The 253,825-nt window shown below is 43.7% G+C and overlaps 1 protein-coding gene across 6 annotated transcripts; it reads right to left on the bottom strand.

Annotated features, from left to right (window-relative positions):
* Positions 1–21,997: 21,997 nt before the first annotated feature.
* On the bottom strand, positions 21,998–227,338 carry HDAC5 (histone deacetylase 5). 6 transcript variants are annotated; one of them, XM_033917883.1, is made up of 27 exons: positions 227,198–227,338; positions 188,157–188,361; positions 140,800–140,871; positions 96,137–96,387; positions 95,633–95,780; positions 94,582–94,696; positions 93,714–93,844; positions 93,307–93,438; positions 92,949–93,061; positions 72,365–72,499; positions 68,870–69,092; positions 64,468–64,685; positions 60,853–61,137; positions 59,769–59,937; positions 59,410–59,543; positions 58,560–58,680; positions 57,779–57,828; positions 57,466–57,573; positions 57,056–57,111; positions 56,708–56,795; positions 45,958–46,077; positions 45,594–45,691; positions 44,855–44,973; positions 44,188–44,321; positions 37,197–37,281; positions 36,756–36,909; positions 21,998–29,601 (listed from the first exon to the last, which is right to left on the bottom strand). In XM_033917883.1, exons 2-27 carry the CDS (start codon positions 188,176–188,178, stop codon positions 29,562–29,564), a joined length of 3,321 nt encoding a protein of 1,106 aa, XP_033773774.1. In that variant the 5' UTR covers positions 188,179–188,361; positions 227,198–227,338; the 3' UTR covers positions 21,998–29,561. The 6 variants fall into 6 exon arrangements, with proteins under 6 accessions (XP_033773774.1, XP_033773775.1, XP_033773771.1 ...); XM_033917884.1 differs by lacking the exon at positions 140,800–140,871; XM_033917880.1 differs by lacking the exons at positions 188,157–188,361; positions 227,198–227,338 and having other exon boundaries at positions 72,365–72,496; positions 140,800–141,059.
* Positions 227,339–253,825: the final 26,487 nt, after the last annotated feature.

Here is a 253,825-nt window from a genome sequence, read left to right as displayed (position 1 = left end):
CATCTGTGCTCGAGAGCAAACTGCAGCAGAGATGTGAACTACAGATTTTCAACTCTGCCTCCCTCTCCATTGTCTTATGCCCCCTTCTGTTCTTCCTTCTGCAGGTGAGTATGAAGGTGTCGTTCTGATCTGCTCCATTTATTTCTTTATTGTTTTGCAGGTTTTTTTGTGGCTCAAGGGACTGCTGTGCCAGCTTGGAGAGGAGCAGACTTTAGTCTGAAGCTGGCTGGGGACCTGTGCAGCCAGCCTGCTGAAGATTTATGGAGCTCAGAGTTCTGGGTCCTCAGCACTTGCTTCCTTGCGCGCAGGTTGTTAGGCATCAATAGCGTCCTTCAGGGTGCTTAGGATGATGGCTGCAGTTTTGCCTCTCCCCTCTTTGTGTGTCTGTCGTGACCCGGGATGGTGGGGAATAGAGGATCAGTCTAACTTTGGTCCAACTGATAGCCTGAAGTTCTTGGCCTGGAGGTTGACCAGCACCTTGAGACAGAAACCCTCTAGGTCTAGCTATGTTTTAAAAGAGCTGAAGCAGGCTGCAGCACCATTGCTCCAGCACATGTTCTGTGATTACAGGCTGTGACAGCCTATGGGGAAAATTGGAGGGGGGGTAAACTTGAAAACTGTGTCTTGACTGTTTCTGCAGTTAGATATTTGATCTTCTTCTTTTAAAAATCCTATTTTTTTGCAGTTTTTGGTCAGCCGTGAAGCATTTTTAAGCTGGTTTTTGGCATCAAAATGCTGCCACGGTGGCCATCTTGAATTTCCCAATTTTTTCCCCTCAAAATTGGCAGGGTTGGAATCCTCAGACTCTAATACCCCTATATCAAGCCTTATTTGCACTGGATGGCCAGCTGAAGAATTCCCTTATGCCACGTGCCGCGCTGCACAGAATGGAGGGGCGAGAGCTTCGGGCTTAGCCCCTTCACAGGCCTCTAGGGCTGGAGAAAGGTGGATGGTCCTGTCGAGGGAATGAAACACCTTCTGGAGCTCTGGGACAGCAGCCCTGTGCATTGTAAGGGCATAGCTGCTTTGCAACCCAAGAAAAGGTGATTTTTCACCCTAAGGGGGTAAGGAGAGTTGCCCTCTCTGGCTTTTACTCCAGAGTTCATTAATCTCCTCTGGCAGGCTTATGCACAAGGCAGAAATCCACTGGTCATGTCCATGGGCAAATGGACCAGCATGCAGGCCTCTCTAGATACGCAGAGCGCTGCTTCTCTAAGAGTGGAGACTATTCTGGACTATGATAGAAACATAGAACATGACGGCAGAAAAGGGCCACGGCCCATCTAGTCTGCCCACACTAATGGCCCACCGCCTAACTACCTCCATGAAGAGATCCCACATGCCAATCCCATCTTTTCTTAAAATCTGGCATGCTGCTGGCCTCAATTACCTGTTGTGGAAGATTATTCCAGCGATCAACCACCCTTTTGGTGAAGAAATATTTTCTGGTGTCGCCATGAAATTTCCCACCCCTGATTTTCAACGGATGCCCTCTTGTTGCCATGGGTCCTTTAAGGAAAAAGAGATCCTCTTCCACCTCGATACAGCCTGTGACATATTTGAACGTCTCGATCATGTCTCCCCTCTCTCTGCGTTCCTCGAGTGAGTACAGCTGCAACTTACCCAGTTGTTCCTCATACGGGAGATCCTTGAGACCTGAGACCATCCTGGTGGCCATTCACTGAACCGACTCAACTCTCCGCACATCTTTTTGATAAAGCGGCCTCCAGAATTGTACACAGTATTCCAGATGAGGTCTCACCATGGATCTGTACAACGGCATTATGACCTTGGGCTTACGGCTGACGAAACTTCTACGGATACAGCCCATGATTTGTCTAGCCCTGGGTGAAGCTTTCTCCACTTGATTGGCAGTCTTCATGTCTTCGCTATTGATCACCCCCAAGTCACGTTCTGCTACAGTCCTTGCTAGGTCTCACCATTTAGGGTGTAAGTCCTGCATGGATTTTTGCCACCAAGGTGCATGACCTTGCATTTTTTGGCATTGAAACTTAGTTGCCAAGTCTTTGACCAATGCTCCAGCAGGTGTAGGTCCTGCGTCATACTGTCGGGCATTGAGCTTTTGTCGGGCACTGTGCTTTCATCTGTTGTGCGGTTGCCTACTATGTTACATAGTTTGGCGTCATCGGCAAATAATGTAATTTTACCTCGAAGCCCCTCAGCCAAGTCTCTTATGAAGATGTTAAATAGGATCGTGCCCAAGACCGAGCCCTGCGGCACTCCGATGAACACCTCCGTCGTATCTGAGAGGGTACCGTTTACCACTACCCTCTGAAGTCTATCTCTAAGCCAGTCCCTAACCCATGCGGTTAATGTTTGACCCGGTCCCATCGAACCCATCTTGCTCAATAACCTGCGGTGTGGGACGCTATCAAATGCTTTCTGAAGTCCAAGTACACGACGTCCAGGGACTCCCCTATATCCAGCTTTCTTGTTACCCAGTCAAAGAAGCTGATCAGATTTGATTGGCAGGACCTTCCCTTCGTAAAACCATATTGTTGGGGATCTCGTAGATTCTCCTCGTTCAGGATCGTATCCAATTGGCGTTTGATTAGTGTTTCCATAAGTTTACTCACTATCGATGTGAGACTCACCGGTCTATAATTCTCAGCCTCCGTCCTGCATCCCTTTTTGTGGAGTGGAATGACGTTAGCCATTTTCCAATCCAACGGGACTCTTCCTGTACTTAGGGAAAGATTGAAGAGCGCGGATAACGGTTCCGCCAGGACGTCACTCAACTCCCTGAGCACCCTGCGGTGTAGTTTGTCCGGTCCCATAGCTTTGTTCACCTTGAGTCTTGATAGCTCCTCGTAGACACTGCTGGGTGTAAACTCGAAATTTCGAAACGGGTCTTCCGAGTTTTCCCGGTGGATCCCGGCGCCTCGCAAGTGAAGACCGAGCAGAAGTATTCATTTAAAAGTTTGGCTTTGTCGGAGTCCGATTCTACATAGTTCCAGTCGGGTTTCCTAAGGCGTACTATCCAATCTGTGTTTCTTTTTCTGTCACTAATATACCGGAAGAAGGATTTATTGCCCTTCTTGATGTTCTTCGCAAGGTTCTCCTCCATTCGGAGTTTGGCCTCCCTGACTGCCGTTTTGACCGCTTTTGACTTTGCCAGATAGTCTTCCTTGGATTCTCGCTTCCCTGATTGTTTGTAGAGAATGAACGCTCTTTTCTTCTTTTTTATGAGGTCTGAGATCTCCACAAAGAACCACTGTGGTCTGTTGTTTCTTCGCCGTTTACTTACTGATTTGACTTAGCGGTTGGTTGCTTCGTGTATGATTGATTTCAGAGTTGACCACATTACCTCTACATTATCCCTCCACTTCAAAATCACTGATCTCTGGAACAACCTTACCTCCCCTCTTCGGAACTTGAGCTCTCTCCAAGTTTTCCGCAAACATCTGAAAACCTGGCTTTTCTCAAAAAATGTAAGTCTCCCTCCAACTTAGGAATCAAGGAAACTCTTCTATCTTGGCATCCCAAGTCCTGTAAATTTTCTTCACACTTCTACCTCTAACCCTCTGTTGTAGTTTCTTCCTATTTCTCCTACTGTAAATCGCGTCGAGCGCTACGAACGTGGAGATGATGCAGTATACAAACCTAAGGATTAGATTAGATTAGATTATCTGTTTCGGCATGGTTTTGCAGTGCTCGATGGACGAAATCTCCCATGCTTTCGAAGTTTGTGCCCTTAAAGTTGAGGACCTTGGTTGATGTGCTTGACTTAATGAAACCTCTCCTGAGGTTGAACCATATCATGTTGTGGTCACTGGAGGCCAACGTATTGCCTACCGAGACCTCTGTGACACTTTCTCCATTGGTATTAGGTCTAATATCGCCCGATCCCTAGTGGGCTCTAATACCATTTGTCTGAGTCTCGCTTCCTTTATAGAGGTTAATAGCTTCCTGCTGTCGCTGGTCGTAGCAGAAAAATTGTTCCAATCCACATCAGGTATATTGAAGTCTCCTAACAATACTGTGTCTCCACGCAAAGTGATATTCTCAATGTCTTCGACTAATTCTATATCCATGTCCTCCTGTTGTCTTGGAGGTCTGTATACTACACCAAGATACAGGCATTTGTCCTTCCCCTTAGCCAAATTCACCCAGAGGGATTCCCCGGTGTACTTGACATCAGCGATTTTGGTAACTTTGATGTCCTCTTTAGTGTATAGTGCTACCCTCCTCCCATTTTGCCCTCTCTGTCCCGCCGAAGTAAGTTGTATCCCGGTATAGCCATATCCCACCCATGGGAGTCCGTGAACCAAGTCTCGGATATCGCCACCACATCTAGGTTGGCATTCCTCATTTCAGTCTCTAATTCCAGAATCTTATTGCCCAAACTGTGGGCATTAACGTACATAGCCCTCCATATCTTATGTTTGCTATGTCTCTGTGTAGATATTCCTGCTTGAGCTAATTGGACTCCTATAATACTGTTTGCAATGTGTGTACTTACCTCTGACTCGGAAATGCAGTGTGTACTTACCTCGGACTCAGAAATGGATTGGCAACTTACCTCGCCAAGTTGGTTACTTGCGCCAGCTTGTGAGTGGATACCTTCCCCCATCTTACCTAGTTTAAAGCCCTACAAAGTAGGCGGGCTAGTCGGTGTCCAAAGACGTTCTTTCCCCTTCTGGTCAGGTGAAGTCCGTCAGGTCCCTGTAGTCCTTGCAGCGCCTCTCCATGGTTCAGGAATCCGAAGTTCATCTCCCTGCACCATCCGTGCAGCCAGTCGTTTGTCCTCTGGATACGATCCTCCCTGGCTCTCCCCTTGCCTCTCACTGGGAGGATCGAGGAGAAGACCACCTGTGCTTCCATCCTCCTCAACTTCTCACCCAGGGCTCCAAAGTCTACAGATATGTTTTCCGTGGTGCTCTTGGCAGTGTCATTCCAACATGGATGAGAAGCATGGGGAAGTGGTCATGTGGCTTGATAAGTCTGTCTAGGCAGGAGGTTACATCTCGGATCCTGGCTCCTGGCAGACAGCAAACCTCTCTTGATTGCATATCTGGTCTGCAAATTGGTCCCTTGGTGCCCCTCAGCAGGGAATCCCCAATGACTACCACTCTGCGCTTCTTTGGGGGGGAGCTGATCTGTTGTCTCCGGAACCGGAACCGTCTGGTGGACAACTTCCTGTACCTCATTGGCAGGTTCCTCCTGTAACAGCTGGAATCTGTTCCTCAAGGTGATTAGTGGGGTCGATGTTAAACTGCCCTGTGAACGAGAGAAAGAGACAGAAGAGGAAGAGGAAGGTCTTCTATGTTTGCCGGTGGAGGAAATTACCAGCTGCCAGGAGTCAGCGTCTCCAGCCTCTTCTTGTACCCCAATCGTTGGTTTCAGGGTTGCAGGTTCGGACAGTTTGGGTGTCCTGAGGATGGTCTTGTCTGGCTTCTGCTCGGTGACCTGGGACAACTCCTGGATGACTCAGTCGATGAAGGCCTCGTCCTCTCGGATGCTTCTCAAGCACTTTACCTCCTCTCTCAGGCTCCTCAGCTCCTGCAAGATGTCTCCGTCTAGCTGATCCATCTCTTCTGTCTGTGTGGAGACTGTAGTCATCTGCTTGGGGATGGCCTCGGTCTGTACAGAGACCTCTGTCCTCCGTCCTGGCTCTCCTTCCGTCTGTACATGGACCGTGGCCATCCCCTTGATCCCTTCGGTGACTGGGCTGCCGGTCTTGATTGTAGCCCTGTTGCTTCCTGTTCTTCCTGCCATTTTCAAATTTTTTTATTTATTTTTTTTGTTAGTTTAGATATTTGTTAGTTAGTTATGTCTGCCTAATCGTTAGTGAGCTAGAAAAGTCTGCCTGTTAGATAGTATGAAAGTCTGCCTGTCAGAGTTTGAAAGTTGGAAGGATAGAGGTAGCTAGTTAATTGTTAGTTTAGTCTGCCTGTTTGTTAGTTGGCTAGAAAGGGCTGCCTGTTAAATAGTTTGAAAGTTTGATGGTCCATCGGACAGGGACTCGGAGGATGAGGGGGTCAGATTTGATCCCTATATCGTCACAAAGTGAGGCTTCTGTGATGGGAGAAGCAGCCTCCTATATAAAGGACTAGGAGGCGGTATTGGCCATAGACCAGGGAGAGGATCCCTCCATTCACTGACTCTCTTAAGTCCTCTGCTTTGCTGGAGATCATTACCGAGTCCCTTTGAAAACTGAAGATAGACCCTCTGCATAATCCATCCTTCTAGTGTTCTCTTCTTAGCAGGGTCCAGGCTCAACCCACATTTTTTCCGTGACATCCACACATAAGGATCCTAGTCACAGAGCCCTGGCAGACCCCTGTAGGCTCCCTGAGGATGGCTAAAACCATGGCTAAATTGTATCCCATGGATCATGAATTTGCTATGCCAAAGGTAGACTCCCTGGTAGCTCAATAGTTTATAGTTTATAGTTTATTCAATTTTTGATTAAACGCCTTTTCGTTACTACAAAGCGTTGTACAGAATAAAAAATATTTACATTTAACAAAAATGACGAAAAGTATTTACATTTATCTAAAATGACAATTAAACATACTTTCTTATAGTAAAAATACAAGACAACAGACCGTACAAACTGGGTAAATGTTGACCCTTAGGCCATTAAACATAAGGAAAAGGGGGAAGAAATACACTTGAAATAGAAAAGTGAGAAACATATAAGGGAAGAACACTTAGGAACTGGGGAGCAGTAAAATTAATAGTTAAGAAAAAGAAGTTCAATTAAAAGCATCATTAAAAAGAAAGCACTTTAAGTTGCTTTTAAAATTTTTTAAGTTTTTTTCCATTTTTATATACAAAGGGAGAGCGTTCCAAATTGTAGGGGCTGTAACAGAAAACGTAGACCAAGTGACCAAACGGACTTCCCTACCAAGTGAAGGAGGTGTGGTTTTAAAGGATTTGCAGGATCACAGACTGGATATGATCCTCAGGATGCAATTTGAGGCTCTAGCCTTAGGGGTTAAAGTTAGAGCTGTGGCCTCCTTCATGGCATGTGCTTGTCATTCCAGGCTACAAAATCAGAGCCTGATGGACTTTGAGCCCCTGCCTCAGCTTGTGTTGGCGGGAATAGACTACGTAATGGATGCACCCTATAATATATTCAGAGTAATGGGGAAAGACTCAGCATTTTCAATCTCCTCCTGTCATATGCTTTACATTAGGCAATGGGCAGGTGATTTGACGTCTGAAGTGACACTGAGCAGACTTCCATTCAGGGGACAGATGCTGTTTGGCAAGGGCCTAGATGATCTTATGGCCAGTGTGAAAGATTGCTGATCACAATCTTTACCAGACCTCGAGCAGCTAGAAGCCAGAACTGGGGGTCCTTTCGTGGGATCAGGGCACTCGCCAGTATTTCACCCAGACAGCTTTTCAAGGTTCCAGACAGAAATTCTCCAGGAACCAGAGGATTCAGGTTCTGCTCCACAGTGCCAGCCAAAAAGCCAGAATGATACCAGTCCTCAAGCTGCTCCTCTAAAGATTGGAAGTCGACTCTCGGACTTTCTGGAGACTTGGGAATGGATAATGTCCGACTGTTAGGTCCTGAAGATAATCAGAGAGGGTTACAAGATAGTGTTCATGCACCCTCTTTCTGACTGGTATGGGGAACCTTTAACTTAAAGTGGAGCACGCTGACAAAAAAAATTGCCACTGCGGTGAACAGAGTAAGACCCACAGCCACTCTGTTCCCCTGAAGAAGCTGTTGGTGAAACGGAAACTCTCCGTAGGGATTTAAAAATAAGTGCTGTGCTTTTCTCTGTGCCATAGAGCATTATTAAGGATATTGGAGGTTTTTTGACCAATGATTGAAATTTGACACAGGTCAGTAATATTGTTTAGCAATAAACATTGCGGTCTGACCCTTTTACTGAGGACTTTTTTCTCCATTAAGTAATTATTTCCTCCACTAAACAATTATACATTGAATGATATCCATGACAAGATAATTGGGGTTGTTGGATTTCCACGTTTTTTGTATAGGGATATATTTGTTGTGGATTCCTTCCCCATTTTTGTAATTTATGGTTCATGGATTTGCCAGCAAGCTGGCCAGCGAAAACAAAAAGGATCCAGGCAATGTTATGAAGGTTGCTAGATATTCAATCAACTAACAATAATTTCTTATCAAAATTTTTTATAACTTCAATTTAAAATTATTTTTCACTCTTAATTTAAATATGATGTGCTCAGTACACCTCCTTCACAGCCTTATCCTGAGATATTAAGACCACAAATTAAAAGGAACCATCACGGCATCATCATGTTCCCTGACTGTCCACCACTCATTACTTCTTATGTATGTTTTTATAAATAGATGACCAATAAAAGTTTTGCACTTATCGGAATCAGTAGATGCCGTTGATATGCTATCAAAAATGCTCAATTCAGGTCCTCCTCAGGTATGGCCAAACCCCTATTTCACCATGCTCGTGATCGTGTTACACATATTCATAAATTTCTGTATAAATAAATATCAATCCCGTGCTGAGCTCTTTACTCAATTGCTGTTTTTACTCCATTTTCAATCGCCTAGATATTCAAGCTAGAAGACTTGAGCTCCGGCAGATACTCCATATACTTTGTTGTGCCCAAGAAAGGCTCAGAGGAGTGGAGGCCCATCTTGAATCTCAAACATGTCAATGTGGTCCTGAGAGTTCCTTAGTTCTGGATGGAGACTGTTCGGTCTTTCATCACAGCGGTGGAGCCAGGAGAGTTTCTAGCCACCCTAGATTTGACGGAGGCTTACCTTCACAACCCCATCCCGTGGCCAGAGTGGGCAATGTTCAAGCAGATTATCTCAGCAGACATTAGACCTGGGAGAGTGGGCATTGCCCCTGAAAGTGTTTCAGGCCATTGTGAGAAGATGGGGTCATCCAATGTTTGACCTCACGGTGACTGCAAAGAACAAAAAGGCGAATCAGTTCTTCAGTTGAAGATATGAGCCTAGAAGTACAGGGCTAGATGCAATAGTTCAACCACAGCCAGAGAACAGGCTACGCTTTGTGTTTTCCCCCAAGCACACATGGTATGCGGATCTTGTGCAACTACAAAAGGAGCAAAGTCCCAGACTCCAAGTGCATCCAGACTTCCTTTCACAGGGGCCTATTGCCCTAGAAGATCCAGGATGTTTTGGTTTTACGGCATGGCTTTTGAGCACGCTAGTCCAAAAAGGATATTCAGAAGTAGTTATTGCTACTCTCCTTAGAGCCAAAAATCCAGTGACAGTTTCAGCATATGCTAAAGCATGGGAGACGTTTCAGCACTGGTGCAGCAGAGAAAAGTTTAGAGCTGGGCAGTGCCCCTATCTCGTCAGTACTGGCATTCCTCTAAGAGGGCCTTGAGAAGGGATAGGGAGTGGCATCTCTAAGAGTTCAAATAGCAGGGCTCTCATTCTTCTGGGGCTGAGAAAAGAGCTTCACTAGTGGTCTACCTGGACATAATCAGGTTCTTGAAAGGCGCCCTGAAACTACAGCCCCCATTTCGAGACCTGTTTCCCTCCTGGGCACCTTGGACTTAGCAAACCCCATATGAGCCCTTTACAAGAGGCCTCTCACATGGATCTGTTGATCAAAGCAGTCTTCTTGGTGGCAACTATTTCTGTCAGGAGAGTCTCAGAATTGCAGGCCCTGTCATGCAGAGAGCCTTTCCTCAGGATCAAGGAAGCGCCGCAAGTGACTTTTGTAAGGTTCTCTCTTTCCTACCGAAGGTCGTTTTGGCATTTTATGTCAACCAAGAGATTAGGTTACCAGAATTTTGGTTTTGGATGTCAGGAGAGTATTGCATTATCTGGATGTGACAAATGAGTTTCATCTTTCAGTTCATTTTTTCGTGTTAACCAATCAGGAAAGCTGAGGCAGACCCACTTCCAAGGCCACTATCTCTAGATGGTTTGTAGAGCTATATCTTCTGTGTAAATTGGTTGTGGCAAATCTATCTCATTGAAGGCACATTCGACAAGAGGAGTGGCCTCTTGGGTGGAAGCGAGGGCAATTTCTACTGAGGAACTTCTACTGGTCATCTATATTTTCATCAAATTCTACAGGGTGAACATAGCAGCACAGGATGATACTACTTTGGGTCCTCAGTACTACGTGCAGGCTCATCTTTCCCACCATAGAATTTGTGGACTGCTTAGGTATATCCCTATGGTTCAGCATAAAATCCCTATTGCACTGGAAAAAGAGATTAGGTTCTTTCCTTGATAATATCTTTTCCAGGAGATAGGGATGATATGCTGAAATCTCCGCCCAGCAATTTATCTGACGCACCTGCTTTCTGACTCAACGGCCAGCACCATAGCTAGGATTTTACTGTCAGATATTGGAGTATTACAAGTCTGTGTATATGATTAAAGGGGAGGAATGGTTGACCTCCATAAATGTTCAAGCTGTTTGTTTCTTGTTTAACTTGTATTTTCTTACATTTATTGTTCCTCTTAGAGGCTTGTTAATGTTTTAACTACATTACTGTTCACTCAGTGATTGTTTTAAATTCATCTGAGCAGATCAGACACCTGGTTTTGGGGAGTTACCCATGCCCCTCCTTCTCCTGTCTTCTGTAGGGCTGGTGCCGGCTTTGATACAAACTGGACAGCAGAGACCAGGGAGATGGAGGAGGAGTTGAAAAGCTGTGATTGACATATTCTGCAGTACACTCTCAGGCCCAGATGGCTAGCCCTATGGTTCAGCATACAATCCCTATCTACTGGAAAATATATTATCAAGGTAAGAACCTAATTTCTTTGTATCAAGGCCTTACACAGGCCCAGCACGGAGCAATGAAGTGAGTTTCATTTCATGTGTAAGTGCAATACTGGTCTGGTCGGGTTGTTGTATGAGAGACTGCAGCGCCGGTCGTCTTAGGGGGAGGAGATGGAGTAGAGGATAGGACACTAACACATGGTCATCTGAGGGAGGGGATGATTCTAGCACTGATAGTCATCAGGTGGCAGGAAGAATACCAAGGACAGTCATCGGGTAGAGCAGGGATCTCAAAGTCCCTCATTGAGGGCCGCAATCCAATCGGGTTTTCAGAATATGCATTGAAAGCAGTGCATGCACATAGATCTCATGCATATTAATTAGGGAAATCCTGAAAACCCAACTGGATTGCGGCCCTCAAGGAGGAACTTTGAGACCCCTGGGGTAGAGGGAAGGGGAATATACTAGCGCTGGTCAATGAGGGGAACTTGAATATAAACCAAGACTCCCATTTGTAGGCCAAGTTTTTTTGGCCCCAAAATCTTGGTTTCTGTTCGAGAATATAGAGTACTTGTAACCTGGATTAGCTAATGTTGGAAGCCGAATACTGGGCTAGATGGACCATTGATCTGGCCTAGTATGTCTATTCTTATGTACTGATGCTGCAGTAATAATATCAACTTTTTGCACTGTGCAGTTAAGAGCTGTTGAAAATCCAGGGAAGGCCTACTCACCACAATTTAACCAGGCAGGAGCCTTTCAAGTCCCATTAAATAATTTTGAATATCTACCCCTTAAATTGCAGGTGGGCAATTTCTGTTCACAAGAGCCATAAACCAGTTGGGTTTTCATGATTTCTACAATCAAAATGAAGGCAGTGCATGCAAATAGAGCTCACGCATATTCATCAGGGAAATCCTGAAAATCTGACTGGGTTGTGACCTCGAGGACTGAAGTTGCCCACTCCTGCCTTTGATTGTACGAGCCCTGTTTGGCAGGAAAATACCTAACCCTCCATTGCCCCAGGTACAAAAATCTTAAAATTGTAAGCCCACTAGGGCTAGAGAAAATATCTGTATATAACATATGTAAACTGCTTTGATTGTACCACAGAAAGTTAGTATATCAAATACAGTAAGGGTAAAGTATGGGTAACGGAATCTCACCTTAAACTCCTGAGAAAATCACAAGATAAATCTAAAATCCCTTTCTCTAACTTCCACAAGTTTTAGTTTAGATCATCCCTTTAAACAAAGCCAAATTTGAACCTCTTTTGATGAAATTGCACTGGCCACCTGTTCAGACTTACATTGAATTTAAGATTTTTTGTTTCACGTTTAAATTGCTTCATGGTGAAGTCCCTTCTTATATGATGGCATTAAGAATGGTCAGATTTGACTGTATGTCCAAAAGGTTGATTCATAAGTTTACACTTCCTTCTGCTTCTACTTGAAAGAAATTGTTTAGTGTCATTTCCAGCTATGTGGAATTCTCTACTGTTAGATTTGAGATGTGAATGCAATTATCTTAAATTTAGGATATTATTGATAAGCAGGTTAAGAAATATTTTCATTATGTACCATTTTAAAAAAATAAATATAACACGCCCTCACATATACAGGGTGTGCAAATTACGTGTCTGTGTAAAAATAAAATGTATAATATAACCCATGTATATAACATGCTATACCAGTTTATTTTTCTAAAACACACGAATTGCAAAACTGTTGTTTGTTTTTAAAGGCTTTTCTTTTTTTTAGATTCTTTCAGGCATTATTAGGGCATAAAACTTAAAAAGAACCATACTAATTTTGCAATTAGCAAGTCTTAGTAAAAGTATACCAGGTACTACACACTGTAAAAACAGGTATAACACGTGGTATACATATGAAAATAAAATGGTCTTTTTAATTATTGTAAATTGTATGGAGTTACTGGTTCAGATGGTACACAAGCTTTCTGTATAATTTTATGCCAGGTTTATTACTAGCTGATTCCTCTCATTTTCAAAAGATGAGACATTGGAAAGTGTGTAAATATTCCTGTTTGTTTTTAAACTTATTTCTATTTATTGTTAGGATTAACATCACCAAATAAATTAGTGGTTTATCCTAAGCCTTGTGACCTCTTCTGTACAAACCATGATGCATTTCAGATGTCTCACAGTGTCCTGCTTACAAGCGCCCTTTTGCTATAATATCAAAACTATTTATAAAGGAAGAAAGCTCATATTTTGCATGGAATAATTCAAACTTTATGCAAAGGAAGGGTAAGAGAGGTGTCATTGAAGTCCACTGAGACAGATGTAGTATGGAAGGTGTCTGCCTTTCTGTGAGACCATTAGATTTGCATTGTTCATATTTGTTTGTGGTTTGGGGTAAGGACAGAATAAGGTGGCTTGTTTATTTAATAGTATTTCAGACACATTTAGTTTTTTAAGACTCCTATTACAATATTGCCATATTCGGTGCAAAACAAAGGCACTATGCTTTAAATTTTGAGGTTAGAACAGACCAGAAGGAAGAATATTTATTATCCTTCTGCTAGCCCAGACCAGATGAGTAGGGTATGTATCACAACCAGCAGATGGAGGCAGAGAACAGTGACTTTCAGTGACATCAGCACCAGTAAAAAGATTGGTGCAGTCCTGAAACTTGCTAGTATTCTTTGCCTCCAGCAGATGCTTGCATGATGGATTGGTGCACTGTGGTACAAGTTAAAGCTTGTGATCTGTGGTCAAGCTCCAGTGCCTTCTCCAAGCTCGTAGGGATTGGTCTACAGAACTTTGCCCTAAATAAGCTGGAATGTAGCCCCAGATTCAGGACCCAGACCTACAGGTCTCACTTTTGGGGGGACCAAGATTACATGGGGCAATGCAAGCCCCCCACAGGGTCACTGCTGTGATGCCACAGTATAGGGTTTTAGTGCCTGCAAGTCTACTTGATATTTTTATCCCCCCCCCTTTATGCTCACCCCTAGCATTTTTTTCTCAGCTGTCCTATACAGTAAACCCCCATGACTTCGCGAATCGCAGGCTCAGTAATTCTCAGTATTTTCTGACCGCCTATTTCTGGTACTAAAGTCAGGCTACACCAATCAGGAGCTGCTTTGGACATGCTATCTGGCGTGTCAAAGCAGCTCTTGATTGATATAGCCTGACTTTAGTACCAGGAAGAGGTGGTCAGAAAATACTGAGAATGATTTTTAGCACCTACCAGTACCCCAGCTGCCCCCAACCTACAGTTTTTCAAAATTCATGGGTGTTCCTGGAACGGAACCCCTGTAAATTTCAAGGGAGTACTGTATCTCTTTCTAGGACTTTGCTTTTGCATAGAATTAAAAATAAATAAGAGGAATGAAGTTAGAAAAGACAGCTAGTCAGGTCTGAAGAGAGGCAGCGTGTGGTAGGGGATTACCAGTCAGCATATATCAAAACGCCAATGCCAGCTCATGTTTTTGCATGAAACACTTATCTCAAAATGCTGTTTGTACCATCCCGATGGGACCCATTTTATCGAAAATGGCTTCTGGGGTCTTGGAAATAATGGAACGGCAACGACTTGCGGCTCTATCTACAAATAGAAACTATAGCTTTACTAAAAGTAGCATGACTAAATTGAAATAAACTGTTATGTTCTGTTTAAAGATAACTGAAAACTGTTGAGGTACAGCACTTGCTGGTGGTGCCAAAAGAAACCAAAACACTGGGCTTGCGTTGTAAATAAGTAACTACAGCATGCCTAGCTGTTAACACTGCGCATGCGTGAAAAGAAGTGAAAAAAAAATTCATGAAACTTGGAACCTCAAGGATTCTTCTGTTTTTCAACTTTCATGATTAGCTTAAACTCTGCGTTGATTACTATATCAAGGAAAACACACACATGCGATAAGAGGTATTAAATTTATTTAATAAATGCTATAATACAGCCCCAAAAGGGTGAAATGTCTAATGCGCCATGTAGTGACATGCAGGCAGCATATTCTCACATGTGGATGATGTCATCCACAAAGCCCGGTATTGACAGTGCTAAAAGTGTACTGGCACTTTAAGCTTTGTGAAGCTTCAAGACTACCCCCACTGCGAATGGTAGGAGCAGGCAGCGGCTGAAGAACCCCACAGTGCCGCTTCAGGATGCCTCCATCCGCCGGCCGGCCCTCTACTTCGGATGCTCCTTGCATGCTGGAGAGCCCCCACCCGATCCCATGCAGCCGAGCGCCACCCCACCCACACGCCGATGATTGATGCAACACGCAGGCGGGACGGCACCTGGCCGCACAGGCCCAGACAGGTCCTCCAACCTGTGGAAGGCACCCGATGTGGAAGGCTGGCAGGAAGAGGAATCCTCCGAAGCGGTGCTTCCTGGAATGTAAGTGCTCGTTTATTGGGGCAGTGCTCGGTTTGCGAGTCAAAAGTTTGCTGAGTGTTTTGCTTGTCTTGCAAAACTCGCAAACCGGGTTACTCGCAAACCGAGGTTCCACTGTATTTATATTTTATATTTACATTAGAGCAGGGGTGTCCAACCTGCGGTCCCGTGAAGTATTTTGTGTGGCCCCGGTCGAGGGCGATGCAGTGTTTTCCTCTGCTGCCCCCGGGTGTTTACCGTCTTGCCAGCTCCCTCCTCTGTCTTTCTGTAGCATTTGCGCGGCCCCAGAAATTTTTTTTCGGCCAATGCGGCCCAGTGAAGCAAAAAGGTTGGACACCCCTGCATTAGAGGCTCTGGCAGACCCATTTACAAAGTTCTTCCCAATTAATATTTCCAAATTAATAGTGTCTTTGCTTATTTGTAAATGGGTCTTTACCAGAGCCTTTCATTCAGTAACATAATTAAATGAAATAACTACTTCTGAAGTTTATGGGAACAGGTGGGAATGGAGAAATTAGGTCTTTACCTGCTAATTTTCTTTCTTTTAGTCCCTCCAGACCAGCACAGAAATGGATGGGTTTACGCTCCTCTGCCAGCAGGTGGAGACTTGAGACACTAACTTTTGACATCAGTACAAGTGGGCTGTACAGTCTCTCTTACAATCAGTCTTTACTAATAGCCAAGCAGAAATAAACAAGGTTTGTTCCAGAACATATGACTCCACATTCACATGGAGAAGACAGAAGCTGCCCTAGTCCATACAGACTAGGAAAACGCTGTTGGATACTGATTAGAACAAGAACCTTCCCCAAAACGTCCCACAGTTCGCCAGCTAAGCCAGACAAACCAAAGGCCGCTGCCTTAGTAACACACCAGCAACAACCAACACCCACAGAAAAACCGTAATCTGCAAAAAAAACACAGAACACTACAGTACAGGGTTCTGTGCCGGTCTGGAGGGACTAAAAGAACATTTGCAGAAATGGATGGGAAGTACCAAAGCAGTACCCATCATGGATGGGACCCCTAAAGGGCCACCACTAGAATGCACTCACCGAACACCACTTACCGACGTGCTTGAATGTCCACACAGTAGGAATGGAGAGAAGGACCAAACCACAGCTTTACAGATATACACTGGAGGAACATGAGAAGACTACCCAAGAAGCTACCGGACCCCGACTGAAATGAGCTTTGAGAAATTCCAGAACAGGATTCTTTTGAAGAAGGTAGCTTCCTTGATCCATCTTGCAATGGCAGCTTTGGAAGCTGCCTCGCTAAGAGGACAAAAAGACTATCCGATTTCCAGAACTCCTGGATCCGCTGAACATAAGAGCAAAGGACCCTACGGACATCCAATTTGCACAACTGTCTCTGCTCCAAAAAGCCCTCCTGACTACCCAAGACTGGGAGGATCACGGACTGGTTGACATGAAAAAGGCAAAACCACCTTCGGCAGAAAGGAGGGAACCGACCGCAGCATGACCCACTCCTTAAAGAACTCCAGGAAAGGTGGCCTACCAGAGCGCCTACTGTTCAGACACGCGTCTCGCAGAAGTAATGACCACCAAGAAGACCGCCTTAATAGTAAGATCCTTCAATGTACAGGAACGGAGAGGCTCAAATGGAGGAGGAACGAGCACAGAACTAGATTGAGGTCCTAGGCAGGAACTGACAGCCTAACAGGTGGTCGGAGCAATTTCGCAGCCCTCAGGAATCTAATCACATCCAGAGAAGAGGTCTACCGCGGACCATGCAAGAGACCATGAAAGGAAGACAACACAGCAATCTGCTCCCTAAGAGAGGACCAGGCAAGGTCATGCCCCAGGCCATCCTGCAGAAACTCCAAGATGTGAGGGAATCCGATTAAAGGTCCAGGTTCAAAGCCTTGCCCATATCAGCAATGAAATGAGTGAAGGAAGAGTTTCTAAAAGAAGACTCATCTTCAGGAGGGGAGCCCGAACGGGATCGCGGAGCAGCAGAAAAAGAGGGAGAAATCTCCCTCGAGTAGCACGCCGGAGCCTCGGAGTCCCGGGAATGGGAAATCGAGGAGGCTCGGCTAAAGCGCCTCGGAGGCGTTGAGGAATGACCCCGCACAAGATGGGTCAGAGAGGAACCCTCATGCGGAGCCCTGGAGAAGATGGGGCAAAGGAAAATTCTTCCGCCGGCTTCGAAGATCCCCGGGAGGTAGCCCGGTGCCTCGAGGGAGAATGCACTGTAGAGTCCAATTCGAGGACAAGGGTGTGCTTGGAGGGTTTCGCGGTTGGAGACCTGCCTCGAAGAGGTGGGGAAGACCGCAACCTTTTAGGAGGAGCGAACCTCGATAAAGTAGCCGGGGAAAAACGGGACCCCATCACAGGACCCCGGAAAGTCACAGGCCCTGAATCCGGGGACGAAGAACCGCTCGAGGGAATCCTGCGAGTCTTACATGTGCAACCCTGAGACTCAAGCGAAGTACGCTCAGGCTGGTTAGAAGGGTGGGTCGAGACCGAGGTCAAAGGCGTCAAGGCCGGGACCAGTTGGCTCACCACTGAGGAAAGCTGCGAGGTAAGGATTGCCTTAAACATGTCCTCGAACACTGGCACCGAGACCAAGGGAGGTTGGTTCTGAGGTGCAGCAGTGCGCTCCTTCGGGGGTGACCTCGAGGAAGAGTATTCCCTACGTGAAGAGGCACGCTTAGAATGATGTTTTGAAGATGCCGATGAAGCGGCACTCGCATGAGACTCCGAGGTAGACTTCGTTGCTGGCACACCTGAGGAGGCAAGAGGAGATTTACCCAAGGCCGGGGGTAGTAGGAGGAACCGAGGCCGGCGTGTTCGATGTCAAGGGGGACTTCGAGGCCGAGGTCCCTGAAACCGAGGCCGAGCTTGAGGATGGTCCCGCCGGATCCATAGGGTCAAACAGTTGAAGAATCTTGGCCACTCTCCGAAGAGCACGCGGTTGCAAAGTCGCACAATGCGGACACGACTCAGCACGGTGCTCCGCACCCAGGCCCTCAGGCCCAGGCACAAACGATGGGGATCGGTGATGGAGATAACCCAGTTGCACTTAGTACAGTTTTTGAACCTGGAGCAAGGCCGGGACATAAACGACAAGACAGCTGCGGCCCCGCATGGCCCAGCGGTCAGAGCAAGACCGGGGATCCGGTCGAAAATACATGAAGAAAATAACAAAGACGCAAGCACAGCGACTTAAACGAAAACAAAAAAAGAAAACCGCGGTGCAAGAGGGACAAGATCGCGCGTAGCAAGGGAGCAATGCTTTTGGCTCTGCAGAAAACATTGAACTGAGGCCACGCTGAGGAGACGCATGCTCTAGACCAGGCGGGAGGGGCACACGCGCATGCGCAGGCCAATCGCAAGCTTGAAGGTCTTCAAGCAAGTCTGCTTGCGAAAACATCCGCTAGGGGGCTCTATCGGTGACGTCACCCACATGTAGAGAATATGCTGCCTGTTTGTCCTGGGATAAAGTCGGGCACCCCTGACGGATCTGTAAGGTTCTCTCCAAGTCATCTTGAGAAAACAGATCAGCGGAATCTTCATCCCAAGATGACCGTGGCCGCTTGGACAATGGCTGTGGGGGGTTGAACAGAGGCAATCGCAGCAGGAGATTAAATGGGGCAGCCATGGAAGGAACACAGCTCCCAGAGGTCCCCGCCTTGCATATGACCATCAAATCAGAGGAAAAAAAAACCCTGGTGGCAACATAGCATTCATGTTAGGCGCAGAAGACACATTTAAGACCCGTTCCTGTCTTTCCAAGACAGGAGGAAGGTTGCTTGAGGCCGTGGGCAAATGTGATGTGCTTTCTGCCAAAACTGAGGGCAGGGCTGTCGATAAACTATCACCAGAAAACAAACATGGCACCAAATCTGACTGACTGCTGACACTCGAGGAAATCCCGGTGTGGGCAGTAGGAGAAGCCCAGGGTTCACCCCTGGGCGATGAGCAATGTGCACATGAAGAACCCATCACGCCGACACCCGAATCCTGGTCTCCCGCAAGGCGGCTAGAACATTTTGTACACTCGCCAGCTGCATCCAACGAACGGCGCCCACAGAAAACACACATAATAAAAGCACCAAAAACCCATGTACAACATCGTCTAAAAACAGCAGCCTCAGGGCTCTTTTTTATCTTATATATATATAAAACTCCTTTATTTCTTGTGTTTTGTAAGCTTTTTTCTGTTTCTTCTCATAGTTAACCAGCTGTATCAAGGCAGACCTCACAAGCACTCTAAACTGTAGTCATAGCCAGTATCGGTGGTCAGGCCTACAGTTGAGGCTCCTCTAGATTCAGAAAAAAAATCTGGGGTGGGACTTAACCCTTCCGAGTGTGACACCTCTGAGGTCGGTAGGACCCTCAAGGGCAGTGGTCTCAAACATGCGGCCAGTGGGCCACATGCAGCTCCCCAGGGACTATTTTACGGCCTGCGATCTGTCCTCTCCACTTCACAAGTTTTCCACATGACTGCTGTAATTGGACTTGCAGAAGTCTGAAGGGAATGTCGGCAAGTGGCTCGCCTAAAGCAGGGGTCCCCAATCTTCTTCCCTTCCCTTCTCACTGCCCTCCCCCAAGCCACCGCAATCGGGGAACAGGCCAGCACCGAGGTCTTAGCTCTCCCTGCTTATCTTCCCCAGCACGGAGCTGACCAATTCTCACCACCCGACGTCAATTCTAACATCGGGGAGGAAGATCCGGGCCAGCCAATCGCCCAACTGTGGCGGTGGCGGCTTGTTCCCCAATGGTGGTGGCTTGGGGGAGGGCAGGGAGAAATAAAGAAAGGGGGGGGGGACAGGGAGACAGAAAGAAAGAAGGGAAACAGGACACAGACAGAAAGGGGCTTGGAGAGAGAAAGACAGAAAGAAAGGGAAAGTATGGAGAAAGAAAGGGGGCACGGAGAGAGAGAGAAAGAAGGGGGAAGGGTGAAAGAAATTAAAAGTTGGGAGAGGGAAGGAGACAGATGCCAGACCAGGGGAAAGGAAGGAAGGAGGGAGGGAAAGAAAGAGATGTCAGACCATGGAAATAGGGACGGAAGAAGAGAGAGATAGAAGGGAAGGTAAGACTAGGAAACGTAGATTTTGAAAAGAAAGCAGAAAAATTGAATATTAAGTTAATGCCAAAGATGGATGCAATTTCTTTATAATGTCACTGGGGTACTAATAGTTAAATATTAGTGGAAGTCAGAAAAATATTAGAGTTCAAATAAAAGAACTGTCTTCTCATTCAAATTGGTAACCAAACTTCAGGATTGCAACCGTCACGTTTGAAAGTCACTCAGAGGTATAGAGCGCAAACTTGAAGCATTCTATCAGCATTGAAAAGGTTTTTCAATTTACATACAATAGGGTCTCCTGAAGAAGGAATCGAAACGGGGCCACGTAGAGACCCCGAACCTGTTATAAACTGAATTATCAAACTGCTCTCAATTTTCTCACAGAGCGATGTTCATTTGAAAAGATTTGTAAAGATAAGAAAAAACAAAGTATTTTCATACAAGTGTTTGAAAGACTGTAAAGACATTTATTTATTTATTTACTTTTGTAATCAAACTTGGAGCGTAACCAGAACTAATAAAGTTGCAACGACTGAAAAATATACTTTGGTTCATCACTAGAGGGCGCAACTCTCTTCTTGAAGAACTCTATACCTCTGAGTGACTTTCAAACGTGACGGTTGCAATCCTGAAGTTTGGTTACCAATTTGAATGAGAAGACAGTTCTTTTAAAAGATGGATGCAAGGCAGAAAGTGAAGACAGAGAGGAAAATAGTCAAAGGACAAGAAGGCCCTAGAAACATAGTTAAAAGCACAGAAAAATAAAGTTACCAGCCAACAAAGGTAGGGAAAATGATTTTATTTTCAATATAGTGATTGAAATGTGTCAGTTTTGAGAAAGGAAAGATATTAAACTTTAAATGTGAGAGCTGCAGAAAAAATAGGGTACTTGGAGGGCCGCAGAAAAAATAGTTAATGACTATTTTGCATAAGGTAAAAACTCTTTATAGTTTATAAATCTGTCCTTTAACTGTTAAAGGAAAGATTTATAAACTATAAAGAGTTTTACCTCATGCAAAGTTGTCATTTCTTTAATAAGACATTAACTATTTTTTCTGCGGCCCTCCAAGTACCTACAAATCCAATATGTGGCCCCACTAAGGGTTTGAGATCACTGCTCAAGAGGGTCCTCCAAGCTGAGTCTGGACAGACAAAAGAACCAGAAAGATTCACTAACCAGAACCAATAGGCCTTAACAAACCTCAGCACAGACTGCTCAAAACAGACCATTCCACCTGCTGGAGACTGAGAAAAGACTGATTGTAAGAGGGACTGCACAGCCCACTTGTACTGATGTCAAAAGTTAGTGTCTCAGTCTCCACCTGCTGGCAGATGAGCGTAAACCCATCCGGTCTAGAGGGGCGATAAAGGAAGAGATTACTTGTGGGGATGGATTAAATTCCAGCGGGAACGGGTTTGATTTCTGTTCCCGCACAACTCTCTAGTAGGAATAAGAAGACAGCTCTCCTCTTATGATCAATATTCAACATCAAAGTTTACTGTAACATCTCGTACACATTTAAAAAGGTCTAACACTACCATGTTTCAGCGAGAAGTCACCTGCCGCAGGAGTCAACAAAACCCTTGGATACTATATCTAAAATTATATACTTGTTGAAGAGATGTAAGGTAATAGATGCCACCAAAACTCAACAATGTATCCTCCTTCCTGCATTATCAAAAGAAAAAGCAACAAAATATGGTGCTTGGGTCTTTAAAAATAAGTATGAGATGCTACAATTAACTTTCACGTCAAATACTTATTCTGAGCAGTCTGTTTTCTTCCTACTTTGTGTTGTCTGCTAATAAGCTTGCATTGGTGCATGCCCATTTATATTAGCTAGCAGCAAATAAACCCAGACACTGCTATGGTGTATTGCCAGAAACAGTTTTATTTACACAAGGACAAACATTGTAACATATTACAAAATACTCAACTGAAAATTATATTGAGAGAGAGAGAGAAAGACGAACACACACAGAAAGCAAGAGAAAAATACAAGTCAGACAGAGGTGCTCCTCACCCCACCCCTTGGGAGGAAAAGAAAGGGACAAAACTGAGAAACAACCCCCACCCCAAACAACTTAATACTGTTCAATAATTCCTTTTTTTAAATTAGAAAAAATATATATATATATTTATATATATATTAACCTGACACAAATTACTCCACAAACACACAGCTAAGCAGCACTCAATGAGTGAATGGCTTTCCGACACTTAAAATCAGAACGAGAAGAATCAAGACATTATGAATGCAATACCTCTCCCTTCCATCCCCTTCCCCAGCAAAAATCAGAAAATTGTTCAATTTACTCCCCACTGAGAAATAATAAATATGTAAACAATTCTTTAGGACTTGTAAGACTGGAAGAACGCATCATCTCCACTGTTCACCCCTTGGTTCATTCAGGGCAGGTTTAAGGGGGAGAAACCAAGTGGGATCATAGCAGAGGTGCGCTTAAAGATCCTGTCAACATTACAGCTGGTAAAACACATTAAAAATATCTTCATGCCACTAGCATCTCTCCACTTCTATCACCTTGTTAAAATATGTCCTTCATGCAAGATGCATGCATGCTTCGGGACTTAAAAGGTAGCACCCTCTCAGTTTACAAATCAGATAATTCTGCTTCAATCTGTTTACTACTGGGTGGCAGGGATCATGAAGCTTAAGCTATGATTCTCCTTACTCATGGTCCCTCAGGAAAATCTTTGTTGCTGTCCGATATCGTGAGCAAGGGAAATACAACTAAAGTTTCATAAACCCCTTCTCACCAAAGCAAGGGAAGGTAGATGTCACTCTGAGTACATATGAACTGGAAGCTAGAGCATCTGCCAATGAGCATGCATGCATACATTGGTGGAGAGATGCTTTCACAAAGGCCACTTGAATGTTGCTTCTCTGTCAGCTTTGCAAAAACAAAAGTGATTTAAAATAGCTTTAGATGGATAGGTTGCATTAGTGTCTATATTTTGAGCAAAGGACAAAAGTCTGACTTTGGGGAGGATGGCGGGAGGGAATTTCAAACAGCTTAAGTTACAGTTTCAAAGCCAGTCCAGCTGATCCTTGGACACAAATAGTGACACTTTCACGGTGTGCTTGGCTAAACAGCTTATAAAGTGGACATTATGAGCAGGCCAAAAGACTGGTATGGATATTAGAAAGTGGACGGACATTTTACACCCTTACTGGAAAGTCAGGTCTTTATTTCTCCTTTAATATTGATGATCTGTATCCCCTCAGGGCTTGACAGTCCATGAAACTATTTCTTAAAATTTGATACTTAGCTCTGAAGTACTGCCATCTAAAGATAAGCTATCTATGCTCATATCAGCCCTACCTGATTCAAGGCTTGCCAACAAGCTGAGCCAGTTTAGTTTACCCGATTACATGAGTAGACTTCTAGTTCCAAGTCTGCAAGCATTGCCTACATTGCATCAAAATCTTATACATTGTCCTAAAAACCAGACTGCTTGGTGGTACTTCAGAACCAGATTAAGCAATGCTGTACTAAAAGCATAACAAATCCATGCACAGATTAGGGTAAAAACTGGGACTAATTTAGTCTCTTCTGTCATGGCACTTTTTAGCAACCTTATAGGTGCTGTTTGATGCAATCAGGGTCACCATGTAGACAACGTATGGTTCCTAATGCTGATACACAGTCCTCATTTTAATACTCCATGAAATAAGTTTGGAGCTACAATAGACATAGTTCAGCACCTTGTTTAGGGTAATATTTTAGCAACATCTTTAGCGCTATAGGGGATCCAGCTCTGAAAAGTCCACTGAGTTTCAGCAGGTACATCTCTTGAATAGGGACAGGTTCTGGTTCCAGGAGAGATTCTGTTATTTCAGCTTCTCTCCATGCTCTGATTTATTTTTTTTCTATGAACTAAAAACCTGTGATTTATTTATTTATTTTTTTTTTAAATGAAGAGAGAGAATGTCTCAGTTTTATTTATAGGTAAAAGAAAGTTATTACATGTACTAGCTGCACCCCTCACAGAGGAGACCCTCAAAGGAAGGTGTTGAAAAAAATCATTTTTCCTTTGTGACACTCCTTTCCCACTAGAGGGCTGCAACAGGCACTGTGGCTGCCGTACCCCAGAGTGGGAACACAGCAAAAAGTACCAGACACCCTGGAAGAATAAACAAACCTCAATTTCTCCACACCACAGGCACAAATTAACCTGAGATTTGGGCAGATCTGGTTGTTCACTGAACATAGATTTAGGAGGGCTATCTTTGGGTAACTACAGTATGCATTTTGTGGTGTTCATGAGCTGCTCCTAAGGGACACTGCTCACAAACCCTACCATGCACTCGCACATCTCACATTCCTCCAAATGGCCCTGCTAATGCTCCTCACACTGTCCCACACCAGACACTTCCCTTTCTAATCACTAAGTGGCTTTAGCCCAAGAGCATCATCATCCTTGCAACAATATTATCTAAAGTGCTTTTTTACCGACCCTTCTACTGAGTCGCTTTTCAGATTGCAGCTGCTGTCTGACAGCCAGACCTTTCAGAGGCCATCATAATAGAAAAATATATAATTAGGAGTCAAGGGAGAGACAGATTTTCAGTTTCTGCATGCTGACAATTAATGCAAACCTTATAACAACAAAGAGAATAATAGGGGTTTTAAGTTAGTGGCCAGCCATTCAAGTTTACCTTATAAAAGTCAGGAATCTGAAGGCAGCAGAAGCTAATTAAATTTGGTCTCAGGATATTAATATAGGGTTTGCTGTTTTTGAATAAGGGCACCATATGTGTATCTGAGTTGCTTGACAATGGGCTAAAGCCCAAAACACTCCTCCCCTTTCTACATCATTCTTGAAGCAAATTTGTCCAGAGTGGTCCAATAACAAGGACATAGAGCTCAATGAACTCTACAGCCCGACAGCAAAATTAGGGCAATATGGAAAGGACCCTCGGAAGAATAAAATTAGTGTTCCCATCTTCAAAAGATTTACAGAAGAAGCATTACTACTAAACAACTAAATGTAAGGGCCAGGAAATAAAAACAAATGCTTGCAGTGGGAGGAGATTAATTTTATATTTATCTGTATGCTTAAAGAATTTGCCTCCCCATGCATGGCTACAGCTGGGGAGACTTCTGGATGGATTTGAAGATAGGGCACAAAGACTTGGAGAAAAAGTTCTTTAAAAAAAAAAAAAACCCCAAACTTTGCTATTCTAACATATTCACCTCAGAAGCAGAGGGTCCTCCAGTGGCTTTACTACTGTGCCAACCAGAAAGCAGTATCATATGTACCCAAATGTATGTACAGTTATACCAAGAATATATTATACCAATTGCCTTAATACAATCAAGATGTTAAAATCTCTTTTAAAATATTCTGGATTGTGCTGTGATTATACATATATATATACATATAGATATATATATATAGCCACAGATGTATATTTAAATCTGATTTTGCCAGTGTACTTTTAAAACAAAAACTTGCCTGTTGTCATTGAGTAGAAAAACACGATTGGTTGGTCACTGCTTTGCCACAGATCTTGTTGGTATCATTTCCCCTACTATCTGAAGATGCTAGTTTTCTTTTCAAAACCCTGGTAGTAAGAAGTAAGATACATCTAACAGAACAAAAGCTTACACTTCTGCTCACAAGTGGCAAAGTAATACAGAGCTCGCTCATTAAGAGGATAATTTTGTAATTGGCTGCTGAAATCGTGCAGCACGTATGAGCATAAGTTTTACCAGCTTTTAAAGTATGCACTTATATTCCCTTGGAAGTTTACCCCACATTTACAACCATCACATAGTAAGCAATCTTCAAAAAATTTACACGCATAATTTTGGAAATGCAAAAGTTTTATGCACATTAATTCAACCCCAGGAATGCCTCTGCTCACCACAGGTAAAAAATGGGCAGGGAATGGTATTACACATATATTTTCACTGCAGGCTATTTTCTGACAAGCCATTTCTATGAATAAACCTCTGTTTTATACACATAAATGGCTTTTAAAACTTCCCTCTAAGCAATAAAAAAAAAAATTGGCCCATCTGTACCTTTCCTTACGCATTCTGCTGATCTCTACCATCCCCACCCTCCTGCAAATTTCTGGAACTCAAATTTTGTTCTAATCATGGAAGTCTCCTGACTAGGATGGTCTAGCCTCCAAGTCTTGTCTGAAAGATATGTAGGGTCTTCCAGAACAGATTCTGGGCCCCGTATAGCACCTTCTGTGGCTTCATGTAGACACAGCTGACTTTAGAGACCTTACATGCTCCTAGCTCCAAAACATAAGATCAGAGCTGTGCCTTACTGCTAACTTTCCTTATGAAGAAGAGTGTATAAGAAGGAGGGAAGAGGCTTGGAAGCAATGTGACCAAGGCTAGAAAAGATAGGAAAATAAACACAACATAGGAGATTTTTTGATCATTGTGTCAAAGCTCTGCTAAGTGACTAAATTCACTTGGTAAACAAAAATATATTGCAGGGATTTTAATTCTAAATCTTGGTTTCCTTCCCATAATCTTTAATTTATTCTAAGTTACTGCACAGTGAGAATAATTTAGGAAGGAAGTTCCAACTGTAGTGCTTCTGGTCAGAACATAAAGCAATGAGCAAGAAGAGGAAGATATAAGAATAAATCATTCACTAGTTGTTGCCATAAAGCAGTAATTGAGGGTGAGGGGCCTTACAATTGGGTTTAAGTGGCTCCGGAAATCAGGTTTCCAGCATATACTGGCAACTCTGCTGAACCCACAGTTTATAGGTACCAATCCACAGCTTACCTACCAGTCAAAACCTGGCTTCTTTTTTTTTTATTTTTTTTATAGTAGCACTGTAGGCTGGGTTTTGGTTGCCCACAGCAAAGGTCTGCAGGCTTTGTAATTCTATTTATTTCAGCAACTTTAGGCAGTACTGTCATATCCCATGCACAAGCTGTCAGGTCAAGAAAGTTCCTTGAATCCAAGTACAGAAAAGTTAAGGGTTAGGCGCCAGCTGAGATCCACCTACCAAAAAGTATAGAGAAAAGAACTTTTGACTTTTGTGTTTCTAAGCAACAAGGGGTGTTCAATGTTATTTAGTGCTTCTACTTTCATGGAGGGTAGTGGGGCATTTCTACACTGGGTAACCTTTGACTTGGGCAAGTTGAGATGCCTTTTAAACACAAATCATAGAAATTACTGAGCTATCAGAAAGGAGCTCACACCAAGACAACATTGAAATAGATACCGTCAGATAAAAAATAGTGTTTTTGCCCCCAGAGGTATTCCCAGAGAATGGCCAACTCACCCAGGTTAACCTGAACAGACTGATCCAGTCCTTGTGTCGCCCCACTGCATGCAGGAGAGTTGCAGTCCCAGTCTCCCAACATAATAAATGACACCAGATAACAATGAAAGTAACCCATCCAGTCTGCTCAGTAAGGTAGTTAAAGGTTGTAACTGCTGCCTTAATTATCCATACCTTCTAAGAAATGCAAAAGTCATTTCAGTGCTGTTTTGAGCCAAATCACTAACACCTGGTTTCCAAACAATGGGGCAATGCCAGCCTGGATCTGCCTGTTTGGGTTGATTTGGGGCGAGATAGAACTGTAGTATTCCCCTCCCTCCAACCCTGGTGTTTCAAAGAAGTATGAAGGATTTTTTTTAAAAAAAACATGATTAAATAATATATATCTGTAATAAAATTATATACCTTTCAAGCAGTATTCCTTGTACTTCTCTCAAACTAGTGGAGAGCACAGAAATACAATTAATGAAATAAAAAAAAAGACAAACTTTGTGTCCAGGAAAAAAAAAAAAAAAGGAGTAAGGGGGTGGGGGAAGGGGAATAAACTATTTACAAAACCAAGAAGCAGGCATTGGTCATTTACACAAATACCAACCATTTCCACCATTATACCCAACAGACTGGGACAATGGTGGGACTCTGAACTGCCAGCCAGTTCTTCATACTCAGATCATGTACATTTCCTTTCCTCTCCCCTCCTCCCCTAACAACAAAAGACCAAAAATGCCAAAAAATATCTTCCAAGAAATTAAGGCAGTTTAAAAGGAAAACAAAACACAGCGAATCAAAGGCACCAGAGTTCTCTTGCTTTTCCTGTGCTGGGTCCACAGATTAGGATTTGAAACCAACCACTGGGCACAGGTGCTGCACGCTGGGTGCTGAGTGTCCCTCGAGGGGTGGAAGTCATGAAGCGAATGCCAAGGGTGTGGAGAGGTGCCTGCTGCAATGGCTCATTCACTTCCCGGTGCTTGTTCTGCCGCATGTTTAAATCACTTTTCCCCCTTCAAAATGGACTTTCGTGCCAAGGAACTGGAAAACCAACCTCAGCCTGTGATCCTCATGGAGAGCATGATATCAAGACAAGGGGGCATCATGAGACAAAGGAGTTATCATTAGACATGTCTGTTTTATTGATTCATGACATCAGCTGAGAGCAGAATGCATCCAAAGTTCCATTTACTTTCTCAGGGAGAAGCCAAGTACAAATGAGTGATTTTAAGCAGCAAACTGGGCACATATTAAAGAAAGAGCTTAAAAACTGCCATACTGGTTCACACCAAAGGCTCGCCTTTGCCCAACAATGCTGTTTCCAACAACAGCAAGCAGCGGGGGTGGGGCATTTAGAGGAAGCAGGTAAGAAACAGGGTGTGGGAAAGACACACCCTCCTGGTTTCCAGCAGTCACAGGTTAGGGATGTCTGAAGCTCAGTCTGATATCCCCGCCTCTATTTCATAGCCTCCAATAAATATGGCCTCCATAAATTTGTGAATGCCTTCTTAATCCAGTTAAAACTATTTACTGCCTGAACATGATCCACAGGATAACTCTGTACGCTGTGAAGAGGTTCTTCCTGCTGCCCACATCAGCAAGTCCCCAAGGTTTCCCACTTGTAACTTTAATAACATTTTTAGTGACAAGATAGGAGTCTGATATTCAGTTCCAATTTCTTAGATGTAAAGGGGAGAGGAGGAAGGGGTGGGGATGACAGAGGAGGAGACAGAGAAAGATTTTAAGCAAAAGTGTTTTGATTTAATATTGTTCTGTCTTCTTGGCGCCCCGATCTCTCCTGATTCCCAAGTGCTAAGGCTCAGTGCGACAGACCAAATTCGATTCTTAGCTGTTACCGCTGTTTTGTCTTAGGGGAGAGACAAGGAACGCAGACCATACAATTTATATTAAAAAAAAAAAAACAAATTAAAGAATTGTCATTGGACAAAGTCCTGGAGAGGATGAACAAAGAGGATTTTGGACGCTGGTGGGGCCAGTTTGGATGCCTGGAGACAGACACAGCACACGACACTGGGGGTCGAGTGGCACCTTTTTTTTCCTTTTCTTTTTTTTTTTCTTTGTTTTTTAGTAGAAAAAATAAACGAATCACAATAACAAAAATCCCACAAGGTGACGACTACGGGAACGCTTGGCACTTCACAACACTGGCTCCTCCTCCATGGGCTCATCCACTGGTCTAAAACCAAAAACAGGAGAAACAAAACAGCAGTGTGAGAACGCTGACAGAAGAGGAATTCTCTTTCCATCTCTAACTTCAAAGGGCTTCTAAGGAGATTTCACAAGGTAACATTACATTTGAAAGACTGGATCTCTGCATTATCCACCTGTCAGTCTAACAAACAGTATCACAGCTTACAAAGTATCCAGTTAAGCCCAAGACCGATACTGTTGTTGGATTTAGAACGTCAAAAATGCACTGCACATGCTGGAAGCCTTGGGATTCACAGAACCTGGGTGAAAGGAGTAAAACCACATAAAGCTGGCAGTGGGGATGAAATTCATGGACAAGAATGAGAACTGGTGGATGGAGGGCATAGGACAGTTTTCTCAAACGTGTCCTGGGGTCCTCACAGCCAATCCATGAAGACAATGTTACAAATATTAAGCCTACAGTGTAAGCAAATGTATTTAATGTATATTCATTGTGGACATCCTGAAAACCCAACTGGCTATGGAAAGGTTGAGAAGCCCTGACATAAGATGTCCAGGTCACTGCCCAACAATGACACCTAGCAGACAGACTAAGGGATGCACACACACCAGGGTCAGAGGGAGTCCATAGCCCGTCTCTGCAATTATCCTTCCCCTATATAGGCTTGTTCAGAAAAGTTGCTATCTGTAATATGGTGAAATGCAGTCACACGTCTTGTGCTGGTATCCAAAGATGCCAGGTTGCCCAGAGTCTTCCTCCAGTTAATTCTAAGAAATCTGATCATGTGACACATCTACTCCAAAAGATCTGTTACCTGCTATACACAGGATAAGATCTAAGACCCTAACGATATAGTTTACAAAGTTCGTGAATCAGAATAACCACCATATCTTTCATGCCTCCTGATCCCATATGAACCTGTTAGGGCATTATGTTCATCAAACCAGAAACTGTCTAGTTATCCCTTCTTTTCGGATTATCTCTCAAACACCACTCATAGTAGAATCTTTAGTGTTAATAGGTCCTTCCCTCTGGAATTCACTCCCATACTGTGTCTGGAATCATCCTCAATACATTTTAAACAGGGACTTTTAAGGATGCTTTTAATACCTGACTGATAAATTTGACATTCTATTCCCACCTTCGACCTGTCAGATGGAGGGGGAGATAGGTTCAGCGCAGAAGATTTCATATTTTATCTTATTTTACTTTCTTGCTCCTTTTCCTTATACTGTATGTACAGTATATATGACATTTGTTTAATTATATTTTATTGTAAAATGCTTAACAGAAAAGTAATAAACTTGAAACTAGATCTTTTTCTCAGTTTGTGCAGTTATTCCCACCTTCCCCTCTACAGCCGAAAAGGATTCACTTGTGCTAGAAGTTAATGGCATGAGTTTATTAGTTTATGCAAGTTGCATTCCTCTGCTGTCTATGAAGAATCCTTGCTAAAAGTTAAAGAACTTTGTTCTCTCCTTAGAAAACCAAGCAAACGCAGGCAAACTTACTGGCAAGTCCTGAGCTAAGGGCCACTGTCTTGTTTCTGATTGTTGGTTGCCCTAGAATTGACTGGGATGTTGGCAAATAAAAAGTCAAGGTGCAAAGACTGCTTGGATAAAGGCTATGCCCGGGCTGCAGAATGACCGATAGGAGTTGCTTTGACTCTGAGTCAGGTGGTTGCAAGCCTGTAGCTTGTAGGAAAAAGCAATACCAGCCCCAGAAGGAGTCTGCTTCGAGGCAGGTTTACCCGAGTGACAAACAACAAAGATGTTTTCCTTATATCCTCTGCAGCTGGCAAAATGGAGAGCTTGGTCAGATTGATTAGAATGAGGTGATGGAAAGAATGTGGACAAGACTTCTGACTTATAGAAGAATTTAGGATGAGCGTGAAGAGCAATTCTATTCTGGTAAAAATAAGATACATCTGGTAATGCTTGATTCTTCTGTTTATGGTTATAGCTACTAAAAAGATAGGCCTTTCTTTACTTAAATCCTTATGTGGAATACTAATGGCTCAAACAGTGAGACTACTAAACACTAAATTGAGGTCCCAGTTTGGCAACGATGGTTTTCAGAGGGGCATATGTTAAAAAGGTTCCTCTCACTCTGAAAGGGGTTTTCCATCAGCAGGTACGTGGTATGCAGCTATAGCAGGGATGAATGCAGACAGATGTCTTTAGTCCTGTTTTTGACAAATGAGAGAGGACCTTCAGAAGTGGACAAAGAAAAGGGTCTTGCATATAAGTTTGAATTCAATGAACAAAGTGATTCTACTTAAGCTGATATGAGTTTCATGTGAATGGATGTCTGGCTAGGGTTACCATAATGTCCTCTTAAGAAGACATGTCTTCTTTTTGGACTTCTTTAAATATGTCCTTCAGGTTGTTGGGGGTTTTGGGTGAGTTTTTTAAAAAACTTTTATAGGAAAATATCCTTTTTTTTCTTGTATGCGTCTTTGACCAACACACCCACCCACCTAATGAAATAAACAACCTCTGGCCTATTAGTCAGTCTGGACTAACTGCTGCTGATCTCCTCTGTTTCCCTTCTGGTTGAGTCTGTCAAAGGAATTTTGTTCATGCAGCACAACTTTAAGCAAATGTGTAAAGACTTTTACATGTATCTCAGAAGCCTGCTAGTTAATGAGGCATATCTGCTCTTTTGATACATATGCTTGGGCTCAGACTCAAATTCAAATCCCAAAGTTTTTGAAAAGTAGATTAGTGTCTACTGCTATACTGTACGTCAGTCACTGTTTGATGTATGTTCATTACTAAAAACCATTCACACATTTGCTACGATTAAACATGTCTTCAGCAAAGGTAGCAACCATTTTTATTTTTTGTGTTCTCTTTTCTGTCTCTCTACAAACATGATAACTAAGTCTGCCCACCATCATGGCCTCTTTCTTTTCCCAAGAAAGGAATGTGACCAATCACCTGCCACTCAATTTCCGTGCTGTTGGGAACATGCTCTTCAGACTGCAGTGAATACAGTCCCCCTGTGGTGTGAGAAGAGTTAGATGTTGACTGAAGGATACCTACTGAATTGTCAAAAGGACTAAGAGCTGCAAAAATCATATCATTCTGAGCTAATATGGAACTATAAGGATCACTTGAGCTCTGTCAATGCATATTTTCCGGAGTACTCTGAATTAGGGAAAATGGTGGAAAAACGCACAGCAGTTCTGTGTTTCATAAAACTGCAAAAGCATCGTAAGAGACTCTTTGACAGCTTGGAGAAATGGAACAGAAAAGAGAATATTTTGCATTTTTTGTACATGCAAAGAGATCTGTGGTTAGATAACCCCATTGTTGGAACAGGTGGCAAACAATTGTTAGTTACATCAAGAAACCATTTGTGGGGATCGAGTTGCTGACTGGGGGAGTTTGTTACTTGATTTTCTTGTCCTGGAAGGTAAACGTCTATAACAGAGGGACCATGCAGGAGGCCATATTTCTTCCTTCTGGTTTATTTATATAGAACATTCCTACTAGTCATATCTGATTAAAATGACTTGAGCATTGAGCCACGGTTTCAAAGCTCTTAAGTGAACTGAAAATTGTTCTGAGCTTGAGCATACTGTTGTGCAGATCTTCTTGACAGTTCAATAACATTTGAGTTGGTTAAATGAAGGAGATAAGCTCCCCTCCTCTGTGTTGATGAATCTGTAATGAGAATTCAGATTATAATTGGCTGGGTCAGTCCACCACGGACATGAAAGAGGAATGGATGATTTGAAGATGCTAATCCCAATGTCTCTTGAGATACCATTGGAGTAGTCTCGTAGGTAGTATTGTTAAAGAAAGGGCATGAATCGCAGCTGATGTATGCCTCAATAGTCCGAGTAAGTGGCGAGTAGTTGCCCACCATGCCTGGCTTAGAATGGAATTTGAGACATATAACGGTGGACACAGTTTGCAGGCAAAAATGCTTTTGCTTGTATCGAGTCTATCTGAGCTCCCAAGAAGAACTTGAATTGTGTTGGTGTGAGATTGGACTTCTTCTCGTTGATGAGAAAGCAAAAAGTTTGAGTTGAGGCTTGAGTGGAAAGAGGCAGATCTGTTCATTCTGAAGATCTTATTTGCTGATTGTGGTTTGTTTGGGTTTTTTGGTGCATTTGGAAAGAGCAGAGTTATATCTGATCAGAATGTGGCAAAAGAAAAAAACAAGATGGGGTGAGCACACTGGAGTGTAGGAACTCCCAAAGCTACAGGAGAGCCCCAACATATGGGAGCCATCAAGACACATCATCAAGCATGCCTGCACCAACCAGAAAGACTGCTTGTTGCAAGACTGATGGACTCGTATCTTTGTCAGATCTGACATAAGCCAGTCATCTAGGCAAAGAAAAACATAGTTCCAGCCAGACATTTTGTGAAAACTTTGTTGCCACTGAGAGTCCAAAAAGAAGAACTTTATATTAGCAATTACAATTTATGAAAGTAAAAACAGAGAGACTTCCAGTGATCTGGGTGAATAGGGATATGGTCATAGGCATCCTCCAGATCTAGAGAGACAAACCAATTGTTCCTGTCCAGAAAGAATAGAGGCTAAGGCGTTCATCTTAAAGTTCTCTTTCTTCAAAAACTGATTAGATGGACCATTCAGGTCTTTATCTGCCGTCATCTACTATGTTACTATAAGTCTAAAATGGTCTCAAACCTTCCCAATTTTGAGAGGGATGAAGAACTATCTGGAGTAAAAACCTTGAAGATGAACAGGAACTTCCCTTGATTGCACTGTTGTATAGAAGAGTCGTTCTTTCTTCCTCTACACTAATGTTGTGGCAAGGAGGAAGACTGTTGTGTTTCAAGGAACCTGAACTGAATAGGTCTGTGTAGAAATTTAGTCTGCATCCATGTTACATTAAGTTAAGAAGGATAATCCAAAACCCAATAAAGAAAACTGGAGTTTACTCAAAATTCCTCATATATATATATCAATGGACATGAGAGTAAACATATACAATACAGCCCGCTATTCATGCAGACCTCATACACCCAGGGCACTACTCAAATTACTTTCGTGTTCTTACTGGGGTGATGCATTCATCATTGGTCTGATTTTATATTTTGTCTTTTCTCTTGATCTTAAACTTATAATGAAAACAACTGTGTGCATTCAAATATACAAGAAGAAGCACTTCTGCCCGACGGTTACTGAACCGTTTCACTATCTAGTTTCTTCAGGGGCCGTGCCACTTCATAAATATATGCTCTTTAACACCACACAACATCCATTTCATATTACCTATAAAACAACAAATGCTATATTGAATACATTCAATGTGAAATATAAAATCAGACCGATGATGAATGCTCTACCCCACTATGTTACGAACCCATCAATCTTCAGATGGATTACTGCTCTCCCTAATGCTCCCTTTTAACTTCTCCTTCCCTGTCTATGTTGGCAGCCCTCTATCTTGCTTTACTCACTGTTCATTCTTTCTTGTAGTACTCCCCCTCCTTTTTTTATGTCTGCTCACCTTTACTCTGCCAGGCATTCTTTTTTATTCCTGAGATCTTTGCTTTAGAACTCATTCTCCGTTCCACTCATACGTAAAATTGAAATATTCTTATTATACCCCAGAAAGACTTAAAGCTATGTTTTCTGATTTGCTGCCGTTATATATTGGCATGGTTTACAGGACAAAGGTACTTTTTTTCCCACATTTGGTGGGAAACTTCAACCATTTAGCTCTATGATTCTGACTTCTCTTGGTTTGGGCCTGAAAGCAACTTTTTCCTTGGATTCTAAAGCTTGCTTGCTGAGCATCTATGATTGTCAAGGTCGCCAATGGCAGGTGCATTTAAAGCGCATGTGTCTGGCGGCAGCTAAATGTGCTCTTGCTGCAAAGTGGAAGCAATCTTATGGTCCCACTCTTCAGGGCTGGCTGTCTCAGCTTCAACATTTGGCAGAACTGGAGAAATTGACAGATAAACAACATGGTGGTTATGAGGCTACTCAAGAAGTTTGGACTCAAGTAGAGTTAATTTTTTTGAAACATGGGCCTCCTTTTATGAAACTGCAATAGCAGTTTCTAGCGTGGGGAGCCGCGCTGCTCCCGATGCTCATCGAGTTCCTATGAGCGTCAGGAGCAGCACGGGCCATTCAGCGTGGCTATTGCAGTTTGGTAAAAGAGGGGGTTAGAGTTGTAGAGCCTTAAACATATGCGTGATGTCATCATGGCAACGTCTGCGCACGGCTGGGTGCCTCAAGCCGTGGCCGCTACCTTTAGTGGACGTTTGAGAGACACTGAGCTGGAGGATGGCTCTGGGCACCCTGGCTTCATCGGATGACATCACCAGCAAGCGTGCCTGCATTTGACTGCTTGTCTACAGAGAATAAATGAACTAGAACCCTAAAACTGCAAGAGGAAATTACTGGAATAAAAAAGAAGACAGAAAGAGAGATGTTCAAATTACCCACTACACACTATTCTTGATTTTTACTGTACAAGGAGGTTTGGGTGACAGAAAACTTGACATTCCTAACTTCAAGGAACGATGTCCTTACTCTAATAATAATAATAATGACAGGAGCTGCCATACAACAAATTACGAGCAATTGGAAGAAATGGACGAGGCTTAATTATAGTTTTTGTTGGAATTCATTGTGTCCATGTGTATAAAATGGAAAGAATATTAGCCATTCAGAAAGGGAATTTTAAGAAATTTCAGGAGATTTGGGAGCCATTAGCAAAATACTGTAATGATTAATTGATGTTTTTCCCTATGTCATGCACATCCGGGAGGGGGGAGGATGGGGGTCTGTTAGATTAATAAATTTAGATATGTTGGGGTTCATTATAGAAATTTGATGTGATTGCATTGTGATTGTTCAGGAGGGAGGGGGGGACTAATTCTGTAATGGATATTAATAGAATATTAAGTGTGTGTTATTGATGTATAAAATGTGGTATTTACGGTTACACTTACTGTAAGTTTTGAAAATAATAAGATTTTGGAGAAAAAAACCCCCATTTGTACTGCTCACTGTGTGTGTACGTATAAATCACTGGAAAAGCAAAGAACATACACAGGATATACTGCGCAATCTCTACCCCCCCCCCCCCCTCACAATGAGAAACAGAAGAGTAGGCTGCCTAGTGCAGAGCTGGAATGAAATACTACACTGTCACTGTGTCTCTAACTGCTATGTAAGTTTACCTGGGAGTGCAGGTTGTGCTTCCCTGCTCTGCATCCACCGATAGCAATGCCATGGCGCTGACTGTTTCTGCCTCTTCTACCTCTCCCTTCTGGACTTCCAGCAAAGAGCTGCCAGTCATAGAAGCAAAGCGCTTCACTGAGCTCCAGTGTTTACCTATAGACATCAGAATGAATTAGAGGCCTGCTGAAACCTATCACAGTGAATTTCCGGAAGTTGGGGGAAGGATCTGAACAGAGGTAGCTGTGAGTTCCCTACAAACCCAGCACTTCTTCCTCATTCTGTATGGTATATCCCCTGCTGGAAGTATCAAAATCAACCCCAAACAATCACTGCAACAGAGCTAAGGTTACTATTCATTAGATTAACTCTTTAGATTAACTCTGAACCTGACAACCCCTCAGATACTAATACTAAGCAACTTGTTCCATGCGCTCACTTACTCTGGATTTCAATGACTTTCTCCAGTGTGGTCACTGCATTTAAGTTGGGTTTTTGCTGAAGAACAGACTGAGTGAGGGGATCCGGCTGTAAGAGAAAATGTCCGCATTACTGTTTCATATAGTAAAGTTACTCACCTGTAGCAAGTTTCTCGTAAACCAGTAGGACACGTATTCTTACATCTGAGCGATATCATTCTACAGAGCCTGTTGTGGAATATTGCCCCACATAATATCTCTTTTAGAGGCTTTTGGCAGCATCACACCGCACATTTCTGAGTGCCTTCCTGCCTGATGTTGACTCGCAGGACCATCAGAACAATGACATAATAATTGTCCCTACATTAAAAGTTTTTGGAATGCAATTTGGCCACAAATTAATAAATTGATGGAAAATCATGTAGCAATATCATATGATACAGTGTTATTTGGAATGATGATGAGAAAAAAAAGTCAAATTTCACCAGAAAATAACAAGCTTTTACTAGTCATGACAGGGGTTGCCATTCAGCATATAACCAATAACTGGAAGAATCATAGTAACCTTAATTATACATTTTGGTGGAATACAATTTGTCATATATTCAAAATGGAAAGAGCAATAGCAATACAAAGAGGGACATATCCTAAATTTATAAAAATATGGGGGCCATTGACAAAGTATTGTACTGAATGAATAGTAGGATTTATCTTCTTCTTTTTCTTGTCTTCTTTATGGCACACATGGAGGGGGGTAGTGAAAATAATTTTACATAACATGTTATAATATGGTATACAATATGTATAAGGTGATTGGAAAGTACTTGAAGGGTGGGGGATGGGGGAGGGGATAAAAAAAATTTGTTCAGAATATTATGTAATAGATATAAAAGTGATATTGTGTATTCATTAGTTGTAACTCAATATTTTGTACACTTCGTGTAAAATATGAAAATGAATAAAGAATTATAAAAAAAAAAGAACAATGACATAATCTAAGGAATACAACTCCTAAGGGAGGAGGAAGGGGATGTAAAAATACATGTTCTGCTGTCCTTGGAGAACAACTGCTACAGGTAAATAACTCGCAGGACCATCAGAACAATGACATAATCTAAGGAATACAACTCCTAAGAGAGAAGGAAGGGGATGTAAAAATACATGTTCTGCTGTCCTTGGAGAACAACTGCTACAGGTAAATAACTTTGCTTTTTCCAAGAACAAGCAGAACAGTATCTTACATCTGGGAGTCCCCAACTACCAGGCTGGTAGCAATATTTTTTTTCTAGGACAATAGGGTCTTACACAGGCAAGACCAACCAGAAACCAAACAACCTTAACATATATACAGATTGTTGTGGAGATTCAGCCTAGAACAGGGGAGTGTGTGGCACGGTGGTTAGAGCTACAGCCTCAGCACCCTGAGGTTGTGGGTTCAAATCCCATGCTGCTCCTTGTGACTCTGAGCAAGTCACTTAATCCCCCATTGCCCTAGGTACATTAGATAGAGTGTGAACCCACCGGGACAGATAGGGAAAAATGCTTGAGGACCTGAATGTAAACCACTTAGGCTATAAATACTAAAAATAAATAAAAATGGGATTAAGAGGGTGGTTAGATTCTAGATCCTGAACAAATTCTGCAGGATTGTCCGGCCAAACCAGATGTCACGTCGGATATGCTGTCCAAGGCAGTAAGCCCGTTCTACAGAAAACTTCACTGGTTGCCAATGGAGGCAAGGGTCATCTTCAAGTTCGCCTGCCTTTGCTTCAAAACCTTAATGGGTTTATCCCCAATTTACCTGTCGCATCATTTTGTGTTCCCAGGCACCGCTTGCACACGTAGTGCCTATCTGTTTGCCTTCCCCTCCCTGAAGGGCTGTGTCTATAAGAGATTCCTTGATAGAACACTGTCATTCCAAGCTGGCAAATGGAATAAATGTCTAACCACCCTCATTACAAGTGCTCCCTCCTACCAATTCTTTGATAAATTTCTCTAACTCCATCCCACCTCGCTATATCACTGAATTACCAACTGTATCCCTGATATATTTCCGGTTATACCTATCCTCTCTCAGCTTACTAATGTAATCGAACTTTGTTACCAATGTACTTGACAATATTTTCTGTAACATCACTGTATATGTACAGTCTCTTCCTCTGTAAACCGCTCTGAACTACTTGTGGTACTGCGGTATACGAAGTTATTATTATTATTATTAATACGATGTGAATGTGTGGACTGAAGACCACATTGAAGTTTGCAAATCTCTTCAATGAAGGCTGATCTCAAGTTCTAAAGACACAGGCATGGCTCTGTCATTGTGATCTGTGATGTGGCATGCCAGGGTCATCCCTGCTTGGGTAAAATGCAATCTGCCAGCAAACTGGATAAGATGCGTTTCTCAATAGTTGCCCCAATCCTGTTGGGCCAAAAGAAACAAGAAGCTGGGAAAACTGTCTATAAACCTTAGTCCAAGCCAGACAAAAGGTCAAAGCTCACTTGTAGGCCAAGGTATGGAAGTGCATTTTCGCCAACATGAGCACAAGGTTTTGGGAAGAATATTGGCAGGACAACCGACTAGTTAAGATGGAACTCCGACACTACCTTAGAAAGAAACTTGGGATGTGTGCAGAGAACTACTCTGTTGTGATGATGTCAAAGGAGGATCAGCTATTAGAGAACAGGAAAAGAAGAGACCAAGCCTTGGACTACTTTAATAAGTACAACAAAAAGAGGCACTGGAGATGTCACAGCCAACCGATGGTCACGAATCTGTTTTTACATATTTTAGTTATCTTCAAATAAAAGACTCTTTATTGGAAAACCATGTTGCGCTCTCCTATGATACTGTTTTATGGCTATGAGAAAAAGAGTCAAATATTGTCACATAATAATAAACTTTTATTAGTCATGACAGGGGTTGCCATTCAACATATTACCAATAATTGGAAAAATCATAAGAATCTTAATTACACATTCTGGTGGAATTCGTTGTGCCATATTTTTAAGATGGAAAGAGTAATAGCAGTACAAAAAGGGACATATAATAACTTTATAAAGATATGGGGGCCATTGGAAAAATATTGTGATGAATAGACATCATTTCTTTTCTGTTCCTTTCTTAGTTTTATCTAACACACTCAAGGGGGGAGGGTGGATTTGGGATGTCATTAAATACAAGATGTTATAATATGTTGTATAATATTGCATATTCTATTTTAATTGAGGATGGGATGAAGGGGGGGAGGGGGGGAGTTTTACACTATTAAATTTCATGTGCTAGATAATATAGTGCTATACTGAAATTATTTTTATGATATATTTTTATGCACTTATTGTTTGATTTAAAAATGAATAAAGATTAAAAAAAAAAAAAAAAAGACTCGTGACCATCAGTTAGCTATGACATCTCCATAAGATCAGCTACTAGGGCATGAAGCTCACTGACCCTACAAGCTGAAGTTACTGCTATCAAAAATAAGACCTTCCAGGTCAGGTATTTCAGGAGACAAAAGGAGCTTTCATTACCTGAATGAGGACGATGCTGCGGTAACTATGGTAGGGAGCTTTGTCAATAGCAAACCTCTCATGAATCAAACAATTAAGAGTCTGAACAGAGATGGGCTTAGCTCCTATACAATGATGGTAAGCACTTAAGTGCACTGATGAGAACCCTTACAGCGTTGAGAGGAGCAGGAAGTATTCAAGCAGTTTTGGTTTAGGACAAGTCTGAGGATCTAGGGCCTTGCCCTCACACAGAGCAAACCGCCTCCATTTTAAAATGTAACATTTCTTTCTGTAATCTTTTCTGGAAGCTTTTGCAGACATCCTTAGGCAGCTGAAGGGATGCAAATTCGACATTCTCAACATCCAGGGTTGGAGGGTCAGGGACTAGAGCTTGAGATGCAGAAGTGACTCCTCATTCTGCGTGGTTCTTTGGAGGGCATGATGAGGATCATGGTTCCCCAGCTCTGCTTGAGTTTCAGCAATCTTCCCTATCAGAGGGGTAGAAGGACATGATTACAGAAGACCCTCTGCCCAATAGAAGAGGAAGGCATCCAATATTGTCTGCTGTGTGACTTAAGTCTGGAGCAAAACTGAGGGACCTTGTTCTTAAGATGAATGGCAAAAAGATCCACCGAGGGAGTGCCCCATTCTTGGAAGATCTTGTGTGCTACACCCATACTGAAGAAGTACTTGTGTGGTTCATTACCCTGCTCAGTCTGTTGTCTTTGCATGCCATACACGTAGCTCTGAGCACCATGCCATGGGCCTGTGTTTGGAGAAGAATGTTGGTAGAACTGATTGGTTAAGAAGATGCTCTGACACCACCTTAGGAAAGAACTTAGGATGAGTGCAGAGAACTATTCTGTTATGATGAAACTGTGTAAGGTAGAGCTGAAGCTCACTGACCACCACCAAAAATAAAACCTTTCCGATGACAGGAATCAAGTGGCTCTAAAGGAGGATAATTTTGAGGTTTCATGACCCAGTAGGAGGTCTGATGGGGGACTTTGCTTAATGCTATTAAGACAGACATAGAGGGGGGATAATGAAAATAATATCTACATAATATGTTATAATATGTTATACAATATGTATGAATGAAAAATAATAAAAGGGTGGGGGGAGGGAGAGGGGATAAAAATATATTTAGAATATGATGTATAAGATACAAAAATGATATTGTGTATTTATCAATTGTAATTTAAAATTTTGTACACTTTATGTAAAATTTGAAAATATTATATTAAAGTAATAAAAGGGTGGGGGGAGGGTGAGGGGGAAAATCAAACTTAGATAAATAATGTATTAGATATAAAAGTGATACTATGTATTTATCAATTGTATTTTAATATTTTGTACACTTTATGTAAAATTTGAAAATAAAAAATAATGGGAAAAAAAGACAGACATGGGGGAAGAAGCCAATGCTTACCCTAAGATCGGTAGCATGAACAATTGCTACTATTTGGGGTTTTGCCAGGTACTTCTGACCTGGATTGGCCACTGTGGAAACAAGATACTGGACTAGATGGACCACTGGTCTGACCCAGTAAGGCTATTCTTATGTTCACTAGTCCTGGAGCTTCTGACTCTCTTGACAGCGGACTGGATCACCAAGGAGTGGTGGGGCAACTGGGCCTTCTTGAATCCGGGAATCTTTTGGATCTTAAGGACAACCTGCACAGAGGGGGGGAGGGGAGGTCTCTCAATTGAATCTGTGCTTCCTTGCGGATGTGTGGAGGGATATGGTGGCCACATCCCTAGTGGGAGAGTCATAGTTCAGAATGGTCAATAACTCTGCCCTAGGTTCCTCCTTGGTCTCCAACTTAAAAGGGATAGCAGCTGCCACCTCTTGACAAAACTGGTGAAGAGACCCTCAGGAGGAAACTCCTGTGGATGAGAGGGATCCGAGGGTAAGCCATAAGACCTTTCCTCTGAAAAGTAGTCTGGCTCTTTGTCAGAATCCCACGACTGGTCAGTCTTAGACTCAAAGAACTCCTCCTGGGAGAAATGAGTCTTCAATGGCCAGGTGGTCAGGGTGCCCAGATATGGATCCACCACCTGACCCTGAGGAAGCTTCCTCCCCCAATGTCGAGCAGGATACCAAATGGGATAACCCACACTTTGATGCTTGCCAAAGCAACAGCAATGGAGACTGCACTCTAGACAAGATCTGGGACTCTAAAGAGGGCTGGAGCTATGTTGTGACTGGAAAAGCACCTTTGGATGTCAATGCCTCTGCTGCTGCAGCAAGTAATTCAGTTCTCCCACAGCATAGCCCAGAAGCAGTTGTCAAGGAAAGCCATTGGCAAAAATGGGGCCAGTGTTGGTTTGGTGACAGCCTAAGAACTTTTCAGTGCCAAATCAAAGTCTGAGCCTGGCTGGAAGGTAGCTGCAGCATCGGCATCTCCTCAAGGTGGGAGAGCACTCCTCTCAACGCTTCTCGGGGTAACTGAGACACCGATGCCCAGGTGCTCCTGGCATTGCACTTTGAGATGGACTGATGCTTGCTCTTCTTGGGCATACTTCAGTATCAAGTATCAGAGTCCTGCGATATTGATGAAGATACCGTTGAAGCTTCACATCACCTTTGTGTCGGTTCCAATTCAGACTGGTCCCAAGGTCCTAACACAATGCCCGATGTCGAGGCAGGGAGAAGACTTCCTCAGTAGCTGTACACTCTGTGTTGGAAAAAGCCGCCTCGGCCATCAGGGCTGTTGCTTCCAATGCCATTGTCAATGGACCAGACTTTGGAGCTTCCTGGCTCTCATATGCAAGCAGAAGACACAGGTATGAGCACTGTGATCTGGCCCCAAGCACTGGGGACACAAGTTATAGGGCCAGAGATGACTCAATCACATTGAGAACAATGCTTAAAGTCACTGAAAATCTTGTGAGACATGGAAAGAAGGCAGTCCATGCCAAAACAATTGGTCAAATGTGAGGGTGATAAAAAGACCCCCCCCACCCCAACACACACACATACACACAAAAAGTCAATGCAACCCAGCCAGAACTCAGGCCTAAGAGGGCCCAGGAAGCCAAAAACCTAAAGAAACTTAGAACAGGAGGACACAAATGACCAAGGACACTTAAGGGGAGAATTAAAAAAAAGAAGAAAAAAGGGTCTTGGTGCGACAGGGAAGGCACCAAGACACAAATGAAATCAAATGTTGCTGAGGAGAGATTAAAACCACAACCTCTCTTCTCTGGGGAAAAATGAAGACTGCTCATGTGTCAGGCAAGAAGGCACTGCACATGTGTGGTGGGATGCTGCTAAAGAGGCAGAGCGCTGGGCAGCATCTGTACCGAGCTCAGTCGATGACATATGGGCCTACTTGGCCTCAGAGAAAGAGATATTACACTGTGCAATGTTCCATGCTGGGCTCTGTGAGATGATGTCACCTAGATATAAGACACACTGCCCTGTTTGTCCTTGGAGAAAGAAAAAGAATCATGGAAGATTATGATATAGGACACATGATCAGCACAGTAGGCAGCTTACCTCAATACCTAGCAAGGCGGAGACACAGGCTTCTGATGCATCGCAAATAGCTGTGAGGTCATGACCTCCCTCTAATGCCAGCACCACGCGCCCACAGGCCAGTTTCATTAGCTGCTTGGTCAGGTGCCCAAAACCTGGGAAGAGAGGGTGTGGGTGGGGGATCCTTCATGAGAATTCAAAACAAGAATGACCACTTTCACCCAACAATCAGAGATATCAGAGAGCTTGTCCATTTCTACTGATGCTTGTCTACAAAGTGTCCCCTAGTATGGTGGGATCAAAGTGCTCAGTGCATTTTGATGATGGGAATGATACAGGAAGCAATCTTGGCATTCTATATTGTGACACAAATAGTTTTGGGAGGTTTTCTGACCGATGACTGAGGTGATTTCCTTGGGTAAGGTTTGCTATAAGATTTATCTTGCCAGCCCACCCGTTTTGCTGAGGTCTTTTTCCTCCATTTAAATAAACAAAAAATTACATTAGTTGTTGAAACATTTACAATAAGACATTGAGTCCATTGAGTCTTATGTGAATCTGTATAGCAATATATTTCTGTGGATCCTGTCCTTTTCTTGGTTGACATATTCTATATTGTATGCCTTTCCTGTTCAGATCCACTAAATGGCTTGCCTCCCTCAGTATGTGTGGATCCAGGCACACTCACATTTGGCCGTAACTGAATAACCACCAAGTGGAGATAGGTGGCCCTCAACCGCATCAAAGCCAGCAGACACCAGAACTACATCTGGAGAAAACTCTTCCGCTATCGGCATCACCACAGTCCTGTGAGAAATGGAAGAGGGAACAGGGGAGAACAGCCATCATGAGCACAGGTGAGTAGAGAATCTTATCCATTACAGCACACAAAAAGGGGTGGCCAGAGGAAAATAAATGCATAATCAACAATACACTTTCACAAGAATGGATAATCAAAAGGGTACTGTAATAGTATTGGAACGTGAGCACATAGACCAATCTTTGGATCTCTGAGACGCTGTTGGCGTCCGATTTAAAGTGGGATCGGATTTGTTACACCCTGAGGCAGCTTTATAATGAAATGCTGGCCACCGTTGGTGTACCGATCTTGATGAAAGAAAGATAAGTTTTTTTGTCTTCTATTCTACACTAAAGTTTCAAAAGGATTGGAAACTAGCACTTTGGTTGAACCACTTTTACTAGGAGGTTTTTGGCCAGTGAAGTGACTGCTCGAACACCGTTATTCCACCTTGGTGGAGGTGGGCGGGCCCCTGTCTGAGGCCTTTTTTCCTCCATTAAGATTGGTCTATGTGCTCACGTTCAAATACTATTACAGTACCCTTTTGATTATACCAGGGAGCATAGCAAACTCATGCCACAAGTCAATGCAGAAAGCTTCTGACTTCATTGCTGAGCTCTGCCATTACCTGAATGCAGACAGATATTCCACATCGCCTATCGGAGGGTCCACACCACCTGTCCATGCTATATTAACGTTGTAGCCAACTCCCATTCCAGCCCCCACCTAAAAAAGGCAGGAAAGGAGCGTGATCTATATGAATAAAGGCAAGCGGATTCTTCTGTGAGCCACTGCTGGATCAAAGGCAAAAAGGATCCCCAACATAGGAACATACTAAACGAGGCAGATAAAGACCAAAGAAGCCCATTCAGTCTTCCCAGAATAGATTTGTCCTTTTGGTAGACAGCAATGGCACTGCTAAGTGCTTTGTAGCCCCAAGGTATTGGCAGCCCTTCTTAGCTTTGCCATCCCATGTCCCAGCTGGGACTTACCTCCTCGGGAGCCCCACTTCCTGGAAAGAAGTTGCCATTATCATAGCGATGCAGAGAGATGTAGAGAACGCTGGAGTCACTATAGAAGGCTTGCTGTGTGCCATTTCCATGGTGGATATCCTAAGGGTGCAAACATGGATCCATATTTAGAGTTATGATGAAACATTTTCAATATGGCTAAGGAAGCTTGGTGAAAGCTTCAATTCCCCCTATCCCTGCCAGTGGCTGAACGTGAAAGCACCAGTGAAACGCAATGCAGCAGATCAGAGAGTGTGCAAAGGCTTGTGTGAATGGGAGTCTCCCAGCTGTTTGACTGAACTGTGCATCCCTGCTGAAACCTTGCCCCTCTATATGATACTAAACATTAAAGAAGAAATATCCACAGCAATCATTTGATAATGGAGTTTGCATGGTGAAGAATGGATGATGATGTATAGTGAAGGGAACAGCACAATTCCATTAACATTAACACACAGCAGCGCACACAGAGATGAGAAAAGCCTGCAAAAACCAAGGATCGCTAAAATTACCAGTTAATTTCTCTATCCAAGTTCCAGGGTAGGCGCATTGGTTTTAAGTCTTACCTGTTAATTTTCTTTCCCTTAGTCCCACCAGACCAGTCCAAAACCTGAGCTTTATGTTGGGGAACCAGCGGATGGAGACAGAGAAAAAAGAAATCCTGCACGTTCCACCCAATAAAGACACCATGCAGCTTTAGATGTTCAGTATTTTGAATGACAAAAAGAATGGACCATCTGTTTTCCATTTTGCTCGAGTTGATGTTTTTAAAAATACACATTGCCAGTTTAAAAAAAAAAAAAAAAAGTTATAAACTGTCAAGAGAATGGCGAGCTATCTGGTATTTGTGACCTGGATTGGCCACTTTTGGAAATAGGATAGTGGGCTGGATAAACCATTGATCTAACCTAGTATGGCTATTCATATTTTGGTAGCTCGGCTTACTGGACCCACATTAGAAAGGGAACATATATATCTATCTGGATTTTATATATAGATATCTGGATTTTATATATAGATAGAAGATAGATAGATAGATATACCCCAATAGATGTAGATGTATTGCACCCCACTCCCTCTCCTCCTTGTACTCCTTCCTCCAAAAATATTCACTGTATTGGAGGGGTGGGGAAGGAGAAGGGAGAGAAGCCTCAGCTTCAGACCCCTGGCTGGCTCCTAGATTTAATAAAGAATTTATTAAGGCCTATACCTATATATCCAATATATTTATAGGTGTAGGCCTCAACAAATTCTTTATTAAATCTAGGAGCCAGCCAGGGATCTGAAGCTGAGGCTTCTCTCGCTTCTCCTTCCCCACCTCTCCAATACTGTTCACAGTGAATATTTTGGGAGGGAGGGATACAAGGAGGGGAGGGAGTGGGGGTGCAATCAAGGCAACTGTATATGATTCCTTGGCCAGAGGGGACCCCATGCCTGGTACAGAGCTTTGAGGGTCCCCTCACAAATTTCTGTCATGGAACTCATCCATGCCTAGTACCAGCTCTAGCAGTTGAACATTCCAAAAACTGACATTTTCATATCACTAAATAGAAAATAAAACTATTTTTCTACCTTTCTTGTCTGGTCATTTGATTTTTTTTTTAAATCTTATTGGTCCCTTTTCTGGTTTCTTCTTCTGTTTTCTCTTAACTTTCTTGCCAAGGTCTTCTGTCCATATGAGATTTCTTCCCTCTTTGCTCCTGTCCCTATCTTGCTCCCATGTTCACCATCTTCCTCCAACATCTTCATTCTGTATCCCTACCCTCATTCATTCACTATCACCTTTTTGTGTCTCTATTCACCCCACCCATGTCAATTTCATCCATCTCCCTGATCCTATGCTCTCCACCATGTCCAGCATTTCCCTTCTGTGTCCCACCACTCACCACCCTCTCCACAATTCAGCACTGGTCCTCTGTGCCTCTACCCTCTCCCTGTCCAGCATTCCCCCCTATGTCCATGTCCCTAGGCTCCCTCCATGCCCACTACAAGAGGGTGCCGAACAGTTTTCAGCCCAACTTCCTAAATTCTGAGTGTTATTTTGCCACTGTAGCTGAAAAGTATTATTTTATTTTGCAAAGTGCCAATTTGCAGAATTGTAATGCTATGTTTTTGCATTGTTTCAGATCTTTGACTAAGCCATGTCAATGAAAAGTGTGGAATTTTCAAGTATGGAACTCCAAGCCATCAAAGTTCCTATTCCTGTAGAAGAAAACTCCAAAGAAAACATTGAGTGACAAATGCCCATCATATTCCACAGTGAAGAAGCAAACTTTCAGTGTGGAGATTCTGACACTGAAGATGGAGCAAGATCTTTGAGGCCTCAAACAATGTCAACTGCCACTGTATCGTGCTATGGTGCGCCCGCACCTGGAGTACTGTGTTCAGTTCTGGTCGCCGTACCTCAAGAAGGACATGGAGGTACTTGAGAGGGTCCAGAGAAGAGCAACTAAGCTAATAAAGGGCATGGAGGACCTCTCATATAATGACAGACTGAAAAAGCTGGGGCTTTTCTCCCTGGAAAAGCGGAGACTTAGAGGAGACATGATAGAAACCTTCAAGATCATGAAGGGCATAGAAAAAATAGACAGGGACAGATTTTTCAAATTAAGGGGATCAACAAGTACAAGGGGGCACTCAGAGAAATTGAAAGGGGAGAAGTTTAGAACAAACGCTAGGAAGTTCTTTTTCACACAGAGAGTGGTGGATACATGGAACGCGCTACCAGAGGATGTGATAAACAGGAGCACGCTACAGGGGTTCAAAGAAGCTTTGGATAGGTACTTGGAAGACAAAGGGATTGAGGGGTACAGATAAGAGTAAAGGTAGATTAAAGGGATGGGATTAGAGGTAAGTTACAAAATTAATCAGGGACCACTGTTCAGGCACTAGGCCTGATGGGCCGCCGCGGGAGCGGACCGCTGAGCAAGATGGACCTCTGGTCTGACTCAGCGGGGGCAACTTCTTATGTTCTAGCTCCTGGAATTGTTCACCATGTCCACGACTTGATTTTGGCAGATCGGCGAATATCAGCTAAAACAATTTCTGAGACACTACAGACATCTACAAGCAGCTGGGTATGCAGAAGCTGCCAGCCAAGTAGATGCCCAAATGTTTGAATGCTGACAAGAAATAACATTGAGCGAATGGTGCATTTTGCAGCATTTTCAGTGATCTGGTGCCAGCATTTTGGAATAAGAACAAAAGAATAGCCTTACTGGGTCAGACCAAAGGTCCAACAAGCCCAGTAGCCCATTCTCACTGTGGCCAATCCAGGTCACTAGTACCTGGCCAAAACCCAAAGATTAGCAACATTCTATGCTACCAGATCCAGGGCAAGCAGTGGCTCTCTCAATAACAGACTATGGGCTTTTCCTCCAGGAACTTGTCCAAACCTTTCTTAAAACCAGCTACGCTATCCACTCTTACCACAACCTCAGGCAATGCGTTCCAGAGCATAACTATTCTCTGAGTGAAAAAATATTTCCTCCTATTGGTTTTAAAAGTATTTCCCTGTAACTTCATCGAGTGTCCCCCTAGTCTTTGGAATTTCTGACAGTGTGAAAAATAGATCCACTTGTACCTGTTCTACTCCACTCAGGAGTTTGTAGACTAGTTACTGTTGATGAAACGTGGTTACACCACTATGATCCTGACAAAGCAACAGTCCATGCAATGGCAGCACTTAGGTTCTCCAATGCCAAAGAAATTCAAGACCCAAAAGGCAGCAGGAAAGGTCATGGCCACAGTGTTCTGGGATTAGGAAGGCTTGCTGTGCCGAATAAAGGAGGCATTGAAAAAAGAAGGAGAGGGATGCTGTGGAAAGGAGTTCCCATTTTACAAGACAATGCACCTGCTCACAAGGTTGGCAAAACGATGGATGTTTTGATGCTTCGACCATCCACCCTACTCACCCGATCTTGCTTCATCTGACTATTTTCTGTTTCCAAACCTTAAGAAGAGTTTGAAAGGGCGAGAATTTTCAGATGATTCCGAGGTGACTGCAGCAGCGTAACAGCATTTCAGTGACCAGAAACATAGAAACATGACGGCCCATCTAGTCTGCCCAAACTAATGGCCCACCCCCTAACTACCTCCATGAAGAGATCCCACGTGCCAATCCCATCTTTTCTTAAAATCTGGCACGCTGCTGGCCTCAATTACCTGTTGTGGAAGATTATTCCAGCGGTCAACCACCCTTTTGGTGAAGAAATATTTTCTGGTGTCGCCATGAAATCTCCCACCCCTGATTTTCAACGGATGCCCTCTTGTTGCCGTGGGTCCTTTAAGGAAAAAGAGATCCTCTTCCACCGCGATACGGCCTGTGACATATTTGAACGTCTCCATGTCTCCCCTCTCCTCTCATCAGTGTATTTTTTCTGGTAGGGTTACAGAAACTTCAGACATAGTGTGCCAAGTGTGTTGAACTTAGGGGTGAATATGCAGATTAATGTGTAAATTCCATGGCTCCACGTCATTCGCTTCTTGGTTGGGCTGCGAACTTTTCAGCACACCCTCGAATCTCTCTTCTGTGTCACAATCCCTGCCTATGTTCGGTTTCTCTCTCTCTATGCTCCCCACCCAACATGGCCCAGCATCTTTCCTATTCTTCCCACATGGTCCAGTATCTGTCTCTCCTCACCACTCAGCATCCAGCATCTCCCCTCTATCCCCCCCAGGACAGCATCTCTCTCTCTTTTCCTTCTATTCCGTCTTCCCCCCACTAATACCCTCTTTGTCAATCTAGCATCTCTCTCCCCTATCTCTCACTCATTCTCCTCAGTAGTTTGGCATCTCTCCCTTCTCCCTCACCTCCTGAAGGTCTATATTTTCTCTTAGCCTCTCCTCCTGCAAGTCCAGCATTCACTCACAAGTTCCTTTCCCTCCATTGCAGTTCCAGATTCTCTTGTCCCCTTCCCTGCCAGTCTACCATCTCTCCTGAACTCCCCACAAGTTCTGTATCTTCCCTGACTCCCACCTCCTCCCATTCTTGAAGTACTTTTCCTGCTCCTCCTCCCTGCCCCTCCTTCTTTGCAGGTCTAATGGGACTCCATCTCCCTCCCTTCCATAGGTCCAAGAACTCCTCCCACATCTCCCCCCCCCTTCCCCTGGCGCTTCAGACCTGTTTTGCAGGTTGCAGCAGCGATAAACACATACTGCCTGCAGCCGGCCCTAGAACCTTTCCACTGCCATAGCCCACCCCTCACAAACAGGAAGTTGCATTCGTGAGGGGAAGTCTACGGTGGAGGAAAGGTTCCAGGGCAGGCTTCAGACTGCGTGTGTTTACCACTGCTGCAACCAGCGAAACAGGTCAGAAGCACCGGGGGAAGGGAAAGCAGATGTGAGAGAGGTGCTTGGATCTGCGAAGAGTGGAAGATGGAGGCCCATTAGACATGCAAGGAAGAAGGGTTAGGAGAGCTGCTGAGACATTTTTGTAATATGACAGCTTGCAAACCCCAAGCACTAGGTCAGATATTTTAGTTGTTATGGCAACCTGGTGCCTGGGGTTTGTCGAGCCCTATCTTAGTGACAGATCATCTTTTCTTTTGGGTGTTGGAAGTAGAGATAGACCCACTTGTAATCTCAGATCATGCCCCGGTTTTGATTATTAGATTGGAATGTTTCCACTTGTGGAGGATGCCAAGAGGTTTGAAGAAAAAAAAAAACAGATTTTCAACAGTTTCTTTTGTGTAACACTAGATCAGTGGTCTCAAACTTGTGGCCCAGGGGCTACATGCGGTCCGCCAGGTACTATTTTGAGACCCTCGGTATGTTTATCATAATCACAAAAGTAAAATAAAACAGTGTCTCTAGCTATAAATGACAATATTATTATTAAGACTCAGCCAAAAGGAAAGATTTATAAACTATAAAGAGTTTTACCTCACGCAAAATTGTCATTTCTTTAATAAAACATTAACTATTTTTTCTGAGGCCCTCCAAGTACCACCAAATCTAAAAAGTTGCCCTGCAAAGGGTTTGAGTTTGAGACCACTGACTAGATCGTCATCTATCTCTAGATCAGTGTTCTTCACCTTTGGACCGGCAGAAATAAAATAATTATTTTGTGGACCGGCATCAGTCCGCGGAATGGCAGTTGAAAAATACTGGGCTAAGTCGTGGGCCAGACCCTGCCCATCTCTACCCAATCTCAACCCCCAGATCCCGTCTCCATAATAGTACTAATTGTAACACTATTTTTTCCATTCATTTTTCACAGATACACAATATAATCTTATTAACAACACATAACGGTTAACCACAAAATTAAACTACACAAAGCACACTGACAGCAGATGTAAATTCTCAAAATTGACATAATTCAATCACTAAATTCAAAAATAAAATCATTCCCCCCTACCTTTGTTGTCTCCCTCCTTCCATGCTATGCCTTACCTTCTGGCCTGCTCCTGCCTGGCCATTTTATGCCGCCCCCGGTGTTATCTTCAGGCCGGCTCCCTCTTCCTCACTGATGCAGTGCACAAAGCTGTGGGCAGTGGCTCCTTGCGCATCCCGTGCCTCATCTGGAAGCCAAGGCTTCCGGTCCAGACGCAAGACGCGCATAGGAGCCACTGCCCGTGGCTTTGTTCACTGAATCAGTGAGGAAGAGGGAGCTGGCTCCAAGATAACGCCGCATCGATCACACCGTGGACCGGCACATCAGGAGTAACATTAAAATCCCCACCAAGATAAATAGAACCCTGTACAAATCCCACCAAGTCTGCTCTAAAAGAATCATAGAATCCAGCCTGACCTACATTTGGACCATAAAGGTTGATGATAGTGATGGAATGCCCTTGTAGAGAAGCCACCAGCATCTCGATAAACTTGGTTCACAACAAGTCCCAACCCCTTTCTGATGAATATGGCAAGGCCACCCACCTTTTTACCCGAATGCTGTCCCTGGTGAGTCCATACCTGATCAAAATATGATAAACGTAAAACAGCCACATCCCATGGTCTCAGGTGAGTTTCCTGAAGTAAACAAACGTCCCACTTCAACGATACACAATACTGCGCTTACCCGGACTATTGAGCCCATTAACATTCCAAGAACCCACAGTAAAAAGCTTACCAACCTTACTCCCTTCTCCACCCCCTCCCTAGCCCCCAAGACCCCACCCCCCTCCCCGGCACTGCGCTAAACCCTGATTGCCAGGATTCACCAGTATGCAGAAAGCAATCCTCCTCCAAAGGCAATCAGCACTCAACTAAGAAAACAATTAAAACTTACAGCCAAACCCTACTCACACATCCACAAACTGCCGCCCCACAAGAGCCCTTCCCGCACCCCAACACCAAGCACTCCCTCAACGAAGCAAACCGCAGACACACAACCATAGCCCACCCAGAGATAGCCCAAGCCCGAGCAACCTCAAATCTAAATAGTCATAGAGGTCACAACTCATAGAGAACACAGCACAGGCTCCAGGGGGCTGTCTAGGAACCCAGCAGTCTCACACACCTACCCTGTTATGAGAAAGGCATAAGTAGGAAGCTGAAATAAAACTAGAACATTCAGTACAGGAAAATAACAAAACCATTAAGTCAGCAGTCATGAGTTCTCAAGTCACAGGCTTAGCAGGTTTCTTGCCAGAGCGCAAAGCAGTTTGCCAAGTCCCGCTCTGCTGAGACGTAGACGCCACCACTGGGGCTGGAGAACCGGCCATCACACTCTCACATCCCATGGCTCTCATTTCCGCCCATGCTTCTGCCGCTGTGCTCACACACTTAGAGGTACCATTAATGGTCAACCACAGTCCAAAAGGAAAGAGCCAGCGATATTTATGGTCCCCCAATGCGCAAAACTTGAGTAACATCCTTAAACGCTCTGCGCTTCTGTAGTGTAGACCAAGCAAGGTCCTGGAAAACTCACACAGTAAGATCTTTCCACCGGAGCGTTGCTTGTCGGTGGCCCGCCAACAAAAGGCACTCCTTCAAAGGAAACTCCCCAAAGCAGGCGATTATGTCTCTGGTGCTCTGACCCCGCACCGGTCCCAAACTGCGATGGGCCCGCACTAGCACAATAGAATCAGGTATTTCAGCTCCATCCGCCCGCAGGAGGTGCTCACAAAAATCACGCACTACCGCCTTGCAGTCTCCTTAAGCTTCGATTTCAGGTATACCCTTGAAGCGCAAGTTATAGTGCAGAGATCGATTCTCAAGGTCGTGAACCTGATTCTGGAGATACTGTAACTCAGTGGAGAGTCTATCCGTGTTATCTTTAGTGGCGGACACTGAGGCAGAAAGGGTCACCACGTGATCTTCCGAGGCCGACACTCTTGCTCCCAGCTCACTGACCTCTGATCGGAGCTCCGCTAACGTCACTTTAACATCGCCTCGAACTCCAATAATCTCGGCTTTCAACTCCTGGAACCATGCGGTCATGGATTTCTTAGGCGCTTCGCAATTGTCCCCCATCTGATCAGTGATACCCTCATCTTCAGACTCCGAGAGGGTCAACGGCCCCGTCGCCATCTTTTTTTCTCCACCGTTCCTCCCGCAGAGCTCGGTTTGTCCTCAGCTTCACTGAAATATTTATATTTTTCAAGTCGTATCCGAGTTGCCATGGCAAAGGGAGCACAACTTCCCCAAGATATCGGCAGAAAACATGTTCTGGAAGCCCAATGCTCAATATTGCACAAAAGCCCCGACGAAGCTCCTGCTCTAAGCAGCCATTCGGCAGGATGACGTCACTTCCTTGGGGTCTGCTCTCTTGATATAGCTGGTGAGCTGTGAGAAAATATAAGAAAAAAAAGAACAAGAAATAAAAGGAGCACAAAAAGGGCCTGAGGCTGCCGTTTTTATATGGCGTTGTGTGCGTGTCTTCAGCGCGTTCATTATGAGCGCTTCTAAAAAGCCATTTTGAGTAGTAAGACTACATGAGGCAGGAGCATAGGAGGATCACTCTTGCCCTGGCTCACCACTGGACCAGCAGGGATTAAGGCAGGCCCATGGAGAGGCCTGTGATGACTCTGAGAAGGGGAAGATTCAAATATAAACTGAGACCCCCCAGTTTGGGGCCATTTTTCTGGGCCAAAAATCCAGGTTTATATTCGAGTATATAATATACAGTATATATTGATGAAACATTACTTCAGTTGGTTTGCCTTATCTGAAACCTAAAAAGCAATCTGCCCAACCTTGGAAACTGGTTGGTGACTTCAAAGTACACAATGGCCAGGAAGCAAAATTATAGAGTTGTTCTACCTGAAATGAGGCTGCAAGCGACCCTTATTGGGTAAAGCAAACAAGATTTCTCTTTTTTTTTTTTCTTCTGTCTCCATCCACTGGTTGACAGGCATAACCCACAGATTCTAGACTAGTCTTGTGAGGAAAGGGCTGCAAACAATCTGTCACAGGTGAGAAAATCGATGCCAGGGCATCAGAGGGAATTGAAAATGGGGTACAAGCAAGGGCAATAAAGAAATATAGGAACTTGACAACAGCAAACAGCTTCCAGGTATTTTTCTGCCTCACTTCATGCTCCGTTTCTCATCATGAATCCTTATGAAAGTAGCCAGAATTCAAATCTCAAAATTACATGGCAAAAAGAGGGATTCAGATGTTCTGGATCGCTCTTGAAAAAGCTAAGAATGGTTTTCTACTCCCTTGACTATTTGGGCCTTTCCCTTTGAACTCTTTAAATAGAAAACCCCCCCTGAGAAAATGTTTTCCTCAATGCAGTAAGGTCAACAGTCCGGCAGAGCAGGAAATCTGGAGTCCTCTGAAATTTACTTCCTTCGCCCTCATCTCAATAAGCGACCTTGAGCAAATCACTTGACCTCCCTGTGATTAAAGACAGGACAGAGACAGTGCAGTCATTTGAATCAAGTGCACAGTCCTGAACGCTAACAACTCCATTTACTTCACAGGTCATGATTTTCATCTCCCCTCCTCCAACAGCGTGCCTAAGATATTAGACTTATAAGGCATCTCTAGTACATGGCAAGTGGTGGGAATAAACAGGGGCAAGGAGTATTCTTTATATAGATTTCTCTTACTAAACACTCTACTCCAATAATGCCTTTTTTTCTCAGAAAGCAGAATTTATGTTACAGTGACAGCTTACAAGGAAAGTGCTTTATTGCTGGCTGCATTTCAAATGTGCTTCTATGCTTGGCAGAATGGTTTCAGTCTTTGCTCCTCCTCCTGCATGTACATATGTTCCCGTGTGTTAACTGTATGCCAATATCTGCATACTTGTAGAGAGGGAGAAAGGATCTGCACTCATAATGTATGTTTCCTACAGAATGGGACAAATGTTATATACAGTGTAAGTGCCTGTGTGCATCTGTAGAAGGGTAAAAAATGTAGGCTCCTGTAAATTCAAGCATCTACCCCAGCTGCTGCACTAGAGCAGTGTTTCTCAACTTGGTCCTGCCAGTCAGCTTTTCAGGATATCCACACTGAATTTGCGTGAACTTGATTTGCATGCATTGCCTCCATTCTATGCAAATTTCTTTCCCATGCATATTCATTATGCATATCTTGAAAGCAAGGGGGTACTCCAGGACCGAGTTGAGAAACACTGCACTAGAGTACATGTATCCCTGGGAAGATGCCTTCTGTGTGTCGGTGTCAGTGTCGCTCTCAACTGGTTATCCCTCCGTTATCAAGGACTTGCGCACTTCAAAGTGGGACAGGGACCTCAAGAAGCGGCAGAAATATAGGAAAGCATATCGCTCCTCATTGCTCATACCCCAATGTAGAAATGACACATCAGGCTTACCCAGTCCACAATCAGAATTTTCCCCACATTTAGCTTTTGTTGAAGAAGTTTGGCGGCGATAGCAATGGAGTTGAAGAAACAGAAACCCCTAATGAAGAGAGGAGAATTCACTTTAGCAAGTGTGAGCAGGCAGCTCCTTCCCCATCATCTTTCCTTGTCCTTCAGCTGACAAGGCGAGTTACAGCTCTCCTTAACCAATCTCATATCCCAGTCAATATTGTTCAAAATGACCGAAAAGAACAACAAAACATGGGCATACTGCCTCTTTTCAAGAAGCTAAAACCACAACTGCTTCGACTTCTCCCTGTCCAAGCCAACCAACAGTGCGGCATGTGGCTACACACTCACATGGCTGAAGACTCCTCGGCATGATGCCCTGGGGGTCGAATGACTGCAAATCCATTCTACAAAGAAAGGTAAGGAGAAGATTCCAATTACTTATTATATTGGTTTATTTTTTCAAAAGAATGTACCTTCTGTCAGAATCAACTCCTGGCTACACAAAAAATCAAATGGAAGAGTCATTTTAAATAGGTGACTCAGACAATAGATAGTTCGGTCCAGTTAACCTCTGACCTCTAAGCTTCTAATATATCAAAATTACTTAAAGAGTTAAAGGTTTTTCTATAAAAAAAACACCTTGGTTTTCCTGGCCTCTAACTCCTAGCAAGATAAAACAAGAAAGTACAGGAGAGACTCAGGGGCTCCTTTGCACGTCAGAGAGCAAAGGAAAAAGCCAGGAGGGAGAGAATGCACACCTTAAGCTCTCCTGAGGCCACTTTGAATGCCAGTTCCACCAAACAGCCCACAGCCATACGCACGGCACTGGAGGAATGTAGGTCATTCCAGACGGTGTCGCTGTCCACCTGCTCAGACAGAACAAAATGAGGGCACTGTCAACACAAAAAAAAGTCTGCTCTTTCTTATCTCTGGGTTTCACCTGGTATTTGGCCAATTTACCTGAACATTTCCTCTGCTGTCAGCAGTAACCACACAGCATGACAGGGATCACATAAAACAAACACAAAAGAAACAATGCCGCCGGATGCAGAATAAAGCATGAAAACTTACCCCAATCCCACCACAGGGTAGCACTGCATACATCTTCTGCGTCATGGGCCCTGAAGTTAGAAAAGTAACATATGGGTTAACCGGGCATGTGTGGTGAAGGAAGATTTGCCTCATGGGCAGGAATCAGTGTGTGTTTCTGAATACACCTGCCTGTTTTCCTTTCCTTCCCTGAAGGGCTGCCTCTACAAGAAATTCTTCGACAGAACCCTAGCATTCCAAGTGGGCAAATGGAACAAATGCCTCACAACCCTCATCTCCAATTCCCCCCCCTACCAAATGTTCAGGAAGTCAATCAAAACCTACCTTTTTGACAAATTCCTCTAACTTCTCCCCCCTCTTACTAGCCTCCTCCTCTAATTCCGACTTACCTCCAGACTCTCCGACTCCTCCAATCCTGTTAGCCACTAAATGACTTAACAAAATGGATCCCACTAAATGACTTAACAAAATGGATCACTCAATCTAACTAATTATCCCTTCTTCATTACTCCCCATACTAAATGTCTCTGCTCTGCCTTATCGAACACTGCAGCATGTATCACCGCCGTATGTAACACTGCTGTATGTAATATCGCTGTATGTAACTTACAGCAAATGTAATTTCATTGCAAATGTAACCTAGCTGTAAAAATTAACTTCACTGTAAATGCAGCGTCGCCGAAAATGTAACTTCGCTGTAAATGTACAGTCTCTTCATCTGTTAACCGCATAGAACTTCCATGGTAATGCGGTATACAAGAATAAAGTTATTATTATTACATTCTAGTACACAGAGACTCACCTAGCAGCTTTTTGCTATCCAACTTCTGCCGGTTTAGAGGACTGGTTCCATAAAGTAAGGTGTGGTGTTCTGAATGGACTGTCTGTATCTCGTCAAGAGTTGCTTTCCTGCCCCGGATTCGCTAGGTAATAAAGAAAAAAAACTTTATATGAAATATTATAAGAACGGGTGCTGCGGCAGCACTGGAGGCCTTGGTTTGTCCTTCAAACTGTGCCTGTGTCAGGATGGACACTGCCCCCATCCTCTGATAAAGAGCCCATTCAGAGAATGGTTCAGACACCACTAGTAACAAGGTGAACACTTTCCATTTGCTGGGGGGGGGGGGGGGGGTCCGGGAGAGGCGAGAAAGGCCTAGGATTGAGTTCACTGTTCTGGTCACAAGACATCATCTTTACATCTCCTCTCTCTAATTTCCTTCTCATTTACTCTCCCTCTCCTTCCACAAGTGCACAGGGATATAGAACAGCACAGCAGGAAACAAAATGAAATATAAGCAGTCAAAATGCAACTAGCTTTAATGATCATAAAGAAAACAGGCAAGGATGACTAAAAAAAGACCACAGCGTTCATCCATCTTTGCTCACTTTTACCTCCCACTGCAAATTCAGGGTCCAACAATCTTTAGCTTCAGCTGACTTCGCTCCCACTACTAGGGATTCTCCACACAACCACTCTTTTGAGTCTACCGCCTTTCCTCATCCACATCATGTCCCCCTTGCTCCAGAGCTTTTTTGTTCACCGAAACAGACTTAACACTTCTGCCTCATTTACATTTCCGAGGTATCTGAATGCCTCTGGCGTGTCTCGATTTGCAGTTTTGTGCGGTCTTTTCTGGAATGCAAGCCCTTACCTCACATTTGCTCAGTAAACCAGTTTCCTGTAACCTGGACCAAATGCTCTGGATTCGCCCCGAATGCTCTGGGTGATTGTTCGTGTTCCCACATGTGCACTGATGCTTTAGCATGAAGGTGTCATAAACTACACCTGGTGAGAGATGAGGGAGAGCAAGATTGGAAAATTATGGAGAAAAGAATCAGTCTGCACTACACAGTATAAACACCTAGCACAAAACCAGACAAGGCCTGTGCTCTACACTGCTTAGCCTAGGCCTATTTCTGAAAGGTGGAAATTTGAGCCTGACCCAGAAACCCAAGAATGATGGCGAGGAGGAGGAAGAAAGGCCGAACTCAAAGATGAAGGAGCCCTCACCCGTAGTGAAAAGGTGCTTGACTGGCATTTCGGGTGCAGCACTCTTTGTGCTGGTTGTGGCGGCGGGCGAAGACTGGGTGCGGCTCAGTACCTGGTGTGGCATTGTACCCATGTTGAGTGAAGTCTGGTACATCTGAAGCTGCTGCAGTGACTGACTGTCGGGAAACATCTGCAACAGAATTCAGGGAACAATTAAGGGGTATTTGGACGTCACCAATCTCAAAACCACAAGTCCGTCAGCGGTGGACACCCCAGCAGCATGGGACAGGAAAGGCAGGTGCTCAGATGGTTTTTTAAATGAAAATGAAACGACACTGGGCACTGCAGACTTTCTCTTCCCCTAAGATGCTGCTGGCAGCACCTCACCTCAATAATTTATCTCCTCTGGCCCAGCTATATAACTTAGTTCAGTATATATGAGCTGCAGAGTTCCCAGCTGCTGAAAGCTCTTAATTAGGACCAGTGTCCCTCTCTCCTCTGTTCTCTCATCACAGTACTCCCCACCCCCACCCCCTTTTTACACAAGAAACATGACTAAAACAGACAAAAGCCTCTTTCCCTTACTGTTTCTCTCCCTCCCTCTTGAAATTTTTCATTATTTCAGAACACACAGCTAAACGGTCTTTGGGAAATGAAGCTCTTAGGGTCCAAACAAAGAGCAGGTCAGTGATGTGAGAAGCGAGGAAAGTGTTGGATGACTCAGAGTTTGGGTATCAAGAGGAAGGTGGGAGGGAGACGGAGTGAGTCACTCCAGTCTGACTCATTCACTTCTCAATGAACAGACCTGTGCCTTGAATACAAAATATGGCTATTCTTCTCCCTTACACTCAAGGTTGATTTCACACACATGGATTATAGCGAGATCCATTCAGAATTCACACTCTGTCACCAGTGTGAGTGGGGCTAAATGTTTTGGAAAGGGGAAGGCTGGAGCAGTTGAAGATGAGGAACAGGTGGGGAGGCTGAGGAGCAGCCAGTGGAAGGGAGGGGAGGGGGACAAGATGATGAGAAGAGAGCAAAGATGTGATAATGAAATTAAGGCAGTTTTTGTCCCTTGTTCTGTCCGCAGTAACAGGACAATCACCTGCTTGAAATTCAAGTTCGGCTCCCCCAGCTCGGGAGGCCCAAGCAGCTCTGTTTCGTCCGCGCTCTCTTCGGCCTCATCCTTCACCTGGATACAATCCTCATCCTCTTCCTCCTCCAGATCATCCTGCGTGCCCTCACTCTCTGTCCCGCCATCCACCACAAACACCCCCTGTGCCAGGCCAGCTCGGTCTCTTGGCATGTCCAGCTGCTCCGTCAGCTCTTCCTCCGTCTCCTCAGGATGGGTTGTAGGCTGACGGGGCAATTCGCCCGTTTTGGTAAGAATCTTAAAAAAAGGATGTCAGAAAAGGAGACGCAGTTATGAAAACGGAAGAGCTGAGCATCTTTCAGATTAGACAGCGAGCCAGTGCAAGAGCTCGAAATTCAACACACACATCAGCCACCCCTACCAACCCAATTCCTACATGCATGGCATCAGGCACTCAAGGAAAGGTGGAACTTCTTGAAACGCTATCTGAGGAATTCAAGGGTCACAGACAACAGATGCCTGGGCATTAGCTCTAAAAGTGTTTTAGCTGGCTCAGTGGCTGGTTTCCACTTTCCGGGTCAGGCTGCAATGGAGGACTATTCCAGCCCTTAGGGATGGGGGATGTCTTAAGTGCATTAGTGATATTTAGTTACTGGATTTAGGAACAATGTTTGCAGGGTTCCAGAAGGAACCCTAGTGTGTGGTCCTAGGCTTTAATGAGAACTGGAGCAATTTGGGAGAGAAGACAGAATAGAGGGATCATTTCTATGTAGCTGCAAATGAACACTCATAGTGCTGAATCTAGCCCTGTTCCCCCACTGAATTTGAAATGCATGAAAAGGAAGAAGAAACTGCCAGGTCAACAGAAAAAGAAAACCAGCCTATGCTATACTTCCTATCTTTATTGTATAATAATAATAATTTTATTCTTATATACCGCCATACCGAAAAAGTTCTAGGCGGTTCACAACAAGGTGAGCTAATACATGGGATGCAGATAAAATACAAATTAGAATAATGGACAGAAAGCATTTACAATATAATGCAGAAAACAGCGGCATGGCAGGGAAAAAAAGTAATACATAGAACAGATCAAATACATCAAGTTGAATATAAGGAACTTGATTGAAAAAATGAAGCATATCACATCATAAATATAATGATATTTACAATCCCCGGACACACAAACCTGCTAAAACCACCCCAAAAAACAACCCTGAAATATTCAATCCTGAATAGGAGATTTTTTTTTTTTTACATTCAGATTTAGCCTTCCGAATAGTAGGCAGGCTGAGGAGATTGCCTGTCATGGCTGTCGAAAAAGATCATTTCAATAAGGTTAACTGACCTGTGGAACCAAACACAATGAGACTTGTTTCCTCATGACGCTCTTCGTGAAACATAGCTTGGTGTAGAGCACAGGTGTCAAAGTTCCTCCTTGAGGGCCGCAATCCAGTCGGGTTTTCAGGATTTCCCCAATGAATATGCATGAGATCTATATGCATGCACGGCTTTCATTGTATGCTAATAGATCTCATGCATATTCATTGGGGAAATCCTGAAAACCAGACTGGATTGTGGCCTTCGAGGAGGGGCTTTGACACCCCTGGTGTAGAGCAAGACAGGTTATAATTTGATCCAATAGAAGTTTTACTATGAGTACAACATAGTGGTTTTGGACTTTCATCTGAAGTTTGGAAATTGAACTAACCATTTGTGAAAAGAAATTTCTTGAACTTTTGTTAAAAAAAAAAAAAGATCTCCTGTTTAGGATTGAATATTTCAGGGTGGTTTTAGCAGGTTTGTGTGTCTGGGGATTGTGAATGTCGTTATATTTATGATGTGATCTGCTTATACAATAAAGATTAGGGATGTTGTATGTTAATTAATGTTTGTATTATTAAACACAGACTTCTCTTTTGTGAATATTCTGAAGCTCTTTTATGACTATATTTCCAAGATTGTTTATTGCATTAATAGAATGGTACTCACTAAGCAAGGGAACTTAAATAATAAAAGGTGATGCACAATATCTCAACTTTCATTGATCACCTACACTACCATGATATATAAATATATAAGTGATAACTTCACAATCTAGCATGTGCTTAATAGTGAATATGTACCTGTTCAGTTAAGGTGATTAAGGAAGTGCCCGGAGCAGCTGTAATGGTCACTAGAGAATGACACGGTGAAAAAATTGGTCCCCGTCACCGCCCCGTCCCCGTCTCACCATCCTCTGCACCGCCCCGTCACCGTCATTCCCTTCACCGCCCCGTCACCGCCACTGCCACCCCATTCACCGCCCCGTCACCGCCACTGCAACCCCATTCACCGCCCCGTCACTGTCACCGCTGCATACATAAAAGCCTCAAACGGGTACGATTTTATATACTTTTCTAATATCTCCCCTATGTATCTGCCATTGCCCCCCCCCTGTGTCCATATACCATCCCCATGGCATGTCCCCTTTTTGTCTCTGTCCCTATGCCCCATGCACATAATTTCCCCTCTTTCTGTTACCTTCCTGTGTCCAGATTTCCCCTATCTTCCTCTTCCATACCAGTGTGTCTCTTCTTTTCAACCCCATCTAGCTTTTTTCCCTCTTTCTTTCCCCCCCCCCCTGCTTCTAGCATCTGGCTCACCTGCCTGTCCTTCCCTTTCTTTCCTGCTGTGGGTTTTTCTTTCCGTTTTCATCACCTTGGCCCAGAATCCTTTTCCCTTTCACTCCCTCCTTACAGTCTGAGCCGGGAACACGGGTGATCGCACGGTCCTCGCAGCCCCCACCCGCCTGCCCAATCGATCCTAGTGTTTAGCCAGTTCTCTCCCTTCTCCTCACCTTAATTTGCAGGCTTTCTTTTTCAGCGACCTGCACGCTTTCCCAAAGAGCCGCACACGCGCGGCTGCTCAGTGTTCAATCTTCTGCTCTGCTGCAACTTCCTGTTTCCGGTTGCGTCAGAGCAGAAGATCGAAACTGAGCAGCAGCGGCTCTTTGATAGCGTGCGGGTCGCCAAAAAAGAAAATCTACAAACTAAGGTGAGGAGAAGGGAGAGAGCTGGCTAAACACTAGAATCGATTGGGCAGGCGGGTGTGAGCTGCGGGGGCCGCGCGATCCTTCATGCCTCACTGCGGGGACAAGTCCCATTCACCGCCCCGCGGGCGGTGAATGGCCTTGTCCCCATCGCCGCAGCGACTGCTAGTTTTCTTCCCCGTTTTCGGCGGTGACCCGCGGCTAAAATGCGGTGGCCGCGGGTAAACCGCCACCGTGTCATTCTCTAATGGTCACATTACCACCATATACTAAGATAAATTGTTTTCGTTCCTTATTGAGGAGCTCTTGGTGTTGTTAGAACAAAAGTTCTATAGTATTGGTGGGAGAAACTGTGAACAAGCAATGATGGTCTCTATACACAGCTACTCCGTGATTTTTCACTGGGTTATAGTTGTGGGTCTGCGTTCACTATTAAAGCACACACGAAATTGTGAAGTTATCATTTATATATCATGGTAGTGTAGGTGATCAATGAAAGCTGAGATTAATAGAATGGTGCCAAATATAAGACAGTCTCTCTGCAATGCATTAGTAAGAAGATCAAATGCAGCCTTCACCATTTCCTCCTTGCTCACCTTGCCCAGCTGCATTTGTTGTTGGTATTGCTTCTGCTTTTCCAGGAACTGCTGGTGCTGTTGTTGCATTACCAGCTGTTGCAGGGCCTGGGGGCTCTGGGGAAGAGGGGAGGACTGCGTGCGACTCAGTGGGCGATGCCGGGGCAATTTGTTCACCGTCCACATGCTGGTGGCGATCCGCTCTCCTGTCACCAACGGAGACTGACCGTGGAGAGGCACTAGCGGGAGAAAAGGAAGGGGCACATAGCACAGTCGCTTGTTAACAGCAGATCAACTGGTAGGCAGGTGGGCGTGTGGCCTCACAGTTCTTGAATAAAAGCATGGTACAAGTAGTAGGGACAGTTCTTACGCCTGACCAAGCCTGGCACGCCATCCCAGATTCCTATTAGAGCAGATTAAAATCTCATTTATAAGTGCGCTCGGCTTCTACTCACGCTCAAGGAATTCTTGCTTTTTAATGCTCTTACTCTTTTCTGCATTTTGAGTTCTATGTCTGCCCATGTACTTCTGTGTCTGAATTCAAGAGGGCCTGGGATAGGCACGTGGGATCTCTCCGAAAGAGAGAGAGAGATAATGGTTACTGCGGACGGGCAGACTAGATGGGCCATTTGGCCTTTATCTGCCGTCATGTTTCTATGTTTCTAATATACAGTGGTGCCTCGCATAACGAACGCCTCGCACAGCGAACGCTGCGCACAACGAACTTCAGGTCTTGCTTCCTACAACGAACTTCGTTTCACACAACGAAGTCGCCCGAGCTGCATCCTTCCGCGCAGGCACTGCGCTTAACTGCCCTCTCTCCGCCTGGCTCCCTGTGCAGTGGCGGACCGTCGGCTCGCAGGGGCCCGGCGCCTACTGCTGATGCGTTGGGGGGGGCGGAGCTACTCTCGCCGCTTCCCCGATGCTAGAAAAAAAAAAAAAAATGAACAGTTAAGTCCCAGTTTTTGCCGCTGAGACTCTGCCCTCTCTCACTGTAAAATTAGACTCTACTTAGTCTGTCTTTAAATTTAAAAAATGTGTGTTGTTTTAAAAAACAATTATGTTTTTAGATGTATCTAAATAAAAATAATAACAAAAAATTTATCTTTTTTTATGTCATCTTAGCATATTTTATGCTACAGAACGAATTATTTTTTTTAACATGTATTGTTATGGGAAAACGCGTTTCACATAACGAACTTTTCGCATAACAAACTTGCTCCTGGAACCAATTAAGTTCGTTGTGTGAGGCACCACTGTACAAGGGATCTTCAAAAAGTTTTTATTTATTAAATATCTCAAAACCAAATTGTGTCACTACCTGCAAGGTGAGCCGGCTTGCCTGACTAGTCACATGACATTCCACGATACTCTCTCTTACCACTTCTCCCGTCCCAACCATTTTCCGCAAAAATATGAATGTGTGGAAACTTTCTGAAGAGCCCTGGTAGGTAGAGAGTGGTAGAAAAAGACAATCTACCCATTTATCCTGTCCATACTGCTACAGATGCAGTAGCCAGAAACCGACATCAGATAAGGACCATGTGGCCTTTACTGGGTAGATGAGCATACGAGATCCCCACCTAGCTCCCTTTCTTATTTCTAAATGTGTACACCAAACCTGGAAAGCCCGCAGAAATAGGCAGCTGTGGTAGTAATCGGTTCAGAGTTTCTCGGGGCCCCAGTAATGTCAGCGAGGGCAACAAGTACCATTCAAAGGCTCCAGGAACTTAGTTTCCCATAGACTCCATTAATCTCACCAACCGAGCACTTTGGCTCCCACAGCCACACCCTGCTCAGTACACAAAAAATTTTCTCCAAGCGCCATAGTTAAAAGGATGGCCAATCACAGGCACTGGTATCCATAGACTTCAATATGATTTTTCACAAAGCTTCTGGCAGTGGCCTAGTAAGAGTAGGAGGCGGCTGGGGCAGTAGCACCTCCCCGCACCCCCCTACACTCCCGTTCTCCCTCCCCCCTGGTACCTCTAAATCTTTGCCAGCGCGAGTGACTTCTCCAGCATGCTCCTCATGCCAGCGCTGGATTTCCCTCTATCTAAGTTGGATTACAGTAATTTAGTGTAAGCAAGGCAATTAAAACGTTTACAAACGTTGCAAAATGCTGCGATTCAGATGTTAGGTAATGTACGTATTAGAGATCATGTGACTCCTTTGTATTTGAAATTTCATTGGTTACCGATGGAATATCGGATTAAATTTAAGATCTTGATGTTAGCACACAGAGCTCTCTTTGAATTACAACTTTCGTATCTTTCCAACTTAGTGTTATTTTATGCTAGACATTTGCGCGGAGACAGAAATCCCACCCATCCCCGCCCGTCCCCACCAGGATCCTCTCCGTCCCCACCCGTCCCTGCCAGGATCCTCTCCATCCCCACCCGTCCCCGTCAGGATCCTCTCCATCCCCGCAAGGAATTACCTCCATCCCCGCCCATCCCCATAAAAAGCAGCAATTACTTCTGACAGGATCATCAATTCCAGTTTCTTTTGTGTTTCCGCTGCTGTTTTCCTTGTGGAATCTCTTTGGTGGAACCCTTTTTTTGTTTTGTTGAGGTAATTAACTTATAAACCCCCTCTTTTACTAAGGATGACGTGTCCATTATATTATATGGACGAACCCTGCTTCCAAAGCCTTCCATCTCCTTGGGAGTCCCGTTGGCTAGAGGGGGGTCCCCGTGTGAGTCCTGTGGGTTAGGGGGGGGATTCCCGCGGGACCTGCGGGATTCCCGCGATCCCCGTTCCCGTGCAGACCTCTATTTTATGCGCCTAGGCGATTATTAAGATCATTGAATGATAACAGAGTAGCTATACCTCATATATCAAAGGCTCATCTTGCCTCGACTAGAAACTGTGCATTTTTTATTCTGGTTTCCAATTCTATGGAATAGTTTACCCATAGAATTGAGAAAGGAGGAATCTTTCTTAAATTTTAAAAGGCATTTCAAGGCTCATTACTTTCAACTGGCCTTTTTGCATATGTAAGACTTGAATTCAGTACTCCAACCTGCTTTATTTTATTTTTATTGAAGAATGTATTCAATATTTTGTATGATAGGTGTATGATATTTAGTTTATTATTTTGCTTTGCTTTTCCTATTTTTTAAATGGAATTCTTTTCATTACATTGATTGGATTATATTGTTAACCACCTTGATCCCATTTGGCAAATATAAAGATTTTTAATAAACATAATTTTATTTTATTTTTCTCCATTTATGAATTATTTTAAATTTTATTCCATTGTTTGTATCCCTATTCTTTTTATTTTATTAATTGAATTTCCTTGAATTCTATTGTTTAACGGTTCTTCCCTTCTATTCCTTTTTGCATATTCCTTTAATTCATTTAGATATCATTTACATAGATGGTGCTCCTATCTGTACAGTTAGGAATTTCTATGAAATATTCTTCATGCTTCTCTCCTCTCCACTCCTTCCTGCCCTCCATTGTCCTCCCTACCCTCTTCTAGCCCCTTCCTCTGTAATGTCACCTAGAGCTTGTATAGGTATGTGCGACGCACAAATGGAAGAAATAAAATAAAACAAACCTAAACACTTCCTGGCCCCATGACTCAGAAGTGATTCAGAGGGGAACCAGGCTGGCATGAGCAACAGGCAGGAGAAATTGTTCGTGCGCGCGAAGATCTACAGAGGTCCAGGTGGGAGGGGGAGGATTGGCGCGAGCGTGGCATGGCGGAGAGGTGCCACTGACTCCTGGCTAAAAACATTCCTGTTCAAAGATCCTTTTGAATTTTGATCGACCTTTTAAGGATGTTTTACAATTATGCTAGACCTGCCCATAAGCCGGTCTTTTTGTTTTCCCTGCCTTTCGTCTTTTCCATGTTTGTTCTTTTCTATCCAAATTTCATGGTTCATAGTCAGTGGCGCGCAAGACAGAAGCGCGCCGCCAAAAAACTTATTTTTTAAGAGCTCTGACGGGGGGTGTGGGGGGAACCCCCCACACACACATTTTAATGCATAGTGTTCGCGCTGCCGTTGGGGGGGATGTGGGGGACAGTTTCCAATTTTTTTCAGGAAAAGTTCCATTTTGTCTATACATCACTATGCATTAAAGCTCTTAAAAAATAAGTTTTTCGGCGGCACGCTTCTGTCTTGCGCTGAATTGTCAGCGCTGGATTGTCGGTGCGCTAGTGTCTCGTGCGCGATTATCCCGTCATCAAATTTCATAGTTCCTCCCCTTCTCCTCTCGTATCAGTCAGTTATTGTTTCTTTTAAATGCTTCATGTTTGTCTGTTGCAGGTTTTGATGTATTATTCATTTTAATGTTTCCTGCGTAGTTTTAACTTTGTAAAACCGCCTTGAATACTGATAAGGCGGTATATCATTGACGTGCTAAGTACGTGTCTCTGAAGCCCTTATCGTGCTTTCTTCCCTTCACTTACCAGCTATTAGTGTGTTTTGTTGCCGTGCCTGCTCAAGGAGAAGCACATGCTGTAAAAGCGATGGGTGTCCGTGAGGGTTCACCTCACCCTCCAGAGCCACTGCGGGCATACAGCCAGGCAACGACGACGTGCTCATGAATTTCCCCGTCAACGCTCCACCCTGCCGCAGTGACTGGATGGCCTGCCTCTCCGCCTCCTGCTGCGAGGACAGCTTCGGAGCAGCCTAAGGGAGAAGGGACAAATTGTCATCGTCACTCGAGGTGGCCAGAGGGGGAAAATGAGAAAAGGGGTTAGGGGGACCACTGAGCTCTTGCACAAGGATCTAGCTAGGACATGTTTATTTAGAAATCAAAAACCCAGAGAAGGAAAGGTTTCTTTAAACAAAATCGTATCACACTGTGCAACAGATTGGCACCTTCCAAAACAATTTATTTAAAATTATTTTATACCACCAGTATGCAAAAAAAAAATTAAAAAAAAAATTTTAACCCCTAAAACATAAACCTCCTCTCTCCATAAGCCACCCAAAAGCAGCTGATCTCCTTCCGGTACATTAAAACCATCCCTTACTTAGGGAACAGCCTTGTTTTCAAACTTTTACAGAACAGCTTTTAGCTTGTTTCCTTCACAGCACCTCTGGCAGCTAATTCCACATCTCTGGGGCCATTCGTTAAAATTTACAGATTTCCACTTACATTCCCTAACAGAGATCCTGGGAGGAGTGTCACACATAACACATGCAGGTTTCCATAAACCAAAAGGGGCATCTTAGGCAAGCATTGACTGCATTGCCAGATATCTGAGCTTTAAAACAAGGCCATTATCTGGGCAACAAGAGAATAATAGGACAAAAAAGTCAACAACAACTTCAAGGAAAAATGGAAGATTTGGATCTTACCTGAACAATCTTCTTTCTGTTAATACACATAGAAATCTGTACTCTACATGAATATCCTCTGGTCACAAACTGTTGCAGAAGGTCACAAACTGTCATAGAAGGATGTCAATCATATCTTTCAGCTCCTCCTTCACCAGTGGAGTATAGTGCCCTCTTCAGTTTGTACCAAAACAATCAATATCCACTATAACAGAAGAAAGCAGAAGTAGGGGAATGGGAAGCTTCCCCTAAATAACAGTACACGTCTGTTCTGCTCTGTAACTCATGAAAAAGAACAATAATTAGCATGGACTAATAACATATATGTACTGATGACCCACCTTGCTGTGTGTAATTAACACAAACACAAATGGAGCTCAGGAACCCAACAAACTCATTGCTTTATTAGTCATACATGATTACATGTACTTCCAACTGACAGGAGAAAAACTCCAGTTTGGGATTATAAATTTTGGGATTATAAATTTGTCCAAGGCAGAAAGCAGGCATAGGCCTTACAGACTCCTATGTGTATTAAAGAAGATTAATCAGGTAAGAACCTAATCTTCCATTCTGTTACATAAACATAGGAATCTGTAGAATCTGGTATCTCTTTTTTTATTTTATTTTAGCTTTATCATGTACACCGCTTATTCGATAAGCAGTAAACTTAATAAACTTAAAGGCCTGCTATTTGGGCCTGCTTGCCAGAGAGTGTAGGCATCCTTCCGACCAGCCATCGTAAATAAGGTAAGGGGGAGGGAGCGGTGGGGGAGTGTCGTAAGAGGCACAGGGAGTGTCGGGGGGTGTTGCTTGGTGACAGGAGGGGGGGCGCTGCTTGGTGACGGGAGGAAATAGGCATCTCTCCCGCTGCCAGGTAAAGGGTGTCGAGGGCACTGCTTGGTGGCAGGAGGGAGCGGGCATCTCTCCCGCTGCCGTGATTGTGCGACGCGGCAGGAGAGAGTGGCCATCTCTCCTGTCGATCTTCAATTTGGGGTTTTTGGTTCTTTTTATTTTAATTTGCGTGGGGGTAGTCTGAGTTGTCAAGCCTTACTTTCCTGTCAGTGCTTGAGCCAATCAGTGCTCAGGCACTGATCACAAAAGTAAGGCGACAGCTCAGACCTGTCGGCAAGTTTTGGCTGCAAATGTGACTTAAGGAGGTTAGAGAATCACTCGTCGATTCTAGAGAAACGCTCAGAGTGCTCATTTTAATAGTAATGATCTTGTTCTACTACATTTGCATGGCAATATCGGAGGCTGCCTGAAAACTCAGAGAAGACCAATCCATTTTAATAATCAGACACTAAAATCCATGCACACTAAACCAGCTGGAACCGGTTTAGCGAGCACGTTTAAGACAGATTTCAGTTTTGAAAATCTGGTCCTCAGTGTTTTCTGGGTACATACTGGTCAAAGAGGAGGCTAGCTTATTCCTGTTGTCTCCAAAGAGACAGCAAACTCCTATGCCTAAGTCTGTGTGCAGGGAGAGAGACAGCAATGAAAATACCAAATTCTCTCAGTGATCCTCAACCCATCCTCATGAAATACCATCAAGACCGGTTTTCTGAACAAACAAAAGATGCAAACTGACCCAGCTCACAAATCATGTAAACCGTTCGGAGCTCCCCTGGGAGAACGGTATAGAAAATTGAAAAAATAAAATAAAATAAATTACATCTCACAAATATGCACTGTGGCCACCCTAACATTTACAATTACAACGTTTACAATTGATGCAAAATGCAGCGGTCAAACTGATCTTTGGGCTGAGGAAGTTTGACCACGTGATACCCTACTACCGGCAGCTGCATTGGTTGCCAATGGAGGCACGCGTAAAGTTTAAATTTGCCTGCTTCTGCTTCAAAGCACTACACGGACTTGCCCCTAAATACATAACTGACCTTTTCGTCTTCTCAGCCAACAGACACAAGAGAAGCTCACATTCCAACTTCGTTTCCCCCCCAGTGAGAGGTTGTAAACTGAAAATACACCATGAACATCTTCTCTCGCACCAAGCAGCATCATGGGGTAAAGACCTAGAACAATTGCTTTCGCCCACTACTTATGGGGAATTTAGGAAACGTCTAAAAACACACTTGTTCCTAAAGCATCTAGACAACTGATCTTCTCTTCTCTCTCCCCTCTATAGCGATTAACTTGTTCTATTGATCACTCTCTCCTCAAAAATGGATTTCCTGTTCTATTAACCCTCTTTCTTCCTCCCCTCTTAAACTCAATCAATTTGTACCTTTGCTTAATCTTTGTAAACCGCATAGAACTTCACAGTATTGCGGTATATAAGCTGTTATTATTATTATTATTAACATTCTAACTGCTGTCCAACACAGACCAAGGCCACACTAGCTACTACCAGATACAATCTAGGCTTTCTTAAGGGGAAGGCTCACTCCATCATCTGTCAAGAACAGCAAGATAAAACTCTGATGCCCCTGCTATCTCAAACAGCCTTGTTATGGACCATAGAGTCCCCTTCTCACCAGACTTGCAACATTCTGTATGATATCACTAAGATGAATCAGGAAGAATGAGGTTCTGCACAATTTTGAAGGAAACCTTTTAAGGAAAGGGGGGGGGGGGGTGTATCTTGCCATACTCACATTGAGGTGTGAATTTGTCACTGTGACAGTGGCTTGTAGTCCCAGAGAGATGTTGGGTAGCGAAGGGGATGTATACAGGCTGAGCTGGCTGGCTGGCCCATCCAAGTTTAAGGATCTGTGTTGGGGGTGCATCTGCTATAAAAAAAAAAAAAAAAAAGAACATGAGGCAGAAAAAGATGAAATACCATCTAGGTACTTTTCCTGGCATACCACACCCACAACCAATGCTCCAAAGCCCTCATGTGCATTGCTTCAAGGGTTAACACTGCAATGTGAGATCTTGATTCACTTCTAATCCCTTCTGCGCATTAAGCATGAACCAGACTAGAATCAGTCAGCAGAAGGCACCCTCCCTTCTCCTACCAAAGGCTACATCCCTCCTTCCGCCCTACCCATGTTAAAGCAGAAAAGGAGGGGAGGAAGAAACCCAAGGAAGGGCAGACGGTTTGTGGTTTCCATTCCAGGAATGGTCTCCCGCAGCAAACATTCTGACCGAACGTAAACACAGTCTTAATTAAAAGCTCCCCACTTTGTGTTGAGATAGTCAGTTAGTTACTATGTAACTGGTGAATTACTACTACAATCTTAGGATAAGCGTTTAATCAAATATTCCAAAAAATATGTTGCTTTATTGGGTGATTACAGACTAAAATGCGCAAGGCTAAAGAGAAGAAAATTCTGTATAATAAAACCTTGTGAAACAAGCCCTCTTATTAATCAATCAGCACACTTACTAAGTGGTATGCAGGGTGATTACAATCCTAAAGGATTACGAAGTGAGTTCAGTCCCAGTGGTTTCATAAACTGGTGGAAAATCCAAGAGGTAGGAAAAAGCCTCAGAACCGAACTCACTCAACAAGAAGAAAAAGTTATCCAATACTCATCTGTTTAGAGAATCCACCCCATACCGAAGATGGCCCACACTGACGATAAAACCTTCCAGCAGAAAGAGACCAGCCTCCAAGAGTTTTACACAGCTCAAAATCAGACTTTCTATCAGCTCTTTAACTGTACAATTCCTGGCATGATCATTCCAGCCCCAAAGAGCGAGACAAGACCTGTGTTGCATGTCAAACGCAAAATACAGCATGTGCAAGAGCTGTGCAACACACATACAGCAGTCTGACATGTGACCTGGTGTGTGAATGGCATACCTCTGTAATCCAGTTTGCCCCCCACATTACCCCCTCCCCATCTTGTCAAGGCCTTTAATGCAGAAACAGAACGCTACAGATAAAACCATGACAGCAACTGGAAGAGCAAATTCAACTAGTGTTAAGCTTACTTCATTTTTCAACAATGCAGCAAATTATTTTGGCTTTTTGGAAATCAATATGGGATCAAATAAATTGTTTATTGGAAAATCATGTGCCATTTCCTATGATACTGTGCTATTTGGTGTATCAATGAGAGGTAAAAGTCAAATATCAGCTTTTATTAATAATGACAGAAGTTGCCATACAACAAATTACGAGCAATTGGAAAAGGCTTAACTATAGTTTTTGGTGGAGTTCATTGTGTCATATATATAAAATGGAAAGAACATTAGCCATTCAGAAAGGAAATTTTAAAAAATTTAAAGAGACCTGGGAGCCATTAACAAAATATTGTAATGTTTAATATTGTTTTCCCTTATAAACATGCACATCTGGGAGGGGGGAGGTTGGGGGTTTGATAGGATAATAAATTTGGATATATTAGTTTGAGGGTCAATACAGAAATTTTATATGTTGAACATTGTGATTGTTTAGGAGGGAGGGGGGAATTAATTCTGAAATAGATATTAATAGAGTATTAAGTGTGGTATTGAAGAAAATGTTGTATTTTATTGTTACACTTATTGTAAGTTTTGAAAATAATAAAGAATTGGAAAAACAACAATGCAGCAAATTCAAAATTAAATCTGCCCGAGGAACTGGCTGGAATGACAGGGAGCTAAACCTAGAAACCCCAGCACATGTGCACACACCCTGGGACAAGACCAGGAAAATGCCAACGCTCAGAACTATGGCACAGAGGAAATCTAGAAAAAGCTTCAAGTTTCAAGTTTATTAAAGCACTTGATGAATTGCCTATTAGAATTGCTAGGCGATGTACATAGTCCAAGTAAAGAAAACAAAGAAACTAACACATTAACAATATAATTACATAAAATACGTACATGAGGGGTGAGGAAAGAAATTAAAAAGTTACAATATGGTAAGGGTTTATAAACCAAAGCACAATTTAAGGAGTAACCCTAAAGCAAGTAAAAGTTTCAAGAATTAAAAGCATCATTAAATAAATAAGTTTTTAAAAGTTTTTTAAATGGTACAATGTCGTGTTCGGTTCTAATATACTGGGGAAGGGCATTCCACCATTGTGGTCCCATCACTGTGAACATGTCTGATCTCCTTGTCCCTATAATTTTCAAGGAGGGAACTGAAAGTAGATTTTGATCTGATGATCGAAGTGAACGTTGGGGATTATGTGGGATTAGTGATCTAGAAATAAATTGTGGTTCACTGGATGCTAAAGTCTTGAAAATGAGAAGCATTATTTAAAGTTAAGATTCAGACCACTACACTTTCCCTGCCTGGCCATTGCCATCTGGGTAGTCCTGAATGCCCATCAACAGACCTGCAGGGAGCAGAGACGAGCTGTACTCCAATTACTGATCACACATTGTAACTTTGTCTCTCTCTGTAAAGGAAAATCAGTCTTACCTGATAATTTTCTTTCCTTGCGTCTACTAGACCAGTCCAGAACACAACAGAGACGGAGAACTAAGTCGTTCCAAGTGAAATCACCCCCTAAGTGGCCTGTATAGGCATAGAGGGCTATAAACGGCACCTATCTCCTAGGCGCCGGTCAGTGTGGTTGTCAATCGACCGCTAAGTGCCATTTACAGACTCACACCTAACAGTGTCTAACTTGACTTAAGCATCCTAATGTTAGGCGCTGGTATATCAGACCAGAGTTTTCCTGGCCTAATTTACCAGCACCTAACACAGACGCCAAGTGACATCTAAGACATACCACACCTATTCTCCACTCCTAATCATGCCTACTTTGCAGGTAGGCATCATTAGATGCCACTAGGCATCTCGTTGGAAGGTAGGCGCCGCTCCCAGTTCCCTGCAGAACTTAATTGGTTTTTTTAACATTTTTTAATGAACTTTAAATGGTATGGTCAATTACCATGCCAATTAAGCTCATTATTCAATTTTGAGTTCCACGTAGAACTCAGGTAGGCATCCCCAATTGGGACGCTGTTTATAGAATATGGTCCAGAGTCAAATAAGACCCAAATATAAAGAACAGAATGAAATCAACACACCAAATCAAATTAATAATCACCCTGAAATCTCTGAGCTTCCACACAGCCAAATGTAAGGAGCAAAAGGACCTCAGCAACGAGCAAGTATCCCAAGTTCAACAGGATGGAGTCGGTCTAAAGCAGGGATCTCAAAGTCCCTCCTTGAGGGCCACAATCCAGTTGGGTTTTCAGGATTTCCCCAATGAATATGCACTGAAAGCAGTGCATGCACATAGATCTCATGCATATTCATTGGGGAAATCCTGAAAACCCGACTGAATTGCGGCCCTCAAGGAGGGACTTTGAAACCTCTGGTCTATAGGAAGGCTACTAAAATGGTCAGTAGTCTACATTAGAGAATGACACGGTGAAAAAATTGGTCCCCGTCACCGCCCCGTCCCCGTCTCACCATCCCCGTCACCGCCCCGTCCCCGTCTCACCATCCCCGTCACCGCCCCGTCCCCGTCTCACCATCCTCTTCACCGCCCCGTCACCGCCACTGCCACCCCATTCACCGCCCCGTCACCGCCACTGCAATCCCATTCACTTTTCTTTATTTACGTATAAAGGAAACATTCTTTAAAACTTTAAAACTTAGTTAAATATTAGTTAATAACTATACAAAAACAAAACACGCAGAGAAAAAATTAATTAATATAAATTCCCTGACTTCCCTGCACTGTCCCCCCTTGAAGGTCTGTCCCCATCCTGAAAGCCTGATGCCCCCCCCCCCGACGTCTGATACATCCCTCCCCCCGAAGGACCGCCAACTCCCCAACAATATCGGGCCAGGAGGGAGCCCAAATCCTCCTGGCCACGGCGACCCCCTAACCCCACCCCGCACTACATTACGGGCAGGAGGGATCCCAGGCCCTCCTGCCCTCGACGCAAACCCCCCTCCCCCCAACGACCGCCCCCCCCAGCCGACCCGCGACCCCCCTGGCGACCCCCCCACCCCCCTTCCCCGTACCTTTGGTAGTTGGCCGGACAGACGGGAGCCAAACCCGCCTGTCCGGCAGGCAGCCAACGAAGGAATGAGGCCGGATTGGCCCATCCATCCTAAAGCTCCGCCTACTGGTGGGGCCTAAGGCGCGTGGGCCAATCAGAATAGGCCCTGGAGCCTTAGGTCCCACCTGGGGGCGCGGCCTAAGGCACATGGTCGGGTTGGGCCCATGTGCCTCAGGCCGCGCCCCCAGGTGGGACCTAAGGCTCCAGGGCCTATTCTGATTGGCCCACACGCCTTAGGCCCCACCAGTAGGCGGAGCTTTAGGATGGATGGGCCAATCCGGCCTCATTCCTTCGTTGGCTGCCTGCCGGACAGGCGGGTTTGGCTCCCGTCTGTCCGGCCAACTACCAAAGGTACGGGGAGGGGGGGTCGGGGGGGTCGCCAGGGGGGTCGCGGGTCGGCTGGGGGGGGCGATCGGAGGTTCTTGGGGGGGGCGGTCGTTGGGGGGGGGGGGGGTTTGCGTCGAGGGCAGGAGGGCCTGGGATCCCTCCTGCCCGTAATGTAGTGCGGGGTGGGGTTAGGGGGTCGCCGTGGCCAGGAGGATTTGGGCTCCCTTCTGGCCCGATATTGTCGGGAAGTCGGCGGTCCTTCGGGGTGGGGGTGCGAGTGGTCCTGCCGGGGGGGGGGGATGTATCGGACGTCGGGGAGTCGGCCGGGCAAGAGGGCTTGGGCTCCCTCTTGCTCCGATCGCGGGTGCGGGTGGGAGCGCGTGCGAGCGGTCGTTCGGGGTGGGGGTGCGAGCGGTCCTGCTGGGGGGGTGAATCGGGCGTCGGGCGGTAAATAGCGGTTCCTAGAAGGGGGTACATTGGCCCGCGGGGACAAACCTGTTCACCGTTTCCGCGGTCGGTGAATGGCCTTGTCCCCGTCACCGCAGCGACTGCTAGTTTTCTTCCCCGTTTTCGGCGGTGACCCGCGGCTTAAATGCGGTGGCCGCGGGTAAACCGTCACCGTGTCATTCTCTAGTCTACATCTTACAGGAGACAGACTGAAAGATCTCAATATGTACACTTTTGAAGAAAGGCAGGAGAAGGGAGATATGACAGAGATGTTTAAATACTTACCTGGCATAAATACGCATGAGGCACGTCTCTTTCAATTGAAAGGAAACTCCAGAATGAGAGGGCATGGGGCGAAATTAATAGGAGAAAGGCTCAGGAACAATCTAAGGAAATTCCTATTTATAGAAAGGGTGGTAGATACATGGAACAGTCTCCTGGTAGAGGTGGTAAAGACAAAGACTGTGTCTAGAAAAAGGAGGACAGATTGAGACATCCGGGTTTTACTTCCATTGAAGGCAATGGAAGTAAAACCTGGATATCTCAATCCTTCATCCTTTTTCTGGAGCCATATAGTAACCCTGTGTATGAATTCAAGAAAGTGTGGGACAGTAATGTGGGATCGCTTAGGGAAGGGGTGTCAAAGTCCCTCCTCGAGGGCCGCAATCCATTCGGGTTTTCAGGATTTCCCCAATGAATATGCATGAGATCTATTTGCATGCACTGCCTTCATTGTATGCTAATAGATCTCATGCATATTCATGGAGGAAATCCTGAAAACCTGACTAGATTGCGGCCCTCGAGGAGGAACTTTGACGCCCCTGGCTTAGGGAAAGGAGGAGATAGTGGATGCTGCAGATGGGCAGACTGGATGAGCCATTTGGCCTTTATTTGCTGTTATGTTTCTATGTTTCTACATAGGAATGTCTCTGCTCTAAAATTAACTCCTCCGTAAGTGCTATAATAATTCAAAAATTTATTTTTCCTCATTTCTTCTTTATTTTTTTGTCTTTATAAAATCTTATCTAACTTTCAAGCTAGTTCAAGTAACAAAATAACAAATGGCACTTACCTTCTGAATAGTAGTACAGGGACTTGATAGAAATCCAGCACTGCTCTTTAGGTTAAGGCTGATAAGGACAGGAGCTCAAGCCCAACATTTGCCTTAAAAGCTGCCATATCACTGGGAGTCCCAACAAGGATACCTTGTTTCGCCCATCCAGGGCTGCTTCAGGGGACTGGCAGCAAAAAGTACAGAAAATCAAACAAAAAATAATTAAAAAGGTTTTATAATGCACACAAAAAAAAAAAAACCTTGAAAATACCATACTAGTATATAAAACCCTGCAGCTTTTCAAGATGAAGGCTCAGCATTTCTGATGACAAACGCCATTAATTAAAGCGTCCAATCTCAGGTGAATTCAACTGAGATTAACAAATCATTATAATCCTATAGTGCTCGGGCCACTGTTTTAAAGAAACCGGTGCATTAAGCTTCAAAAAATTTCATAGAAAAAATATATATGAAAAAAAAAAAAAAAAAAGGTTTTGAAAAAAGGTTTTACAGCTATTTTGAAATAATTTTGAAAACTTTACAAACCGCCACCCCCCTTCAGTCCTAAACAAACAAAAAAAAAAAGCAGTAATCATTTGTAAAAAGCTTGCTATCCTATAGAGAAGTGTTAAGTCTATCTGGCTCAACTGTGATCCACCTCTGCTCACACTGCCATAAAGTTGTTGTTTTTTTATGGACGTTTAACATGTTCCAATATCCACACTCTCAGATCTGTAAATCAGTATTGAAAATTAATACAATGTGAAATCATTGGATGCTGGAATTCTTCCTCTGTAATATGAGTTTTAAATTTCCAAGAATTAAAGCCCACACGTAGTATGGGACTGCATGCAATCTTCTCATCAAATGGGTTCACAAAGTCACTTAACTCCTTGGTAACATGACAAATGGAGCAATTTAAAACATTTAAAATGCCTAATGTCTCATTAGGGTGTGTCGATTTTAGGGATTTAAAGTTACCTTAAGAAACTGTTTAAAGTGAGTCTTACCTACATCAAATCACAGTTCAAATATGTAGAAATGAAGTAATATTTATTTGAATGTGCAAAATAATCTGAACTACATCAGTCTTTAAAATGTCATTTATGTAGTTAATTTAATGTTAACAAAATCCAGCATAGAGGCCTTATCTGGTTTGCAGTTCATAGACAACGGCGCAAAAGACAAAGGCGCGCCCAGACAATTGAGCGCAGCGTGGAGGCGCACACCGCTCAAACTTACTGTTTTTAGGGGCTCCGACGGGGGGTTTTGTTGGGGAACCCCCCCACTTTACTTAATAGACATTGCGCCGGTGTTATGGGGGGTTGTAACCCTCCATATTTTACTGTAAACTTAACTTTTTCCCTAAAAACAGGGAAAAAGTGAAGTTTTCAGTAAAATGTGGGGGGTTACAACCCCCCAAACCCCCCACAACACGGCGCGATGTCTATTAAGTAAAGTGGGGGGGGGGGTTCCCCCCCACGCCCCTCCCGTCGGAATCCCAAAAATAGTAAGTTTGAGCGGTGCGCGCCTCCACGCTGCGCTCAATTGTCTGGGCGCACCTTTGTCCCGGCGCGCTTTTGACCTGACACCTCTGGTTTGCTACTGTTTTGGCTCATGAGCTCCCCTGCTGACCCCTAATATAATAATGTTCCTTCGTTTCTTGATTGAACACACGACCAGCAGCCCCAGCTGTCGTTATTACCTTGCTATGGATTGGGTGTGTGAGGGCCAGTCTGGAACCACCATGGGCTTGGTCAAAAATGCCTTGATCTCTGTTGTTAAGGAAAACCAGAAAAGCAAAAAAACTCCGCAAGCACCAATGCACAATTAACAGCAGCAGACTGGACAGAAAGCAATGGCAAAGAAGGTCCAAAAGCAAGAGAAGCGGTGCATTTGAAGACCCTTTATTGAGTTGATGTTTTATTAACGTTTGATATTACAGATCTAAGCAGTTTACATTAAAATACAGGTACTTAGAACTTCCCTATCTGTCCCGAAGGCTCACAATCTAATCTAATCTAATCTAAACCTTAAGTTTATATACCGCATCATCTCCATGAGAATGGAGCTCGACACGGTTTACAAGAACTTAAAATAGTGGGTAGAGAAGAAGAAAAAGGATTACATGAACTTATGTGTAGAAGGGGGGAGAGAAAGGGGGGAAGGATAGAGCTACAATTTGCTGAAAAGCCAGGTTTTCAGTTGTTTGCGGAATAACTGAAGGGAGCTCAGGTTCCGCAGCGGGGTGGTGAGGTCGTTCCAAAGACCTGTGATTTTGAAGAGAAGGGATTTTCCCAGTTTGCCTGAATAGTGGATGCCACGTGGAGAGGGGAAGGCTAGCTTAAGTACCTGAGTAAACAATTATTAAAATAGAAAAGATATAACAAAATCTAACTCAAATTGACTCAATAAAAGTTCTTCGATTGTACCTCATCTCTTGCTTTTGGGCCTTCTTTGCCATTGGCTTCTGTCTACTCTGCTGTTGTCATGGTACAGGTAAGAGATTCCAGAGCTCCAATCAAGTAATTGGCCGAGTGGAGTTGCCTCAGTGTTGATGGGATGGTGTTTTCCTGGGTCTCACCCTGCTGTCTCCAAGCTGTGTCTTCTCATCTCCTTCACCTCTGATTTTCAATACCTTCTCCCCTGCCTCTCTTCTCTCCACAACAAAGCTTGCAGAACAGACTTACTGTTTCCATTCCAAGCTGACCTTCTCAATGTAGGCATGACTATCTTCCTTACCTCTTCACACTGTTCAACAGGAAGAGGAGATGCCTGGGACTTTGTGTCCAATTGCTATTTATTTTTTCATTTAACCAGTTCACCTTGTAAACTCCAACAAAGAACTCTATAATCATTCTTAAGTGTTTCAGATTCTTTCCTTTCAGATTATGCTTGGAAAACTATATTCTCATGAAACTTAGAGCCATTGTGATCCATCTGCTATGCGACACAGGTCCTATTTCCAACAGAGCAAGATCCTTTGGCAAGATATCTGTTCTAATGGTAATTACGGTTCTATAGCCATAGCTTTGATTTGTGCTTAAGTCTTTGATCACTTCATCGCTGAGCTGAGGAAGATCAGGACCAACAGAGATCTTAGTAAAATCAGGATTTATTTCCAGTTCAGTAGCAGAATCCAGCATTTTTACCAATGGGACCTGCCCATTTATAGACAATCCACACCAGCTTGCTTTGTAGCTTCTCCTCATTATAATGCATCACTCCGCCCTCCTAACCAGCGTTTACATTACAGGAATCACCTCCAATTGCTTGAAGCGTTTTGTCTGCTCCTCTTTCTCTCAGCCATGCAACCAAATTATCAGCAATTATTTCTGCATGAGCCTTCTCATCAGTTGCTTTTGCAGAAACAAAATGCCACAGATATCTGCCTCCAGGCTCCATACAAACTGTGTAATGGTCCTCTTTCACCGTACCTGGATACATTTTGCCATTCTCTTCTGTCGTTAAAATGACCCTGATATCATCACGATGACCATCAAAGAAAATGAAATTGATGCCATTCTGCTGCAGTTTCTCCTCAAACTGTACATCCAATTTTTTCAGGATTCTCACCTGAGCCCTCTTAACCTTGTTGTGATCAATCACCAAAGCAGTGTCCAAGTGAGCGATGTGCCCTGCATTAATCCAGGCAGCAGAAGCAATCTCTGCTGCCTCTCTCAGTCCGGTATGATGTCTTAGACTGGGCAAAGGCTATGTTGGTTATATCCTCAGAGTTACATTTTGGCCTGTTCCTAGCTATCTGTAGAGCAACAGGAGCTTTATCCATAGATTCTTCTGCTACATCATCCAACTCTCCCTGTTCTACTCTAAGCATAGATCTCTCCATCATCTCTTGCGCTGTTCTTTTTTACTCTCCATTCTCCACTTTCCTTCATCCTCCTTCCTTTTAGCCTGCCTTTCCTTCAGTAGTCTTCTGGTCTCAAGAGAGATTGACTGGTCCAATCTGATGAGGTCCAACATTCCCACATTTCTCTCCTTGAATTAACCTTTATAAAAGGTCAGTCACAGGAATTCCCTTCTCTCTGCTGCATTGGCAAAAGTATGTGTCGAGACGATGTTCTCAAAATAATCCCAAAACACAATTGCGTAGAAACCTTTCCACGTATCTTCCACCCTAGGACTAGCAGGGACCCCTGAGGAAGACTCGTTTGTCGAAACACGGACCATGTTGGGTCCAGTGCTCCCAGCGGACTAGGTCCTCAAGGTGTTTAAGTGGATTGCTACATATTTATGCATTTTTAATAAAGTCAATTTCAGGAACATCGTCTCTCCACAGTGTTTCTTTGGTTTCTCTTGGACTTTTTTCTCTGTGGAATCTTCGGGTCAATTTTTTTGTTTTGGTCATTGACACATTCATCAGTGCTATAATTTTGTCTGTCTTGATCACTGATGTCTCTCAACTACAACCTATATCGAATGAGATCCCTGACAAGTTGGTAGTTCAGCTACAGGTAGTTCTCTTCCTGATCCCACCAAATGATGTAAAGGAGTCCAAACTCGCAGTCTTGCTTTTCTTTTAGATATTTTCAATATTAAAATTATCGCTATGGCAATGTTATGTTGAAAACCTGTGAATGAGAAAATTAAACTAATGTGCTAGTTTCAATGTAGGTAAATAAGTAAGATAAATTGATAACTGAGACACAAAATGCATTAATATGCAATGCAAACACATAAAAACTATTAGCTGATCTCTTAAGCATATTTCAGTAATTTCTGTATTTTTGCATAATTTCCTAGAAATTCCAGGCAAGTACACAAAACCTAAAGCTAATTGTTGACTTTCCACATGAAATTGTTCCATTTTTTCACTAGTGCTTTAATCAAACTACGATATCTCCAAAATTGATACGCCCTTATGTCTCATCAACGTTAGGAGATTTTTTTTTTTAACCATGAGAGACATATCAACTTGTTAATTCCCTGATGGCTAAACGCAAACAGCAAATCCACTTGTTGAAAACAGGAATGCAGATCCTCCAGTGCTTTCTTATAATTGATCTCCAGTCCAATTGGGTACAGGGGGCGGTACTTCTACACTTAACTTCCTGTTATTTAAACACCGGGTCTGTACGCCGCCGTCAGCTTCCTTTCATATGATTTTTGGGAGTCGGATGACAGATACAGCCCCGGTAAGAGAATTTAGTTTTGTGGTATTGGATGCATTTGAGTATGAAAGAGGGGAGTGTTGTATAAGGGTTTTACACCTGTCCTTTTTCTATTTTAGGGAGCCCCTTGACAAAGCGCTATGTGTGCGAAACATGTTGAGGCACAACTCCCGTTCTAAGGCTGAGTTAATGCTTTATATTAATATTTATCAATATAAGTATATTTTGTTATACTCTTTCATACTATTTATATTCTATAAATGACCTAAACAACAAAGCTATATTTACATGTTGAGACCAACGATGAAAGGCACCACGTGATTCTTCCCGCTTTTGAGTGATCTACAAGCGGTGGAGTGGCGGGGCTGAGGTCTCCTCATAGTGAGATATTGGATACTACTAGTGGTGATAAGATTACATTTGGAGCTTTGAGTTAGAGACAGATATTCTTATAATTTGTGACACTCGGAATGAATGCTATGGGCTCCTTTTACGAAAGCGCGTTAATAGCGCGCACTCCTTTTACGAAGGCGTGGAATAGCACGCACTAAAATGCCGCACGCACTAGCCGCTACCGCCTCCTCTTGAGCAGGCGGTAGTTTTTCGGCTAGCGCACACTATAGCGCACGCTAATCCAGTGCACGCGTTAAAAATGCTTGCGCACCTTCGGAAAAGGAGCCCTATATTCCCATAGGCAAGAATATTCCCAGCCATTGTATAAAGCTTGCTTGTGAACTTTCTGAAGTATCGCTATAGGACAGTCTTTTTGAGATCATTTCATGACAACTTCTTTATAATCTTTGACTACAAAAATCCTCCTATATCTTAAGGAATTGCAAAAATGCTAAACTGTTCCAAAAATGGATAGGGTGAGAAATCCCATAATGTAAAAAAGTATTACAATCTGTAGCTTTCGAAAAAATAGCAGTACAAAAGGAGCAATACCCATTGTATCATTATCAAACATCCAAAAAATTAAGTTGCAATTTATCAAAACTGAAAATCAGTTTTGATAGTAGCAGATTAGGTTCCTGAAAAAAAACCCACCAAATTGTTCTTCTGTACCTGACCAGAGGCAAAAGATATCATCTATATAACAAACACATATAGCAACATATGGGAATCATTATACAATAGAGAATGACACGGGGACAAATTTTTCCCCGTCCCCACGGGAACTCATTTTCCAATCCCCGTGAGTTCTTTTCCTGTCCCTGCCCCCATTCCTGCAAGCTCCGTCCTCATCTGCACAAGCCTCAAACACTTTAAAATCCTAAGTAGCAACATTCTAGAGCACTGTTCTTCAACCGCTGGTCCGCGGACTGGTGTCGGTCCGCAGGAAATTTCTGCCGGTCCGCCGGCAAGATTAAAGTGACCATAAGTCCATTTTCAGACCTCCTGTCCTGTTGTCCCCACACACAGCTTCGGGACAGCGTCCCAAAGCTGTGCTCAGGGACAACGGGACAGGCAATCATTTCCTGTCCCTCCCTCCTTCCTTTCCCTGGGTCCCCTTCTCTTACCGCCGTGCCGCTGCTGCTAAAGCAGACAGGAAGTCTTCTTTCCGACGTCAATTCTGATGTCGGAGAGGACGTTCTGGGCCAGCCAATCGCTGCCTGGCTGGCCCAGAATGTCCTCTCCGACGTCAGAATTGACGTCGGAAAGAAGACTTCCTGTCGGCTTTAGCAGCAGCGGCAGGGCAGTAAGAGCAAGGGAAAGGAAGGAAGGAGGCTCTCTTTTTTTTTTTTTTTTGCGGGGCAGGGAGGGAAGGAGGTAGGCAGGCAAGCAGGCTGGCTTTGGCCAGGGAGGGAGAGAGAGAGGTAGACAGGCAGGCAGGCTGGCTTCGGGGGTGGGGGTGGGTCAAAGTGTGGAAGGCAGTGAGAGGGATATAGGAAGGAGGCACTGGGGGCACTAAAGAGATATTAAGGAGGCACTGGGGGAACTAAAGACAGGAAGGGGCACTAAGGACATGGGAAGGAGGCACTGGGGCACTAAAGACATGGGAAGGAGGCACTGGGGGCACTAAAGACAGGAAGGGGCACTAAGGACATGGGAAGGAGGCACTGGGGGCACTAAAGACATGGGAAGGAGGCACCGGGAGCACTAAGGACATAGGAAGGAAAGAGGGAGGGAATAGAAAGGGACAATTCTTGGGCCTGAGTGCAGAAAGAAAGGATACACAACCAGAGACTCATGAAATCACCAGACAACAAAGGTAGGAAAAATGATTTCATTTTCAATTTAGTGATCCAAACGTGTCAGTTTTGAGAATTTATATCTGCTGTCTATATTTTGCACTATATTTGTTTATTTTTCTATAGTTACTGAGGTGACCGAGCTCGCGGAGATGGGGTGGAAACGGGTTTTTTAAATTTTAGTCCTAGTAGTTTGCCGGTCCACAAAATAATTATTTTATTTCTACCAGTCCACGGGCGTAAAAAGGATGAAAAACCCTGTTCTAGAGCTCAGATTGTGATGTCATAATTCCTCATTCCACCAATGCCTAAGCTCCGTCCTCATCTGCACAAGCCTCGAACACTTTAAAATCATAAGTGTTTGAGGCTTGTGTGGTTAAGGCAGAATTTACAGGAATGGGACAATGGCAAAACTCGTGGGAACAGGACGGGGAAATTGAATTCCTGGGGGGTCAGGGACAAATTTGTCCCTGTGTCATTCTCTATTATAGAAGCCAGTTTGAAAAGCAGCGAGATATTGGTATTGTATTTTTAAGTTTTTTTTAAAATTGATTTTCTGTACTTTTTACTGCTAATTCCCTGAAGCAGCCCTGTATGGGCGAAAAGAGGTGATATGGCAGTTTATATGGCAAATGTTGGGTTTGAGCTCCTGTCCTTATCAGCCTTGACCTAAGAGCAGTGCTGGATTTCTACCAAGTCTGCGTACTACTAATCATAAGTGCCATTTGTTATTTTGTTAACTGAATTAGCTTAAAAGTTTGAAAATAAAAATTTTAAAGAGAGACTTTATAAAGATAAAAAAGAAGAAGAAAAAAAATACATTTTTGAATTATTATGACACTTATGGTAAACCAGAGACATTCCTATGTATTTTAAATTGGGATGCTTGTTCATTGCTGAGGTCCCTTTTCTCCTTACCTTTGGATGTGTGGAAACTCAGAGAGTTCAGTATGTCAAACAGCCAAGCAGAGGTGCTCGACTGAACCATATGTTCATATTACATAGCTAAAGGTAACCTGCATGAGCAATAACTACTCAATTGACATGACATGACATCTTGCTGAGTCAGAAGCCTTACGAGAGACTTGGGAGTTCTGATCGACAAGTCCATGAAGCCATCTGCACAATGTGCTACGGCAGCGAAAAGGGCAAACAGAATGCTAGGAATGATCAAGAAGGGGATCACGAACAGATTCGAGGAGGTTATCGTGCCGCTGTGCACCCTCACCTAGAGTACTGCGTCCAGCACTGGTCGCCGTACATGAAGAAGGACACGGTACTACTCGAAAGGGTCCAGAGAAGAGTGACTAAAATGGTAAAGGGGCTGGAGGAGTTGCCATACAGTGAGAGATTAGAGAAACTGGGCTTCTTCTTCCTTGAAAAGAGGAGACTGGGAGGGGACATGATCGAAACATTCAAAATACAGAAAGGAATAGACTTAGTAGAGAAAGACAGACTGTTCACCCTCTCCAAGGTAGGGAGATCGAGAGGGCACTCTCTAAAGTTGAAAGGGGACAGATTCCGTACAAACATAAGGAAGTTCTTCTTCACCCAGAGAGTGGTGGAGAGCTGGAACGCTCTTCCGCAGTCTGTCATAGGGGAAAACACCCTCCAGGATTTCAAGACAAAGTTGGACAAGTTCATGCTAAACTGGTGAGACTGGACTCATTTGGAGCACTGGTCTTGACCTTGGGGCCGTCGCGTGAGCGGGCTGCTGGGCAGGATGGACCACTAGTCTGACCCAGCAGTGGCAATTCTTATGTTCTTACCTGTTTGTCCAGTGGTGTGTATTGTTTTTTGTTCGTTTCTATTAATTAGGTTTCTGCTAATTTTTATTGTATAACCACCTTGAAATAAATGATAAGTTGGTATATCAAATCAATAATAAACTTGGAAACTTCAGAAGGCCCAGAAAATAAGAGCAGTGAAGCTTAGAAGAAAGTGACTAAAAAAATTACATGTCACCTAAAGATATAAATGAATTGAGGGAGGGTTTCTGGACTGGTCTGGTAGACTAAAGGAAAGAAGATTATCAAGTAAGACATAATTTTTTTTCCTTCCTGGTAGTCATACTAGACCAGTCCAGACAAATGGGATATAGCAAAGCAGTACCCATATAGGGGTGGGATTAGAGAATAAAACCTAAAAAGAGAAGAAACAGAAGCCTTGAATGAATTCCAAGAATACCAGAATAATATTGAGAACATTCGGAAGATCATTTCCAGCTCAAGCTAAAGAGAAGCTCCAATGAAATTAGAAAATACAGTGGAACCTTGGTGTACGAGCATAATTCGTTCCAGAAGCATGCTCTTCCCTTCTCTACCCTTAAACTGAGGACCCGAAGTGGTTGACAGAATATGAAGCAGACTTACAAAAATTAAACAAATTGAGATAAATTTTAGCTCACATGTTTGCTAAAATAAAGAAACTATGTCGAAACAGATAGTAGGAGTTTAGACATTGAGTCTCAGCCAAAATAGCATTCCATATTGAGGCCGCCTTCAAAGAAAACGATTGCTCAAGACTCTTTTGTAGATGAATAGCTTTACATAAAGGAAACGTCAAAGCAAGACAATGATATTGTCTCCTGTGAGAAATACTAAGAAAGAAATTAAGCCATAGAATGAGCAACACTGGTATGGCCCCATGGAAAGCCTTGGAGACTAAGAAAGAGATCTTCAAATGTATTCTCTCATGTACTGGGAACCAATGGAGCTCTTTAAAGAAAGGAGATGCATGTTCAAATGTAGTCTTACCAAATATAAGTCAGACAGCCATATTTTATCTAATCTAATCTAATCTAATCTAAACCTTAAATTTATATACCGCATCATCTCCATGAGTATGGAGCTCGACACAGTTTACAAGAACTTAAATAGTAGGTAGAGAAGAAGAAAAAGGTTTACATGAACTTATGTGTAGAAGGGAGAAGAAAAAGGGGGGGAGGACAGAGTTACAATTTGATGAAAAGCCAGGTTTTCAGTTGTTTGCAGAATAATTGAAGGGAGCCCAGGTTCCGCAACGGGATGGTGAGGTCGTTCCAAAGACCTGTGATTTTGAAGAGAAGGGATTTTCCCAGTTTGCCTGCTTAGTGGATGCCATGTAGAGAGGGGAAGGCTAGTTTATACCTTTGGGCAGTTCTGGAGGAGTCGGGACTGGAGGAGTTGAAAGATAGTGGGATAAGAGGAGGGAGGATGCCGTGAATGATCTTAAAAGCCAGGCAGGAACATTTATATAAACTGAAGTCAAGGCAAGATGAGAGAGTATGATGTATTGAGTCAAAACTGCAAAATGAGAACAATCAAACAGTGACCAAACAGATCTCAGTTGACTAAGCTTAAAAAAAGCTTTTCGCCATCAAGCCATTAATTTGGATTTGATAAGTTAGCATTGAATCCAACATTATCCCCAATATCTCAGACGTTCATTCCAGAGCTTAAACAAGGTCCTAAGATTACTGCGCTCAGACCCGATTAAGTTTTTCTAGTCTTAGAGAGTTCTTTTTTTATATAATGTGCACCATGTTCTTCCATTTAACTTTGTCAGTTGTAACTCTACTCTTTCTCCAGGCATGCTCAAGTCATCTACAATCCTGCTTGGGAGCGTGGAGTTCTTTCTGGAGACGTACCAGCTCTAGCTGCACGTCTAGAGCTGTCAGTGCTTGTTTGCTCTAGCAGTCGAGTTGTTTCATGATTCCAGGACTCCAATAACTCTGGAGCTCTAAACTCAGCCAAGTTGACCAGCTCTGAATCCAAGGTCAATTTTCAAGTGTAAGTCAAGAGCTCAGAGCCTTGACACCACAAGTTCTCTAACCCCGCAGCGCAGGCAAGTTGTGTAGCCGTGAGGCTCAAGTGAAATGATCCAACCAGAGGCACCAGTGAAATGTCCTTTCCAACAGCATATACCCGATGTTCATCCCAGAAACACAGTCAAAATGGTCAGCCCTGAATCATGGAAAGAAAAGCTCTCAAGAATCCAGTTGTCTAGCCCTGAAGCACAGCCAGTTTCCACAGGTCCTACAACTAATGCAGACCACTTAACTCTGAACTATGTGGCTCTGAGTGAAGCTAAGCTAAAACAGCAGGTAACCTAGTAATTAAGTAGCAGTGTGGACGATTCGAACAGAGAGAATTGTCCAGTGTCACAGGATGAAAGAGATAGGATAGCGACTGATCTGACTACATCTACATTATTAACTGTTACATGGAGAAATGAGGTTAATAGCAATTCGGGAATTTGGAGTACATTATGCGTCAACAAAAACAAAAATGCTCTCAATTGCCGAGGTTAAGCTGTGGAATGCCCTGTCAGGGCACCTACGATTAGGCCAGGACCATGGAACTTTAAGAAACTATTAAAAACCCATTTATTTGTCGACTCCTTTCTGTAACTAATAGCTGGCAGATAATTAGATGCTGGATTGGAGGTTTTATGAATTGGGCAGGCAAGCAGGAGAGGAGGAGAGAAAAGCAGAAGCAGAGAAGAGAACAGGAGAGGGGAAGAAGGAGCAAAAGAAGGCAGGAGAGAGCAAGGGGCAGCGGCAAGAGGTAGCTCTGCCCACCCCCGGGGCATCCACCGGAGTGCCCCCTTAAAAGGGGAGGGGCCAACGGTGCTCAGCCATTCGGCGCGCGTCGAAGATAAGTGTTAAAGGCGCTCACCTTAGCGAGAGCGCCTTTGTGAAGGGCCTTAAGAAGGGACGAGCACTGCAAAGAAGGAACACTAAGGAAGGACACCTGCACAGGCAAGTACCACAAGGGCAACAGGACAGACAAGCAGTACATAAACAAACACAGTAGTAGCAGAAGGCAATCACAGCAGACACAGAGGACACACACAAGCAACAGGGGCAGCAGGTTTAAAATCAAGAAAAGGAATTCACAGTAACATCAAGGACTCTACACAGAGTCTGTTATAGGGGAAAACACCCTCCAGGGATTCAAAACAAAGTTAGACAAGTTCCTGCTGAACCAGAACGTACGCAGGTAAGGTTAGGGCACTGCTCTTTGACCTAAGGGCCGCCGCGTGAGCGAACTCCTGGGCATGATAGACCACTGGTCCAGCAGCAGCAATTCTTATGTTCTTATGCCATTTATGTAACATGTAGGCAAATCATGTGGTGTGTAGTATACAGCATGCTGAGGGGACTAGAAGAATATGTTTAGGTGTTTTATGTCGGTTTGTTTTATATTATATATGTTGCCTTGTGAACCACTTAGATTTAGGTATTATATAAATATTTTAATAAATAAAGAGCCAACAACCTAGTAAAATGGTAGAAATGACCTGGGCATGCCAAAAATGAAACAGGATAGCTCTGAAAATTTTTTTATTTTTTTTTTAAAGAAGTTTTGCATCAGCCAAAATGAACATGACTGGATGAAGGAAAACATATATCCAGCAAGGTTAAGAGAAGAGGTGCTTCATACAGGTGCCACATAAGAATGCTAATGAACTAGGGCCAATTAACGAAGAACAGCAAAAAGGGCAGTATGGTCAGAATTCCATATAGTGATTTCCCATATCCACAAAAATAGAAGTCCCGTACAGGCTTATTCATCTTTTCTTTCTTTAAGGATAAAATTATGAGGGAAACTACAAAATAGGTGCTATTACAAACAAAAGTATTGTCTTAAAAAATAGATTAGTGATTAGTGCAAAGACCGTTTTTTTTCCCTCCTACGACAACTGGAGTTGTTAGCAATAACAAGCTCCACCCAGGAAAATTCCTCACATAATGGTCGGCGCCGCTCACTCTCCCAGCATCACAACATGCTTCAGCAAAAGGGCAACATAAATGAAAACCACAAGAAAGAGGGGGAAACATCTCCCCACCCCCCAAAATAACTGCACTAGTAACACAATCTTTCGACAAAAGTTTCTCAGAGACAATAGGTACCATACATTGGTGTCAATCAAATTAAGGCCCCTGACGAAGGCTGACTTCTTGCCGAAACACAGACCATGTAGGGTCCGAATCTCACTCTTGTGAGACTGTACCATCAGTGACATAATTTGTACCTAATTCATCTAGAAGTTGCTTTCATCTTGATTTTAAACTGATTGCTTTGAATAAATCATTCCTCCTGAACATCTAAAAACTTGTGTTCATCTTTAAGTAAATTAAGACTCCTGCCATGCATTCTATCACTGGAGCTGACAAGGCATGCTGACTTGAGTCTTGCAGAAATATCACAAAATAAACATAACTTACCTCCAGTATTAAACATCAGTGAATGCAGAGCAATATACCCAAAAGAAGTAAACTGTCCATGAAGAGTCTGTCTCACAAGTAATGTTAATTAAAAGCCTCTTAAACCCCTCAGTACATTGCAAAGCAGAAAGGAGATGGCCACCCCAGCTGGGGGTTGAGGAACCGAATCTCATCCTTGCTCAGAAAAAGTCTCTGGAAACAAATGAGCATAAATAAACCAGCATTAACCCCCCTGCTCAACACACACCTGGAACGAGCCAGATCAGGAGCCGATAGCTAAGCACCAAGAGAGGGCTGCACTGACCATCCACGAGATAGAACATGCAGAACTTTTTATGGCTGCATGGGTCCCTTAGGGGGAGCGATTCATTTGGAACTACGTATTTTGTTCTCCCTCTCCTTCTGCTGGTGGATAGACATAACCCATTTGTTCTAGACTAGAGAAAGACACGGGGACAAATTTGTTTCCGACCCCATAGGAACTCCATCTCCCCGTTCTGTTCCCGCACGTTTTGTCATTGTCCCATTCCTGTAAGCTCTGCTTTAACCGCACAAGCCTTGAACACTTATGATTTTAAAGTGTCTGAGGCTTGTGCAGACGAGGACAGAGCTTGCAGGAACGGGGCAGGGACAGAGCTCACCAGGATGGGACAGGCAAATGAGTTCCCATGGGGACAGGGAAAAATACGTCCCCGTGTCATTCTCTATTCTGGACTAGTCTGGTAAGACGACAAAAAAAATAGCCAGCTACTTATCCCAGACATGCAGCTGATCACTAAAAATCAAAAGCTATAAAAAGACCCATTTGTCTGGATTGAGAAAGGAGAATTTCTTGACTTAGGGGGAAAGATCACTAGTGTACAGGAAGATTTGTACAAAGCAGAGAGCATGGGGCCGCCATGGTGTTCTCTGTACCTCACTGTGGATATTAGGTGCTGAACCCGTGAAGCCATTCTCCGCGATCATGCTGTTGGAGCTGTTTGGGGAGCTGGGACCGGATCCCGGGGCACTGTTGCACACAGAGGATACTGGGAAGGGAAAAAAAGATAAATTTAACAAACGGTATAACTGCTCCTGCTCTATGTCACCGCTGCCTTCCCTCCCATTCATCTAAAGGAGAGAGATAGGATAAATAACTCCTCCTCCTCCTCCCAGTCATCTCAGCCACTATGTTCAGGGCACTTTGAGCCCCACCCTAAATAGGGTAGTGGAGCCCTAGGATTTCAACTGCCATTACAGGCCTTCCTGCCAGTTTTTTCCAGCGCTCGTTCACCTGAGATTTCAATAGCTCTCTTTTTGAATGTACTGATGACTGTGCCGTCCTTCCTTCGCAGGAGAGGGCTACTCCTCCGCTCTGCCACTTTCTGTTTTAATCGTGAACGGACTTTTAAGTTGGGTTCAGAAGCTGCAAGAAGGAAAAACAAAAAGCTAGAAATTAGCGATCCAGGGTATTGCTCTGTTTAATGCCCAAGTCTCTTTCCTTCCTCACAGTCTTTTGGTCAACAGGTGAGAAGTCATGACTCTTATTCTCCAAGAAATGATGGAGAATGAGGTGTTATACACAAGTGGACGGACAGGTCCAGTCTGGAGGGGGAGGCTCTCTTCACATACAGTGCTAAAAGGATGAAACCGGCTCCCATCAGCATAGGGTTTTCCTTTCTTGCCTCTTCTTCCTCTAACCTGTTTTCCGTAGTGGGAAGTCGTCTCTAGTATCGTAGGTGCCAAGCATAGGCAGTTTGTAGGATGGCGGCGTCCCTGGGGACCCTGTCTGGGGAGGAGAACTCTGGTCCAATGAGGTATGATGGGCTCCCCTGGAGAGAGGAAAGAAGAATACAGTTAGCTCTATTCAAGCCTGGAAAAGACCTGAACATTTTGGAATTCCAAATAGTAAATGATATTTGCACCGAGGTGCAGGCAGGACAAAAACAGACCATTCCGCAACTAGGAACAGTGTTTTTTCTAACCACTTTCCTGCAGGTCAAGAGATAAAGGGCTGGATAGGTGATAAACTGAAATAAATGAGGAAGGAGAAAGTAGGTGTGATATTGAGGGATCATTTCGCCAAGCATTTGTCAGTTAAGCTGATTTCTTCAATATATCACTGGTGTGTGCTGTTGAGGGGAGGGGGAGTGTTTATTGTCTATAAGCAAAGAAGCAGATATCCTGAGGGCAAGAGTCATGAGTGCCAAGGGCCTGTTTAACAGAGAAACTGGAAAGGGAATCAGAAAGTGTGCTGCTCCATATGTATGTGCAAGGAGGAAACTGGATGCCACTAAATTTGGGGTTGCAGAAGGAGGGAGAAATGAGAGCAATCAGATGTACCAGTAGTGATAGGAGTACAGGAAAGAAGTGGAATCGAACACACCAGCAGCTGATGTGCTGTGCACACGATGGGGGGGGGAAGAGAATCACATGTAAGAGAATTTGGGAGCGTTTGCAATGCTATTTGTGGGGATGGTAAGGGTAGAAATACCGGGTTGTGGGCTGGGCGAAGGCACCGCGACTACAGATTCTGGAGTTATTGTGTTCTGGGGTGGATCAGACATACCAGCATTTGGGGTGCTGTGGAAGGGAATGGTTTAGGCTGCTCCCCGCTGGCTCCTTGGACTTACTCAGCAGGAACTCCTGGAGCTTTAATTTCACCTCGGTACTGGCAATTGCACCTGTGGACATTACAGAAACAGAAAAAAAACCACACATGTACCAGAGAAATTTCAAACTCAGGAAGGACACAGCAGATGAGACATCAAAAAACGGGTGCTCTCCTGACTTGTAATCTGACAGCTTCCTCCTTCTCCTCTGGTCTGCCAGCTCACTTACAGCTGGTCCCTACTTACAGTATATTATGGGGCTATGGAGGGAGGCTTTATTTTTAACTAGCTCTCTCCCCTTTCTATCCCTCTGAAATCTAGCATGCACCCCTAGTCTGGCCATCACATGTCACAACTGAGGCTAAAATATCTCACCCGGCCCCTCCCAAAACTCCAGAGGCTGCGAAGGTCACTTTTGCAGTTATCGCAGCCCAGGAGCAGAAGATAGCTTCTGAAAACTAAATCTGGAGATCACCAATGCGACACTGGTGTAGAACCACTGGGCCAGTCCAGAAAGGACCAGCTTGTGCTACAGTGTTCTAAGAGCCATCAATACACAATCCACGTATGCCACTTCCAATGACTCTCTTTTCAGTGTATCGCAAACTGTGTGCCGCGAGATGCCGGCGAGGAGGAGAGGCGCCGGCAGACTGCTCACAGGATGTGCCGCTCGCCGCGAGAGGCACGTCCTGTAGGCAGTTAGCCGGCATCTCCTTCGCCAGCACCCCCCCCCTCCCCACCTCCCTCCGGCTTAGTAACAGCAGGCCCGGGGCCCCATCTGGAGGGCCTCCCGCGCATGTCGACGCAATGATGTCACCCACGCCCGTGACATTATTGCGTCGCATCTGCGCATTTCCAGACGCTCTCCAGCCGCGGCCCCGAGTTTAGTTTGCGGGACACTTTTCATTGCCTGGAACTATAGTGACTGAGAGGTATGAAGAACAGAGAAGGCCGGGCGCTGCTCTCCTCTCAATCTTCTTTTGTCTGCTCCGTTCCTTTAAGACTCACTCTCTTTGCTCTTCTCCTTGTTGCGTAAGATAAGGAGCTGCTGTTCCAGCCGCTGCTTCTCCAGCTCCTCTTGGTGCTGCTGTTCCCGTTTGCGTTGCTGCTCCAGCTCTTGCTGGCGCTTGGCTGCCAGGATCTCTTGCTGCTGCTGCTGCCACAGAGAGAGTCGCTTCAGTCAGGGCTGGGTCAGGTACATGACAGATGGGGAAGGGAGAACCTCAGATGCAGTGAGATTACACTTAAGAGGCAGAGAAAACAAGCTGCAAAGATGGGGAAGTGGGGGATCCTGGAACAGATCAGCACTGCATCTTCACAGAAAGCGGAGGACTACAGAGAAAGGAGGGAATCAGAAATAGCAATGCTAAGACAGTCCCAGTTGGCGCTAAGGTGGCAACACAAGTAGGCATAGGAGAAGGGCAATGAAGGGACGTGAAGAGACTGGAAACAGGCAGGAGGAAGGCGGACGGAGAAGATGGGAAGCGGAAGGGCATGAGGCAGGAGGGTCACCTTGAGGTGTTTCTGAAGTTGCACCTCATGCTGGCGGGTCAGGTGCTCGTGCTGCTTCTGGAATTCGGCAAAGAGGAGCTGCTTTTGGAGCTGCTGCTGTTGCTTCAGGAGGAGGAGCTCGTGCTGGAGCTGCTGCTCCCGCACGACTGGGTCCACGCTCGGCAAAGCTAACCGGGGCTCTGGCCGTAGGTCGACAGGGCTGCTGCTGTTGCTTGAATTTGGCATGGCCAGCACAGGTTTAACATCAATTCCTGAAATAGAAAGAAAGAGACACAGATGCTTAACATTAAAAAGAAATCCAGCATCAACTGTTAACAGTAGACAGCTGCTTGTAGGGAACATAGTTCTGGCTAAGCAATGAATGGACAACGATCAATGTATTCCTCGCACCACGTGGGTAGCACTTACTTTAAGCTGGCATGTATTTTACCCCTTGTTCTGTGTCAGCAAAAACAGGGAGGATCTGTTTCTACCTGACTGGCATCGCAGCAAGAGCCAACTTCTCAGACTTTAACCTAAGAACACACACCTCACGCTAGTAACCGCCCTCGGGAGCTATTCTCATAGCATCAAAAGACACCAGAAACGGAATGTGCCCCCCCAAATTAACAATGCCAGCTCCCAATCAGACAAGCTCGACGACTGTCCTTCTGCCCTTTCTTCTGAGGTGAAGTTACCACAGGCCGCAATTTGGCCACCACTGACCCTGCAAGTGTGAAGTGTTCTGTCACTTTGCCATGCGCTCTATCCACGGAGGGTCTACCCAGAAACCATAGGTTCACCCTCTGTGGAGAAAAAAAAGGAGGAGAAAGAGAGTTTGCTAAGCAAACAAGACAAGTGTTACGAGCGGGGCGGGGAGAAGAGAGCCAGCATCAGATAATCTGCTTTTCAACACTTTTATTGTAATTACTTTGAAAAACGGTGCTATATATAGACTAAATCAAGCAGCAGCTGCTTCTAGAGCGTAAAGGGGAAGAGAAAACAAACAAAGACAGGCAGTTGAGAGGATAAAACGAAAAGAAAAAAAAAAAAAATAGAAGCTGATTGAGGAAAGCCAGGGAAGAGGTACAGATGTACAACAACCAGGGCGGAAAGCAAAAACAGAGCGCTAGGAAGAACGAATGAGAATGGAGGTGGAGACTAAGAGAACAAACCTAGAAGCAAAAGAAATGCTGTACACTTCTCCCTCCCTATTCACGGGTTTAGGACTCGCGACTTTGGTTATTTGCGGGTTTATAAATCCAGAACTACCCCCGACTCCCTCCTGCCTCCCGGACCTCTCCACACCTTACCTGGTGGTCTAGCGGTGAAGCGATCATCCTACGCTCCTGCCCCGTGCAGAGCCGTCCACAAAAATGACTGCTGTGAGTTCCTGTGGTCTCGCGAGACTACAGCAGGAACTCACAGCAGCCATTTTTGTGGACGGCTCTGCACGGGGCAAGAGCGTAGGGCTCCTGCCCCGCTTCACCGCTAGATCACCAGGTAAGGTGTGGAGAGGTCCGGGAGGCGCGGGTGGGTCAGAGTCGGTCCTAAAAGTTATTTGCATTTTTTCAATATTCGCGGGCTAACTCTGCCCCTAACCTCCGCAAATATTGAGGGGGAAGTGTAGACTGATAAGAAGCGGCAGACAACAAAAAGGATGGGGAAGAGAGGCAAGGCACACATTAAGTAATCAAGTGAATTGGGAAACCAGCTATTAAAAATGGGCATTATTAAATATATTCTATCAAAGGAACAGAGACCTGTCTGGGTGACTGCTCCAAATGAAAATCTGAATCTGCAATATTCTTAAACAAGACACAAAAAAATGGTTTGGTTATGGCATCATGGGGCTCAAATGTTTTTGTTGCATCCTGAGGAAGGCTGGCATTTCTTCTTGCCTATCCCTAAGATAGCACCTCACCATCCCACTTTACATAGTTTGAGACCTCTGGAATGTACAGCCCGCATTTCATGATTGTATGGGAACATATGTACTTTTCGCACAATTTCATCAGTGTTCCTACAAAAAAAATTGGATCCAATTATCTAAAATAAGCCAAGAAGGGCCAAGGTTGTGGGTGGGGGGGTGTAATCTCTTGAGCACTGGAATCAGAAAACGTAAAAGCTGTACCACTCAACAAAAAGACCGCTCTCTTACAAGATTCAACTCCATCATGGGCCAAAAACACCCTGGAAGCTTGGAACATCCAAAGCAAAACCCATAATTGCTGTCTCCACTTTTCAGTCATGTTAGAGATGGCTTGTTTTATTGCCCTCCAGAGTTCAAGTAGATGCAACCCCTGATATCGCTCTGGCTCCTTCTATCATGCACTATTCTGCTCCCTCTCCCCCCACCTCATCCCAGTGTGGAGGCAGCTGCTTCAAACAGAAGCTGCCAGGTTCCCTGAAAAATACAGCTGGTTTCCAAAGGGAATCCCAAGGCTGAATTTAGGCCTTTGCACAGAACGCCAAATTGTTCAAAGCAACAACCTCGCCACTGACTATCCATCTCTGACATGTGGCTTTTGTGAGAGCACTCATCCGATAGGCTACAGGAGGTGCAGAGACAAATGCAGTGTCAGTTTATTATGTAACGCTACCACAAAGGGAAACTACCGTATTTTCACTCATATACCGCGCACCCGTGTAAAACGCGCACACGGGTATAGCGCGCGGGAAACTATAATTTATGTAAATAAATTTGTATATACCGCGCGCACCCGTATACCGCGCATGCCGCCCCGACTCTCCCGTCGCCGCCCGACTCTCCTCTGGCCACCCCGACTCTCCTTTTGCCCGCCCCGACTCTCCTTTCGCCCGCCCCGACTCTCCTCTCCCCTTGAAGTCCTGTCCCCACCCTGAAAGCCTGATGCCCCCCCCCGACGTCCAATTCACCCCCACCCCGAAGGACCGCTCGCACGTACTCGCACCCCCACAGCCTCCCGACCCCCCCCCCCCCATCATGGAGAAGCTCGTACCGTTGTCCTGCTGCTTCCTCTGCCGGCGGTCCCGGCCCTTCTGTGAGCCCTGTGTCTGCGCTGCTTCCTCTTCCGGCGGTCCCGCCCTTTCTCTGACGTCAGAGAAAGGGCGGGACCGCCGGAAGAGGAAGCAGCGCAGACGCAGGGCTCTCAGAAGGGCCGGGATCGCCGGCAGAGGAAGCAGCAGGACAACGGTAGGAGCTTCTCCATGATGGGGGGGGTCGGGAGGCTGTGGGGATGCGAGCGGTCCTTCGGGGTGGGGGTGCGGGTGCAAGTGCGTGCGAGCAGTCCTTTGGGGTGGGGGTGCGAGCGGTCCTGCGGGGTGAATCTGACGCGTATAACGCGCATGGTTATGCACGGTTTGTAAAATCGTGTATAACGCGCGCGTTATATGCGTGAAAATACGGTACTTCCTGCCTCCAGGTTTGAAAGGATGCTCTCTTACACAATTCTTTATTTCACATTTGCGATACCGCAATTACTGTACCAGACCAATCTAAGTGGTTTACATCATGTGCTTTCCTATCCCAGTTACCAACCAGGGCAGATATGCTGACCCCCCAAAATCCCTCCCAACACAGCCCCCACAACCAGAGAGGAGTCTCCTTTTCCTCATACACTCCCACAACAAAAAAACATATCTATCAACCTCATACATGCCAGACTAGTAAATAACAAAGACGTCATACTATAAAACCACAAAGACAATGATAGTTACACCAGGTATATGTCCCTTACACTATCACATTTTAGCATGTTCCTGTACACACAAAGGAGAAACAGCCATTACCTGCCCATGACAAATGAATGGCAGAGAAATGTATATTGGTACTAGATATCAATATGTGTCACATTAGATTGTATTGAAAAAAACAGGCACTGCCATGGATAACTATGCAAATTGTAACCTGGAAACTCTATTTGTACTAGATCCCTAGTTTGTATCAAGTTGGAATACACCCTTGGATAGTAAACCCGTTCTATAATTATGACAAACTGTAACCTGTCAACTATATAATATGTATGTTTAACCTGTAAACCGTTCTGAGCTCTTTGGGGGACAACGGGATCGAAAACGAAATAAATAAGTAAATACATTTTTAAAAAGTTCAACAAAGTGAGAAAAGGAACATCAATATGTACGAGGAAAGGACATGATCATGTTGAGTCTTTTAATTCAATAAACGAGATCAAACACCAATCAGTCACCTTCGTTGTTTTCCTTCTGCAGTTGACAGGATGGCACAATGCCTATCCACCCTCATTTCAAATACTCCCGCCTACCAATTCTTCAGGAAATCAATCAAAACCTACCTCTTTGATAAATTTCTCTAACCTTCTTCCTGCCTTGCTGTATCCCTGAAATCTTTGTGGTATCTCTGACATATTCCCGACTTTACCTAACCACTCTCGACTTCCAATGTAATTGAAATTTTTTACTAATGTACCTGACAATATCTACTGTAACATCACTGTATATCTACAACCTCTTCTTCTGTAAACCGCTCTGAACTGCTTGTGGTATTGCGGTATACAAATAAAGTTATTATTATTATTATTATTATTATTATATTTCTTTTAATTTCACTCGGGCGAGTCAGAAAACACCTTGGATAGGAGGAGTTTGACAGTTATAGAATCACAACATAACTGTCTACTAACCTAAAGGCCTGGAATGGTTCATTTTCAGAAGAGGCCCTTCCTATCTGCGTGTGGTGACTGGAGATTGCTGCGGGGAGATCGTTGCTGGAGGCGGGACCAGTGGAGGCATGGTGGATCGCTGCTGGTTGTTGCCCGGGATGGAGCGGCGTCTGCTCTCTCATTGGGGGAGGAGCTGGTGGTGTCTCTGGATCCGTGGAGTGGGACCGTGCCGTGGACTCCTCCTCCCGGTTGTCCGATGGAGGCAGAGTACCGTCCATAAGCATCCGCCGCCCACCGAGAGTAGTGCGGCCCGGCGCTGGATTGTTCTATCTCTGTGCATCTTCTGCCTGAAAGCGATGAGTCGGGACTGCAGCAGCTGGAAAGCCCGAGCTAATATCTGTCCTGTCTGGACTTTTGCCATTGGGATTATTTAAAATATGCTGAGCCAACAGAGCTGCTTCAGAAAACTGGACTTCTGCCAGACTTACATGATTTTGGTTTTCAATTTTTTCTTCCAGTTTATGAATTATTTTAAGTTTTATTCCATTGTTTTTACCCCTCTTCTTTTTATTTTATTAACTGAATTCTATTGTTTAACGGTTCCTCCCTTCTATTCCTTTTCACATATTACTTTAATTCATTTAGATGCTCCAATCTGTAAAGTTAGGAATTTCTATCAAATATTCGACATGCTTCTCTCCTCTCCACGCCTTCCTGCCCTAAATAGTCCTCCCTACCCTCGTCTAACCCCTTCCTCTGTAATGTCGCCTAGAGCTTGTATAGATATGTGCGACGCACAAATGGAAGAAATAAATAAATAAGAAATAAATATTATGCCAATTCTGAAGCAATTACATTGGCTATCAGTTGTATTTCAGGTGCAACATAAAGTTTCTGTGGTCCATCAGACTATTTACCATCAAGCACTATGGTACTTTTGAGAAGTTGTGGCACTCTATAAGCCTAATAGATCTTTACAATCTGTTTATTAGATAACCCTGTGGCATTATCATATGATACTGTGCTGTTTGGTATGGCAATGAGAGCAAAAAGTCAGATATCTACAAATAATAACAAATTATTACTTATAATGACTGGGGTTGCCATTCAACAAATTACATAGAATTGGAAAAATTGGAATAGATTAAATTATAATTTTTGGTGGAACTCCTTATGTCATATTTATAAAATGGAGAGACTTATTGCAATACAACAGGGTTGTTTCAGGAAATTTCAAGATATTTGGGAGCCATTAACAAAGTATTGTAATGAGTAGAAAAATCTTGTTTCCCTTAAATTTACAAGTTCAATTATGGGGTGGGAGGGAGGGTATTTTTATTGTTACATGTTGTAGAAGTATTGATTATATGATAGATAAGGGTGGGGGGGGAGATAAGAGAATATTATATGTATCATTGTTGATTATTAAGTGATATATTTATGGTTATTTGTATGGATATGTTATCACACTTATTATAAGTTTAAAAATGAATAAAGATTTTAAAAAAAGATCTTTACAATCCGAAAATCAAAAGCTATTAATTCCAATAGCGCAGGGAAATTATGCAGACACGAGAGTGATGACTTTCTGTATTGCTGGTGTCAAAATGTGGAATGCTCTGGTGGGCCAGTAGCGACTGAGTGTAAAAACCAGTTTCAATTTAAGAAACAGTTAAAAACCCAGTTGTTTGTTACTGCATTTTTGCGATTTATAAGTCGGTATTTGAAGATAAGAATCTGCTTAACCATGTTTGCTATTGTATTCTTGTGATTTATTTAGTTGACATTTTCAGAGAAGAAATTGTTTAATTATGTAGATTTTATTATTTGGTTTGTTTTTATCTTATGCATGTTTTAATTAACATAAACCGTTTAGTTTTTAACGGTATAAAAAAAGTTTTAACTAAATAAATACATTCCAGACTCTGGCATAAACTGTACAAATAGAAAATTCTCTAGACTGAAGGACGATAGAAATAACTTAAGACCAGAAGTGAGAGAGACCCACTAACAAGAGACTCTGAAGGAAAAGTCCCTTTCCTAAATGGGAGAGGGCCAGAGTTGCATACTGTGGCCTCCAGAACTACCCAGCCCAGATGGTAAGTAATAGTCCAAACTCTTTCCAGGAAACACAAAACTCCTCCTGACAATCTTCCCGCCTGGAGGGTAAAACCACTGACTGACTGATATGAAAGGCAGAAACTACCTTCAGCAAAAAGGAAGAACAGGGCATAGAGCATGACTACTTACATAGTAAATGATGGCAGATAAAAGATCTACATGGTTAATCCAGTCTGCCCAACAAGACAGCCAGAGTCACATCCACCACTCTAAACAGCCAAGATTGCTAACTGCCCTAATTGTGATGCCAGTATTCAATTAGTTACCAACCTTATCACATATAAGCAGTTCTGCACGATGCCACAATACCAATAGTCTTATTATCATGGCCTCATCATACTCACATTCATTGTAACAATTAAATCAACAATCTAACCATATTGCTAATGAACAACATTTTGCTCTCTAATTCAGGGTGAACAACCTTGGTCCTCAAGGGGCTGCCACCCAGTTGGGTTTTCATGATTTCCCTAACGAATATGCATGAGATCCATTTGCATACCATGGAGGCAGTTCATAAAAATGGATCTCATGCATATTCGTTGGAGAAATCATGAAAACCCGGCTGGGTTGCGGCACTCGAGGACCAAGGTTACCCACCTTTGCTCTCATTTCAACCTTATGGCTTCTCCTCCCCACAGAGATGCAAAACATCTATATTCATAGCATATAAGTGTGATATAAAATATGCATACTTGATTCTGACCTGCCAGAATAGACTGTAGAAGTCTACCTGGCACTGGCCTTGCTTCACAACTTTTGCAGTAGCTGTCTAAGCACCACCATAACAAATCATTGGCCCCCCTCTGAAGGGACAACCATCTTGTAGTTGTGGACGGGCTTGTGTGTTTCAATGACTTGAAGGGCTATGCTGTAGGGCCACCCATATCAGACAGGCCTTCAAGGAGAAACCAGATGAAGAGTGTCCCAAACCTGCAGGAGTCCAGCAAGATGGAGACTTCAACAGACATGTGGATAGGAGAATGCTGTACTATTTGTTAACCATTATGGTTAAGTGCAAAGAGAAGAACCACGTTTACCCAGCTGAATCAACATGCTCCCCAGTCTTGACCAAGCAGACCTTGGAGAGCTCCGTTCTCCCACAAGTGGAACAGAAAATTGAGGAGCAAGAGTATGTGTTAGGGGTCTTGGCTTCTAGCATTTTAGACATCACGCTAATCCCCGAATCCTGCGATATTACACCTCAGCCTGGAAGAGTTCTCTCTTGATTTGGTAGTGAGCGAAGTGTTGGATGCCAAAGGAGCTGCCGCTCCTCACACAGCAGCTGGGATGCTGTCAAACCGACCTTCTGAAGACATCGGGAGGCCAGCACAGAAGCTGGGTGAATTAACGAAAGGGGCAGTTGGTGGTTTTGCTGCTCCATCTTATAGATGACTTGATGGTGACTGTGATTGGGAATAAGATCTTACCTCATTTGAAGAAAAGACCTGAGAAGATTACACTAGAAGAAGTATGGGAATCTGTAAGTGATAAGGAGTCTGTTTTGTTCGTTCGACTTGATGTTTTACAAATTCCTGAGTTAGTCAAAGAATAAATGAAGCAATCAGGGGAGTCTATCTGCACTGGATACTGAAAGATTTATGGGGAAGATTCAATCTGTTCAGTCAGCTTTAATGAGAGATAATATAAATATTCTTCAAAAATTGGAAGCTTTGGAGAACTATGATCGTAGACTGAATTAAGTTTTTTTGAATTTCCCTAAATCTCTGGTTCTTTGTCCTCTGGAGATGGATACTTTTAAGGAAATTCTACAGATTCCTATTGAGACTTTACTACCAATTAAGCTTTTTATGTTAACTCAGGTATTCCAGTAAATAAAGAGGCTAATGAACAAGATGAAGGGGCTAGTTTTGATCTTACTGGCTCCCTAGAAGATTCTATGCCTGTTCTAACTAAGGCAACTTTGATAGCTTAGAAACATAGAAACATAGAAATAGACGGCAGATAAGGGCCCACGGCCCATCTAGTCTGCCCACCCTAATGTCCCTCCCCTACCTTTGCCCTGTGAATAGATCCCATGTGCCGATCCCATTTGGCCTTAAAATCAGGCACGCTGCTGGCCTCAATCACCTGTAGTGGAAGACTATTCCAGCGATCAACCACTCTTTCAGTGAAAAAGAATTTCCTGGTGTCACCTCGTAGTTTCCCGCCCCTGATTTTCAACGGATGCCCTCTTGTTGTTGTGGGACCCTTGAAAAAGAAGATATCTTCCTCCGCCTCGATGCGGCCCTGGAATATGATAGGAATTGGATTCTTTGTTTATATTTTCAGTTTAAAGACATTAAGTTTTTGGGACATTTACAAAACTGCGACAGCAGTTTCTAGTGCAGAGAGCCGTGCTGAATGGCCCGCGCTGGACACCCACCCCTTGGAGGACTTTAAAAATGACCCCTCCTCCAACGGTAGCGGCAATACTTCTAAGTAAAGTGGTGGTGGGGGGGGTTTCCCTCCACATCCCCCCTTGGAGCGCTTTAAAGTTACCTTTTAATCCGGCACACTGACGCCCTGTGCGCATTTGTCTTAGCGTCTTTGTCCGCGTGCGATTGTCCGGCGCGCTTTAGTCCCGTCACCACTGTGCTGACTTGCGCACTGCTCCTTCATTGACCTTGCCATTTCTATTCTTAAGCCCGCCCTTCCACACAACTTACTTGCTTTCATCGTCTCCCTTTCCACCGATCCCTGGCTGTCAACAGTACAGAGCCTTACTTCTCTATTACTTGTGTGTTAGCCTTTAAAAACCAAAATAGAGAATGACACGGTGACAAAATTCATCACTGTTCCCGTCCCCGCGGGAAATAATCCCATGTCATTTTCTAGTGTCTATTTCAACCTCAGTCCTTCTACACCAGCATTCTTCAAAGCAAAGCTTGCGGGTCAGTGGTTGTGGCCATTCATACTCTGATTCTTATGTGAGCCAAGGATAATGAAGCCATTGTGACATCACTGATGTGATTGGCTCTTAGGCACTGGTGGAATGAGGCATTATGACATCACAATATCTGCTCTGGATACCAGAGACTGTCATTCTTGAGTGTCTATCTCAACCTCGGTCCTTCTACACCAGCATTCTTCAAAGCAAAGCTTGAGGGTCAGTGGTTGTGGCCATTCATACTCTGATTCTTATGTGAGCCAAGGATAATGAAGCCATTGTGACATCACTGATGTGATTGGCTCTTAGGCACTGGTGGAATGAGGCATTATGACATCACAATATCTGCTCTGGATACCAGAGACTGTCATTCTGTAGTGTCTGTTTCAACCTCGGTCCTTCTACAACAGCATTCTTCAAAGCAAAGCTTGAGGGTCAGTGGTTGTGGCCATTCATACTCTGATTCTTATGTGAGCCAAGGATAATGAAGCCATTGTGACATCACTGATGTGATTGGCTCTTAGGCACTGGTGGAATGAGGCATTATGACATCACAATATCTGCTCTGGATACCAGAGACTGTCATTCTTGAGTGTCTATCTCAACCTCGGTCCTTCTACACCAGCATTCTTCAAAGCAAAGCTTGAGGGTCAGTGGTTGTGGCCATTCATACTCTGACTCTTCCCTCTCTCCTTAAAGAATGACATGAAGATGGTTTCCCGCGGTTATCCGTGGGGACGGGAACGGTGATGAATTTTGTCACCATGTCATTCTCTAAACCAAAACAAAACTGTGCTTCTTAGCTGCTTTTTTGCTCAAAGATTGCTCTCAAAGGACCCGCCCAAGAATGGGTGGGGTGGGGGGGAAATTCAAGACCAAACTGGAAGGGGGGACCCAAACTACTAAGTTCTACAGACCCTCTTTGACTTTTAATCCCCCACTCTTTTTTTGAATACATAGGACTAAGCAAAGTACAAGATTCATAAAGAAAAATGGCAAAACAAATATGAAAAAGTTTATTTTAGATCCATAAAAAGACCAAACCAAAACATAATGAAATGGATCTATCACTAATAAAACAAATTTGTATACCATGTCAAGTGAAAAAAATATATACATTTTTAAACCTCATCCATAAGTTTCTTCTGCGGTTGTATGTATCTCCCTACCGGGCCTATGTTTCTGGGTTTGCCTCTCATGCTCAATGTCCCAAGCAGGTTTGCTTCATATGTTTTGGTCTTGTGACCGACTTCAGACTTTTTGGTCCTTTGTTGCTCTGTATTTACAAACTATATTGAGTAAGCCGATCCCCCTGCGGGCGGATATTCTGCTTTTCTCCCAAGTTACTACATTGGGTTTGTCTAGACGGGGTAATTTGCTGTTACACAAAGCATCATTATTGGCCAGAAAATGTATCCTTGTACTGTGGTGCCAACCTGAGGTGCCCACGGTTTACATTATTAAAATTTGAATATTTGGATGTACGTAGGGGTGGTCCTGGTCCCTGGTGAAAATTTAAGAGAATTTGGGCCCCAGTTTGGGAGGGTCTGTCTCATAGAGCTAGAAGTTCTCTTCTGAACTTCTGACATTGGAGTGCAGGGGTGGGGGGCAGTGGTGGGGGTTTGGGACGGGTGGGTCTTTTGGGTGGGGGGGGTCTAGGTCTTTGTATAGGACTAACACGGAGGGCCTTGCGTTGTCTACTGTTGAATTTTAGGTGTGTGAGTTTGTAATATGAAAACTTTCAATAAAAAGGAATTTTAAAAAAACAAAAAAAAACCCAACCTCATCCATCCTACCAAACCACAACTGGGATGCACAGCGTCTTACCTACCATCTGCTGGAGACTGAGAAATACTGGCTGGTTAGGGGATAGATAGGATCTTTTACAGAGTGAAAGCACTGAATCAGTAGTTCTCAGTCTCCACCTGCTGGCCGAAGAGTACAGCACACATCTGAACTGATCTGGAGGAACAATGAGGAAATAGAAGCACCCAGTTATTGAACTTCTGGCATAAAAAAAACAGCACATCACTTTGCTAATACCATCCCTGGCAGCACTGTCACAGAAAGGACAGGAAGGTTTATGGGGATCAGGAGAAAGGTGAATAGTGCAAAATACAAGCAAACTCTGCCTGTTCCAGTCTGCCACAGACCTGGGACAAAGGCAAGGATTCACCTTTAAGGTGGATAGTTGTGTTTGTCTACTAAAGTTTGTATGTTGTTTTTATTATATCATAAAATTACCCACAGACTGGGTCACCTAGGTCAGGAAGCCAAGTAGGTGCCTATCATTTTAAGCCTTTTATAAAGGTGTCTTGATAAAATTCTAGCAAAAAAGCTGCTGAAATTATATGGTAGCTAAAATGTACCATATATATTTACACCTGGCTAGAGAGGGTTCTTATATAGGAATGCCACGTAAGAAAAGAATTGAGCAAGTGCTTTGGTTATAAGCATGGCTCTCACTGGAAGACCTGAACCACAAGTCTGATAAGTGCTTGTTTGATTTTGTTATCATTGAAATCTGTCTAGATACAAGGTTTGCTGCCTGATATCTATTCTCTGAATTCTTAATTACTTAGTTAAAATGTGCTGACTCTACAGTATATCTGTATTGTGGTGTTCTCGTTCTTCCTCAAAAAACAAACAAACATAAAAGCTCTCTCTTCCGTTCTGGCTAACTCTGATACAAGAGGAGATAGGCCTTCCACACTGAATCTAGTCTTTTGTGTTGCTAATTTTTCTAAACTTTCCTAACTTGGGTTCTTGAACTGTAGATTGGCTCTGTAAGGTTTATTTTCCATTGCCAAAAAGCTTGGATAGGTAGCAGAATAAGTCTTGCTGGTTTATTGGGCCTAGCTTAATTTGGTTAGCCTCTGGTGACTCACTGAAAATTGATTTTTCATCTAGAATTCTGGGTTTTATTCTGGATTCTTCACTCTCATTATCTAATCAAATGAATCATGTTACTAAAAAATGCTTTTTTAGTTTAAAGATGCTTAGAAGAGTATCTTTTCTTTTAGCAACATTTTGCAGTTTTGGTTCAGGCCATTATTTTATATCTCAGTTAGATTATGGAAATTCACTTTATGCTAGTTTAAGTAAATGTAATTTGAGGAGGCTACAACTTATCCAGAATACGGCAGCTAAACTGATATTCGGTAAACCTAAATATGATCATATCACACCTTTATTGAGATCCCTTCACTGGCTTCCTGTTTACTGGAGAATCCAATTTAAATGTGCATTTAATTCACAAGAAATCTCTAATTCTAGTAGCTCACAGAAACATAAACTTGGCTTTCCCACTGTTAAAGAAATAAAAACTATGGCCAATTTTTGTCAATCATTCTCTTTTTTATTCGTAAAAGTTTGGAATGACCTTCCTTCTATAATTAGAGCTCTCTCTCATCAACACACTTTTTGTAAACTACTGAATACATATTTATTTCAGAAATTTATTAATGATCCTTCTTTTGCTAATAATCAATCATAAAAGATAAAAATCTGGCCTAAAAGATACAGTGGAACCTTGGTTTGCGAGCATAATTCATTCCAGAAGCATGCTCGTAAACCAAAGTGCTAGTATATCAAAGCAAGTTTCCCCATAGAAAGTAAGGGAAACTCAGATTAGTTCCACATCCCAAAAAGACCCCCCCCCCCCCCACCCCCGAGGTCACTGGCGTGCTTCCACCCCACCCCCGGGAATCGGCTTCGCCCACCCAACCCCTGTCCAAACCTTTACCGCGATCGGGCACCAACCATAAGTTGCATCAGAGGAGAAGCTTCTGCCCACACACGCACGCGACTGCACGTACACTCCAGCGGCTTTCAACAAGTCTCAAACCTTAAAACGTGTTGTAAAGGTAAGGGGGAGGGAGGGAGATAGATAGATTCGGATAGGTAGGAAGGAGGGAGGGGACCACGCACGTTTCCTCCCTTAACTGCGGGGACAAGGCCATTCACCGCTCCACATGGCGGTGGATGGCCTTATCCCCGTACCTGCGGTAAGCACCTTCCCCCTCCACCGTTTTGGTGGGTTACCCGTGGCTACTCGCAGCTAGCCACGGGTAACATCCACCGTATCATTCTCTACTTGCTGACCCTTGCTGTGGCTGGTGAGGATCCCCAAGCACCACCAGCTGAGGACTTCCTCCAAAGATGGCTTATAAATACAATCACAATTTTAAGACATACATACAAGTAGTATACAATAATGTTTTCCATAGAAGATACATTCTCTTAAAACATTTCTACATATCTTTACAATGCCAGTATCCTCATGAACTACCACCATTCATTCATTCAAACGCCTCCACAAACAGAGTAGTTTTCAATATTTTCTTAAAATTTTTAGATCCAAAAGTGCTCTTACTGGTCCTGTCAGTTTATTCCATAATGACATTCCTGCTAATGAAATGACAGATACCCTTGTGGTTTCATAATGTACCTGTGAGAACTCGTTTAATGACAATTGTATAATCGTATTGCTCCTTCCGACCTTACAGATCTTAAAGGCTGATAGAGTGTCATTACTTGTGTTAGATATTAAGGGATGTTGTGATGAATAACTTTTAAATACCAACACAAGGATTTTTAAAAGGATTCGCTATCTTATTCATATGCTCCAATGCCCATGTGGGTCAGACATCTAGGATGTTGAAGACTAGATTGATAGAATATCCTCACTGTGTTTAAGCACAGAAAATTATGGAACCTTTGGTGTCCCACTGTATACAATTTGAGCATGACGTTGAAGCCTTTAAATGCATTGGATTGTATGTATTGAGATAGACATGGGGGAATCCACTGCTTGACCTGGGATCATTAGCATAGAATCTCTCTACTATTTGGGATTCTGCTAGGTACTGTGACCTGGATTGGCCTCTGGAAACAGGAAACTGGGCTGGATAACCACTGGTCTGACCCAGTATGGTTATTCTTATGTTCTTATGACGAGATCTACCTGAAACAGTTTAAAGAACTCCTCTGTATAGCCATCAAAACCTGGGGTTTTGTTAGGTTGCAAAGGTTTAGCTTTTTGTATTTGCATTGCAGATATAGGAGATTCCAGTTGTTCTCTAGAAATACAAGTCTAGGGTTGTGCCATATAAGTCTTAGAAAAAAAAAATGACAATATTTTCTGTAAATTCTGATTGGTTTAGTTTGGTATAAAATCTATAAGACGGGGCAATAATTTGATCCTGTTGTAAAAGATTTTCCCCAAAAGATTCCTCTTCAACTCTATTTGGCATTGTTGTTCAGAAGCAACAGGCATCTTCTATAGCTCTTATGGGAGATCTGCGTCTCCAAATGCCTTGGCATTGTTGCTCTCGTTCATCAAGTTACATAAAGCAGCCATTTTACCATTTGCCAATTAAAGGGTTAAGGTAAGAGGCAAGAATTTTATTTGCTCTATTCCCAGCAAAATAGCGTGTTGCTCCCTGGGAGAGAAACTCCCCACATGCTCTCTCAATCAAAATATTGTGATATTGGAACTTAACCTTCATTAGGTTCTGCAGGCTATGCATTAACAATTTTTCCAATCTATCGATTTCCTGTTCTAAGCCTTTTATCTTTGGCAGATGTTGTTTATTCTTACATGCAAAATAGCTAATACGGTAATTAGACCGCCGAGGGTAGCTTTGAAGGAATCCCATTTAATCTGTATAGGAATCATGGGGGATTCATTAAAATGAAAATATTTCATGACAGACTTCCATACAAATTCATGGAAGTTCTCATCTTTCAAAACTGCTGAAGAACCATATAGAGACAAGGATATCAGAGATCAGATCTTTAGATATTATTGAAACTGCAGGATCGGAGATATCAATACTCCAAACAGAAGCAGATTCTGCATGAGCTAGCAGTGTTTTAGAGACCAATGCGTAATCAATATGAGAGAAGGACTTATGGACCTGAGACATAAAAGTGTAGTCTTGTCCCATGGATTGATCACCCTCCATGGGTCCATAAGCCCCAATGTATGTCTAAACCTATGCATTCTTGACTTTAAGTCTTGTGCTTTTAGAAAAGAATCAAAAATGGGTCCAGAACTTGGTTAAAATCTCCCATAAAAATTACTTCCATAGAGATGAGATGCACTACCAGAGTAGTTAAATCTGCATAAAGCTGCTGAACCCGCCAGAGCATAGATATTAAGGCTCTTTCTCTATTATCCATGTTTAGGTAAATAATTATATCCTATATCAATGCTGGAACAATTATATATGCCAAAACCAAAATAAAATATTTATTTAAAACACTATGTGTTGCATTATGCAGTGCTTTATACAATATGATCAGTACACCTCCATCCAGGTCATATGCTAAAAGCAAGGCCTATGAATTGATTTGAAGGGAACCATCATTGCACAATTGTGTTCCCACCTGGGTCAACCATATGTTGACTGAAAGAATCAACAATATCTCCAAATGAATTAAAAGAAATATAGCAATGCGGTGTACTAATCCGATTGTTCCAAAACTGTGAAGTAATAGTGCTCTAAAAATCTATGTTCGTTGCCTAAAAAAGTCACAACTTGTATGGATTCACCAAAGTCTTAACTTCTATACGTTCTCCTCAAAACTTATGTGTATTGTCCAAAGTCTCAACTTATGTACGTTCTCCTACTCCAGCTGAGTTTCACTGCACGTCGTCAGGGAGAACCCATCTTTCCCTAAGAATTGGATTCCTTGCTTTCCTGTGTGCTTTGCTTTTAGCTTATGACCTGGGTGGAGGTGTAATGAGCAGCTCTAGCTGGGAAGCTGAGAATTCTGCCACGTTAACAAACTCTGAGAGAACTTTTGCTCCAGTCCTCTATCTCGCATAAAGGCTCAGCCAGAAGCACACAGGCAAGGACTGTCAGGTAAGATTTGCTTCTTTGCGGATGATACCAAAATCTGCAATAGACTAGACACCCAGGATGGTGTGAACAATATGAAGAAAGACCTAGCAAAGCTAGAAGAATGGTCTGAAATTTGGCAGCTAAAATTGAATGCTAAGAAATGCAAGGTCAAGCATTTGGGCTGCAAAAACCCGAAGGAACAGTACAGTTTAGGGGGTGAAGAACTTATGTGCACAACAGAAGTTGGGTGTGACTGAATGTGATGATCTTAAGGTGGCCAAACAGGTTGAAAAGGTTATGGCAAAAGCTAGAAGGATGCTAGGGTGCATAGGAAGAGGTATGGCCAGTTGGAAAAAGGAGGTATTGTTGCCCCTGGTGAGACCTCATTTAGAATATTGTGCACAATTCTGAAGACTGCACCTTCATAAAGATATGAAAAGGATGGAGTGGGTCTAGAGGAAGGCTACTAAAATGGTCAGTGGTCTTCGTCATAAAGGTGTATGAGGACAGACTTAAAGATCTCAATATGTAAACTTTAGAAAAAAGGCGAGAGAGGGGAGATATGATAGACACATTTAAATACCTATGTGGCATAAATACGCAGGAGTCGAGTCTCTTTCATTTGAAAGGAAGGTCTGGAATGAGAGGGCATAGGATGAAGTTAAGAGGTGATAGGCTCAGGAGTAATCTAAGGAAATATTTTTTTACAATCTCTCGGAATAAGTGGTGCCTGAATTCAAAAGGGCATGGGATAGACACATGGGATCTCTTAGAGAGAGAAAGAGATAATGGTTACTGCAGATGGGCAGATTAGATAGGCAATTTGACCTTTGTAAGAACATAAGAATAGCCTTACTGGGTCTGACCAATGGTTCATCAAGCCTAGTAGTCCATTCTCATGGTGGCCAATCCAGGTCACTAGTACCTGGCAAAATCCCAAAGAGTAACAACATTCCATGCTACTGATTCAGGGCAAGCAGTGGCTTCCCCCATGTCTTTCTCAATAACAGACTATGGAATTTTCCTCCAGGAAATTGTCCAAACCCTTCTTAAAACCAGCTATGTTATCCGCTCTTACCACAACCTCTGGCAATGCGTTCCAGAGCTTAACTATTCTCTGAGTGAAAAAATATTTCATCCTACTGGTTTTAAAAGTATTTCCCTGTAACTTTATTGAGTGTCCCCTAGTCTTTGTAATTTTTGACAGAGTGAAAAATCGATCCACTTGTACCCATTCTACTCCACTCAGGAAATACTTTTTCACTCAGAGACTAGTTAAGCTCTGGAGCACATGGCCAGATATCATCTTTATTGTAATCCGCCTAGAACCGCAAGGCACAGGTGGAATAGAAATCCCTAATGTAATGTAATGTTAATGTAGCTGGTTTTAAGAAAGGTTGCGCAAGTTCCTGGAGAAAAAGTCCATATATTATTGGGACAGAAATGGGGGAAGCCACTGCTTGCCCTGATCAGAAGCATGGAATGTTGCTACTATTTGGGCTTTTGCCAGGTACTAGTGACCTGGATTGGCCACCATGAAGATGGACTACTGGGCTAGATGGACCATTTGGTCTGACCCAGTAAGGCTATTCTTATGTTCATGGACCATGCTTGCTGAGAGGATACCAATGATGCCAATCTCCCTTCACTTTTTGCTCCTGTGGTTGTGACCCCAAGTTAGAATTTTTAACCTCATTTGGGGGGTCATGACCCACAGTTTGGGATTCCTGACTTAGAGGAAAGTGTCACAATGCCGTGTTTCAGAGACAGAGAAAGCCTATCAGACGCACCAGGATTTAATCGGATTCCAGATCAACAGGTATTCTTTACATAAGTAGGAGCTGGATGTTCCAAAGTCCCCAGAAGAGAAAGATCTGAACTGTGTTTCCCCCAGCCAGCAGTCTGAAACCTGAGTCAGATGTTCTGAGGTTCTTAGAGGGAGAGTTAGTTCAGCAGTAGCTGCTCTGACCAGGACAATAGCCCTGATATACCTCCGAGTTTTTAGTAAATTTTATTTTTATGACTGTTGCACTGCAACAATTTCTTACAAACCTTTTTTATGAAGTTTCACGAGTTTCTACTTGCATGTATCTACATGCAGATTAACAAATTCACTACAGAATAAGGAGACGAGCCACAGATAAGACTCTTAACACAAAAGATCTACAATCTAACAGAAGACAACAAGGACACACAACCACCACAGGGGCAGAATGGGAATAAATCTTACACAGTGATATGGCGATACATCCAGAAAAACAAACACTATTATTGGTTCCAGAATAGAGAGAATCTGGTCTAGAAAACCATACAACACATCCCAATGTTCAGAAGCTTATGGACACCCCCTCTCCGCCCCCCACACTTCAATTATCAGAAATACCATTTGAATGCAAGTGAAGGCTTGGCATGTCAATCAACAATCTGTTCTCGTGAGGCTGAGGACTAGGCAGAATATTAATATTCCCAGATACCTCTTCTATCATAATGGTGGATACCCAAATCAGTGAAAGAATTCATACCAAATCAATGGACAAAGACCCCACATTTCTTTCTGTAGCGTCTTTTTGATGATGCCCCCACCCCCAGTCTTGCATTGAGATTAGAGGAAGAAAATGACAGCATACATCCAGCTAAGCTCAACAAAGCTCACTTTGTGAAAGACCAAAATTGAACCGTTTAGAATTCCATTCGAACCTTCCCTCCATATGCAGCATCTGAATTTACACCAACAAGTTATAAAGATCTAACCCCTTCCACTAACACCTCAAAATATAAATCTGACAGATGATCAATTCTGGCTATGGCGCTTAAACCCAGGAAATAAAAGTCCAGTAAAAATCAAAAGCAACCAGCACTCTGATCCGCAAAAAGAGGTCTTCACGAGACAAAGCCATACAGAAGAGAACACTCAGTAAATTATTCATAGACTCCTTACATCTGGAATATAAACCATGTGTGTGACGCCAGTGGAATGACATTTTTTTAATCGCATCCATGGCATGCGCTGCTGGTAGGCAGATTCCATAGCCTTTCCATGAGGGTTTGTTACTAAACAAGAGATTCAGTGTGCCATAAAGGACATGGTGATTCTATTTTATTTTTTTTTTTACATGGGGAGGGGGATCAAAGCAGAGCAATTGCAACCTTTTTTTAATCTACCAACTGCACTCTTCCAGCTGTGCCCATTAAAGACAGCTATCTAAACACTCATGCAGAAAGAAAGAAAAGTACCACACAGCTAAGGTGAACACTCAACTCATAACAGAGCGCCTTGAGAATGAAGGAATAACTGCACCTAAATAAATAGAAATAAGCTCTATGTTTAGCAGCAGATATACATATCCTTATTATTAATATTATGTCAATTTAAATTACTCTTTTTCTAACGGCCGCTTTTACAAAGCTGCGCTAACAGCCCCGAAGCCCAGAGCGATTTAAAGGGCTTCAGGGCTGTTGCCGAGCGGCTTTGTAAAAGAGGCCGTAAGTTTTGGATCCAAGTGAGCTGAGTGAGATGAAGTCATTTTGTTTTCCTTAAATGTTTGATTTACTTTTGGGATTGAAAGTCATTTTCAATATTGTTATGTCTTGATTTCACTTTCTGTACAAGATATTATGCTTGGAAATATTCTGAAATTCTATAAATAAAGACATAATAATAAAACCCCCAAGTACCTGGCAAAATCCCAACGAGAAAAACAGATTAAAACTATCCTTCCCCTCACTAAAAGGCATTTCCCACACAGGAAAGCTAGGGACCTCCCTCCACTTCAAAATCACTGAACTCTGGAACAACCTCACCTCCCCTCTTCGGAACTTGAGCTCTCTCCAAGTTTTTCGCAAACATCTGAAAACCTGGCTTTTCTCAAAAAATGTAAGTCTCCCTCCAACTTAGGAATCAAGGAAACTCTTATATCTTGGCTTCCCAAGTCCTCTAAATTTTCTTCACACTTCTACCTCTAACCCTCTGTTGTAGTTCCTTCCTATTTCTCCTACTGTAAACCGCGTCGAGCTCTACGAACGTGGAGATGATGCGGTATGCAAACCTAAGGATTAGATTAGATTTTATGCTGCTTATCCTAGGAATAAGCAGTGGATTTCCCCCGAGTCATCTTAATAATGGCTTATGGACTTCTCTTTTAGCTTCTCTCTATCCCTACTGCCCCCCCCCCCCCCAAAAAAAAAAAAAACCCTCCTCTTAAAACAAATAAATTAATCCTATCAACAGGGCTACTGGAAAATTGCCTCCTCAGCCACAATGTTCCTTAAGGGCTCTTCTACAGTTGCTAGTGCTCCCAGTGTCCCTTTGATCATAGTGGACCTATGAAGGCTGCCTCTTCAGAATGGATACCCCAAATGTCTTTCCTGCTCAGCCTCAACCCCAGCACGCACACCCACACATGCACCCATAGCGAACTGGAACGTACGCAGGTAGGGCCAGTCTCAGTCAGGGCGCTGGTCTTTGACCAGAGGGCCGCCGTGTGAGCGGACTGCTGGGAACGATGGCCCACTGGTCTGACCCAGCAGCGGCAAGTCTTCTTAGCTCGCTCTGCCTCTCCCTACCTACCAGCGCACACAAACACTCTTTCTTTGCCTCATCCTTCCCCTCTCCAGTGTGTGCGCGTACACACACACATCCATAGTTCTCGCTGTGCCTCCCACATCCATAGATCTCTGTCAATCACTACCCCATATTCCCTCCTGTGGTATACACTCCCTCCCCCCAGTAGCTGTCTCCCAATGACAACTATACCCTTCTCCACTGGTACTCCCACCTCTTACATTCTAGCACACAAACCAGTTCACATCCCCCCCAACCCCATAGACACCCAGTTTTCATCTCCCCCCCCCCACCTCCATGCAGCACAACCAACTCTCAAACCCCACCTAATCCCTCTAACTTTAGGTCCTACACATATAAAGGGTCACACCCTTGACATGATTTTTGTTCCCCTATCTCAGTATTCTAATTTTTCAATACCTACTTCATGCCAAGTTCCATGGTCTGATCATTTTTGTATTTCTACTTTTTGTCATCTCAACCCAGTTTCTAGCACTCCTCTACCTAAGAAAATTTTATTTAGAAATTTTGATAATCTCACTGACACTACCATATCCTCCACATTCAAACTTAACACAGATATGCCTATGGTTACATCGCTTAACAATCGAATCCAAATTTGGGACGATGCTTGTCATTCCCTTCTCAATGAAATAGCCCCAATCCAGGTTCGTACAATCTCAGCTAAAAAGCAAAAGAACCCTTGGTTCAACCATGAATTAACCCTTCTCAAACGTCAACTGCATTCCTCAAACGTAAAAGGCACTCTAATCCAACTAAGTCCAACCTACATAAATATGAAGAACATTCACATTTCTATAAAACCACTTTAAATGCTACAAAATATATATATATATTACTCCAAATGCATAAATAAAGCTAAGAAGTCAGCTGCCCTATTTGCAATCTTAAAAAATTAACACAATACCAGCATACTCAACATATCTCATCCAATAACTTTCCCACAGCCCAAAATCTCGCAGATTTTTTCCAAGAAAAAATTAATAAAATCCAAAATGTTCTTTTACAGCAAAATACTCCTGTTTGTCAAGAAGAAGAATTAGGAAACACCTCGTTTCATTCCACTTGTGCGCCCTTTTCTCTACCTTCTCTTAAAGATGTTCAACACACAATCCAATCTCTCAACGCTAAAGGAGTTAGGTAAATCTGAGAGCATTTCTCCATTTATTCTTAAAAACTTATTTTCTATATTTGGCCCATATATTTACAAATTCATATGTAGTAGTTTGCAAACATCAACTCTACCTAACATTTGGAAACATTCTCCTATCTTCTCAATCTTAAAAAATCAGAAAGACAGCAATTCAGAATGCTCCAATTATAGACCCATTGCAAATCTACCATTTTTAGCTAAATTAACTGAAAAAACTTTATTTAATCAACTTTCGGATTTTGTCAATAAAACTAAAATTCTTCATCCAAACCAAACAGGATTCCATCAGCACCACTGTACCGAGCATTCTTAGTTAGGCTTAACAACCTCTATACAATATTTTCTAGGCCAATATAAATCTGTTACCCTTATCTCACTAGATCTTGCAGCCGCCTTTGATACTATTGATCATCTTCTCCTCCTTAAAAGACTATCCTCAATTGGCATTACCGAACAAGTCCTTGGATTGGTTTCATTCCTACTTCACTGATCGTTCTTCCAGAGTTATTTTTAATAAAACCTCTTCAGATACCTAGCCAAATAACTCTGGAATTCCTCAAGGTTCCATCCTTTCTCTGTTGTTGTTCAACATCTACATGGCCCCTTTATTAACATTGTGCCAATCGATCGGTTTTACAGCATATGCGTATGCAGATGATTTCCAAATCATACATCCCATTGATTCCTCTAATAGCAATGACCTCTACGCTATAAATTTAAAACTTGACGGTATTAACGATTAGTTAAAAACAAACATGTTATCTCTTAATATTCCTTAAACCAATAGTCTCTTTATCCCATGGAAAGATAATATTCAAATTATATCTCCAATATGTATTAATAACATTCCAATCAAATCTGTCAACAAGATTAAAATCTTAGGTGTAACTATAGACAACCGACTCAACATTTGTTCACAAATTGGTTCTGTGGTAAGAAGCTGCTTTTATAAACTTAGAATAATTAGATCTCTTGCAAAAATCCTGGAGTCATCATCAATTAATATTTTAGTTCATTCACTTATCATTTCGAAAATAGATTATTGTAACTCCTTATATCACGGAATCTGTCAGAAAGATATCAGGCGCTTACAGTTAGTACAAAGCACAGCCATCAAAGTGATTACAAACTCTGGAAAATTTAGAACACGTTACCCTTCTTATAAAAAAAGCCCATTGGCTTCCAGTCCAATACCCTCAAAACTAAAGAACCAGTATTCCTTGATAAAAATCTTATACCTTATGAATCTAATAGATCCTTAAGATCCTTTGGACAGCATCTACTTTGGGTTCCTTCTTTAAAAATAATAAATACCCGTAGAACAACAATATTCTCAGTTACCGCACCCACATTCTGGAACGCATTACCCACTTATCTTCAGGCAGAGCAGAACCTAGATAAATTTAAAGGAGCTTTAAAAAGCTTCTTATTCATTGATGTCTTCGGCTAATTATGCTACTACTCTTTTCTTATTAAACCCCTTAGTCCTTTTGTTTTTTCCCATATGTTTTCTTTTCTGTATTAATTGTAGTTCTCCCCCCTATCCTTTTGCTCTTATTACATTTATTTTGTGTCTTGTTCATCTGAGTATATTTCGTCTGTTTAATATTGTTCTTTTTAATTCTGGTTTTATCCCTATTTTATTGCTGTAATACGCTTAGCATTTCGATAAGCATTTTATCAAATTTACAATAAACTTAGAAACTTGGAAGGGAAGGTACAGAGATGAAAGATGAATGGTGAACACTGAGAAAGAAGAAAACATCAAATGAGCAGGAGACCCTGGTGAGCGAGTTAACAGAAGACAAACAGAAACCAGAGCCCGGGACCAACATGATTTGAATAATAAAATGACCAGACAACAAAGGTAGAAAAAATTTTTATTTTCTGTTGTGTGGTTACAGTACACACATTGTTTCTGAAGCGCTCTAATAAGCCATTGTTCACAGCAGCGTTCCTGGGTACAAACTCAGCTCACACAATTCTATCAAGGTAAAAAAAACAAAAACCCCACAATCATCATCAACTTGATGTTGGATCTTGATTGACGCATTTTTTTTTTGCACAAGGAGAACTGGGAGATTTCCATTGAGAACTCTGAACGTTGGTCTCAGGATCATAACCACAGACCCAAGTTTCATCTCCCGTGATGACATGTCTTAAAAGGCTGCAATCTGAAGCAGTATGATCGCAGCACTCCAATGAAATTGACAAACACTGTTGCTTTTGTTCAACCATCAAAACACATGGAACAAATTTCGTACTCACTCACCTCATGTTCAAATCTATTGTTAAAATGTTTGGAATAGAACCATAAGAGATGTTCAGATCCTCAGAAATGTCCCTAATAGTCAATCGCTTGTTTGATCAAATCATTTCACTTACTCTTCCAACGTTCTCTTGGGTTTTTGATGTTGAAGGACGTCCCGATCTCTCCTCATCTTCAACCGATTCACAACCATTACGAAATCACTCAAACCACTTGTAAACCATCTTCATGGTCACTGCAGCATCACCATAAACAAATTTTTACATTTCGTGAGATTCTTTAGCATTTTGTTGCAGTTTGAAACAAAATTTCATTATTTCTCCATTATTCCTCCAATCCTGTCAGCCACCAAATGGCTTAACAAAATGGATCACCCTATCCAACTAATCACCCCTTCTTCGTTACCTCCCTTACTAGATGCTTCTGCTCGGCTTTATCGAACTCCGCAGTATATATCACCGCCGTATGTAACACTACTGTATGAACTCCGCTATATATATGCAACTTACAACAAATGTAACTTCTCTGCAATAGTAACCGACCTGAAAAAATAACTTCACCGTAAATGTAGCGTCGTCGAAAATGTAAATGTAGCTATGCCCCCCCCCCCAAAAAAAAAATGTGTAACTTCGCTGTAATGTACAGTCTCTTCATCTGTTAACCGCATAGAACTTCCATGGTAATGCGGTATACAAAAATAAAGTTATTATTATTATTATTTCATGATCCATGATTTACGGCACACTTTAAAACATACCTTCTCTCAACAGCAGCTCACAATCAACTGACTGCACCGAACAAGTTGACATTTGTCACACACTGTTACTAAGGTTCGGCGCGCCGCTTCCCATATTGAAGATCCCTGCCTTTCCATTGGGTGGCGCTTGCCAGCAGCATCACCGTATTGTTTGATCACACACACACTCCTAAAATCCCCACACATTCATACGATACAATATAATACAACCTTACATATACTATGAGTCACTCACAACCCATGCTCACTACTTCTACCAAACCACACATCTCCTGCTACAATGCACAATTTACCATGACAGTTTCAATTGAGTCTCCCACACAGACATGCTGAATCTGGAAATGAGGAAAAGGGGAAATGTGTGTGCTAACAGGTTGACAAATTGACACTTTTCAACTTCACAATTTATAAAACATGCCAGGGATGGCCTGGGTCAATGAAACTATTTGTTACAAGCCATAGATCATTTAAATATAGAATCGCATTTTTGAATGAAACCAGCCGAACATACCCTTGTCAGAACGCTCTGCGCGCGTGTGTTATTGTCGAGGATTAAAAGCTTATGATTCCATTCTTTCTGCCCACTCAGAGCCAGAAGGAGCACACACACCTCCCCTGTCAGTACCAGCTTCTGATTCATGCATTACTGCAGGGCAGGCGAACAAAACGTGATGTGACTCCCGGAGCAGTAGAGAAATGTGAATGAGGAGGGACTTTGCACTGGCACATCTTCCAGCTGTAGCATTGTCCAATCTGTGCCACTTCCTCTCTGCAGCACCCCTGAATCCTCCTGCGGTCCTAGGACAGGCCTACTCCCCTCCACTACATCCTGCTTTAAAAATGACCGGGGCAGTAACCTCCTCCCCAACACACATACCACAGCCAGCATATGTATAACTTTCCCTAAAGCTTATCCCTGCTAGAAGAGATAACAGCCACATTATATCCACTATCCAGTGTCTCCAAGCAGCGAGTAGTTATAGTAGGTGGAGGTCATAGTCAAGAGCCCTGCGGCTACCTCCAGCACCCCCTAATATAAAGGGGTAGGGGTTAAAAACAGCACAGTAGGTTCCATTTTTCCACCATTCCCAGCCTCAGCACTGTACCACTACAGTCTTCCTTGAACTCTTCCGAAGAGCTTTCTTTTCTCCTAATGTAACTAAATAACTCCCACAAACAGGTTCCTGTTGCTAATTGGTATCTAGAGCTGCCAGAGCTGCACAGGTTTAAAGCTGTCACCAGCAATTAGCCCTTCACTGCAAGGAGGCTGCGTGTTTCTCCGTTACCCAGAGAGAACATCTGATGGTTACAAATGAAGAGAAAGCATCACAGCTGCTGGCAGCCATGAACATCTGGGTAGGAACACGCAAAGGCTGGTATTCAGAGACAGCAGAGCTGAAAGGGCAGGGCCAAATGGATTGAGAATAGGAACCAGAGAAGCGGTCAGGGTCAATCAGGCTTGTGCCTATTTGCTGATGCAGCTCACACCGCCAAGAGACGGCGACTGCACAATTATTGCTCAATTTTAAAATGAAATGGCCTCAGCTACCGACACCCTCAACTCTACAGGAGTTTCAGAGAGCAGCTTCATACCATAGCAATGTGCTTATTAACCGCGTAACCGTCAGTTCAACGCGGTGTGCAAAAGATTATTAACAGTAAACATAATCTAGGAAATGGAATAGATTAGTTTACCCAGATATTTAGAAAAGAGATTAAGTCTTCAACTGTGTTTTAAAATGTGCATAAGAACGGGCTGTAAGCTACAATGATCGAAATTCTTTGGCATAAGAAGCTGCCTGGAATGCTAAAGTGTGATTGAGAAGTTTCTTACTTTTTCAGCCTTGTACAGAGGGAAAACTAAACAGAGCGTGGGTTTTCCTACTATGTTTATATGAGGCTATAGAAAATCTATTACCCAAGTAGAGAGGGGCTGCACCATATAAAGCCTTATAACAAAAACAGCCCAACTTGAAACAGTACTCGAGCCTCCAATAAAATGTAAAATTCTGGTTCTTTATGTGAGGATCAAGGACTGGCATTTTTTGTTTTAAGGACTGATATGTTTTTAAAAGCAAGACTGGACTTAACTGTCATGACTACAGAGAAACAGATTAGAAATAGTACGGTTTGACAGAACAGGCAGAGAAATTAGGTCTTACCTACTAATTCTGTTTCCTTTAGGCCAGGGGTCTCAAAGTCCCTCCTTGAGGGCCGCAATCCAGTCAGGTTTTCAGGATTTCCTCAATGAATATGCATGAGATCTATGTGCATGCACTGCTTTCAATGCATATTCACTGGGGAAATCCTGAAAACCCGACTGGATTGGGGCCCTCAAGGAGGGACTTTGAGATCTCTGCTTTAGACCCTCCAGATCAGTCCAGACGCTGACTAGATTATGCTCACCTACCAGCAGGTAGAGACTGAGAACACTTAATTTTGAGAACTGTCTAAAAGCACTGTGTAACCTCTATCCAGACAGTATTACTCTAACAAAGCAGATGAGCAAAAAAAAAAAAACTAACAAGGTCACCCATGGCTGTTCTCTCAACACATCCTGACAGCTAGCTGAGCGCCATGGCTGTGCCTATCAAAAATCTGTCCCTTTTCTCTTTTCATTTTGTAACCATAGCCAACAGCAACAAAAACAAATGGCATCTTAATACAACTATGTGTAAGACTCCGGTTAAATCAATAAAGTTCTCCAGATCCTGTTCCCAGACTGCAAAATCCAATCCAGCTTCTACCACAACTTCCACAGGTGCATTCTAAATTAGTCTGGAGGGCCTAAAGGAAAGAAAATTAGCAGGTAAGACTTAATTTCTCCTTCCTTGTCAGCCCTCCAGTTGCTGATAAGATAATTCGGACATTCCAAAGCAGTGAGGAAAACAATGGGTGGGATCTGTGGGTGTCGGAAGTTAACATCCCCATGCCAAAGGCTGCATCCTCTCTCACCCACACATCAACTCAGTAATGCGCAACAAAATAATGCATGAAGGGCCAACCTGCCACCCTGCAGATGTCCTGGGGTGGAATCAAACTGTTCTCCACTCACAAAGAAGCCATCCCCCTTATAGACTGTGCCTTAAGCAGTTGTAGCAAAGGGTGACTTTTGAGAATATAGGCTGACTCAATGGCCTCCTGGAGGCAATGAGCTACAGATGCTTTGGACACTCCGCAAAATAGTCCCTGGGGGGCCGCTGCTCTAACCTATTTAGCCTCTCTCCATAAGGGAGGCGTTCTTATACCTTTTATCGTTTTTGTCACCCTTCTCTAAACCTCTTCTCATTTCTCTATATCCTGTTTGAGATGAGGATGACCAGAAATCAAAGTGCAAACTCACAGAGGCATCATGATACGAGTATTCTCAGTTTTGTTCTCAATACCTAAGGTTTTATTTGCTTTTTTGTCAACTTCAGTATACTAGCTACAGATAATCCAAGATCCTTTTGTTGGACAGTGACTAATTTGGAACCCAGTGTTGTGTATCTTTAGTGGGATTATTTTTACCTATGTGCATCATTCTGCTCTTGTGCACCATAAATTGCATTTGCCATTTAGAGGCGCAGTCTTGTAGTCTCACAAAACCTCACACTCCTTCATTGTTTTAATGACTGAATACTTTTGTGTCATATGCAAAATTTCATTACCTCACTCACTGCTCCATCCTCCAGATCTTTATGAATATGTTAAACAGTACAGGTCCCAGTACAAATTCTTGGGGTATTCCACCAATGTCCCTTTTCCTTGTGAATATTAACTGGCCATTTACCGTAAGTCTACTCTCTCTCTCTCTCTTCCTCACGCCTTTTAGCTAGTTTTCCTCTTCTCCCATGTCTTTTTAATTTCCTGAGGAGTTTCTCACTTCACTCTTCATTACCTCAGGTACAAACATAAGGCCTGACTTTAACACTGTGCAATAAATTGTATTAACATGTTAATGCATGCTAGAAAATCTACTTCTTACTTAGATCATAAGTGCTCTGGAGCTAAAAAATAGATTATACCTGAGCACAGATTTGAAAAGGTGAGTATCAGATTGAAAATTCAAACCCAATCTTGTTCTAGAGCAGGTCTCAAACTCTTTGCAGGGCCACATTTTGGATTTGTAGGTACTTTGAAGGCCTCAGAAAAAAATAATTATCTTATTAAAGAAATGACAATTTTGCATGAGGTAAAACTCTTTATAGTTTATAAAACATTCCCTGTTTATTTAATTGCTGTAAACCGAGTCGAGCCTTCTCAGAATGATGACTCGGTTTACAAAGTTAAGCTTTAGTTTAGTTCCTTTTGGCTAAGTCTTAATAATAATATTGCAATTTATAGCTAAAAAGACATAAGATCAAGAAACTGTTTTATTTTACTTTTGTGATTATGATAAACATACCGAGGGCCACGAGTTTGAGACCACTGTTCTAGAGGGACTACATGGAAGTGTAAGTCTGGGAGTTCAGTCTCCATGGCCTAAGAACAGAAACTTGAAAGCTGGAGCCAGTTCCTGCCACCCTAATTACAACATTCATTTGCCTCCCAGGGACTTATAGCTATAAACCCTTTATGTCCACAAAGACCTGCAAACTCATACTATGCTTACTGTCACAACACATAAAAATATACTAACATAGTATCATAGCAGATGAGAACTGAAAACTTCCAAATGTAGAGAACGACACAAGGACAGATCTGTTCCTGTCTCCATGGGATCTCAATTTGCCATCCCATCCACACAAGCTCTGTCCGGTTCATAGACAACCACGCAAAAGACAAAGGCGCACGCCGACAACTGAGCGCAAGACGGAGGCGCGCGCTGAAGAAAATTACAGTTTTTAGGGGCTCCGACGGGGGGTTTTGTTGGGGAACCCCCCCACTTTACTTAATAGACATCGCGCCGGCGTTATGGGGGGTTTGGGGGGTTGTAACCGTCCACATTTTACTGTAAACTTAACTTTTTCCCTAAAAACAGGGAAAAGGTGAAGTTTTCAGTAAAATGTGGGGGGTTACAACCCCCCAAACCCCACACAATGCGGCGCGATCTCTATTAAGTAAAGTGGGGGGGGTTCCCCCCCACGCCTCCCCCCCCATCAGAGCCCTAAAAACAGTAATTTTCTACGGCACGCACCCCCACGCTGCACTCAATTGTCTGGTCGCGCCTTTGTCCCGGCGCGCTTTTGACCTGACACCGCTCTGTCCCTGTCCCATTCCTGCAAGTTCTGTCCTCATCTGCACAAGCCTCGAACACTTTAAAATGGGACAAGGACAATGACAAAGAAAGAACTTGCTGGGATGGGATGGAGATATAGAAACATAGAAACATGATGGCAGATGGAGGCCAAATGGCCCATCTAGTATGCCCATCCGCAGGAACCATTATTTATTTCTCTCTCTGAGAGATCCCATGTGCCTATCCCAGGTCCTCTTGAATTTAGACACAGTCAATGTTTCCACCACCTCTTCCGGGAGACTGTTCCACGCATCGACCACCCTTTCCGTAAAAAAGTATTTCCTCCGAAGCTTATCAACTCTTAACTTCATCCTATGCCCTCTCATTGCAGAGTTTCCTTTCAAATGAAAGAGACTCAACTAATGCACATTTATATTACATAGGTATTTGAACGTCTTTATCATATCTCCCCTCTTTCCTCCAAAGTATACAGTTTGAGATCTTTAAGTCTGTCCCCGTATGCTTTATCACGAAGACCACACACCATTTTAGTAGCCTTCCTCTGGACCAAATCCATCCTATTTATATTTTTCTGAAGGTGCGGCCTTCAGAATTGTACACAATATTCTAAATGAGGTCTCACCAGAGTCTTATACAGAGGCATCAATACCTTCTTTTTCCTACTGGCCATACCTCTCCCTATGCAACCTAACATCATTATAGCTTTCGCCGTCACCTTTTCAACCTGTTTGGCCACCTTAAGATCATCACATGCAAGTTCCACTCTTCCGTCGTGCACATAAATTCTTCACTCTCTAAACTGTACTGTTCCCTCGGGTTTTTGCAGCCTAAATGCATGACTTTGCATTTCTTAGCATTAAATTTTAGCTGCCAAATTTCAGACCATTCTTCAAGCTTTGCCAGGTCTTTCTTATGTTATTCACACCATCCGGCATGTCTACTCTATTGCAGATTTTGGTATCATTCGCAAAGAGGCAAATATTACCCGATAACCCTTCAGCAATATCATTTATAAAAATGTTAAAAAGAACAGGCCCAAGAACAGAACCTTGAGGCACACCACTGGTAACATCCCTTTCCTCAGAGCGATCTCCATTGATCACTATCCTCTGTCGCCTTCCACTCAACCAGTTGCTGACCCAGCCCATCACTTTGGGACCCATCCCAAGGGCACTCAGTTTATTTATTAGACGTCTGTGTGGAACACCATCAAAGGCTTTGCTAAAATCTAAATACACCACATCTAGCGCACATCCTCTATCCAATTCTTTGGTAACCCAGTCAAAGAAATTGATCAGATTTGTCTGACAAGACCTACTTCTTGTGAATCCATTTTGTCTCCGATCATGTAATTCACAGGATTCCAGAAACTTGACCATTCTCTATTTTAAAAGTGTTTCCATTAATTTGCTTACCACAGAAGTCAGACTTACTGGCCTGTAATTCCCTACTTCTTCCTTACTTCCACTTTTGTGGAGAGGGACCATATCCACCCTTCTCCAGTCCTCCAGTACCACTCCCGGCTTTAGAGACTCATTGATAAAAGTCAGTCAGTGGAGCTACCAGAACTTCCCTAAGTTCCTTCAGCACCCTCAGATGTACACCATCTGGCCCCATCGCTTTGTCTACCTTTATTTTAGCTAGCTTCTCAGGAAAACAACCCTCTGAAAATCGATCAGGGTCTATTACTCCTCCATCCCTATTCACGTTTGTCTTCTGAAGTCCTACTCCCGGCACTTCAGCAGTGAACACAGAACAGAAATATTTGTTAAGCAATTCGGCCTTTTCTTTATCAGCTTCTACATATCCCTCCCCTTCACTTTTGAGTCTCACAATGCCACTTTTGCACTTCTTCCTATCATTAGATCAGGACCATGATAACGCGAAGACCACCCCTTTATTGTGAATCTGAAGAGATTTATGAGAGCTACAGGAAAGCAGAGCGTGAGATCCTAGATATTCATAGGTGAAGCTCTCTCTGTTGCACCATTCAGAATCTACCAAAAACCTTCTCCTGCCCTCAACTAACCCAAACACATTCAATGAATTCAAAAAACTCTTAATGGACATAGAATTAGATCTAAATCGTCTCAGCATCAATAGCAACTGTACTCGTGCACTATGCAGTGGCTGAGAGCAGTTTTTTATAGATATCCCAGAGGCAGATTGTTACCCATACTCAAACTCAGACATCAGAAACGGGATGTCAAATAAAAACAAATCAGAAAAGAAAAGATGATTAAATGTAGGCTTTCAATTCAGGTCATAAGAACATAAGAAGTGCCATCTCCGGATCAGACCTTAGGTCCATCAAGTCCGTGTGACGGTGGAAGTTACGAGTTGAACTTCTTCCTGAAGTAGAAGTGTAGGGAATAAAAAGATGAGGCTTCCTTTCCCCTCCAAAAGACCCTGAATCTCTAAAAGCAGGGCAGAGAGGCTAGAGACAAAGAAGATGAGGAGGAAGATGCAGAAGAAAAAGAAAGGAAGGGCCTTAGATGAAAAAAAACCCATTAAAAAGCCAACAAAGGGCATTCTCTTCCCCCCTCATTTTTACAGAGGAACCCCCACCATTTCTCAGTGTTTCTGTGATATGGCAGTAACAGGAAAGCCCTCAAGGATTTCCTGAATTTTCTCCCTTTTATGCTTGCTAAAAAAAAAGAGAGAGAAGAGGCCAATGGGAGTTCTGTCACAACTCAGAAGTAATGGCGAGTCTCATCATGAATGCTGCCTGTACTGGCAGACCAAGTCCCTGCTGCAGCCTTTGATTTAGAGATACTTCTCGTAACATTCCTGCTGGCCAAAAGTGTTCCTGTACTAGGCAAAGTTTACCTTCACTTTTTTAAGCTGTCCATTTTTTCCCCCAGTGTTTCTACATCCAAAAATCCACACTATATTGGCTTTTCCAATCAGTCCAGCTTATGTTTATTAAAAATCTTTATATCTCGCTAAACTGCCAATTAGTATCAACACAGTTTATAAAATAATCCAATTAGAATAATAACATTTATTCCATTAAAATAGGAAAGAGGAAAAAAAAGAGAAAAAAGAAACCCTCACAAATCTTTCTAAAATAACATAATGAACACATACTTTAGAATCTATCTATACATATATTTAAAAATGAAGATTGAAACAATGAACTCCTATCTTATCAGTGTAGAAAAAGCCAACTGAAAATAATAGGCCTTTAAAATGTCTTTTGAAATTTATTAAAGATTCTTTTCTCAACTCCAATGGCGAATTATTCCACAAAACTGGGACCCAATAAAAAAATGCACAACAGCAGCCCAAGTACAGTGGTGCCTCACACAACGAACTTAATTGGTTCCAGGAGCAAGTTTGTTATGCGAAAAGTTCGTTATGTGAAACGCGTTTTCCCATAACAATACATGTTAAAAAAAATAATTCGTTCTGTAGCATAAAATATGCTAAGATGACATAAAAAAAGATAAATTTTTTGTTATTATTTTTATTTAGATACATCTAAAAACATAATTGTTTTTTAAAACAACACACATTTTTTAAATTTAAAGACAGACTAAGTAGAGTCTAATTTTACAGTGAGAGAGGGCAGAGTCTCAGCGGCAAAAACTGGGACTTAACTGTTCATTTTTTTTTTTTTTCTAGCATTGGGGAAGCGGCGAGAGTAGGTCCGCCCCCCCCAACGCATCAGCAGTAGGCGCCGGGCCCCTGCGAGCCGACGGTCCGCCACTGCACAGGGAGCCAGGCGGAGAGAGGGCAGTTAAGCGCGGTGCCTGCGCGGAAGGATGCAGCTCGGGCGACTTCGTTGTGTGAAACAAAGTTCGTTGTGGGAAGCAAGACCTGAAGTTCGTTGTGCGCAGCGTTCGCTGTGCGAGGCGTTCGTTATGCGAGGCACCACTGTACTTCCTGGGCCCCAAGGCAGAGAAAAGTCCACTCAGCCATCTTTGTTAAACATGGTCCAGCAGTCAAAAAGTCCACCCGCACTATATCACTTTCATCCTCTGGTCACTAGGTTGCTATCTGCACCTTCTCTTCTGGGCAACCCTGCTGCACTACCACAAAACAGATTTGGCCGTAAACATGTCTCTTAAGAGCCGGTGCAGGGGCTTAAAGAAAAGCCATACAGCATATCCTGCTGTTTATAGAGCACACCTAAAGATGATTTAATCCAAGCAGCTAGCTAAGAGGTTGTGTAATCTAACAACGTCAGAAAGTTTAAGAAACCCAACCACAAGAAGGTAGAAATATTCATTAAGTGTTATTAAGCTTGCAGAGCAATGAAGCAATTTAACAGAAAATCCACTCCCACCCCCTTTCCATTCAAGTCTTTTATTATGTGCTGACTGAAGCGTTAGGAAGGCGAAGAGAGTCTATTTAAAGCTGAGCTTGCTGCACCCCTCCCCCTTCCCATGGGAAAACATGCCGTTCGTTAATCCAAAAGGAAACAAGTGTTAGAGGCAGAGAGAAAGAACTCGGACACTGGTTTTTGTTCTCGCTAGGATATGCCTCATTATGTCACAGGACACGACTCACAGCGCAAACCGAAGGCAGAACTTCTGTACAACCCACATTAGGAAGGGAATAATATTAGACCTGTAATGCATCACCTGCACCATCCAGGGTACGCCAGCTCTCCCTCAGAGAATGTATTCCCTGTGCCAAGTGTCGAATGCTGTAAATGGGTTGGGGGGTGGGAAATCAAGAAATCCTTCCCAGAGGTCATGCAGCTGTTTATTCCCTATTCATCTGTTGGATGTAGCACTCCCGCTTTAAATGGTTTACAGTCCCAAGCAGCTGACAGCATCTAAGCTGTCAAGGATCCCAGGTTTTAATTTTAGATTGTGCTGGCCATTTAAAAAGGTCAAGGTAAGAACACTCCACAACAAAAAAATCATGTCACTTCCTTGGTGACATCTCAGCTGACCTTCAGTGAGACAGCTCCTCCCTTCGCCTCTCTTCCACAAGCACAGAGGGAACAGAAGACTAAGAGTTGCAAAGCCTCTGAAAGAGAACTTCTCTACCCATTCAATCTCAGCAATGGACTCGAGAACCACGTTCCACAGTTTCAGCCTAGAGCAGGGGCAGGCCATTCCGATCCTCGAGAGCCGGAGCCAGGTCAGGTCTTCAGGATAGCCACAACGAATATGTTTGAGATGGATTTGCATGCACTGCCTCCTTGAGGTGCAAATCTATCTCATGCATATTTATTGTGGATATCCTGAAAACCTGACCTGGCTCCAGCTCTCGAGGACCTACCTCTCGAGGAGAATTGCCTACCCCTGGCCTAGAGGAAAGTGTTCCAGCTAAGAAGCTGTCACCCTGCTTATAAACAAGCAGTCAGAGAGAGATCACAGATTCACATCTGCTTCTCATTTGACAGGTACCAAAGCCCATTCTGCTTTCAGAAACACAAGACAACTTAGCTTTGTAACCCTGCCTCAGCTATTCAGCCTCCATCACCAAAGGAGTTGCATCAGTATTTCAACATAACCACCTTTCCACAGACAACCTACCAAAGATGAAAACAATCTAGCCAAGAACACAAACAAATACACAGCAAAGCAGGGCAAAGAGAGGGGCATCCCATTTCCTCTTAACAGCAAAAAATGTAGTCAACTGGGTTTGTGTTGATCCTCCAGGAAAAGCCAAGATGAGATCAAGAGAGCTTTGCTTCAGGGAAAGAACGCTTCTTAAGGATGGGTGTGAGAGCTTTGATGAGAAAGGGGCAGATCGAGTGCATCCATCACTAGACAGTATTAAAAGAGACCAGCGACCTAAGTGGCTCTAAAAATAACTGGGTGGTATTCTTAGACACTGGTGCACGCTATAAACACCCCAGCAATCCCAGTGTTACCAAACCTCAATGAGAGCAGCGTCACACCAACGGGAATAGACACAGCAAAGACGAATATAGATTAGAAGAGAGACAGCCCATCAATTCTCCCGTTCTGACATAAACATCCTTGAACTGTGGCAAAGTTCGTCTGTAACTAAAGCCGAGATGGTTCATCAGCACCCCTTTTTATACCCTAGGTTGGGAAACAAAATAGGATTTTGAACTGCAGGCATACTTTTCAATTTTCAAAACTACGCACGTTTTTCTCGTCAGAAATTGACACCTGCTAATTTGGGTGGATGTCCAGCTGCGTAACTTGGGCTCTTTCCAATTATTTCGAAAACGTGGCTATTTTCAAAAACGTAAATTCCACTGCTCTCTATATAATCACTAATTCTTATTATATTTTCCTTTCTTCAAAACTCTTGTAAATCATGCCGAGCTCTATCCTTATAGAGAAGATGCGGTATATAAGCTTAAGGTTTAGTTTAGTTTAGTGTAGGCGGGTACTTTTCTTAGAGTGATTTTCAAAGTGAACGTACATGCTTATTTTGTACCACTACAGGCAGTTATAAAATCATCCGCCATGAAAGTACTTATAGAGCAAGAAGGCACCTATTTGTCTCCAACTACTTTATGTTTCCCTTATACAGCGTCTCGCAAACTTTGCAAGCTGGTGGCATACTAAATTGGGCACCGCGGCTCGAGGGCATCTGGAAGAACGTGGACGTCAACGCAATGACGTAATGCACATGCGTGATGTCATCACCTTGACATCCGCACAGGCCCTCCAGACTGGGCCCTGAGACGCCAACGGGGGGGGGGGGGGAAGGGGGTGATGAAAAAGAAAAGGCGCGGAGAGGCATCAGTACCAGTTGAGTGCCTACAGTATCCTGTAGGCAGTCCTCCCAGCCATTCGGTGGCGATACACTGCCCTTACATATACAGTACTGATTTTGCAAACATTTATTTATTTCTGATCTGAGGAAGAAGGGGTTACTTTTGAAAGCTTATCATAAACTATATTAAGTTAGTCCAATAAAAGAGATTTTCTTTTCCCCCTTTAAGTTTTTGTTTCATTTCTACATATTACCTAGTTTATTTTAGAAAGACACAGATACCTAGGCACCTTCACGAAATAATAGCAAAACTCCTGTAGACAGCATGCCTAGAATGGAAGAGCCATATGCAGAAAACAGAATGGAATTGTCCAGATCAGAATGATGTGCACCAAAAAAGTGTCCTCCAATTCATCTGATAAATGAAAAACTTTATTTCTCCAATGTCACAATAATGCATACAACGACTCGACATGTACATGTTTCGGCCAACAGGCCTGCCTCAGGAGTCTATAAATACATATATAAAAACATATAAAGAAAGCATAAATAACACATTAACACATCATATATTAAGAAAATAATCCATATTTAAAAAGGTAGAAAACCATAAAAACATATCTGTATCAGAAATATATTGATGGATGATTTTATATCAATCACAAAATCAATAATAAAATTTATTCACAAACATAATACAGCCATATATTATATCATTAAAAACTTGGCTTAAAAACAATGTAAACACTAAAGAGTAGGAAAGAGCCTGATAAATACCACATAAAGGTGAAACAGAAGAAACTAGCCCCAAGATCCCACTGAATAAACCAATGTAAACTAAAACTCTGAACTTGAATTGTGCATTGAAGACTCATTTGTAATGAGAAAGCCTAAATAAGATGGTGAAACCATACCTTAAGGGTCACAATTGTGGACTTGAAGTATACTGCCGCTCAGATAGATTTTACACAGAATTCAACCAAACCAGAATGTCACCTAACCTTATGGAAAAAGAAAAGTATAACTTAAAACACAACGTATACCACTATGACTCTTATGTCAATTATATAAATAGTAAACTGGGGTTACTTCAGAAACAACTTATTACGGAAAGATGCTAAGAGGACACCGGTGTGCTTAAAACTATATTTGAACAAATTAACAGCAAACTCGCCCGTTTAATAATACAATATGAGAAATAAAAATGGAATATATACTAAAATGGGCCATTTAGATATAAAAAGTTGACCAAAAACTGCGCTTTGGAGCTTATAAAACATAGGCCGGTATACGTTACTTCGGCCTCCATACAAAAAGCGCCCGGTATTGAGTAACATTTATACCTGCTGAGGATCAGGCCAAAATGTTAGTATGAGAAGCACACGTCGAAATTAAAATTCTACCCTTGCACCACACAAACTTCCCTGAGCATTTCCACTCTACAGTACGTGCCTACTTGCTGTGCATACTTTTAGGCATGACCTAGTTTTATAAGAGGTGTTTTAAATGTGAAAAAGGTTTACAAAATTATCTCCCAAAGGATCAGGAGGTGCACTGAAGGAATTAACAGAAAGACAAGACAGCAACTGATTGATGGTTACAGTGTGAGTGGGACTGAGGTTGGATCTGAACCTGATCTCTGTTTGGAAACTCTCTGCCATCCAATCTGCAAATCAAATAGCGAGCCTGACCTTAACACTGATCTTTCTCATATGAATGCTAAGGAATCTAATATAATGTGTCCCATCAGGAGAAGCTTTGTCAGGTTATCAGGGACCTTCTGGCCTCTCCGGTCCCAATGGCATGGCAGTACCTTCAGGTTCTGGGGACCATGGTAGCAACAACTGATGTGATCCCTTGGGCCACAGCCCGTTTGCATCCGCTGAAGGATGCTCTGTTTTTACGCTGGAGTCCACAGTGGGACCCGTTACATGTGCCCCTGTCCTGGTCGTCTGTGGCACGGAACAGTCTTGCCTGGTGGCTGTGACCTCTCTCGCTCTCCAGGGATCTTCCCTTCTGGATTTCAGAATGGGTGATTCTGTCAATGGATGCGAGTCTCAAAGGCTGGGGGCGGTGTGTATGACCATCCCTGTTCAGGGCCGGTGGGCTCCCTTCAAGCACAAGTGGTCAATTGAGTGCCTGGAGCTTCGGGCGAATCGACTTGCTTTCCTCCACTTCGAGGGTCGTCTCCATCATCGAGCCATCTGTGTCTTCTCAGACAACACCATGGTAGTGGCTAACGTCAATTGTCAGGGGGGCATGAGGGATCCTTCCCTGAATGTGGAGGCTCAGCTTTTTTTTTTCTTGTGGATGGAGAGACACCTAGTGGTTCTGTCAGCGGCGCACATGGCTGGAGTAGACAGCGTTCAAACAGATTTTCTCAGCCGTCAGACTCTGGACCCCGGAGAGTGGTCTCTGTCTCAAAGAGTGTTCAATTGCATAGTGGATCAGCGAAGGCATGCCACATTCCATCTCATGGCAACTGCAGCCAACTTGAAAGCCAATTGGTTCTTAGGTTGCCGTCGTAAGGCTGGCAGCGAAGGCCTGGACATTCTGGTTCAGCCCTGGCTACGGGAAGGACTCCTTTATATCTTCCCTCTATGGCCCATGATAGGGCATCGGTTGCGATGGATAGCGGCCCATGGAGGCCCGATGATCCTTGTCATGGCCAATTGACTGATGCGGCCGTGGTTTGCCGACTTGGTTTGGCTTCAGATCATGGGCTCCAGGATCATAGGCTCCGGCTATCTGGTCACCCTCGCCTCCTCACACAGGGTTCAGACCGCTTTGGTCTTACAGCATGGTTATTGACCAAATGAAGGAGGTTTTTTTTGGAGGGAGCTCTGTGACCTGTTCAAGTTGCATAAAACACCGGTGCTTACATTGACTCCCTCGGTACCTGCTCCAGTCCTCCATCGAAGCATTGATGAACATTGAGATCACACGGTACCGATGCTCGATCCTCTAAATCTAAATATGCATTGGCAGAAAGCAATCATGGGGGGGGAGGAATAAAAGGGGGCTATGGAGCAGGCAGGCATTGCACAACAGGGGGATAGTGGGCTGCTTTGGGAGGAGAGTTGTGCTGTGGGCAGACAGCAATTATGGGGGAGAACAGAAGGGGGCCACAGAGCAGGCAGGCATTGCACAACAGGGGGAGAGGGAAAGGGGGCTGCTTTGGGGGGATGGTTGTTCTGGGGGCAGAAAGCAATCATGGGGGGGGGACATAAGGGGGCCACAGAGCAGGCAGGCATGGCACAACTGGGGGCCAGGGGGGGAGGGAAAGGGGGCTGCTTTGGGGGGATGGTTGTTCTGGGGGCAGACAGCAATCATGGGGGGGAACAGAAGGGGGCCAAGAAGCAGGCAGACATTGCACAACAGGGGGAGAGGGAAAGCAACCCCCTCTAGCGACTGCCATGCGGCAAAAGCCCTGAAATCTTTTACATCCCTATGGGCTTCAAGGCAGTTACTGCAGCTTTGTAAAGCGGGGGTGGGTGGGGGGGGGAGCAAGTTTGGATTAGAGAGTTGCGCGGGGACAGAAATCCCACCCATCCCCGCCAGGATCCTCTCCGTCCCCACCCGTTCCCACCAGGATTCTCTCCGTCCCCACCCGTACCCGCCAGGATCCTCTCCGTCCCCACCCATCCCCGCAAGGAAGTATCTCCATCCCCGCCCATCCTCATAAAAAGCAGCAATTACTTATGACAGGATCATCAATTCCACAGTTTCTTTTGTGTTTATGCTGCTGTTTTCCTTGTGGAATCTCTTTGATGGAACCCTTTTTTTGTTTTCTGTTCAGGTAATTAACTTATAAACCCCCTCTTTTACTAAGGCTGACGTGTCCATTATATTATATGGACGAACCCTGCTTCCAAAGCCTTCCATCTCTGTGGGAATCCCGTTGGCTAGAGGGGTGGACCCCTTGGGAGTCCCGTGGGCCAGAGGTGGGTCCCCGTGGGAGTCCCGTGGGTTGGGGGGGATTCCCGGGGGACCCCCGCGATTCCCACGATCCCCATTCCCGTGCAGACCTCTAGTTTGAATTAGCTAGGTATTGTGCGTCAAATCTCTAAGTGGGGCACTAACCCACACATACATACAGAAATCACAACACATAGGTATCATGAAGATTTAATGAGCCTCCTTCGGTATCCAATCAAGGCTAGAAAGGATGCATCAGAATGTGAGGTCAGGCTGGGTGAGGGCTAATATAGACACGGAGCTTAATTTGTAGACAAAAAGGAAATGGAACTGCGGAGCTGGAAGAAGGCGTGGACCAACCAAGGGCTGGAGCAATAGAAGAGGGCTGGATTAGGAAATAAGACTGTTCATTGCCATGGTTCACTCCCTCACCACCTCTTCCCTGGAAGCTGCCTGGCAGGGAAGGACTGAAATAGAACAAAAATTAAGCCCTGGATAAGCAAATTAATTAATTTTCCACTGGGCAGCTTATCCACTGAAACAGCGGGCACGAGGTAAACAAGAACCTTCCACCTTGGTGGATCATTCCAATTTATCCCCCAAAATGAATAAACAGAAGGCAGAGTTTTAGAGGAAAAAAACATTCACAGTCTCATAAGAAAGAGAGACTGTGCACAATAAACACACACAAAAGTGATCTAAACACATGTATTTATCTGTAAGAGAAATGACCAAATGCATTCGCATCTAGCCAAAGTCTACTTTAATCTGAAAGCAGCATGTTTTAGGCCTTCTTTTATTAAGCCGTGGAAGAGGTTTCTACCGTGGCCCGGGGCACTAAATGCTCTTGCTTTGCTCTACCACAGCTCAGTAAAAGGGAAGGGAGGTTAATTAGTTAGTGTGTCTACACCAGTGTTTCACAAACTTTGTCGAGCCTCAGCATGCTAACCCTAATGGCTGCGGCTCGAGGCATTCGGAAGTGCACCGATGTCAATGCGATGGCATCACATGCATGTGTGACATCATGACGTCCGCACACGAGCGAAGGCTTTCCAGATGGGCCCTGAACCGCCAATGGGGGATGCCAGAAGGGAAGACATGCGAAGGGAAAGGAGAGGCGCCAATGCCGGCTGGCTCTCTACAGGAAGTGCCTCTCACGGCGAGAGGCACATCCTGTAGGCCAGGGGTATCAAACTCAATCACATTAAGGGGCCAAAATACAGGCTAAGTCGTGGGCCAGACCCCGCCCAATCTCCACCCAGACCCTGCCCCCATAATAGTACTAATTATAACACCATTTCTTCCATTCATTTTTCATACATACACACAATGTAAGCTTATTAACAACACATAATGGTTAACCACAAAATTAAAACTACACAAAGCACACTGTATGCTTCTCAACATTCATTCCTACCAGAAAATAGATAACCGCATGCAAATGCAGGACCAAAAACTAAAAGTACTAATATATACAAACAAACCCTAAGATGCAAGTCTCTGCATTCAGTACAACCCCAGAGGAAAAGAAACAAATGCATTTCTTCCTGAACAGTGCAAAATACAGGCAGCAGATGTAAATTCTCAAAATTGACACAATTCAGTCACTAAATTTCAAAGTAAAATCATTCCCCCTACCTTTGTTATCTCCCTCCCTCCATGCTGTGCCCCCCTCCAGCAGATGTCTTACCTTCTGGCCGGCTCCCACCTGGCCGTTTTATGCAGCCCGGTGGGCCCGGTTTTATGTGGCCGGCTCCCTCCTCTTCACAGCTGCAGTGTGCAACGAAGCAACGTCAAAGGGAATGCTTCTGGATGAGGTACGGGACACGCGAAGAGCCGCTACGCGCAGCTTTGTACACACTGAGGGTGTGAGGAGGAGGAAGCCGGCCACATCGGACCACAGGCCCCAAAAAACAGCCAGGCGGGCCGGATTCAGCCCACGGTCCTTGAGTATGACACCTGTGCTGTAGGCAATCAGCCGGAATCGGCACCTCTCCTCCTCCCCAGCGTCTTGCGGCACATCCGACATCTCAGGAGTTTGCAATACACTGGACTACACAAAGGGCAGCATGTGTGCCCAACTGACATATATGCTTTTTACGGAGCACCCCACATAATGCTAGGATGCCGTTTATGCTCTCCATCCAATGGGGAAGAAAGGCTAGTGCATCCTGGATTTTATCTGCTCTGTTGTAATCAGACCAGCCAGTTGCCATGCCTACATTAGACTTTGCTACGAAGAACCTGGGAAGCAGGGTTGAACGATCTACCTCGAGGCCACTTCACCACTTATGTATTAGGATGCTCACGACTGCCGACACCAAACAGCCAAGTCACTGCTTTTCACTCAATAGTGGCAGAAAAGCTCGCTTGCCCCTGTACCCCTCGGTGCTGAAAACAATGACCAGAACACACTGCCGTTCAGGGGCCAAAAACCTCATTAGGGTGTGGGACCCAGCCAGGAACCCACACAAACAGTGGACAGCCCAGCCTCAATCCCAAAGCCTTCATGGCTCCTCAGCTCTACCTTGAAGGTACTGCCCAGGGAGGGTGTGCAGCAATCAAAGTGGTGAAAAGGAAATCTGTTTATTTGCAATTTCCGCTTCCTCTGTGGCTCTTAAGACAATCTCATTGGCTCTGCACCTTCATGCCTAACAAGTACAGAACAAGTAGAGATGACTTCATAAATATCATATAGGGGAGGGAAGTTTCATGGCGACTCCAGGAAGTACTTCTTCACCGAAAGAGTAGTGGATCATTGGAACAGACTCCCACTCCAGGTGATAAAGGCCAGCAGCGTGACAGATTTTAAGAGAAAATGGGATACTCAAGTGGGATCTTTAAGGGAGTAAATTCAGGGGAGGGGATACTTGGAATGGGCAGACTTGGTGGGCTATAGCCCTTTTCTGCTGCTTTTTTCTATGTTTCTATGATGCGTTCTTTATTTACTTTAACACACAAAACTGCAATCCAAGGTTTTTGGGGTTTTTTTGAGGCGCTCAATAGCTTTTCCATTTCAAAAGCGAGACCATTATTGTTAATTAAGCTATATCTCTAACCAGCTGACCTGAATTCTGCTCATTTTTAAATTGCAAATCACACTGTAACATTATAAACACATAAAAACTGAATTGCAAACATCTGAATTTGTAGAAAGCTTGGATTTGGATTTTAGATTTAATTACTAGGTGGGTTGTTGTTGGGGTTTTTTCCAACCGAGCTCAAAGTGATTTGCAAGCAAATACCTGAGTTATTTCACAATCTGTGATCTATCTGAGGTTATAGAGGTTGACGTGCCTTGCCTGAGGTCATAAGAAGCGTCAGTGGGCGAGGCAGGATTTGAACCCTGGCTTCCCTAGTTTTCAGCCGACTTTTCTAACCACTAGGCTACTCCTTCACTCCATATGAAATTTCAGGGTGACGGAGTCGTATAATACAATAGTAGTAACACCACCAAAACACATTTCACCAGAGAAATCACAAGTCAACCATCTTCAAAGATTATTACCAGTACAAAGCAGGGCAAACAGGTGCTATTTATGTCTACTGCTAATTTAACATACAAAAACACTCTTGTATTGTTGGCAGCACCCAAAAAAAGAAACCTACATGTAGCAGCTTTCAGAAGAATTTCTATGAGCAACGCAAGTTTTAGAGAGGAAAATAGCTTCTTGAATCTTACCTGCCACAGGGATGGCATGGATTTGCGTCCGTGACAACATTTCCAGAGGCTGCTCCCGTCCCGACACCCCATCTGAGGAGAAACATGATTCAGTTTCATAAATGGTCTGCAACATTTTGGGCAGTCCCAGTGCTTTTTGCATCAACACCATGCCCAGATGGACTCAAATTCCAGAGCAAGAAACGGATCTGGAAGGCCCTTTATCTTCTTAGAATTCACAAGGCACCCCAGCCTGGAGCCCTCAAGGCTTCCCCTCAGTCTTTACACTTTGACATCGAGTCCTCGCTTCATTTCAGTTTCAAAAGCAAAAAAGGAAAAAAAAAAACCCAAACTTCACAGAATGAACCAAAGAATACATGCATTTTTAGAGGGATTTGGTTAACATAACCAACAACCAAATGCAAATAGAAGCAGCCGCCACAGTTCCCAGAGGCCGACTCTGTAATTCCTGATGGGAGTTAAGATGAAGAAGCTTCGGTAAGACTTTGGCATATAATTGCAGTCAAAGCAACTAGTCTGTTTGCAGTCAGAAGAATTCCAGAGAAAAATCTACTAAACTACCACCACCACAAAACAGAGGAAAGGTTTACAGTCTCTTCAGAAGCAGGAAGAGTTGCTTTCATAGAGCATCTGTCCTGGCTGTACTGGGTGATCGATCCCTGGTTTAGTCAGAAGCAAGCTGCAGCATCACCTCTACACTGCCAATATTTCAAATAAAACTAATCCACAGGATAGGCAAACAGAAGCCTCTCGCACAGCACAGGTATATGGTGCAATTTCAAGGAGGGATGCAGGGCGAGTGCCTTTGAATAGACAATGCATCAGCGGCTGGCTGCCTTCTGTATCTGAAGCGCTGGCACTGGGCTCGGCTAGTTCCCTGCACACAGCCAGGCTGCGGCTGCCTGAGGTGGACTGAAATAGCACTGAAGGGAGGGGCTACCTATAAATAGATCGAGCATGCTCAGGGAATAAGGAGCGTTCAAAGCTTACACAGCGGGCCTATCAGAGCTGTTCGCTGCTGGAAGGAATACATCTTTATTCAGAGGGACTTTGGTGCAAATGGAGAGGGAAGGAGGAGGGGGGAAACGAGGGACTGTCCAGGCCTGCAGCATCAACAACAGAATTTTAGGCAAGCAAGGGTTCAGAAACTCGGTGGAGAATCATGAACCAGCTGTGCATAATGCCCAGACACTGTCTGTCCCGAAGCCTAACACGGCCCCACCTCTACTTCCATTGAAAATACACATGAGATTGATTTGCATGAACTGCTTCCATTGTATGCAAATAGATCTTATGCATATTCATTGTGGAAATCCTAAAAAAAACAACTGGGTTGTAACCCTCGAGAACTATGGTTGCCCATCTGTTATATATATATATGTGCCACAATAGGTCAATCCAGATTCCAAATACCCAGGATTCCAAAGGGTAAATCCATTTCTTACTGCAGAGTCCCAGTGACGAGCTGTGGCTTTCCCAAATCTATATACCTGTCTAAGCCCCTTTTAACCCCAGCTGTGCTATCCCCCCCTTTTATTAAACCGTGATAGAGATCATTAGTGCAGGGAGCCGCGCTAAATGCGCTGCGCTGCTCCTGACGCTCATAGAGTTCCTAAGAGCGTTGGGAGCAGCACGGAGCATTCAGTGCGGCTCCCTGTGCGAATGACTGCTATCGCGGTTTTGTAAAAGGGGGGGGTTACCATACCAACTAGTTGCATCATCCCTAAAATATCAGGAGTTGTATCGGGCGATGGTGCGTCCGCATCTGGAGTACTGCGTCCAATATTGGTCGCCGTACCTTAAGAAGGATATGGCGATACTCGAGAGGGTTCAGAGGAGAGCGACGCGTCTGATAAAAGGGATGGAAAACCTTCCATACGCTGAGAGATTGGAGAAACTGGGCCTCTTTTCCCTGGAGAAGAGGAGACTTAGAGGGGATATGATAGAGACTTACAAGATCATGAAGGGCATAGAGAGAGTAGAGAGGGACAGAAAGAGAGAGAGAAAGGGAGACAGAGAGAAATAGAGAAAGGGAGAGAGAGAGAGATAGAGAAAGATTGGAGAAACTGGGATTCTTTTCCCTGGAGAAGAGGAGACTTAGAGGGGATATGATAGAGACTTACAAGATCATGAAGGGCATAGAGAGAGTAGAGAAATAGAGAGAGATAGATAGAGAAAGATTGGAGAAACTGGGATTCTTTTCCCTGGAGAAGAGGAGACTTAGAGGGGATATGATAGAGACTTACAAGATCATGAAGGGCATAGAGAGAGTAGAGAGGGACAGAGAGAGAGAGAGAGAGAGAAAGAAAGAGAGAGAGAGAGAAAGGGAGAGAGACAGAAAGAGAGAGAGAGAGAAAGGGAAAGAGAGAGAAAGAGAGAGAGAGAGATAGATAGAGAAAGATTGGAGAAACTGGGACTCTTTTCCCTGGAGAAGAGGAGACTTAGAGGGGACATGATAGAGACTTACAAGATCATGAAGGGCATAGAGAGAGTAGAGAGGGACAGATTCTTCAAACTTTCAAAAAATAAAAGAACAAGAGGGCATTCAGAAAAGTTGAAGGGGGACAGATTCAAAACGAATGCTAGAAAGTTTTTCTTCACCCAACATGTAGTGGACACCTGGAATGCGCTTCCAGAGGGCGTAATAGGGCAGAGTACGGTACTGGGGTTCAAGAAAGGATTGGACAATTTCCTGTTGGAAAAGGGGATAGAGAGGTATAGATAGAGGATTACTGCACGATGGACCTCAGGTCTGACCCAGCGGAGGCATTGCTTATGTTCTTATAAACCAATGCTGTCTTAATGAATGAACCGTGCATTGCACTTTGGGGGTAATTCTGTAAAGAGAGCGAAAACCTTTAGGAGCCAAAAATGTTAACTGCAATATTTATTTATTTACTATTCTATAAGATAGCGCCTAAACGTGATGGTGTCCTATGAACAGAGTCTGGGTAGCGCGCACACTTACGCAGGTTAATTTTAGAATATTACCAATCGAGGCATGAGCATTTACACAGGCTCTACATCTGGTGTAAGCAGTCATGCTTATTTTAGAAGTAATCAGCTTCTTTCCTTTGTAGAAAAGGCTCCAAACAGGGAAGGTAAAGGACCTGCATATATGAGGGTTCTTCAAGAAGTGGCCGCACTTTCATATTTTTGCACTTAACCAAAACCATTCTTTTCTGATGGCATTACGAAGTTAGTAGGAATTCTGGGAAAAATGTATCACAAAACAGGGTGATTATGTGGAAAAGTGATGTTACCAATAATTGGCTTTTGAGATATTTAAAATATAGTGTTTAAAAAAATTACAAGTGCGAAAACTTTTTGCAGATCCCTCGTAGTATATATAAACCGCTTTGATTTGGCTCTGGCCAGCTAAATCGCTTTAAATATTGACCCATCTAGAACTTCATTGTTCCTGCTGGACAACAAACCATAGCCTGAATATGCTCTTTATTAGAATCACTAGTCTTTAAGCCCGTTACATTAACGGGTGCTAGAATAGATGTGTCTGTCTGTCTTTCTTTTTTTGTCTCTCTCTCCTTGGCTGCTTTCTGTCTGTCTGTCTTTCTTTCTTTCTCTCTCTCTCCTTGGCATCTGGCTGGCTGTCTTTTTTTCTTTCTCTCTCTCTCCTTGGCCGCTGGCTGGCTGTCTTTTTTCTTTCTCTCTCTGGCCCCTTGTCTGTCTGTCATTCTTTCTTTGTCTCTCTCTCTCCTTGGCCGCTTTCTGTCTGTCTGTCTTTCTTTCTTTCTCTCTCTCTCCTTGGCCACTGTCTGTGTGTTTTTCTTTCTCTCTCTCTCTCTCCTTGGCCGCTGTCTGCCTGTTTTATTTTCTTTGTCTCTTTCTCCTTGGCCGCTGTCTATATGTCTTTTTTTCAGTCTGTCTCTCTGGCGCCCCCTGTCTGTCTGTCTTTCTTTCAGGCTGTCTCTCTCCCTGGCCCCCTGCCTGCCTGTATTTTTCTGTTGCTCCATGCCTCCCTGTGGGCCCCTTCTGTCTTTCCCCCTCCCAGAGCAAAGCATGATTGCTGTCTGCCCCCCAGCATACCCCTCCCCCCAAAGCAGCCCCCTTTCCCTCTCCCCCTCCACTTCTCTGAGCAGTAGCAGAATTTTTACCAGCATGGGACACCTCGCAGCACCCGCACAACACCCTTCTGCCGTTGCTCTAGGTGTCAGCTATCAGGAGACCGCCAGCTATCAGGAAACCACCACCACCGCTCAAATCGCTGCACGCACCGCAAGCCGCCGCACACACTGCAAATAGAATACGGCCACAGAGGCACACATCACAGCGGCAGGGATCACGGAATCGTAAGTGCGCATGCGTGCTTAGGGTTTCATTATAGAGGATTGATATAATTTATATTGATCAGTTCATAAATATTGGTCATATGTTTTAAATTTTTAAGAGAATTTGAAAGTGTGCTAAAATTCTGTTAAGCCTCACCCTCCCCACCCATCCCACACTTCCTAACACGCAAGTCCCAAGTCCCCTCCACACCAAGAAAAGACAAGCAAAAAAAATTACAACTGCAAATGTGTGCCAGAAAACAGTGTAAGTCTAAAGACCCTAACAACCCACCTCCCCTACCCAAACCTGAGTCTGGAACACAGGCCAAACAAAAAGACAAAAAAGCCCAGCTGGGAGTCTCCATCGGTCCAAAAGTACCACTGCAAGAGTAAAAGCAAAAACACCCACTATGAGGGGCAAAATATCCAACAGATAAGAAAGGGGCCTATACATCCCTATAGGAATTCATCCCCCAAATGTCTACCTGCATTTTAATATTAAACTTCCAGAACCTGTAATACATTTTATCTCCATGCCTTTTATCATCCCCAATAGTCTCACACACACTTGCTAAAATCTACCACTCCTGCCCCCCCCCCCCCCCCCACTGCCATCACCACCTCCTCTTCCTCCTTGTACCTGCTCTGTTGATGAAAATGTTATACTGAGGGAAACGGGAAGATAATAACACTTGTACAAGGGGTGTTAATAATTTGCCTACCTGAATATGAAAGAAAGTAGCAAGCGTGTTGAAGCAAATCTGTGCACACTGTAACTTGTCTCAAGGTTACTCATGCACAGTTGCGTCTCAGTGCGACTCTTAACATTCCAAAAGATAGGATGTCAGGAAAGTCCTCATGTGAATCAAGTAAGAAACTGCTAGATTACTGTCTGGTGATAACATTTTTCACAAAAGAAGGGAAAAAGCCAAAGGAGATCCATGAACGCATGACTGCAGTTTGTGGTGAGTCTGCCCCATCAACCTACAAAGTAAAATTTTGGAGCAAGCAGTTTAAGTGGGGTAGAGAGTCCATTGAAGACGGCCTGTGGTAGTAACTTCCACAGAAATGTGCAAGAAAGCCAAGGATTTAATTTTGTCAGACAGACGAATTAAGGTTTCCCGAACAGGTGAAGAAATGGGCATCTCGCTAGGTACAGTTTGGAAAATAATTCATGAAAAGCTGGGCATGTCCAAGGTTAGTGCAAGATGGTTTCCAAGAATGTCGACGCAACATCAGAAGGCCATGAGGCTCCAGTGCTGTCAGAAGAACTTGGAGATGCTCCATGAAGACCAAGTGAATTTTTTTCATCATTTGGTGACTGGAGATGAGACTTTGATCTATCATAGAGATCCCGAGTCCAAAATGGAGTCAATGCAGTGGAAGCACATGTTATCCCCCACTTCAAAAACATTCGACAGAAAAATCTGCAAGCAAAGCCATGGCAACTGTGTTCTGGGATGACAAAGAACTTTTGCTTCTGGAGTTCATGCCATATAAGACAACCATAACCGGGGAGAGTTACGCCAACAGAATGATCACTTTGTGGGAGTCAATTAAGGAGAAAAGACAAGGAAAACTCACAGCAGGTGTGCTGTTGCTTTACAACAATGCACCGGTGAACATATTATAACAATCATGGGATGCCATCCAAGAATGTGGGTTTCAGCAGCTGAACCATCCACCCTACAGTCCTGAATTAGCTCCCTCGGATTATTTCCTGTCCCGAGTTTTTAAGAATTCTCTCCGTGGAAAGCGGTTTTCAAGTGATAAAGACATCAAAGAAGATGTGATGTCATGTTTTGAAGGTCAAACAGAAGAATTCTTTTCAAAGGGGTTAAAGTCGTTGCAGGAAAAGTAGATGAAGTGTATGGAGCTATCAGGGGACTAAACTGAAAAATAAAATGTTTTGAAAACTCTTTTCTTTCCTACTGAGGCAGATAAATTATTGATCACCTCTCATAAGCTAGTGAGCCCCTCATAAGCTGGTTGGGCATCAGTAATCTTACCCCTCTGCTCCCTACACGCTCTCTCTCCCCCCCCAACCCCAATATAGTATCCCTGCTCCCCAAAAGCAGTGCAAACTCTATCTCCCATCCTTGACCCCAGTGCACTCGCTCTTCCCCTCTCTGATCCCAAGACACTTTCCTTGATGTACTACTGTCAGCAGCACATGCTCCCATTCCCCCCCCATCTTATTTCCTAAATTGCCTCAGTCCCGTCTGCATCTTCTCGAGCAATACAGTAATTCCTCTTTCCTGCTTCTCCCCATTATTTCATTGAGAGAAAGGAAAGCACAGTTACTTACCGTAACAGGTGTTATCCAGGAACAGTAGGCAGATATTCTCACATATGTGTGACGTCAACCATGGAGCCCCGATGCAGACAGCTTCACAAGCAAACTTGCTTGAAGAACTTTTAGAAAGTTCGCAACTGCCGCACCGCGCCTGACGTAGGACGTGCGTCTCCTCAGTTCAGATATCTAGCTAAGAAGCCAACCAGGGGAGGTGGGTGGGTTGTGAGAATATCTGCCTGCTGTCCCTGGATAACACCTGTTACGGTAAATAACTATGCTTTATCCCAGGACAAGCAGGCAGGTTTCACATATGGGTGACCTCCAAGCTAAACAGAATAGGATGGTGGGAGTGTTGCCAATTCAGGAGAATAAATTTTGTAATACTGCCTGGCCAAAGTGGCCATCCCATCTGGAAAAAGAATCCAGACAATAATGAGAGGTAAAGATATGAACCGAGGACCAAGTGGCAGCTTTGCAGATTTCCTCAATAGGAGTAGATCTAAAGAAAGCTACAGATGCCACCATGGCTCTAACTTTATGGGCTGTGACTCAACCCTCTAGATGCAGTCCAGCCTGAGCATAGGAGAAAGAGATGCATGCAGCCAACCAGTTGGAGATGGTTCTCTTGGAAACTGGATGTCCCAACTTGTTTGGATCGAAGGAGACAAAATGTTGAGGAGACGATCTGTGTGGCTTAGTGCTTTGTAATTAGAAAGCCAAAGCACGCTTTGGCAGTCCAGAGTATGAAAAACTGTTTCTCCAGGGTGAGAATGAGGCTTTGGAAAAAAACACTGGAAGTATAATGGATTGATTGAGATGAAATTCTGAAACAACTTTTGGTAAGAATTTAGGATGAGTACAGAGGACCACCTTATCGTGATGGAATATTGTGAAATGTGGGTCCACTACTAAAGCTTGTAGCTCACTGACTCTGCGAGCAGACGTGAGAGCAATGAGAAAAACCACTTTCCAAGTGAGATATTTCAGATGAACCGAAGACATTGGTTCAAAAGGAGGCTTCATCAACTGAGCAAGAACAACATTGAGATCCCAAACTACTGGAGGTGGTTTGACATTGAAAAGTCCTTTCATAAATCTGAAAACCACAGGATGAGCAGAGAGGGGTTATCTCTCTAGTGGCTTATGGAAAGCAGCAATGGCACTGAGATGTACTCAAATGGATGTTGATTTGAGGCCTGATTGAGATAAATGAAACAGGTAATCAAGAACTGAAGACAAGGAAGTAGACTGAGGCTCCTTGTGATGAAGAGCGCACCAAGCAGAAAACCTAGTCCATTTCTGGTTGTAACATTGCCTAGTGGTAGGCTTCCTGAAAGCCTCTAAAATGTCTTTGACAGATTGAGAGAACTGTAGGTTAGCAGTTACATTGAATGGTACCGAGCTGTCAGGTGTAGAGACTGCAGGTTGGGATGAAGTAGAGAACCCTGACTCTGTGTAAGCAGAGATGGAAAAACTGGTAGAAGTAGTGGCTCCTTGATGCTGAGTTAAAGTAGAAGGGAAAACCAAGGTTGTCTGGGCCACCGAGGAGCTATGAGAATCATGGTGGCATGTTCGTGAGGTGGCATGTTCGTGAGGTGAAGTCTGGCAAAAGGAGTCACTGTGAACTGTAGAGGCCATGTGACCTATGAGAACCATCATGTGTTTCGCTGAAAGTGAAGTGAGGGATGACACTTTGAGGCAAAGGTGAATGAAAGTATCCTAACGTTGTTGAGGAAGGAATGCTCTGAGTTGCACAGTGTCCAGTACAGTTCCAATGAACTGTAGGTTTTGAGAAGCCTGTAGCTGTGATTTTGGAAAATTTATTTCAAACCCCAAATGCTGGAGGAACGAAATAGTCCATTGGGTTGCTACAATAACCCCCTGAGAAGCTGAATCTTTGATGAGCCAATCGTCCAAGTACAGAAAAACCTGGAGACCATGGCTGCACAGAGCTACTGCCACTACTACTAGGCACTTAATGAAAACTCTGGGAGATGATGCCAAGCTGAAAGATAGCACTCCATATTGAAAATGATGATTTTCCACCCGAAATCTGAGGAACTTGCGGAAGGCTGGATGAATGGGAATGTGAGTGTATGCCTCTTTGAGATCCAGAGAGCATAACTAATAATCGTGATCCAGAAGGGGATACAAAGATGCTAGAGACAGAATCCGAAATTTGTTTCTGACAAGAAATTTGTTGAGATTTCTGAGATCCAATAGAGGTCGCAGATTACCCGTCTTCTTCGGGACAAGGAAATAACGGGAGTAAAACCCTGTGCTCTGCTGTTCCAGAGGAACTTCCTCGATGGCACGGAGACGAAGCAGAACTTGAGCTTCCTGAAGAAGAAGGGTGGCCTGTAATGGATTTTAAGAATACTCTCTTGGGGGAAGATCTGGTGGAATCTGAAGGAAATGAAGAGAGTAACCTTCCCTGATGATTGTGAGGACCCAGAGGTCAGATGTAATTAGTTCCCATCGATGATAAAAATGATGAAGACGACCTCCTATGAGAAGGGGAGAAGATAGAGGCAGAACGATTGAGGTTATGCTCTGTTTTAGATGGTCAAAAAGGCTGACTTGGGCGCAGCAGGAATCTGAGGCTTATGCTGCCTTTGTTGTTGCTGCTGTTGTTTCTTAGGAGGTGGCCTTGAATAAGGTGCTGCCTTCTGAGGATAGCACCTCTGATAAGATGGAGGAGGTCTGTAACTCTTAGCAGTGGAAGGCTTCGGCTTTGGCCGAACTATGGAGGCAAACGATTTCTCATGCTCAGACAAGCATTTTGTAGCTGCCTCAATCGAGTCATCAAACAGCTCATTCCCTTGATATGGGATGTTGGCCAGTCGATCCTAAAGATTTGGATCCATATCTACGGTGTGGAGCCAGGCTAGACGTTGCATCGCCACCAAGAATGCAGTGACCCTGGAGGACATCTCAAAAGCATCACATGCAGCCTGAACCATATGCATGCGAAGTTGACCTAGTGTGGAATGCATATGCTGGAACTCTGGTAGGCGATGTTCTGGCAGATACTTGAAGAAAGTAGGCATAGCATTGACCAAATGCTTCAGATATGATGTAAAGACAAAACTGTAGTTTAAAATCCAATTTGTCATCATCGAATTTTGATACAACCAATGGCCAAACTGCCCTCTCGGCCAGGTGGGACTGTGGCATAGACCTTGGCTAGATTGGTTCTTTTTAAAGAAGACTCAACGAGAAGAGATTGATGGGACAGTTGAGACTTCTCAAACCCCTTACAGTAGACCATCTTATATCAAGATTCCTTTTAAAATTTTGAGAGAGAATGCTATTCATGGGTAATTTTAATGAATCCCTCAGAGGATTAGGCATACCCAGTTCTTCTAAATACTCCTTAGAGTATTTTGAATCAGACTCCAAAGTGATGTTGAGATCTTTACTCATTTGACAAGAGGAACTTTGTAAAAGACACCGGATCAGAAGAGGATGGCCCTGTTAAGGTGAAGGTGAATGAGAGCCCCTCGAAGTACCTCTCATGGCAGAGAAAGAAGGTGAAGCCTCTCTGGAATATTGATACCACAGATCTGAATCCATAGGCAAAGAAGCAGACAAAAGACCACTTCTGGAATGAGCTGGAGAAGCAGAATGCTTCCGTTTAGAAGAAAACATCACAGGAGAAGAACTCAACTGGCGAGAATGTTGTGGTTCAACAGTAGATTTCCTCGACAAGGAAGCTGGTTTCCTCAAGGAGTCTCGATGCCTCGACAAATGAGGTCTGTCTTGAGAAGAGGATCTAGGCCTCGATGAATGCCTCGACAGATGGTATGGAGATGAAATGCATCTCGGAGAATGATGTAATGATCTTAAATCCAGCCTCGATGAAGAATGTCGAGGACTCCTCGCCTTGTGCCTCGAAGAAGGCAATGCCTTATGCGCAGAGGTAGAGCTGGAATTTGGAGATCGAAGTCGAGACACTGAGAAGGACTCAGTTCCTTGTGCAGATGTATCTCAAGGACTCATAGAGTCCTTGCATAGTGTGTAGATGGATCTCGAGGCACTCTTAAGGACTCGACTCCTTGTAAAGAGTGTGTAGGTTTCTCTCGAGGCAGTCTCAAGGACTCGACTCCTTGTATTTACTGCTGAGTGCTCAGGTAGAACTGCAGGAAGCAGAGTCGAGGCAGGAGTCAATTTGGCAAGCATATTACCAAACTCCTGATGCAGAATAGTTTCCAACATATTTTGTAAAGCCGGCACCGAGACCACTGAAGCTCGTACAGTTGGTGAGGCTATGGACTCCGAGGAAGACAGTTGCCTCGATTTTGAGACCCTTTTCTTGGACAGTCTCGGAACCACCAGTTCTAAGGATGGCATGGGATGTGACTCCGGAAGAGTTGACTTAGATATCTTACCTGATGGACACACTAAGGATAACAGCCCCTCCGGAGAGGATTTAGCTGACTTCCCTCAGGATGAGGACTTCCCCATCGAGGAAGGTTTTAGCGAGGAAGAGGTGGAAGCCCCACAGAAGACTTCAACAGAGTCGAGGTCGAGGCCGCAGTTGGAGTCGAGACTTTAGTTGAAGAAAGATCCATTCCCCCGAAGATTTTCTCAATCTGAACTCGACAATGTTTAAGAGCTCGATTTTGAAGTGTAGCACAGCGGGCGCACAACCCCGGACGATGGTCAGGTCCTAAACACTGTACACACCACTTATGTGGATCAGTGATAGAGATCGCACGTTAACACCGGCTACACTTCTTAAATCCTGTTACCGGCCAGGACATTGAATGAAACACGGCCGCAGTAAAATTGAAGCCCACAGGCTGAGGCCGCGGACCAGGCCCCGCTGTGACACGACCGAAAAATTGCACTTTTTTTTTTTACTCATGCGCAACACAGCAACCCTGTAAGAAAAGAAAAGAATTACATGAGCCACAGTGAAGAGAAAGCACGAGTTAGAACTCCGGCAGAGCTTCGAAACGAGGGCTTCTCGGCTCCGCAGAAAACTCAGAACTGAGGAGGCGCGCGCCCTATGTCGAGCGGGAAGGCACTCGCATATGTGCGGTGCGGCAGTCACAAACTTTCTAAAAGTTCTTCAAGCAAGTCTGCTTGTGAAGCTGTCCACATCGGGGCTCCGTGGTCGACATCACCCATATGTGAGAATATGCTGCCTGCTTGTCCTGGGATAAGTGGTGGTACCAGAGACAGAAGCAGCAAGTGCCACAAAGGTGAGAAAAGGAGACATGTTCTTTTCTTTAGTCAGTGACACTGTTCTGAACCAATGGGTAGAGAAAATGGAATTCAGCCAGTGACATCACCAGCATAAGTTACTGTATGGTGCTCTCTGAAACAATCCAGTATGAAATCTGCCCAAGCAGCAGAAGGTCCCTTTGAAATGCACCCATGCCCCATCAACCCCTGTAGTTTCTAGGTGGATTGCAGATGTACATACTCGTACATAGCTCACGAGACAACACAATGTAAGAACATAAGAACTGCTATACTGGGAGAGACCAAAGGTCCATCAAACCCAGTATCCTGTTTCCAACAGTGGCCAACCCAGGTTCCAGATTCTATGCTGCTTATCCTAGGAATAAGCAGTGGGTTTCCCCATCTCAATAATGGCCTATGGACTTCTCTTTTAGGAAATTATCCAAACCTTTTTTAAACCCCACCAAGCTAACTAATTTCAGCACATTCTCCGGTAATGAATTCCAGAGGTTAATTAAACGTTGTGTGAAGAAATATTTTCTCTGGTTTGTTTTAGTTTCAACAATATTATTGATGACTGCACAACTGTACAACAATAAAGAAAATGTAATGGGAAAAGACATGCCATCCAGTGTTCTCCAGTTTGCTTTAAATCTACTACTTAGTAGCTTCATCGCATGTCACCTAGTCCTAGTATTTTTGGAAAGCGTGAACATGGCCTAAACCCCAGCTCCCATTCTCCCGGGTCCAGGAAAGAGCGACTGAGAAAGTTCACCTGCACATTGTTGTTGCCCACAATCTGACCTAAACGTGTTTACTAGAAACAGTAAAGATTTTGGTGAACAGTTCATAGTAAATGTACTTAGTAATAAGGTTTTTTTTTTTAATTTAATAAGCATGCTCTTATACTGTTTTTCTTTTGTTTCAATTTTAGATGAATTGTTATTGGGATAAATCCAGATGGACAATTTAGCACTTGTAATATTTCTCTGAAGAAGCCCATCAGCATAGGGTGAAATGGGCCCCATTAAATGGTTGCTATTTTTGTTGATATATTCTGGGTGATGTTTTTTTGAAATCATCAAAGCAAAGATTCTCTAAGAAAAGTGTTTAAAAAAGTTTGTAATATATGTATAAGTTTGATATATTGTTGAAGTTTTTACATATGTGCACTTGCACAGAACTAAGAAAATTGAGGGGTTTTGAGACCAATGAATGACAATGGAATCCTGTTATGAGTGAGAATATAAATTTGCTGAAGTTTGTAGCATGGGTTTCTCTTTCCCTCTAAGTAGGGTGGTTGATCGCTGGAATAGTCTTCCACTTCAGGTTATTGAGGCCAGCAGTGTGTCTGATTTTAAGACCAAATGGGATAGACACGTGGGATCTATTCACAGAGAAAGGTAGGAGATGGTCATTGGGGTGGGCAGACTAGATGGGCCGTGGCCCTTATCTGCCGTCTATTTCTATGTTTCTAATGTAGGTAAACCTACTTGCTTTAGTGGTCTCACAGATTGTTTGCCCAAGCCTCAGTTTCTTTGGGAATGTGCATTGCATCATAGCCAGGCCGAAAGGCAAGATCCATAATTGAAAATGCTGTCCCAGCACACAAAAATGCAGATATAGCTTGTGGAGGGTCGCAATAAGAATGAGGAGAAGCGCCTCCATGAGTCCAAGGAAGTCAAACATTCCCCTGGCTACACCAATGCAATGACTGAGCAGAGAGCCTCCTTCCGAAAGTGCTGGACTATGAGGCAAGAAGTGACCGCTTTGAGGTCCAAGATGGGCCAGAAGGAGCCACCCTTCTTCAGACCATGAAATGGGAGCACTTGTTCAGACTAAGCTCCACCAGAGGAACAAGTTCCACTACTCCTATATCACAGAGATACTGATGGATAACGACAGCCTAGCACTTTAGAGTCAAGCCACAGGGAGAGGTCATGAAGGCATCCAGAATGGGAAATTCCATGGAGTACCCCCTCTTGACCACCTTAATCATCTCCAAAATAGATTATTGTAATTCTCTCCTCATTAATATTACACAAAAAGAAAAAAGAAGGCTGCAATTAATACAAAATACTGCCGTGAAATTAATTTATAATGCAAAAAAATATGATCATGTCACCCCTCTGTTAATTAAATCTCATTGGCTCCCGGAAAGCCACCGCATTACTTTTAAATTATTACTCTTAGTTTTTAAAGCCATAAATTCTAATGAGCCACAATTTATTAATAGATGGCTAATTCCCTATAATACTACACGTTTACTTCGCTCAACCTCTTCTAACCTTCTTTCGGTCCCATCGTTGAAAGTTATAGGAATCAGACGTCAAGACATGTTTTCAGTTATGGCCCCCCAGTCATGGAATCTCTTACCACAATTTATTAGAGAATTAAAGGATTTAGCCGTATTTAAAAAAACATTAAAAACTTTTTTTTTAAAAGATGCGTACGATTCCTAATATTTAATTATGGATTTTTAACTGATAACTCAAATTCCCCTCCTATTTATTTTTCCCTTTTATGTTTCTTTCTCTTTCCTGTCTAAATATTGTAATTTCCCCCCTATTTGCCCTCACTACTCTTGGATGTTTTTACCCATAATTAACACTTGTATGTTTGTACCCATAATTAACATTTTTTTTATATATATGTATGTATTTTATAGGATCATTTTACCGTATAACATAAAGTTGTTTATATGTTGACACCAATGTCTTATTTGTATATTTTATAGTATTGTACATCACCATGAACTTGAACTTGAGATGCAGAAGAGAAACAGCCTGCCTCCAACCAGGAATGAGGAACCAGAGGGCCTAGCTTGCTTCAGGGTTCTAAAGGACTCCAGCTTGAAGGATCTACTCTGCACATCCTGGGCTAAAGAGTGTCAGCCCTGCCTTAACTTGCTGGCCTTATCAATGTCAGCAAAGGCCTATGGGAGATCATATTCATATCTGATCTTGGAGCATGTCATTGCAAACAGCCTTAGCCAGCCTAAATTAAATTAGTGTTTAAAGGTAACAAAGGACCTTGGTACAGCGAAGAGGTGCTAAAGACAGCTAAGATGTGTTAATGTCTGGTGCTTAAGATGGGCAGCTTAAGATATACAATAAGTCCAGGTGCATGGTCTAACACAGTAGTTTGGTTAATCAGAAACCATTCAGAATTAAACTGGAAATTACATTTGACTCCTTCTCCAGTCTTTCACACCCCACTCACCTTATTCACTATTGTTTCAAACAGTTTACAAAAGATAGGGGTACTTAACTTCAATAGATTCAAAGCCTCAAACATATAAATATGGGAGATTAGAACTCCCCCCCCCCTATCTCTCTCTCTGCAACATCACCACCTTCTTCTCTGTCTTTCCTCTGGACTCTGTAAGGCAGGGAAACTGTCTTTTCTCTCTCATTAATTGTAATGCTTGATGTATTTATATGAATCTTGCTTTTCTGTAATATTAAGCTTATTTCTACATTATATTATCTATGTAATCACTTCTGGCTGTGCTTGTCATTTGATTTTACTTCCTAATGAATCTTCTGTGAGGGTATTAAACCCGGGACCTGGCAGATTGTAAGGCCGCCTCAACATTACCCCTCCAAACCTTACATTTGGGGGGCTAAACCTTACATTGAACACTGAGCGAACTTAAATCAGCATACCCCCCTTGTGGACAAGGATCACTGTGCACCCTTGCACAAGATTAGTGCATGCTATAGTGCGCACTAGCCGAAAAACTACCGCCAGCGCACCTTTGTAAAAGGAGCCCAAAGTCTCACACAAGAGAACTAAGAAATACAACCGGGGACTGCGAAGTCAAGCTCCAAACTCAAGCAGCCATTAGGCTCGACCATGCTGTGCGGTCACAGCCAGAGCGAGAAGATAGGCCAGGCACAAAAGCACCGTCAAGCACAACTGCCACCTGCTAAAGATAGAGAAAAATACTGGATTGTTCCAGGAAGCACCACAACTAATGGAGGTAATGTCGCTGGCAGAATTTAGTTTTCTCTACCTACACCTGCTGGTAGGAAAGAATAACACCCGTTGGCTAAGAAATGTGTGGAGGGGTTTTAATCCTTTCTGCCAGGACCACAGCTGCTGCATCTCTCTGGTAGGGCCCCACATTTCCTCTATCCAAAAGAGAAGGCCTAGATTTGGCTAGAAAGGTTCAGAAAGAATACTGCCACCTGTGCTGAAGAATGAGTGGGAATGGACCATGGACCTTCTTAAGGAACAGTCATGGAGCCTGAGGCATACGGGCCAAACTTACCACTAGCCAGAACAGACCTAGAGACATTACTGTGTATCGACTGTGCCGAAAATAGAACTCAGGTGCTCTGGAGTGCATTTGGCAAATAGGAAATGAAGTTCCATAACAGCAGCAAGTAATCAGCATCTTATGTAACTTTATGGCAGTTGAGCTTGAAAATCCTCCCAGGAAGGATTAATTTCTCTGTGCTGACAGATCTCCTGTGGTCCAGCTTTTTACACATCTTTTCTTTGTTTCACACCCAAGTCAACAGGACACTGGTGGTTAAACAATATTCTCCTGGCATCAGGTATAGAAAGAATATATCCTAATATCAGCTACTAAAGGGTCACTGCCCAGCATAGGCCAGGCGTACAAAGGAGACTTAAGCCACTAAATTAAGCAGAGCTAAGCTGGCAGTCACAAACTTGCAGCTAATGGGCATTCTGGCAACCATCATTTCTCTCCGAAGCAACAAAGGTGCTAAGTGTTAAGGCTGGTCACCATTAGGCAATGTGTCCTCTGCACTTACCCACTGCGAACAAGTCATTTCATTTATATGCCACCTGAAAGCCTAAAGGTTTTTGAAACAATGTACAATCAGGTTCAGTAGGTAGCTTTCTGTTTCTGTTACAATTAGAGAATGACATGGTGGCGGTTTACCCGCGGCCACCGCATTTTAGCCGCGGGTCACCCGACAAAACGGGGAACGAAAACTAGCAGTCGCTGCGGCGACGGGGACAAGGCCATTCACCGCCTGTGGGGCGGTGAATGGTCTTGTCCCCGCAGTGAGGCATGAAGGATCGCGCGGTCCCCGCAGCACACACCCGCCTGCCCAATCGATCCTAGTGTTTAGCCAGCTCTCTCCCTTCTCCTTACCTTAGTTTGTAGGTTTTCTTTTTCAGCGACCCGCACGCTATCAGAGAGCCACGCACCCGCTGCTGCTCAGTTTCGATCTTCTGCTCTGACGCAACCAGAAACAGGAAGTTGTAGCAGAGCAGAAGATTGAACACTGAGCAGCCGCGCGTGCGCGGCTCTTTGGGAAAGCGTGCATGTCGCCGAAAAACAAAACCTACAAACTAAGGTGAGGAGAAGGGAGAGAGCTGGCTAAACAGTAGGATCCATTGGGCAGGCGGGTGGTGGTTGTGGGGACCGTGCGATCGCTCGTGTTCCCGGCTCAAATTGGAAGGAGGGAGTGAAAGGGAAAAGGATTCTGGGCCAAGGGGATGAAGACGGAAAGAAAAACCCACAGCAGGAAAGAAAGGGAAGGACAGGCAGGTGAGCCAGATGCTAGAAGCAAGGGGGGGGGAGGGGAAGAAAGAGGGAAAAAAGCTAGATGGGGTTGAAAAGAAGAGACACACTGGTATGGAAGAGGAAGATAGGGGAAATCTGGACACAGGAAGGTAACAGAAAGAGGGGAAATTATGTGCATGGGGCATAGGGACAGTGACATAAAGGGGACATGCCATGGGGATGGTATATGGACACAGGGGGGGGCAATGGCAGATACATAGGGGAGATATTAGAAATGGGGAAAATAGCACAGAAGCGAGATGGTTTGTGGGGATGGGACAGGGACCGAGCTCGCAGGCTCCAGTGGCTTGCACAAATTACATTGTAACGTGCCATGAAAATAAGAGGGAGGAAGGTAGATAGATAAGCCACGCGAGAGGAGCTGAAGGGTAGTAGAAAGGAACAGATGGTAAAGGAGGGAGGGAAGGGTGGTGGTGGAAAGGAATAGGACAGACATTGAAGGAGGGTGGAGAGGAACAGACCCCGAAGGGAAATGTGGAAGACAGAGTGGGAAGAAGACAGATGCCAGACTATGGGGGAGCGGAGGGAAGAAGATGGGTGCTAGACCAATTGGGGGGGGGGTGAAGGGAGAGGCACAGTAACAGCAAATGGAAGACGTAGAGAGAAGACACACAGTGGATGGAAGGAATTGAATGAGAAGATGTGGAAATAAGAAACCAGACAACAAAGGTAGAAAAAAAAATTATATTTATTTATTTATTTTTTGCTTTAGGATAAAATAGTATATTAGTTGTGTTGATAAAAATTTATAAACAAAGCCCTGCCAGCTGAACATCTCTTTCTCTAGTTCAGCAGCAGGAACTTTGATTTATAAGAAAGGAATAAGCTAAATATTACAGTACTAAGGCTTATATGGATGCAGCGGGGACGGTGACGGGGCGGTGAAAGGGATGGCAGTGGCGGTGACGGGGCGGTGAAAGGGATGGCGGGGACGGTGACGGGGCGGTGAAGGGAACGGCGGTGACGGGGCGGTGCAGAGGATGGTGGGCCGGTGACGGGGACAGATTTTTTTCCCCGTGTCATTCTCTAGTTACAATCTAAGTTTATACATGAGGCAAGGAAGGGTTAAAGGATTTGCCCAAGGAGCTGCAGAGGGATTTGAGTTAGAACATAAGAGCTGCCATACTGGGACAGACCGAAAGTCCATCAAGCCCAGTATCCTGTTTCCAACCCAGTCAGGCTTTCCTTGTTCTCAGCTCAGTGCTCTAATCATTAGGCTACTTCTTCGTGTATATCACATGTATACAATAACCACATAATCGCATCAAATGTTGATGAAAACGTCAAATACAGCTGAAAAGCTGAGTCCTGGTCACACTATTATGCAGTGCTCTAAGGTACAAATGGCTCTTAACAGAAAAGCTACTATTGTTGTAATTTAATCACAATTACAATCGAGAACCTAAAAGATGTATGATATTATACACCCACGAGCAAGTATTTCATCAAAGCCGACCTTCTGGATTTCCAACTGCAGCAAAAAAAATTAAAGAGAATAAAGGAGAATAGCAGGTAAGTAAAATGGCATAAAAAAGAGTGTAAATGGCTGGGATTCAGGTACAGTGAGGAGGCTTTACGCCCTCACCCCCCCCCCTCACCCCCCACTGGGGGGGGGGGACTGTAGGGGCAGATGTTGGCTGCATTTAACAGCAAAGCTACTTAAGCTCAACTGACATCAGAAACTGAGACCTCCTGCCTGGCAAGCTTTTAATTTCCTGGTGACTAAAAGGGTTACAATTATTTACCAGTTTGTTAATCTGAAGCCTCGGCCTTTTAATAACACAGTTATTTATGGGCTGTCTCCCCGCTCCATGGTTTAGGTTGACGTCAGAAGAGCTATTTCTGAAAGCTGTAATAGACAGCAGGCCATGAAAGCTTATTTCCCTCATGGCTGACCTCCCTGTGGCCTGTCAAGGACCAAGAACACAACACGAGTAAAATGGCTTCAGGAGCTCAGTAAACAAGTCTGAGCACCCTTTTCTCCAAGAGCACCAAACAGAATCTAAAACGGCCCCCCACTACAAAATTTTATAAAGTTCAAAATGAAAGTGCAAGGAGCACAAGCAAAAAAAAAAAAAAATCATCCAAGATCCTTTCTTGAGATATGACTTCCTGGTTCAGATTCTGAACCAGGAACTCATATGAACCAGTGCCGGGTTTTGAAAAGCCATCCGAACCTCCGGACCTGTCCTTAAAAGGAGGACATGTCTGGGGAAATCCAGACATCTGGTAACCCTACCCAAGCCAAGCAAGTGGAGTACAACTGGAAGCATCCCTTTGCCAAGCTGAAAGGACACGGTACAAAGAAGCCCGGTGCCCTAACCAAGTACATAGCTTAGACTGTGAATCCACTAAGGACAGAAAACATACCTGATATATGTAAACCGCTCCGACTGTACCCACAGCAAGGTGGTTTCTCAAATCTATGACCTTTTACATACAGTTCAATTACATCAGCCTAGATAATCCAGGCAAAGGTGGCAAAATCATGTTAGATCATATCACTGTACCTATAGGACAAGTCGTCTGCAGCATTCTCCAACACTACACATGGAGTCAAAACAAAGGAAAGCTGTTATCTTCTGCTTGACTGTACAAGAATTGGAATTCTAGATGCCAAGGATAATACAATACAGTCTCAATTATCCAATGACCTGTTGTCAGATCGAAAACAATGGTAACCCCCTTAAAAAAATGCAAGGAAAACATACTTTATGCATAAAGAACAGGCATAGCATATCTGAATTTAAAATACACTAGAATGCCAATTATCCAAACTCTGATTATTCGGAAGTCCAATTATACAAATTGCTTCCGTTTTTTTTATTGTTTGTATCATGATCACTAGGGCCCAGGAGGCACCAATCACTCAGATACGACAGTGCCGGTAAGCAAGCACGTCGCACAAGAATTTAAAAAAATGACAGAACAAAGCTCTGTCACAGGAAAACTGCCGCAAACCCAAGCAGCCTTAAAAAAAACCCAATTTCCTAGACCAGAGCAGCCTCATTGACCTCACATCCCGCCACGGGTTACCAAATTTTACAAGCCCAAATCCCAAAACAGTATAACTGGCTTTCAATCACCTCCTTACTACCTCTCTTCTCCCTTCAAACCATCTAAATGCCCCAAGCCCGCCAAAACTCCTCACAACAGCCTTCACCAATCAACCTCCATTACCATTCTACTAACCAATCTTCCTTCCCTTCCCATTCCTCTCATCCAAACTGCATATTACCAACCTATCAGCCTCCAACCACATATCACACACTGCCTAATCCTCATATCCCCACATTCCAAAAGGAATATCCAATCATCCGGAGATTAGTCAGATAATCGGCGTTTTACTGTATTGTTTATTAATACTAATAAGAAAAAAACACTATATAGGGTATGATTGTGCTTCTTGTGCAACAGGCAATTTGAGCACAAATACAGAGCAGTATATTTCACAATACAGCGTGTGAAACCAGACAAGAGAAGCTGTGTGCTTCTTTACTGCAAAGTGATGACATCACCAGAGGGTCGATTGGATATGCAGGATGGTCAGATTAGTGAGACTGTACTGTATGCTCAAACACTTTTATCCTTTCTTATACAAAGACACAGGAAAGCTGATGGCTGCTCAGGAGCACATGGCGAGCGCGGGAGACAGAGGGTTGTCTTTGCCAACGTGGGAAACGGTCGACACAGGGGGCGCGATCTGCACATCGTCCCCCACAGTATCCGCACATCCCGCTGCACATAGGTCTGATGGTGTTCGCCGCTTCCCACAGCGGGAACACCTTTCAACTGCCTCAGCCGCCATGAAAATACAACCGCCGATCAGCCACGTGGCAAAGAACCCCCGCGACTAACCCGGCAGAACCACTAACACCATCGATCAGAAAAAACAGTACTCACCCCGGAGTTTACCGTTGTTAATGCCGATAGCTGCAGACTGGAACAGACAGCCAAGCTCTGTCCAGTAACAGCACAGTGGTCTCTCTGCACAAGTTGGTTTTTGTTTTGTTTAATGGGAAAGAAGAAAAATACAGAGGACCATGAAGAACCCTCAATCCAGGGGAGAGAATGGTGGAGCAGGGACCTGGGGGGGAGGCCCAGGTGTGACTCCCAAAGTTGGCACCGCTCAGTCAAACACCCCAAACTGTCTGAAGAGAAAAATTCTCAACAGCAGAGTACACAAAAATCCAGCCAGAAACCAGAAGCTCGTGGAACAGCAACCATCACCTGCTGGGAGACAGAGAATACTGAGGATACAGGGAGGTTGCCAACCAATAGGACCACCTGTTAATCAGTTCTCTATCTCCACCTGCTGGTAGATGTGTACTATCCCACTAGTCTCTGGATTCATCTGCTGCTGTTGTGGAGGATCCTGACAAAGGTTGTAAAAATGGCTGAAGTAACCCAGATCACAACAGAAAGCAAAAAAAACGCTCCACAAAAAATGGTCAAATTCAAACACCAAAGAAATTTGTGCACATGAAAAAAACAACAACTTTCAAGAACGCAAAATTTCAATATTTGTTTGATATGTCTTGCAGTTGACCATATACCTCAACATATCCAAGGTGGCAACAGAAAATTGTCTCTCCAGCGTAAAGAACAGTTTTGGATTTATACACTCAATTCACTGCAGCCCGACGGACTTAATGCTACCATCGATTGGTTGTACTTTTTCTGAATTAACATCAATGTTTGTTTTTTTTGCTTTAATTAGTGTTCTGTCTGCATTTTTCAGTCCTAGTGTGTATGAGGTCAGTTTACCGATAGCTTATTGGTTGTCCAGCATTTCACAAGCCAAGTAGATGAAGGTTACATGTAATTGGTTCTTGTGGGATTTAATTGAAGTTTAAGCACCATGTTGGTACCGCTAAGAAGCAGAATAATAATAATAATAATAATAAATAACTTTATTTTTACATACCACCAACACCCAAAAAAGTTCTAGGCGGTTAACAAATAAGAGAACTGGACAATCAGTGATAAGATACATATGTATAAAAAGCACAAATACAGTAGCATCATCGTCAATCAAGTAATAAATCTGTTAAATAGATAGGTCTTAACTAGTTTCCTAAAAGAACAATAGGACACAGCTTGACAGATCATATCGCCTAACCGAGATTGCAATTCACCTGCTTGAAAGGCTAATGTTCTATCAATAAAACTTCTTATAACGAGTTTTTTGGATTAGGAAAAGTAAACAAGCAAGAACGACGAGTAAGCTTAGCCCAGGGGTCTCAGAGTCCCTCCTTGAGGGCCGCAATCCAGTCGGGTTTTCAGGATTTCCCCAATGAATATGCATGAGATTTATGTGCATGCACTGCTTTCAATGCACATTCATTGGGGAAATCCTGAAAACCCGACTGGATTGCGGCCCTCGAGGAGGGACTTTGAGATCCCTGGCTTAGCCGATCTGTACAACTCGAAATGAGGAGAAAGGTAAATTGGAGATAATCCAAATAACAATTTATAGCAGATACAAGCAAATTTGAATAATACTCTTGCTTCAACTGGTAACCAATGCAATTGTCGGTAAAAAGGGCTGACATATTCTTGTTTTTTTTTTCAAACCGAAAATTAAACAAATTGCTGTATTTTGAATTAACCTTAATCTACCAAGGATTGTTTTATAAGATCCCAAGTAGATTATGTTACAATAATCAAGAATGGACAAAATTAGTGCCTGAACTAGCAATCTGAAAGAGGTTGGATCAAAATATTTTTTAATTGTTCACAATTTCCATAATGCAAAAAAGCATTTCTTAACAAGTATATCAGTATGTTCAACCAATGTTAGATGACAGAACTTTGAGAGAAGAAACTATTGGATATTCTTGTCCTCTAAGATAAAGAGTTTTGTCAGTAATTTTATTAGGACCAGCAAGAAAAAATCTAGTTTTTTCAGTATTTAATTTCAGTTTGAAATCAATGGTCCACTGTTCTATCAGATTTAAAATAAGATTGATCTGATTTTTTTTATTTCAGTAGTGAAATAAGTATACTGTATCGTAAGTACCTGTAGCTTTTTAAAGTTTTTTTTAATGTGAAATAGCATTTTTCCCTACAGGAGGGGTTCTTTATCTTCTCTTATAGGTTGGCGCGTGTGTCAAGTTCTGTGGTCCTGAGGCAGTGGCAGAACTCCATAAAACAATTGTTGACCCATTCTCCAATTTGAATCCTGCATTTCATAATAGAAAGTCTTGCTAGTAGAAAATTGTTTTTTCACATATTGTTTTTCACATGACATATCAAACACATATGAAAATTGTGCATTCATGAAAGTTCTTTTTGCCTATGATGGGGAGGTAGGGTCTTATGACTAACCCGATACTGAGGCTTTTTCTTTCATGTGCACAAACTTTTTGGTATTTGACCATTTTTTGTGGAGCGTTTTTTTTTTGCTTTATGTTGCGATATTATTGTCCTCCACACCTCACATTTTTTATATGAAGTAACCCAGACCCATTTACAATAAAGGGAAGACAAATACAAATGATTCCAAATTATTCTAGCAACAGCTAAACAGGATGTCAATGCAGATTTTTTAAAAACATACTTTGAACTATCTTTATGTGAAAGCCAGAAGTCTAAAAAATAAGATTGGAATGGATGGCACTAATGAAAAATTAGGTTACTAAGGATTCCATACATGTGGTGATCAATCCATTCCCACGAACTGGACTAGCAGAAATGAGAATAAGCTTTGAATACCTCCTATATAGAGATGGAGCCCAGTACATCCTCCAGTTACATCCCAAAGCAATTGAGCTCCATTGGAACAAAAGACAAAGAAGGAGAACGGGGAATCTCCCCACATACTTTAAACAATTCTGTTCTGCTCTGTAACTTACAAAACAAGATTCAGAACAATTCATCATAATAATAGGAAAATAACCATAGAGAAATAACCCGCTGTGTGCAACTGGCACTAACAGTAAGGGAGCCAGAGGCTGAGGAATACACTCATTCATTCCATATTTCTTGGCATTTAGCCATCTAGCTCACAGGAGAAAAACTCCAGGCCTAGAACACAGAATTATCTGAAGAAGAAAGCAGGCAATACAGAATATACAGTGGGCAGGCCTTACAGAATCTGTAGTATCAGTAGATTAACAGAAAGAAGATTGTCCATATATACTCAAATATAAACAGAGGTGACTTTTTCCCCATCCAAAAAAAAAAAGAGGAAAAAAAGGATGACGAGTATAAACCACGATTAGAAATTTGGCCAATCCTAGTGAACCAGTCAACAAAATCTTGAGAATATCCACTGCTTTATTCTGGGCTAAACAGCATAAAATCTGTTTGTTTGTTTTTTTTTTGGGGGGGGGATCTTCCCAGATAATTATGACCTGGATTGGCCACTGCTGGAAACAGGATACTGGGCTTGACAGACCTTCAGTCTGTCCCAGTATGGCAACTCTTATGTTCTTAATTAAGTAGGCAACAAGATCTCCCTTCCCTTTTCTTCCCTGGTTTTCCTTCTCAATTTATTTTCTGCCTCTGTCTAGATTAAATTATCTCTCACTATCCAGTTCTCAATTTTCCTCTTTTTATTGTGTCTACCTACAGCTTGCCACCTCTTTCCCTCACCCCATCCAGTATCTCACTAACTCTATCCTCTTCCCCCAATATAGCATGTGCCCTTTTTTCTTTATCTCCTCCTTCCATCCAGTATGTGCTTCCATCCAGTATGTGCTATCCTCTGTGCACACAAACCCCCGCTCCCTGACATTGCGCTTACCATTAGTACTGGAATCCTGCTGCCGCCATCAATACTGTATTCTGATCCAGTGCGGAGCTTTGAGCATCTGTGAATGCTCAAAGCCTGCCTACTCCCGCCCCCTCCAAGATTTGCAGAGAAGGCAGGAGCAGGCAGACCTTGAGCATGCACAGATGCTCAAGGCCCAGCACTGGATCAGAATGCAGCATTGTCGGCGGCAGCAAGTTTCCAGAACTAATGGTAAGCGTGATGTCGAGGAGTGGGGCATGCATGGAGGGGGCTGGTGGTGGTGGTTTGTGTGCACAGAGGATAGTAGCTTTGAGATTCATCAGGGAGGGCATTGTCTTATTGAAGATTACAGCCCTGGTGTCAGGACGGCATTAGGGGAGGGCAAACAGGTCAGCTGCCCTGGGCCCCACAGCTCCAAGGATCCTGTGGTCCGTGCATCTTTTTTCTCCCTTGTCAGGCCATCTCCCTCCCTCCCTTCCCCTCACCTTTACCGTGATTTTCAAAACCAAAGTTTTCGCTCTCAGAGGACCCCTGACACAGCTGCTCTGATGCTTATCCTCTGAATCAACTGTCTGTTTCTGCCTGGGCAGCTCACGTCGAAGGAGAAGCGCCAGAGCATCAGGGGCCCTATGAGACCAAAAACTTTGGTTTTGAAAAGTGCTGCGAATGTGAGGGGGAAGGGAGGGAAGGAGATGGCCCGACAAGGGGAAGAGGTTGAGTGGTGCTTCAGGCTTATTGTGTGGAGAAGGGGGGGGGGAGCAGATGCTGGATGGAAGTGGGGAGGAGGAAGCAGGGAGCAGACACTGAATGGAAATGGAGAGAGGGGGAGCAGATGGAAGTGGGGAGGAGAGAGAAGGGGGGGATCAGCTGCTGAATGAAAGTGAGGAAGAGAGAGAGAGGGGATCAGCTGCTGAATGGAAATGGGGAGGAAAGAGAGGGGAGCAGCAGCTGAATGGAAGTAGAGGGAGGAAGTAGTCATTGGAAAAAAGGGGGAGGACAGAGAGGGGAGTAGACACTGAATGAGAGGGAAAAGGGGAGCAGACGCTGGATGGGAGATCTTTGAGATTCATCACGGGGGGCATTTATTTAACAGGGAGAGCCGGGGGATCATTCTATTGAAGATTACAGCCCTGTTGGTCATCAGGAGTTGAATGGGGGACAATATTGGACGCAGTATTCCAGATGCGGACACACCATCGCCCGATATAACAGCGGGATAACTTCTTTCGTTCTGGTTGTAATACCCTTCTTGATTATATCTAGCATTCTATTCGCTCTCTTAGCGGCCGCTGCGCACTGTGCCGTCAGCTTAATTGTCATGTCCACCATTACTCCCCAAGTCCCTTTCTTGGGTACTCTCATTCAATAACATTCCTCCCATCGTATAGTTGCACCTCGGGTTTCTGCTTCCCACATGCAATACTTTACATTTCTCAACGTTGAACTTCATCTGCCATCTCGTTGCCCATTCCCCTAGTTTGTTCAAGTCCATTTGCAACTCTTCGCAGTCCTCTTTAGTCTGAGCTCCACTAAATAGTTTGGTGTTGTCCGCAAATTTTATTATCTCACACTTCGTCCCTGTTTCTAGATCATTTATGAATATATTAAATAACAGCGGCCCGAGCACCGAGCCCTGCGGAACACCACTCGTTACCCTCCTCCAGTCCGAGTAGTGGCCCTTCACTCCTACCCTCTGTTTCCTACCCGCCAACCAGTTTCTGATTCATCTATGCACGCCTCCGTCCACCCCATGGTTCTTCAGTTTCCAGAGTAGACATTCATGAGGCACCTTGTCAAAGGCTTTTTGGAAATCTAGGTATATGATGTCTATGGGGTCTTCTCTGTCCATCCGTTTGTTAATTACTTCGAAGAAGTGCAATAAGTTAGTTAGTCACGATCTCCCCCTGCAGAAACCATGTTGGCTGGTTATCAGAAGTTCATTTCTTTCAAAATGTTCATCGATGTTTTCTTTTATCAGTGCTTCCACCATTTTCCCTGGAACCGAGGTCAGATACACCGGTCTGTAGTTTCCCGGGTCACCTCTTGATCCCTTTTTAAAGATGGGTGTGACGTTGGCTATCTTCCAATCCTCCAGGATCATGCTTGTTTTGAGGGATAGGTTGCAAATTTGCTGCAGTAGTTCCACTATCTCCTACTTTAATTCCTTCAGAACTCTTGGATGGATTCTGTCCAGACCCGGGGATTTGTCAGTTTTTAGTTTTTCTTTCTGCCTGCGTACATCTTCAAGGCTCACTTCCATGGATGTTAGTTTTTCTGCTTGATTTCCATTGAAGAATTGCTCAGGTTGGTATGTTGGTTGTGTCTTCGTTTGTAAATACAGACGAAAAGAACATGTTAAGTCTTTCCGCGACTTCTTTCTCCTCCTTCACCACTCCCTTCCTGTCTCTGTCGTCCAGCGGTCCCACCTCCTCCCTAGCCAGCTGCGTCCCTTTAACATATCTAAAGAACAATTTGAAATTTCGTGCTTCCCTGGCAAGCCTCTATTCATACTCTCTTTTGGCTTTTCAAACCACACGGTGACATTCCTTTTGATACTTCCTGTGCTCTTTCCAGTTCCCCTCAGTTTTGTCCTTTTTCCATTTTCTGAATGAATTTTTCTTATTGCCTATCGCTTCCTTCACTATTTTAGTTATCCACGCCGGGTCTTTTGTTCGACTCCTTTTGCACCCCTTTCTGAATCTGGGGATATAGAGATTTTGTGCCTCGCTCACTGTGTCCTTGAAAAAAGACCAGGCATGTTCTACCGTTTGCTATTTTTTGGAAGTGTTCCTAAGTTTCTTCCTTACCATTTCCATCATTGCTTCTTAGTTGCCTTTCCTGAAGTTAAAAGTTGTTGCTATGGTTCTCTTTCCTTTCGGTTTTCCTACCTCAACCTTGAACTTGATCATATTATGATCGCTGTTTCCCAACAGTCCCACTACTTCCACTTCCTTTGCAGGTCCCATTAACCCATTTAGGATTAGATCCAGAGTGGCATTTCCTCTCGTCGGTTCTCTAACAAGCTGTTCCATGAAGCAATCTTGTGTAGCCTCCAGGAATTCTGTCTCCCTAGCGCATCTTGAGCTTCCAAGACTCCAGTCTATCCTGAGGTAGTTGAAGTCTCCCATAATAACCGTGTTACCCCTTTTGCATTCTCGCTTCATCTTAGCTTCCATTTCTTTATCGATATCTCCGGTTTGCCCAGGTGGACAATAGTATAGGCCCACCTTTATTTCATGTCCTTTCCTATCCGGTATTTTAACCCATAGCGATTCAAGCTTGTTGGTCGTCTCCGCTGTGTCCATTCTTGTCAATTATATGCTTTCATTTATGTATAGGGCTATTCCACCTCCTGGTGATAGAGCTTGTACTCCGGCAGTGCTGTATCCCATTTGCTTTCCTCATTCCACCATGTTTCAGAGATTCCAATGATGTCTATGTCCTCTGCTTTGGCCATGGCTTCTAGTTCCCCCATTTTGTTTCTTAGGCTCCTTGCATTAGTATATATGCAATTTAGATCCTGGCATTTTGTTGTCTTCATTTCCTTTCCCTGTGCTTCGGTTTTTAGTGTCTTCTCTTTTGCTACAATCTCTCTAACCTCCTCTTCTGGGTTAGTTGACTCCTGTAATTTGTCCCTTGTTTCTTCTCAGCCTTTTTTCCCCTTAGTATCTTCACAGGATACCTTCTTCCGAATCATCGACGCTAGGTCGACTGTCAGCTTTCCCCTTCCTCTTAGTTTAAAGCCTGTTCTATTCCTCTCTTGACATTGTTTGCTAGAAGTCTGGTTCCCGCCGCGCTCATGTGCAGTCCATCTCTCCTGTAGAGCTTGCTCTTGCCCCAGAACGTTGTCCAGTTCCTCACGAAGTGGAATCCTTCTTCCTCACACCATCTCCTCATCCACACATTTATTGATTGTAGTTCCTCCTGCCTTTTCACATCTGCCCTCGGTACCGGTAGGATCTCTGAGAACGCTATCTTCTGAATCCTCATCTTCAACTTCCTACCCAGAATCTTGAACTGTTCTATCAGCGTGCTTCTTCTATAGTCTCTCTTGCTGACATCATTTGTCCCGATTTGGATCATTACTGGAGTCTCTTCCGTCTCCGCTCCTTCCAGGATCGTCCCAATTTTGTCCACGATGTCCTTGGTTCTCACTCCTGGGATGCTGTTCTCAAATAAAGTTAATTTTTTATATACACGACCTGCAAACCAAAAGCTATTGAAATGGTATATATTCAAGTACGATTGGTATTTTTCTGTTGCTGGAGGGCTCACATTCAGTCTGTACCTGTGGCAACCATGTTGCCTTGGTTCTCAGCCTGCTCTTCTTATTTCTCCAGGTCTTTTATGTGCAAAGGCTATAAGAACAGTTGCCATACTGAGACAGACCAGAGATCCATCACGCCCAGGATCCTGTTTCCAACAGTGGCCAACCCAGGTCACAAGTACCTGGCAAAATGCAAGGAGTAAAACAGCTTTTATGCTGCTTATCCTAGGAATAAGCAGTGGATTTCCCCAAGTCCCATCTTAAAAATAGCTTACGCACTTCTGTTTTAGGAAATTATCCAAACCTTTTTAAAACCCTGCTAAGCTAATTGCTTTTACCACATTCTCTGGCAACAAATTCAAGAGTTTAATTACCCACTGAGTGAAGCAAAATTTTCTCCAGTTTGCTTTAAATTTACTACTTAGAAGCTTCATCGTATGCTTCCTAGTCCTAATATTTTTAGAAAAAGTAAACAAGCGATTCACAACAACCCATTCCACTCCACTTAGTTTTTTATAGACCTCTATCATACCTCCTCTGAGCCACCTCTTCTCAAAATCGTCCCCATCCTTTTTATCATTTTTGTCACCCTTCTCTGCCCCTTTTCTAATTAAATTAATAGAAGCTTGTTTAGACATTATTAATCCAATTTTAGCAAAAATTTATTTCAGAAAATTGAAGCCGGATGACTGGTAGCCTTTATTTACTATAATGCATTCACAGTATGTTTATTTAACCTATTCAGACACCTTAAGACTAAACTAAACTAAACCTTAAGTTTGTATACCGCATCATCTCCACACTCGTAGAGCTCGGCACGGTTTACAGGGAATGGTACGGAAAAGGAACTCCAGAGAGGGATACAGGACAGTATAGAGAAAGTTTAGAGGGGCTTAGTATGATAAAGGGGAGTAAATATTACATTTTTGAGAATAGCCAAGTTTTTAGATGTTTTCAGAAAATTTGGAGGGCGCCCAGATTCCGAAGACTAAAATAAAAATATCCCCACTTTCCGACATCATCAATATACAAGCAAAGATACTTACGACGCACAGTTTTGGATCATCACTGGTGTGTCACAGTGATGTATATGTATGTGTGTGGTGTGTGTGTCCAAATGGGAAAGGAAGAGTCCCACAATATAAAATAATGATGTCTTAAACTATACTGCCCTTCCATTGCAAAAGGAAGTACAGTCAAACCTCGGTTTGCGAGTAACGCAATTTGCGAGTGTTTTGCAAAAATAGCATAACACTTGAGCAAACTGTAACTCGCAAACCGAGCATCGACTCAATTTGCGAGCCCCCGACCCCGGGAACCGGCTTTGTTGCTTCCCCGAGGCCACCGGCGCTGCTCCCTCCCTTCACAATCGCCTCCTCCCCCCACTGACCGTCCCTGTCCTTACCCGTGCGCCGCCGGTGTTGAAAGTGCCTGCCACATGAGTGCATGATCACATTTTATTAGAATTTGGTAAGTCTCTGATTTATTCATAAACATATTCATATTCCTTATGCAATATTTCCCGTGGTTGGTATGTTTTTTTCCAAGGATGTTATGTCTAAATATCTCTTAAATGAACAGTCCATGACAACACCTCTTTAAAACTGAGTGGTTTAATGAATTCACAAACACAGAACTACCAAATTCTGGGTCAGAGGTGAAAGTGAGGCTGACATTTTTATGTACTGTGACAGCAATGATGGTGTCATTTGTAAAAACAGTTTCAAAGCTAATGAAGCAGGTAATTTCTGTACTGGGAAAAGAAAGGAACATTGGAAGCTTGATTATCTTAAAAGACATGGGAGTGTGTGGTGCAGTGGTTAGAGCTACAGCCTCGGCACACTAAGGTTGTGGGTTTGAATTCCTGGCAAGTCACTTAACGCCACTGACGCCAAACTGAGTAATGTAGTGGGCAAATGCACAACAGACGAAGATTCAGTGCCCGACAACATGATGCACGACCTACTCCTACTGGAGCGATGGTCTAGGACATGGCAACTCAACTTCAATGCCAAAAAATGCAAAGTTATGCACCTGGGCAGCCAGAATCCATGCAAGTCTTATACCCTTAATGGCGAGATCCTAGCAAAAACGGTAGCAGAACGAGACTTGGGGGTAATCGTCAGTGAGGACATGAAGTCTGCCAATCAAGTGGAGCAGGCTTCGTCCAAGGCAAGACAAATCATGGGCTGCATACGAAGGGGTTTCGTCAGTCGTAAGGCGGAAGTCATTATGCCATTGTATAGATCCATGGTGAGGCCCCACCTGGAATACTGTGTGCAATTCTGGAGGCCGCTTGATCGCAAGGATGTGCTGAGACTGGAGTCGGTGCAAAGAATGGCCACCCGGATGGTCTCGGGACTCAAGGATCTACCATACGAAAAACGGCTTGACAAATTACAGCTATACTCGCTCGAGGAGCGCAGAGAGAGGGGGGACATGATCGAGACGTTCAAGTATCTTACGGGCCGCATCGAGGCGGAGGAAAATATCTTCTTTTTCAAGGGTCCCACGACAACAAGAGGGCATCCGTTGAAAATCAGGGGCGGGAAACTACGAGGTGACACCAGGAAATTCTTTTTCACTGAAAGAGTGGTTGATCGCTGGAATAGTCTTCCACTACAGGTGATTGAGGCCAGCAGCGTGCCTGATTTTAAGGCCAAATGGGATCGGCACATGGGATCTATTCACAGGGCAAAGGTAGGGGAGGGACATTAAGGTGGGCAGACTAGATGGGCCGTGGCCCTTATCTGCCGTCTATTTCTATGTTAATCCCCATTGCCCCAGGTACATTAGATAGAGTGGGAGCCCGTCAGGACAGTTAGGGAATAATGCTTGAGTACCTGAATAATTTGTGATCCGCACAGAATTGTAGGATATGCGGAATATAAATTATTTCAAAAATAAAAATATCAGACAGAAGGTGTATACTGATTGTGTGGCAAAACTTCGGCATCGACAGTCAGGAAGTCTGCTGCAAGCGCTCACAGAAAGTGCCGGTGACCGAGAAATATGCAGAATAAGAGAACAAAAGCTGACCAGATAAGAATCTTGATTGATAACCTTAGGGCTCCTTTTACTAAGGTGCGTTAAGGCCTTAACACGCGGAATGGCGCACACCAGACCTTAATGTCAGCACTGAGCTGGTGTTATTCTAGAAGCGTACCACACAGTTTAGCGCAGGGTAATTTCGTAGCAAAAGGAGCCCTTAGTCTTGGCTATAAATACAAATACTTCTCTGCTCGCTGTGTAAGATATACACAGCCACATGGCAAAATATATGCCAATCCCTGAAAGTTGGTGCAGCAAAAACTATGCATTTCAATCTGTAGAGTGCATTGTTATCTCCCTTCCCACCTCCCTTTCATTTTTATTGTGACTTTGGTGTAATTTCTAATCTTCCCCTCCCCCAGGGCCTATTGTACCTACTTTGTCCATATCTTTGCCTTTGTCTGGTTTTTATGTTCCCCTATTTTTATTTTTATTATTGCATTTTTATTTAAACTCTCATTTTAGCCATTGTAAACCGTCCAGGTATTTGTTTGATGGTCGGTATATCAAACTGTAAATAAACTTGGAAGCACAGTATCACGAGTGAACTGAGCAGAGCTAGTTTCCATATGCTCGTGGCAGACAAGAGAACTGACATATCAGTAACAAAAACACTTCTCTTACTGTATATTCAGAGTTTTTGGCTTCATGACAATAATGTTTTACAAGACGGTATTTGCTGGAACTACGTTTGACTACACGTGATAGTACTTCAATAGTATCAGCAATAAAAAAGCTGAATATGAAGAAAATGGTGAAGATTACTTCCGATGATGTGTCGGTTATGATAGGGAAGAACAACTGTGTTGCTGCAGGTCTTCATTGTAACATTCCACATATGATAGAGCAACACTGCATAGCTCATCGCAAAGATTTAGATACAGAAGATGCTTGCAAATACATACCTTTCATGGCTGAGAGTGAAACATTACTTAGAAATGTTTTATACGTTGTTCAGTAGATCATCTGTTCAGAAGGCCGAGTTCGGTGAATTAGCAGTGCGAGTTTGCTGTTTTTTAGATTGCTAAACAAAGTCAGATGGCTCTCAAAACACTTTGCTTTACAATCTTTAGTAAGAAACCTCACAGTTTCAGCAGAATACTTAAAAAAGTAGCAGGTACAATTGTATAATGATCCAGTCAATAAATACAGCTTGAAGAAATCATCTACATTTTTCAACTCCACCTCCTTGTGTCACTGGGCAGTGCCTCAGTTCGTACCAAAGCAATGGATACCCCCATAAGAAGAAAAATAAGGAGGGCACAGGGATCTCCCCAACAATTCAAATCTTTTCTGCTCTACAACCAGAACTAATAATTAAATCAATGGAAACATAGCATAAACAAGGTAGAACCAAACAAGCCACCTATCCGAGTGCAACCAGCACTAACATTTATGTGGCTCCTATAGTTATCCTTCTCCTCCACTGCCAATTCCAGACTTCGTTCCTTTCATCTAGCTGCCCCCTATGCTTGGAATAAATTACCTGAGTTTGTCCGTCAAGTCCTGGACCTGTTGGTCCGCCGCGTGAGCGGACTGTTGGGCATGATGGACCTTATGTTCTTAAAACTTGTATCAAAATAATTTGTACTGTAACTATGGCAAATTGTAACCTTTTAACTGTATACTATATATGGTAACCTATAATCCATTCTGAGCTCTTTGGGGAGAAAACAAATTAAATAAATAAATAAGGGGGGGTCTTTTACTAAGGCGCGCTAAATGCTAATGCGCCCATTATATTCTATGGACCCGTTAGCATTTAGCGCGCGCTAAATCGGTTAGCCCGCCTTCGTAAAAGACCCCCTAAATATACTGTTATCCATTGCTTGTTGGGTCTTCAGATCCTATTGAAAAGACACAGAAAACCTGCTACAGCACAATTCCATCAGCACCTTTTGAGCAACAGATGGAAACCCCAGATTATAGTCAGCTTCTTGCATGTCTACCCATGAAATCCTTCCATGCTAATTTCAGTCCCCATATGACTGGTAGCTGCCTCCTTTCCTGTGAGTTCTGCGTTGCAATGGAACAGAAATTTAAAGGGATACACTGTATTTACGGTTTTGATGTTTTATCATCTCTATGAGTAGAGACCATCTAATGGATAGACATGCAAGAAGCTGACTATAATCTGGGGTTCCATTGCAACGCAGAACTCGGTTCATAGACAACCCCGCGAAAGACAAAGGCGCGCGCCAAAAACTGAGCGCAAGACGGAGGCACGAGCCGAAGAAAATTACAGTTTTTAGGGGCTCCGACGGGGGGTTTTGCTGGAGAGCCCCCCCCCCAGTTTACTTAATAGAGATTGCGCTGGCGTTGTGGGGGGTTTGGGGGGTTGTAACCCTCCACATTTTACTGTAAACTTAACTTTTTCCCTAAAAACAGGGAAAAAGTGAAGTTTTCAGTAAAATGTGGGGGGTTACAACCCCCCAAACCCCCACAACGCCCCCACAACGCGGCGCGATCTCTATTAAGTAAAGTGGGAGGGGGGTTCCCCTCCCACGCCCCCCCCGTCGGAGCCCTAAAAACAGTAATTTTCTGCGGCGCGCACCTCCGCGCTGCGCTCAATTGTCTGCGCGCGCCTTTGTCCCGGCGCACTTTTGACCTGACACCGCAGAACTCACAGGAAAGGAGGCAGCTACCAGTCATTTGGGGACTGAAATTAGTGTGGCATGGAAGGATTTAATCTCAACTTGCAGGGGAACCAGTGTCTGCAGGGAGACTTTCCAAAGGGGAAAGGGGCCGTGTAAATTATTATTCTAAGAGAACTGAACACACTTGCCTAGACAGCCTGAGCTAGTGCTGCCTTACATTACATCTGGAACCTACCAGAATTTAAAATAAGGGCTACCAAAATCATAGAGATAAAGGAAAGGAAACAGATGGTCTTTTCTGGGCTGAAATTAAGAATTTAAATGGGGGAGGGGGGGACTGATCCCAGTGCCCCTTGTTCTTTTGCATAAATTTGTTACAGAAGTTTTCACAGCAAGTTCTTTGTTCTTGGAAGGCTGATTCCAGGCCCAAAACAGTGCCCAGGCTGCTGGAATGAGAAAAGCTCCTCACTCTAAACACACAGCATACTTCCACTAGCCAGCTACTAAAGAGATGGGGATACTGTGCACTCACTCCACCAGCCTTCCCACTCAAGTCACAGCTTCAGCAGATTCCCTCCAACCTCATATTACACTTCAGACAATTTCTGGGGCCAATTCTGACACAGCAACATAAACCCACAAGTTTCCTTCTGCTCAATATGCCTGATCAATGCCATATATAATCTAATATAATAAAAGGCTAAGCCGCGCATGTGCACTCCCATCGCGTGTTCCGTTTTCCGTGCGCTATAGGGCACCTCAGATAGGAGTGCGCATGCGCGCGAAACACTCTCTCTCCTCCCCCGAGGCGGATGTCGGACACGGCGGCTGTCGGCCGTGCTGTTCTTTGGTCTGCCCTGCTCCTGCGAAGAGGCGCCGCCACCGCGTCTTTCAACTAAGGTAAGGAGCTGGGCAGACCGATCCAGGGGAGCTTTTAAAATCTTCAGGCGCAAGTGGCGGCTTGCCGCACGCGCCCCGACCTCCAACTCCCCTGCCGCCATCTATTTTTCCCCCTCCTCCCTCTCGCCTACTCACAGCGTTTAACCACTGGCCTCACTATCTTCTCTCCACTGCGGCCCGCCCTTTCACAACTTCCTGTTTCCGCTAGGGTTGGCCGCAGTGTAGAGAAGACACCAAGGCCAGCAACAGCGCGGTGCAGCGCTTTTCTTTGAGGCAAGTAGAGCTTATGCACAGGGGGAGCAGGAAATGAATGCTGATGGATGGGGGAAGGGAACAGGGGGAGCAGGCAAGGGGTGGGTGCACAGGGAAGGGGGGGAATTGCTGCTGCTACACAGGGAAAGGGGGGAATGTTGCTGTTCAGGGAAGGAGATAATGCTGCTTCTATACAGGGAAGTGTGGGGGAATGCTGCTGTACTGGGAAGGGGGAATGCTGCTGTACAGGGAAGGGGGGGAATGCTGTTGCTGCTACACAGAGAAGGAGGGGAATGCTGCTGTTGCTGCACAGGGAAGTGGGGGAGGGGGGAAGGGAAAGGGGGCCAGGGAGCAATCTTGGTTTGCTTTGGGGGGGAGACAAAAGAGGGCCAGGCAGGCAGTGTACGAGAATGAAAGACAGCAGGCAGGGAGAGAGACAGAAAGAAATAAACACAGACAGACAAAGGGGGTCAGGGAGAGAGACAGACAGAAAGAAAGACAGACAGACAGTGAGAGGGAGAGACAAAGAAAGGAAGAAAGAGACAGGGGCAGAGAGAGACATAGAAAGAAAGAAAGACAGATAGACATATTCTAGCACCCGTTAATGTAACGGGCTTAATGACTAGTATACCAATAAAGGCAGCAACACTCTGCTCAAACCCTTCCAGGAACTTGTTTAGTATTTTTATTGTTGTTCAATGGCTTCTTTTGTAACTGTGGAAGGGGGGGTTGTATCATTTTATATCATTACTGTGGCTTGTACCAGTTTTTATCATGTCCATTCTCTTTTGATTCCTTAATAAAATTGATAATTTAAAAAAAAAGAAAAGAAAAGGAGAAAGGAATTCACAAATCCAAGGTAAAAGTTCAGATCCAGAGCCAGTGGTTGGGAAGTGCAGTAACCTGACTAATGGCTTTTCCTCTGTTCTCCCCATATATCAGCAAGGCGACGGATGCATGTACTGTTCTGAAATGCTGATATACACTGAGAATCCAATGAAAAGCACTACTGTTCACAGATAACGACTAATATTACCAAGTCGAGTTCAATTTGTAGTCATAAACGGAGCCTGTGAAAAATAAGAGACAGACAGCAAAGAACTCAACCTAACACCAAGTTTCAAGTTTCTTTATTTTTGATATACCGTTTATCATACAGGTATCTAAACGGTTTACAATAATATGTAGTAAAAATTAAAAGAAGGATAAAAACTTATCTAAACTAAAAAAAAATAATAATAAAAATGCATGATACATTAGGAAAGGATGGGAAGGAAAGATTAATCAATACATCGAGATAAAAATAGAAATAAAAGAGGGAAATGGGAGAGGGAGGACCACAGCTAAAAAGCACACCAGAAGACTCTACACCTGCAAACTCTGTATGGATTTTCACAAGTAAAAGTTTGGGTGGATTCAGACATGCCTCCGCTGGGTCAGACCTGAGGTCCATCACGCCCAGAAGTCCGCTCACGCGGCGGCCCAACAGGTCCAGGACCTGTGCAGTAATCCTCTATCCCCCTCTATCCCCTTTTCCAGCAGGAAATTGTCCAATCCTTTCTTGAACCCCAGTACCGTACTCTGCCCTATAACGTCCTCTGGAAGCGCATTCCAGGTATCCACCACACGTTGGGTAAAGAAGAACTTCCTAGCATTCGTTTTGAATCTGTCCCCTTTTAACTTTTCCGAATGCCCTCTTGTTCTTTTATTTTCTGAAAGTTTGAAGAATCTGTCCCTCTCTACTCTCTCTATGCCCTTTATGATCTTATAAGTCTCTATCATATCCCCTCTAAGTCTCCTCTTCTCCAGGGAAAAGAGATCCAGTTTTTCCAATCTCTCAGCGTATGAAAGGTTTTCCATCCCCTTAATCAGACGTGTCGCTCTCCTCTGAACCCTCTCGAGTAACGCCATATCCTTCTTACGGTACGGTGACCAATATTGGACGCAGTACTCTAGATGCGGACGCACCATTGTCCGATACAGCGGCAGGATAACTTCTTTCGTTCTGGTTGTAATACCCTTCTTGATTATACCAAGCGGACTTTTATCTGCACTGAGGGATAGCACAATTTTCAGGTAGCCAATTACAACAAATAAAAACATTTTTCCCACCTACATTACATTACTCTGAAATCATAAGATCTCAAACCATTCAGCTTTCTGAAAAAGTAAATTAGAGCATCATCTCCTCCTTCTGGTGAGCGAGGAGTACTACATAGCCTCCATGAAACGTATCCTCAAAAAAACTCCTTCCATCATGAGGAATCGTTCCAGATGCATTTTACCCCTGCACAATGTTACAGAGGGTAAGGACACAAACATATGTTTTAGGATAAAAAATTGAATTCCCCTTTATATACACGTCAGAAACAGCTAAGTTCCCTCCACTGTCAACATCTCTCCCAACCTTGTACGATCACCATGGAAATGCTTCAAGCTCTGGCGCCAGCTTTTTTTGGTTTTGTTCAGGACTCTCACTTCTCTATACTGAAAGGGAACTCTTGAACAGTCGCCTGAAGAGCCCTTTCAGAGCCAAGCAGACAAAATGAAGGCTATTTCCCCACCCTAAAGGAAAACATTTCCATAGCTGAGAAATAAGCGGTATATAAACAACTAACTTCTGTCTCCTCAGAAACATGATTTAATGTCAGGACAATGAGGATACACAACATGAACCCATTAAACTAGGAAAAAAATGAAATTCATTGTTACAAAAACTGAGCACAGGAATGAGGAGTTATAGTATAGAACTGCAAGGGATGCTGCAGGGCAAACAGCGGTATACGAGCAGAGCTTTCTGCGTGTCGGCATGGAAATAAGTAAACAGTGCTGCAGGGAAGGACAAAGGTACATTAGAGCCCAACTGATACCAGAATTTTTGGCTTCTGTCAAAACCAAATCTGCAACTGAAATTGGCCGCTCAGTTTCGGCAGAAATTATAACTGTAAACAAAAATACCCACATTCCGCCAGTCACAGGTAGGCCCTGCCTATCTTAAGAATCACTAGTGTCTAGTGGTCTCTTCAGGTGCTGGAACAAACCCCACTCATTCCTGCCTCGTGCGCTGCTTCAATGGAAATGGCTGACAAGACTACCCATAGGAGGTCCCATAAGCCATTTTGCAGTTGGAACGAACAGAAGCGAGTCCCCTACCCTTGCTGGCTCTAACCACAAAATGGCTGCCGGAACCTCCCACGGTAATCTCAGCAGCTATTTCCACTGAAGCAGTGGCACAGAGCAAGAATGAATGGGGTTCATTCCTGCCCTTGAAAATTCCACTAGACCACCAGAGTTTCCTAAAGGTAGGGGCAGTTTCAGTTTCAGCCGAGAATTCCAAAACCTGAACCCAGATTTCAGGTTGGTTACAGTCCCAAAAACAAAACCAAAATTTTGTCGCTCTCTAAGGTACATCACTGTGATGGGGGTGATGCAACCGGAATTGGCCCAATTGCCTTAGGCTCCTCCTATGGGCGGGGCCTTAGGCATATGGTGTCCTTTTCATCGTCCAAGTACTGATTTAAGTCACGTTTTGAATGTTGTTGTTTTTTTTATTATGAGTCCCAATATGTTTAAAAAACAATATATTAAGAAAAACGATATATTTAAAATACAATGATGCAAGGTACAACTAGCCCATGATTGAAGTAAAATAGTAAAACCTAACTTCAAATGGGAAAACTACAAAGGGATTAAAACCAAAAAGGGACGATATAAAATACCATGTGAATTAGCAACATATGTTTGAAAAAATGTAAATATATAATCATAATAAAAACCATTACGTGAAGCAGAGAAAACGAATAAGAATATGGAAAAACACTAGCACCGGAAAAGAATGAGTACCCGTAAACAAAACGCCAAAATTAGAACGTGATCGAAAAACTATATACAACAAGGGATTAAAAAGAAGAAAAAATGTTGAAAAAAATCAATACATACCATAAAAGCAATTGCAGAAGAGTCCGGTGCTATTGCGACACAGTGTGTGACTGTGAAGAGAGCCGGAGAACTTGTAAAAACGTCAAACGTGATGACGTGCCTAATGGGGAAGTGAGCCAATTGGGTTAAAAAACCTATCTACTGGCAGGCCAGCTCTAGTTGATATTTGGTATTTTCTTGCGGGCCAAATATAATTACACTGTGGGCCATATTTGGCCTGCAAGCCTGAGTTTGACACCCCAACATCCTGTTTCCGACAGTGGTCAAACTAGGTCACAAGTCCCTGGCAGAAACCCAAATATTAGCAAAATTCCATACTACTGTACCTATCCCAGGGCAAACAGTGGTTTCTCCCATGTCTGTCTCAATAGCAGACTATGGACTTTTCCTCCAAGAACTTGTCCAAACCTTTTTTAAACCTAGCTAGGTTAACCGCTGTAACCACTTTCTCTGTCAATGAGTTCCAGAGTTTAACTAGTCTTTGAGTAAAAAAAATATTTTCTCCTATTTGTTTTAAAAGTATTCCCAAGTAATTTCATCGAGTGTCCCCTGGTTTTTATACTTTTGGAAACAGTGAAAAATTGATTCACTCTTACCTGTTCTACACCACTCAGGATTTTGTAGACCTCAATCATATCACACCCCCCCCCCCCCCTTAACCCTCTCTTTTCCAAGGTTAAAAGTTATTACAGGAAGTTCTTTTTCACCCAGAGGGTGGTGGATACATGGAACGCGCTTTCGGAGGATGTGATAGGCCGGAGCACGTTACAGGGCTTCAAAGAAGGTTTGGATAGGTTCCTAGAGGATAAAGGAATTGAGGGGTACAGATAGGAGTAGAGGTAGGTCAGGGACCACTGCTCAGGCAATAGGCCTGATGGGCCGCCGCAGGAGCGGACCGCTGGGCGAGATGGACCTCAGCGGAGGCAACTTCTTATGTTCTTACATTAACATTTTCTCCTTGAAGTTTTAAAATTCATATACTTTATCAGTGAGAAATTGGGGTCAGATGCACCGAACACAATTTTTGGAATAGGGTTAAATAGTAGACAAAGCAGCGATGTTTCCTCAGGTCATCTCCTCCTTCTCTGAAGCCAGCAATGGCAGTTATCACAGCCACAGAGGACTCAACTATTGGACCAGGCTGACAGTGGTAACTCCTGCCAGATGGGAGGGAGCAGAATGAAGCATTTCTAGCCGAGGCTGGCAGCAGCACAGATTAGGTGTAGGATGTTGTGGCAGAGAGACTGCCAGAGGAGGGGGGAAGCAGATGCAACATTTACAGATGGAACTGGCAGCAGCCGAAATCTTTGGGAGTAGTGAGGAAGCAGAAATAGGGATTGGTACAGGGATTCCCTGACTAGCCTGCAGACACAAGTGACTCTTAAAGAAAGCATAGGCTGTGTCACATTTTTGTCGACACACCTCCCTGCTCTTAGTGACACACTGGCCGAGAACCACTGGATCAGAAAAAGGTGCTGCAGGGCGGCAGAGGTTATGTGCCGGAATTCGAGAACTGGAAAAGCTGGGTCATTGCAAAGCCATTAAGACAGTTCATGCTCTTGTACTTGTGGCCGTAACTAATGCCACCTTTTTATGGCCATAGGCAAAACAACTATTTATTTACATATGAATGAAAAGGAGAATATACCAATAGCCTTCTTATCCAATAATACTTTCTCCATCACGTGCAGCCTATTTCTCTACTTAGGGTATGTTTAGAACATAAGAACATTCTTCTAGGAACTTGCCTTTCTGCATTTCAGACTAATAGAGATCTGCTCTCTCTATAGGGCCTCCTTCCTAGCCCGCCATATTTGGGCACAACATCACAACCACTTACACTGGAGGGGCTCCGAGACCATCAAAAACACCCCATTCCTGCCTGCACATGCTTAGCTGGGTAAATTCTACCTCATAAACCCCTTCCAGGAGCTGTCTCTCACACCCAATGCCAATGTCGCACCTTTGCTAGAACGGCCTGGAAACTGCACAGCAGACTGCTCCGCTTCATATTCGCTCCACCGTGGAGCCCTTTCATCTTACTGGTTCCGGTAACTGGCCCAAGCAGACCTAGAGGGATGGGGGAGAAGTATAGGACAAACAGACACAGCTGCAAGGCGGGCCAGCATTCAAATGTGGGCACGAGGTTGCTACACAGAAGACGCTACTTCGCAGGTTTGCCGGGAACAGATGAAAGTGATGGAGATGAGGCCTGAGCTCTAGTGTCTGACTTGCAGATATGCTGGTCTCCAGGGCATGGATTCCCCACAGTGAGTTGCTGGATGCCATCTGTGGCTTACAGCACAAAACGGATTCATAGCCAATCCTCCCACCACAAACTTGGGCTCTTTTCCTCTGCTTTGGCCCTGAACTGACCCTCACGAAGGGATGCTTGTTGCTAGAATATCCTGCACCTTGGCTTCTGTCACAGTAACCTCCATTAAGGCAGACTCTACTGGCGAGAGAGCAGGGGAAAAAAAAAGGAAACCAAGAGAAAACAGGCCACCAAACTTATCAAGCACTTGAAAAGACCAGGAGCAGCAGCCTGGCTCAGCCAAACCCATGCTAGTCTATGCACGCATGACAAATACAAGCATTCTTAGACATCATTCATTGCCACTACTACTGGGATCAGATATACATCCAAAGTATAATCTGGCTGATAGGCACGTGATGGTCAACCTGGGTCCTAATGCCCAACTTCCTTCGCACAGCTCAAGACAACAGAATACAGGGGGGGAATGGGGTAAGAGAGCCTGGATGAAGGCTGGGGGGAGGGAGTATGAGAGAGAAAAGCTGGTGTGAGGGGTGGATACGAATGAGACCTGGGAGATGGCATGAGAGAGACTGGATGAAGGCTGGGGTGGGGGCAGTATGAGAGAGAGAGAGAGAGAGAAAAGCTGGTGTGAGGGGCAGGTATGAATGAGCGAGAGAGACCGGGGAGGTGGCATGAGAGAGACTGGATGAAGGCTGGAGTGTGGGGCAGTAGGAGTAAGGCAGACTGTTGGGATGCAGGACATGGCAAAATAACATGAAACAAATAGGTACGTGCCCCTTTACTACAATCAATGGTATGCTGTCACAAAGTTAAGAGCACGCTTCAGAAGAGGAAACTGCTGGCTTCTGCCAGATTTTGGAGAGATACTGAGTAGCAATTGTCTCTTGAATGCTTTAATGTATAGCACTGCATACATCTATCAGTGCTATAGTAATAAGTAGTAATAGGGACTAATTTACTAAAGTTTCTTTGCCCACAGATACAAAATAGGAAAAAGAGCCTTTTAAGTCAGTTTTTAAATGAGTTCCTGCCATCTGAGAGAGAATTCCACACCCCTCCCCAAACCTTCACATTGACCCCAGTGAGGAGTGAGTGGGGGGAGAGAGAGAGAGAGTCGGGGAGGGGGGAGAAGTCCTCTATTGGCTCCTAAATTTAATGAAAAATTGTTGATGCCTGATCTATATCCTAAATAGAGCATGGACACATCCACATGAGAGGCCATCAACCTTCTCCTACCCCTGCCACCAGGAGCACCTCATATTTCAGTCACAGAGTTTACACAGGGTCTGAAGAGGGTCAGAAGTGCATTCTACAGGTGTGCGTACATATGAAGAAATAAATGTGCCATCTTTACATTCCATTAAAAAAACCTTTCTATTCTCTCTCTTCTTCAGTTAAAAAGATTAAGACATCATTTTGAGTGAAGACAAAGAGATAACATCTTACGTGAATGAAAATCTGAGAAAATCTGAACGTGAACTCGCAGGCCTTGAGCATGCTCAGATGCTCAAGGCCTAGCAGAAGAGGAGGCCGATCTTCAGGCACTGGCACCAAGCACAGGACATGCCGGTGCCGGTGCCCAGATGAGGGTAAGAAGCGGCGGGGGGGTGCCCAATCGGGGGGGGGGGGGGGGGGTTGTTGGATCGTGGGGGGAGGGTGCCGGATCGCGGGGGGGGAGGTGCCGGATTACGGGTGGCGCTCGTAAATTGTAACAATGGTGTAACTAAAATAGATAGAATATAATTGCTAATCAATGCGATGGATGTACTTGTTTTAACTCAAAATGCAGTTTTTGATAGTCAACAAGCAAACACTTATTTAAACAACCAACTCCAAAAGCTACAAGAGATTTTTAGAAAAGACATTTGCATTTCAGGCAGGACAAATAAATTCCTGGTTGAGTACTTTTGTTCCTCAAGCACAATCTTACTATTCCTTTAGGAAGTTGTTGAAAACTTCTTTGTTTGACAAATTTGTACCTTGAGTATATCGCTGTACTTCCCCGATTTGTTTATGTTCACTGACTGCACAATCTTCTTTGATGTGAACCGCCCCAGAACTTTATGGCAGGGCAGTATACAAGAATAAAGTTATTATCATTATTATTATTAACATGCATTTCATCGTCTACCATTTACAGTCGTTCTTTTTTTTTTCCAATTTAATTTCTGTCAGAACTGAAAATCCAAGTTCGAAAAGATAAGAAGATCCAAATGGTAGCAAAGCCTCGACTGCTTTGTTGCTCAAGTTAGAATAACTACTGTTTTTAAAAATTAAAACTTAATTAATTGCCGTTAGTTTTCAAGGACCAATCACATCAAAGAATGACACTTGTCTGGGCGATTGTATCCTTTCGCACACTGACAGTCTCTTGTGTATGCGACGTACATGTCATCTATTCTAAGGGAATTTTTAAAAATAAAGGAAAATTCTAGAATTTCTTCAGGGCATACAATTTGAGACACTGTTCTAGAGCATACAACTGCGGGTCAGGGGCATGCATAACAGTTTTTTGGGGGGGCGGGGTTTAATTCTTTATTCATTTTCAATAAGTGCAATACAAATTAAATACATTTTATATTTAAGACATCACTTAATACTTAATGTAACAGTTATATGCATGGGTTATAGAATAAACTAAACTAAACCGGGTCATCAACCTATTTGGAGCTCGACTCGGTTAACATTAAGAACAGAGTAATGCAAAAGAACAGAACAAAAGAAATCTAATTTGGCAAAAGTAGAATACAGTTCTCCCCCAATACAGATCGTGGCGGCGTTGTGGGGGGGTTTGGGGGGTTGTAACCCCCCACATTTTAGTGAAAACGTAACTTTTTCCCTAAAAACAGGGAAAAAGTTAAGTTTTCAGTAAAATGTGGGGGGTTACAACCCCCCAAGCCCCCCACAACGCGGCGCGATCTGTATAAAGTAAAGTGGAGGGGTTCCCCCCCACACCCCCCGTCGTAGCCCCTAAAAACAGTCTTTTTCTTTGGCGCGTGCCTCCGCACTGCGCTCAGTTGTCTGCTCGCGCCTTTGTCCCGGCGCGCTTTTGACCTGACACCGGAAATCTCAGTGCGTCTTATGCAGCGAAGATATAAATTTTGTTACCCCCCCCACCCCACCCCCCCTCCATACCGTTGTCAGCTGATGTGGTAAACTGCACAGAGGATTGTTTAAGATTTCCCCCTGAAGAAGCCAATGGTGTCGGCGAAACAAGGTCTCCTGTTGGGAGTTCTGAAACGGTGACAATGTTATGAAGCAGTTGAAAGTGGAAGAAATCCCCGTTCATGAGTTAAATCCCGCTTTGTGCACCTGACTGGCAGTTTTCATTTTCAAACCCAGTTCGCAATATATGTGTGTGGTGGGGGGGTCTGCCTACGATAATAATGAAAGCAGTTGTTTGAGCATAGTGTTTATACACTGCTCTACGTAAGTTTGAGGCTTTTTTTCTCCCTTCCACTATTTCCTTCCACTATTTATAGACTGGAATTGATCACAATTGAACAAATGAATCTACAGCCTCATGCTACATAATTAAAAACTAATCCATATTTCATGATGAATAACTTTTGGACTATAATGTATCTAATATAGAAAACTATCATTAGATACAATTTTTCTCAAAAAGCATTTTAATTAAAAAAAAAAGAAAAGAAAAAAAACTAACAAGTTTCAAGTTTATTAAAAAAAAATTTTTTAACCGCTTAATCAGATTTCTAAGCGGTGTACAATCTAAAATTTAAATAAAAACATATTAAAAATCAGGATACTGGATAAAATCTAAAACACTTAATAAGACATATAGACCAACTTTAAACAATAGGAAAAGAGGGGAAGAACTACAATCGTAAAAGAAAAGTGAAACAAAAAAGGAAAACACAGGGGGTTAGGGTAAAAAGTAATAATTTTAAGGTTTTTGTCCTTAAGAGGACAGTTGTTGTCCAAAGGCATCCCGGAATAAGAATGTTTTTAATTCTGCTTTAAATTTTTAAAAATCTGGAGGTTTTTTTAATCATTGATTTTTATCCGCCCAGGAACTAAGCAATTCAAAGATGTTCTAAGGTTACCAAATTACAAGTTCCACTGAAGAAGTAGGCCAAAGGCGACTCTACCATTTTACACTGCAAACACCCATTTACAAATCCTAGCACCACCTGAGGAGTATGGTGTTTAGCAGAGGAGAATTATTGTAAAGCTTAAGCTACAATTTCACAATTATGTGGGGGAGGGAGGCTGGCAGGCAGTGTGCTAACAGTGACAATATAAATTCTTTTGCAATTTCAGGATCCGTAAGAGACCATCTTCAGAGCATAATCTTCTCACATAAGTCAGGTGCTAAAGCAGGGGTCTCAAAGCCCCTCCTTGAGGGCCGCAATCCAGTCGGGTTTTCAGGATTTCCCCAATGAATCTGCATGAGATCTATTTGCATGCACTGCTTTCAATGCATATTCATTGGGGAAATCCTGAAAACCCGACTGGATTGCGGCCCTCAAGGAGGGACTTTGAGACCCCTATGCTAAAGGAACCAGATTTCTCCCCAGCCCAGTTGTCCTTTAGCTTCTGTTATAACGCATCCTGCGTTCCTAACAAGAGTATGACACGGGGGCAAATTTTTCCCCCCCCGTCCCTGCGGGAACTCATTTTCCCATCCCAGCAAGTTCTTTTCCTGTCCCTGCTTTATTCCTGCAAGCTCTGTCGTCATCTGCGCAAACCTTAAAACACTTTAAAATCATAAGTGTTCAAAACTTGTGTGGTTAAGACAAAGCTTTCAGGAATAGGACAGGGAATGAGTTCCTGCAGGGACGGACGGGAAAATTTGTCCCCGTGTCATTCTCTATTCCTAATTACAGTTTCCTATGGCAGGAGATTGCTCTCCACCACCCTCACAAACACAACCTCTCACCTCACTATGACAAATCAAGACAGCATAGCAGCAAATTCTCCTTTCAATCTCTCAGCTCAGAACATAAGACGCCAAAGATTCTTACCGGACTCGTTCGGGGAGCTCATGCCGCTGCTGCTCCAGGAAGCGAGCTGCTGTCCAAAGAGGTGATGGGGGCACTGGGGCCTGCCAAAAGCCCCTTTCCGTTCAGTGAGCTGAAGTGGTAGCAAAGCAGCTGGTGACCGTGGGTATAACTCTACAGGTAGTGCTTGGATTTAGGCATTGCTCACTACAAAGTGACAACAACACACCTAGAAAACAAAGGAGATAATGGAACTGATTTTCGAGGACTGGACTTCTGTCAGCAGAGAGAGGAAGAACAGGAAATCAAGTCAAATAGAACACCCACAGGAGCATCAGAAGAAGAATGATCACTCACTCTGTTCACATCAGGTACCAGAAGGCAGTTGTTAGAAAGCAATGTTACTTACCGTAACAGTTGTTATCCAGGGACAGCAGGCAGCTATTCTCACTAGTGGGTGATGTCATCCGACAGAGCCCCGATACGGACATCTTGCAAGCATGTCTTGCTTGAAGAAACTCAGAAGTTTCGAGATGCCCGCACCGCGCATGCGCCAGTGCCTTCCCGCCCGATGGTCCGGGCGTGTCTCCTCAGTTCAGGTAGCTAGCAGAGAAGCCAACCCAGGGGAGGTGGGTGGGACGTGAGAATAGCTGCCTGCTGTCCCTGGATAACAACTGTTACGGTAAGTAACATTGCTTTATCCCAGGACAAGCAGGCAGGTATTCTCACTAGTGGGTGACCTCCAAGCTAACCTCAATGGGATGGAGGGAGAGTTGGCAACTTAGGAGAACAAATTATGTAACACAGTTTGGCCAAACTGCCCATCCCGTCTGGAGAAAGTATCCAGACAATAATGAGAGGTGAACGTATGAACCGAGGACCAAGTGGCAGCCCTACAAATCTCCTCAATCGGTGTCGATCTGAGGAAGGCTACAGAGGCTGCCATGGCTGTGACCTTACAGGGAAGGGGTAATCCAGCCTGGGCATAGCAGAAAGAGATACAAGCCGCCATCCAGTTGGAGATGGTGCGCTTCGATACAGGTCATCCCAACTTGTTTGGATCAAAGGAGACGAAAAGTTGAGGAGCAGTTCTGTGTGGTTTGGTGCGATCCAAGTAGAAAGCCAAAGCACGTTTACAGTCCAGAGTGTGAAGAGCTGATTCTCCAGGATGAGAATGAGGCTTTGGAAAGAACACTGGAAGCACAATGGATTGGTTGAGGTGAAATTCAGAGACCACTTTAGGCAGGAATTTCGGGTGAGTGCAGAGGACCACCTTGTCATGATGGAATACTGTGAAAGGTGGGTCCGCCACCAAGGCCTGAAGCTCACTGACCTTGCGAGCAGATGTGAGGGCCACCAGAAAAACCACTTTCCAAGTGAGAGACTTTAGTGGAGCCTTGCTCAGAGGCTCAAAAGGAGGTTTCATAAGCTGAGAAAGGACAACATTTAGATCCCAAACCACTGGAGGCGGTTTGAGAGGAGGATTGACATGAAAAGGTCCTTTCATAAATCTGGAAACCACAGGATGAGAAGAGAGAGGTTTCCCTTGTAGAGGCTGATGGAAAGCCGCAATAGCACTCAGGTGGACTCGTATAGATGTCGACTTGAGACCAGACTGAGACAGATGTAAAAGATAGTCCAAAACAGAGGATAGGGAGGCTCGCTGAGGCTCCTTAGAATTGGAAATACACCATGAAGAAAATCTAGTCCATTTTTGGGAGTAGCATTGACGAGTAGCAGGCTTCCTGGAAGCCTCCAAGACATCCCTCACCACCTGGGAAAACTGGTGCGGAGTTACGTTGAGAGGAACCAAGCTGTCAGGTGGAGAGACTGCAGGTTGGGATGAAGCAGAGACCCCTGAAGCTGAGTAAGCAGTGAAGGAAACACTGGAAGTAGGTACGGTTCCCTGCTGCTGAGTTGAAGTAGAAGGGAGAACCAAGGTTGCCTGGGCCACTGAGGAGCTATCAGAATCATGGTGGCATGGTCGGACTTCAGCTTGACCAGAGTCTTTTGAATGAGAGGGAATGGCGGAAACGCATACAGAAAGCGATTCCCCCAATCCAGCAGAAAAGCATCTGCCTCGAGGCGATGAGGAGCGTAGATCATGGAGCAAAACTGAGGCAGCTTGAAATTGTAGGGAGCCGCAAAGAGGTCTATCTGAGGCGTTCCCCACTGAGCAAAGATCTGATGAAGGGGCTTGGAATGGAGTGTCCATTCGTGAGGCTGGAGAAGACGACTCAGTTTGTCCGCCAAGACATTGTCCCTCCCCTGAATGTAGACAGCTTTGAGGAAGGCATTGTGGCGAACCGCCCAATCCCAGACTCTGAGAGCTTCCTGGCAGAGGGAGGCCGAGCCCGTGCCCCCCTGCTTGTTGACATAATACATGGCGACCTGATTGTCGGTGCGAATGAGGACCACCATGTCGTGAAGCAGATGTTGAAAAGCTTGAAGAGCATTGAAGATGGCTCTGAGCTTCAGAAGATTGATTTGATGGAGTCGGTCCACACAGGTCCAGAATCCCTGAGTGCGAAGCCCATCCAGATGCGCTCCCCAGGCATAGGTCGAGGAATCGGTTGTGAGAACCTTCTGGTGGGGAGGAGAATGAAACAGCAAACCTCTGGATAGATTCGAAGAGGTCATCCACCAGAGTAGAGATTGCCGAAGAGCAGGAGTGACTGTGATGTGTCGAGTCAACGGATCCGACACCTGAGTCCACTGAGGAATTCTGAGGTGGAGTCTGGCAAACGGCGTCACATGAACTGTAGAGGCCATGTGGCCCAGGAGGACCATCATGTGTCTCGCTGAGATGGTCTGGCGAGAAGACACAGACTGGCAGAGATGAAGAAGAGCATCCATGCGCTGAGGAGGAAGGAATGCTCTGAGACGTACGGTATCCAGGACAGCCCCGATGAAGGGAAGAGACTGGGTCGGCTGTAGATGAGACTTGGGAAAGTTGATCTCGAATCCCAAACTCTGCAGGAACAGAATCGTTGACAGGGTCGCTGAAATGACCCCTGAGGCCGAGGGAGCCTTGATCAGCCAGTCGTCGAGGTAGGGGAATACCTGAAGACCCTGGTTCCTGAGTGCTGCGGCCACCACCACCAGACACTTCGTGAAGACTCTGGGAGACGAAGACAGGCCGAATGGAAGCACTCGGTACTGCAGATGGAGATGTCCCACCCGAAATCTGAGGAACTTGCGAGAGGCCGGATGAATGGGAATATGAGTGTAGGCCTCCTTGAGATCCAGAGAGCATAACCAGTCGTTCTGCTCGAGGAGGGGGTAGAGAGAAGCAAGTGTCAGCATGCGAAACCTCTCTTTTGACTAGGAATTTGTTGAGGACCCTGAGGTCCAAAATGGGTCGCAGGTCGCCCGTCTTCTTCGGAACAAGGAAGTACCGGGAGTAAAACCCCTGGTTCAGTTGGTCCGTCGGGACCGGCTCCACGGCACGAAGCAGGAGCAAAGCCTGAGCTTCCTGAAGAAGAAGGGCGGTCTGAGTCAAGTTGGAAGGATACTCTCTTGGAGGGTGGTCCGGAGGGACCCGATGGAAATGAAGAGAGTATCCTTCCTTGATGATAGTAAGGACCCAGAGGTCGGTTGTTATGGCCTCCCAGCGATGATAAAAATGATGGAGGCGCCCTCCGATGGGAAAAACAGGGGGAGGCAGAACGAGGTTGGTTATGCCCTCGACGAGACAGTCAAAAAGGCTGAGTGGTTTTAGGGACAGCAGGCGACTGAGACTTAGGCTGACCCTTCTGGGGAGGCTGTCGCTTCTCCGGTTGCCTCGCAGGTGGAGTTTGCCTCGTCTGATAACGCCGCTGATAAATCAACGGCGGGCGAGAAGGTCGAGACTGCTGAGGCCGAAGGATAGATTGGAAGGACTTTTCGTGGTCAGACAACTTCTTCGTGACAGTCTCGATGGATTCGTCAAAAAGATCCGCCCCAGCACACGGGACGTTCGCCAGGCGGTCCTGAAGATTCGGGTCCATATCAATGGTCCGCAACCAGGCCAACCGGCGCATCGCCACCGAGCAGGCCGCCGCTCGGGCTGAGAGCTCGAACGCATCATAGGCAGATTGCATCAACTGAAGCCGAAGTTGGGACAGCGAAGCAACCACTTCCTCAAACTCAAACCTAGCCTGGGACTCGATGTATGGTGTGAACTTCCGAAGCACAGGTAGAAAAAATTCCAAGTAGGCTGCAAAGTGGAAATTGTAATTCAGGACTCGAGACGTCATCATCGAATTCTGATAGATGCGTCGACCAAACTTATCCATGGTTCTGCCCTCGCGGCCCGGAAGCACTGAAGCATAGACCTGGCCAGGATGAGACCGCTTGAGCGAGGATTCAACCAGGAGGGACTGGTGAGAAAGCTGAGGACCCTCGAAGCCTTTATGATGCACCGTGCGGTACCGCGCATCCAATTTGCCAGGGACCGCAGGGATAGAGTAAGGAGACTCGAAGCATCGCATGAAGGTCTGGTCGAGGAGCTTGTGCAGGGGAAGCTGCAAGGACTCTGCCGGAGGACGAGGCAAGTGCATGGTATCGAGGTACTCCTTGAAATATCGAGACCCAGCATCGAGAGTAATGTCCATGTCATCTGCCATCTGCCTGAGGAACGATGAAAAGGACAGTTGGTCCGCCGTCGCCGGTCTGCGAGACGGACTAGAAGATTTCGGGAAGTGATCCGGTCCCAGACACTGTAAGCAGTGTCGATGAGGGTCCGTGAGCGAAATCGCGCGCTGGCACTTGCTACACTTTTTAAAACCGGTAATCGGCCGGGACATAGGCCGGAAAAGCTCCGCCACAAGGTCGAAGGCGCGAGGCCCCAGCCACGCGGCCGACCCGGTATCGGAAGGAAAAAATTTTTTTTTTTTGTAAAAAGAAATCAAAGAAAGAAAGAAATGCACAGGAGAGCCAAAAGAACTCAACCCGCGGCAAAACAGAAGGCAAAAAAAGAGATTCAATGGGCGCAAATTGAAGATAGACTTCTCAGCTCCGCGGAAGAAAAAGAACTGAGGAGACACGCCCGGACCATCGGGCGGGAAGGCACTGGCGCATGCGCGGTGCGGGCATCTCGAAACTTCTGAGTTTCTTCAAGCAAGACATGCTTGCAAGATGTCTGTATCGGGGCTCTGTTGGATGACATCACCCACTAGTGAGAATACCTGCCTGCTTGTCCTGGGATAACATAAGAACTGCCATATTGGATCAGACTAAAGGTCTATCTAGTCCACTCTCCTGGTCACGAGTAATCCCACTATCCTGATTAATCTAGGCTACGAGTACCAGGCAGGATCCCCAAAAGTATGCCATGCTACTTAACCCCAAGGATAAACAGCAACTTTCCTTAGGTGTACCTTAATAACAGTTTATGGACTTTTCCTCCGGGAATTTGTCCAAACCTTTTTTTAAGCTCGGGAACATTAATTTCTCTTACCACATTATCCGGCAATAGGTTCCACAGTTTAACTAAACCCAAAACTGTTCACTAGGCTTGTTTTTCTGAAAACTGATAAGATTTCTAGCTTTTGCTCTTCAACAGCACAATTCAAAAACCTTATTTTTAGCTGCACATCTCATTGCCTTCCCTCCCCCAACCAACCACTGATAAAAGAAGTCCCACTGCTCATAAAATAGCTAACTTGGCAAGGTGCAGATTCAAACCTAGCAAGATGGAAACTACTAACCACGCTCCCTACACAAAGCTCAGAGTTCATTTGAGACTTGGGGGCAGCCCTTCAGGATTTTTTTTTTTCTTTTTTACATCACAGAACAGAACAACATGTTGTGACTAGTTAAGTCTGAAGGTTACAAAGACGTTATTTTGGATGCGACTCACTGAAACTGAACTGAAAACCAGCACGGAGAGGTGACTGACCTCGATTGTGGTGTGTGTCACTGTGCTAAAGAACGTGCATGCACATGTACAGGCCAGAAATACCATCCAGCAGTACAGACAGCCACAAGCATGTCCAATGTCTACTGTAGAGGAGAGCCACTAAGGGGCTGATTCTGTGAAGGGCGCCTAAAATTAGTGGAGTAATCTGAAACGGAAGAATTGTTTCTTACGGACAGTGACCCTGGAACCAAAATATAATGCAGGATTATTTTATTTATTTTAATTTTAATTTGTGTTTTGTTTTGGTAGGGCTTGTCATTTAAGATTTGTTAAGATAGCTTTTATTTTGGGGGAGCACATTCTATTTTTTTTTTCTTGCCTTCTTTATTCAATTTGCTGTTACTGTATTTTTCGCTCCATAAAGACACACTTTTTTTCCACCCAAAAGCGGGTGGAAATCTCAGTGCGTCTTATGCAGTGAAGATACAAATTTTGTTACCCCCACTCCCCCCCCATACCGTTATAAAACCCGCCCGCTGCACCACCTTTTTAAACACGCCTGCCACCGGGGCAGTTTGTGTACTTGGGGACTTTGATGACCATGCAGGTTCACCATTTGTATCGTATTAATGTGGATAAGCTTCAGCAACAGACGGAGCTCTTGCTAGATACCTGGAGGGCATTACCCATTTCTCTGATGGGGCGCATTTGCTTGGATAAGATGTTCATCTTTCCCAAATGGCTGTATGTTTTGCAGCCGTTATGCTTGCTGAAGAAAGATTTACAAATTTTTTATAAAGGGGTTGCACGTTTCTGTTGGGCGGCCAAGAAATCGAAATTACAAGTGTCCCAGTTGCTGGGGAATTGGCATTGGGGGGGGGGGGGGGTTTAGGATTACCGGAAGTGCGGGTCTATAATTATGTGTGTTTGCTTCGCCATCTGGGAGATTGGGTGAATTTGACAAGCAGTTACACCGCTCTTCCAATGGAACGTGAGTTTTTTGCTCCTTATGATGTGTTTGCATGACTACATAGTTCTCGGAAGGCACTGCCCCCTTCTGTCCTGTCTAGTGTATTATTTAGCGCATTGCAAGCGGCCTGGCGTTGGCTTGTGCACGCCCTGGGAGGGGATCCGACAGTCACTGATCTCTTGCCCTTGCGGGGTAACCTGGCCTTTCCTCCGGAACGGGAATACAGAGAGTACCTGTCCTGGGGAGCGAAAGGAGTTTCAAGTTTAGAACATATTTTGGGGGATGATGGGGAGCTGTTGACCCGTGCAGATTTGTTAGCTAAGGTGGGGGAGACCTGGGGACCGCGGTTCGCGTGTCACCAAGTGGAGCACTATGTGGGATCCCTCGACAGAGCACAATTGCGCTTGCACTTGGGGGCCAGGCTGCGGGCATTGTTTGCTCGGGAGGAGGGGGGTGTCACTGTCAGTGTCTAGCATTCATGCTAGTTTGCGAGAGTTACAACCAGCCAAGGACTACCAAAACATACAGGCTAAATGGGAGGGGAATTGCAGATTAATTTGGGACATTGGGATGTAGCCCGTACCTTAAGGGCGACGCCTGGGGTGACCCCATGTGCTTGGTTGAGAGAAACATATTATAGGATGACCTTACGCACTTATTACACACGTACACAGTTGTATTACAGTGTGGGTCTCCCTATACCACTGTGTCATAAATGTGGGACGGGAGGACACACATTGGGACATGCCTTTTGGTCCTGCCCCATTATCCAGCGCTTCTGGAGGCGTATAATCTCTTACATGTCAGGGTTAATTGGGAGAGCCTTGCACAGTAACCCAGCCCACTTTGTCTTGGATTTGCCAGAGGCTTTTGGCCGTTTGCCTAGGGGGCATCAGGTTCTGTGTAGGAAGATGAGTTTACTGGCCAGGAAATGTATTCTTCAGTGCTGGACGGTCCCTGACCCTCTGGCGTTTTGGCATTGGCGGAACCAGTTGCATCAGTTGACCATCTGGGAGGCGCGAAATGCTAGAGGAGCAAGGAAACGAAAGATGTTGTTCTTGAATATCTGGGAGCCGCATACAAAGGGCCGCAGTGCGGTCTTAATCTGGGTGTCCTAATCTCGGTGCTCAGTTAGTTGGGCTGGGAGAGTACTGGCGAGTATAGGTGGGAATGGGATGGAGAGTACCATTGGGGGGGGAGAGGGGGGATTGGGTAGGGGAGGTGAGGGGTACTGAACGGTTTGGGCACTTAGTTACAGTTGGGATCAGTGGGTCTAGGTGGGGGGAAGGGGTGGTGTGGCATCTTCAGGACTCATAAGAGTCCAGGGCCTCGGAGTGCTTTCCGCCGCTTTCTTCTCGCTCGCCCTATGTAGAGTAGGATGGGGGGGGGAATTTGGAAGTTGTTACTTTTCTTCTGTACCTGCTTGTTATTTATTGTATATGATGCATCATTATTTGTACTGTGCACCCGTGGGGTGCCCTGGCTTTGTGTTTGTTGTGTGCATCAATAAAAATTGTTTGAACCTAAACACACTTGCCATCCACCACCTTTTTAAAAAAAAAAAAAAAAACCCCGCCCGCCCGTCGTCATCATACCTTTTTAACCTGGTGGTCCAGCGTGTATCCTTCCCTCGTCCTATTTCACGGCCAGCGGTGCACAGGTCAGGAGTGCGGACGTCAGGAGCAAGCTTTATGCTCTCCCGCTCGGCTCCACGCTGCTTTCCGAATAGCCATTAGGTTCTCGTGGGACTCGCGAGAATTTATGGCAGCTATTCAGAAAGCAGCATGGGGCCGAGTAGGAGAGCATAAAGCTTGCTCCTGACGTCCATGCTCCTGATCTGTGCGCCGCTGGCCATGAAATAAGGAGGAGCCCGGCAGAGTGAAGGCTGCGAGCACCATCCAGCAGCCCCTGGTACAGATCGGCTTGCTCTGCAAGGTAGGGGCCGCAGCAGGGAGGGAGGGAAGCCGGCTGGAGCTGCAGGGCCCACGAACAAGAGGGTGGGCTGGAGCCGACGAGCAGGGGATGGGTGGGCAGGATTTTAAAAGGTACGGGGGGGCTGACTGGCTGCCACTATACGTGCCTACCATTAGACATGCCCACCACTAGATGTGCCCTGTATCCTGTCCTGACCTACCACTAGATGGTGGGGACCGGGTATAGGGCACATTTTGTTCGGAATTTTTTTTTCTTGGTTTTCCCTCTAGAGGTGGGTGCGTCTTATACTCAGGTGCATCTTATAAGAGTGAAAAATACGGTATCTTGTTATTTGGTTTTATCTGGGATGCATAGATGAAACTCTTTGAAGTCCTTCTTATGTACCGGTCACTTCTGATGGACCATTAATGGCTGAAACGGCAACTTCCTACCTATTGTGTCCATGTCCACCAGGGGATGACGCCCATCTCTTTCCTGGTGTGACTGGAAAAATTTGCAAGCCACCCAACATGCAGTCTGGAATTTACTTTATTGGACTATTCTGATAGGTAACGGTTTTTACTTTTTTTTTCTTCTTTTATTTCTCTATTTGACACTGTTTATATCACTGTATAGATTTCGTAATCTTAGGCCCTTTAGTTTAGCTTGTGAGCCTTTATAGGACAGAGAGGGAAGTTTTTCAATAGGCCTTAATTCAATATAGTAATTTAAATTTGTGATGAATAGAAATGTGAAAAATAAATAAATAATTTCTAGCATCCTGTTTGCTTTTCTGGCTGCCATTTATTTATTTATCTACAGTATTTATAGATCACAAATCTGACAACCATAAGCAGTTTACAAAGATAAAACATTCATAGTACGTCTAATAAAAATACATTATTAAACTAACATAAATCAGCTAACTACTGTCCTGCTAACAGCACAATGGGCACACGATTTCAGTGTACTGACTACAAACGACACCGATCTTTGTCTTGGGTGCTGTCTTCCAAGGTGGACCCTAATAGTAGGTAATTAAAATTTGAATTCCTCTTTCCAATGTGCATCAGTTTACCTTTGCCCAGATTAAGTAGGCCTTTCACTAAGGTGCGATAGCCAATTTAGAGCACGCTAACTGCCAACACATAGAAACATAGAAATAGACGGCAGATAAGGGCCCACAGCCCATCCAGTCTGCCCACCTTAATGTCCCTCCCCTACCTTTGCCCTGTGAATAGATCCCATGTGCCGATCCCATTTGGCCTTAAAATCAGGCACGCTGCTGGCCTCAATCACCTGTAGTGGAAGACTATTCCAGCGATCAACCACTCTTTCAGTGAAAAAGAATTTCCTGGTGTCACCTCGTAGTTTCCCGCCCCTGATTTTCAACGGATGTCCTCTTGTTGTCGTGGGACCCTTGAAAAAGAAGATATCTTCCTCCGCCTCGATGCGGTCCGTAAGATACTTGAACGTCTCGATCATGTCCCCCCTCTCTCTGCGCTCCTCGAGCGAGTATAGCTGCAATTTGTCAAGCCGTTTTTCGTATGGTAGATCCTTGAGTCCCGAGACCATCCGGGGGGCCATTCTCTGCACCGACTCCAGCCTCAGCACATCCTTGCGATCATGCGGCCTCCAGAATTGCACACAGTATTCCAGGTGGGGCCTCACCATGGATCTATACAATGGCATAATGATTTCCGCCTTACGACTGACGAAACCCCTTCGTATGCAGCCCATGATTTGTGCGAACGCATCCCTAGGATTAGCATCTAGTACATGCTAATATTTAACTCGCGCTAAAACAGACTTAGTAAAAGAACCCCTAAATGTCAGCTGCCATTCAGACGCCCAGTCTTCCTGCAATTTTTCAGTCCACATTAGTTTTCACAACTTTGAATAGTTTAGTGTCGTCTGCAAATTTAATCCCCTTACTTGTTCCAGTTTCCAGATAATTTATAATTTATTTAGTTCTTCAAATTTTCTCTACTGTTCTCTCAGGGGAGCTCAGAACGGTTTCCATGAATTTATTCAGGTACTCAAGTATTTTTCCCTGTCTGTCCCAGTGGGAATCACACTCTGTCTAATGTACCTGGGGCAACAGGGGGATTAAGTGATTGGCCTACGATCACAAGGAGCAGTGGGGGTTTGAACCCACAACGTCAGGGTGCTAAGTCTGTAGCTTTAACCACTGCGCCACTCTAGAAATCAAAATGTAGCAAAAGTGAGCCAAGTATAGGACAATCAAGCCATTATGACATCACTGATGAGGTTGGCTCTTATTGGTGGAATGAGGCATTATGAGGTCACAATGCCAGCTCTGGTTATCAGAGGCTGAAACTTTTCACATTATTTATTCCATTTTCTATACTGTTCTCTCAGAGGAGTTCAGAACGGTTTACATTAATTTATTCAGGTACTTAAACATTTTTTCCTGTCTGTCCTAGCAGGTTCACAATCTATCTAATGTACCTGGGGCAATGGGGGGGATTAAGTGACTTGCCCAAGGAGCAGCATGGGTTTGAACCCACAATGTCAGGGTGCTGAGGCTGTAGCTTTAACCACTGGGACACACTCTCCCCCTGGTTCCAGTACAGATCTCTATGGTACTCCACAAGTCACCCTCCTCCATTGAGAAAAATGGCCATTTAATCCTACTCTTAAATTACCACAGCACTAATGCCATCAGCCTGGAAACACGCCACAATCCATCTTATAGTCAAAAATAGTAAAGAAAGCACCCTGGACTAGAGAATGACATGGTGGCTGTTACCCGCGGCTAGCCACGGGTAACCCGCCAAAACAGTGGGGGGATAAAGTGCTCACTGCGGGTACGGGAACAAGGCCATCCACCGCCCCATGGAATGGTGAAAGGCCTTGTCTCCGCAGTTAAGGAAAGGAACGAGCATGGTCACCGATCGTGCGCAGCCCCCTCCCTCCTTACCAGCCGCATCTATCTCCCTCCCCCTTACCTTCGTGGCGCGTTAGTGTAATTTGTGCAGGCCACCGGAGCATGCTTGAAGTCGTGTGCGTCTGGGGGGGAAGTTGCGTCAGAGCAGAAGCTTCCGCCCGCGACTTCAGGCAGGCTCCGGCAGCCTGTACAAATTACACTAACGCGCCACAAAGGTAAGGGGGAGGGAGGGAGGTGCTCGGACCGCGCAAAGGGTGCTGAAGGGGGGTGGCGATGGAAAGGAATGGAACAGACGCTGAAGGGGGTGGGGAGGAACAGACACTGAAGGAAAATGTGGAAGACAGCATGGGGAGAAGATGATGAAGGGAAATGAGGAATAGAGAGTGGGGAGAAGACAGAGATGCCAGACTATGGGGGGGAACAGCGGGAAGAAGATGGGTGCCAGACCAATTGGGGGGGGGTGAAGGGAGAGGCACATGGAAGATGCAGAGAGAAGACAGACAGTGGATGGAAGGAATTGAATGAGAAGATGAGGAAAGCAGAAACCAGACAACAAAGGTAGAAAAAAAAATTCTATTTATTTATTTTTTGCTTTAGGATAAAGTATATTAGTTGTGTTGATAAAAATTTATAAACAAAGCCCTGCCAGCTGAACATCTCTTTCTCTAGTTCAGCAGCCAGAACTTTGATTTACAGTATAAGGAAGGAATAAGCTAAATATTGCAGTACTGAAGCTAGTACGGATGCTGCGGGAACGGGGCGGGGACAGTGGTCGCAGGGACCTGGCGGGGACAGTGGTCGCAGGAACAGGGACAGTGGTCGCGGGGACAGGGCAATGACGGGGACAAATTTTTTCCTCATGTCATTCTCTATTCTGGACTGCTCCAACTATAGGCCAATCTCAAATCTTCCATTTCTCTCAAAATTAACTGAAAAACTTGAATTTAACCAGATATCCAATTTATTTGACAAAACTCAAGCTCTTCACCCCAATCAAACCAGTTTCTGCAAAAATCACTCCACGGAACACACATTACTAGGTCTAACCACCTCTATACAATACTTCCTGGACCAGCAAAAAATAAGTTATTCTTGTTTCTTTAGACCTCTCAGCCGTTTTCGACACCATAGATCACAAATTACTACTCCAAAGACTTGCCGCAGTTGGAATCTCTTGAGCAAATCCTTGACTGGTTCTCTTCCTATTTTTCAAATCGTATTTCCGTGATATCCTTCAATAACACATCATCAATAGTTTTCCAAAATAACTTTGGCATCCCACAAGGATCAATACTGTCCTCTAATCTAATCTAAACCTTAGGTTTGTATACCGCATCATCTCTACATTCGTAAAGCTCGACACGGTTAACAAGAGTTAGGGTAGAAAGGAACTCCAGTGGAAGGAAGAGGCAAAATGAAGAGAAAATTTAGAGGACTAGAATAACCAGAGAGGGAGGAAGAGTTACATTTTTGAGAATAACCAGGTTTTCAGATGTTTACGGAAGGGTTGGAGGGAGCTCAGATTCCTAAGAGGGGAGGTAAGGTTGTTCCAGAGCTTAGTGATTCTGAAAGGGAGGGAAGAACCTAGTTTTCCTACAAGTGAAACGCCTTTTAGAGAGGGAAAGGAAAGTTTCAGTTGTCCTCTCTATTCTTCAATATCCACCCGGCCCCTTTACTGACTTTATGTCAATCTATCGGTCTTACCGCTTTCGCTTATGTGGATGATATTCAGATCATCCATCCTACTGACGCATCCATTCCCAATGACATTAATCTCGTCAACTCAAAATTAGACAAGATCAGCCAATGGCTCTGTGAAAATATGATCTCACTAAGAACCTCCAAAACCAACTGTCTTCTCTTTCCATGGAAAGAAAATGTCCACTTAACATCTCCCATTACTATCAATGACACAACGATAAATTCCGTTAGTTCAGTTAAAATCCTTGATGTAATAATCAACAGTAAATTGTCCTACCCCCCTTCAGATTAGTGCAATTGTCAAGAACTGTTTTTTCAAGCTCAAAATGATCAGATCCTTAGCAAACATTCTTGACCCCAGTCCCTTAACATCCTAATTCACTCCCTTATCATAGCCAAGAGTACTGTAATTCATTGTACAAAGATATCTGTCAAAAAGACATCCAACGTCTTCAATTAATACAAAACACTGCCATAAAAATCATCATGAAGAAGAAATTTGATCACGTTACTCCCCTGCTAAAGAGCATGTACTGGTTACCAATGCCACATCGAATCACATATAAAATTTCTTTACTTTCCTTTAAAACCCAATACACCAAAAAACCTGCCTTCATTCATAAGCTTTTCATTCCTCATGATCCTTCGAGAACCTTCAAGGTTCATTAGGTTTTTATATACCGCCTATCAAGGTTATCTAAGCGATTTTACAATCAGGTACTCGGGCATTTTCTCTAGCTGTCCCTTAAGATCAGCATCTCAGCACCTTCTTCACATTCCATCTTCAAAAATCATTAGTACTCGCAGGGCTTCTTCCTTTGCAACCACAGCCCCTACAATCTGGAACTCGTAACATTATGTCCTGTCATTAACAAGTATGTTAACTGTTCCCCATTTTTAATTGTTAAACGCTTAGAATTTATGATTAGTGTTTCATCAAAATTTTAATAAACTTGAACTCTCTTTACTGTCAAATAACCAGTTCCTAATCCATAACAGAATATTGCCTCCTATCCCATAACTTTTTAATTTTCTCACGAGTCTCTCATGAGGCACTTTGTTAAAAACTTCAGAAAATCTAGATACACTACATAAGCCGGCTTACCTTTATCCATATTTATTCACATCTTCAAAGAAATGAAGCAAATTGGTGAGGCAAGACTTCCCTTGAATGAAACCATGCTGACTCTCTCCCATTAAACCATGTTTGGCTACACATTCCATAATTTTATTGTTTAGAATACTGTAGTTTTCACTATTTTGCCGGACACTGAAGTCAGGCTTGTCGGTCTGTAATTTCCCTTAAGAGCTTCCAAGTTAACTCTGTTAGCGCCAATTAGTAAGTGCTAATTTGGGAATATGCTAGCTGGTTAACGCTTCCTAGCCCACTCTCTGCCCAGTGCAGGTCCCCCTGTAAAAAATATCTTTTAAAAATAGCTAAAATGTGCCAGTTAGCGTACACAAACGGGCAAAATATCGCAAAACACTTTAACGCTTCTTGCGGGACACTGTTTTCCCCCATGCTATAAATCTGATTCCATTCAATTTTTTTTTTTTTTAACTCCACACACACGCTATTAATTCAGTTGCCTACAACCTTTTTGAATATCATTCGTGCCAGAAAACAACAGGACAGGCGGTTTGCAAAGACCAAAATGGGGGTTAATGAAAAGCTTTTGGAATATGAATAGGAGAATCTGCCTTCACAACCGTGAATATCAAAAAACAGCAACAAAGGTGACTAATTCGTGTTCAGTCTCTTTTTATTGTGATTGACTTGACACAATTGTGTTTTGGCCCTAGAGGGGCCTGCCTCAGGAGTCTTGTTTCGGCCAAGAGGGGCCTGCCTCAGGAATCTTGTAGTTAAGTCGTGATAGACAAAATCACATTGCTCTTTTACTCATCACGGAAAGTACTGCTAGCTTGATGAACCATGGACAGCAGTACACGCTGGTTCTTCAAGCTAGCAGTACTTTCCATGATGAGTAAAAGAGCAATGTGATTTTGTCTATCACGACTTAACTACAAGACTCCTGAGGCCACTCTTGGGCCAAAACACGATCGTGTCGAGTCAATCACAATTTAAAGAGACCGAACACCAATTGGTCACCTTTGTTGTTGTTTTTTTGTGGTTAACGAAAAGCAGCACAGCCAAAAAAGATGTGTAAAAAGCAAGTTCAATTTTATTGTGCAGATATCAGATAAAACCCAACACAGGCCATGTTTCGCCCACATTAAGGGCTATATCAGGGATTAGGTAAAAGTTAAAAAAACAAAACACCCCAATAACAATAAAAAAACGGAAAATCATTATCATAATAAAACAGGTAGAGGGGCATAATCAAAAGAAACATCTAAGTCTGTTTTGGCCTAAGTCGCAAGTCTCCAAAGTCGGACATGGAAAAAAGGTCCATTTTCGAAAAATACATCCAGCAATTTTTTTTTTATTTTTTTTTTTGAAAATCGTCCAACTATATATCCAGCCATCTGATCATCCAAACCGCTAAGTCGTCCATCTTTATACCCCATTTTCGACCAAAAATTCATCCAACTCGCCTTAAAAAAGACCTTTTGGGTGTGGGAGGGGCCAAAAAAGTAAGGGACTGGATACCCAGACATGGCACCAGAATAGTGGGGTACCCTACAGGGCACTTCTGTGAACTTCACAAAAGGGTGCCACATAGACATCTCATTACAGCTCCCTTATAGATCATGGTGAGCCCCCCAAAACACCCCCAGAATCTACTAGACCCACCTATCTACCACCCCAATAGCCCTTATGGCTGCAGGAGCCACTTATATGGCAGAAAAAAAGGGTTTGGGGGTTTTTGAGGGGTGCACGTTTCTCCATGAATGCAGTGATTAGAGTGGCTTACGGGCCTGGGTCCTCCTCTCCATGGTTCACTAACCCACCCCCAAGACCACTTAAGCCACCTCTGTGCAGCTCTACTAGGCTTTCCTATGCCAGGCTGCCAGGTGCTGATGTTCTGAGGCAGATATGTAAAAAGTTATTACATTTTTTTTATGGAGGTGGGGGGAGCGGTCAGTGATCACTGGGTCTGTGTGTGGGGGTCTGTACTTTGCGTCTGCAGTGCTTAGCTGGTCACTTTGGATACCTTTTGTGGAGTTAGACCTGGTTTTAGATGGCCTAAGTCACAACGTCCAAGTTCCGTCTTGGCAGTGTTGTCTAGGATGGCCCACGTCCCACCCTCACCACTCCTCCTAAAATGCCCCTTTTAGCTCTGGTCATTCAGCAGCACTGTGAAGCCTAAGTCGTTTTTAAATACATCTAAAACCCTGTTCGATTATCGGCACTTGGCTGACTTTTGTTACTGATCGTCCAAGTGCTGATTTAGGCTGGTTTTTAGATGTTTTTCTGTTTCGATTAAGAGCCCCATAGTGTAAGTTAAAAAACATATATGTACAAACATCAATATAGAAGCTACATGTCTATAAAGAACATAGGGACTACAAGAAAAGCCTATATGTAAAAAATATACATAAATGCAGGTGATTGCTAAGCCATATAAACAAAGGGACATTTTAGGCCTCTGAATCCCGCTGTGTGCCCAGAGCTGAAAGGGGTATTTTTGGAGGAGAAGTTAGGGCAGTATATGGACCGGCCTAGACGCAAGTCATCCTGCAGCAATAATCGAATGTTTGATAAGACTGCCTAGATGAAACTTATACGTTGTGAGTTAGACCAGTGTTCTTCAACCACCGGTCCATGGACCAGTGCCGGTCCACAGAAATTTCCTGCCGGTCCACAGGGCCAGCACGTGCATCAGGCCCAAAACAGTGTTCTTCAACCACCGATCCATGGTGCGATAGATGCGGCGTTATCTTTGAGCCAGCTCCCTCTTCCTAACTGATTCAGTGCACAAAGCCATGGGCAGTGGCTCCTACGGGCATCCTGCACCTGAACCAGAAGCCTTCTCCTGACTTTGCAACGTCAGAGGGAAGGCTTCCAAATGAGGCACCGGATGTGCAAGGTGCAATTAGTACTATTATGGGGGCGGTGTTTGGGGTGGAGATTGGGTAGAGATAGGCGGGGTCTGGCCCACAACTTAGCCCAGTGTTCTTCAACCGCTGGTCCACGGACTGATGCCGGTCCACAGAATAATTATTTTATTTCTGCCGGTCCATAGGTGTAAAAAGGTTGAAAAACACTGAGTTAGACGATGTAAAGACAGTTATAAGTGCCCAAAAAGTATCCAAAGTGACTAGATAACCACTGCAGGGACAGAGTAAAGACCACCACAAACTCACGCCATGTTCACTGACACTGTCGCACCCCCACAAAGTTCAGAATAAAAATGTACATACCTGCCTCCAGAACATCAAGCACCTGGCATAGGAAAGCCTAGTAGAGCTGCACAGAGGTGTCTTAAGTAGTCTGAGGGGTAGGGTAGTGAACCATAGAGAGGAGGACCCAGGCCCATAAGCCACTCTAACCACTACATTAATGGAGGAAAATGTGAGCCTCCCAAACCGTACTCTACTACCACTTTCAGCCATAAGGACTACTGGGGTTGTAGACAGATGGTTTTGGGGAGTTTACCATAACCTATAAGGGAGTTCTGGTGAGATGTTTATGTTGCACCCTTTTTGTGAAGTTCACAGAAGTTCACAGCAGTGCCATGTAAGGTGCCCCACTGCTCTGTTGCCATGTCTGGATGGCCAGTCCATCACAATTCTGGTCCCTCCCACGTCCAAAAAGTCTGATTCTGGGTGTTTGGGACTTAAGACAAATTTTTGGTCGAGAACTTTTGATTATGCCTTTCTGTTTTGTTTTTCTAGTTTTACTAACCCCTGAAGCAGCCCATAATGTGGGTAAAATATGGCATGTGTCGGGTGTTATCTGATGTCTGACCAATAAAATTGAACTTGCCTTTTACACATCTTTTTTGGCTGTGCTGCTTTTCACTGACCACCATTATGACTATCATTTGCCAGTCTAGATGGTATGGATGTATGTATGTGTGTGTCTGTGTGGAGAAAGTCATTGCACTTACAGTACCAATTACCCATAGTAAATGAACATAAGACCATAAGAATAGCTTTACTGGGTCAGACCAACGGTCATCAAGCCCAGTAGCTCGTTCTCACGGTGACGAATCCAGGCTACTAGTACCTGGCCAAAACCCAAAGAATAACAACATTCCATGCAGTGGCTTCCCCCATGTCTTTCTCAACAACAAACTATGGACTTTTCCTTCAGGAATTTGTCCAAACCCTTCTTAAAACCAGCTACACTATCCGCTCTTACCACAACTTCTGGCAATGCGTATCACGGTGACAGAATGCATCCCCATCCATATGGATAACCACGGAAAACCATCCCTATGTACTGCGTCCAGCACTGGTCGCCGTACATGAAGAAAGACACAGTACTACTCGAAAGGGTCCAGAGAAGAGCGACTAAAACGGTTAAGGGGCTGGAGGAGTTGCCGTACAGTGAGAGATTGGAGAAACTGGGCCTCTTCTCCCTCGAACAGAGGAGACTGAGAAGAGACATGATTGAAACATTCAAAATACTGAAGGGAACAGACTTAGTAGATAAAGACAGACTGTTCACACTATTCAAGGTAGGGAGAACGAGAGGGCATTCTCTAAAGTTGATTCCGTACAAACGTAAGGAAGTTCTTCTTCACCCAGAGAGTGGTGGAGAGCTGGAACGCTCTTTCGGAGTCTGTTGTAGGGGAAAACACTCTCCAGGGTTTCAAGACCAAGCTGGACAAGTTCCTGCTAAACTGGGACGTACACAGGTGAGGCTGGACTCATTTTAGAGCACTGGTCTTTGACCTGGGGGCCGCCGCATGAGCGGACTGCTGGGCGCGATGGACCACTGGTCTGACCCAGCAGCGGCAATTCTTATGTCACTCTTTAGTGTCTATCTCAACCTCGGTCTGTCTACACCAGCATTCTTCAATGCAAGGCTTGAGAGTCAGTATCTATGTCCATTCATACTCCGGTTCTTCCCTCTCTCCTTAAAGAATGACATGGTGATGGCTTCCCGTGGCTAATCACAGGAACAGGGACAAATTCTGTCACTGTGTCATTCTCTACTTTGTACATCTGGCCCTCAGATACCTCTGTGCTCCATCCTGATTTTCTTGAATTCGGGTATTGTCTCTACCACTTCACTGGGAGGCCATTCTACACATTACTCCTTGAAGAATTTTAAACAAAAATAAATAAAGTTCTGCATACCATATTTTAAAACTTTGCATAGTTTTATTTATAATTTATTTATGCAGAATTCTCCCATTTTAAGGCCCAACTCCTCTCCTGGGCCCCCTCATCTGCTGTTTTCTCTCCTCATGCCCCCCAGCCTTCCTTATCCTCCTTTTCTAACCCTCCAACTGTCAGAAAGACCCCTAATTCGAATAGCCCCTGTCTGCTCATCTATGCAAGCTTCTGCATCTTCCATGTGGTTCTTCATTTCAGCACTTACTCCTCTAAAGTCAGCTTGACAAGGCTGTGAGCTCCATTTAGACTGCTTTTTTTCTTGAAGCCATTCGCAAAGCACACCAAATGGTTCAACTCCCTCCTCTCCTACTTCTAGTGATTCCACTGAGACCTGCTGCATTAGCACTTCCAGCTCCTGAGGGAGTCATCTTGTCTTCCACATTGCAAGTTAACGGCTATACTTTCATAAATAAAACCCTGTAGAGCTATACAGCATTGATGCAAAATAGTCATCCTGCTCCTTGCTGCAGGCTCTAAACCACTGAATACGAGGTAGCACACTCGCACATGTCTGATAGGGAAGATAATCACTAGCCATATCTAGGGCATAAGAACTGCCATCTCCGGATCAGACCTTCGGTCCATCAAGTCCGGCGATCCGTACACGCGGAGGCCCAGCCAGGTGTACACCTGGCGTAATTATAGTCACCCATATCCCTCTATGCCTCTCGTAAGGAGATGTGCATCTAGTTTGCTTTTAAATCCTAGAACGGTGGATTCCGCAATAACCTCCTCTGGGAGAGCATTCCAGGTGTCCACCACTCGTTGCGTGAAGCAGAACTTCCTGATATTTGTCCTGGACTTGTCCCCCCTTAGCTTCAGTCCATGTCCTCTTGTCCGTGTCACATTGGACATTGTAAATAATTTTTTTCCTGCTCTATTTTGTTGATTCCTTTCAGTATTTTGAATGTCTCGATCATATCCCCCGCAGTCTCCTTTTTTCAAGGGAGAACAATCCCAGTCTCTTAAGTCGTTCCTCGTATTCCAAGTTCTCCATACCTTTCATTAGCTTCGTTGCTCGTCTCTGCACCCTCTCCAGCAATTTTATATCCTTCTTTAGGTTGGGAGACCAATGCTGGACACAGTATTCCAAGTGTGGTCTGACCATTGCCCTATAAAGCGGCATTATAACTTTCTCCAATCTACTCGTGATTCCTTTCTTTATCATGCCTAACATTCTATTTGTTTTCTTTGCCGCTGCCGCACATTGTGCTGACGGTTTCAGGGTCCTATCTATCAGTACACCCAGGTCCTTTTCTTGTTCGCTCCTACCCAGAGTTGCACCTGACATTCTATACTCGTGTTCCTTGTTCTTTCTGCCTAAATGCTGTGACATCACTTCCTCCCTCAAGACCCCCTCCCATGCACATACTCTCAATCGGCTCTTCATTTGTAAACCTCCCTTCTTCTTCCTTCCCAGGTTCATACACCAATTTTCTTTCCTTCTATTTCCCTCCTCCCTCAGAGCACATCCCTAAGCTGACTTACCATAACTCCCATTAATACCTGTTGTGCCCTCACCCCCATGGCACAACGGCTCCCCCTTCTGCTTCTATTCCTTTCTCTCCTCTCTTCTACCTTCCAAAGTATTTAGATCAATGCTGTCTTGTTAAAATGTTTATTTTATTTTTATTTTTCCTCTAACTCTACTTTTCACTTCTCTATTACCCTCCAGGTACTTTAGTTAGATTGTGAGCCTTCGGGACAGTAAGGGAATTTTTCAAGTACCTTTCTTATTTCTAATCTTAATGTATATTTTCTGTAAACCGCTTAGAACCTAACGGATGTAGCGGTATATAAGAAATAAGTTACAAATTACAAATTACTAGGCTTGCTAAATTCCCACACACAACTTACTCCCATACCCCTTAGCATGTTCTCCCTCCTTAACCTGCTCCAGGAAAGTCTTCCCATTGCATCCTTCCAGCACTTACTCCAACCTGCTCCAGAAAGCCTCTTCATGACATCCCCTACTACTACTATGTATTATTTCTATAGCCCTGAAAGGCGTAAGCAGCGCTGTACATTTTAAAATACAATAGACAGTCCCTGCTCATAAGAGCTTACAATCTAATTTAGACAGGACATTTCAGGGTTGGGGAGGTTATAGTAGGTATAGGTATCTGACAGCAGCAGGGTTGGGCAGATTATAGTGGGTCTAGGTATCTGACAGCATGAGAGGGATTTTAACAGTAGAAAGCAGTTTCAAAAAAGTGGGCCTTTAGCTTGGATTTTAACACTGTCAGGGATGGAGCATGGCGTATAGATTCAGGCAACCTGTTCCAGGCGTAAAGCGCCACAAGAAAGAAGGGAAGGAATCTGGAGTTGGCAGTGGAAGAGAAGGGTACAGATAAGAGAGGTTTGCCTGACGAGTGGGGATCATAGGGGGGGGGAGCATAGGGGGAGATGAGCGAGGAGAGATATTGGGGGGCTTCAGAGCAAACACACTCATAGGTCAGCAAGAGGAGTTTGTATTCGGAAATAGATGGGGAGCCAATGAAGCGATTTGAGGACAGGGGTAATATAAGAGTAGCAGCTCTCACAAAATATGAGTCATGCAGCAGCATTTTGAACGGATTGAAGAGGTGAAAAATAGGCGCGCGGGAGGCCCAAGAGAAGTGTGTTGCAGTAGTCTAAGTGCGAGGTGATGAGAGCGTGGACAAGGGTTTTTTGGTCATGTGTTCAGAGAGAAGAGGACGGATTTTGGTAATCTTATAGAGGAGGAAGCAACAGGATTTGGCATTCTGTTGGATCTGAGCAGAGAAGGAGAGAGAGGAGTCGAAGATCACCCCCAAGGTTGTGAGCTGATGAGACAGGGAGGAGGATAGCATTATCCACAGAGATGGAGAACGGCGAGAGGGGGGGTGAGGCAGGTTTTGGGGGGAAAGATAAGGAGTTCAGTTTTAGCCATATTCAGTTTGAGATGACGACAAGACATCCAAGCGGCAATGTCGGACAGGCAGGCTGAAATTTGGGCCTACTCCGGTACTTGCCCCAGTCTGGTCCGTCTTTCCTCCTGTCTCAACTGCGTGACAAGAGGAGGCTGCACACACTGCATTTTAAGCATATGCTCCTCTTTTGCTGTCCTACACTCCACTGATCATTTGAACTGCAGGATTTTATGGAAGCCCATGCGGTTCAAACAAGCAGTCAAGGCTAAGACAGCAGAGGAAGAGGACATGACCCAGAGCAGGTAGGAGAAGGGAAATAGAGGCTAGTGTTTGAGCAGAATTCTGCAAATCTACTGTTAAATTCTACAGGGATGGAGAATTCCACAATGTGCAGTTGCACAGAATTCTTCCAGATGGGGGGAGGGGGGGGTCACAAAAAAGTTTGGTGTAGACAGCAAGCCTGTGATTTCTTTACAACCATCAGTGCCTGCAAGCTAGGAAGATCAGCAATCTTAAGAATCAGCTTCTTGAAATCCACATACCTGGTCCCTAATTCTGCTGTCCCACTAACAATTGTCGTCTCCATCCCCCACTGAAAACATTGCAGGTCTGCTGTCCATAGATTCTGTTTGCTATATAGTTTCCGAGTAGCATATTTGCAGGCTTTTCTATTACTTCACAGGGATTTTATGGTGCTTATACTGATGTGACACTAGAATTTATATATTATATTATATGTAATGTTAAATCCTGCCAAATTCTCGCAGAATGGAGTTCTAGGCAGGTTACAAATAGCATAAGCGTTACATACACACAGTAGATGATAAAAATTTGATTACATCCTTAAAGATTTCAGTAATGACGATTTACAAATAGCATTTTCATTCATTGTAAGATCTGTGGACAAGATTGTGTGGATTGTGAAAATATGCATAGAAACATAGAAATAGACGGCAGATAAGGGCCAGGGCCCATCAAGTCTGCCGTCTATTTCTATGTTTCTATGTTAACACATCTTCCTCAGGGGTCCAAAAGTGTTCTTTTAATGATGAACCATGTGGAGCACAACAACATCCAAAAGTTCTGCAGTTTCTTCTTTTAAGTGACTTGCCCAGGGTCACAGGGAGCAGCGTGGGGTTTGAACCCATAACAACAGCTAGGGCTGCAGCTCTAACCACAATGCCACACTTTCCTCAAAGACAGTGTTTCTCAACCTTTTTTCTATTGTGACACATTGAATACTAAAATTCACAGCTGAACAGAGCACGCCTAAATATTGTTTAAGTTAGTATGATATCAAAAAGCATATGCAAATGTATTAACAACTTTCTCCCAACAGTCTTGCACCCAGTTTCTTGACCACAACTCTTTCCACTTTTAAAACAACATTTTATTGACTAAAATAAAGCTCCTGTATCAGGTATCTCAGTTCTGCAGTTTCTTCTTTGGATTTCCTAGTCACTTACTCTTGGCACTGCCCCAGGTACAGGAAGTCACAACAAAGAGAAGGCTTCTGGAGCAGGCCAAAGACAGCAGGCTCATCTCACTGACGCTGCTGGCAGCCCAAAGATCACAGTGCAGAGGAGGTAAGGGACAGGGGAAAGCCAATTCGATTCCGGAGTTGGGGCTGGAAAGAGAGAGAGGCCAAAACCCAAGACAAACTCCCCCAGTTCGGGAAACCTTCCAGACATTCGGACAGTCCTCTAAAAAGAGGACATGTTCAGGTAAATTTGGACATATGGTAACTCTAGGCATGGCAAATGCGACAAAGCCCATATGAACCGAATGGGATTCGTCACATTGGCTGTATGGGAATTGCTACCATGGCTTTGTATGAGGGCTCATTGAAAAGAAATGAGACTGCCTCTGTTTTTCTTTCCAGGAAGCATACGGTGGTGAAACAATTAGCTGTGTTGCGTACTCTCACAAACACGTCTTCCTCATCTGCCATGACGAACCATACTAAGTTCTTCCTGTCGTTGTGACCCAACAATGAAGACTACAGTAGTTCAACTGCAGGTTAAAAAACACGGATGTATGAGCTTCACAAGAACCAGCACAACTTTGCCCATCTACTACTTGGCAAGAAAAACAGAGGCAGTCTCATTACTTTTCAATCAGCCCGCAGTAAAAGGGGCCCTAAATGAAGTCTTACCAGAGACTTAAAACAAAAACAAAGAAATTGACCCTGGAAGATCCACAGAGAAAAAAGTCCAAGAGAAACCAAAGAAACATTGAGGAGAGACGATGTTCCTGATATGGACATTATTAAAAATTAAAAAATAATCAACATAGCAATCCACATAAAAACCTTAAGGACCTAGTTTGCTGGGTGCGTCGTGTTTCAACAAGAGAGTCTTCCCCAGGGGTCTCTGCTAGGGTGGAAGATACGTGGAAAAGCTAATCAATCCAAAAGTACAATTGCGTGGAACTCCGCATGAAATGCGCTGTGAAAACCAGAGCAATAAGTCCATTTCAGTAACATTGTCTCTCCACAGCGCTTACCAGAGACTTATATAGAAGCATGATCACCTCATTTCCCCTGTTGGCCTTTCCTCTCCCTATGTTCCCAAGCATCCTTCTGGTCTTTGCCATCATCTTTTCTACCTGTTGGCCACCTTAAGATCATCACATATAATTACACCCAAGTCCTCCTCCTCTTTCATGCACAGCACTTCACCCCTAAACTGTACCTCTCCCTTAGGTTTCTATAGTCCAAATGCATGACCCTGCATTTTTTTTTTTAGCATTAAATCTCAGCTGTCACACTCCAGACTAAAGGTATCTAACCGCAGTCCTGGAGAGCTGAAAGTCAGTCCTGGTTTTCAGGATATTCTTAAAATATGCAAACCAGATATATTTGTATGCACTGCCTCCATTCTATGGAAACATGTCTTATGGACATTCACTGGGATTTCTTGAAATTCATAATACTTCACAGCCCTCCATTCTGACAACCTTGTTCTAGACCATTCCTTGTACTTCACAAGACCCCTCATTGAGTTAAATACACTGGGAGCTGTGGGTACTGTTTTGCAGATTCTGGTATTATCTGCAGAAAGCTGCTTAAAGATATACTGAAAAGAAGGTTTTGCATGTTTTTCATATTTCATCTACAAGGGCGATTCAAAAAGTAACAGCATTTCAAACTCACGCACAAGGAAGATATGTTCTTAAAAGAAGTGTTGACACTGCCCAACAAATGCCATGGTGTGCTTAATTGAAAGGGCACTATATACAAAATGGCGGCACCCTTAGCAGTTGGCATGGTAGAGGAGCAGCGAGCAGTCATCAGATTTTTGTGGTCGGAGGATGTGAAACCTCATGAAAATCATAGAAGAATGCTGCAACAGCATGCAGCTGCCTGCATTGGCGAGAGAAGAGTGTATGATTGGGTAGATGCATTTAAAAATGGGCAAACATCAATCCCTGATGAGGAACACTCCAGTCGTCCCAACACAGCCGTCACTGATGAGAAGATGGGTTGTGCTAACGCCATTATTCGTAAAAATAGGTACATTTCTGACCAGGGAATTGGATATCAGTATTGGATCCGCACATAGTATCAAGTATCGCAAGCTGAGTGTACAGTGACTGCCTAATATGATGACTGATGAGCATATGATAGGCTGTGGAAGTCTGCACACAAACTTTTTGGCATGGTATAATAATGAAGGAGAAGGCTTCTGGCACTTATAGTTACAGGGGACAAAACCTGTGTGTGTCACTATGAGCCTGAAAGCAAAAGGCAGTCTTCACAATGGCATCATACATCTCCTTCAGGCAAGAAGTTCAAGTCTCAACCCTCCACTGGAAAGGTCTTGTTCTGGTATATGAATGGACCAATTTTGGAGTATTATCAAGAAAAGGGTGGAACAGTGAATAGCGCAATCTTGGAGGAGGAGCTGAAGCCAAAAATATGGAGCCGTCGCAGAGGACTTTTGTCTAAAGGCGTTCTTCTTCATAACACAAGGCCTCACACAGACACTGAAGCTCTTGACACCATTCGGAGATTAGATCTTACAGCATCTTCCATACAGCATTGATCTTGCTCCCTCTGATTATCATGTGTTTGGACCCTTTAAGGACACTTTGAGAGGTTGAAGATTTGGAAGCAATGACGAGGTCAAAGAAGCGGTGCATTCCTGGCTCATGATACAACCAAAAATGTTTTTCCAATGGAATAAAGAAGTTGGTGCAACGGTGTGACAAGTGTGTTGAAAAGGAGGGTGATTATGTAGAAAAATGACATATAATTTGTACCTCTAATTGAACCATACATCTCAAAATATTCAATTTGCTATTACTTTTTGAAATGCCCTCGTATATTTAAAATTATGTATTTTGTTAGCCACACTGAATGCTGCCCACCAGTTATAAGTAGTGATAAAGTAATAAAGCTGAACATAAGAATAGCCTTACAAGGTCAGACCAATGGTCCATCAAGCCCAGTAGCCAGTTCTCACGGTGGCCAATCCAGGTCACTAGTACCTGGCCAAAACCCACGATGTAGCAATAGTCCATGCTATCGATCCAGGGCAAGCAGTGGCTTCCCCCCATGTCTTTCTCAATACAGACTATGGACTTTTCCTTCCGGAAATTGTCCAAACCTTTCTTAAATCCAGATACACAATCCACTCTTACCACAACCTCTGGCAATGCGTTCCAGAGCTTAACTATTCTCTAAGTGAAAAAATATTTCCTCCTATTGGTTTTAAAAGTATTTCCCTGTAACTTCATCGAGTGTCACCCCCAGCCAACATCTTTTACTGTCAACCCCCAACCAACCAACATCTTACTCTCTCCCCATCGCCCTCTCCAGCCAACAACTCTCACTCTCCCCCCGTCATCTCCCTAAGCCAACATCTCTCACTCTCTCTCTCCTGCCCCCCAGCCAACATCTCTTTCTCTCTCCCCCCCCCTGTCACCCCTCCCCCCACCCAGTCAGCACTCTCTTCCCTATCCCCAATCCAGCATTCAGGGCACCTCAGAGATAATTCCAATCAGCAACCTGTCACTGGCTCTGCAGGATTCCCTCTACCATGTTCCCGCCCTCGATGATGTCACTTTTTCTTTCTTCAGGTGGATCCCTGGTAGAGGAAAGCCTGAGGAGCCCATGCAGATATCGCGGCGGTGTCACAGCAGAGATACTGCACAGAACACAGGTATTCCACATGCCTGGAGAATTCGTCACAAATTCTGTACTGTGCAAAATTCCACCAGAAGTAAAATGCCAACTTATGCCAGAATCTGGACACTCAGATGCCGTAAAAGGATTAGCATTTAGCGTGCTGCATCTTGGCCATCTTTATAGAACTGCCCCAAAGCCTTATTAGCCAACGGAGAGAAAGCTGCCTGTATCTGTTTTAAAGCAAAAATGACTTCTTCAGTATTTTTGAAAAACATTATTTATAAGTTCATTCATCTACACAAGACGCCACCCAAAATCCTGAGTTTCTTAAACCTGAACTTAAAAGACCATTAAGAGATAGTGAATGCAACAGTGGTAGAGTACTGTCCCAAAAGAATATACATGGGTACTTCCCCTGTTCCTAGTGGGTTCACAATGACTTGCCCCAGGGTCACAAGGAGCTCACATGGGAATTTAACTGGTTCCCCAGGTGCTTGCTCATTGCTCTAATCATTAGGCTACTTATCTGCTTCTTAATAGGCAACAGAAGGAATAATGCAGAGCAATAGTAAACCATAGACATGGAGGTACGGTAAGGCCAGTGTAAGAACATAAGAATAGTCTTGCTAGATTAGACCAATGGTCCATCTAGCCCAGTATCCCCATCTGGGGAGTGTATTGGGTGGACTGCGAAGAATTGCAAAGGGACTTGAACAAACTAGGGGAATGGGCGATGAAATGGCATTTCGAAGATCAACATTGAGAAATGTAAAGTATTACATGTGGGAAACAGAAACCCGAGGTACAACTATACGATGGGAGGGATGTTAGTAAATGAGGGTACCCAAGAAAGGGACTTGGGGGTAATGGTGGACATGAAAATGAAGCCGACGGCACAGTGCGCAGCAGCCGCTAAGAAGGCAAATAGAATGCTAGACATAATCAAGAAGGGTATTACAACCAGAACGAAAGAAGTTATCCTGCCATTGTATCGGGCGATGGTGCGTCCGCAACTGGAGTACTGCGTCCAATATTGGAGTTACTCGAGAGGGTTCAGAGGAGAGCGACACGTCTGATAAAAGGTATGGAAAACCTTTCATACGCTGAGAGATTGGAAAAACTGGGACTCTTTTCCCTGAAGAAGAGGAGACTTAGAGGGGATATGATAGAAGACTTACAAGATCATGAAGGGCATAGAGAGAGTAGAGAGGGACAGATTCTTCAAACTTTTGAAAAATAAAAGAACAAGAAGGCATTCAGAAAAGTTGAAAGGGGATAGATTCAAAACAAATGCTAGAAAGTTCTTTACCCAATGTGTGGTGGACACCTGGAATGCGCTTCCAGAGGGCGTAATAGGGCAGAGTACAGTACTGGAGTTCAAGAAAGGATTGGACAATTTCCTGCTGGAAAAGGGGATAGAGGGGTATAGATAGAGGATTACTGCACAGGACTGCTGGGCACGATGGACCTCAGGTCTGACCCAGCGGAGGCATTGCTTATGTTCTTATGTTCAGTGAGGCCAATCCAAGTCACAAGTACCTGGCAAAACCCCAAATAGTAGCAGCACTCCATGCCACCAATCAGGGCAAGCAGTTGCTTCTCCCATGTCTGTCTCAATAGCAGTTTATGGACTTTTCTTCCAGGAACTTGTCCAAACCTTTTATAAAACCAGCTAGCTACATTAACCGCTCTTACCATATCCTCTCACAACGCATTCCAGAGCTTAACTATTCTCTGAGTGCCCGTAAGTACACGGGCCTGACCGACAACTCAGAAATATTGTCTCCGCTGTGCTCAACCATGAAGAATAAAAAGGGCGCAGATAGGTGATAGTGTTTGTAGGAGATGGCATCTGGGCATGATCATAGAAACATGATGGCAGATAAAAGACAAATGGCCCATCCGCAGCATCTACCATCTCCTACGCTCCATAAGAGATCCCATACGTCTGCCTCATGCTTTCTTGAATTCAGACACAGTCTTTGTCTCCACCACCCTTTCTGTAAAAAAGTACCGTATTTCCCTATATCACTCCTGAGCATGTCACCTCTTAACTTCATCTTATATGCTCTCTTTCTGAAGTTTCCTTTCAAATGGGACTCGCCTCATGCGCTTTTATGCCACATAGGCATTTAAATGTCTTTTATCATATCTCACCTCTCTCGCCTTTCCTCCAAGAAATACATACTGAGGCTAAGTCTTTCCCCATATGCCTTATGGTGAAGACCACTGACCATTTTAGTAGCCTTCCTCTGGACCGACTCCATCCTGTTTATATCTCCAGAATTGTACACAATATTCTAAATGAGGTCTTACCTGAGTCTTATACAGAGGCATCAATCAGTCCTTCTTCCTACTGACCATACCTCTCCCTATGCATCCTAGCATCCTTCTAGCTTTCGCCGTCGCCTTGTCAACCTGTTTGGCCATCTTAAGCTCATCACATACTATCACACCACTATAACACCCAAGTCCCGCTCCTCTTTCATACACAAAAGTTCTTCACCCCCTAAATTGTACCATTCCCTTGGGTTTTTGCAGCCGAAATGCATGACTTTGCATTTCTTAGCATTAAATCCTAGCTGCCAAATTTCAGACCCTTCTCCAAGCTTTGTCAGGTCCTTCCTCATGTTATTCAAACCATTGAGGTATCTACTGTATTGCAGATTTTGGTATCATCCACAAAGAGGTAAATCTTACCCAATAGCCCTTCAGCAACATCACTTGCAAAAATGTTCAAGTTCATGAATGTCAGCCTTAGCATTTTCGGTTGGCCTAACCAATGTCAGAGAATATGGGAGATCATATTCATGTCACTGAAAATAGCCTTAGCCAGCCTAAATTAAATCAGTGCTCAAGGGCCTTGCAGTGAAGAGGTGCTAAGAGGTGTTAAGATGTGCTAAGATGTGTTAATGTCTGATGCTTAAGATGGACAGCTTAAGATATACAATAAGTCCAGGTGCATGAGCTAGCATAGATAGTTAAGGTAATCAGAAACCATTGTCAGAGGCATACTGGAAATTACATTTGACTCCAGTCTGTAAGGAACAGGCTCGCCCTCTATTCTTCTCCAGTCTCTCATACCTCACTCATCTTATTCACCATTGTTTCAAACAGTTTACAAAAGATAGGGGTACTTAACTTCAATAGATTCTATTGAAGTTCAATAGATTCTATTTTTAAAATAAGACTCCAATCTATAAAAGCCCCTTCCTCTCCCTGGAACATCACCTCTCTCTTGCTCTCTGTCTGGACACCACTTTCTTCTGTCTTTTCCTCTGGACTCTGTAAGTTAGGGAAACTGCCTTTTCTCTCTCCTTAATTGTAATGCTTAATTGTAATCTTTATGAATCTTGCTTTTCTGTAATATTAAGCTTATTTCTGCATAATATATATATATTCTTTATGCAAGCACTCTTAGCGATCTTTGTCAGTAATTTTACTTCCTACTGAATCTTCAACGAGGATATCGAACCCGGGACCCGGAGGATTGTAAGGCCGCCTCAACATTACCCCTCCAAACCTTACATTTTGGGGAGCTAAACCTTACAATGAAGACCTAAAACCAAAATTTAGGAACTATAAATTCTCCCTAAACTTGCATTATTGACAGCAGAAGAGGGGGGATCATGGAATGTTATACAAAATACTTAGCAAGGGTCTGAATGCCCTTGTTCTTCAATTTGACCTCAGTAGTGCTTTCGACCTGGTGGACCATGATCTTCTGCTTCTATGCCTTGACCCTTTTGGTCTTTCTGGGAACGTATTAAATTGGTTTAAAGGCTTCCTGAAATCATGTAGCTATCAGGTCAAGATTGGAAATACTCTGTCTTCAAAATGGAACAGCAACTGCGGTGTCCCTCAAGGCTCGCCATTGTCACCACTACTCTTCAACATCTACTTAGCTCCCTTGAGTGACAAAATTCTTTTTAGTGACAGCCTCTAACTCTACATTACATTCCATAACCTTGAAGGGAACCATATACCCTTTCTCACCAACAATCAGAATCTTAGGCGTGCACTTGGACAGACAGCTATCGTTGACTGCTCAAATCAATCATGTTACCCACAAAGGATTTTCCACTCTTTGGAGTCTTAGATCCATCAGGAAATTTTTCGACCAAATGCCTTTTACTCTCCTGGTCCAATCACTAGTTCTCAGTATCTTGAACTACTGCAACATCATCTACCTTACTGGACTTTGCAAACATTTCCAGAAAGTAAGCATAATTCAAAACACTGCAGTAAGGCGGCAATCCGACTAATCTTTGGGCTGAAAAAATGGGAACACATATCCCCCTACTACCAAAAACTCCACTGGCTACCCATGGAAGCAAGAATTCAATTCAAGTTTGCCTGTATCTGTTACAAATCCATTCTTGGTTTGGCCCTATTATAGCTGGTTCCCCATTTCTCCTTAAACTGCCCTTCCAGACCCACCCGCAGAGCCCACCTCTTCAGCCACTCAACTCTAAAGGCCTGCCGATGCAAAAGCCACCTAAACAGAACACTTGCCTTCCAAGCAGGTCATCTAAACGACTGGCTGAGCAGAATTATCTCGCACTCCTCATCCTTCCTAAACTTCAGGAAATTATTAAAAACCAGCCTATTCAACCGAACTACAACCTAGCCCTCCCTCCCTCCCCTGCTCCCCCAAGTTCTCTTTCCCCACCCTTCGCCCTGCCCACTCTCTTTTTTCCCTCATATTTGGCACGTTCCCCCGCACTCGCATATTTATTGTATCTGTATTCGTTGACTGTAACATCTCGCTGATTGACCTGCCCTTCTCTGTTGTAAACCGTATTCGCTGATTCTTTGTTGTATCTGTATTCACTAATAGTAACTATTCGCGTATATGTATCTGTATTCACTGATTGTAACTATTCGCTGATTGTCCAGCCCTTCTTTATTGTAAACCGCCTTGAACTACTACGGCTTTGGCGGTATATAAGAAATAAAATAATAATAATATTTAACTTGAAAAAAATTTGAGCACTTAACCCCTTTCTATGACAAACTCCACTGGTTAAAAATTGAGAATCGAGTATTTTTTTAAATTCAGCTGTCTCTTCTATAAGGCCCTATATGGTTTATTGCCTGATTACCTCACCAATCATTTCTTATTTTCCAGATCCAGACGGACCTCTCAACCCCACTCATTCTTCTCTTCCCATCAGTTAAAGGTTTCTCACATAAAAGATTCATCAATAAATTGTTATCCTACCAAGCAGCTTCTAAAGATCCAGAATGGAGTCATCTGGTCCGTTCTTCTACATCATACATGCATTTTAGGAAACTCCTGAAAACTCACCTTTTCCCCAAACTTGAAGACCCAGTTTTAAATTAACCCTTGTTGACTCAAGACTAGACAACTTTCATTCATCATCTTACCCCATCATAAACCTCAATTTTTCGTTTGTAAAACTGTATTATTCCCCTTAAAAATTACTGTCCCTGATGATTTTTCACTACCCTGTACACCGCCTTGAACCGAAAGGCTAATGCGTTATATAGTATAAATAAACATACATGTTATGTTATTTATGTTCTAGTTACAAATTTTCTTTGTCTTGTTTATTTTTTTCCTCCAATACTCTCTAAAATTTCCTATCTAGCACTATACACTTATACACTATTGCATAAAATATTAACCAGCAGGTGCCTTGGCTACTTCTCTCCTCTCTGCTGATTTCAGTTAATCTCTAAAAATGCAATGTGCTCTTCTCTCTGTAAGAGTGAAAGTAAAGAAATTAAACAGGGAGAAAAATGAAATATTTAACTTTCTACTGATGGCCAGCGGAAACAGTTTCACTAGTGTTGCCACTGAAGGCCCAAAGTCTCTCTTTTGCTCATTTTAATTCATCCTTTGCGGTCACTCAGAGCCAGATAAGAGTAGCATCCTCTCTCCATTTTCAAGGCATTCAGAACAGGTTTGATTCTAAGCCACCAAAATGTTAAAAGATCATTTTGAGGTATCACCGACAAGAAAAAAACAGTCCTGGCGTTACAGCTTCAGAGATTATGGCCCCAAATGAGGCCTCACAACTCAACCAAAGAGAATCCAAGAAGAAAGCCGGGGCCGACGTCGAGGCCGAGACCGGGGCCGAAACAAGGGCCTGCTCCACAGCAAACAACTCAGCCATGTGGGCCCGTCGACGACGCAGGGCGCGTTTCTGGAAAGTGGCACACCGGGGGCAAGAATCGGTAGGCCCTTAGGCACAAAATACACCAAAAATGCGAGTCAGTAATAGACAGAAGCCGATCGCACTGGGTGCACTTTTTAAACCCGGTAAGGGACCGGGACATAGAGAAAAAGGCCGCGGCTGATCGAGGCCGAGTGGCCGCGGCAAACTGGGAGCCCCCGGATGCCAAACTACGATTGGTAAAAGCAACAAAACAACAAAAACAAAGAAGAAAAACCGCACAGCAACACCCGAGAAAAAAACCAAAGAAGCCGCGGTGCTAGAAAGGCACTGAACACGGAGAGAAAAAAACGACAGGGCTTTCTGGCTCCGCGGAAAACTAAGAACTGAAGACCACGAGGAGGGGATGCGCCCTCTAGTGGAGCGGGAAGGCACACACATGCGTGGTGCAGCACCAGCAAACTTGAAATCTTCAATCAAGTTTGCTTGAAAAGCTGTCCGCGTCGGGGCTCCGTGGATGACGTCACCCACATGTAGAGAATATGCTGCCTGCTTGTCCTGGGATAAAAAAAAACAGTCCTGGCGTTACAGCTTCAGAGATTATGGCCCCAAATGAGGCCTCACAACTCAACCAAAGAGAATCCAAGAAGAAAGCAGGACTTTGTGCGACTGTCATAAGAATGTAAGAAGTTGCCGCTGCTGGGTCAGACCAGTGGTCCATCGTGCCCAGCAGTCCACTCCCGCGGTGGCCCCCGGGTCAAAGACCAGTGTCCTATCATCAATGTAGTTCATTTCCTACTATTATTTCTGTAAACTGCATCGATGTTTCTACGAGGAAGTGAAATATAAGAATCAAATAAACAAGCTCAGAGCCACTGATACAGTTTTTAAAAATTTGTATATTTTCCTGCGCTAACACAAAACGCCTCCCAGCAGACTAGCCGGAAATCAGCTTGTGAAGGGTAGCAATGCAGTCTGATTGGACAGCCACACATCCAGCCTAGATCACCAATTCAGCTCAGTGCATTTGATCAATAAGGACAACAGCCAAGGCTAAGACAAACAATCAACACAGGTCTTTAAGCATGAAAGATCAAATGAAAGGCACTTTAAACCAATAGCTTTTATTTATCTGGAGAGTAGATTCAGCACGAGTCCAATGCTTGTGAAATGAAGGGGTTTCACACACTGTTGGGGAAACAACCAGCACTGAGAGCAGATGAAAGCAGAACTTATGTTATTGAACTTCAGGGATGAATATCCTGCCTTCCACCTTTCCAGCAAAGAAAATTAACATCTCATTCATTACTAGCAATTTCTACTACCGGAGTGTTCATATTTTGACCCATTTTTTTTCAGACCCAACTCACAACTTCAAATCAATAAAACACACAATGCAAAACTGTTATTCTGCTTTCTTTTAAACCAGTTTCTTCTTACTGAAAGCCGAGATCAAAGACAGCCAAGAGTGGAAAACAGTTTTAAAAAACTTTGGTACCAGCCCAACATTTTCAAAGCCAGGGAAACATTTGCGGTAGTATTTTAAAAATTGTTTTTTTCATTTTTGCTCTTTTTTCCCCCTCTTTGCACTCCTTCCAGAGACTCTTCTTTCCAGCTGCTTTTCCATGCTCCAGGCATTTTCCCCAATCTTCATCCCATTTTTTTTGTGGTCTAGCCAGCACCCCATGACTTCCGATCCCCGACTCAAACCCCACCAGTGGCAATCACTACAACTACTAGGCCTCAAAGATCTAGACTTCACCATATGCTCCCAAACAAAAGAATGACATTATGCCTCCAACCTGCCCCATTACACTGCTGACACTGGCTCCCTTTCTCAGTACCCAAAAATTCAGTTACCCACACCCATACTGGACAATGTGCTCATTAACTGAATTTAAGAATCTGTGTTCTGCCTTTCCATTCTCCAGAGCAAAGGATAAAAGCTAAATCAGCATGACAAGCACCATAAGTAGAAAAACTGCACAACACATAATTAAAATGCAAATAAAATACATGTACAAACTGATAACCCTATCAAATAAACCAGAGCTTCACTGTTTTTTTAAGGTAAAGGGGGTGGAGAAAGGGCTGGGATCCGACACACTGCCTTTCTGTGATTACAATCAAAGCAGTTTACATATTACAGTATATAGAAATATTGATTTTGTACCTAGGGCAATGTTTGATTAAGTGACTTGCCCAGAGTCAAAAAGAGCAATGGTGGGAATTGAACCCAGTTCTCCAGATTCTCAGGACGCTGCACTAAAACACTAGGCTACTCCGCTCATTATCAGGGAATGTCCTAAAGTGTGTCTCTTTATCCCACTTAATTGAAAAGGTATTACAACACAATTGTTAGTGATATCAAATAGAAAACCCGATCAGCAGAGACAGCACCAACATGCCTCATAGAGAATGACAGAGTGACCAACAAACCTTTCTTTAAGGTAGTAAAAATCACAGAGATGAAACCAACCGGATGTTGGCTTTATAAACTTAGATGAAGTTGAGGTTGGTTAACACAGTTGGTGTTTTAAACTTTGTGCCCTCAAAATCCCAGGAACCTCATTATCCCAAGCAAAGTCAACTAGGCTGGGAATATAAAAATCTAATTGTTTGCAGGTTAGCAAAAATTAGAAGGTTACAAATTCCATTCAGTCCATTCTTAAGACCAACTGGCATCTTAAAAGGTAGAAACTAAAACATTTTCCTAAGGAATCATTCTCATTATTAAATTTTTTTTTTTAAACCCTGTGTCTACAAAAGAAGCCACATTGCAGACCCAAAATATTTTCCATTTTCCTCAGCAATCATTCTAGTCCAGGGGTGGGCAACTCGGTCCTCGAGGGCCAGAATCCAGTTGAGTTTTCAGGATTTCTCCAATTAATATGCATTGAAAGCAGTGCATGCCCACCCCTGCTCTAGGCGGGTACACATATTAGCTGGATTTAGCAGTTAACTGAAATCCATGCTGCCTCTCTGCAGCTAGACAAAAGTATCCCCCTGGCATCCACTTCTAATAAGAATTCATCCACTACAATCCTGAATACAGAGCATATATGTTGGCCTATCTAAAACACAAAGCTGCTGCAATACTATAAGCTCACTATTGGCACCAAGCTCATTAAGAGTGATTATGGCAGGTTATTCAGTAATGGGTACAAGAGGTGGATCTTGAGGGCAAAGAGGTTCTAGAAGTTTATTTGATGGTGGCACATAGCAGATAAGGTACACCGCTGATCAAGGAGACCTAGAAATTTCAGGGAACAATCGCTGCTCTGCAGACTGAGATGAGAAATGCATAAAACACACGTGAGGTTATAAAACTATCTGCAACGCGAAAGGGGTAAAGCAATTCCTCTTGCCATCCCCTAATTGGAAGGGAGGGAGGGGGGGCAGAACTACCAAGAGACTGGGGGCTGGAAGATGGGAGGGAGACAACACACTCAAAGAATCAGAGAAAAATATACAGTGCCAGACATCACAAAGAACAGTTTGCAACACAAGTCATCACAATAGGATACTGGGCTTCATGGACCTTGGTCTGTCCCAGTATAGAAATGCTTATGTTCTTATATTAACTTGGCAGCAGATGGGTCAAAGGAAATCCAGGCACAATAATGACAAAGGGACCACAGAAAGGAACATTTTCCAAACATGATGTGCAGCACCTTCTCCACAAGGCTGCAGATTTGCATGGAAACGTGCCATGCATAACACAGGGGAAGAGACAATCATTAGAATTGGGATGAATGGCGATGAGACCAGGTTCAGAAACAAAAGACCAGTAACGGAATTTATCAGACAGAAAAGGTCCTGCCTCTGATGCTCTTCAGTTCTCCTTCACCGCCTCTTACAGACTGGAACCAGTCACATGCATTAAATGCGCAGTGAGCCTTCTTAGGGACACAGGTAATGAGATAAGAAACAGAAAGCTTGAATCTCATCGACTCAGACACCCAAAACACTGTGACAAAACTTCAGATCATAAGTCCCTGCTTACTATTTAAAAAATTGCTCTAAACTAATCTATATTTCACCTACAAGCAGCTTCTTTCATCCATCCTTTCCAGAAAATGTTGGACCTATTACAGGCATCCCTTGAGAGATGGGTTCAATTCTGCTTGCTACTTAATCAATTTTTAAAGCATTTAAGAATCTGAATACACTCCCCCACCTTTCCATTTCATTCCCACGCGTGTTCAGCCAGCAAGACTGCGAGGCATCAAGCACTCACAGAAAGACAGGGAGGAGGAGAATGGCCCACGAGCTTGCCATAGGCATCTCAGCTTTATTTCATCCCTCACACTCCAGCATAAAAACCAGCCAGACCACATACTGTCTGATCAAGGATCCATGCTCCTGTTGCAGCCCTGCTCTGAAGACCTGAGCAACATTCATAGCCTCCCCTGCACCACTGTAGTCCAGAAGACATGAGAGCAATCTCCTTGATGGTTTAGGAAGACCTTGGCTCATCACTGCAGGGAGCCTACTTCACCCACACCCTTTACCTGCCACCAAAGAGCCTTGCCAAAGGATATATTACTCCCTCCGCATACCAGAAACTTCAGCTCCCAAAGCAGGGTTGATTTCAAAACATTTACTGTTATTGCAAACGTTCTGCCATGCCCACAGATAAAACCCAAGACATAAAAGAAACCCAGAAACATTACGTTATGTAAACGTTTTCAGATCCCTGCTGTGCCAGTAACTGTATCAGATTGCTGCTTTCTCCCAATTCTCAGGAGCTCCTTCTCCTCCCTCGCCCTGTCCTCAAGATCATTCTCTTCCCCGGGGGGGGGGGGGGGTGGAACGGAAGGTCTTCAGAACCAGGCAAAACTCCAGAAAAATGCAAGACTCAACTCTCCGTGGAAGGCTGCACTTCCCAGGGACCTCACCCCGAGCAGATGGGAAGAGAAGCCGGCGCTCAGCGATCGAGCCCCGGGAAAGGAAGCTTCCGAGTCCCTGCTTTTCCCCCTTCCATTCCCGGCACACCAAGATCCGATCTCCCTCCCTCCCCCCCAGCTCTTTACGTGTCTTCAGGCCCGAACCCCGGCTCCGATTCTGCTGCTGCTTCTTCCTCCTCCTCCCTAGGCCCATTTATTCGGCTCTTTCCTCGGTGCATCCCAGCCCCCAAAGTGCTCTCTCTCTCCTCCTCGCAGCCCGCAGACTTGATCCTGCTCTCCTCTCCCTCCTCCCCGGGGCTCATCCAACTCCCCCCCCCTCCCCGATCGGATCCAGCTCCCCCCGATCCAATGGCGATCTTCCGCCCTCCTCCTCCTCTACACCCCTTTAGCAGGCCGGTACCTGGCCCAAGTCGGGCGAGCGGCCCGGGCGCGTGTCTCGGGCTCGGGCGGACTCCCCTTCAGCGCCTCCTCTCCTCCATCTTTGCAGCTTCTCCCGCACCGACAACAACATTCGGTGACGTCACTCGCCGTCACGTGACCCGGCGCGGGGCCTAAAAATAGAGCCCCCCCATCGCTGAGCCCTACCTTCCCCCCCTCCTCCTCCTCCCCACCGCCGTTCCCTAAGGGGCGTGGTCGGAGGGAGGTGGGAGGAAAAAAAAGAGCGAGGCCGGCGGCGGCGCCTGCGTAGTTCAAGGGAGTTAAAAAAAAAAACAAAAAAAAACCTGCGGTCGCGCGCCCCTACCCGCCGCGAGTGTGTGGAAGTGAGCGCGCGCGCTCCAGTCCCTCCATTCAATACAAAAGAAACTTTATTAGGCTACTCTCCTAGAGGGGAGAGATAAGGTGGGGCGAAGTGGTTTACGCTCTGGAGAGTCATACTGGTCTTTGCATATACATTTTGTTAGTGACAACTTTATTTGATACACCACAAAGTCCTTAGTGCAGCAAGACGAGGTTTGTCAGGCATTTACGTCCCCGCTGGGAGCTGAGCTAACAGCATGATCAAATGAATAACTAGTCTGGAATTTGTCGCTGCCTGACCCTGCCATTGAGAGCAGTGCTGCAAGTCCCATAATGCAACAGGTTGGGCTGGTCAGAAATCCAGGTCTGCCCAAAATGTCCAGCCTGGAACTGGGTAACTTGGCATCTCTAGTGCAGTGGTTCCCAACCCCTGTCCTGGAGGAACACCAGGCCAATTGGGTTTTCAGGCTAGCCCTAATGAATATGCATGAAGCAAATTTGCATGCCTATCACTTCCATCATATGCAAATCTCTCTCATGCATATTCATTAGGGCTAGCCTGAAAACCCAATTGGCCTGGTGGTCCTCCAGGACAGGGTTGGGAATCACTACTCTAGTGTGTAGATGTAAAAAGTATGTTATACCAGTGGTCCCCCAACCCTGTCCTGGAGGACCACCAGGCCAATCGGGTTTTCAGGCTAGCCCTAATGAATATGCATGATGCAGATTTGCATGCCTGTCACTTCCATTATATGCAAATCTCTCTCATGCATATTCTTTAGGGCTAGCCTGAAAACCCGATTGGACTGGTGGTCCTCCAGGACAGGGTTGGGAACCACTGTACAATTTTATAATGTGTTCTAGAAGGCAATCATTACTTAGAATTTATGAGACTATGAGTCTGAAAGCCTAATTGGGGCTCTTAGGGCACAACGCTGAAGATTTGTGTAGGACTATAGGGTGCTTAATACCCTCATCCCATCCCTGGAAGGAGTAAGAGGGCTGCTGGGGTTCAAAGAGGCAGAGATGCCAAGTTATTCAATTCCAGTCTGAAATTTTGGGGTAATCCTGGCAGAACCAGCTCAGCCTGTGGACCAGGTGAGGCCCTGGGCCAGGACACTGGTGATAAAGGGTGCTAAAATACCATGGTGGTCTACCTTCAAACTTCTCTAGAGGGATACATGCGAGATTAGGATTTTGGTGCCCTTTATCAACAGTGCCATGAGTCAGTTCCCTACCTGGTTCAAGTGGGGAAGATATGCGAGAAAAGAGGGCACTAATGCAAAAGTTGGCTCAGCACTAGAGAATGGCATGGGGACAGTTACACTTATTTTATTTGATATACTGCCATTTTTAACAAAAAAGTCAAATCAAAGCAGTGTACAATAAATAAAAACAGTGGGCAATATTTATAATTTATAACATTTTATTGAAGGAATCAAATAAATATACAATAATAAGATACAAAGAGATATTCATTACAATTAAATTCACAATAATAATATTTGCATACATATTTTTATCATTCCTCCAAAATATATTTCTATATACCTAATCTATTCCTTTCTATACCCCTTAATCCCTTCCCTTTCCCCCCACCCTTCTCCCCCTTCATTCTATTTATTTCATTTATAACATTTTTAAAGAATTACCTTAGATTATTTTATAATATTTAAATGCAATATTTAAAATAAAAACATAACAAGGGGAATCTACACAAACAAATTAACTAAACTAGACACAAGAGGACAAAAAGGGCAGGAAAGGTTTACAATACCTTAGGAGAAAACCAAGCAGGATAGGAACAAGAGGGTAGGATGCAGAAAGAATAAGAAAAGTAAAGATAAGCATAAGATGGTGACTACCTGGTCACAAGTACCTAGTCAGAATTATTGAGAAAATATTACACAAAGATTCCCTAATCACAAATCATGGCAAAAGTTGTGAAGTGACAAACTATTAGGAACTGGGTTCAAATGCCATTTTGAAATAATAAGCCTTCAAGTGAGACTTAAATGACTTCAGAGATTTTTCCCCATCCCCGCCCCATTCCTGCAAGCTCTGTCCTCATCTGCACAAGCCTCAAACACTTTAAAATCATGTGTTCGAGGCTTGTGCGTTAAGGCAGAGCATGCAGGAATGGGACAGGGACCGCATCATGGGGACAGGATGGGAAAATTGAGTTCCTGCGGGGATGGAGACAAATTTGTCCCCATGTCATTCTTTACCCCAGAGCTATATGCATAGAGGTAGCCAGCTGATTAGTTTTGTGGGAGCTGGGAGAGAATCTCTCTATTAACCAGAGAAAGACAAGCTGCTTCTCCCTACTCCAACTGGGAAAGGCTCACTCCAACTGCCTTCTGTCTCTCTACACTGTTCTCAGGTTGAAAAAATTATGACACTTTCAAAAAAGCTAATAGTAGTGCTCTGTTCTTGGCAGTGGAAGGAGTCCACACAGCATGCATGATAGGCTCCCCATTGTCATGGCATCATGACATCATCCAAAGCAGCTCCCTGCACCTTGAAACCTCTGAAAGATTCAGTGAATAGAGAAATTGTCCCGCCTCACACTCTCCCCTTGCCACAATTGGACGGGTCCCCACGTCCACCTGTATGGCCAATGTGGTAAACACAATTGCTTACAAAGTTGTCCTGACTAGCCAGTTGAACACATTTACCCATGCATTCAAGAATTACATAGAAACATAGAAATAGACGGCAGATAAGGGCCACGGCCCATCTAGTCTGCCCACCCTAATGTCCCTCCCCTACCTTTGCCCTGTGAATAGATCCCATGTGCCGATCCCATTTGGCCTTAAAATCAGGCACGCTGCTGGCCCAAAAATCAGGCACGCTGCTGGCCAAAGACTTGAACCCTCAATTTCAGTTTACTACCCTCAACCAATCAGCAATGACAGTCTTTGCAGAAATTTGTAGAGACTGTTTAGAAGGATTACCAAATTCATCATAAACAAGTTTTGTGACAGGCTTATGGGTCCCGTTAGATCTGTGTACCAGTACAGAGTAATCAGCTTGCTGACCAGATGAGTCATCTGAAACAGCAGGCATACTTTCACTATCAGCTATATTTTCCTCCACCAATTAATGTACAGGAACATTAATGGTCTGCTAATATTCCTTTGTAAGGACTGTTATCAACTGTGGAACTGCTAAGCTCAGGTAGAGGTTCAGATTCACTAGATGATTCAGATAAATTTGGCATTGTTGTGCATACTGTATGAGAAAGGGGCCACCAAAATCCTCTGCACCTGTAGCATTTCTCTCAGTTACTGTCTTACTTAGTGACCTATCTGTGAAATGTCTCATTATTTCAATCAGATCTAGGCCTCGTGATTCTGGTGGGTCCATACAGTATCCCATCTGAAATGTAGAATCCTCAAACTGAAAATTCTACAGAGTGATCTGAGTCTGCTACTACTACTACTAATCATTTCTATAGCACTTTCTGTGAGCAAATCTGATGTCTTAACTTTCATTTGTAGTTTGCTATTGGCCTTGATGTAGATGTGGCAATCAGTCTGATGAAAAGTGTCCATCTGGTGTGACCCCAAAGCATACATCCATAGGTAGTCTAGCTTCTTGGCCATAATAAGATAGTCCAGTGGTCTTCACTAATTTTTAAGTTGGGACCACTTTGGATCCAGTGAGCTGAAGGAGAGCCACCAAATGTCTTCCCATACGAGGGCATGCCACTGCTGACCAGTATGTGTCAATGATATATACCCCACCCACCAACCTTCAGACTATTTATTGGGCATATCCTTAGGAGGTGGGATATTTCCAAATGCATTTTCTTCACCTATGGAGAAATGTCTTGTCCTTCAAGCATGTAGCTCTTCTTCCTATCTATTTCCCCCTTTCTATTATTAACTTGTTGGAGAGGCAGAAAGTATCAGAAAGAAAAGCCAGAATGATGATGAGAGCTGCCATTGGCCCCCAGGCCTTGCACTGAAGAACAGTGAGATACTCATTCAGTCTGATTGCCACAGATTGAAAATTCTACAACATCCAGGCCAATAGCAAAATACAAACCAAAGTTAAGACATCAAAATTGCTCACAGAATGAACAAGAAAGCTGTGAATCAGGCCACTGTGCAGAATTTTCAGATGAAAGTAGGTCTGTATAATAAATAAGAAGGATATCAACCACATTGTAATAGGAGTTTATGGCATATGTCTGAAGTTTCAAGTTTATTTTTAACTTATTGAATCGCTTAATTTAATTTGCTAAGCGATTTACAAATAAAAGAACAAAAGTGTACAGATTAAATTATTTATAAAAGATGACATAAATTTGTCATACTATCATACAAACTAACAGATACATGAGGGAAGAAAGGGCAGAACTACAATTGTATGTATAAAAGAAAACATAAATGGTACAAAACAGCAGGTAAGGTAAACAAAATAAAAAAGAGGATTAGAGCGGGAAAAAAAATGGTAATCATTAAATATGATTATAAATTAAAAGCGTCTTTAAAAAGGAAGCTCTTCAGAATGCCTTTAAAATGTTTCAGATCGCTTTCCTCTCTTAGATACTGAGGCAGAGTGTTCCATAGTTGTGGGGCCATTACAGAAAAAAATATCAGGACGACGAGTTCCGATAACTTTTAGTGATGGAACTGTTAAGAGTTTTTGATTAGAAGAGCAAGGAAACAAAAAGGCAGGGTAATACACTATGGGGCTCATAAACAAAACTTGAAAACATCCAAAAACCAGCCTAAATCGGAACTTGGACATCCTAATAGCAGGGTCGTCAAAATGCCAATAAAACCAACTTTTTTTTTTTTTAATTGAAATTTAACAAATTCAACAAGATAAACTCTTGTACAAGAAATACAGAAAGAAAATAATTAAAGAAATTTTCAATTAACATAAAGGGCTCCTTTTACGAAGCCGCGGGCGACTTTTAATCACGCGCTAACCCCTGTGCTAGCCGGAAAAACTACCGCCTGCTCAAGAGGAGGCGGTAGTGGCTAGCGCGTCCGGCAGTTTAGCGCACGCTATTACGCGCGTTAAACCGCTAACGCGGCTTCGTAAAAGGAGCCCCAAAATTGCTATCTTCCTTAGACCCCAATAACAAGGAGGGCAGATCTTGGTAAAGAGAAGAGAATCATATTTAAGACCCCAAAGGAATAAGGAAAATGCTTAACAGAAGGTCCCAATATCCATAAGAGCGCTTCTTAATCTCTCTCAAACATTCACGTCACCAGCGTCTTCATATCCAAGAATATTCTCAGTTGTTCTGGTGCATAGAAGCCATATTTCATTCCCAAGTACTTGATCATACACTTGCACGGATATGCCAAAAGAGTATGAATGGCCACAACCACTGACCCGTGTAGAAGGACTGAGGTTGAAACAGACAATACAGAATGACAGTCTCTGGTATCCAGAGCAGATATTGTGATGTCATAATGCCTCATTCCACCAGTGCCTAAGAGCCAATCACATCAATGATGTCACAATGGCTTCATTATCCTTGGCTCACATAAGAATCAGAGTATGAATGGCCACAACCACTGACCCGCAAGCTTTGCTTTGAAGAATGCTGGTGTAGAAGGACCGAGGTTGAAATAGACACTAGAAAATGACATCGGATTATTTCCCGCACACCAAGTTACTCGCAATCCAAGGTTTACGGCTAGGCTTCCTAATGTTAGGCACCGGTATATAAGGGGCGGGGTTTCCCTAGCGTAATGTACGGGCGCCTAACAGAGATGCTTAGTGACAGCTAAATACGACAACACCATAGCAAATGGGAGTTATCTCTGGTACATAAGCTGATTTCATATGCGTAGCGCAACGGGATATCAGATATGACCTACGAGTATTAGCACTCTTCGGTTTGTATTTATGTCATTTCCTCATTCATCCCTGCGTAATGCATTTTTGTATATGTTTTATATATAATGCTTTTTTGTGTGATTTTCTTATTCTTTTGTACTTAATTAAATAATTTAAATAGTTTAAATGAACTTAGCTTCATAGCGAACATGCTTCAACTTTAGAATGAAGCTCCCCAGTGTTTTGCAAGACGAGCAAAACATTTGATTAAATTTTAATGCGATAAACGAGCGTTGTCTTGCAGGATGAGCACGTATACGCATGTCACGTCAAGTACGCATAATATATGGGTGTCGCATCGCTAAGCGCTGCTGAGCGTAATACAAACTTCACGCTCAATTTACTTGCAGTTCAAGCGTGCACAAGTGTGCACAAGCGTGCAGTTCAAGCGTTGCGCTCCCCACTGGGGAGCTTCATTCTAAAGTTGAAGCATGTCCGCTATGAAGCTAAGTTCATTTAAACTATTTAAATTATTTAATTAAGTATAAAAGAATAAGAAAATCACAAAAAAAAGCATTATATATAAAACATATACAAAAATGCATTACGCAGGGATGAATGAGGAAATGACATAAATACAAACCGAAGAGTGCTAATACTCGTAGGTCATATCTGATATCCCGTTGCGCTACGCATATGAAATCAGCTTATGTACCAGAGATAACTCCCATTTGCTATGGTGTTGTCGTATTTATATATTTATCATAAATATTAAAGAGTGACGATAGTGGCAGCTAAGTCATACCACACCTATTCTCTGCCCTAACCATGCCCACTTTTCAGGTAGGCATCTTGGCTTAGACGTCAATAGGTGCCATTCCAAGTTCCTCGCGGAACTCTTGTTTTTGGGGGGGGGTTAATGAGTTTTTAATAGCATGGTCAATTACCATGCCGACTAAGCTCATTAACCAATGTTCAGTTTGTGTGGAACTCAGCTGGACGTCCCCAATCTAGGCACCTAGTGGCAGCTAACCTAGACTCTATCTATAGAATCAGCCCCCATGTGTTGGTGTTTTTTACATCCTCACTGTAGGCTGAATTATTGCAATCCTTCTGAACAACAGTTTCATTGAGGCGAGGAGTGGCCTAGTGGTTAGGACTGCAGCCTCAGCACCTGAGGCTGCAGGTTTAAGCCCAGCGCTGCTCCTTGTGACACTGGGCAAGTGACTTAAGATTCCATTGCCCCAGGTATACTAGTCAGTTTGTGACTCAACCGGGACAGGTAGGAAGAAATACCCGAATACCTGAAGGTAAATCACGTGAGGCTATAAGTGGTCTATAAATACTAAGATAAATAAATAAGGTGAGCAGAGAGGAAGAGATGGAAAAGAAAGATGGATTAGTATGAAAAATAAATCCCTTGGGGACAGTATTTAGGTGAGGCGTAGAGTGGTAGAGCTGCCGCCTCAGCACCCTGAGGCTGTGGGATTGATCCCAGCGCTGCTCCTAGTGATCCTGGACAAGTAACTTAATCTTCCGTTGCCCCAGGTACAAAATAAGTACCTGTATATATGTAAAGTGTTTTGAATGTATAACCACAAAAGGCGGTATATAAGTCACATCCCCTTTCCTATGTAGATACAAGTCACCCCTGGAGCTAGTGACTAAGAGATCCTCTTCTAGGTGGTGATCTTTGCACCACAGTAATTTAAATCCATTTCATATGACATTGGACCTTCTCCTCCCAAGTGTCCTGCAACCAGTATGAGTGTGGAGGGGTATGTACTGGCGACAGTGGTCCTATTTAACTGCCTTACCTTAGCAGGTTTGTATACCTCATACGTGCCCCAACTGCTCAGCAAGAGACAAACTGAAAGATGACAAAATGTAGACTGCCCTTATATACCCCAATTTTCTCCCTCCTCCTAAAATTTTGGGTTCATGGCTCCAGGGGGGTGACAAAAGGGAATAATCTGAAAAACATTTGAAACAGAGCTATCCATTCTTTTTTATTCTCCATAAAATCATGTACTTTTATTTGAAATGCAAGGCCTTTATTCTCTCACTGGGCACCCTTATTTGTCTGCTTCTGTTCCCCCTAGTTCCTTTTGACTCCCCTCATCAAAAAATGTACAACTAGACTAGCAATATGTCCCCCCAGCCTCTGTGAAATGAGGAAGTGAAAACAGGCTAAGTCGGCAGAACCCTCATCACGCCTCCTCGTCTCCTTCCAGCCCTCTGCTCAAGCTCCCAGGCAGAAGTGGTTGATGGAAGCAGGTTTCCATGGCAACTCAGCATCTTCTACTATGATCGCTTTCCTTGCTCTCATGTGCTGAAAATAAAGATGCTACAAATGGGCCACTTACAAAGGCCCCAGTCTCAGCTTTTTCTTCCCTGACTGTTCTCATTGTCCTTTTTTGGCCCATCACATTCATATTTTTTTCTTTAATTCCATACAAATTAGGATTTGCTTCTGGTGTTTCAATCCTCAGAGAGTAATTAAGATGAAGCTGTGACTCTGTTGTTCCCTCCTCTTTCCTCCCCTCCCTTCAGACCTGCCAGTCTCTGGGGTGAGCAAAGGAAAGAGAATGCAATGCTTATTCTGGCTATGAAAGAGACCTAGAATGGAGAACCAGAGGAGGAGTGGAGGAGGGGAAGGCATTTTTATAGACCTATGAAGAAATCTATGAGTATTGAGAAGGTCCTTCAAAGTCAGGATTTAGAGTATGTGTGTGTCGTGTGGAGGGGAACCTAGGGATGGCAGAGGTGGAGGCCATGAGCAATTGAACACTGGAACTTAGCTGCCTATCTAACTGCATCAACGGAAGTGTCATTCTCTTTGCCCTTTCTACCCCGGAATTTGAGGGACAATGGGTTGTTACCCAGAAGTTCAAAGCACGGAGTCTGAATTCTACCAACTTCTCTGGAGGGGTCCCTCTTCATAACATTAGTACAGCAAGACAGGTGTGTTGGAGGCGGGGGATATTGATAGGATGTGAAATCCCTCCTCTCCCCCTGGAAAGGATAGTTATAAATAGGAGCTAACATCTCCGGCCACACACTTCCCCCATCCCGTGAGATATGGGCTGCATTGTAATCCCTGGTGAATGGATGATTCAGATTGTAATATTAAGTGAGTCATTCCAAAACTTTTTCCTGAGTATTGATTGCTTCTCAAATGTCATTCTCTTTCCTTCCTTCCACCCCCACTTCTACCTCTACCCTCTAGCAGGAACTAATAATCTATCCTCACCCAATGCAAAGGCATGTGCATAAGGGATGAGAGGCGGCAGTTAGCAGTACTGCCCTCTCCCACCTCCACCACCAACAATAATAATATTTTTTTTAATAATATTTTATTTTGTATACCGCCATACCCAGGGAGTTCAAGGCGGTTCACAACAGATAGATGAATTACATACAGTGCGATTAGAAAAAGAGGAAACATAACAAAGCAATCGTAGGGTCAAACTCGTTTACAATAACAATTTAGGTGAGGGAAGGACCAAATACGGGGTACATACAGAGTGTGCTGTAGTAGGATACAATTAAGTTTGAGAGAGGGGGGGAACCAAGCATATTAGCTGGGAAAAAAAGGGGGGGCGGAAAAAAGAGGACGAGGAGAGGGGGGGTGAGATGGGGGAAGGGGGCGTTAAGGGATAGGTCTGTTGCAAAGAAGGGTTTGATCTGTTTTCTAAGGTGGAGAAGGGGAAACGTTATGGCGGAAGAGGGGAGCGTTAGGGATTTGGTCCGTTAAAAAGTAGAGTTTTGAGCTTTTTTCTGAAGGGGGGGTATGAAGAGCAGTCAAGTATGATTTGGGCGAGCCATGAATTTAGTTTGGCCGCTTGAAAAGAGAAGGTTCGTTCGAAGAATCTTTTAAGATGGCACGATTTCAGTGAGGGAAAAGCGAACAAAGTTGATCTGCGGGAGCTCTTCTTATTATAGTTCAGGTTGAAGTGGGGGTAAAGATAGGCTGGTGACATACCAGATACGGTTTTGTAGCAGATGCAAGAAAATTAATAGTAGTAACTGGAGGAAGCAAAAGGGAGATTTCCGAGCTAGTGCACTGTGAACATGGAGCCTGTTCTCTCCATCCTCCCCCCCTTCCCCCCCTTAGCACCTCTTCTACCTTTCCTGGGGCTTTGTTTTAAATGTACTTTCCTATTTTAAGAAGGGCAGATGAGGATAAGCCCAGGAGTGATGCTTCTGGGGATTGTAGTCTACTGCCACCAGCTTAAGGCAGTGCCAGTTACTTCCAGCTTGTGTGTGTGGGTGACAGCTCAGATGTCCTCATGCTGTGTGATGTATATTAATTATTGAATCCAGGGCACCGTGAGGTCCATTTACCAAGCCTTGTTAACGCATTTTAACATGCCAACGCAGTTTTTAATAATAATTTTAAAAAATCAGGCCATTGCTAGGCTCCATAACTACTACTATTAATTATTTCTATAGCGCTACCAGAAGCTGCACAGAATCACAAAGAATATGTAAACAGTCCCTGCTCAAAAGAGCTTACAATCTAAACAGGCAAGATAGCCAAATGTCATGGATACAGTTAAGGGGAAGGGTTAATCAGCTGGCTGGTTTAGAGGGCAGAGGAGTAGGGTTAAGGATTGAAAGCTATATGAAAAAGGTGGGTTTTCAGTCTGCTTTTAAACAAGGGAAGGGAAGGGGCTTGACGGACAAACTCGGGTAATTTATTCCAGGCATAGGGGGAAGCTAGATGAAAGGAACAAAGTCTGGAATTGGCAGTGGAGGAGAAGGTGATTACTTATTTCTTTAGCGCTACTAGACATACGAAGCGCTGTACATTAACACGTAAGAGACAATCTCTGCTCAATAGAGCTTACTGCTTTGTAAAAAGATTAAAGCCCTGAGATGAAAATTAACTACATCTTCCGAGGTGTACAGTAGTTACGTTCCCTGTAGGAGCTGATGCTCAAGAGCAGGATTAAGTCATAAAGTAGGCAAGTTAGGCACAGGTAGTTCTGTGTATCAGCAGTCAGCCCTGCTTCGTTCTCCGAATTGGAATTTGCAAATTGATCATTAACGCCACAATACCAGCATATTATCTAATGACCCTTGAGGAAGGCTTTGCTAGTCGAAACACGGCCCGTGTCGGGTCCGTTAGTTTTTAATACGGGCAAGACAAATGATGGGCTGCATCCGTAGGGGTTTTGTCAGCAGAAAACCTGAAGTCATAATGCCACTGTACAGATCCATGGTGAGACCTCATCTCGAGTATTGTGTTCAATTCTGGAGACCACACTACCGGAAAGATGTGCTGAGAATTGAGTCGGTTCAGCGAATGGCTACCAGGATGGTGTTGGGGCTCAAGGATCTCACGTATGAAGAAAGGCTAAAGAAACTGCGGATGTACTCACTGGAGGAGCGAAGAGAGAGGGGGGACATGATTGAGACCTTTAAGTATATCACGGGGCGTATAGAGGTGAAAGATGATATCTTCAGTCTTACAGGGCCCTCGGTAACCAGAGGACACTCACTGAAAATCAGGGGAGGGAAATTTCAAGGTGATGCTAGGAAGTACTTCTTCACCGAAAGGGTGTCAGATTTTAAGAGAAAATGGGATATTCACGTGGGATCTATAGGGGAGTAAAAGTCGGGGAGTGGGTCATTAGTATGGGCAGACTCGATGGGCTATGGCCCTTTTCTGCCGTCAATTTCTATGTTTCTATGATATGGACATTTTCTTGACATTGATTGAAGAAATAAAGAGAAGTCAAAGACCATTGTGTTGCGTCCATAGTTTGTGTTGTTTTTGGATTGCTCCTCTTTTCTGTGGAACATTGGGTCTTCCCGTTTTTTGCCTCTAACATGTCTAGGGCCTACATGTTTATAAGGGACTCTGTCCCAGAGATCCCTGGTCTATCAGCTGTTGAGAGAGAGCTGAGTGGTGGGAGGAGGATAGTGAGACCAAAACCAAAGTTGCCTGTAAGTCCATCTATCCCCCTGTGTGTTATTCATCAGTCAGGGCAAACTGGGAAAATCCCTTCTCTTCAGAATCACAGGTCTTTGGAACGACCTTACTACCCCGCTGCGGAACCTGGGCTCCCTCCAATTATTCCGCAAGCAACTGAAAATCTGGCTTTTCACTAAAATCTAATTCTATCCCTCCTTACTCTTCTCTTCTATATATAAGTTCACATAAACCTTTTTTTTTTCCTTCTCTTCCTATATTTTAAGTTCTTGTAAACCGTGCCGAGCTCCACATCCGTGGAGATGATGCGGTATATAAACTTAAGGTTTAGTTTAGTTTAGTTTAGCAGGAGGAATCAGCAAGCAGCACTTGTTACCTGCTTCTTTTGCTGGTTTTCCACTGCAATCAGAATCACGTGGGGCTCTGGATATTTTAGAAATATATTTATATTGCAATGGAGACCCGCAGACAGGACCAATGGCAGTGTTGACAATCAGGCTTCTATCTGATACATTACCCATTCTGCTGTAACATGTTGATAACTCTAAGGGCTCCTCTTACTACGCTGCGATAGCGGTTTTAGCACGCAATGAATTGCCCCGCGCACTAGACGCTAACGCCAACATTGAGCTGGCGTTAGTTCTAGCCGCGTAGCAAGGGTTTAGCGCATGCGGCAATTCGGCGCTCGCTAAAAACGCTATCGCAGCTTAGTAAAAGGAGCCCTAAGTAATACGTACAACTTACGTGAAGAATTATCCCCTATTTGTTGCATGACCCTATATTGCTGTATCATGTTGATAACTCCAGAAACTCTACGCAACGTGCTTTACCCTACACAGCACTCTAGGTCATATTATGCCTCTTGTAACCTGCCTAGAACTTTGATTTATGAGGATTCGGCAGGATATAAGACTGAACATAACCTAATCTAACCAAGGCACTCATTTGTATAGGGTTACTAAAGGGTTGATTCTGCCCCAATGATGGTCTCAGGGAAAATCTTAAAAGATTGGCATAAGGAAAATGTCTTCAACATGTGGCTTCCAAGCTGCATGTCCTCGTTGTGGCCCTACAACAGTTGGCTGAAATGTTCCTCAGGTCCTGCAGATTTGTTACGTTCAGTCTTTTTATAATTATATTGTAAGCTGCTTAGAAATGTTGTGATTGGTGGGATATCAAATTTTAAATAAGATTTGGAAACTTGCCTGCTCAGATAGTGCATTAAATGTCTGAAAGAGGATTGCATTAGGCCAGGCATGGACAAAGGTCAGTCAGTATAGGGCAGATTGAGCCACATGGTACATACTAACTATGAATACGCCATTCAATTTACGGAATTTTTCTAATTCTTTGTAAGCCGCATGGCCCTGCAGCATATGAACTGTTGTTATCACGATTAATGTTGTTATAATCAGATGTACACTGCTATACTCTGTAATTCGCTGTCTGTACAATTTCTCTTTATTGTAAACCGCCTAGAAGTCGCAAGATTGTTGGCGGTATATAAGAATAAAGTTATTATTATTATTATTATTATACAACCTTAGGACAAGTCAAAGGTCAGGATTCATATTTAGATGCACGTGTATTACAGTGGTATGACAAAGCTAGAGAAACCATGAAATACTTCGTTCAGAGAAGTACGGAAACCACGCCAAAGGGTGGGAAAGTGGTGGAGACAAAGGGCTCCTTTCATCAAGCCGCGCTAGCAAGGTTAACGTGCGCGACTTTTCATCACGCGCTAACCCCTGCGCTGGCCAAAAACTACCGCCTGCTCAAGAGGAGGCGGTAGCGGTTAGCGCGCGCGATTACGCGCTTAAACCGCTAGCGTGGCTTAGTTAAAGGAGCCCAAAGACTGGGTCTGAATTCGAGAAAGGGCGGGATAGGGACGTGGGATATCTTAGGGAGTGGAGGAGATAGTGGATGCTGCGGATGGGCAGACCAGATGGGCCATTTGGCCATTATCTGCCATCATGTTTTATGTTTAGTCTTTCAAGTTTCAAGTGCAATAAAATTTGATATACTACTTTAAAATTGCCTATTTATTTATTTATTCCATTTTCTATACCGTTCTCCCAAGTGAACTCAGAACGGTTTACATGAATTTATTCAGGTACTCAAGCATTTTTCCCTGTCTGTCCTGGCAGGCTCACAATCTATTGTACCTGAGCCAATGGAGGGATTGAGTGACTTACCCAGGGTCACAAGGAGCAGCGTGGGTTTGAACCCACAACCTCAGGGTGCTGAGGTATATAATTAAATTGTATAACAGCACTACTTTCACTTTACACCAAGGTTAACTAATCAATATAACCCAAGTCAAAGGGAGACGTGAACCTAAGTCAACCCTTAATACCCTGGAATATTGGTAAACTTTTACCCCGATCCTCAGCGGCACCACTTGGAGCTCAAACCAATCTCATTGTTCCAAGCTTTACGTGTCAAATCGTCACTGGATCGTTTATGTTATAGATCCAGTGACGATTTGACACGTAAAGCTTGGAACAATGAGATTGGTTTGAGCTCCAAGTGGTGCCGCTGAGGATCGGGGTAAAAGTTTACCAATATTCCAGGGTATTAAGGGTTGACTTAGGTTCACGTCTCCCTTTGAGGTATATAATTAAGACATAAACCAAAACAAGACAAACTGCAACAAATAGGAAAGGTGGGTAGAGCTACAGTCGTAACAGGATAGAAAGACAAAGAAGGTCGACACAGTGGGGGAGGGAGGCTATGCTTTTTCTTATTTCATTTTTAAGGGAAGTTGCTGGTCTAGGAAGAAAAGGATATCATATTTCATAAGCATCCTTACATAAAAAAGTTTTTAGGTTTGTTTTAAATTTATCTATATTTTCTTCCTCTCTTAAATAGAATGGTAGGGAGTTCCAATATACGGGTGCGGTAACTGAAAAAAAATACGTTTTCGGGTAGTATCGTAGAAAAGGTGTCTTAAGGATGGAACACGTAAAAGGAATTGATTGCTACATCATGGTGTTCTTGAAGAGCAATATGGGACAAGTAATCTGTCAATAAAGGCCGGTGTATGCAATATGAAAGGAGTTCCATCTCCAGCCTAGCGGGCACGTTATTTCATCCTCCAGTACACAAAGGAGTTCTGCATGTCTTTTACCATTTGCAGATAATCCTATGCAAATCCATTACAATGAGCTCATTAGTATTAAAATGAGCCCTCCCTGGAATACAGAGAGGGGAAAGCCTTGCGTTTAGCATTGAAAATGTTTTGGCAGGTCTGGAGCTCTGCTAACATGAGAGTGACTTATTGGTGGAGCAGTCTGCTAGCAGATTTAAAATCTGCACGTGTGTGGGATATGCGACCATGTGCATGTATGATATGTGTGTGTGTGTGGAACCAAAAAGTAAAAACTTCCAAACAACTGCCATAGGAAAAAGCTTCAGCTGCAATTCTGTGAAGTTTTTTCCCCCCTTGTATATTGCTTTTGCCTTGTTCAGAGCTTTTTCCTTCCCAATTGTTGACACAGTCGAGTGAGGGCCACGATAGCACCTCCTGAGCCTTTGATTAATTCAATTGAAATACTGTTGATACTGTACTAGGCAACATTTGTTTTCGATAAAGCTTTAATTGCCGCTACGCCGACTTCTTTTAAAAATATCTGGTTCTTTCTCAGTGTCAGTTTCCAGTTCAATTTCCCGAATGTTGTCCTCATTGCCTTTTTTGTATAAATTGTCCATATATTCTTTCCATCTCTTTTTAATGCTTTCTGGATCATTCAATATCCAATCATACCCAATCAAGGCTTGAATTTCTGCCACAATCTCTTAACATCCTAATAAGCTAATCTTGTTTTTCTGTTTACATGTTCCAATTTAATTTTCTGACAAATATCCTTTAGATATTGTTCTTTGTCTTGCCAAACATGACGTTGAAATATTTGGTTCATCTGTGATACTTTTTCTCTATCACTGGAAAGTTTTGTTTGTCTTCTTTGTTCTGCTACTTTTCTGGGGGTTTTTTTCTGAGATCCAAGGTCATTTCTTGGATCTATTCTGAAATGTTATTAAAACTTCATCAATAATTACGGTTTTGATGTCATTCCATAACTCTTTGGGCAATTGGCGTTGTAAGAGTGAGCAGCGCCTGGGGCGGTAGTGCCCTTCCCCCGCACTCTTCCCTGCCCCCCCCCCCCCTGCTGTACATGTGCCCTCTTCCCTTTCCTCGTACTTTTTAAACTTCTCCGGCCTGAGCAGCATGCTGCCCACATCAGTGTCGGCTCACAATTTGACGTCATTTTCTAGGCACAGGTCCCGGAAGTGACATCAGAGAGAGCACCAAAAAGGTACGGGGAAGGCAAGGGGCGTGTGCGGCAAGGAGAGGAATGGGGAGTGAGTGAGCGGCGGAGAGGAGGAGGGATGCTGCCATGCCATTAGGAAGACCGTGCCTGGGGTGGACCGCACTACTTTACTACGCCACTGCTTTGGGCTCTCTATCTCTTATATCAAGACAGGCAAATCTGTTGTCTAGTTTGATGGAATATTTTCAGTCATATGTTGGAAGGTCTCTAATAATCTTCTTGCGAAGCTATACTTTGATCTTGCATGTCAAAATCTTATGGTCCTTGTAGGCAGAACTGCAGATTTCCATCTCTGTCCTATGCAGATGTAGTCAATTTGATTTCAATATAAGCCATTTGGAGAGGTCCATGTGTACTGGCGATGTTTGTGGTGTTGGAAATGCATATTCATGATTGACAGTTGGTTCATTTTGCAAAACTGTACTAAGTTATCACCAGCTTCATTTATTTCTCCTATGCCGTGCATCCCAACCACTGCATATTCAGGTATACTTCCTACTTTTGCAATGAAGTCCCCTATAATGATCTTGTTTTGGCATTTGATCTATTACATTTTGAAGTTGTTTGTAGAACAATTCTACATCCTCATCTTTCGCATCTGTCATTGGAGCACATACTGTACTTAGATCAAGATGACATAGATTGTCTTTGCCTGTAGACGGATTGACATGACTCTATCACTGATAACATTGTACTTTAGTACCGTATTTGAAAGTTTATGGTTGAGGATGAATGTCACACCATTTTTCCTGTGTTTCATGACCAGAGTAGCAGATCCAATGCTTGTTTGATATAAATGGCCCTGTCCATTTGAGTTCACTGATTCTTATCAAATCAATTTTGGGGGTTTTCCATTTGATCTTTAACAATTTCTAATTTTCCTTGATTCGTGCTTTGTACGCTCCATGTTCCTATGTTCAGAATATCTTTACAACTCCTGTCCAGCAATATCAGCATCAAATCATCCTGGCGGCTTTCATCCGTTTGCTTCACAAACACTGGGCATTCTCTGGGTGATGATCAGCTCTTCCCTAGTAGCATGGTGAATGCTTTCTGACCTAGGGGACCATCTTCTAGCACTATATGTCGATTCTTTATGTCTCATCATCATCATCAAGCTTTCTTGGTAGAATGCAGAAGTAGATTGCTGGGTCTTTCTTCTGTAAAGTATATATTCAATGTTGTCACAGTTGTCGCATCAAACGCAATCCTCTGCCTCCAACACTGCCCATCTGCTGCTGCCCAGATGGGTGGTACATTGTTAATCCGACATCTCCACTGAAACCTGTCCACCTTGGGAGGTCCTACTGGTAGTGGAACTACCAATGGCATTGTTTTCAGTTTCTCAGATGCATGCAAGCCCATGTTTTCTATTGTGAATTTGGAACTGGTTAATAGATAGAAAACAGAGGGTAGGGTAAAATGGCCACTTTTTTCAGTGGGGGTGAGTGAATAGTAAAGTGCTTCAGGGATCTGTACTGGGCCCCATGCTAATTCGAATAGGAGTTAGTTCTGAGACTATGGAAGCATTCTTATATTCATCTAGTACTGAAATTTGCTAAATTGGATCCTTCTCTGGTGCAAAATTATAGGCTCAGTTCCAATCTGAGTTTTCCAGCTAAGGCTTTGGAACAAATTGTGCTTAGACAATTAGTAGATTTCATTGAGAAACTAATGTATTACATCCAATACAAACAGGATTTCATAGGAGCGTAGTACAGAGAGTGGGTGCAGTGGTTAAAGCTACAGCCTCAGGACCCTGAGGTTGTGGGTTCAAACCCACGCTGCTCCTTGTGACCCTGGGCAAGTCACTTAATCCCCCCATTGCCCCAGGTACATTAGACAGATTGTGAGCCCGCCAGGACAGACAGGGGAAAATGCTTGAATACCTGAATAAACTCATGTAAACCATTCTGAGCTCCTCTGGGAGATCAGTATAGAAAACTGAATAAATAGTATGAAAAGTTTCTGGTAAGCAGAGCTGATACTGTGATGTCACAATGCCTCATTCCTCCAATAAGAGCCAACCCCATCAGTGATGTCACAATGGCTTGATTGTCCTTTACTCAGCTCACTTCTAAAACATTTTGATTTCCAGAATGGCGCAGTGGTGAAAGCTACAGCCTCAGCACCCTGAGGTTGTGGGTTCAAATCCCACGCTGCTCTTTGTGATCCTGGGCAAGTCACTTAATCCCCCCATTGCCTCAGGTACATTAGACAGATTGTGAGCCCGCCGGGACAGACAGGGAAAAATGTAAACCGTTCTGATCTCCCCTGGGAGAATGGTATAGAAAATTAATTAAATAAATAACATGTTTCCTTATTGAAGTACACAAACTTCTGGACGATGGTTATTTAGCTGTTGCCATTTTACTAGACTTGACTTCAGCTTTTGATTTGATTGATCATGAATAATTATTGCTTCAGAGATCAAAAGCAATTGGGTTTGCATCTATAGCTTTCTCATGATTCACTTCAAGTTTCAAGTTTCAAGTTTATTTGAATTTGATAGTTCGCTTATTAAATACTAAGCGAATTACATAATAAAAAAGTTATAGCATAAGATAATGAGACAAGTTATTTAACATAAAAACTTTCAAGGGGCTATGACAAACTGACAATACAGACGTACTAATATACACATAGGAAAGAACATTAGGAAGTAAAAGTTACATTTTGCTGTTTCCCAGAGGGAAGAAAGGGGATATGTGATAGGTAGGGTAGAACATTAGGTGAGGGGAAGAAGTAAGAGAAGATTTAGTCAGTTTAGTACTTCACGGAAAGAGTCGTTCTAAAGGTTAAATGAGACTTTAAAAAGAAATGTTTTTAAATTAGTTTTAAATGAGTTAAGATCTTTTATTTCTCTAATATATAGCGGGAGATTATTCCATATAAGAGGAGCCATGACTGAAAAAATGTCATGGCGTCTTGTTCCTATTATTTTCAGTGAGGGGACCATTAATAGCCCTTGTGTGTTAGACTGAAGTGAACGATTTGAAATATGAGGAATTAAGAGTCGATCTATAAACTGTGGTTCATTAGTAGATATTGTTTTATGTACTAATAATGCTATTTTATATGTTATTCGTTGATTGATAGGTAACCAATGAGATTCTATCAAATAGGGGGTTACATGGTCGTATTTCTTCCCTTAGTGAATTATTTTGATTGCAATGTTTTGTATTATTTGTAAGCGTCTTTGATCCTTGTGAGTGATATTCATAAGGAGTGAATTACAATAATCTAGTTTGGATATTATGAGGGAATGTAATAAGATGTTTAGGGATTTTGGTTCCAGATATTTTGACATTGAGCGAATTAAACGTAGACGATAGAAACAACTTTTAACTGTATTATTAATGTGCTCTTGATAGGAGAATTTGTCCTTTTTGAAAGGCAGAACATTTACAGTAACAAAGGGATCTTACGTGTAATGTTATATGTGGTGTTCCTTAAGACTTAGCCCTTTAACCAATTTTATTTACTATTTTCATCACTCTCAAGCACACAATTATTCAAGAATATTTGGGGGTTATGATTAATGAACAAATTTCAGTTGTTACACAAAAAGGGTTTTCCACATTATGGCGTCTACGTTTAATTTGGAGTTATTTAGAAGACAAAACATTGCACACGCTTTTACATGCACTTTTCGGCACAGATTCTATAAATGGCACCTGAGGTCAAGCATCTAGACTGGCACGCCTAGCCGATCTCGGCTCCTAACTTAATTATTATATGGGGTCCATGGATGTCTTTTGTTGATCTATTGTAGATTTGATTTTTATTGATATATTATGTGCACATCCAGGGGGAGGGAGGGAGGGTGGATTTAGTTTTAAATGATTCTCTGAATTCTTGTAAAATTAATGTATGGGTTTATTTATTAGTGCTTATTATTTATTATGGATATGAAATGTATATCATAATGAGCTTTTTGAAGATTTGATTATTAAATTAAAAATTTATAATAGTTATGGGATAGGGTGGGGGGAGGGATATAGATTGATTTGTTTCTTGAAAGAGTATTAAGTGATGTCTTAAATATAAAATGTATTTAATTTGTATTGCACTTATTAAAAATATTGAAAATGAATAAAGAATTAAAAAAAAAAAAAAAAAAAGCTTAATCATCACTGATAAGGAGCAATAATGAGCTCATATTTGGCAACAACTAAAATTAATTGGGCGGGAGGCACCTAACTTGGCAGGCGCCTATGCATGTCAGGTAAGTGCCTAGTCCAAGCACCTATCAAAAAATGGAAATATTTAGAGGGCGGATTGTGGGTGGATCTTAGGCGTGTTTTACGGATGACCCGTCAAATGTGCGCCCGACAATAGCGCTCTGACAAATGCGCCCCCAACTAGGGCAGGATTAACCAATAGGCCAAGTAAGCATGTGCCTAGGGCCCGAAATGGTCATGGGGGCCCGATGAAGGAGGGCATCAACATTGTTTTTCCCAAACGGCGATGGGCCCCTCCAGCATCAATCGGCAATGCGGCTCCCCCCCCCAATCAATGGAAAGTAAGACAAGCAAGCAACGTGGGTAAGAAAGGTAACGGGAACTGTAATTTTGGAAGCGGTGCTGCTTGCCCAAAGCTTCCCTCCGACGTAACTTCCTGTTTCCGCCTGGGCACATGGTGGGGTGGGGCGGGGCAGGGGGCCCAGTGTATTTGTGTTCCTAGGGGCCCTCAACAAATTAATCCTGCCCTGGGTGCAATTGTCGGAGCGCTATTGTCCTGCGCGGATTTGTCGACGTGCTGTTTTATGTGTAGGCACCTAAACTGGACTTAGGCGCATGTATTAAGGCCAAGAAATAATGGCATAAATAGGAGGCATCTAATTTAGGCACCACTAGACGCGATTCTTTAAATGGCGCCTAATTCGTGATTAGCGTGCGCTATGCGCCGCGTTCCTCGATGCTTATGCTTTAGGCACCATTTCTAGAATCAGAGTCTTTGTATCTAGAGTTATTATGGCAATATGGCTATATGGGACTTTTGAAATGGAGTCTTACGAGACTTCAGACAATGCAAAACGCGGCCATACAATTATTGAGTCATTTAAGAAAATCTGATCATGTTACTCCACTGTATTGAAAATATCATTGGTTCCCAATAACTTGTCAAAGTCAGTTTAAATTACTAACATACTGTGAACATCAACCACCTTATTTACTTTCTTTATTTCATTCAAGTTTCAAGTTTAATAAGATTTGTTATCTACGCAATATCATATATTTCAATGCGTATTACATTTTTCTAATGCATGCAATAAAAAAAAGGGTGGACAAAATATGACATTACATACGAATACAAACTGATACAAAAAGGGTAAATGGGATGGACTACAGTCTTTAATTAAAAAAAAAAAGAGAAACATTTAGGGAGGAACATGTAGGATGGGATCGCATAAAATTCATTAGGATCTGAAGATTTTATGTTTGGGAAGTTAAGCTGTCTATGTATTGAATGCATCCTTATACAGAAAGCTTTTTAAGGAGCGCTTGAATTTTTCTAAGGATGGTTCATTACGTAGGTACAGTGGTAAGTTGTTCCACAGCTGAGGAGCTACGACTGAGAAAATGGTAGATCTCCTGGTCCCTATTATTTTTAGAGAAGGAATAGTTAGTAAATTTTGTTCTATTGATCTGAGAGCCCTAAATGGAGAGTACGGTATCAAAAGTCGATCCAAAAATATCGGTGCGTGTGATTGTTGAATTTTAAAAGTTAGCAATACGTGCTCTTGAGGGTGTTACAATCACTGCAATGGTCTTGCTTTATCAAGTTTTCAAGTTTTATTTTAATTTGATGAGTCGCTTAATTTAATTTTTACTAAGCGAGTTACAACCTAGAAAAAAATAACATTTATTTTAACATAATGTTTAAAAATTTGAAAACAATAGTTAAGACCAACAGACATACAGACCAAACACTAGGTAAAAACAGGGCAGAACTACAATTCAATATTTTTAGGGTACAGAAGAGAACCATAAATGGAAAAAAACATTAGGAGGGGGAAGGTGAAAACCTGGAGGGTAATGTAAAATTTTTGAACATAATTTATAGATTAAAAGCGTCTTTAAAAAGAAAGCTTTTAAATTACTTTTAAAATGACTCAAATTATTTTCCTCTCTCAATTGCCGAGGTAAAGGGTTCCAAAGTTGTGGAGCCATCGCCGAGAACATATCTTGCCGTCGAGTACCAATAATTTTCAGGGAGGGAACCGCTAAGAGTTTTTGGTTAGTAGACCGAAGGGAACGCGATGTACTGTAAGGAATAAGTGCTTTATTAATAAATTGGGGGTTCGTTAGTAACAAGGGTTTTGAATACTAGTAATAAAAGGGTAAGATGGGAGTCAACTTCTAATAAAGGGCTCCTTTTATCAAGCCACGCTAGCGGTTTAACACACGTAATACCGCGCTAGCCGCCAACGCTGCCCTTGAGCAGGCGGTAGTTTTCAGGCCAGTGCGGGGGTTAACGCGTGATGAAAAGTCGCGCGGGTTAACCCCCGCTAGCGCGGCTTGATAAAAGGAGCCCAAAATGTATTTTGGGGGGGTTGGCAATGGCTTTACGGAATTCTCTTCCAAAGGAAATTAGAGCTGAAGCTAATTTAAAAAAATAAACATGTTAATTGAACATTTCTTTCTTTAAACATGCATTTACCACTGAGGTAGCTAGAAGTGAAAGGATATATTAATGTTCTGGCTTAACAAAATGAACATGTGGTTTGTAATAGATTCGGGGGTTTATTTTATTTCTTTTTTTAGAAATTGATTTCTTGAATATGTGTTTCTTAGGCTTTCCTGTCAAATTTAATGGAGTTCTTCTAAACTGTATTGATTTTCTTTTTATTGTAAACTGCTCAGATCTGTGTACGTTGAGCGGTATATCATGTTCTAATAAAACATAAAACATTTATAAATGATCTGGAAATCGGAATGACATGTGAGATGATTACATTTGCAGATGAAACAAAGTTGTTATAATGCATGCAGACTGTGAGAAATTGCAGGAGGACCTTGGGAAACTGGAAGACAGGGCATCCAAATGGCAGATGTAATGTAATGTAATTTATTTCTTTTATACCGCTACATCCGTTAGGTTCAAAGCGGTTACAGAAAATATACATTAAAAATTATGAGCAAGAAAGGCACTTTTGAAATTCCCTCACTGTCCCGAAGGCTCACAATCTAACTAAGGTGCCTAGAGATTAGTAAAGAAGTGAAGAGTTCAGAAAAAGGAAAAAATAAGAAAGAAAACATTCTAACAGGAATGTATTGAATTAAGTATTATGGAAGATAGAGGAGAGAAGAGAATGAAATAGTTGATAGTTTGATAGTTAATAAGATGTGGGGTTACTAGACGTCTGGATTTTCCCGGACATATCCTCCTTTTCGAGCTACAGCCTCAGCACCCTGAGGTTGTGGGTTCAAACCCACGCTGCTCCTTGTGACCCTGGGCAAGTCACTTAATCCCTCCATTGCCCCAGGTACATTAGAGAGATTGTGAGCCCGCCGGGATAGATAGGGAATAATGCTTGAGTACCTGAATAAATTCATGTAAACCATTCTGAGCTCTCTTGGGAGAACGGTATAGAAAATTGAATAAGTAAATAAATAAAAGATATATCTGGGGGTCCGGATGGCTTTTCAAAACCCAGCACTTTGTCCTGGTTAAAATCACGTCGGGAAGGGGCATACACGCACGTGCAGACGTGCATTACGTGCAGACTAGACATCCACACATACGTGGGTGCCATCTAGGGGCGGGGATCAGGGGGCGGAACTGGGCGGGCCTGGGGGCATGGCCATGGGTCCGGATTTTCCTTCGGGAAAATCTGGTAACCCTAGGCAGATGAAATTTAATGGCAGAATGGACGGGCTATTTGGCCTTTCAATGCCATCATATTTCTAATGCGGACAAGGGCAAAGTGATGCGCATTGAGAAGAAAAATTCAAATTATAGATACATGATACTAGGGTCTCCATTATTTGTTTATTTAATTAATTAATTAAACTATTTATACACTGCTTAGAACCAAAGGCCCCGATTCTCTGTACGGCGCCAATATCAACGGCCGCCTAAAAAGTGGACACCAATTGCGTGCCAATCACGTGACAGCAGCAGAGAATTGCACCTCCGGGAAAGATAGGCGCCATAATTGTAGGCAAGGGTTTTCCAGGCCTACATTTCCAGTGCCTATCCTTGCCGGGAATCATGCCTACGTAGGCGTTAGGCGCCAGTAGGCACCTCCAACGGCACAATTTTAGTGCCTGTTGTTTAGGCCAGTGGTTCCCAACCCTGTCCTGGAGGACCACCAGGCCAATCGGGTTTTTGGGCTAGCCCTAATGAATATGCATGAGGGGGGGTGGGTCAGCGGTGTGGGCAGACTCGATGGGCCTCGGCCTTTTTCTGCCGTCACTTTCTATGTTTCTATGTTTCTATGAGATTTGCATATAATAGAAGTGACAGGCATGCAAATCTGCTCCATGCATATTCATTAGGGCTATCCCGAAAACCCGATTGGCCTGGTGGTCCTCCAGGACAGGGTTGGGAACCACTGATTTAGGCAACAGTAGGTGCTTTAAATGTAATGATAATCGACGTTTGAAATGGCGTTTATCAATTAACTTAGGTGCCAGGTACCTACCAGCACCTAACTTTACGTGACTTTTATAGAATTTTTTTCCCAAAGTGGCCCACAATTTAAAAAAAACCTTCTTTGAAACCTTACTCTAAAATAGTCATCTTCAACAGCTGCTCATTAAAGCAAACCCTGCCCTGAAATACCACCAAACAGTGCCAATTAATTTAAAAAAAAAAAAAAAAAAAGCTCATGCAAGCAAATGAGTTGTCAATAATTCTGTAAACTGCTGCTAAGATGTACTAAATTGGATATAACCTGTAGGCCCAGTAATCGAAAATGCACGCTGAATTGTCTTCATATACTGAACCGTATTCAAACCTGGTACCACCATCTTTCTATCCATTTCAAGATCTTAAATGACACACAGGTTTCTACCATTAAATCTGCTGCTGCAAACACTCCAGAGCTGCCATGGACAAACAATGGTATATCAGCAACAACACCTTGGATTATATTAGAGGTTACCAATCAAGAAAAAGATGTAGGTGTCATCCTAGACAATATGTTGAAATCTTCTGTTTATGTTTATTGAAAGCTTCTATACTGCTACTAATGACTGGGGAGCCAATTGAGAGAGCTTCTGTAATGATGTTACAATACATGAGCTTCTGTAAAGGTGTTATAATACAGAGTTAACATTTTTTGAGATGGGTTTCAGTACAGATACATTTATGCCATAATCATACTACAAACCTATTTATTCAGTATGTGGCAATGAACAAAAAGGCAAACAATGTTAAGAATTATTAGGAAATGAACAGAAAATAAAGAATATTATAATGTCACTGTATCATACCATAGTACCATTGTCCCCACATCTCAAAAAAAGATAGAGCGAATTAGAAAAGGTACAAAGAAAGTGAGCAAAATAATAAGGGGATGGAACTCCTCATAATGAGGAAAGGCTTAAGAGGTTAGGGCTCTTTAGCTTGGAGAAAAGACGGCTGAGGAGATATAGCAAATCCTCTAATAAACCATATACATGTCCAATGTACAAACAATTCATAATTAAAAATAAATTAGAAAATAATGCCACATTATTATAGGATAGATTCAAGCATAACAAACACGATCATACCAAGAGATTTTAAAATACCGTAGTTTAGCTATTGTATTCTACAAATTGGGACAGATGGAGAATGATTGCTTGATTAATTGAATGCTGTAGAAAAATAATAAGATAAAAAGCATTGTAAGTATACTCAGAATGTAATAGAGATAGATTGTTCCAGAATTTGAAGGCCAAAAAGCAGAATGCACTATTCCTAGTGCTCTCCTACTTCACCTGAGAAGGATTTGGAAGAACCAAATGATGGGGTATACAGAATGACAAGAGAAGTGATCTCCAAGGACTCCAGGATGCTTATTCTGACTGATGGGTGACATCAAACAGAGCCTAGCACAGGAATTATTCCCCTGCAACCATTACAGAATCTTCTTCACTGTGCGGGACCAGATCAGTTTAATACTATATATGATAGCATGCAACTCCAAGAAGAGAAGGATGGGATAGTCAGAATAAACATCCTGCTGTTTTTGGAGAACACCATTTTGCTTTCC

Source organism: Geotrypetes seraphini, chromosome 13 (assembly GCF_902459505.1).
Source record: "Geotrypetes seraphini chromosome 13, aGeoSer1.1, whole genome shotgun sequence".
In the NCBI taxonomy this organism is placed as follows: domain Eukaryota; kingdom Metazoa; phylum Chordata; class Amphibia; order Gymnophiona; family Dermophiidae; genus Geotrypetes; species Geotrypetes seraphini.
This window is presented reverse-complemented; position numbering and strand designations above follow the sequence as displayed.

What these genes read in the sequence shown, in the direction of transcription:
- HDAC5 (XM_033917878.1), bottom strand. Translation starts at nt 140,950, where the DNA reads ATGGTGTTGATGCAAAAAGCACTGGGACTGCCCAAAATGTTGCAGACC. An exon ending in AACTTCAGAAACACCTCAAG is followed by an intron (nt 95,781 to 96,136) that starts GTGACCCTCCTG and finishes TCTCTGTGGCAG; the next exon opens with CAGCAGCAGCAAGAGATCCT. An exon ending in CACCTAATATCCACAGTGAG is followed by an intron (nt 72,500 to 92,948) that starts GTACAGAGAACA and finishes TTTTTTTTATAG; the next exon opens with CAGATGCACCCCCAACACAG.